The following is a 288,358-nucleotide window of genomic DNA, read 5'->3' as shown; positions in this document are numbered from 1 at the left end:
TACGGCTAGCGGCCCGCCGAACACATGGCCCAGGATTTAGGTGGCCCTCTAGTTAGGCGGCCCTCAATTTGGCCGCTTAAACGCCGGGCCGCGTGTTCGGTGGGCCGCGTGTTTTGCGGGCCGCTTGTGCTCGAGGCCGCCTGAACTGCCGCTTTATAAGCGGCTTTAAATTGACGCGGCGGCCCGCCTGCATGCGGATCGTATAACCAAATTGACTAAGAGTGTACTGTACATTATGTAACCGGGACGTTGGTGTAAAATGAACGTCTTCCCTCCGTACCGTGGGCATATTCCTTTTCGCCCCTACTCCACCTGCCCAATAGAGGCGGTGTTGAGTTGGCGCGATGGCGTTTCAGTCTCGTGAGCGTGCTCTGTTAGCTCGGACCCACGGTGGTTCCTCGCAGTGGGCATGAGTGCATGCCTTGTGCAATGATAGGGTTGTGCATATTGTGAGGTAGAGAGATCACAAGTGTGAACGATGCGTACGCACGACTTTGTGAGTTTTGGGAATATAATTGCGTAATATTCTGAAACTGGGGGCGGGGGGGGCTCTGTCACAAACTCGAGCGTACAACGTCTAAAAGTACCGTATTGTTTTTTTTTTCATATTATTGTACAGCGCCTAATTCTTGTCACAGTCGTCCGACTCATTCAGTTTCGGTTTTATTCGCCCCAGGAAAACCCTGGAACTCTCTCGAATGAAGCGGCGGTAACTCCTACCACTCGCCAGCTCGCCGGCAAGAAAATACCAAAACAAAATCTCCGCCGCTCAGCTTTCACCGAAGCTTCGAGTTCTTTGGAGGGGGGAGCGTAGCTTTCCCAGTGCTAAGGCGCGCCGATGATTCCAGAAGGGAGAAAGAGGGAAGTTATGCGCTCGACGGCGGCGGGCGCGTTGTGTGTTATGCCCTCTCTCTCCGCGCCGGCGCAGTTATAAAAAGATAATCCGCGCCGAAGCAAATTAGCTACGTTTGGACGTCGTGATGTGACAACGGCTTCTGCCAGTTTGTGCACCACACCATCGGTGACCCGCGCCCTGGAGGACTCCAACGTACTCCCGGGTCTCGAATCACCGTGATCGTCTCGGATATGGCCTGGCCTACGACGAATTAGCCACGCTTCACAGGTAGCCGAATCACCTCCGACAGCGGTGCATCGTCCGGTCCCGTCGGTGAATATTGTGGGACTCTGTGTCTCATATGCATCGAACTGTCTTTCTTTCAGTTACCTTTTCTACCTCGAATATTCCTGGTCAAAGCTCCCGGTTCTACCTTTTGTATTTGAACTGTTTCCCGCATTTGTATGCGTTCAAAGTTACCTCTCGTTAACGTTACATGTCTTCGTGCTTGTACTGTGTTTTGCCTGTCCAAATATAAGTCTTTCTCTTGATTCGTTCAAGGCTCTGACTCATTCTTGCCGCTCTGGTCGGCGAGAGCCGCACATCAGACGGCCACCCCCTTCGTCACCTATGCCCTGTAGACGGTGGGATTGTTTGCTCGCTTGAGTCGACTCCTCATGTCTTCTCACAGCGCATCCAATTAAGGAAACGGTGACAGTCGGTCATAGTCACGTAATTGCATTGTCCGCCGCCTATGGCAGAAACTGCCTCTTAAAGGGACGAAAAATTTCAACCGAAAAGCTCATATGAACGCCTCAAGTTAAAAATAAACGAACTTTGTAGTGAATACAGTGTCATGTGCCAAGGGCACCCCCGGAGAGGGCTGCATCAAAATCCCCCGAAAAAGGAAAAAAAAGAACAAAAAAGCGGCCATTTCAAGTGCGCGCGAGGAACGCACCAATGAACGAACGCCGCGACGAAACACCGAGGCATCATGGTCAAGTTTGGTAGCGCACTGATAAGCCAATCAGAGAACGCCGCGCAAAAGACAAGTGGCGTGATGACCATATATAGACACGAAAATGCAAGAAGCCAATCAGAGTGTGGCGCGATCAAGCTCAAAGGGGTTAAAAGCTGGGCGCACAAGGAGAAGGGGGAGCCAAGAAACCAGGAGGCGAAAGGAGCACGTGAGCTTCAAGGAACGAGCCAGGGGGACGCGGCCAGACCACCGACTATGCCTACCAATCCTGGGCAGGAGCAGGCCGACTTTGCTTCGGCTGCGGCATCCTAGGCGCACCACGAACCTGTGTCTTCGTAACCCCAGCAGCGGCGGTCGGCCACCTGCGCCTAACGTCCACGCTCCGTCGACCAGGCGGTAGCCATCGAGGAAACACGCCGTCCAAGGACCGACCGCGCGCAGCGAGCGCCGGCATCAAGGACCTCCAGAGGCAGCAGTTACTAAGCGGTAGCTATCTAGGAAACACGCTGTCCAAGGACCGACCGCGCGCAACGAGCGCCGACACCAACAAGAGACGACGACGGCTACCACCGAGTCGCCGGCAGGCAAGGGTGCGACACGTCAGCGTCGACGACGGGGGTAGGCCAGTCCAGTAGGGACACATCATATAGGACACAACTGGGGACTAGTTGTTGTAAGTACAGTATTTAAGAAAATATGAATAATCACAAACTTGTGGACAGGGGTCGTGGGATTGGAGTGTATAGAAACTTTATTGTAGCGACTTTTGTGTTTGATTGATTATGTGCGTCGGGATGTTTAGTTAGAGGGTGTATTGTTTATCGTTTGTGTGCAATTGATGTCTTGAATGCCTGGCGTTAGGGTTTTTCGAGTGTGTATAAAATGTGGCTTTTGTTAAACACGTCAACGGCTTTCCTAGCTGCGCCCATCTCCCTGAGCCGGTCAAGACAACCTCATCATTCATTCACGTGACATACAGCTTAATAAAGTAAAAACGCAATTAATGAAAGAATGAATGAATGGACGAAGTTATTCAGAAGTGAGAGGTCGAACGTCTCGTGCGGGGGAAGGGGAGGAAGAGGAGGTAAAATAACCCAGCGGGCGGATGGGGTTCAATCCCAACGCGTGTCCGCTCCGCGCACGGACAACTTGATTGAGGGACAGGCGTGCCAATTGACTTGTCTGTTGTGCTTCGAGGAGTTCAGAGAGGGTGTTATGCAGCCCCAGTTGAAGCAATTTCTGTGTGGCGGCGAAAGCTGGGAGGCCTAGAGCGATCTTGTAAGCCCGGCGAATGAGTGCATCCAGCTTGCTCTGTTCTTGAGGTTTGAGGCAGACGTAGGGGGTGCCGTATGTGAGGTGGCTTAGAAGTAGGGCGTGAACGAGACGGCAAGTGTCCTGTTCCCTCAGTCCATGTTGGTGTGTGCAGATTCGCCGGATGAGATGGATAAGTTGCGATATCGTGCCCTACAGTTGTGGGAGGAGTGCTGCTCCAGACCCATCCACGTGAAAAGGCACGCCGAGAATTCGCAGGGTTTTCACTTTCGGCACCAGTGCATCTTTGATATTAACTTGAGGGTCTGGGGTGGTGCTCGGGGGTCGACCACGCGTTCTGGCGCGGAGGACCAAGAGAGCGGACTTTTGGGGAGCACAGGTTAGGCCGCGAGGTGCGAGATACTTGTCGATGAGGTTGATTGCATGCTGTAAGGCATGTTGTTGGTAGCCTGGCGAGCCTTTGTTTATCCAAAGTGTCATATCGTCCGCATAAAAGGCATGGCGTAGATCCGGTATGGTGGAAAGTTGTTTAGGCAGTTCAAAGAGGGCCAGATTGAATAGCAAGGGGGAAATAACCGACCCTTGGGGAGTCCCTTTGGCTGGTGTGTTGAAAGTAGGGGATTTGTATGGACCAAGGCGGATAGTTGAAGTTCGGTCAGTAAGAAAGGCGCGCACGTAGTCAAAGGTTCGAGGACCGCATTGCGTGTGAAGGAGCCCTTGTAATATGGCGTCGTGCGTCACGTTGTCAAATGCGCCCTGGACGTCTAAGGTGAGGATGGTGCTGGGGTAAGTCTTGCTGAGGTTGTCGATAATTTGTTCTTTTAGTTGGATGAGCACATCTTGAGTAGACAGGTGATTTCTGAAGCCAAACATGGTATGGGGAAAGAGATCTTTAGTTTCGAGGTAGGAAGTAAGCCGGGAATGCACCATGTGTTCGAAAAGTTTTCCCAGGCACGATGTTAGAGATATGTGTCGCAGATTGGTGAGGGTAACAGGCTTGTGCGGTTTGGGAATTAGGGTTATGTCTGCGTGACGCCATTGAGGGGGCAAGGTGCCTGCTTCCCAGTGGTGGTTGAAAAGAGTGAGAAGAGATTCTTGGGCTTCATCGTCGAGATTCCGAATGAGCTTGTTGGTGATACCATCCCTACCCGGGGTGGTATTGCGAGTGAGGCGTCCCAGGGCTTGTTGGAGTTCGGCGTGGGTGAACGGGGCATCAAGTGCTTGGTTTGGCGGATTCGTGTAGCTGGTGGCCGGAGGGGGTGGGTGCGTGACTGGGTGGCCGAACAAGTGATCTCTGATCGAATGTAGGAGTTCTTGGGGAGGCCGGTCACTGTTATGTATGAGTCTATTAATTTGGTGGTTGGTGGCTGTTCGAGTGGGTTTTTCGCCGATTAGTTTCCGGAGGATGTGCCAGGTGCGCTTGGTGCTGAGAGTGCCTCTTAGCTCGTCGCAGAAGGAGTGCCAGTTTTGTGTGTGCAATGTTTGAGCGTACTGGGTCGCTTGGAAAGTGATTGCCGCAATACGTTTCTTGAAGGTGCGGTTATGTTTTTGTCGTTCCCACCGTTTGACTAGCCCTCGGCGGGCTGTCCAGAGATGGAGCAAATGGGCGTCGGCGGCAGGATTATTGTCGGTGAGGGGAATTGTTTCGGTATGCTCCTGGACGAGATTTTCTAGGGCCGATGTCCACTCTTCTAGGTTTTCGGTGATGGAAGGAAGGGCGGTGGGATCCTTGCGGAATGCGGGCCAATAGGTGATCTTTGTGAAACCAATTTTTCGGGTTGTGTGCAATTGAGGTATCACGATTTGAATGAGGTAGTGGTCACTTCCCAGGGTGTCTGGAGTCCTTTGCCAAGTCAAATGCCCTATGTTGGCTGCGAATGTAAGGTCTGGGGAGGTGTCGCGTGATACACTGTTCCCCAGTCTGGTTGGAGTGGCCAGGTCATTGTAAAGAACGAGGGCGTGATGCTGGGTGGCGTGGAGGAGGGCTGTTCCCTTTTTTGTAGCCTGGGAGTATCCCCAAGAGTAATGTGGGGCGTTAAAATCGCCGAGCAAAAAGAAAGGATTTTGATGCGCTGTCCGCTTGGCATCGTGCACGAGAGTGTCGATTGCTTGCAAAGAACTTAGAGGTGGGCTGTATACGTTTAGAAAAAAAACGCTGGGTTCTTTTCTCCGAGTTCGAAGAATTTCGACAAATGTGTGGGCGATGGGGGAGGTTAGGCTATGTTCTTGGGCGGTGAGGTGCTGGGCCACTAGTATTGCCGTGCGGTGTAAGGGATCTTGGGTGTAGGCCGTGTACCCGCGAATTCCAGGGGCAGGCGTGTCGGTTTCCTGGAGGGCGATGATATCGGGAGGGGCAGGGGTGATGTAGAATCCCAGTTGGGCTTTTTTGTTATTTAAGGATCGGCAATTCCGCTGATAGATGGTCAGGGCCGGGGAGTTAGACATCGTCGTTGGGGAGGGCAGTGGCTAGGGCAATAGGATCATGCGTATTGGGTGGTTGGAGTTTGACTTTCTTGGATTGCGAGATGGGAACGGAAGAGTTGCTAGCGAGGGCCTTCTCAATGTTTGTGATGTGGGCAGTGTTATGTTCGAGCACCCTTTTTAATTGGCAAAGATCGCCAGCTGCTCGTTTTGCGGTCGTTCGTTTTTCTTTTCCCGCCTTTTGGGATGAGGAGATGAATGGGCAGAGCGGAACGCGACGAGGGGGAAGCGTTTTCTTCGTGTAGTCGTGGGGGGGTGGGGGCCCATGAGGTAGGTTCCGAGAAGTGACGCGCCTGGCGCTCCCGTTCATTGTTGTAATGATGCCGGGGACGCTCGAAGTCGGCCCGGCGCCGTGACCGCAGCCTTGAATGGGTACTGCGCCGCCCCGCAGAGCAGCGCTGCAGGGGGTGCAGCCGGAGCGCGCTAGCGACGAGGGTCCAACCGCACGGTGAAACGAAGTGTCAAAGTAATGGCCGGGAGCGAAAGGGTCAAGATTTATAAGTGTGAGTCGCTACTGTCTTCGGCGGACGGGTAACTCTGCTGCCTTTGGTTTCAAGAATCGTTAAGAGCCGAAAAGTCAGAATGCCAGACGCGCACTGTGTTCGGCACGTGGTGGCAGTAAATTACGGGTTCTTAACACCCGGGGACAGCACTGCCGCCTTTGTCCTTTGCTTCCCTGCTCCGGTACGCATTTCGTCAAACGTCCATGTCCAGCCATCCCATAGAGGGCTAGGCTGTAGAACACGGGTTCGCACTCATGGCGCAGCGGGGTTTCCGTCAACCGTCATCTTCGCGGAAATCGAGTGTCAGACGCGGTAGATTCTGTGCTCAGTCGCAGAAAAGGGGAATTTATGACCTTAAAGGCTTCGGCGTGGTAAGAGGCACGCGTTCTTCGAAGCGGCTTGTTTACCGCTCGACCGGGTTTGTGCCGTTCTATTGTGTTCCACTTTGGTTTGTTTGTTGCTCGAACCCGTGTGGGGAGATAGCGTTGGGTCACGTGAGGGGGAATGAATGTATCCGTGATTGGGTGTAATTGTGGCCAACGAGTGCTGATTTTGAACCATTTTGGGAGGGATTTTCACTCTTTCTTAAACGCCCACTTTAGAGGCGGGGTTTTTGGGATCAAAAACGGAGTGTTGTGGATTGTTTAGGGTCGGTGAGAGATCAGGAGATCTGAGAGATCAGGTCGATCGAGAGGCGAGGCGAGTCTCGCAGGTTGCGGGCTCGGCTCAATGTTGAGTGGCTAATACATGCCCTGTACATAGTTGTACTTTTAAATAAACTGTAAATATTCCTTGAAAAGTCAGTCGGCTGCTACGTGCCCTCGACTAACGAGCCATCTATCGTCGACTACGACATCATCGACGAGCGATCGATCCACATCAACGTCCATCGTCACATAGTCGTCTTTGTCAACTGGCAGTAAGCACTTCGCTCATCTTCTGAATAGAAGTCAGGGTTGTTGTGATGGTCGATTGGAAGTCGCCGATGGCCTTTTCAAGGCGTTGGTCGATGAGGGGGATGATTCGTGTTGGTATGCTCTCTTCAAGGATGGCGGCAGCATGCTCGGTTTGTAAAGTCAGTGGTGGGAGAGTTGTGGGGGGGGGGTTAGTGCATAAGGAGGGGCTTTGAATAGCAGCTATAGCTGGCGCCAATGAATTGAGGCGTTCGATGAGGGCAGCTTGTTGTTGCTGGATGTTTCGAAGGACTTCATGAAGGTTGGGAGAGAGGGAGATTTGTTGAGGTGTTTCCGATGGGCTGGTTGTTTTGGGTGGGAGGAGGGAGGTGTCATGAGCATCGGGAGTTTGTTGAGAAGTTTTCGGGGGCTTAGTGAGTATGGGTGGGAGAGGGGGGAAGTCGTGAGCAGTGGGAGTTTGCGCTACGATGTTGGACCAGCTCACCTTGTTGAGGCCGAGCGCGGTGCTAGTGGGCATCTTGTATTGGCGGGTGTTCTGGCGGGCAGTCTTCGACGTTTCTGCAGGGGGCGGTGAGATGACCCGTCTCGGGCCGAGTATGGGCAGGACGCGTTTCGGGCAGTCCTTGCTGGCGGTGGGATGTGCTTGTTGGCATAGTCTGCTCGTTGGTTGACAGTCGTGCTGGGGGGATGGGTTGGCGACGTGGCAGCGGGGGCACTTCGGTGAGTCCGGGTGGGGGCAGATGTCTTGACGATGTCCGACGTCGCCACAGAGTTGGCAAACCTGGACGATGCGGCGGTAGGGTCGGCAGCGGTGAAGTACACAGCCAACTCGAACGTAGTAGGGTACCCGGGTGCCATTAAACGTTAAGAGGGCAGATGTGGTTTGACCCATGAGCCGAGCGTGCAGGAGGAGCGGGCGGTTGGCTTCCAGAAGTTCTTGTAGGCCGTCCTGGGTGGTGTCTTCTTCGAGACCGTGGATCACGCCGCGGCAGGTGTTGGGCAGTGGTTTCATGTACGGTGCAAGCTCATAGTTGGCACTGCCGAGGTTAATCGCCGTTATTTTGCTTAGCAGAATTGCTATCTGGGCATTGGCTGTACTTGCCACCAAGAAGTTGCGATCCTGTTGAGCTTCCACGATGACTTCGTTGAGAAACTGCGTTCTCGAAATGGCACTTGCTTCAGCAAGACTTGCAGCAAGGGTGCGGGGAGCCCAGGCAGCTATATTGAGACCGGATCGTGGTCGATAAATGATTATGTAATGGTTGGCCGGGAGGCGTGGCGGCGGAGTTACGCGCGTCGTTGTAGTTGCTTTCATGCCTTCCAGTGGATGGCGATGCGGCTGCTTGGCGTCAGGCAATTTGTGTCGGGGAGCAAGCACCGTCTCCCACGGATTATCGGGGGGTATGGTGTGGCCCCTTAGCTCGTCGAATTCCATGTTGACGGTGGTTGGTGCCGGCTGGTGGGATGTCGACGGGTCACCCTGGCCTGGCGCTGTAGCGGTGGATGTCATGGCAGGAACGACGGTGTCGCTAGGCCTGGAGACGAGGCTTAGCGCGGGCGGCGAGATGGGAGACCATGACGTGGGCTGCAACACTGTCCTTTCGAGTCTGGGGGCTCAGTCGCCTGTCTACGTGTTCCAGAAGACGTACCGGAACTGTTTGTAGTGGCCGTATGGTGGTCAATGTTGAAGGTCCGCTCTTGGAGGGAGATAAAACAGGAGCTAAAGCAACTTCAAGGGACCGCAAAAATTAGTTCCGTTTAACAGGAGTTCCGTTTACTGAGAGAGATGTTCTAAGGTGCAAATTTATGTGCGTACACACTTCTAAGGGGATTTCATGGAACTGTAACCACTAGAAAGGGACTGTAGCTGATAGTTTTCAGAAAGCAAGAAAACTACAAGAAGCGTAGGCACAGCATTCACAAAGTTGATTTGGCAACAATGAGTCGCTGTGCACTGCAAAATGCGTCAATTATTTTTGTTTGAGTCCTTGCAACTGCATCTTCATGGAGGCTAGAGGCCTCAACTTCGTGACTGCTTACGAGCCACCGAATTTAGAAGACGGCAATGTGGTAATGAAGGACGAATAGCACAACGATGGCACGAACGAGGCGACAGGAGGTGAGCCCTGTAGCCTCGGCGTCTAGAATCGAGACCGAACAAACTGGAACAAGAACTGCGATGTTGCATTCGTTGCGCTAACACGGCTAACCACTTACGAGACGAGGCTTACGAGGACAACAAGGCTAAAAAAGCATGGAGGAAGAAAAAACAAACAAGAACGAAACAGCCGGAACCGTAAAAAGCTGATTCTCATGCCAGTGGATTTCACGAGAAGTTCCATTTCTGGTTCCGTTTACACGGTTATGCGGAAATTTTAGTTCCGATTACCGAGAGTTTTTTTACGTTATCTGAATACAAAACCAACCAAATTCGAGGCAACTCTTCCGTTTAAGCGGCAATTCCGTTTAAGCGATTTCCGTTTATCGAGATTGTACTGTACTAAAGTGGTTGGATTTGCTTGCCCCCAGTATCCACTGGGGCACTAGTGAAGCAAGAGAACGCACTGAAAAATGTGCCACCCTGTAGGGGCTGCCCATGTACCGGTTACGTCCCCTCAATAATCAGCAAATAGCACGAATCGCATTTTTAAAGCAATTCAACCCCGCCTCAAAATATTAGCATGAGATTATTATTATTACCACACTTCGGCTTTGCCCGAGCTTCGCTAAAACTCGGGCGTTCTGGAATAGCACCCCAGTTATCGTATTCGTGCGCAGGAGTGGTACTGGAAAGAATGTGTCCAATGGAATTCAAAGCCAAGACAGTAACAAATGGCATTGCGCCTTGCATGTGTTGCCTTTTCTCGTCTCTTTTGTTAGTGCTGTTTTGAATTCCGTCGAATATGAACCAACCAGCCCAAATCACCGCGTTAACTCCGTAAAGGAGCGTATGTACCTTCTCCATCATCGGATAACCATAACTATTTTTCTGCCAAAAGCGATGCACCAAGCTAACACAGCTGCAACGTCTGCTCTTGCCACTACGCTCGGCCATTGTACTCTGCAGAAAAACATAAGAGCAGAAAGCAATCGGTAGGAGAATACACCCACTACATGCAGAAGTTCTGGGGGTTTTATTTCAGAGTTATTTTATGGTTAGTTCCCCACATTTTCACACCTAATTTTCTCCGCATGTCCACTATTTCTTTTTTTTTTTCGTGGGTCCAAAATTGTGTGAACGTAAAAGCAGAGCCCGTAGGCCCTTTGAGAAAGAACACTGCACTGCTGTTCAAGGCGAAAGTCTGAACTAGGTGCAAGGGCATTGGCGCAAGGGCAGCAGCGGGCAAAGAGCGCCAAAGCAAGGTTATTTATTAAAAGTAGTTGGACGGATGAAGAAACCTAACTAAAAGAGAGCCGGTAAAACTAAAATCAAAAAGCGAAGTGGAGTAAAGGAACATGACATGGCTGGTGTATAAGGCCACGTTGAGATTATGGACGGCCGAGAACCAGAACCAGAGAACCAGCGAGAACATGGGTTCCTCCGATAAAAGGAACGATGGATGGAGTGGAATTTGTCGTCTGTAGATTTCTGGGAAGTGTTTGTGTCGCCTTATGCCGAGTGCCCTACATGAAATTAGTACGTGAGCCACGGATAGGCCCTCTCCACACCTGCTACAATGGGTCCTTGTCGACCCAGTGAGCAGGTTGCGTGCGTCACACACGTGTGGCATATCCGTAGCTTAGCTAACACTATATATACTTCTGTGTGTCTGTCTTGTTTGTCTGTTATATATTTGCCTAAACGTAGTTTCATAGTGTGCAGTTTTTCGTCTGTTTGTGTACCCCATGTTTGCTGCCAAGATTTACTAGACCCCTTCGCACCAGTGCTTTGAGGTCGAAGTAGGGGACATAAGGTACGTCCACGGTGCTGCGGAGAGCAGCCACACCGGCATTCTGGAGAGCGATTTCATTCCCCAGATAATTTTTCACATCACCTCTGAAAAAACTAACGACACACATTACTTTGGAAACCAGGCTGACCGATAAATATCGTTCATCGCTGTTATACCAAGTGGACCCGTACCTTGCATACCCGTGTGCGTCTCATCTCGGTCGTTCGGTCGACACGTTATTACATCGCCTTCGTCTTGACGTGGCCTACACCAAGAAATTCCTTTACCGTATTCGATTTGCTGATGACACCTGCTGTGCTTGTGGACACCAAACTGAAGATGTGCATCATGTACTGCTTGAGTGCCCTCTATATGCGACCGAGCGGAAAAAATTAAGTGACAAGCTTAGCCTGCTATCTAGGACACCCCTATGTTTGCTGAAACTGTTGGGTCCGTCGGACAATGTGCGCAACCAAAGGAAAGCCTTCTTTGCCTTAAGGAAGTTTTTTCAAGTGACGAAGATGTACGAACACTATTAAATGCGTGTAAATTCCTCTGAATGGGTGTGGAAACACACAAGGGTGTTTGTATATCGGCGGAAGTATCTGTGTCACATCGTGGATATTTTGTATTGTTTGTATATAGATGTATATAGGTTTTTTTGGACTATATTCCGCTGCTGTAAGGAATCATGTATATATATATATATATATATATATATATATATATATATATATATATATATATATATATATATATATATATATATATATATATATATATATATATATATATATATACTGTCGCGAAGCGGAGGTCTGTTGATGTTTTCTGGTTTTGTTTTTAGTTCTGTGCCCGCAGCCAAGGCCCTTGCTTCCAAGTGGTTTGTGTGAGAACGGTTCGGACGAGGCTAGGCCCTGGCCCCCTTCTTTTCTGAAAAACGGCTCCGGCGCGTGTGTTTGCCCGTCGGCCGACCAGGAGACGCCGGCTATTGAGGGGAGCGAGCCATCGTCTCGGCTTGTGTTACCGCGCCGCAGTGGCATTCCATTCCCCCCGTGGCCTGTGCGCTGGTCGCGTTCGGGCTCCGTGTCCTCAGTGTTATTCAGATGACCTTCCTTTTTTTCCCTGCTTACTTTAGTGCGTTTTGTGTAAACTACTTTCTTTACACCCCTGGTTCTCCAAGCGCGCGTTTTCGGGTTCGGCCTTGTGTATGTGTTTGATTTTTCCTTTTCACTTTGGCGGGAACATAGCTGATTGGAGCTAAGAAGCGTCTCGCGGATTGGCTGCAGACAGCCTTGTTCCATTAGGTCCGCACGCTCCAGGATGCACTTTTTCCCCCAATACGTCCCCCACCGGACCGCTTGAAGCGAATATAACGCGGCTCCTCCGGATATTGAGGGGGAGGGGCGGCAGCTTCACCAGGGGAGCCACTTGCTGCCGGTCGTCGGGGTCAGACGCCGGGAGCCCTTCGCCTGCCAGCTACGTTTCGTTAAGTACTCTTGATTGCCTGTTTTCTCTTATTTTTATGTATCAGTTGTAACGTTTTGCCTCTATGTTTTAAATCTAAGTATCAGTAATTAAATTAGTTGACCTTTGAACCTCTAAAATCTTCGATTGCTTCATCGCCGGACTCATCCTTCAACAGTAGCGGTGCTGGACCAAATTAAATTACGCCGTTACATGATAACAATAAAACTGCGCAAAAGGACGGGACGGAAGAAGAGGACAACAAACCAGGCGCAGTTTGTCCTCTTCTTCCGTCCCGTCCTTTTGCGCAGTTTTATTGTTATCATGGAACACCAACTAGCCCAACAACGTGCTTTACGCCGTTACAATATATATATATATATATATATATATATATATATATATATATATATATATATATATATCCCTGTAATGCTCAATGTATCATATAAGATACGCCATCTTTCTGATTTTTAAATGCAGAGCATTTTAGTAACTCACGATGTCACCCGCGTTGGCGTCCGTAGTCCGCATCACTACGTAGTCCGCACCCTACACTATATAAAGAAATAATACCTTCCGGCACCAGGTTTCGATCACACGACTCTGCGGGCGGAATGCAAGGTACACGGCATTTTACCGACTGCTCCACGGAGCCGACACAGAATGGAAGGTTACGCACGCGCCTTATATCCTTGACTCATTCAACCGTCGGCCACAGGTGCGCCCTCACCCCCACGTCCTCCTCGCCTTCTCTCCGCTCGCAACACCCTCTCTCGCCGCGTTCGGTTCGCGTTCATGTGGTGGCGCGATTTCGGCGCTATAACACTCTCTCGCGAAGGGCATTGAATTGGATTCGATTGGATTGGATTGGATTGGATTGGCTTGGCTTGGCTTGGCTTGGATTGGATTGGATTGGATTTGGATTGGGTTGGATTAAAGTGGATTGTGTTGAATTGTGTTGCGTCATAGCCGCGCCACGTTGCGTCGTAGCCTCTCCACGTTGCGTAATAGCCGCGGCAGGGGGTTCACGGCACGTTTCACGTTTCACCATCGACTTCATCGACAATGTCTACGCTGGAAGACAACAATTACAACAACAACAACCAATACGTAATCCATAAGACTTGCAGGCACGCCCCCCGCGGAAATGCTCTGCATTTGATCGTACCCCTCGCGAGGGGGATGTTTTGATTTTTTCTACTGGCCCCTGAGCCTTTCGACCGCCAAGAAATGCCCACTAGTATCATTTCTGATACCTCCTAAGCATTTTTCAAAAATCTATAGCTCGATGACTCGCCGCATTGAGTCCCAAATGCAGTTTGCAAGATGGATTGCTCCGTCGTAAGCGCTCCCGATGGGTCTGCCCTACATTCAATGGGTTTATGATACACTTTTTTTACCGGATGTATGATACATTTTATACCCACTTTATGTGTAGGTATACATATACCTACATGTAAATTGGTATATGCTGCAATATATACCTACATTATTTATCTAGGTATATATACTCCTACTCTTTATGCGTTTATGATACACTATGTAATTTTGAAGGCCTGGGAGAAAAAAAAATTTCTTCGCGTTTTTTTATTGTTTCAGCCACAAACTACAATGTAACAAAGAATTAGAATTTTTATCTATTGTTTTCATTGGTTGGGAATTACAGGGATATATATATATATATATAGATATGTGTGTGTGCGTGTGTGTGTGTGTGTGTGTGTGTGCTTGTGTACTCTACAGAGAGAGTAGTTACTGAGTGCGCATTCGATCTTTCAGCCGCTGCTGTCTCGATGTACTTAATGTAACCTTGTGGTTCCTTAGGGCAAGTATTGTACCTTTTGTATACTCCAATGCCTGGAGTAGCCAGCTCCTGTTTGGGTTGGAGCTAAACTCTCCAATAAATAATTATTTCTCTCTCTCTCTCTCTCTCATTCCCCATAGTGCCGCTGTCTCCCGGAGCCTAGCAAGTGATTATTTTTTAGTTTTAAGTTATCAGCAGACATAAAAGCTTTATTAGGTGGTTGAGCACAATGTTTTTGTTGGTTTAAGGGAGTGTAAAGCTGGCATACGCTTAGAGAGTCTAGGAAGATTATTGAGTATTGTATTTTAGTTTGTGTGATATGTTGCGCTGCAATTAAAATGCCGTGCGCTTCTGCTGTGAAAATACTTCTGGTTTTCTTTAATGCTCTTTTGGTGGAAAAATGAGGACCATGAGCAGCACACGACACGCCAGAAGGAGATTTGGATGCATCCGTATAAAAGGCAGTGTAACGGGTATTCGTCTTTTAACTCTAAAAAGTCTTGTGTTATTATTTCTCTAGTCGCGTTTTGCTTTTCGATAGATTCAAAAGAAATATCACAAGAAATTGTGAACATGTCCCTAGGTGAGACTAGGTCAGCAATGGAGAAATTCATGCTCTCATCAAACGAAGACCTAGTTCCTCAGCATGGAATCTCACTGGTAGGGAGAAGGGAGCTGCAGTATCGATGGCCGTGCCGCGTACAAAGTAGCGGATTAGATGTCTTTTATGATAAAACCACATGAGCTATTTTTATTGAGGCCGCCTTAATGGCATACAGCAGTGAAGTGTAAGACCACTGGTGTTCAAGGATCCACCTATCACATCCTGCATATAAACTTTAAATGAGGCTCGTCCGGAAAGCTCCAGATGCAAACGGAGGCCTGCGTGTAGCACCGGGTCTAGCATTTTCAGTGCAATTTTTACAGGCGGGCCCATAAACGACACTCTCATAGTCTAACCGTGAACCTACAAGGCTCGTGAAATCGCGTATCATTAGTTCTTTATCCTCTCTGTAGGAGCAAGGCGAGAGGACCTTCAGGATGTTCATTGTTTTTAAGCATTTCCGCGTCAGGGGTTTTATATGTGGATTGAATGCCATTTTACATTCAGTACCACGCCTAAAAATTTGTGTTCTTTTTTAAGAGGGATTGAAACACTTTAAGGTTTAATATTAGGATCAGGGTGGATCCCGCACCGCCGTGAAAATGCTACTCAAGTACACTTGTCTGGATTAAGCTTAAATCCATTCCTGTCTGCCCAGTCAGCAAGTTTGTTGACAGTAAGCTGAACTTGCCTCTCGCAAATGAACAGATTTGAAGGAGATGTGAACGTCGTCTACATATACAGAGTAAGAAATGGTTGGGGGCAATCCTTTCCCAAGTGAGTATATTTTTATTATAAACAGTGTGCGGTTCAAAACAGCCCTTGAGGCACACCGTTTGCTGGACGTGAATCCGGGAATGTGCATTGCCCACTTTCACACGAAAGTTTCTTTTTGACGTGTGGCTTGAAAGCGTATTTAATATGTTGCCTGACATAGCGCCATGCAGTTTCATAAGCTTTTTCAATATCGAAGAATACTATCTTACAATACTGTTTATGCTGTTTTATGAATAAATGTATCTTTGGTGTAGGATTCTAAGGCAACGAGTTCATCATTTGTAGATCACCCCGCTCTGAAGCCTTCCTGGCAGCTCTCGAAAAGACCGATGTACTCTAGAAAGTACACAAGTATCTTGTTAATCATCTTCTCGAGGAGCTTGCACAGGCAGCTTGTAAGGGCGATAGGTCGATAGCTGGCAGGAGTGGATGGGTCCTTTTCCTCTTTCAGGAAAGCAATCACTATAGCCTCCTTCCAAGACCTGGGAATGTGCCCCGAAAGCCATATTTTGTTGTAGAAGTGTAGAGGTGTTCCAAGAGTTTCGGAGCGTAGGTATTGTATCATGGTGTATATGATGTTGTCTGGGCCCGGATCTGAAGGCTTACAGGCGCTCAGAGCAGCCCTCATCTCATGAAGTGAGAACTCAAAACTCCGAGTGGTAAGAAGTGGCTGACCCGTTGCTATCACGTAAGGGCTCCTTTTCGGCGGCCATTTTATGTTTCATTAAAGTGTTTGTGTAGCGTGTGGAACTGGACACGTGTTGTTAGTGTTGTGCTGGTGTGATAGCCTGGTGCGTGTCCCCTGTTGTACTGACAAGGCGCCGGCAGTGTATCTGTTGCCCTTTTTCTTTGCGTATCCGTGTCCATACTTTGTGTGTTTCTGTGTATCGGCGTATGAATGTCAGGAAGGCGCGCCGACTCTTCCTCTTTGCCTCACGGCGCAAGCGCTTCCCAAGAGCCTTTGCTCGTTTAAATCATATCAGGTTATCTGAAGTGGGGTATCAACGAAGGATACGCCACGCCTTGTTCTGGGCCTCTCGCGCCTGCCTACAGTCCTCGTTCCCCCAGGGCCTCCTTGGGTTGCGCGGGGCACCGGAAACCTGGGGAATGGACTTTTCGGCCGCGCCAAGGATGTGCGCCGTGACCAGTTGAGTTGCCTCCTCTTCGTGTGGGTGTGTTATGGATGAGTGGTGTAGTTTAGATGTCGCTGTCATTTATCGTAAAGCGATTAAGGGGATCGACCCTGAACCCTTTGTTGAGGAAGGGACAAACCTCCGATACCCATCCCGAGCGTGTCTTTAACCCTCTGATGCCCAATGTATAATTTAAGATACGCAATCTTCAGGTTTGTTTGACTCGCACCTGGGCCTTTCGACCACGCCAAGAAATGCCCACTGTATCATTTCTGATACCCCCTGAGCGTTTTTCAAATAAAATTCGCGCCAATCCACCCAGCGAATGTGGTTAGAAAGCAAGGCTGTAAACGGCACCCACAACGATTACCCATGCGACGTCACTTAAATTCACTCACGTGGCTCTACAAATAGTGAAACGAGAGACAAGTGAAATGCACTTAACCACACCCTTTATTACTTCAAAGAGATGCATGATGCATGAACGGTGGTTGGTTGAGTTGTATTGGTGTAGCACATGAGTGGAAACTCCTTTTTTATAAAATCAAAACAAACAAACGAACATTCATTGAAAGGGATGGCTCAAGGCCGCATGGGGAATGAGAGGGAGGGGAGATGAAGACCTCAATAGTGTCCCAACATGAAGGAGTCAAGAACGAACCGCCACAGTGCGGATAAAGTCTGTTTGATGCGGCCCTTACAAAATTAAAGGAAGCTCAAACCCACTGTTGCAACAAAACAAACGAACATTTATTAAAAGGGATGGCTCAAGGCCACATGGGGAAGAGGAGGGAGGGGAGATGAAGACCTCAGTAGTGTCCCAACATGGAGGAGTCCAGAACGAACCGCCAAAGTGCGGATAAAGTCTGTTTGATGCGGCCCTTCGGACGGATCCAGTCCTCGTAAGCGAGTACCCAGGCAGGCCGATGTGTCTCACGTGGCCCTACGAGACCTATGCAGTCCCATAAAAGGTGATGGATGGTTGGCTTCAGTGACTGCCCACATGCGTAACAGACGTACGAAGGGTCGGATGCTGATGCCACCGCAGATGAAAGGTCTTCGGAAGCTGCTGCCGTGGAATTGCCGCTCCTCATTGTGCTAGTCGAGGCGTGCCTCCACCTGGCCACGATGTCATCAGTTAACGCGTATCCGGAGCGCGCACGGTTAAGGAAGACATGTGCGCGCGGCTAAGCCCAGGAGGCACTGGGTCCAGGTTGATGGGCACTGTTGAAAGGATCTCCTGACGGCGGCGCTGTTAGCGGCAGCGGCGTTCGCCATCGGGATCGAAGCAGAACTCCTCAGTGCGGGAGCCGTCAAGCTGCGGGCGGAAATTTCGACAAGCCTCGCTCACCAGCTGATGGGCCCACTCACTACCGAGGGCTCTTGCGTGCCCAGGTGTAAGGCGAACGGTCACAGTAATGCCAGTGCGCAGTCGCAACGTTGCACAGGAACGTTAATGTTATGAGCGACTGAGTGCCGTCTGGGTGGTCCAATGAGATAACGTTAAGCCTCTGCGCTGTCCGTAAATATGCTGACGCTTCGGTACGCTTGGGGATCAGCTGCCAGTAGGCGTACAACCAGCTGGACCCCCTCGTCGATGGCGCGAAGCTCCAGCGCTGTGGCGGTAGGTGGTATAGTCATCTTGAAGGTGCGGGTTGTGTCTACGGCCGGTACGTGTGTAACGGCGGTGAGGGACGCCGTTTGTAAATGGCGCCACCACAAAGGAGCCACGAAGGCAGAAAGTGTTGCTGAGTCTTCTGTGTTCAAGGGAGGTGCGGTGACCGAAGGAACATGTCTATGCGATGGGTAAGTTCCTTGGTGACGTGGAGTGGGTGCTGGCCGTTGCGCAGTAATGAGCTCATCCTCCCAAGGTGGAATGTGCTTATGTATGGTTGGTACAGACGTGTCGAAATCCTCACCGGCATGGCACAGTAAGCGTTGGCCCTGGTGAGTAAGATTTCGATGGTCTTTCGCCCCCTCTGCCCTGGATTGGATTATGCTTTCGAGAGTGGGAAGACCAGCTTACCGATAGAGCTCCTCAATCCGTGTGTGTCGTGGAAGCCCAGGTATAGCTCGAAGCGCTTCCCTGTAAAGGACTTCTAGCTGGTGGGTCTGGTGTTTGGTGAGGGAATAGCACATGGCGCCGTATGAGGCTTTGGACTCAAGCACACTTTGCACTAATAGCTTGGAGATGGCACAGTGGTGCTTGAGTGCGGTCACAGGAATTAGCGGGGAGCACACTCACTTCAGCACCAGTGTCAACTAGGAAACGTTGACCACTGGTTGCATCTGTGATGTAGACGAGGCGACTGTCGCTGGCTTGGGAATCGGTCGCCGCCGCTAACGATCCCTCGTCCCGTTTCCCGGCCAGCCGCAAGGACGGGTGCAACGTTGCGCCGCTGCACCGAAGCGGCGATGGTACCAGCACAATGAATCAGGGTGTTGAGGTGGCTGGCGCGTTGTGCCTTCCTGGCGAAATACTTGCGGAGACGGGGTACGGCGAGAAGGGCAAAACCGGCGAGCTCGAGGGTTGCGAGGCGGCGGCGAGCTGTAACCAGCCGACGCGACAAGCTCCTCCAAGTTTTGCATGCGCTCTCGGACAGCGGCGAGGTCGTCGGATAGCGGTGAGGGCAAAGGAGTAGCAGGCACCGCCACGGTGGTATGGTGGGAAGATTGAGCGGATGCCACCGTGTACAAAGGCGGATGCAACGTGGCGACTTCCATTATCTTGTCAGCATGCGCGGCCAACGCGGATAAGGGAAGGTCAGAAGCAGTCGCGAGGATCATCTGCACAGAAGAGGGGAGCCGTCGCAGGAAAAGTTCCTTCAACAAACGGGAGTCCGTGGCAGAAGGTGCGTCGCCAAGCAGGGTTTGCAGTTCGTGAAGGAGCTGCGAAGGTCGACGGTCACCCAACTCCTCTGCAGAAAGCAGCCCCTGGAAACGCTGCCGTTCCGAAGGGCTCGTCCGGCTCAAGATGGCAGCCTTCAACGTGTCGTAAGGGTTCGTGGTAGGTGGGTTGGCAAGGATGTCACGAACCTCAACCGCGATCTCAATAGGCAGTGACTGTTGTAGATGGTTGAAGCGGGTCTCTTGCGACGTGATGTGACTCACTCGGAAGCTTGCCTCGGCCTGAAGGAACCACACGTCGGGGTGCTTAGCGCTGAAGGGGGGCAAACGGCAAGCGACGGCGGAGATGCCAGGTGAAGAGGCAGCGGAGGACACAGAAGGACCGCTGGCGTCGCGGGGAGGATCCATTCTGAGTACGTGGCTCCGCTGCAACGTCCGGGTCACCAATGTCGCGACGGCGACAGAGAGATGAGAAGACACACGTCCGCACGCTACAGCGCCGTGGACCCAAACTGGAGGCCCCGCTTTATTCCACGCTCGTGCCCAGCGCGCACCGCAAGCGCGTGGTCAGCACTCGCCACTCGTGGCTCAGCCTCAGCGTCATCGTTCCTGGAGCGTGCCCGTTTGCGGCAGCAGACGACGCAAGCTGCTGGGGGGCCGCCACAGGGTAAACCCGCAGATGTGCTTGGTGAGTGCACCACCTGTCTTTCCCGTCTCTGCGTGGGCTCGTACCTCAATCGGTAAGACAACAGGCTCTCGCTTTGTTACTCTATTAGTTCCAGGTTCGATTCCTGGCGGTGCCAATAGCTTCTTTTATTTGTTCCCTGGAGTTTTCTGTTGACACCAACGGCCGCGAAAGAACCCTTGGGGGGTAGAGGTAAAAATCTTCGCTTGAAAGGCAATAGTTCCATACTGGCAGCATCGAGTCCCACATGATGTTCGCAAATGGCTTCCTCCATCATGAGAATGCTCGGCGGGAGGTAAGGGAGGAATTGACTATTTTTGGCAAGGGGGTATCCCCGGTCCAGAAGTCCCTGGGCGGTCGCTGCCTGGCGGACCATTTCAACGAGCCGAATTAAGCTGACCGCCGGGGTCCGGGCGGGCTAGCATGCCTTCCCATGCTTGGGGAAGAGGATGGGGGGGCAGGGGGGGGGGGGGGGGGGGTTTGTGAGAGAGCACGCCCAGACCATAGAGTAGCATGTGTAGGCTTGGGGACAGTACTTGCAGGGGGCGGAGTAGAAGGTGGGGTGGATGGCGCTGAGGAGGGTGCCGTGCGGGTATGTGTTCGTTTGAAGGCGGCGGTACAGGTGGCTTCTCCCTCAGTCAACTTGTAGCGGGGCTAGGGTAAGACGCGACGTTCGAGGCCGTAGTGCTGGATGATATCTTTGTATTTTGAGGCACAGAATGCTACTCTTCCCACGGTGGCTCGATTGATTGATTGATTGATTGATTGATTGATTAATTGATTGATTGATTGATTGATTGATTGATTGATTGATTGATTGATTGATTGATTGATTGATTGATTGATTGATTGATTGATTGATTGATTGATTGATTGATTGATTGATTGATTGATTGATTGATTGATTGATTGTAGGGTTTAACGCGCCGACGCAACGCAGGCGATGTGGCGCGCCGCAGTGGAGGGCTTCGAATTCTTTAACGTGCTCCGAAATCTCGCACATACGGGCGTTTTCGCTTTTCGCCTGCATCAGAAAAGCGGGCGGCCGGGGCCTGGAATCGAACCCGCGTCCTCGTGTTCAGCAGCGCAACGCCCCAGCCACTGAGCCACCGCGGCGCGGTGGCGCTAGAGTGTTAAGAACAAAATCGAAAGGTAGCTCGGCGCATGCAACATTCCGGCCCGACTCTGCGTGTTACAGTGGAAGGTACATGACTGATTTTTACAATGCCAACCACTTAGAAGTGACGCTTTTCATCGATTGAAATTCCCTATTTCATATATGATACAGTGGGCATTGAAAGTATATTTCGGTCTATCTTTTATGATACCGTGCATGGGCAGTATACATTCTACCAGCGTTTTATGACACCAACGAAGCTTCCATTTCTTTATTGCTGATATCACGTACAGCCTTTCGAAAACGAAAGAAAGTACAGTTTCGGACCACAGTACCGGATGTTATTTATGTCTTCTGCCATAAAGTGGTGTAATACGTTTCAAGTTACATTACATGGGTTCCGCTGCGCGGCCGTTGGCATACGCGGGAGCGGACACAGTGAAAGTGCGCACTGCGCTGTTATGCGGACCTCCTACAAGATAAACGCAAGTGGCCCTGGTGGCCGTTCCTACATAACATATGCTGGTACCCATGATTGAAACAAGAAATTTAGCATGTGCAAGTGGAAAAATGTGCACGGAGTCGGTCATTTACCCATACTATCTGAGAGGAAGCAATGCTGCAAGATTTGCCCGGCCTTAGAAAAGGAGTTTTAGTCAGGAAGGGCTGCGGATACGTCTTTTTATGTGTCAACGAAGACGGTAGGTGCTTTTAAATGCAGAGCATTTCAGTAACTCACGATGTCACCCGCGTTGGCGTCCGTAGTCCGCGGCCGCATCGCTCCCCCTACACTATATAAAAAAAATCAAAACATCCCCCTCGCGAGGGGCACGATCAAATGCAGAGCATTTCCGCGGGGGGCGTGCCTGCAAGTCTTATGGATTACGTATTGGTTGTTGTTGTTGTAATTGTTGTCTTCCAGCGTAGACATTGTCGATGAAGTCGATGGTGAAACGTGAAACGTGCCGTGAACCCCCTGCCGCGGCTATTACGCAACGTGGAGAGGCTACGACGCAACGTGGCGCGGCTATGACGCAACACAATCCAACACAATCCACTTTAATCCAACCCAATCCAAATCCAATCCAAGCCAAGCCAATCCAATCCAATCCAATCGAATCCAATTCAATGCCCTTCGCGAGAGAGTGTTATAGCGCCGAAATCGCGCCACCACATGAACGCGAACCGAACGCGGCGAGAGAGGGTGTTGCGAGCGGAGAGAAGGCGAGGAGGACGCGGGGGAGAGGGCGCACCTGTGGCCGACGGTTGAACGAGTCAAGGATATAAGGCGCGTGCGTAACCTTCCATTCTGTGTCGGCTCCGTGGAGCAGTCGGTAAAGTGCCGTGTACCTTGCGTTCCGCCCGCAGAGTCGTGGGATCGAAACCTGGCGCCGGAAGGTATTATTTCTTTATATAGTGTAGGGTGCGGACTACGTAGTGATGCGGACTACGGACGCCAACGCGGGTGACATCGTGAAATGCTAAAATGCTCTGCATTTAAAAATAATACTTGCCGGCGCCAGGTTTCGATCCTACGACTCTGCGGGCGGAACGCAAGGTGCACGGTACTCTACCAACTGAGCCACAAAGCCGCCACTGCAGAACGGAAGGTTACGAACGTGCCTTATATCCTTGACTCATTCAACCGTCGGCCAGAGGTGCGCCCTCTCTCCCGCGTCCTCCTCGCCTTCTCTCCGCTCGCAACGCCCTCTCTCGCCGCGTTCGGTTCGGGCGCACAACAGGTGGGGACGTGCGCAACACCCTCTCTCGCTGCGTTAGGTTCGCGCGCAAGAACAGGTGGGGCGCTCGCATCGCGCTCTCTCGCCGCGGTCGGTTCGCGCTTAAACCACATTTTAAGCGCGCTGCGGTCGCTAACATCTGTGGCGTGATCGTGACGTCAGCATCACGCGTTCGCGTGGTGGCGATTTCGGCGCTATAACACTCTCTCGCGAGGGGCATTGGATTCGATTGGATTGGCTTGGATTTTGATTGGATTAAAGTGGACTGTGTTGGATTGTGTTGCGTCATAGCCGCGCCACGTTGCGTCATAGCCGCTCCACGTTGCGTCATAGCCGCGGCAGGGGGTTCACGGCACGTTTCACCATCGACTTCATCGACAATGTCTACGCTGGAAGACAACAATTACAACAACAACAACAACCAATACGTAATCCATACGACTTGCAGGCGCGCCCTCCCGCAGAAATGCTCTGCATTTGATCGTGCCCCTCGCGAGGGGGATGTTTTTACGGGATATCACCGACGACAGCTTGCAGGACAGAATGGATAGCTTAGCTCCTAGCCGTATCGCTAGGTAATTGTTTTTTTCCAAGAACGACAGAACAGTGGAATTTACTGCCGGGTGAGGTTAGGAGCGCATCAATAGACCAATTTCTGCCTCTCCTTGAAAGTCGTGTTTAATCAAAAGTTCCTTGCTTTGTTGTGTTGGTATGTGCGCCCCGTCCCGCAGTGCCAACTCATTGGATGTATAACGATTTTTCTGTGTACATTGGCATCGGGTTTTTTTTTTATTCTCAATTTCAATTTTCATTCCTAACTTTCCCTAATGCCGACAAAGTATCATGTATGGTATATTATGTAACTTTATAATCTCGGGAGAAAGAAATTTTTTCTTCGCGTTTCATTATTGTTTCAGTCACAAATTATAATGTATTAAAGCATTAGAATTTTTATCTATGGTTTTAATTGCTTAGGCATACAAGAACATGATGATAATGATGACTGTAAAGAAAGGGGCGGGAGAAGAGTAGAGCCTGTAGGCCGCCGTTCCAAGCTGCAACTTCTTCTTTCTCCCTTTATTCCTCGTTGTCTTCTGCATACTACCCCCCCCCCCCCCCGGAAGTTGCAGGCAACATCCATTACACCAAATGTAAAGAAAGGGACGGGCGAAGAGAAGCCAGACAGAGACTGGAAGCCCCCGTTCCGAGATTCTACGTTCTCTTTCTCTTCTACTTCATCATCAAGACTGTCCTCACACCGGCACTCGCTCGACATGTGAACCCCGGATTGTTTGCGAGTGTAATGTGCAGTGCGTGCGGGGACGGACCGGCTACCTTAGCCCACTTGATGTGGGGGTGTGGTGTTCCCGTGCAGGGGAATACCTGGGACTCGTTTCCACCGGACATTGAACAGTGCGTCACGTCGCCCCATCAGGCGATGCAACTCCAAGCTATCCAGCGGCTCGATGCTGCGCTGGCCCGACAGAGGCGAACGGAGACTCCTCCTAGTAGCCAATGATGAGTCAGGCAACATAGAGGTCTAGTGAGACAGAGGGGTGGCGAAGCCCTGCATGACCCACTCCCTCACACGCCGGATAGTGATAATAAAGTCTTGTTCTCTCTCTCTCTCATCATCTTTTCTACATACCCCCCCCCCCCCCCTTTCCTGCAGGAAGCTGCAGGCCTTATCTGCAGAAATTGTAGTTTCTAGATCCCTCTGTCTCACTGAGTGCCGATCATACAAGTCCGTTTTCGTCACATCGTCGGTGCCGTAGAAAAGCTTGACGCAGTTCAGTTCTGTTTTCTCGGTAGACTTTTCCTGTGCGACCACCTTGTGTGGATGAAGCTTGAAGTCTTCCTTGAAGAGCTCCTTCCACAACTTTTGTCTCTGTAGTTTCGGGTAGATGCACCGGTTGACATTTCTCACGACTTCGTACAGCCTTTTTCTTTCGGACGCGCTTCCACGAAGGCAAGGACGTTTGCTAAGAGTCGTTTTCCTCGCCACATTCGGTTATACTATGGTACTTCTTGCAGTGCTTTGGCGTTGTCTTGCTGTCAGAGCAGCCTTCGAAGCGGATCCTGTATTCACGTGCACGGTCTATCTTTCTCACCCTCCGTTCACGTGAATCTGGCGTAAAGCTGGGATTTCGGAACACGTTTTCCAGCTCAAACATCGGTGAGGTCGTCTTTCGGCGCGTTTCGTTGAATCGCGCTTGGCCGCTTGCTGACTCGAGCCGATGGGATTCTTCAGTCGGGTAGATTAGACATTCCATTCCCGCTGCTGTTCCCGCGGGGACGTTGGTCGGTTGTTGGAGCGTTTCACCTTTTTTTTCCGCGGATTTGAGCTGTAGCACCTCCTTACGGGCCCGAACCTTACGGTTAGCGACTGCATCGCTCGTCGGTGGCTCGTCCACGTTAGGTATGACGAACGTCATTCCTTGATTTTGGATTGAGTCAGACCGAGACATATTACTTGGAAGCGCTTCAGCGGCGGTCTTGAGAGATAGCTCCGCTGCCGTCTCCTCCGGTGGCGGCTTGCTGGAAGCATCCGTTGTAGAGCTGCACCCGTGCAGCTGCGATCGCCTGTGGCGTTCGAGCGTAGTTAGCGGTTCGAGCCACGACAGAGCACTGCCTTGCTCTTGGGCAGAGTGTTCAGCGCTTTCTTTAGAATTGCGAAATTCAGTAGCGTCAGATTGTAAATTCCTGGCTTCCGGCCAATCCCGCAGTCCGTGCACAACGATTCCCGTAGAGGAAGTCACTAATCCGGGTGTGCTGACTGAGGACTCGGCTGTTACATGTTCCTCCTGAAGTTCAGGACCGATGGGCAGCGACGTTGGCGCCGACTGGAATAGAAGCAGCCGGGGTCCACCGGAAATTTTTTGAGGTAACGGTATGATTCGGGCGACTGGTGCTCCCAGGATGCGTTCTAACCGTGGCTCTAGCAAGGTAATCTTAGAATGAAGTTCGGCCAGCATCTCGATGGCCAGGTCGTAGTGCTGGACTAGAGCTTCGAGCCCGGTATCTTCCGCCGTTACACGTGGGGCACACTCACGGTAGATCTTGACGATCGAGTCCGGCGTGGCTAGCAAAGAGTCGATCGTGCATCCCGAGGAGTTTGCAAATGTCCTTTTCAGCGCCGAGCATGCTGCGAGCCTCATTTAGCTGTCTCACCAGTCGGGGTAGTCTCGTCGAAGGCTTCATCTTGAAGCGGTCCATCGCTGTGGCGTTCCTCTCTCCACCAGTGTCGTTCACGGCCATACGTTCCAGACGATTCCTCCCACCTGGTAGCGCGAGGAGGCGGAGTAGACATAAAATGAGGCTCTACCATTCGTGCGTAGAGAGAAAAGACGTTTCCTCACGGGATGTCGGCACCAAATGTAAAGAAAGGGACGGGCGAAGAGTAGACAGAGACTGTAGGCCGCCGTTCTTGTTGTTGTTCCTCATGTTATGGTGCATACCCAATCAGGGGATCGGCCAAACATCAGTCGTTAAACCAAAAGAGAGTTCTGACTAGGTACTTTACTCGAGGAAAATTAGAAAAATTTGGAAGCTTTTTTCTTCTTTTGTTTGAGGAATCGAGTTTGAAAATTAGTCATTATTAAAATAAAACCAAAAAAGGGTAAATAAATAAATAAATAAATAAATAAAAGAAGAAGAAGAAGAAGAAGAAGAAGAAGAAGAAGAAGAAGAAGAAGAAGAAGAAGAAGAAGAAGGAGGAGGAGGAGGAGGAGGAGGAGGAGGAGGAGGAGGAGGAGGAGAAAATCAGAAAAATATTCAGAAATGAAGACTTTTGGAGGGCTTTGTGAGGTGCCAGAATAAAAATAGAATAACGTTGTGAATCTTTTGGAATTTTTTATGAAGCGCAGAAGAGCAGAACAAAGATTCCGGCGGCAATATCTCGTTTCTGAAGCCCAAATGATAATAGAGCCGGCACTGATAATGCCAATCCCAGGCTATGAAGCGGCACCTCAAGGAGCTGACGTCTGAGGTTTGAAAATCGTCGACAGAACAAAAGGAAATGGTCGACAGACTCTTCTTCATTACAGTAACTGCACATAGCAGACTGCGCCAGACGAGACCTGTGGAGGTATCTATTCAACTGGGGCAAACGACATCGAAGGCGCGTCACAATCACCTCCAGGTCGCGTGAAGGGCACCAATTCGGTTTCCTGGAGAATTTCAGTTGACAAAATCTATCAACGACAATAAGACTGATTCGTGCTGCCCTTGCAGCTTCAACAATCTACGGAACCTTGCGGCGGTTAATAGGCGTTGTCTCAATGACATCGACAACAGGCCCGGAGGGTGCTATCCTTACCAGTGAATCTGCGGTTTCATTAAAGGTGATTCCCGCATGCCCAGGGACCCAAAGAAGGTAAACTTCGGTAATTTGCGGTGGCAGAAATGATCAAAACGTCCGTAGAAAAGGTGAGTCTTTAGGAGAAAAAAGGGCTAAGACTACGGATGGGGAATCTGTAATTATTGATTGATTGTAGGGTTTAACGCGCCGACGCAACGCAGGCGATGAGGCGCGCCGTAGTGGAGGGCTCCGGATTAATTTTGACCACCTGGGGATCTTTAACGTGCGCCGAAATCTCGTACACACGGGCGTTTTTGCTTTTCGCCTCCATCAGAAAAGCGGCCGCCGCGGCCGGGAGAATCTGTAATTATGACTGGAGACGATATCGATATGTCAAGCTTTCGTAGTGCCAAGACAATTGCCAAGAATTCCGCATAGAATATAGGGATAAAATCCACCAGACGAACCGAAAAGGGCCAATTCAGGGAAGGGGAAACTATACCTATTCCGAATTTTTCATCTCGTTGAGAAGCATCTGTATATATGATAGTACCTTGCTGAATTGAGGCCAAATGATTTGGTAGGATACCATTGAGCAGTCGGGCAGGTAGCATTTTGGGGAAAGATGTTCCGGAAGTTGACCGTTAACGTATTACCGCTATCGAAAGATGGAAGCACGTCATTGACCACAACCCCTTGTTGTTGTTGTTCCTTAAAATTATCAGCGCATACCCAATCAGGGGATCGGCCATACACCACCGAAAGAGATAACTGCCTAGGTAGATTACTCGAGGAACCCCTTAAGCTGCCACTTCTTCTTTCTTTCTTTATTCCTCGTTTTCTTCTACAATGACGACGACGACGACGATGATGACGATGGGCACGAGGAAGGCAAAACGTCTTTTTCTACCCCCCCCCCCCCTCACTTTATCCTGGCTTCTTTCCCGCCAAAAGCAAACTGATACATCAATGGCTCTGTAATTTGGCCCCTTGGTCGGACCCGCGCTAGACTGTACGCGCTACCAAAGCTCTGTTGGTGTTTTTTGCACAGCACCAGCTTGCACAAAGTGTTGTAACTAACTACTGTTGCGTACGGGAAGGCGTACCCGAGCCGAGCTCCGTCGCCTCCGACATACGTGTGGTAGCGTGCTGAAGCGAGCGGCCAGCCAATGTTGCTGCCTCGAAGACCAGAAGCCGAAGGCAAACTTAACTTGTTTACTTCATGGCGAGAGATGGCCGAAGCCAGACAAGTACAATGCCCCGACGGGCGAGGTTACAGTACAGGACTCGAGCAGTGACAGCATTGATTCACTGCTCTAACAGGAATGTACTACAGCGCTTGGAGGGGGGGAGGGGGGTCTTATTTATACCCAAAGCGCTAACGGTCAAAACAAGCGTTCCCTCTAGTTTGTGCAAACGACACGAATGGCACAGACACACACAGCACTCTTTCCAGAGTTCGTGAGCGGTTGGTAGTGGCGGCGCACGCTGAGTCCGAGAGAGGGGAGAGAGGAGGTCTCCGCAGCAGCTTCCGCGTCCTTCGGGCAAGTTGAAGCCTGCCTCGTCCGCCAACGCCGGTTTGAATCGATAGGGACCGGGCGGCCGTTGTATGGCACCACCGTCGCTTCAGCGAACAGCGCCGCCCGTGGCGAACTGCTCGTCAGTGGAATGCCGGTGGCGGTCAGCGCAGCGTAACTGTGCATGGCTTTCTGTCGTTTTTCTGCAGTGCGGCTTGCAAAGCGTACTTAACCCCACGTGCATTTTTCAGGTCGGTAAATCTTGAGCGTGGATGTGACGTTTACGAGGCATGACATGCGTGTGATTTACGCCCATACTCAGTATTTACAAATAGCAGACGACGCTCAATGCGCCAAGCTGGAAGTCAAGCTGGAAGTGAAAGTTCGTTGCCATGCAATTTTTTGATGCCTGCATGCAGTTTCGCGTATCGAGGAGTATACTGCAGCTAAATGCTCCCACAAATCCTGTGTGTGCAACCGATCTAGGAAAGCTGCAGCGCTGGCCTTGGGCAGTTGATGACGAAACGGCGTCGACGTCGTGCACAAGCGAAAGACAAAGTTGGGGGTGTCTTCTAAGATTTACCTCAAAACAGAAATTGTGATGGACGACGCTTCCGTAACTTCATTACGTACGGCTGAAACGTGTTTAATTTCACACAAATGATCTTACTACAGTCATCGGGAATCGTTGATAGAATAAATACCACATGATAGTAGAACGTTATTGCTTGTCGTGGAGAAGCATTGCTTTACAAGAATTGCAATGTTTGCTGGCTGGTTGTTAAATGGTTTTTCAAAAACCAATTCTTGCGTGGTTGAAGGACGCAAGACAAGAGGGTGCCCGAAACCTGTACTCAGCTTCACAACTGAATGCTGCGGTCGGTTTACAAGCTGCCACCTACGCTTGAAAAATCATGCACACCTTCGTCTACTGACGATGAGGGTTTATCGCAAAGCTCTATCGTATGGGTTTCCTTGGTTGCCTTCTGAATTTAAACTTTGACTAGTTGAGCGTCGAATTTGACCAGCACGCAGTTTGGTCTTTTGATCGCAGCGTCTTTGACTTTGACCATTTCCCATTCGATTTCACAGGAAGAAAGCTTTGCGTTCAACCATCATAATCATTAGACAGAGGGCTAGATGATTTTGCTGCTTAAGTTTGAACTTCCATGCCCCCCTCTCCAAATCTAAACTTTTTCCAGCGTGTCGGACATGTGTCTGTGCTGGAGGACTCGGGCTGATGCACCCATATTTGAGGCAACTAATCGCGCGTTTTTGGTGTCTTCACCAGGCATTACACGATTTTTTTAGGTACTCTGTAAAGAATACTTAAGCATTAAAAAACACCGGCTGACGTTAACGCTGCCACATTTTTTAACTATCGGTACCAGCCTTTATTCTACGCAGGTGGTAAAAAGGGAAGAGGAGGAGGGATGGTGGATGGTTTGTAGCTTGGGCTGTTGAGTTGGTGAATAACATTGGCTCTTGATAAAATGACCACCACAAATGTGGGATTTCCACTTCGGCTTTCAGGCTCCCATGCTGTCACAGTGTCGCTCACCAAAACCGAAGGCACAAAGCTCACGGTTACAGAAAGTGTAAACTACTGCAACATTTCTACGGCTACACGGTAATCCATCTCGTATGCAGGTGCCTTTCTATTTAAAGCACACGTATCGAGGTATCCCAGCGCTAAGGCTGGCGTGGAAACCGTAGTCATTGAAGCCAGGGAAGATAATTTAAAGTGGTAGAAATTAATAATAATATTGCTAATACTTTTATTCCTACTCAGATCGCGCGGAGCCAGGCGCAGAGCACTGCAAAAAGCGCTCGTGTCAATGTAGCCCATTCCCAACCTTACAAGCATCCAATAAGTTTGCGTAGCCGTTAGAGAATTTAAGAAGAAAATAATACTACTAATAGTAGTTTTATTCATACTCAGAACGGGTGTAGCCAAGCGCAGATCGCTGCAAAAAGCGCTCATGCCATTGCAGCCGATACCCAACTTTAGAAGCGTCCGACAAGTTTACGTAGTCATTACTGCATCTAAAAACCCAACACATCTGTCTAGACTTTGTTTCACCGCACATATACGCTTACAACACCACCAAAACATTCAAAGCACCGAAGCAAACACGACAAAAACAACGGGAGGCTGTGTAGTCCAATGCACCGGCTCATTCCACTGACGAAGGGAGCGCCGAGTGGTGGCGCCACCCGTCCAGCTGCCCGGTCCCTATAACGAGGCGCCAGAGATTCAGACATGTTGAAGCTTGTTTGAATCGTCGGCTGCAAGTGTGAGTCACCGACAGGGAGGCCTGCTTCAAAGGCGCACGTAGTGGAGGCTTCGCCACACAGCCGAGGAGTATTGCAAAAAACTGCTGGAAGGACATTCTAACATTACATGTCCAAACTTTGTGAATGTGTTTGAAAATTTGTGTGCATCACCTCACATTTTTTAAATACATAGACTGTTATGTTTTTCTTTCTCACATGGCGTAGCAAGCTAAGCGAAATGTTTCGGCTATAGCCTCGCCTTTACCATTAATCGCATTCTCTCTCTCTTTCTCTGGGCAATTTACCCTTATTAGCAGGTTGGCCCGATTTATTTGTGCGTTATAGGTTTAGCAGAAACCCTGAAGAGCGAAAAAAAGGAAACGTGCAAATTTTGCGTCACTATACGCCTTTAAATAAAATTTGCCGAGCTCACTATTAAGTCAGCATCTCGCGTATCCCGCCACACCGTAAATTGTTTTCATGTCTCCACGTCGCGTGTTCACACAACAAAATTTGCCGCCTCATTCATTTTTTTTACAGGACCTGACTGGAATGACATTCCTGCTAAGTTTCTGTTGTCATCATTTTGTGCCTACATTCGCTCTGTGGAGCATCTTTTTGTCGGTCAATTATCCTAAATGGGTATGACTGATTTTTTTCTTTCACCATAGTCACTACCAGAGAAACCGGTTTCACTGGTAGTGCTAAGCTACCTGCTAAAGAAGCCATTATTATTCGGTAATTCGGGTTTTTGTCGCAGTGTACTTTGATTTCAAGCGTTTCTTTTTTCTTTTCTTTTCTGGAAAAAAAATGACTCCAATCCACGCTATAAAGTTGGTTGGAAAGCAAAGCTTTAAACGACACCTACAACAATTGCCCGTGCGACGCCACTTGAATTCACACATGTGGCTCTACAAACAGTGAAAACAGAGATTCTGCCAGCCGTTACCGTGAATTCGCGGGGGCGGCGTCCCGAACGCAGAAGCGTCGGCGACGCCCGTGCGTCGGCAGAGAGTGGCTTATTTGGTTTACGGAGAGTGGCTTATCTGGTTTATTGATTGGAGAGGTTGGAAGCGAATGTGCGCCCGGCTACTCCATTTCACCAATAAAGGGTTATAGACCCGGCTATATGTTCACGACAATTTTCTTGAGTTCTAATAGTTGTCTATAAAATGTCCTCCTGGGTTGGGGTTCATGGATTCACGGTAAAACCTTCATACGCCGCCTAATACTTTGACGCTATTCCTGTCGAGGTAAAAAACACTTTCAAGGCACGAACAACCTTATTTTGAAGACCCGCATCAGGCCATGGTCCTAGTAAATATGCTAAACACATCACACGACGGTTATCTAGTGGCAGTTTGTTGTAGCTAGAGTTCACGTCTCTGTCGGGAGTATAATGGGCAGTACGTCTAACACCACGTGGGAAACATCTTCCTCGGGCGCTCCGCATGCGCAGGATGGTGAGTTGGCACAGGAAATTTGGAACAGAAACGACTTTGTATAGGCCACACCGGGTCGCAGGTCATGAAACAGAACTGTAAGGCTGGGTCTATTGTGTACAGCAATGACCGCTTTGTGACCTGATCAAACCACGCCTCTGCAGACTGTGTGGAGCGTCTTTCGAAGGGCGAGGCAGCGGAACATCCTGATGTGCTAGCTCGGTGCTACACCACCGCGCGACACAAGCGCACCGAAACAATTCGGCATGTGAGCTTAGTGATTCCTATTTATACCGATGTAAACTAGTTAGTTTAGTAAGCTTGAAATTTAAATCACCCGCCGCGGTGGCTCACTGGCTAAGGCGTTGTGCTGCTGAGCACGAGGACGCGGGTTCGATACTTGGCCGCGGCGGCAGCTTTTCTGGTGGAGGCGAAAAGCAAGAACACCCGTGTGTACGAGATTTCGGCGCACGTTAAAGATCCCCAGGTGGTCAAAATTAGTCCGGAGCCCTCCACTACGGCGCGCCTCATCGCTTGCGTTGCGTCGGCACGTTAAACCCTAAAATCAATCAAGTTTGACAATCGCGAGAAAGCTGAGGGAACTTCTATAATCGCTATTTATCAGAACCAGTTGCTCCTTTCGCGTTTTGTAGTACCCCTTAAAACACAACCAAAGTGGTATTCGCCAATTTAGAAAACGGGGTCCCCTTCGTGGCAAGCAGTACGCAAAAGTTAGCGTTTCTCTAGCGGTCAGATGTCTGTATGTGGTCTCTACATTTTGTTTTCCCGCCCTGCAAACCAATCCTTAACGTATCTTTGCCGTAGACCACTTAATTCCGTCGGGTCCGGGTTACCCAGGTGGTGAGGTGAGGTGACTGTGAGAGGGAAAGAGGTTCCCAGCCTGCACCACATATGTATCGCAGGGACCGAGGTGGTGCTGTCGAACAAGTTAATCAAGTCGTGCGAAGGAAGCGCGCAGTGGACGCGAAGCTGCGCCAAAACATGTCCAAAACAACCGTCGCTGAAGCAGATGACAAAGCCGTCCCGCCGACGCCGCGCCCGCCGGTGTTAGCAGGCACCTGCGCGCGGGGAACGCTGGATAACCATTCGCCGCGTCATCTACACTGCGCTCCGTGAATGAAAACCACCCTCCCATTCTCCTGCCGCGTTGGGAGTTTCTTGTCGCGTACGCCACGAAGGAACCGTTAGCTGGTAGAGGTAAAAAGCTTTGCTTTAATATTCCTATAAGTTCCAACGGGGGCACATCGGGGGTTTACCCCTGGCCAATGCCCTTGCGGGTGCGTCCCAAACACACCGAGAAACATATCGAGGGCATCATCATCAACCGAAAGCTTTCGTGACAGCACGCGCTGGGCAAACCCAAAAAACTACCCCGTTTCTTGGCCAATCCCTCATGTTACCGGGTATGTGCCATCAATGGAAGAGCAACAAAAACGACACTAGGGGCGGCCACGGCTCAGTTCTTGCACATTCCGAGGGATTCGGCGATACCAGAATGGCTAACGACTTCCTGGAGGGGACGTCCTCTGTCGCCGAGCTGCTTCCCCAGAGCCGCAGCCTGCGGTACCTTGTGCGGGAGCACCCCAGCATCAAGAAGGTCCTCATTTTTTCTGCCGTAATTTTCGGTATCCTGGTCGTGGCGGGCGCCATCGGAGCGGGCGCTAAGAAGCGGTCGGAGCGTCAGACTGGTGTCAGCCCTCCCCATCCGGCCATGGTTCGCCTGGCGTCCGACAAGTTCGACTTTGAAAACATCAACGGCCCCGCGCCCGGCATTCCGGGGTCTTCTAATGCGACGGGCATGCCTGGCAACCTGGGCTTTGCGAAGCGTGCCAGGAACAAGACCCGCCTCGGGGACGAATACGAGGAACTGGACAAGCTTTGACGCAGGAAGCACACCAGGTGGTCAACAACAAAAAACGGTATTGGCAAGTTGTATCTCATCCGGGTGTTGACTTTTTCCTTCACGAAGACTTCGCATGCAGACTTCCGGGCTTGAAAGTAGGAAAAACGGTCAAGGAATTTGTGCTACCTTTTCCTTCACGTGACAAGTGCCTCGCCTTCCTACTTTTTTTCCCTTCTCCGGCCGTGTCCTTCTGTGACAGGGAAATAAAAATTTAAGGTGTGACTGATTTGTCATGAACGGGATAACACTTGCGGCTGCGATAACCACCAGCAGTAAAACGGCGAGCTCAGTGCGGTGCTATTTTATATTACCTGGCGTATATTTAGGCAATCAAAGAGACGACAATTTATTCTCTGCAGTATATTTTGCCGGCACGCCAGTATATGTCAACCTTCGGTACAGCGATCATAAGAACATTCAGGGTGTCCTTACGCCTCGTTTACTGAGCATTTGCTATTTAATTTCAGCGTGATGAGGCCTTGTCGAGGCAAGCATTACTCCTGAATCATTGTTAACCTATACTGGTGACATTGTTCCCCCTGAGAAAGCGGATCTTGTTTTAGGAAGCGGGAATATCAGACGCATTAACCCAGGAACGTCCAGCCAAGGTATAGTGTGGCTGTGTGCTTTAATATACGCATCCAGGCAGGAGTCTGCAAAATGTGTGTGTAATCGCCGCTAGTGTAGCAATACCTGAAGGTGCCTCACTTTTGAGAAGGCGGGCGCAGTTTACGCGCAGCGACCACGGCAGAACGCTGCCGCTTTGACATTACTTTTGACGAATGGACGAGGAAGCCTTTGAGCTACAGGGGTATATACTACTTCACACGTCTTTGCACAACTTACAGCTTTACACAGAGCTTCCAAGCTTTACATCTCCCATCTCTCCGGGGGGTCCTTTCTGTTCGTTTCAATTACGCATTATGTTCGTCCGCCTTTACTCAACCAACTCACCTATTTCTTTACCAAAAAATTAGTTTCGAGGTCTTGAAAGAAAAGTGTCACTTGCTGCTTTTTTAGCCCATCGCTTCCCGTTGAACACCTTCGTCGCACCAATGAGTAACCCGCTTGCCACTCTAAACTACAAAACACCTTGATCGTCCCAGCGCAGTTCAGTCTGGACAAAGAATAAGGAAAGAGAGGACGAGCGCTGAACTTGTACTAATTCGCCCGCTTCTCAACGCAACTGCATTATTCTACGCCAAACGACCCAGTAAGTGCGCTCGACCACTTCAGATTACACTTTGAAAATCATGGTCGATCTAATTAACTACGCTATTCGTTTTCGTAACCAAATTTTTGGGGAAGATAAATTTTCGCTCTCACACAGCAATCTGAATATCGTGGCTGTGACACACACCTATAGGATTGCGAAAAAAACTCGCAAAAATAAAATATTATACGGGGTGCTGTAAAAAAATTCCAATTGGCGGAAAAGGAACCTTGCTTCCTTTTGCTACAACCCATACATGGCCACGAGGAAAAAAGCTTGTAACTTTTTTGTCTGAATCGGGATTAATCGAGGTTCTTTAACCTTGGAATCCTCAGATTTATTTCTCCTACTGCCGTAAGTTTGTTTTACCTTCCGAACTGATTTCATTTTATTCTCCCTCTTATTCATTGTTGCTGGTACCTCTTTCCTCACTATGTTCATCCCCGGCAGAAGTCGCAAGCCCCGCCGTTTGTGGGACTAACCTCTTCAGTATTCATTAAAGCTTCCTCTCTCTCTTTCTCGCTCTCATGGCCGATCCCTTCACTACACTATTCGTTCTCGTAACCAATTTTTTGCGGAATACTTTTATCTCTCTCACAGCTTTTGATTATCGTGGCTGTGACCAAAACCTAGGTTGCGAGAAAATTCGCAAAAATAAAGTATTATACAGAGAGCGGTAAAAAAATTCCAGTTGGCAGAAAAGGAGCCTAGCTTCCTTTGATGACCACCACAACCCATTGATGGCCACCAGAGTGCCTCAAAATGTGCTTTGCGGGAAAGCAGTGCGGCGCTTCTGGGCCATATTTAGACGCTTTTTACAGCTGTTACAACTTTTTCAGAGACAATTCAGACGCATAGTTTGCTTATTATGTTGACGGTAAGAGTGAGAAAGAAATATGAAAATAGAGAAGGGGTTAGTTTCGGAGGGGTGAATAACTTTGAAAATATTGCAATATTGCTCATGTTCAGGCGCTTATCGCAGTGTGTGACGTTTCATGTAAAAATACAGACTTCGGCTCATTGAAAGGGTGCACAAAGTGAATTTATTTCTGAAAGTTTAATCGTGGTACTTTTTGTTTTAGGCGAGAAAATTTTTTATAGAGCCACTCACTTTTACGCTCAATTAACGTTTTTACTTCCTCCTCCTTCTACTGAGCGGCCACCACGGCCACAGTGGGCGGGCCGTACGTTCGCTTCACTGCACCAGGGGTCCCTCGGCGGCAGCGAAAGAAGCGGTGACCGCTCGCGTTTTGGGTTGTCACGTGGCTAGCTGCCTTGCCAACGGCCGCCAGCGGCGTCGCACCGCAGCCTTCACCCGCAGCTCGGGCGACGCCGCGGACGACGCCGCTGGCGACCGCCGGCAGGGCGGTACGGCAAGTTAGCCGCTAGTGTGCACGTACTTTTACAGACGATGATGAGGAGGAAAAAACTTTATTCAAACGCAACATTAAGCATCGAGAATGTCCCGGGCCAGGTTCACCAACGCCAAGTGGTCCGTGAGCTGGCCCTAGGCTAGCCAAGTCCGCCACGTTGAAGGAGGAGGGTGTGGAAAATGTGGGGACTGAATTTCAACGGGGAAGGAGAAAATGCAGTGTTCCAAATTAGCGTATGGTTCGGGACAATTAAGACATGCTGGGGAGTGTCGGATACGGTAGAGAAAGGAACGAGCAGCTGTAAGGAGGGGAGGAGGGTGGGTGCGGACGTGTTTTAGATGCGACGCTGAGAGCATCTCTGGTCGGCGGCCCGTTCCTTCCTGCGTGCGTCCGTCGTCGTCGTCGGCGGCGTCCGCACTCTCCTCCGCTCACCCCCTCTCCTCTCCGATAGCGAACACTCTCTCACGAGGGGCATTGGATTGGATTCGATTGGACTGGATTGGCTTGGAATTAGATTGGATTTGGATTGGATTGGATTAAAGTGGATTGTGTTGCGTCATAGCCGCGGCAGACGCACTGGCGCCGGCGCGTGCCCAGGTGAGAGCGAACACTCTCTCTCAACATCTGCAGGTGTGCGGCCCAGCGCGCTCTCACTCCGCCGGTGGGCGGCGCTGCGCGCGGTGCTGCGCATGTGCAGTACTCTCTCTCTCCGCGGTCTTCTCTCCTTCGGGCGCGCTGCTCTCCGGCGGCCTTTCGGTCGGCGGTTGCTCTCCGCTTGCGCTTGAACCCTCCTCAGCGTCGCATCACACCAGGGTTTCCGCGAGGGGAGGTGGGCGTAATTTTTTTCGTTCGCTGCTGCGCGGCCGGGGCGGTGCGCGATTTTGCCGGCCACATGTCGCGGGCCATAGGTGTTCGTTTTTTGGGGGGCGGCGGGCGCTCTGCTGCGTCGGGTCGTCGAGCGCAAGCTCCCGCTCGCCAGTACCCGCTCGTCTGCTCGGGCGTTCACCCAGAAAGCTCTCCACACTTCGGGCCGCCGTGGAAAGCTTTTCTCTTCACAGGCTCGCCTCTACGCTTCACCGTTCCCATCGAGATTCATCTCCCGGACGCAACATGACGCCAGGATACTGTGTTTGTGAAGTGTTTTGTGCGCGGTGGTCCCTGTCGCAGTGGCAACTCTCATTCTTCTTTATTCTTCCCTTCCACTCTCCTATCCTTTTTAGTCCCCTTCCCTTCACCCTCGGGGCCTGAAAGGTGTCGACACCATAAGGCAGACAGTTTCGGGCCCTTTTCACCCATCTATCCTCCCCAAAAAAAACCTAAGAGCAAGATAGTAATTGTATGCGTCGAAGAACGCGCAGTTGCGTGGTGGCTAGTGAATTTGTCTAGAACAGGGAGTGTACGAAGAGTTTCTCTGATGTTCTTATAGTGAAGCTTTATTTCTTGTTTTTAGTGGAGAGCTCCCATGTGGGTTGATAAGGCCAGGGAATCCCAGGCGCCCGGTGCAGAAGTTCGCGGGCGAGGCTGTGCACTACCTCACTGCCTGGGATTCCAGCGTGACCAGGAATCCACCCCAGTGTTAGCCACCCTACTAGTGTGGCAGTGTGGGGACGTAGTTTTGTTAGGGCTTCGCGTAGGTCATACTGTAGTTCGTCAGGAATCCTACCCACGTGAATGGCTCGGATAGCTTGCGTTGAATCAGTGTATATATGGTATATCCTGAGGGGATAGGAGGTGCTAAGGGGAGGTCCTTAACACTGGTGATAATTGGGAGGGTCTCTAGAGTCAAGGACCAAGTGTGTGTGCGACTACTTCGTTGCCACTTGCGATTGAATAGGCGGCTGCTCCGACGTGCGTCCCTGATGCACCCGTGAAGAACAAAAGCGGAAATCGACCCCAAAGAGGACCTGCTTTACAGACGTGCGACTGGCTGGTACTGAATTTCGGTAGGTCGTCATCACCAGATCATCAGTCATAGGAGCTCTTAAATCACTTCCGCCACGCTGCCTTCATGCAGACAGATGTAGTCGTCAGGCCGGCTTTGGTGCTTTAGGAGTTGGAAGTTTTCATTGTGGTCTCCGACGCTGGCGCTGTGCCACTTGGAAACTTTGGGTGGCAGGGATATACCTTTCATATTCTTTTCCGACCACGTAAAAAGCTGGTGGCAGTAAGTGTCTGTCGGATTTTTTCCCCGATAGCTCACCGAGGACTGGCCCTGACTACCAATCGCTTCACGGTGCTGCGGCTGCAGCCAATCCCGTCTCAAGCGCTTTTTCCACGCGACGTTGCAAAGTCCCACTTGGGCCTTGGCCGATAAACTAGGTCGTTTTCATGGTAGCACAAATTTGCATTTTTTTTTTCCTGTACTGTGATGATGCACAGACGGAAAAATAGTGTTTCAAAACCTTTAACAGCTCGTCTTGAAAAGTAGCCACGGCCACTGTCGCGTGGGCAAAACAGTCCGAACTCACGGCATGTGGTTTTGCACAAAGGGCCCTGTCTCTTCTAAACAATACTATGCCACGGAGGAGTGTATCGTGGTTTGCGTATTTACCCAGTGGTACGAATATGGAGCATCTTGCACAAGAAAACTAACTCTCCGTGTAGCGTAAAAGAAGAATCATCTCGCCATCCTTCCGGCTGGTTTTCAGATCTCTCAGATAAGTTGCTGGCTGTTTGCTTATGAGCTGGTGCAGCTTGAGCTCCTGTATTGCGTCTAGAAACGCTCCTCAAAATTCGGCAGGACTTAAAATTACTCTTCCTTGTCTCCAGCCTTCACCGCGATCCAGCGAGTAAACCTTTCCTTCCCCGCCACACAGAACCATGCCCTCTCCTCACGAATTGACCGGTGGCGTCGTCTTTCAGACTTTCTCGCTTCCGGTTTTAGTGCCTCCCTTCGCCTACGTCACCGCGGCCGGAATTCATACGTAATCGGTTACAACCAAACGAAACGTGCGGTTTCTCAAACTGCGTGGCCGCCGCACCTCTGGTCTGCCGCGGGGGAACTGTCAGTGGAATAATTTAAAGAGGACTTGCGGCGAGCCGCCTGAGGCCTTGAGGGACGCTAAATGCATAAAAACCAATATTTTCTCGCTTAAAGGAGTACTGACACGAAATTTCAAAGCTGAGATAACTATGTAAAACGCTTCCTTTTTATCAGGAGATATCTCCCAGCAAGTTTCAACAGCAACCGTTCAGCGAAACATATTTAAAATCCATTGTAATCTTCGCCGGCACGAGAAAGGCCAGAGCGGGTCGACGTGACATCATCTGCTACGTGCCCCAAACTGTCGACGCCGGGGCTCCCGTGACGAAGCCGACGCGCTGGCTGTGGTTGGCGCGCGCTGCTCGGGCGTGTGTACACGTCATGGTTTTTGGACTGACGTCATGCTGCCCGGGCCTGTGGGGACGGCGAAGACCTCGGCCGGTCTGGGCGAGCGCGTGCGCTCGCTCGCGCGCGCTTCCAGAGAGGCAGCGATACGGCAAGAATGGTGACGCCATGTGATACATGCTGTCATGGCGGCCGCTCGGCGTTTTTTTGTCGAAACCGAAACTGGCACGAATAAACGACGCCGTAAATGAATGTTTACGCTGCTCTCGACCGTTTAATCTGTCATTCTATGATTAGTGGGCTGGTAGGCACGCATAGCAGCGAAAAAAACGTAACATAAAAATTTCGTGTCAGTACTCCTTTAAAGAAAAAAGTACTCGGATTAAAATTTCAGAAACAAATGCCTCTTCTGTACCGCTTCAAATGAGCGCAAGCCTATTTTTACATGGACCGCCACACACTGCAATAAGTGCCTGAACATGAGCAATATTGCACATTTTTCAAATATAATGTGTTTAGCGCTCCGAAACTACTCCCTTCCCTATTTCGATATTTCTTTCCCACTCTTACCGTCAACATAATAACCAAACTATGCGCCTGAATTGTCTCTGAAAACGTTGTAACAGCTGTAAAATATGTCTAAATATGACCCAGAAACGCCGCATTGCTTCACCGCAAAGCACATTTTCAGACACACTAGTGGCCATCAATGGGTTGTAGCAAAAAGAAGCAAGGCTCCTTTTCTGCCAACTGGAATTTTCCTACCGCGCTCTGTTTAATACTTTAATTTTGTGAATTTTCTCGCAACCTAGGTTTTGGTGACAGCCACAGTATTCAAATTGCTGTGAGAGAAAACAATCCGCAAAAAATTTGTTACGAGAACGAATAGCGTAGTGAAGGGATCGGCCATGAGAGAGAGAGAGAGAGAGAGAGAGAGAGAGAGAGAGAGAGAGAGAGAGAGAGAGAGAAAGCTTTAATGAACACTGGAGAGGTTAGCCCCACAAAGATGGAATGAACATAGTGAGGCCAAAAAAGAAAAGAAAAAAGGATGGTGGTGGTTTAACTGGTTTATTGAGTGGAGAGGTTGGAAGCGGATCTGCTCCCGGCTACTCCATTTCACCAATACAGGGTCGTAGACCCGGCTATACTATTCCACTGTGCACCACACTTTCGTGAGTACTAAAAGTTGTCTGTAAAATGTCCTCCTGGGTTGGTGGTCACTGAGTCACGACAAAAATCTAATATGTCACCTAATACTTTGTCACTATTCCTGTTGAGGTAAAAAACACATTCAGGGCACGAACAACCTTATTTTGAAGCCCCGCATCAGGCCATGGTCCTAGTAAAGATTCTAAACACACCACACGACGGTTCTCTAATGGGAGTTTGTGTAAAAGTTCACGTCTTTGCCGTGAGTATAATGGGCAGTCTAGCATCACGTGGGAAACATCTTCCTCGGGCGCTCCGCATGCGCAGGATGGTGAGGTTGCACAGTGAATTCGGTACAAAAACGACTTTGTATAAGCCACCCCGAGTCGCAAACGGTGAAGCAGAGTTTCTACATTTCGTGACAGCTCCACATTCACACGGAACTGTAAAGCTGGGTCTATTGCGTACAGCAATGACCGCTTCGTGTCTTCATCAAACCACGCCTCTGCAGACCGTTGCTCACTTAGTTTCCGTATGATGCTCCTTATATCATCAGCGAGGAGAGGAAGGGTGAGCTCGTCGCCGTCGTCGTGCCCCTGTTTGGCGAGTCTGTCGGCTGCCTCGTTGCCTTTTAGGCCACTATGGCTGGGTACCCATTGGAAGTCTACGACATGCCCTTTATCACGGACTGCTTGAAGATGTTCAGCAATCGTAAGGGTCATTATTCGGTACCCGTTTCTAGCCTGAACATTTGATAGGAGCAGAAGTGATGGCTTAGAGTCTGAGCAGACAACCCACCTAGCACTTTGCTGCCTTGTGGCAATAAACTTGACAGCCTCCACAATGGCACAGAGTTCAGCAGTTGTCGAGGATGTTCTGTGTGACAATCGGAACATCTGCTGCACACCTAGTGCAGGCAATGCGAACGCGCAAGCGGAGCTACGTGTATTGCAAGATCCATCCGTGTACACATGTAGCTTGTCCGCGTGCGCGTTATACATATGCATCAACACTAACTGGACCAACGCCGGTACAGGAACATTTGCCTTCTTGTCGATACCTGGTATTCTAGCAGTGATGTTAGGCTGTGGAAGAAGCCAGGGAGGGCAGGTATCAGGCCACCGTGTAAATTCAGGAAGGAGTGCCTGGTAGTCTTGCAGCATGGCAAAGATCCTCGAACCAGTTCGCTTCAATATAGCATCTGATAGTGGATGGTAAGCATGTTGCGTGAATATTCTGAACAGGTGCCGAGTTATTTCTCTTTGCCGCAGGACCATAACAGGAAACTCTCGCGCTTCGGCCAGCACAAGGGGACTTGACGTGGCTTTAGGAACCCCCAAGCACACTCGAAGACTTCTCGCTAATAGTAGAGTGAGTTTCTTCTCTCCAGAAGGTGATAAGCCAATGAGAACTGGCAATGAGTATCCGATAGCGGATCTCACAAGAGCCCCGTGAAGTCTGAGTAGAACATCCGTGGAGGTTCCCCAACGGGCTCCCGCCAGGTGTCGCAGAACGCGGACGATGTTGTTCACCTTGGTCTCCAGAACGTGAAGATGATGTGACCAGGAGAGCCTTCGATCTACTATTACGCCGAGGAAACGATGGTTTGTCACAAGCGCCAGGGGTCTTCCTTCCAGGCATATATTAAACCCCTTCAATTTTTTCATAGTAAAGGGAAGTACTGCTGTTTTTCCGGCTGACAAAGTCATTCCTCGTTCTGTCAGAAACATTGAAACTTCATCAATTCCGCTTTGCAATTTGGTTTGGATGACTTCCAATGACGGTCCGGATGTCCAAAGACATATGTCGTCAGCGTAAATGGAATAGTGAATGCCATGTGGGAGGCGTGTTGGCAATTGCGCCATTATTGCATTGAAAAGAGTGGGACTTAACACGCTGCCTTGAGGAACCCCTTGGGTAACCACATGTTCCGATGAAGAGGTACGCAGCAACAATGAATAAGAGGGAGAAGAAAATGAAATCAGTTTGGAACGCAGAAAAAATATACAGCACTAGGAGAAAAGGTGAGGATCCCATGGAACCTCGATTAATCCCGAGTCAGACAAAAAAATTCCCCGCATTTCCCCGAGGGGAAGAATGTGAAATTGCGAATGCACGAGTTGAATTTGCGCGGTTCGGTAATGTTCGCGAAAGAGACATCACACACACACACACAACTACAAAGAAAGAAAGATGCATTTATTCACAGACACCTATTTGTGTTGTCGTTGTACTTGATTGCTAGAGCGAATCTCAGCTTTGAAATTTCGTGTCAGTACTCCTTTAAGCGGGTGCATTAGCCCTTCTCACGCCCGATTCCTGGCCAATCCCCCACGTGGGTATGTGCCATGTCAGCGACCAGGCAGCGCGCGCCCATCTCCCCCCGTTGCCAAGGAAGACGAGGAGATTCCTGGCCAATCCCCCACGTGGGTATGTGCCATGTCAGCGGCCAGGCAGCGCGCGCCCATCTCCCCCCGTTGCCAAGGGAGACGAGGAGCGCGCGCACCCGCAGCTGTTGCTATGCGGACGGCGGCGGAATGCGGACGGCGGCGGACGCTTCAGGCTCGCTTGTGCATTCGCACTTAAAATAAAGAGATCCTTTGTCCCTCGCCCCGCGTCATCGTGATTTTGCCATGTACCAAGGAAGTGATGCAGTTCTATTATACAGAGTTTCCTCGCAGCAGTCGTACAAGAATTATCTTCGCTGTTTCGCGTTGAGTTGTATGCTGTGGGCAGTAACACAAGACGCGCCGTTTTTCTTCTCTCGCAGAGCACACTGAGCCCACTGGCGAGTCCGTCCATCCTATCTTAAAAAGAAAACTACCAGTGAAGGCAACTTTCAGGCGTAGTCGGTCAAGGACACCCACAGTTTGCTTTTGTAGGCCTCGCGGAAATTGGAGATGGCACTGAGGGTCAATCGCATGAGGCAAGGGTATAGCTCAGTGTTCTCGCCTACGTGGACGACGTGGCCTTCATTTGCACAAAAGGATCACAAGCGGGCGATAATGAGGCTAGCAAACCAGTTTTGCCGCTTTTCAGGAGCAGGGCTCAACCTACTTAAGTCGAGGGGAGCCTGGTTGTGTGAATGGGCGTCCAAACCAAGTTGCCTATTTGGAATTGCCTGGGAAGAGATGTCCAGTAACTTGGCGTCAACCTCAACCAAAGCACCGGAGTCATAAATCGGTGGAAACCCAAGCTGTCATAGGCGGAAAGTCGCAACCGTGGCGAAATAGACACATCGCTCTGTTCACGAGGTCTCATGTATGCAATGCGATTGCATATGATACCCCGCAGTGCTGTACGGGGCCGGCATAGCTACCATCGACGCAGACACCCTGAATAAGCTGCACCGGTCCTGGACGGTATTCCTCTGGCGTTTCACATTCGAACCCATGCGCCGCTCAAACCTCTTCTGGAGCCTAGAAAAAGGTGGGTTTGGGCTGGTCAACGCGGAGCTCAAACTGACTGTCCAGCGATTCTTGTACTTTCTGGGTTTAAGCGATCCGTTCCTAGTGGCAGCCACGCAGTGCTTGGGTACCAGACATTTAGCCTCGTGGCTCGCCGCGACAGCATCTCTCTGCTTTGACACGCGCGGAAAAGAAGTCGCGCTCGAGCAGCAGTTCTCTTGGGATTATCTACTCAAAACAGAGCCTATAGGAAACTACTGGGGGACCTCGTGGAGAAGGTCCTGCCGCCCCCTCTCTTCCGACAACCCTCAATACCTAACGATGTCTTGAAACGAGTAAGACGACTCCCTGTGCCCACCGCTTCAAAGGACTTTTTTCTTCCTCATCCACATAGGAGTGCTGGTTGCAAAGGCACGTTTGGCGGATAAGGAATTCTTCCTCCATGGCCGCGCGGGTTGTCTCTTCTGTGGAAAACGAGAAACGGCACAATACGTCCTCACAGATTGTAACACCGCAGCAGTCTTATGGGATGAGCTGCAGACTGCGTTCACCGAGCGATGGGACCTGTCGTGGTCAGGCCTCTGGCACCTGAGTGCGCCCACAAAGAACAAGGTGCTTCGGGACTGCGTGCTTATCCTGGGGCTCCACTAGCTGTGGAGGGCTCGAGTGGACGCAGTGGAGTGCGCTAGGAACCCCAGGCCTACCTGGCGGCACTTTATGGCAAAGGCTAAATGGACAGTGAGCGTGTTGGGGGAATCAGATTCTGACACGGAGCGCCGCGACTCGCTGCAAAAGGGATGCCAAGCATTGCAGCCCTTCAAAGAAAAAGAGATGCATCACTGGCAACGGCTGTGACGTTGCCTCATAAGTAGGCTACGTTGTAACGACGCTTTTCCCCGCTGAACAGGTGTTGCATATCCTTGACCAGAGTTTACACCCACATGGGAACATGTTACTTTCCCACAATTGTCTGTTCTTGTACTCTGGAACTACAGTGTCTCCGAATGCCATATTTTCAGCTTGTTCCTTCTTTGTTGCCACCGAAGTCCCACTGTGTTGCGTACTTTGCGACTCAAGTGAAGGCTCGCCTAAAGGCGGTTGGAGTTTCTGTGGCGACAGTATCTACGCGTACCATTGTAGGTCACCGCCTCGAGCGTGCCAGTGCATTATGTATATATTGTAAGCGCTGGTTAGGGCCACGACGCTAGAGGAATATGCATCCGGACAATCCCCCGCTGGTTGTATACAAACGCTATGTGTCAACTACTAGCAGATGGGTATGCGCCAGTGGACTCGAACTTCGCACGCTTGGTCTTTCACAAGCAATCATGCTTTATCATCGTGATCAGTTGATTGTCATCATCGTCTCCCTCCTTGGCTCGCTCCCTGTCAGGCAGGACAAGGCTCGCCCAATAAAGACGTGCTCCAAGACCCCTGTCGCGTGCCTTATATGTATATCTCTGTAAATAAAGGTTGTGTTTGAAAAAGAAAACCGGGCCTTTGGGGTGGCCTAGTGGTTATGTTGCCGGTTTCACGGCGTAAAGGTCCCGGGTTCGATTCCCGAGAACTCCCTGACCAAGTTTTTCTCTTCGACGTTTTTTTTTGTGCGACGGACGAAGCTCGGCCTAAACAGCTCTGCTGTTGAAAGCGACAAGTTTTCTTCAAATGGTTTCTTTGTGCACAGAACACCGGTTCCATGATTTTGGGTATACCTGCTTAGAAAGCTCTTCGTCCTCAAAGAACTTGTTCTGCCATCAAAAAGCCAACTACCCTGGTACAGATTTCCCTATCTGATATCACACTTAAACCTCTACATGCCCAACGGCATTTTTGGCTTCATTTTTTTCCCTGCATTTATTCGTTTCTGCATCATTTGCCACTTTTTTCGGTTACCTTGGCTGTCTGTGCTTCCCCATTGTTCACACATCTCATAGCTCCCAGTAATGGTTCGAAATGTGTGTCAAACGCTTTACATTGTAGTGCGAAAATTCCCTACGCCAAACACTGGATTTCTCCTTACCGCGCATGATCTGCACGGGCCAGTGATATCGACACCGTTCTCCAAACGAGATGCTTCAGCTCTTGGGCCCAAGGCTGCCTGGAGTTTTCAGCGATCTATGTGGGCTGTTGCACCGCAAAATTGCGCGGCCCTTCACTCCGTAGACCCGCACACGACCTTTAAGACGCCGGACGGACTGTATAAGCATGACGAATTCGGTTCAATTCACCACGCTCGGCTAAATGTCGCTTACAAAAGGTACTCTCGCTTCAAGATGAAACAGGCCGCTTCCCCCTTCTGCACTCTTTGTGGCGTGCGCGAGCACTTGAACCACGTATTATATGAATGTACGCGGTGCAGAGCACCTACGTCGTCCCTTTTAGTGTCCTTGGGACTTACGATTTCTAGAGGACTAACTCTAACGCTTGCTGTATTCGGGTGGTCGTTTAGAGCGCTCTGGAGCACTCCGGAAAGCGACTCCGTGTTCGGGTGGTCGAAATCGAGCCCTCGACGAATGTTCCGTTGATCGTCTCAGAGCGTCGTCCTCCACCGCGAGCGCCTCCGACTGCTGACTCCGAAGCGGGAGCGCCGCCGAAATCTGGAGGCGATTGGGTCACGTGACCCCGGCCACCACGGCTCGCCCATACTCGCCTGCCTAGTCGGTGGCGTTCGCTGAGGCCTAGCCAGCGGTTTGTTGTGGGAGCATTTCGACGTTTTAAGTGCAATGCACTTTATAAGCGACCCCAAACCATCCACCGCCGGCGGCGGCGTCGGCGGCGTCCGCAGTGCTCTTCAAAGAAGAAACAGCATCCGGCGCCAGGTTTCGATCCGAGAACTTCGCGGCCGCAGCGCGACGCTCTACCGACCAAGCTACGGACGCGACGGTGATATCAGTGTTAGACGCGCCTTATATCTTTAACGCATTCAAACTACGTCGTCAGCGGCGTGCGTTGGCGACTCAGCGGCGTTATAGCGGCTTGATAACTGCGTGGTGTACACGTGATACTACAAACCCGATGGAAGAGATGGAAGAGAAGGCGGCGAGGCTGTGGGCTGCGGGGGCCGAGCGCAAGCGCCGCAAGCGGGCCGACAACCGTGCATTCGCACTTTCACATTCTCCCCCTCGGGGAAATGCGGGGGAATTTTTTGCTTCTCGTGCTATTACTGAAAGCAGCTCCGCATCATGTCGAAACGGAGACGCCTATTGCGTGTAGGGGAACCGTCTCCGCTGTTTCTGCAGCTCGAAATCGACGGTGAGGAGGACAGCAGCTCAGGCGACGACGACTTGCACTTTTACACGACAAAGTTCGCCGAACTGTTCGCCGCACCGCTTCTTGTGTTCAAAGTACAGGAATACGTTCGCAACTTTGGCTTGGGGCTAACGCGTCCGATCAGGAGGCCGCCATTTGTTGAGACACCTTGGCCGGCCTGGCTCGTGGCCTCCGCGATTTGCTGTAAGTAAGTTGTTCGGGATATTAGTGAATAAACACATCAAGTGGAGAACGACCAATCGTAACTCGGGTAAAGATTTTTATTACATTATTTAGACCACGTCCATTTATGGTAGACTGGATGTCTCTCTGTACGTTTGTATATGCAAGCATGCATGCCAATAAACGGCACCAGCACGTTTACCCTGCCTATTGCGCCATTTGGACAGTATACACTTCAGGTGCTGAAGTATACGACGTCTCTGTTAATAGTATCCCGGTAAAAGTTACGCCAAACGTTTCAAGTAATGTTGCCATGTCATCTACTTTATCTGTCAAAGACCGCACGTTTAAAAGAGAAAAAGGAAACGATATAGGGGTTATTTTCGTGTTTACTAACGGTTAGATCTCGGTCGGTTGAATTCCCATAATTTGGTTCTTGCTTGGAACGTTCCGTGCGTTCCAAACAACATGTACGAGATTTTAAGAAATAAAACCGGGAAACGTGTTGTGTTTTGGAACCATGCGTGACTACAAAAAAGAATACTGCTGTGCAATGAATTCACTTATGCATCACCCCGGGCATAGTCTACGTCGAAAATTCAAAGCACCAGTAACTACCCTAATGGCACCAGTAACTACTTCTACCTGTCACCTGAATTGGTGTGCGGTAACTTTTTATAAAACGTCGCACACAGGCTGCGAAGGCCGAGTTTTCGTCCTCTGCACCCACCCGCGCCAGGGAAAACGACCTTAGGCTACGCGCGCCGCGGTGCGGCGGAAAACGGCGAAACGGTCTCTCCGGGCGATTGGAACGGCCGGAGCAACGGCGCGCCGCCGGTAGCCGATCGCGGAGGCCACGCCTGGCTCACGGCCTCCGCGATCGGCTGCCGGCGGCGCGCCGTTGCTCCGGCCGTCCCATTCGGCCGGAGAGAGCGTAATTTCGAAGGGGCCGTTTCGGCGCTTTCCGCCGCACCGCGGCGCGCGGAGCCGATGGTTGAAAGCAACAGCCGTCCGTGCTGCGCCGGTCCGCGAAATGGCTTTTGACAGGTTTTGCGCTCCGTATGGCAAAAATAAACGGCCATAGCTACTTTTAGGAACGGAAAGTAATATTAAAGCACCTAGTGATGCCTTTATGTCAGCTACGGTGGCGACAAGACGGGGTTATTTCACATGCGCTGTCCCGCACTACGCTCCGCAGAACCGACTATGCCTTTCCGATAATACCGCGGTAGCGAAAATTCCCGCGTTTAAATGATGTTCACATCAGAAACAGGTATTGTTATTTCTTATGCTGGCGTACGGTCTTAATTCAATTCTGTACAGCCAAGGCTATTAACTTGAGACAACGGGTGGCCGCAGGTTTTTCTGGCATTCGAATCAATCTTTATAGGTCGTAATACCGGTTGAGACAGAAAAACGCTGGAAGTGAATTATGTTGAAGGATTCCTGAGCGACGTCGTAATCTCCGTGGCACATCTGCGTTATGCTATTACGTTTTCGTTTTCAGCGGCAGCAAACGGAGTTTAACTTCGATGTACTCCGTTTTTATTTCGTTCTTAAAGGTATCTTGGTGCCTACTGGGAACCGCAATAAGCACTGCGAGTGGTATGAATACCTAAAATACATGAACTTTTCGTTACTTATTTCAGGTCCCATCTGAGAAGTAACTTAGCTTTTATAGGTTTGGTTTGAATGTAAGCAATTTCTGTTCACCCTAAACAGTTACCTACCACAGCGCACAAGTGAGTCCAGGGGCCGCGTGGCTTTTTTTACATCATCACTGCGGAAGCATTAAATACTCAATTACGCAAAAATATGGAGTTGGGGGTCAGTGCGAGCGAGATATGGTTCCAAAAATTGCACGCCTCGCAAAAAAAATAAAATGGAAGAAAACACGGTGTATTTGGATCAGGACATGAAATTCGGAGCCTACGGAGTGCCAGCTGTCAAACACGCTATACGCCTGCAAAATGGCCAGTGAGTGCGCTGTGGCCTTATAGACCGGTACTCAGGTCCACAGTTCTCAGCGGGAGCTGTGAAACGTGGGCGACCACGGGAGAGAGGGGGGGGCTCATAAGAAGATGCAAACGAACAAAAAATTAGGCAAGGCGTACAAAGACGCAAGTTCTCGCTGCCGCTAGAACGAATCCTAATCGACGCCTCCTCAACCGTTACGACACGTAGATTATTCGCCAGATGTATCCCTGTGATGACTAAGACATTGTCGAAATAGGTGACACAACCGCGACGGACCTACATTGAGGATCGCACAGCTTAAAATAAAATGCATTCGCATTCCTGCAAGTAAGCAAAGTGTCTCTGTGAACGTTTTTAAGGGGAAGTGTTACAGGCTAGGTTCCGATCAGTAGCTGCGAACGTCGACAGGGTGCGTAGAAAAAGTCGCGTTGACAGCATGTGTCTTGCGGCAAAGCCAGCTTTCTGGCGTTTGCTCTGTATATGTCGATCTCATCTCGTCCTAAAAAAAATCACAAAGAAATTGGTCGCCAGGGTGGTTGCATCATTACGCTGTGCTTCATTTAATTGTCATAATTAGTATACAGTAACGTTATAAACGTTACAAAATTCCCGACTGCTCTACATGGCCCTGTGGAGAGTGTATGGATACAAAAAACGGCTGTAACTTTTGTTTTATCAAAACTATCGCGAAACAAATATGACAATTATTAGCGGAAACGACTCGAACATTACGCCAGGTTTTATCTGCTTTTCTCCACTAAATAGTTCACAGCTGAAGTTGGAATTCCCGTCTGCAGTTAATACATTTACGTAAGGGAAACGAACAGCTTCATATGGTTGTCCAGTTTCATTAAACAAATTAACTAAGGAGTATACCGTATAAGTTCAATCACAAGTTACAAACAATGTTTGTTTCATGCCCTTCTTCTATTGCACCCTGCTGGTCGACATGGTCTGGCCGCTGGTCAGATTTCACACAGAACGGCAGTAAATTTTTTTTTATATATACGCAGTATTTTTATTCACAAATGTAGGATCTCAAAGCGTGTGCCTGACACAAGCAGAAAATATTTCAGTGCGGTAAAAAATTTCATATATATGCTTATAATTTCAAATCACGTTGCAGTGCCCTGGACGTTAGTTTCTTGCGCGATGGGTCCTGGTAGGTGACCGTTGCAACAACATGGCACGCCAACTGCAAACTTGTTCTCATCACCCCAAATAACTATTTATAATAACTCTATAAATGACCTCCGAGAAAGTACTGCGTACCACTCCGTATGCTCGCTCCACGCTTGAAACATGGTCAACCTTTCGTTGATCGCTGGCACACCTTAGCTTTGTCAGCTAGGTCGTGGCTCGAATGAAGATCGAATGGAAGAAACTAGGGTTTGAGAATTTAAAAGGTTTAATAATAGAGAAAAACTGAGGTTACACTAGATCAGGACAGAGGAGCACGGGGAGAAAACGTCTGACGCGGTGCACAGGCGTGGGGCGACCCCCTGCGCACGAAGTTCAGTTTACTCTCGCAAGCGAGAGTCCGAAATCCGAACCACACGCACACAGCACGTATAAACGCGGGCGCCGCTCGGGGCCGCGTGATGGTACGTATAAACACTGGCGGCGACTCGGGGAGGCGTTGGCGGCGTAAGCTGTGGCGGTGTCGTATACGCTGCAGGGCCGTCTTCTCCGCTTTCCGTTCGTACTTCTATTTTCTTTCGTTCGTCGGCCCCCAGCGAATTCTTCGTAGCCCCTGACAGCTTCCCTTAAATAAGTTTCTCTAAGCTGCTGAGACAAGCCGACTTCATAAAATCATTGTCAAGTCTTATTTCATCTAAACAAAACGCCCGCAGGGGAGGCAAGAGGAATAACGACAGCGAAGACACCCCGCCGCGCAATCTCCGCCAAGCCATTCAGAGGAGCCGGTGCGAGCGGCCGAACCATCGGCTAAAACCGCCACCTCGCGGCACGTTGCGGAGTGAGCCGCATTACATTTTTTTGCTGGGGGACGCGCCGAATGGGACGGCCGGAGCAACGGCGCGCCGCCGGTAGCCGATCGCGGAGGCCACGCCTGGCTGTTTGCAATTCCCGTGTTGGCCGCGCCGCGGCGCCACGGTCGCATGCTGCTTCAAGATCGGGTACGCGTTCGGTTGGGTAACGGTGACTTGGTCGGATTGGGGGAAGCGGCGCATCGGCGTACTCCGAGTCGGAGTGTCAGAGCGACCACCCAAATACAGCATAAGTGACGTGTTAGGCCCTTATTCCCACTGGCGATTTGCCTCGTCGCGCGATGAGGCCACGAGGCGGTGTTCGCACTTGCGATGAGCGATGATGCGACCGCGTTCAGCGCAGCTGCTTGCCGACTTGTACGACCTCCTTGGTGCGTCAACCATTCGCAGTCAAAGAAAATTATGTTACACGAGCGCGACAAAAGCAAATAGAAACCAAACTAAAACACATGCTACTAACCTTGAACAATGCCGCAAGCATTGCGGGTTGCGGGAGGAGCAGAAAATAAAACTCAAGAAGGCTCTTTTCAATATATTGCACGAAGAAATGGACACGCTTGCTTTCACGCCACAGCACCCGCATCACAGCCCAGAAATTTCGCTTCTTTTCACAGACGCAAAGTTCTGACGCCTCCGAACTCTACGCGTGTTTACCTGTCGCCGATAGAAGTACGAAGAGGCTGCAAGTCAACCTACCGTCTCGCTATTCACCTACATACGATGATTACTTGCTTTTACAATCCATACAAGTTTCTCCAGACGGATGAGTTCCACGCTGTTCGTTGATTAGTGCACGTGTACGCTGAAGCCACTGACCAAAGAACCGAAGCGCACGGGAAGTTGCTTGCCGGCCCGACCTGGCAGGTACAGCGATAGCGGGCCAAGCGCTGGCCGAGCGAGCCCAGCGGCGGCGGCGCCACCGTTTGCATTGCCGGATGTAAACAAACGTTTCGTTTCCGGCTACGTCAGCCTACTCCGCGGCCATGATTGGCTATCCGGTTTTGTGGGGCCGTCGCGCGACGAGGTAATTCGGACCGAGAGCGATCTGCTCCGCCGCCGCAAAGCGACGAAAAGCGACGGCCGGCTTATCGCTTTGCGACGTCGCGTTTCGTCGCGCGACGAGGCGAATCGCCACTGGGAATGTGCCTTTACTCTAAACGAGCATCTCGAGCGACAAAAGCTCTATTGTCTTTCCTGCGAAGCCCAGGACTGGATCAGACTCTAAACAGGACTATTGATGAAAGCATCATTGTCATCATAGTCATCATCATCACTTCTTTGATTTCATTTTTTCTCTGCATCTGGTGTAGCAAGCTAGGCGCCTTGGCCAGGCTAACCTCACCAATATCATTAAAGACATTAAAGACTATTCTCTATCTTCTTAAGATGAACTACTTTGTGCCAGAAAAAGTTGCCTGCTAGTCCAAATGGCCAAGCAAGTCTTTACAGCAGGATGAAAAAATGCCAAACAACTTCATCGCAAAAGTTTATTACGAAAAGGATTATAAAAGGCACGAGATCAGTTCTTTGGCTGCGAGCAAAAGAGAAAAGAATGTTCAACTCCTCCTTAAGGAGAGAAGAATGTTCACCTCCTCCTTAACGATTGAAGATCACAGCATCGAGTCGTACACCGGTTCTTCGAGTGCGTTGAAAGAGTTGTAAAACAGGGAGGCCGTCCCCTGGGACATCCACAGCGGGCACACGATCCAGTGGTACTCGACGTAGCCCAAGACGGCACCCGCCAAGGAGTCGCCCAGAAACTGCCTGCCCATGAGCAGCTTGCATATGGCCACGGCGATGCACCACAGCAAGAAGGGCAGCTTGAGCAGGGGGAACAGGTGGCTGTGCTTGACCACAATCAGGGTGACCAGGAAGGCCCGGGAGGTGAAGCCAGACGGGAAACTCAGGTTGGACGAGAGCGGCTCTTGCTCGTACTGCTCGCGGCTCACACCAGGCCGCCGGCGACGTGTGGCTGCCTTCAGCACGGCCACCAGCACCACGTCGATGAACAGAGCTGCAGCAGAAATGTGAAGGGCCGGGTATGAAATACAGAATTTGCGCTTACTATGGAAAAAAATTATTGACCAATGCGACGCATACTCTACGCATAGAGAATACAGTGAACGCTTCAGAAGACGAGGAATCAGATAAAACGGAAAGCGAGAAAGTCGGGGAACAGTTTCCCGGAAGAAGTTCGTGCACGCATCAGGTGGGTTTGTTTTAAAGCCTGGAGTACTGTTCGAAAACGCCAGGGTTCCTAAGAACTTCTCCGGCGCACCATGTACGCAAAGTTGAGGGCAGCACTACCCAGACCGGGCGTATCCTAAAAGCCAGAATAAATTCGTACTCAACCAATATTCTCACCACACACAGGATTAATCGACCCGCCAGTAAACAAAGACCAGGCCACTCTGCTGTTACCATGAGAGGACCTTAATCCCTCCCGCCCGTCAACTTCGATATCCGAATTACCGCGGGCCTCCAAACCTTGCGCTAGATCAGTTCAGCTTGGCTGAACTCTGTGGTACTCTGGAAATGTAGAGGAAATCCCCAGGGTTCGACTCCGTAACTACAGTAATTGGGAATATATTCGATGGTCACCAACACGACATCCTTCCCGTCATCAACATTGTATAGACAGGACAACTACCCCTCTGTTACCAGTTTAAGGGCCACATGGCCTCTAGTCCGAAGCCCGGAAAAGCTACATGCCTTTCCAATCTCCAGCCCATCACACTCACCTATCACGTTAAATTTATAAAGCGCATGGCCTTCCATAGCCTTGAGCAACATCTCGAAGATACCCAAACGCTTCTCATTGGGTGCGCCCATGATACACGGCTTCGCATACACGATGGCATCCTGCAGTCTCTATGCTCAGCTCAGCTCAAAGCTATCCTCGCTGTAGGCCTCACGAAAGCATTGGACTATGTGGACCAAGACACTATGCTCAGAGCAGACGCCGATTGCCGCTCGCACGCATACAACTATGTGAGAGATTCCATTCGATCACGTCCCTCATACAAATCGGCGACCACAAGCTCCCGGATTTATCAAACGCCGAAGAACGTTTGTGGTGACTGCTGCAAACTCATACCCTCCCTTGTTCTACCGCTTGCCCGTATTTATCCTTTCATCTACCCCTCCCCCAATTGCCGTACCTGTGGAGCAGTCGAAACGTTTGAACATCATCTCTAGAACTGTCCCAAAACCCTCTATCCCCCCCCCCCCTTATCAGACGGTGGCCACTGGGCTAAGGCGCTGGGCAGCTCCGACCTGATTATCCAACGATTAGTCACGGCGACGGCTGCTGCGGCCACCGGGACGCCGTTCACCACGTTTCCCTAAGGAGCCTTTGAAAGCACTACAAAACGTCTCTCTCTCTCTCGACGCAGTACGTCACCTACAGAGAGGCATTCCTAAAAGATCTGCCCTTTCTCCACACAGTTGTGGGAACCCTTGTTTCCCTACGCCTCGTATGCCCATGTTTTGGCGAGTTGGGAGCCGCCACTTTGGGCAGCCGGCGCATCACGTGAGTCGTGAACTCTTCGTGACCCCATGCAACGCGCCGAACCGGCTCCCCGCGAAAGAGTGCGCGAGGGAAGGACCAGCTCGTCGCCTTCCTTCGCGCCCCCCTCTCCTCGACTTGGGGGAGACCTGCTGTCCCCCCGAGCGGACCTGCGGGACGCGCGAGCGTTCCGCTGGGAAGTCGACTGGGCGCGTTGTCAGAATCGGTTGGTTTGGGATTGCCAACTCCCAATGCCCCGATGACGGAGGGCCCAGTTGGCTTCACGGAACTCAGTCGTGACCAGTCGCCCGGGAGGCCCTTCTGTTCCTGCGACTGTGATGACATATCTAAATCTGAGTTCCCGCGGCTTGAGCGAGCCATTGTCTCCCCGCGAGCGGCAACGGTGTTGTCTGGCACATGCCCTGTATTTACCAGGCAATAAAGCCTTACTGCGGATAGCCGGAGTCTGTCTACCGCATGCGAGTACCCGAACCCGTGCGTGAGTCTTCGGATTACGCTGGGGCTATGTGTACGGCGGGTAACAGCTTCTCTAGCGAAGCTAGCGGGGTCCTCTGTTATCCCGTACGTTAGACCACACAGTTTAACCTCCCGATGCGCCGTATTTACCATGCTCTAAAGATACTTCTCCCCGAGATCCGCTACTCTATGCTGATGATGATATCTGGATCATTCAAGGGAGTCCCGGGCTGATTCAAGCCGCACTTCAAGCCGCCCTAAATGCCACCGATCAAGCAGTTCACTTTCATTCCTGCTCCTCGTGCACTCCCGTGATTGGCACCCCCCCCCTCCCCTTCAAGTTTTCCTTCAGCCTCTGTCCACAAAAGACTTGAGCGTTGTAGGCCTTCATATGCAATCTGACGGAGGGGAATGTATCTCCACCTAACAACATGGTGCCTCGCGACATTGTACGCTCAAGGGGACCCAAACCAGGACCTTCACGAACTTCGCGATGCCCTTACATGCCGCATTTGCTATCAAGCCTCGTACGTAATCCTCACGTCACCTCCGTCACCTCACGTCACCTCCGAAGGTAAACTTGATGACCTTATTCGTAGTGAGACGAAGATTACCCCGGTTCTCCCGACCACCGATAGCACCACCCGGCTTGCCAATCTCGGTGTTCTCCCCACGGTCTCCGACATCTTAGACATTTACCGCAACCTTCAACGTCAACGCCTCTCGGAAACCTCAACACATCGCCTCATTTTGAGCAAACTAGGATACCCCCCCCCCCCCTTCGCCCCGGCCTCAACCGATTCTTCTGGACAGCGAAATTCTGGAACCTATTACCACGGCCAAGATCCCTCGCCACACGGACAGGAACGTTGTCTACTGCATGTCGCATGCTACAGCATAAACATAAACCAAGAAACATAGCTGCACGCTACGTATTGACGGATGCGGCACGTACGTGCTTTAAAATAACCTTGGCGCACTCACGTTCACCACTTCAGGGGGTACGCACTATACTCCATTACTTGGCCCTGCGCTTTCCCAGATATGAAAACAAATTTCAAAAGACGTGTTGCGCGAGTAATAGCAAGTCATGCAAATCTCACGCTCAAAAGCTGCTTTAGGTTACTCAATGGCCCACTTGGACCTACTCATACAAAGTTTGCATTTTCCTTACGTCACATTCTGAATACGAGGTATCTACGCTTACCGCCTTCGGAGGCAGTTTTTTGATGCAGGTTAATAACAAAAACACCCGTGCGTCAAGTTATACGACAAATGTTAAATATCCAGGTGCCTTAAATTAAATACGTAGGCCTCCACTTCGGCGAGGGTCATAGCCCAGGTGTAGCTTCGGCGCGTAAAAAACACAGATTTGATTTTCTTATATCTTCGGATTAACGCAAACTCCCTGGTAAGAGGGCCATGACGCTTGTTCTCGAAGGGGGCACAAGGGACCGCCATTACACAGCGGTCACTTGAAATGTGTGCTCAAGCTCAATAATAGTAACAACGTGCTGTTAGCAGAAGTGTCTGCCCCTGTAACGTTCATCACACTACAGCCCGTAGCCTATATCATTACCCATGTCGGCATTATCATCTCGGCCTTTGTTCAATAAGTGGTTTGCCGGTCCGGTAGGTTATCAGGCGGCAAAGGTGCACCTCGACACGGCGGGTCTGCCTGTCTCGGCAACACTGCTGGCGCTTCGATCAAATCGGCAGTTGCCGCTGGTAACCATTCCTATGAAGCACGTCCACAGCGTTAACTACGAGGGATAACGAAGCGCCGTGGGTGACGCCGCATCCGCCATTGCCTAGACTTCACTGGCTTAAGCGGCGACGATGTCGAAGAAGGGCTCGACAACTACGCTCCTGTTCGACCCTTAACCAGATGCACATACGTGAAGACCCGATCTTCGATTGGACAGCTTGACCCAGTATCTGCGTCATATTTTCGCGACGTCGTCAGCTCGCTCAAGAGCCTAAAAACAGAATGTCCGTTCGCAACGCCGGAAAGAGACGCAAGCTGCGCACACTTAAAATGCAATCGTTCTTTGCTATCTGCTCCACTAGTAAATTTCTGAACAGGACAGGGTATACCACGAAACCAGGGGGTCCTCTTTTTCCCCTTCAGTGTCCTTTCGATTGAAAATATCACACCCACTAACGATGTGTAAACGATGTGTCAGCGCTTGAACTACCTGCAGTCGATCCGCCTCCGGTGGGTTTTTACACCCTTTTTGGCCGAAAAGGGTGTAAAAATATTGTCCAACGGCGCACACCTTTAAAAGGTGTTCTGGCTAAAAAAAAAAGGTGCAAGGACGAAAAAAAAAGGGGGGGGGGTGTTCATGTGAACACCCTAAAAAAAGGGTGTAAGGTTGCTTAACACCCTAAGGCTGTGGGCAGCGCAGCTACGCGTGACAATCTTGATCGCCCGAGTTCACAGCATGACGTACAGACAAATCAAACACGCAGATGTCACACCTAGACCAGAAATCAACTCAGCAAGAAAACCAAAGCGATGCATGGGGACCGCGAGTGCATACTTACTTAGAAATACATATGCTCTTCTTGCTTATATACCCAGCAGAGGAAAGCCCTCCCACAGAGTCGGGGGGCTTGCCGCAAAAATGCGATATTTTAGCGGTAATTTTGTAATTATGCATTTTAATGTGAGCATGTACAAAGCAGCATGCAGATTTGCAAGAACTTTCTAACCGTAAGGTAGTTACTATGTTCAATAAATCAAATAATTTTAATAAATGCCAAGCACCTATTTCATATCATTTCAACTCCCTTCAAGAAGGGTGTTCATCATTTCAACACCCTATATCCCACAAGGTTGTAAAGCTACCAATCAGAGTGTTGTAAACTAAGGAAGGGCGTAAAGAAAAAGGGTGTAAAAAAAGACCGCCAACGAAGATAAAGGGTGTAAAAGACCTCCAAATTTGGAAGTATCTTATACCCGTTTACACGGGTGGACTGAGCATTTCCCGCAAGTGGAGGGTTGTTTTGTGCCTCACGATGTGTAAGGCAATATTGATTGGCATAATTTATTACCACTGAAGTTGTTTATGCTTGAACTAGGTTCGATGGCGTAAGCAAAAAACGACCAAGAGAAAGAACTGCGTCGCCTGTAAAGGGTGCACCACCACAGAGAGGGTATTACAACGGTGAAGCACGCTTTCGAGCCTGTTCGACTGTGAGCAGAAGGGGCGCATGCGTATGCGCACCTATTACTATACTATTTTAAAGGCACCAGTGTTTTTTGGGTACCAAAACGCAAAAAAATACGGCTCAGCTTGCATAGTGGTGCCAGGCTAAAGAAACCGCGCAGCTGGGGATCGACCTAACTCGCATCCCCCTTGGATCCGCTGTCAGTGTGGGGGACCCACTGGAACATCTTTGTAAAATACGTCTAAGTTCGGTCTCAGTTTAGTGTGTATGTATTTTCTTTTTAATTTTAAAAGACGAAATTCTCTTTTTAATTTTAAAAGACGAAATTTTAAATTGACGTTGCACGTGCCAAAGCTAAACTTGAGCCATGAGGCACACCGCATTTATGGAAACGAGCGATCATTGCAGACGAACAAGTCTTTCTGCTTATGAACATTTCTAACGAGGGGGAGGAGGGTATGAGGATATGTGGTCTTTTCCAGTGCAAATATACATGCATGCACGCCCCCCATTAAACAAATCAAAAACCTCGGACGCGTAACGCGCATTGACAACGAGACACAAACTACCAAAAGGTGCACCAGCAAGGAAATAATTATCCATTTGAAACAAGACATCCATCGAAGCCAGAGTGCGGATGGGAACGATGCGGATTTTTTTATCTTAGCATCCAAAGCATGCGTGCTGTGAACCTGAAACGACAATTAAGCGTATATTGTCCACTCTCGTTTGCGTCATCATTTGAGATTTCGGCGTTGGTATCAAATTGCAGCAACGTACGCAAAATGCGCTTGGATTGTCGCACCAACAGACGACACAAGCGCGGGATTGAGCTCGCGCCTGAGCACACTCGCGTATCACGTAACACACGCTAGGTCTCGGTGTTGGTGGTAACATGCATGTTTAGCTACAGATATGGGTACAAAGACGCCATGTTACGCTCTGGAGAAAATCGGTGTCGAGGGTGAAGTTTTAAAAATTAGATAAAATAGTAATGGACCCAATGAGGTAGGCAGGTTAAATGAAGTGGGGAGGTCTGGTGTCCCACCAAAATTTCATACGGCAGTGAGCAAACGCCGTTCACAGTTCGGATTCGGTGGGCTTGGGTAAATACAGGCTCGATTCGCTGATAATTCTTCCTTTTTTTAAGTTACCACATTGCTGTGTCAGCCAGCTCCGACATTTCAAAGAATTCTCTCCGCCGAGAAGCGAAAACGGTCGGCCACGAGGCGCTTAGCCACTCGACAACACCGAAGCTGCCGCCCGAAGACGTGCAGAAACACGCAATTTACTGCCACAGCCGCGCCGCGAAGACCGAGCTCCTCAAGAGCCCGAACGCGCCCCTGACTCGGGTGTGTTATGCCCGAGAACATGAGGCGTCGCCAGACGCAATGCGAGTGTTCATGTTCGGGTTTTTATGATGATGATGCGGCGCAAGGCCAGCGAGGGCAAAGAGCGCCAGAGAAGGAGTTATTTAATGAAAAGAAGTGATTACCACAAAAAAGGTAGGTATAAAACTTATAAACCGGACATTGTAAAATCAATTAAAGATAATGGTGATGGCTGGTGTATAGGGCCAGATTTGATTATGCATGATAGGAAATGAGGTTTAAAAACTTAACGTCTGACAAATACTTAAACACGCGTTTCACAGAAACCATGGCATCGTCACCCAGAAACAACGATGGGTGTAGGGGAATATGTTGTCTGTAGAGTTCTCTGAAGTGTTTAGTCGTGTTGTGTCAAGTGCCTTGCATTGTATGAGTATGTGGACCACGAATAGGCCCTCCCCACACATGCTACACAGGGGTCTTGGAAATCCCGTTAGCAGGTGCGAGTGCGTTACATATATATGGCCTATCCGTAAGGTAACTTCAATGTGCCTGTTGTGTGAGTCAGTAGTGTATTGTCCCAAGTGTGGTTTTATTACGTGTAGTTTGTTGTCTGTCTGTTCGCTCCAGTCTGCTTGCCAAGTTTTAAGGAGTTGCTGTCTTATATGTGGCTTGAGGTCTGTGTAAGGTAGTGTTATGTTTACTGTGTTTCGGAGTGCAGCATTGGCGGCCATTTCATCCGCCAGTTCTTTTCCGCCGATGCCAGAGTGGCCTGGCACCCAACACAGTCACCTCAAGGTTTGAAGAATACGCCAGCATAATTGATTTCAAGACAAGGTTAACTACATGGTTTTCGGTGACTTTCGGGATGATAATGCACGGACGACGCTCAGCGAATCTGTATAGATGATGGATTTAGGAATATTATGTTCAACTATGTGTTTTACAGTCAGAAAGATGCCATATGCTTCTGCCGAAAAAATACTTGTCTTTGCATTCATGGTTCTACCTGCTTCAAAATTGGGTCCATAAGCAGCACAAGACACCGCAGTGAACGCTTTGGAAGCATCACTGAAAAACTCTGCAGCCATGTATTTATTCTGCACATACATGAAATGCTGCTGAATCGCAATTCTTGGTACCCTGTTCTTATCAAGCTGCGTAAAAGACAGGTCACAGAGCACAGGGCGCAGATTCCATGGTGGTATAAAATCAGTGATGGGTGTCTCGTGAATGTCTAAAAAGGGTACCTCATGCTCAGAGGCTTCCTCTCTTACCCTAAGTGAAAAAGGCAGAGAGATGGATGGACGATTTTAAAACAGTTGTGAGGATGTATTATTAATGGTGGAATTAAAAGGGTGGTTAGTCAGGGAAATGATTTTAGAGGCATACAACAAATCCATGTAAATCCTCTGGTGATATAGGGACCATTTATCACACTCGGCGTAGAGGCTCTCGACTGGGCTAGTGCGAAAAGCACCACATGCAAGGCGAAGCCCCAGATGCAGCACTGGGTCGAACATTTTCAGTGCCGTTTTTGTTGCAGACCCATAAATGACGCTTCCATAGTCCAATCGGGACCCCACTAGGCTTGTAAAAATAAGTAAGACGAGTTGCTTGTCGGTTCCATAGGACTGGTGTGACAAGATTTTAAGAATGTTGAGAGCCTTTAGACATTTATGTTTCAATTGCCTAATGTGAGGGATGAAAGTAAGTTTTTCATCCAACACCACTCCTAAAGACCTGTGTTCCTTCCTCACAGGAAGCGAAACGCCATTAAAGGAGCCATGAAGAGAAAATGCAAGTTGGTTTTATTCGAAAGATTTCGTGTTTTATAGTGCCCCCAGCGCTTGTCCGGATACAAACGGTGCTTTATTCACTGAGAAATTAAACAATTTAGGTTAAAATTTTGATTTTCCCGCTCAATCGTGCGTTTTCGTGGTCCCAAATGACATCACAGGAACCGACCGCTCTGCAGCCTAGGGTACCTTCATTCACGCATCCGCCGTACAGGGTAGATACACGTATACGCTGGCGCCGCCGTTTTCGGTTGCTCGCTCGCCGCCGAAACAAGTCATTGTGTCAAAACCGCGCAAAATTATCGCCGCAACGCGGTTTACTGAAGAAGTTTGAATCATATTGTCTGTTTTGCGTTGCTAGGTCTCGTGGGAAACGAAAAGAATAACGCGTTGAGCCCGTTGGCCCAATTGCGGCGGCACGGGACCGTTCAAAGGTTGTCTCCACCCTGTACAGCGGTGTTGGTTTGTTCCCGCGTTTCTTTACGTTCCGTAACCTAGACGGCGCCACCATACCGTGGCAAGCGTTTGGTTTGTTTTTGCCCGCATTTAAACCTGGCTTGTTTTTGTTCTGGGAGAAAATATTCGTTCCCTGAAACAGTGCTCGCTCGACAAATGGGGTCATGTAAGACACCGTTGCTTGCGTCAATCGGCCAGTGTCGTCTGAGACAACCCCAAGCCCCGTAGTGCTGTGCAGCTAAAACAAGCATGCTGTGCGCAGTACGAACAGCAGAACGCATCAGTACTTCTATGTTTACATGTGCTTTCGTAACTTCCACTGTTTGTCCCATCATTCTTATTGCTTTGTAAAGAATGTGCCCTAAATTTAAGCGCAAATCGCTCGTTCGTCTAGTTTGTAAGCTCTACCTAATTTGCGTCTGCTTCTGCCAGCCTCCGCCAATCGCAGAGCTTAGCTCATGTGACATCATAGGTTCTGTTGCGGGAAATGAGCTGGTGAGTCGCATGGCCATTCCCGTTTTTCCTAATTATGTAGCTTATTTGAGTGAAGTTTACGTTAAAAGTGGTGTCAGTATGATTCTAACGAGACAATCTTTTGAATGAACCAAACTTGTGTTTTCTTTTCATGGTTCCTTTAAGGGTAATGTCTGGGTCCGGATGGATCCCACGCTTCCTGGAGAAGACAATACAGGTGCTTTTTTCTGGGTTAAGTTTAAAACCGCTCTTGCCTGCCCAGCTGGCAAGTTTTTTGACAGCGAGCTGGACTTGACGCTCACAGATGGACATATTGCATGATTTAAAAGATACCTGGACGTCATCTGCATACATTGAATAAGAAATTGTAGGTGTCAATGCCTTCCCAAGGGAGTTCATCTTAACTATGAAAAGAGTGCAGCTTAGAACACCACCTTGCAGAACGCCATTTTCTTGTACATGAACCCTTGAGAGTGCGCTACCAACTCTCACACGAGATGTTCTTTCGGACAAATAACTATTAAGAATGTTCATCATGTTGCCCGAGACACCAAATGACTTTAGGTCACTGAGGATCCCGTAGCGCCAGGCGGTGTCATAGGCCTTCTCAAGATCAAAAAACACCGTTGCGCAAAACTGTTTATGAATAAACGCATACTTTATGTAAGACTCGAGCGCGACGAGTTGATCGTTAGTGGATCGCCCTGCCCTGAAGCCTGCCTGGCAGCTCTCGAGAAGACCATTGTACTCAAGGAAGTACACAAGTCTCCTGTTTATCCAGGCGGGTAAAGCTGGCTCAAAAATGTGTCTAAACACGGATGCCGCTATGATGCCACGCTGTAGTTGCCAGATCAGTAGTTGAAGATATGGCTAACAATTTTTCTTGAAAATGAGGCACAAATTTAGGGCCCTAAGCTAAAATTAGGTAACTTTTATGGCAATAACTGAGTTTCTTTACGAGTTTGTACGCTTTTTATTAGTTTTCTTGAAGTATACATGCTTGACGAACAAAAATAAATGAAATTATAAGCAAAAGGAGGACGTCGGGCTCAGGCGCCAAATTCAGTTTCGGTATATTGTGAGGAGCGTCAGTCGTGTGGGGCTAATTCGAGTGTCTACGAAAAATTCTTCATCTCTTTCTATGACCCACCACAACCTCCCCTTTGCTTTCCGAGGTTTTCTTGACTGCCAACCCTACTTTGTGTTTATTTCACAGAGCCCCTCATTTCCCATTTTCTGATTCGCTACATGCTTAGCGAGGGCCTCTGCTCTGGCAGTCTTGGTGCCAAAGGGAGCTTAAGAGGGTTCAACGCTGGTCGACCACTCTCGACATGTCGTAGACACTCGAGTCACGGCCCGGGGGTTAAAAAGAAGGTCCCCTTCACCCCGAGTAGTCCGAGTGGCGCTGGCTACCACCCCCAAGTGCAGGAAACCAAAATACCTTAACATAAATACCCGAGAAAGTGCTGGGGAAACAGCCCCGCCGGTAGCGTAGTGGTTATCGCACCAGACCGGTATTCTGGAGGTCGTGGGTTCGGATCCCACCCGGCGGGCATTTTTTCACCACTTTCTTTTCGACTCAAAAAATTCTTCATCTCTTTCTATGACCCACCACAACCTCCCCTTTGCTTTCCGAGGTTTTCTTGACTGCCAACCCTACTTTGTGTTTATTTCACAGAGCCCCTCATTTCCCATTTTCTGATTCGCTACATGCTTAGCGAGGGCCTCTGCTCTGGCAGTCTTGGTGCCAAAGGGAGCTTAAGAGGGTTCAACGCTGGTCGACCACTCTCGACATGTCGTAGACACTCGAGTCACGGCCCGGGGGTTAAAAAGAAGGTCCCCTTCATCCGAGTAGTCCGAGTGGCGCTGGCTACCACCCCCAAGTGCAGGAAACAAAAATACCTTAACATAAATACCCGAGAAAGTGCTGGGGAAACAGCCCCGCCGGTAGCGTAGTGGTTATCGCACCAGACCGGTATTCTGGAGGTCGTGGGTTCGGATCCCACCCGGCGGGCATTTTTTCACCACTTTCTTTTCGACTCAAAAAATTCTTCATCTCTTTCTATGACCCACCACAACCTCCCCTTTGCTTTCCGAGGTTTTCTTGACTGCCAACCCTACTTTGTATATATATATATATATATATCGGGTTTTTAATAAGACAGAAATAAGTGTTGGCAATCAAGAAAGTACCTCGTAAAGCAAATGGGAGGATGTGGTAGGTCCTTGCCAACTCTTAGTTCTGTCTTATTTTCAACGAGCCCCTCATTTACTATTCTGATTCGCTACATGTATAGCGAGGGCCTCTGTTCTGGCAGTATTGGTGCCATAGGGAGCTTAAGAGAGCTCAACGCTGGTCAACCACTCTCGACATGTCGTAGACACTCGAGTCACGGCCCAGGGGTTAAAAAGAAGGTCCCCTTCACCCCCAGTTGTCTGAGTGGCGCTGGCTACCACCCCCAAGTGCCGAAAACAAAAAATACCTTAACATAAATACCTGAGAAAGTGGTGGGGGAACAGCCCCGCCGGTAGCGTAGTGGTTATCGCACCAGACCGGTATTCTGGAGGTCGTGGGTTCGGATCCCACCCGGCGGGCATTTTTTCACCACTTTCTTTATGACTCAAAAAATTCATCTGTTTCTGTGACCCCCCACAACCTCCCCTTTGCTTTCCGAGGTTTTCTTGTTTGCCAACTCTTATTTCTGTCTTATTTTCAACGAGCCCCTCATTTCCTATTCTGATTCGCTATAATATTATATATATATATATATATATATATATATATATATATATATATATATATATATATATATATATATATATATATATATAGCGAATCAGAAAATGGGAAATGAGGGGCTCCGTGAAGTAAGACAGAAAATAAGGGTTGGCAGTCAAGAAAACCTCGGAAAGCAAAGGGGAGCATAGAAAGAGATGAAGAATTTTTTGAGTCGAAAAGAAAGTGGTGAAAAAATGCCCGCCGGGCGGGCATTTTTTCACCACTTTCTTTTCGACTCAAAAAATTCTTCATCTCTTTCTATGACCCACCACAACCTCCCCTTTGCTTTCCGAGGTTTTCTTGACTGGCAACCCTTATATATATATATATATATATATATATATATATATATACATACACACACGCAGGGAAATCTCAATTAACGGAAATCGGTTGAATGGAACCCCTTAAACGGAACAAACACCTCGCAGTTAGTCGGTTTTATATTAAGGAAATGGAACCGAAATCAAATTCCGAGCTGCAATACCCGGGTAAGCTCAGCGCATTCGCGGTACCCGACACTTCCTTGTTTGTGTCTCGGTGGGTTCCGGTTTTATCGTGCACTTCGCACACTGCAGCCGCCCGGCTTGCGTGGATATTGTCGGCAAGCCCACCCCCCCCCCCCCCCCCCCCTTCGGTTCGTTTGCTTTTTTTTATTTTGTAACATCCCTCTCTGGTCGCCTAGCCCCGTGTTTTCTAAGAAGCGCATGAGGAGTGGGTCTCTGCGCGCTGACCGACCGAGAGCGCGGCTGTTGAGGGGGCGAGCCATCGCCTCGGCTTGTGTTACCGTGGCCGCGGCGTTCCATTCCCCTTGTGGCGTGTGCGCTGCTCGCCTTCGGGCTCCGTGTATTCAGTGTTCTTCAGACGACCTTCCTGTTTCTTCCCCTGTTTACTTTAGTGCGTTTTGTCTAACTACTTGCTCTACGCCCATAATTCTCCAAGTGTGCGTTTTCGAGTCGAAACCTTGTGTCTGTGTTTTTTGGTCCTTTTCACTTTGGCGGGAACATGGCTGATTGGTGTTTACAAGCGTCTTCCTGATTGGCTGCGGGTGTGCCTTAGACTTGTTCCCTAGCGTCCGCACTCTCCAGGATGCACTTTTTCCCCCAATACATCCCCCACCAGACCGCTTAAGCGAATATAACGCGGCCCCTCTGGCTATTGAGGGCGGACGGGCGGCCTGCACCAGGACTCTCTTCAGAAACTCTGCCGCTCGTCGTCGTGCCCTCCCGCCGGGAGACCGAGATCCAGTCAGCCATGTCCCGCTAAGTACTCTCGATCTATTGACTGTTTCTCATTTATGTAACAAGTGTATTCGTTCTGATTCTTATGTGCTAAATGTCATCAATGCTACCGGTAAATTAAATCAGTTAACCTTAAACCTTTCTTTGACGTTTCGACTTCTTCACTGTAATCATCATGCTACAGTAGCGGCAGACATGTGACCAAAATACGCCGTTACAAAAGTGGTGGAAGGTGCGCGGTAACGAAGACCCCCTCTACCATCATGGGCTCCCCCCACGCTCGATCATCTTCCTGCTTTTTATCATCGAGTTCTTCATCCAGCGTGCCGAGCAAGCTTCACCCGATTTAACGTCCTTCGTCCGCGCACCGTGGACGGAAAAGGCAAGCGACAACATGCGGGACACCAGAAACGTCTTTTCGACTGCCCATCCTGCAATGCGGTACCATCCCGGCTTCAATCAGGCGCGTCAGACTCATCGCCGGCTCCTGCGAGGAAGAGCCCCCGGGCTAGACGCGGACCGAACGTCGCCGCGCCGGCTACTCTCCATCGCGGCGGCGAGCTTCCCGCGCACGCAGTAAGGTGAGAGATTTTTGCCTCTCGGCGCCCCGCATGACTGTAGGCGTGTAGGCTTTTCTTCTCCGCGTATCCGGGGCGCCCACTGGTTGTCTTTGGCGTGTTTGCTTTATCAGCACCAGCCTGCTTATAGGCTCCGGAACGATCGCCGGGTGGCGCTGCACTCTCCCCGGAGGGACCTTACCCGGAGGGGGAGTACGCCGGGGCGGCGGCCTATTCGGCACGTGCTTTTTTCGCTGGGCGCGTGCTGCATTTCTCGCGCTAGGAAGAGGGCTGGGTAAAATTTTCTTTCGACTTATGAAAGTATACACATTAGCACGTGTCCAGCAAGTTCGGTTTACACGTAGAGTAACTACTGGGTCCATTTTTGCCTGTGGTTGTCTTGTCGTCTGCTAGAGACGCGTCGTCTGCTACGCGCCAGTCGAACGGCCGAGCGCCCCGGCGGTTTCACGGGGTGAAGAGTGCTCTTGTGGGCGACCCTTGGCTGGTCTAACCACCTCAGTCATCGCGAAACGACTGCGTCTGGTGAACGGCTTTTCAGCGCCCTAAGCAGACGCCCCTCGGCCCGCTCCTCCGCGTCTGGCAAGTGCACGCGCAGCTCGCGCTCGCTCCCGCACCGCCTGAGGCATCCAGCCTCCTACTCACGAATGCGAACAAAAAGCGACCGCCGGCTGCGTAGCCACTTAAGCCAGCACGGACAAAGAGCGGCGGGAACACTCCTCACTAGCCCGAAACGAAAAGATGAAACTGAAAGCGAAAAAAAAAGCCGCCCGCATCTTCCCCCGGGGGGGAACTCGAGTAAATGCGTCGCATCTACTCGAGTCAAGCAAAGCGTCACGTCAAGCGAAAGCCAAGCAAAGACGCCCTTGACTGAATTCCGAACGCGCGCTCCGCCGCTTATATACGTTGAGGGGACTGCGTAAGCCGGTCCCAGTCGACGACGTTGGCGTACTTGTAAAGCGGCGTGGACTCTAGGTGTTTGAGCCAAACGCGGATGTTGCTTCGCCGGAGAACGGCACACCGGTTATACGCGCAGCGCGCCCGAAGGAGAGGAAACCGCGGGAGAGAGAGTACTGCACATGCGCCGGCACCAGCGCGTCTGCCGCGGCTATGACAAAACACAATCCAACACAATCCACTTTAATCCAATCCAATCTAATCCAAGCCAATCCAATCGAATCCAATCCAATGCCTTTCGCGAGAGAGTGTTCGAATCCAATCCAATGCCCCTCGCGAGAGAGTGTTCGCTATCGCCTCGACTCGACGCGCATGCGCAGAGTGCGGACTACGAGCGTGCGGACTACGGACGCCAACGCGGGTGACATCGTGAGTTACTGAAATGCTCTGCATTTAAAAAAAAACCCATATTGTTGCATGGTCAGCTGCCCCGACAGTAACAAGGCGAAAGAAGAGGATCCACTCGTTAAATTGTGCATATTCCCCGCGAAAGCGCACCAAAAGGATAGACGGTAAGCATGGATCACTGCAGTTCGAAAGGTGAAATAAGTTGACACATTTTTGTTTGTATCTGTGTGCTTTCAGTTTACATTACCCGGCTTTGAAAATGCGAACTAGTGTTCTAACGAGTCCTCCCCTCTACACTTTTTTTAATGCATGCTGCCAATGATTGTTTTCCGCTATAATAAATGAACTTCGGAGTTGTTTAGCTGGTGCCGTTCGATATCGTCCATATATAACACAATAGGTTGAAATTTTGCATGGGTGAAAAAAAAAAGTTTCTAGCGATTTACCTGGCTGTAGTAGCTCTGGTCCGTCTTGTCATTGTGACTTGTGTTCTGGACGGGATTGCTGCGTTGTTCGCTTTTTTCCCACATTTAGAAATACTGGTAATTAAAAGAGGTATACACCAAATTCTGTAAATTATAGTAATTAAAAGTTATACGCCACAAGCTGTTCTGTTGTTTCCGCGAACTGTCACGCTAACCCATACTTGTACTCCAAGCGGGTGACAAACATTGCGAACAAAAATTTCTTCAAGGACAAGTAAAATGGAAATGCGGCGCTGTCAGCGCACCCCTTAATTAGCGTGTGCCTTTCTAATGCGTTTTTATAAGATGCAGCTGATTGTTTCAAGAGTAAGAAATAACCTATTAACCATAATCAATCACGTTTATCTTACATTTCTTGCAAGCGTCAGTGTTTCTGCAGTCCAGAAAGTCCGGATGTCAGAAGCGCGAGCACGCGAAGGGAGTAACAAACAAGAGAAAAGTACGCTGTGACAAACTGAACAGCTGTCGCCTTGCAGAAGAAAAGAGCAACCGACGACCGCCGAACAACGCGTTTCCGCCCTTAAAATCGTCGGGGCAGTCTGCCGGTCGAGCGGCGGGAAGCAGGCGGCGCGTCTGTAGCAGACGACAAGAAAAACGTTGACAAAAATGGACCCAGTAGCTACTCTACGTGTAAACCGAACTTGCTGGACACGTGCTAATGTGTATGCTTTCATAAGTCGAAAGAAAATTTTACCCAGGACCAACTGGAAGACGGACGTCAACCGGATTGACAGGGTAAGTCGCCCTCGGGCACTTCTCTCGTTAAGGCCACTGAAGAAATTCAGCATACATGCCATACCCAAGAACACATTGGCAAATTTGATAGGGACACTAGCGCCGAGCGCAGAAATGGCAGAATTGGCAACGTACCGGTACGATAAATCTGAAAACTGCGTACAGATCACTGTCTACGATCAAGAGCACGCCAACCGCATCTTGGGGGCTACCAGCTTGATTTTCCAGCACGATCGCCAGACTGTCACGCTGCCGATTGAAATTCGGCACATCCCCAACCGCAGCAACTCTTCAAGAGGGGTTATAACTGTAGAAGCAGGTGAATCTAATGAAGAAATTCTCAACTGGGTCCGATGCGAGCGGGCAGAAGTGCTCTCAGCCCAAAGAATCGGGAAAACAAACAAAGCCATCCTAACTTTTGATGCCCCAGAAGTCCCCAAAGTTGTTAAATATTACATGGCGATAGTCAAAGTCTCGCCATATCAGCCAAAGCGAATGGTGTGCTTCTCATGCCACCAAATTGGCCATATGGCGAGGCACTGCCCGCACCCGCAGGTCTGTAGAGACTGTGGACGGGCACACGAAGAAGGAATCCCATGTGGCCGGACTCTCTTTTGCGCTGCGTGCAAAAAAGAAGGTCACCTTGCCGTGGACCCGCGCTGTTCAGCTAGAGTGCCCGCTCCCAGTATTCAAAAGCAAGAGAAAATCCAAAATGGCGTCTCCTGGGCTGACATGTTGACACGGAATGGTCGACCTGCTACGGGCGCCAAGGAGCCACAGATAGAACGGGGCACTCATGTCACCACGTCACAACCATTAGCAAGCGACATACACGGGAATGGGGCACTGTTGACTCAGCTGGCGGAGATGCGTTCGGAGCATCGCGCCCTCAGAGAGGAGAATGCACAGCTGCGATCGGAGATTGCGGAACTTAAACGAAGCAAAGAACGTACACCAGCAACCCAATCTGCTCCCAAGTCAGGACAACCTGAGCGTTCCCATCTGCAGCCTCCCAGAGGCAGAACTCCCTCTGTGCCTCGGCGGAGCCGCAGCACCACTGCAAAACAAACGGCAACGTCACAGCCTGCTTCGAGTGTCATGAATGAGATTTTACAGGCGCTCAAGTATGTCCGGGCTGATGTTCAACAGGAACGCCGCGCTCGACTTACAGATATTGAAAAATTGAAGTCTACCATCGACAGTTTTTCGCAGCAGGCGTCATCTATGATGACATACATTCAAAGCCTTCCAACGTCACAGGAGGATCCCCCTCCACGAAAGGTCACAGCGCGGAGCAAGCTAGGACAGTAGCATGGATTCCCCTAAAGTGCTACAGTGGAACTGCCGAGGGTTTCAAACGGCCGCCCCAATATTGAAAAGTAAAATCCACACAAGCCGTCCTGTCATTCTTCTGTTACAAGAAACGAAGTGCTCCCCAACCATAAGTGGTTATACCACTTTCGCCAATCCCGCAATAATGTGGAAAGGCACCAGAGGCAACCCTAGGAGTCCTACAGCGGCCGGGCAGGCAGCCGTTCTGGTGAGATCGGACCTAACCTGCGCTCACTTGGCGATTACTGGGCACACTTCACCAGATCACGAGGCAGTGATAGTTATGGTACAGCTACCCAACGGAAAGAAACTTCTGGTTGCATCTGTGTACTATCGCCCTGTATCAAGCGCACAGGGCAGGGTTAATTTTATGTGGATGCGGCATCTCGTTCAAAAGTATCCCAACATACCAATTCTAATTGGAGGTGATTTTAATGCGCAAAGCACAGTCTGGGGCTACTCCCGGTCAAATAAGCGCGGTGTAGCTCTGGAGGCTGCAGCCGAGGACTCCGGCCTTCACTTGGTCAATGATATTGCAGTTCGTACGCGTCTGGGCTTACATAGCTCCCAAAATGACTCCACCCCGGACCTCACTTATGCTTCATGTGGGGTTGCCCGCTCTTGGAGCGTGTACGATACTACTTGGGGCAGCGACCATTTTCCAATTCAAATACAACTGACAGGAAAGCGATTTCGAAAAAAACGAACACACAAAATTATAGATTGGCAGTGTTTCCGGCAGAGCGTACAAGTCCGCAGCACCGCTACAATGAAGGAGTTCGTTTCTACGTTGCAAGAGGCAGCGCTGCAGGCCAGGGAAGAAGTCGAATGTGACGACAGCTCACCTGCCCCGGACAAACATTCAGCCAACCTATGGCGCAAGGCGGCCACTCTTACAAAACACTACATTCGAAACGGAAAAAGGCAGAGAGATCTTGTTAAAGTGAGACAACAGTACAAAATCATACGGGCCTATGAACAGACCCTTTCTAATGAGCAGTGGCACAGCTTGTGCTCTCAGCTTAGCCAGGAGCGCGGCCTAGCCAAACTATGGGGAATTTACCGCAAATTGGCAGGGAAACGCAAATGCAAAAACCGGCTCTTCGATACCCTTATTCTCAAAGCCCCACCGGATCGGGTAGAGGAAGACATCATAAAGACGTTCTTCCCTTTTTCATCACTTACGCCCCCACCCCCACTGCCATCCATCTTACTGGCCAGTACGCGCCCGGAGCTGGACGCCCCGTTTACATTGGGAGAATTGCAGGCTGCCCTTTGTCAGGGCCGGTCTAAGTCGGTTCCAGGACACGATGGCATCACGTGGCAGCATCTGCGCAACTTAGACGAAGTGGCACAGGAACGTCTTTTAGAACTAGCGAATGCACAATGGGAACGGGGAGAGGTTCCTTCGGATCTCAAACTCACGCTAGTAACGCCGATACCAAAGCCCAATAAGGACTCATCCAAGCTCGCCAACCTAAGGCCTATTTCATTGACGCCAACGCTATGCAAGCTTATAGAGCGCATGATTTGTAATCGAATGCAGCATCACTTAGAATATATCCAACCATGCCTCACAAACCGGCTTTAGGCCCCATCTTGGAACGCATGATGCCTTGTGGCTACTCAGACGTTATCAACCGTAAAGGGGCCGGGGCCCTCCCCGATTACGTACTTGCGGTTGATATGCGAAAAGCCTTCGATAACGTTAAGCATCAAGCGATACTAGAAGAGTTGGCCCAGGCTTACCCCAGCCAGCGTGCTCAAAATTGGATTCGGAGCTTCCTAAGCCAACGACCAGTACAACTCGCAGCATCGGCTCCGGGTTGGACCCCCAGGACCTATTTCTTGGATAGGGGCGTGCCCCAGGGGTCTATCCTCGGACCGATGTTGTTCAATTTGGCCATGGCGAGAGTAGCGCGATCGCTAGAGAAGGACACGGCGGCTAGGTTTGCAATCTATGCCGACGATATAACTATTTGGACCGAGGCGCGGGACTTTGACTGTGTCGAATCTACACTGTAAACGCAAACTAGCCGGAAATGGAGTTTTAATCAAGTAATGTGCCCTGAAGAGTACCTATAGCAAAAAATGTACTCCCTAGGCATGATCTAAAGAAGTGGACGAACCTCCACGGTAGTACCGTTGCCCATCCGGGTAGCAAAAGGGAGGATTTAGAACGACTTAACACCATTTGTGAGATGGCGTTCGGTTCCTTGTATACTACCACGTCCACAATAAACGCCCTATCTGAGGTAATCATCTCAAGCGGGCGGTCGCCATGTTAGTCTAATGTTGTCTCCGTGCACCAGCACTTCAACCGTGGCCTAATGCTAATTAGAACGAGTAAGCAGGACGCAACGGTTGCACGCAGCTACAAAACCAATACCGTACGTATACCCGTATAGATGCTTCAACCAGCGCGATCACAGGCAGAGAGCGCGGCCGTGTTGTCTCAATCTGTTTATTTTGGCGATAGGTGGTGTCAAACTCTGCTGCTAACGAAGAGGCAGTTCTCGCCGTTGCAAACAATTGCAACGTTCATCTGCTTCGCTTGCTTGCGCATACATAGACGATTTAAATTCCCGTGCCAGCGCGCCAACGCACCCGACTGCAGCGACTCAACTTGCCCTGGCGGCACGACTGGCTGCCCGGATGTATACAACCACGGCCTCCGCGATCGGCTGCCGGCGGCGCGCCGTTGCTCCGGCCGTCCCATTCGGCGCGTCCCCCAGCAAAAACATGTAATTTGGCTAACTCCGCAACGCGCCGCGAGGTGGCGGTGTTAGCCGATGGTTCGGCAGCTTGCACCGACTCTCCTGGCCGGCTTTGTGGGGCCTGAGTTGCTGCGTGTTTTCACGGCCGGAATTCGCGTAACTGTGTTGCAGCTTTATTTTTGTTGAGCTGACAAACCGTACTACCGGGTCATGAAGTCCGCTTGTCTCAGAAGCTTCGAGGAACAGCACTAAAAGTTAATCGCGCTGTGATTGCTGCGCTTGATCGGTGCAGGACATTTCCGTGCGGACATTCAGGTGCGCGGATGTTTGGGTGCGAAAACTTCTCGGCTACAGAATTATCGGGTGCTTGCTTGTTGGAACAGCAGTTATATTTTTATTTCCGCATAGGGTAGGTTATGGACAACAATCGAGCGCAGTGGTTGCATTTTTATATTGGCGCCGTGTTTGATTTTGCCAGTTATTTTTAGAAGTTGAACATTTGTATATTTTTGCTTGATACCTCGTCCAAGAAACGCCTGTTATGCAGCCTATTGATTATATTCTTACACACATGCCCTTTTTTTAATTTACGAGATTTCAATTTATATTCGCTTTTTGCGGCGTGCAACTCAGCTAACAATTAGCCGCCGTTTACGATGGTGTTATTCCTTCTTTATGCAGTTTTCTCTAAACGAAAGACACACTGTCCTATCTAAAGAAAGCAGCATTACAAGCATTCGGTTGCCCCCCAAAACGCAGAAAATCTTACGAGGAGTTTTATGCAGGTTGTGCGCTGTCACATTTAAATGATTTTGCAAACATTGTTGTCACCACCCTTTTTTTTTTCATACGGACAAGTCTCGCATATTTTCGTGTGGAAGAACGGGCATCTGAAAACAGCTGCAGTGTGTAAATGTCCAAAGCAAACATGAAACCTGTCATCATTGCTTTACACATGGATGGGCTTCGATATCAGTAATTGAAAATTTCAATGTCCTCATTTAGTCTTGGGTCCAAAATAGGGAAAATTGTGCTTGCCTGTCGTCACCGAAATGCGTTTAAGAATACAACGAAATCGGGGTGCATCGGACTTCAAGTTGTTTTATTTGTTGCGATGTGTAGAACAGATTGCCATATCTTTGAGGCTATCGCTCAATGTAATACTCTTTAAACGTGTTAACCCTAAAAATGTCACGGGTGCTTTCACCCAACAGGCATTAAATTCGAAGGCCAGATAAGAGCGCAGCCATCCGTCGTGCGTATGACGCGATCGCGCCCCGCGCTCTACTGAACTGCATTGACCATGCAGATTATATAAAGTACGTAAGCCTGGATAAGAAATACCTAAAAAATAATCACCTTTTAGCGAACCGAACGTTATTTAGGCACCAGAAATTTTCCATTGGTAGTAGGGAATATTGTCCGTGTGTCGAAGGCATCATGCGGCACGTGTTAAAGAAGTCGCATAGCTACAATCGTAGGTAAAATAAATTCATTATTATCAAGTTCTATTAGTCGCTTTGCATCTATGCTTTCTTTTTATTGCGATACGAAGCGCGAAAGTTGACGAAACGCCATTTCGAGAAGCGTTGCAGCATACCCGGCTTTCGTTTCAACCATCGGCTCCGCGCGCCGCGGTGCGCCGGAAAACGGCGAAACGGCCTCTTCGGAATTACGCTCTCTCCGGGCGATTGGGACGGCCGGAGCAACGGCGCGCCGCCGGCAGCCGATCGCGGAGGCCGTGATACAACCTCTGTGCTATCAACGCAGCGCGGCCGGTGACTCGGCGCGGCCGGAGCTTCAAGCCTCGCCTTGGGCCGTCGTTTTTTCTTATTTGTGAAGGACTAGTAGTGCCATTTGGTGGAAAGATTTTCATGTGCCCCTGTCACACGAGTAACGGCCGCAAACAGCATTTGGATACGGCGACAGGTGTGGACAGCTCGCTGGTAAGTGGTCTTTCATCAGTCGATGCGTTTGTCAAACGTTTGGATAGGGTTAACAGCGAAGTACCCGGGTACCCGTGCCGCTCACCGCTCGTACGCGCACGGGCAAAGAAAAAAGCGCACACTCGTATTATTTTACTTGTTTGTTGGTTTTGGGGTATGCGTTCGCATTCTTTTGTAGGCTGGTTTGTAACAGGGCATTCGAGGTAAAATCGTTTGTCGCGCGCGGCGTCGTTTCAAAGCAACGTGACGGTTACTTCGTGCTAGCGAAAATCAGCGCAGTCAGACGGAAGCGGTAAGGAAGGTAGAGAGGTCGGGGAAGAGGGCGCTAATATATAAAAGAAAGCGTAATGCAAGACGAGAAATATAATACAACCCGCCTGCATTTCTCCGAACTTCAGGACAGAGTCGCACACGGGTACGTTGTCACAAACTCGAGCGTACGACGTCTAAAAGTACCGTATATTTTTTTTTTCATTTTTCAACGTGACCTGAGCCACTTATCTTCTCATTGCCGCGCATGCAGACCTGATTGTGTCCCTGTGTTTGAGCGCACAGCCATCCTTTTGCGACATAAGAACCAGCAAACGCGAGAAATTGTAGAAGCCAGCCACATCAGAAAAGCTGGTTCCGAATGTGTCAGTCATCCCTCTATCGCCCTGCTTAATCGAGAAGTCGCATATTTAGACGCACCTTGAGCGCTATTTCGGTGCTTCTGGGAATGCGTGTTGGGGGTGGGAGGGGGGTCTTAATCCATGTATGATGCGGTTATCTTTGCTGATTTTTCGCCTTTCGTGCGCCTCAAAGTTCGTTTTGTGGTTTTGTTGTTACGGTTTTTTAGTATTTTCGGCTGAGTGCGCCGAGAACTGTGACGCATTGGGGGCGCGGCAATTGGGCGCTTGGGCATATAAAGCTTTGAATTGTGCAATAATAAACTAGTTGCGAGTGTGCGCTTGTGCCGTCTTCATGTGTTCTTGTCCTCGTTAATTTGCGCGCAGTTTATTTTTCGCAATGCATAATTACCAACTCGCCCAAATCGCAACCCTTTTACAGATCCTATACTCCGTAAAAATGAGTTGCCTGTCCTTTTAGGTACGGCAAAATCTCGCGCAGCGCATCATTCTGCCAGGGGGCCATATCCTAATGTCAATGCACACACTATGAAAGCAGCTTGCACTTAATGCGTCACATTGTCTGCTGATAAGCATTTTAGATTCGCCCCTCTCATCATCATTCACTTCGTGGAGATGGCGGGATTTTCTTTCATAGCTTGTTGTCACTGCAGTAATTAATAGCAGAATCAGTCCTACAAATCACAGAAACGGTTCGTTTCACGTTACACACTAACACACTTTGCACCACACGGAGGAACAATCGGTTGCAGTGATGAGGCATAAGGGTAACTTGTTGTTAAAGGGTCATTGAAGACAACCAGCAAGTTGATTTCAAACGGAAGTCGGACCTCCGCATAGCCATTTCAGCATTGATTTAGTGCCAAGATGCCTTAAGTGCTGAGAAATCGCTGTTCAACTGCTCATCAAGCGTGACGCAAACACGACTGCAGTCGCTGTTTGCATCAGGATAAACCGGAAGCAAGTGAAGCAGCGGTGATTAATAGCAGTATACAAGCAACTGAATACAACATTACCACGTACCAAGCAGTTTGGTCAGTTCCGGTCAAATCGCTCATGCTTCCCCAAACTCCCCTGTCATTTGCCGTTCGAGACCACTAAGCAAAATGTTTCTCCATTGGACCTGTGATCAGTATTTACGCTTCACTGAAGAAGAACATTGGCCTTTTGAGGCCTCGCAAGTTTTGGCGTCGAACGATTTTCTCATGCGTAGCTCGCATGCTCCCTTGGAAAGCGGTACTGCCACCCCAAGTATGGACGAGTAGCACCATCCAGCGGCAGCCAAGAAAGAAGTTGTGCGCGTCAGGCCACTTAAGCCCTTCCGGTGAAAACGTGTTTTTGCTAGTTTCAACCTTATTTAAAAAAGAATGCCAGGTGTAAGAGGGGTATAATAGTGTTCCCCGTGAGCTAATCTATCAACCTAGAGAGACTTGCATTTTAACTTCACTGTCATTTAAAGTTGTGCTCGAGTATATTGTGCGGAAGTAATATCTTTTTTATTGCTGCAAAAGCCACGATGGTTAATGTACTGGCACTTGGTTTTATGAAGCCTTTGCATTCCTAATTTAAGTACTGAAATTCGCAGGGAACCTGGCAAAACAATTTTATTACTGTGCCGAATTATTAAGTTCGTTTAACCATGGTGTCTGTTTTGAATTTTACGTGTGGGGCATTTTTTTTTTTTTCTTTTTTGCTTTTCCAGGCAGATGTTCCTCTGACTCCCTGCCTGCATTCCGTGAACGGGGAAGTTAGCCTCCGCATCGATGGCCAGCGTGTCTTGACTGCATCATCTTTACTGGGAGGACTGTGTAGTCTGTTTGCATCGTTCTGGGTTTTCAACATTCAATATCCCAAGAAGGCACACAGAGCTCTAACGTTTGTGGAACATGCCTTTTTGGACCTTGCCAGCACCAAACCACGTGTGAAGGATTTAGAACTAATTAACTTTTATCGCATCAATATCCCTCACCAATATTTTATTTTTTTCAATCCTGTAATCATTGGATAGTAGTTTAAAGAATTTCGTATTATGTTTCTGACGTTTTCTTTTTTTTTTACTGAACAGGGGATATTTGATGGGCCCTTCTGTATGCTGATAATACAACTATCTTTTAGTGAAGCAATAATATTAACCAACTAATATAACTTGAAACAATTATCTAAATAATGTTGGCAACTGGTGCCAAATGAATCAACCCAAAATTATCGGAAAAACACGAATTACGTGGCTTTTTCTTCTCACCCTGAAGAAGCTGTCGCGATACCACCCATTCTGTTCTATATCCTTGCAATTAACCCCTCAGACTGGGTCACTTTTCTTGGCGCATTTGTGTCTTTATCAAAACGCACTGGTATTTTCCGCAGCATATTTCTCGTTCTTTATATTACTCATTTATCCACAGCCATCTCATTGCTGCCTGTCTCCTACATCATTTATCTCTTGTGCCTTTACCATCTACAAAATGCTCGTTACCTTTCAATATCAAATCGTTACACAGCTCTCGCACATTTCACCACCAATTGAAAAAAAATTTTGTTGTTGTAAACCACTGCAATCATTTTTTTCACTTTGTGTACTGAGTACTGATGCGTACTGATAAGTACTCACGCGTTCTCAATCCTGTAGTATTTTATAATGATGTCACTTACCATGCCGTTGTGTTTGTGCCTATATGTTTTTCGCGTATTTCCAGTTCTTGTAGTAATATTGTTTCTACAGTTCAACTAGCACACAGATCGCTCATTTCACCACCAACTGAAATTTTTTTGTTGTTGTAAACCACTGCAACCATTTTTTTCACTTTGTGTACTGAGTGCTGATGCGTTCTGATAAGTTCTGATAAGTACTGACGCGTTCTTGATCCGCTATTATTGTATAATGATTTCACTTACCATGTGGTTGTGTTTGCGCCTATCTTTGTTTTTCGCGTATTTCCAGTTCTTGTAGTAATATTAATTCTACGGTTTGTTCAACTAGCATTCTATTGCTGTCTTCCATTCCTAACTGGCGTGTTTTTAGCAATTTACCATTTTTGCTTTCTTATAGGAGGTCGCCCTAAGTTTTTATTTCGGAGCCTCTTTGTGTACACCATGTACCATGTAAACTTGTATGCGAAAGTTCGTTTGAAATAAACCTGAAACCGAGCAAAACCGTGTGAAATCAGTACTCCCGCAGGGAACTAGAAACTCTCCCTTGTGGCCTTGAAAAAACTCCTTTCGGAAGGCCTACAAAACCGCCCCAGCTTTGCGAAACTCCATTCAAAAGAAATATATGCTTCCCTTGAACTTCCTAAAAACTCCCCTCGCGAGGCCTACAAAACGTAAAACTCCATGCAAAAGAAGTAAATGCTTCCCTTGAACCTCCTCAAAACGCCCCTAAAATAACATAAGTACTTCCCAAGGGAGCCATAATAAGCTCCTATTCAACCGCCTAAAAAGTCCATAAACATCACTTAAAAACGCCTTGATGAAGTAAAGAATACTCCATTTTGATCTCCTTAAATTCTCCCTAACATTTCTTAACACTCCCTAACTACCTCCTTTCTATCACCTAAAAACACCCTGTTTTGAGGAGGTAAACAAAACCTCCCTGTTCCATGTAGTAAAAAAACTCCTACAAGGAGGATCACTAGAGGACAGGCGAAAAAAAACCTCTAGGGAGTATATGGGTGGAAAAAAAGTTTAGAGTGTATGATCACAGAACTCCAAGCAAGAGTTTACCTCCCCAGTTACATCAGGTGGTATACATATCGGACATTCCTACTGCCTCTGAAACCGGTTGGATCAGGCTTCTGGGATTGCCGCTAGCCAGCAGCAACAGCGCCAAACAATGGATAAGTCAACTAAAGTCAAGCTGGAAACCGATGCTACACTTAGTGTCGCGTATGTCGAATAAGTATGGTGGTGCATCTCAAACGGCAACCCATACGCTGGCAAGGGCAGTGTCATTGGGCCGAATATGTTATGGGGCTCCGGTGTACGACCTCACCGCCACCCAAATGAAACATCTCGACATTCTATATCGAGCTGTTCGCCGCACAATAACTGGCCTGCCTCGACACACCCGTATAGCGGCGCTTGAAGATTCTGTGGCTCTGCCACCGCTGCCCGCACTAATAGAAGCAACCATCGCCCAGAACGCTGCGAGACGCGAACTGACAAGCCAAGGCCTGGCTCTTGTGGCCTGGGACAACAGAAGACAACTCGATCCTGCCACGTTGCCCGCTGCACCACCACCGCCCTGGGAACGCACGACTCAGGTCGTAATGCATCAGAACACCAACATACCCAGAAGGCACCCCCAAGCCCGACAACAGGCTCAACGACGACTCCAGATGAGCAAACGCCCTGGGGAAATTGACATCTACACTGACGCCAGTATTCGCGACGGACGCATCGGTGTAGCATGGAGATCTCCAGAGGCACCACACCTGGATGGCGCTGCAGGGCTCGAGCTGAACACCTGTTCACCCCTTGAAGCGGAGCTACGGGGCGTACTGGCCGTACTGGACCATTTAACGTACTCTGCGAATACACCTCAAATGGCACGCATATTGACCGATTCCCATGACGTCATGCAAGAACTCCGGAAACCATATTCAGACCACCCTATAGCCAACATCATTACGCTATCCCTTCAACATCTTTCGCGAAATGGTGTTACGATACGCGTGGCGTGGGCACCAGGTCACACGGATTTCCAGTCGGGGAACCAAGCAGCACACGATGCTGCCAGGGAGAGAGCTTCATTACCTCCCTCCCCTTCTGCCGTCGTGCCTTGCATGAACCCGCGCCTGGAACTGGATGCTAGGCGTGTTCAACGCAAGATTACCCTATTACGTCAAACTCCCAAAGGATATCTGCCACAGAGCCTTCAAATACCAAGGGTTGCCGAGATATTCATCAATAAAAGCATCGCCAACAGTGCCTACACGCCCTCTGTTACGAGGAAATGGTACCATCCGAATGGGCAACCACCCCCGTATTGCCCTTATTGCCAAGAGAACGTATCATCTGACCATCACCACCTCACGTGGGTGTGCAGCCATTTCGCGCTCCAAAGACAGGACTTGCTCCGTCACGTCCCTCCAGACACGGACACTCTGCACCCTCCAAATCACGAAATCGGTTTTCTGCAAGCACTAGGCAATTATGGCATACAGAGTGGCCTTGCGAGATTAGTGTAGCCTGGGGGTGACTACCCATCCTGCGAAGAGCCTTAATATCATGGACGCAAAATGAGTGCTCGAAGAAGGGACGTTCAATTGTGCGACGAAGACCTTTTGCTACCCCCTTCCCTTCACTTCCCATTCCCCCATGCACGGCCTCCGGGCCTCCCCTTTCCTCCAATAAAGGCTTGAATCAATCAATCAACCCAGCCCTCTTCCTAGCGCGAGAAATGCAGCACGCGCGCAGCGAAAAAAGCACGTGCCGAATAGGCCGCCGCCCCGGCGTACTCCCCCTCCGGGGAGAGGGCAGCGCTTCCCTCGCCCGGCAAACTTTAGCTTCGCCAGCCGCTGTTGATGCTGAAGCAACAATTTATGAGCGTGCAGCCGTGGGGTACGTGGGCTCTTCGCGCGGGAGTTGGACGACTTTGTAGTCAGTATCTTAACGGCACAAGCGTTCGGCTCTCCCAGCGAAGGAGCCCCGAAGAGGAAGACCCCCACGCGCCTATGCAAAGGCTGATTTTTTGCGCAAATCACGCTGATATCCGTTTCCTCGGCTCCTTTCCACCGAAGTTAGGTTTTGTCTTGAATCAAATACGGCAGCCACTTCGGGGTTGGGGGTCTGAGGGAAACGAGGAGTTCAGAGATGTTCACGTTGCACGACGCTGCTCAGTACAAACAAAGACACCAGCAGGGGTGCCCGGGATGCCGCGGACGGGGAGAGCTAGCGGGTGTGCAGTTCTGCGAATGCGCGGGTTGGCGGAAGTTTCTCACCGCTGCTGAGATTTTGGCAGATAATCTTTTCATAATTTGTAAGCATGAACAGTAACTTGTATGTAGCTTCACAGTCTTCTTTGTTGATATTGGATCATGTGTTACCATTTTCATTTTCTACCGTTCGTGTCCATAAAATATATGTGTAAATGTTTGCTCGGTTTTATTGTTAATTTCTGAATATTTACATGGCAGGAGAGTCTGAACTGCGCTTAGAAGTTTCGCCAGGCACCAACTTTCTTGTATTATACGCGCGACTGCCAAGTTTTGTATTTCGTAGCTTTTATGCTTGGATGGTTGGCAGTTTTCGTGGTAACTCGTTTTTAGTTGTTTTTCGTGTTGGTTTCTAGTAGTTTCCTGGTTACTCCTTTTTATAAGAGCTTCTTAGCATTGTCTAGAGTGTTAGTACGACCGTTTTGATCTCCCTTGGGTGCATTTTGTCACAGTTGACGAGTTGAGCTGTTATAGAACAAGTAAGGTTCTATATAGAAATGTTGTGTCGAGTGAAGTGCACAACTGGAGCGCGTAGATTTCCACTTATGCGTGAGTTCAATACAGTGAGCCCTTGTATATAATTTTTTTCTGTTTTATAGTGCCTTCTTATGAAACGTTTGTAAATCTATTCCGTAAGGCACTTAGTATTTCGTTGAGTGGCAACCGCTCAGACTACGTTTCTGTTTTCTTTATTTGGTGATCACATTTTGTTGGATAGCGGGTACTTGGCGTCATGTTTATGCGATCTGTTATCAAGGACAGTTTATTTTTTTCGCGCCATGATCCCCAGAACTCAGTACATGGGCTGGCTAGCGGAACTGCTTTTGCGATGTCGATTTCTTTAAGATGTAACTTTTACAGTGTGTATGCTGTTTCGATATTATTCATGGTGTCCTTGTTATTTTCTTGTTGTGTCGTGTAAAAGAAGTGTTTTAGCCTGTGCTGGACAAGAGACTATGCCAGCGTGAAGTGAAGAATGGAACTCTATTAAGTGACCGCGTGTGCGTTGACTGATTCGGCGGAGATAGTTTGTCGACTCCTGTGTTTCGGGTCGGTGTTTTGTCTTCTTGAGTCCGCATACCATGTCATTTCGTTGTCACTGTCAGTTTGTCATTCTTGTCGTATAATTTTAAACTTTGTAGAAGAGTGGGGACACTCTTTTTTCCGGAGGGGAAGGTGTCGCGAAGCCCCCCGGTTCGTTTGCTTTTTTTTCTTTTGTAACATCCCTCTCCGGTCGCCTAGCCCCGAAGCGCATGAGGAGTGGGTCTCTGCGCGCTGACCGACCGAGAGCGCGGCTGTTGAGGGGGCGAGCCATCGCCTCGGCTTGTGTTACCGCGGCCGCGGCGTTCCATTCCCCCTGTGGCGTGTGCGCTGCTCGCCTTCGGGCTCCGTGTATTCACTGTTCTTCAGACGACCTTCCTGTTTCTTCCCCTGTTTACTTTAGTGCGTTTTGTGTAACTACTTGCTCTACGCCCATAATTCTCCAAGCGCGCGTTTTCGAGTCGAAACCTTGTGTCTGTGTTTTTGGTCCTTTTCACTTTGGCGGGAACATGGCTGATTGGTGTTTACAAGCGTCTTCCTGATTGGCTGCGGGTGTGCCTTAGACTTGTTCCCTAGCGTCCGCACTCTCCAGGATGCACTTTTTCCCCCAATACATCCCCCACCAGACCGCTTAAGCGAATATAACGCGGCCCCTCTGGCTATTGAGGGCGGACGGGCGGCCTGCACCAGGACTCTCTTCAGAAACTCTCTTCAGAAACAGAGAGTTTATTGGAAACATACACACAAATTATATACATATATGCTGGGCATGGTGGCGATGGGGCCGAAGGCGTGGTGAACACAAAGTAGAGAACCTTCGGTAACAGCAAAAGAAGGGTTTACTTCACGTTTCGGTCGCGAGTCCGGCCTTCGTCAGGAGGCCGGACTCGCGGCCGAAACGTCGGTGTCGGGCATAAAACCGAAATGCGTGAGGGTGCCGGCTGGTTGGTGAACCGCCACAGCGCAAAAAAAAAAAAAAAAAAAACAGAGAGAAAAGGACAACACACAAGAAATGTCGACAAGCGAGAGTGCGAAGCTGGACGAGTCGGTAGGAATCCATTAATCAAAACAGCACAAAGGACGGGACACACGTCCCTGTGTTTTCACCCGTGTCCCGTCCTTTGCGCTGGTTTGATTAGTCGACAAGCGCTTGTGTGTTCTTTCCACTGTCCGTCCTCTGCCCGTGTTTTTTTTTTTCTTTTGCGCTGTGAGCATTATACTGTCTAGTATATACTGTTTAATTTCTGCGTACCGTCAAGGGAAGGCTCTAATTATACATATGGCCGTTTGTTGGGACAAATGCGTGGCTCGACAAAAGCGAGTATGGTTGCAGCAGAATGCCAGCTGGGAATCACAAGAAGACTGCTTTCTGACCCAACATTCTTCCAATTAATAGGAAAACTTGTGACTATAAAACAACCGAGGCAACAAAAAAATAAACCTGCTTTCGTTCCGTCTTTCCCAGGTCCTTTCACGCAAGCGGCGTGTGCGCGGCAATTAAGGAACCCAAAGCTAGATCACTCAAACAGCCTGCGTGGGAGCAGGCAGCATTGCCTTCGTGGTGAAAACCCAAATCCCCCGTTGTGCTGAAATCACCCACCAAAGAAGACGTTGAGGAAGAAGGTGCGCAGAGCCACGTCGATGGAGAAGAACCACATGCAGAAGAGGAGGCCTCCGAACCAGATGGCGAAGTGCGCCGAGAACTCCAGCATGGACAGCACCTTGCGGTACTTGGCTAGCGGAGCCGTCTCCGTGGCGGCCAGGAAGAGGTGCGTAGAGATGAGCTCGTCCACTCCCTTCATCACCAGCAGCACGGGATTGCGCTTCCACCCCGGAGGCGGAAGGTCTCCCTTTTTGAGGTCTTGGTCCTCACGGCCAGCATAGTCGCCGGATTCGGGATTCACGCCGCCCACAGAGCTGTTGGTGCGGAAGAGGGCGAGAATTAAAGATAAGAACGTCACGTTAGGACGCTCTCAGAAACCCGTAATTCAATTGTATTTTGATAGCTTTTGCAGGCTACGAGCAGACGCCACCACCACCGTCATTTAAGCGGGAAGCTAGATCACGGGGTTTTGCGCGCCGTTGTAGAGGGGGATTACGGATTAATTTCGATCGCCCGAGGTATCTTTGACGTGCGCCGGAATGTTGACATAGGGGCTGAGCACGAAGCTACCCCCGACAGAAACCGGCAGTCCAGGGATGAATGAATAAACAAACCGCAACTGCGCGCAGAAATGAGGCTACAAAATTGGCGATGCTGGAGGGTGGCGAAGGACAGCTTGGTTTAGCATCCGTGCACAGTCGACATAAAATAATTGTTGTTTTGTTTGTAGAATCAACTATATATCGGCATCACTACTACATACTGTTACTTCCACTGAGAGGAGTCCTGGATCTGCAGATATGCTTTGAGAAGCTTGACAGATTCGTAGAAATTGCGGCATCGACAAAACCAGCAAAAAAAAAAAACGAAATAAAACCGCATGTCACTACAACCCAGCACTGCCTGCACACACCCCAGTGCAAAAGTATGAAACCGAAATACTCCAAAAGGATAGAAAACACCAGCCGCCTATCTTTCATCTAACGTCCATGGCGTAGCCGACTACGAAGTATAAAATTTGTGGCGGTTGCTGATCAAGCCGGGAATGCTAGATCACTCTAAAGCATGTAAGCGTGCGGCTTTCAAACAGGAAATGCACCGAAGTTTGACGCGCTTGGATTTAAGCACTACTTTGGAACGAGAATATATATAATACAGGTACGTGGAGTCGAACACCATTTCATCGAACGCCGTGTCATCAAAGTGACGTCGCCCGCTTTACCGAATGGTGTTCGGCAGCTGCGGTCGTATTTCTATAGTGAACTGGCGTGCGTTGAAAGTACTATAGTATTTCTATCGCTGTTAGAAAGGTTTAAGTTTTCTCGTAATCAAGAGATGCACGATGGAAGGCTTTATAATTTTAGCGCGCATTTTTCGAGCAGAAGTACCTTCTCACTGCCACTTCCCGTGGCGATTATCGGGAACGTGCAATGCGTTGAAGTCGATCCTAGTGATGCTGGCTTTTGCGTTGTTATTACTGAAGTTTGTTGTTATTTCCTTTCTTTCGGTTTTCTGGACTTGTGTTTCTACAAAGAATTTGATCGCACAAAGTTCCAGAAGCTACAAATTTTGAGCACGCACTAAAAGTCCGCCAGCTGACTGGCAGAAACCTAAAAAGTTTATTTCGCAACGATATGAGCTGTATATGTAACTACATTGTGCAATTACATAAAAGTGTACAAAAACGCAGTCACTGTTTCGTTGATAAGGAATTCCCCTCAAAAAGTTATTTACTGGCAAGCTGCAGGAATTGAGTTCTCGCCGACAATCCGGAAACGTCTGTAACGACTATAGGCTGGCTAGGTCAGTTGGCTTCGGAGGAAAAAGTCACGCTCGTGCCCTTTTAATAAGCTATTATAGTAAGCTTTCTCAGCGTAGCATGGCATAAAATGGCTGGGCGCCATTCAGCGCTCAGGGAACCCGACACATGCTGCGTGGCAAAAAAAGCCGCCCGCATCTTCCCACGGGGGGAACTCGAGTAAATGCGTCGCATCTACTCGAGTCAAGCAAACCGTCACGTCAAGCGTAAGCCATGCAAAGACGCCCTTGACTGAATTCCGAACGCGCGCTCCGCCGCTTATATACGTTGAGGGGACTGCGTAAGCCGGTCCCAGTCGACGACGTTGGCGTACTTGTAAAGCGGCGTGGACTGTAGGTGTTTGAGCCAACCGCGGACGTTGCTTGGCCGGAGAACAGCACACCGGTTATATGCGCAGCGCGCCCGAAGGAGAGGAAACCGCGGAAGAGAGAGTACTGCACATGCGCCGGCCCAAGCGCGTCTGCCGCGGCTATGACGCAACGTGCCGCGGCTATGACGCAACACAATCCAACACAATCCACTTTAATCCAATCCAATCCATTCCAAATCCAATCCAAGCCAATCCAATCGAATCCAATCCAATGCCCCTCGCGAGAGAGTGTTCGAATCCAATCCAATGCCCCTCGCGAGAGATGTGTTCGCTTTCGCCTCGACTCGACGCGCATGCGCAGTGAGCGTGCGGACTACGGACGCCAACGCGGGTGACATCGTGAGTTACTGAAATGCTCTGCATTTAAAAAAAAAAAAGAAAAAGGATAGGCCGAGAACCCTAGCACATGAAAGTGCCTCCAGAACGTGGCACTTAGCTGGATGATGTCTAAGGAGCGCCAGTAGTGCGAGCAGCAGTCTGTTTTAAAGCTTATTCGCACGCAAAACTTCCACCCGTGTGCTTTCTGGAGCATGGTAATACTTGTTGGTCGGCTTGCCCGTCTTGAATGGTGACCGCATGGCTCGGCACTTCCAACACACTCCATATTCGACTTTTAGGGGCGAAGCTCCTTAAGTCATGGGTCTGTCCATCCCTTGTGTCTCGTGGTACGTGACCGCCCCATGCTTTCGGAGATGTCGCAAAGTGGGCCGCGTTGCACACGCAAGAACCGGCTGCAACCGGCAGCGCAAACTCGGCACCGGGAGCGCGAGCTTGTCTGTGTTCGCCAACGGAGGCGCGAGCGCACGTGCACTGCGAGGGGGAGATCACGCAAGAGATCACGCCACGAACGCAGGCAGTCGTTCTCGGAGATCGAACGAGACGCAAGGACCTTTGCTCGTTTCCTCTCGTCTTGTTCGGGCACAAGTTCGTCCTAAATAAAAGTTCTTTCTTTACCGTTGTGTCCCATCCTACGTGACAAATTGTGGTTGAGGTGCGGGGTAGTCCTCGATGGCGCGGGGTCTTTCACCAGGTCTGGGCCTGGGAGCATTGACTCCGAAAATAAAAGTTGATTTGTACAATGTACGCACACAGTCTTACGTCTTTCTTAATGATGTAATGGGCGAACTTTCACGGGATAGTTACGGTTACCGATGATCTCCCCCTCTCGAGCTTCGCCCCACTTATCATTCATTCCGTGGATATGGCGTGATTTTTTTTTTTTTTTGTCGACAATGTAAGTGTAACCATCAAGAGAGAGATCTGGCTTCCAACGAGCGATAGTATTCAATTTCATTTTTTACGCCATTTTGAATATCGTTAACTGAGCCACGTATACACATACCAGTATCTAGCGAACTCATCAATGCTTTTCTACGTGCCACAGTGCTTGGTGATGAAATAACAGCGCGAAAAAATAATCTCGTTTACTTCGGTCCATGCGCCCTGAAGGCTCTGCTCTTCTGTGTACGACCAAATTCTATGCAATGTCCTCGATGAAACGTGCCTTTACCAAACGGCGTTCGATGAAAGGGCTTCTATGAAGTGGCGTTCGATTAATTTGTGCAACCCATATAATACTGCCCCAAGCCCCTTCCTACAGGGGCCAAATTTCCCCTTCATTTACACAGGGACAAAGCTTTTAAGGACGTGGGCTAAGTTAGCAGCAGTGCATTGTGACTCGGCAATGTGAATTCTGCCCTCCTGGCTTGTAGTGCTGTTGGCTCCAATACCCCTGCATTGCCCGCAGCGCCACGCGCATGATGACGATTGCGATAAATCAAATAGACACAACGAAAGCCGAACAGAACGTGCTCCTCCTCCACGTGTTCGCCTTCATTTGGGTTGCGGAAACGGTGTTCGCTGACAAAGATATCTGACGACGAACACTTGCTTTCGGCTTGCGCACGCTGGTACAGGCGTGTCGTTTTGACTGATTGGGCCTAGTCGCACATCACCACCCGGCCCTTTGTTCGTTTCCCACATAGCCAAGTGTATATCGTCGCCGTTGCAATAAAAACCTTAGTTGACAGTCAGGGCTCGTGCCGCGTGTCCCTTTCGCTTGTCGCCGTTCCTCGCGCTGTCGCTGCTCGTACTCTGCTATACAAGAAACCTTGCCGAATGAGCTGCGGTGTGCCATCACCTCAGAAATTGAAATTTGGGGGTACCCGACATGCCGAAGGTGCACCTGGTCTACGTACGAGGTACGTCGTAGTGGGGGGCTACGGGTCAGGTTGTAACACCCGAAAGCTTTTTCGTCTCTCTCCTCACCATAAACCCCCCCCCCCCCCCCCCCCCCGACTCAAACCCGCGCCCTTTGAATCAGCGTGCCATCGCTTCAAAGACCGCCCACATTGTCCATAAATTGTTAGCAGCTGGGAAAGCCACGCCCGCTACACGTGTTCCCTTTTTTGAAAGGCCTGAGCGATAGGGAGTGCAAGTATAGCAGCCCGACGAGCCGCATTTTTTTTTTTACACAAACATCTGATTATTTTCAGGGTAATTTCTTAGCACACACCCAGCGTTTTTCTTCGCCGCTGCGAATACAATGGCGCGTTCTGGGAACCCGATTATCTAGACAGGGACAGCCCATTCTGGCAGCGCGATAAGAAAAACTGAAGCCCGCGCTCGACCGCCTGGCGCAACGGCCCAGACGGGAGTTCGGTGACCGCGCGTATTTGCTTCATTCTAGTTTTTAGGCGTGCTGCGCACAGGTCAGAAGGCCGGCGTTTAAAGAAGCGGCGTAAATATGCGGCAGCTCAACAAGTATGCAAAGAAATCCGCAAAGGATGAAGAGGCGACGCGAGCGTTGGCTTCATAGAAGCCGAAACGAAAAAAAAAATGCGGAGGAAGTGGTTCGGAGTCTCAAGGGGGCCGTCACGTGTTGAGAAAGCGTATGACACTTTCATCAACACCTGTAGGCCGTAAACAGTAACCCTAGTCAAGTAGCGCGACACCAATTGCAGGGTAATTTTCCACGTACGCGGTGATAAGATACGCAAGGAACTTTCCCGAAGCCTTCTCAATGTGTAGTCGGACACATACCCGGAGCCCTGTTTGAGAGCGTTCGGAAAAAACTAGATATATATAAAGATACAGTAAATTATTCTTCAGAACTACATGCCTGTTGATGCTCTCACGACGTATTCCTACGTTACGTTCCTGGTCTGTATGAAAATTTTCATTTGCTTGACCCTAGCTTTCCGATCAGATTGCCCAAGGTCTAGTACAGTGCGCGTCAGATAGGGCAAGCGAGCGCGCGGTTTCCGAGCATGCTGGCGACACCTGCTGATAGCAGCTGGGTTGGAGATAGCTTGCTATTGGAGGTGAGATGTTTGAGTGGCGCCCCTTGGATCTGACGTCAGCTTAGGGACCCGCTCCGCTGTCGTCTGCTACACTCGCCCCACTGCTACACCCGCGCCGCGGTCGTCCGGTTCTGACTGGCAGCAGTGCCTTTGCTAGAAATCGCCCGCTTTGATGCTTTGGTGCTTTAAAAAGCGTGTTTTCAATCAGATTCTGACGGCTCTGAATAATTTCAAGCTTTGTCCCACACAATTTTACAACACACGAGGAGAGAGAGAACGACTTTCAGAGAGCATCGCTCAGACAATCGTGTGTAACTCGCCCTCGTCCTATCTAGCGTATTTGCGAGTTTCAGCGCTCAGAGCTCCTCGGTAAGTATTCAAAATGCGTATGCTTCCCTTAACTATTTCTGAGATGCTCTAATGGAGAGTCAACAGTCTAATGCTACGCATCAAGCAGCGGGTCGCACAGCAGGAAATAAAACGGGTGTTTTTCTTTCGTTGTTGTTAGATGAACGTTTTTTTTTTTTTTTTTTTCTGTGCCCAACGCATTCATTTTTCTGCACCGTCCTAAACGTCCTAGGAGGTTTGGGGATGTTTGCGAGGCTCACAAAGTTCGTGTGAATATTCAATGCAATAAGATCTGTGCTACGGCGCAGATAACGTTGTCCACAGTACTGGAAGGCGGCTTTTGTGCACCTAATTTCTATCGAACCATCGATATCGTAACGAACTCGCTCTCAACCCGAAAAGTTATGACATGATTACGGTGTTGAAAACTTGATATACTTGCTAACTAACGCAATAAATAGTATACATGCCAATTTTCAGTATAACACAATTCGAAACCAATGAATATGTCCAGACAGCTCTTTATTGTTTTCCAACCCATTTAGTCGCAAAGAACAAATCCTGGCCTACTCGGGATGACGTTCGGTGAATTGCAGAATGAATCTTACTCTCTCGTCTTGGACTGAGGAGCCTGCCCACTAACCAGCTCGATTTTACTATTAAAGTTTTCTCCTCCTCCTGGTCCTCCATCTCTTGAGTGCAGTTTTACTATAACGCCTATCTGAATATTGGGATGATATGGCTGTGGTAAATGTACCGAAATATCCCTCCAAATCTGAACAAACATAGCCTCACTGTATGTTTGCCTTACAGGTTACTCGTTTTGCTCAATAAGCCTGCATACTGGTTAGAAGCCTGGTATAAAACCAGCACGCGCCTATACACACAGCAGGTTATTTGGAAATCAACCTACATTATTTGCGCCACATAGTGCATGTCGGCACACTTTCATGCCGTGACAACGTAAAGTGACTTGATACAATAGTTTCGAGTGTTAGGCGAGATTGCCAAATCTGTTTTACCTTACATATGATTAGCTGGAATCGTAATGCCTTCTGCCAAAGCCGACAGCCCCGAAGGCCTGGAATTTGTTTTGGTCTTCCATTTTCGCTGTTGTCGGTTGTCAGCCTGCGGCTGTTACCTTTGTTCGAAAGACTGCTGAACACAGAGGCTGACGCCTAGCTCCGACTCTTCGCGCTCCGCACAGGACCAGCTTCGCAGCAATGCATGGGCCACGCCGGCAATGTTTTTTTCCGGAGCGGTATCAAAAACTATACTTAAAATCACGCCTTGAGCTAGTTTACGCTGTTTTAAATCTTTTGTTACGAAAAAAAGTTTCGCATTCGCGAGATCTGCTGCGGACAAGCACAAAATCTCAACCGCGCGCAAAGAAACAGCGTAGAGAGCGAGCCCGAGTGAAGCAGACGACAAATGCGAGAATCCCTAAGCCGACGCCACGGAGGCGCGCTTTGCAGCGCCTCCCGTGGTCGCGCTCACCGCCAATTGCGCGTGCGTGGATCTCGGACAGGCTCGGGTCGGTCGTCTTATAGCATGGGCCCCTCAAACTCAGAGACGCCACGCCCCGCAAGTGGCGCTTTTATTCTGCAGTGTCAATCGCAGGCGGTGACACGATGCATTATCAGTGCAGCCGTTGCAATTTGACGGGACGCATTATCAGTGCAGCCAGGCCTCTCAAGCTTGGACGTTCCCTGTCTTCCCTATAGGCGGCGTAAAAATCGACGCCCCACGTGACCAACCTAAAGCGCTGTTTTCGACCATCAAGCCCACCAGACGGCGCAGGCAAAATGTTACTTTTGGTATAGAATACAAAACATTCATTCCGTGACTCAAAGAGCCCACACAGTTCGCTTACAATGTGTTATTTAAAAATACTATTAACAAGTTCCGCATCAAACATCCGTTGAGCAAAAATGTACGCAACTTTTTACGAACAGCCGACTGGTGCACCACCTCGTTTCTGAATTCGCAACCACAAAGCCGCCAATTCAAATTGAAACCGCTGCAACGGCCGACCGTTTCAATGTGCGCGGAGCACCGGTTTCGTGACTGTTATTGCTGTTATGTGCTTTTGCGTCCATCAGTTGTTGAGAGGACTGGCAAAACACGGGAATTGAGTGCTTGTGGAATGACAAATGTGGGAAATTCCGCATCGGAAGGCAGCTGTCGAGGCCAGAATATTCGATTCTTCCAACAGAAGGTGAGTGTTATGCACTCCGCTAGAAAGACGGTGCAAAGGAAACCGTTGTCGCCGTCAATACTTCATTTGTGCCCTTCGTTCGAAATCTTAGCGCAAGTGAACGAGTTGTTATGGCAAAAAAAAAATGTTGTCACGAAAGCGACGTACAATTGCAGCGATCGAAATGAAATGATGTCCTGGCCTCTGTAAACTTGCGGATGTCAATAAACGATTTGTTCTCACTTGCTGCTCACTGTGGTCTGTGCCAGTCGAGGCCATCTGGTCACCTGGCGTAACATCACTTCACTAGCGCGGCGCAAGTAAACACGCGACCAGCGTGCCAGCCAGCAGGAGCAGCCACGGCCGGACTCGACGCCCCTTTCGCGCGCGGGAGGAGGAGAGTCGAGTCCGGCCGTGGAGCAGCGAGCCGGCGGCCGCCGTGCGAGGGCAGCCATGTTATTAAGGAGCTCAAGCGGCCTGTGCAAAAAGCATCCGCCATGTTTACAAAGCCGTGTTTACAGCGCCATCAAGCGGGCGTACTGGGTAGTTCACGACGCCGCCACTACGCTTTTTCTGGCACTACAGGCAAAGCTAGACCTTTGCTTCTCTAAAATCCTCCCTGTTCTGTGGTGCAGCCGTTACTAAATCGCACAAAAGTTTCGACGGAAGGCGCTGCAGTGCGTTCTTGTTGCGTGCTTTTCGTTTGCAAAACGTTAGATTCAGAATATTACTGCATGTCGTTTTGTAGTATTGCGTAACCGCCTGATAGGTATTGCACCGCGTCGGACGACGCGTCTATCTGGCCTGTGAACGCTCCCGGCCGCCACTGTGAAAGACAAGCGCCCCTCGAGGGTGATGGCGTCTGCAAATTCGAGCGGCACATGCGAAACGACGATCGGCCTGACCCTGTACGAGATCGGCGCACGCGCAATGGCAAGCTATCTCCAACCCAGCTTCTATCAGCAGATGTCGCCAGCGCGCTCCCAAGCCGCGCGCTCGCTTGCCCTAGACAAGCCTGACGCGCACTGTACAGAAAAATCGCAATACCCCCCCCCCCCCCCCCCAAAAAAAAAAAAAAAAACTTGATATTTCAGGGATGACCGTTCATGCGGTGCAATTTCGACCAGTTTGGTGCCTCATCTTTTTTGCGTGTGTGTATTTCGCCAGCGGGCAAGACCCAGAGCTCCCGCCCGGTCACTGGCTGCAGACAGCGTATACACTAGCCCTAAATACGCTTTTGTGTGTGCGTGTGTGTGACTGGGAGCATTCCACGGGTTTGATGTGTCCACGTGCGTTTCCGTCCCGAATGGGTCGACGCACTACCCCTGCTTCATGTCCGCGAAAAATTTGAACAGTTGGCGCGCGCACAGCGAAGCGCGGCGGCGGGCAATTCAGCGTTCGTGTTTCTCCGGTCGAACGGCGATTAACCTTAATCAGGGCAGTGCTTTCACAGTTACGTTAAAAATCGCGATGAGCGCCGTGGTTCAAATTCACATGTCCGCTTCGAAGTCGCGGGAGCATTTCATTGCATTTTGACGTCTCCGCCTGCCTGCGCTTGTGATTAAGAAAAAAAAAACCGCATAAAGGAGCCCCGCAAATCCCGTTTCACCATTCACGATTCGCGACGTCACAAATCGTAGTGCGAAAAAAATGCACCGGTCAGCTGTAGCTAGCCGCTTCCAGGCTTTTGACATTTTCTGCGTTTGAAATCTACCGATACAGGCCAACCTGTCACTTTTATTAAAGCCTGTTTTGTTGAGATCAGGCTACTGCGAGCACTTCATTTCGAAACACGGACTAACTTCTCAAGTCGACGAGTCTAATAATCCGACTTCAATATAACACGCCACTGCTCCAGGCGTACAGTCTCAAAATTTTGTGGGCCACGGCGACCGTGGCCGGAGCAGGCGCGCAGCCGGACAGGGCGCTGCGCTTGCCGCTGTTGGCTGGTTGCGCGACTAAAGAGAACGAGTGTAACTTTTGCTCTTGCTTTTATAGTGTATCCGGCGCGACAAGTGCGCCTGCTCTGAGAAATTTGCCCCGCTGCACTTATCGCGCCAGCCATACTACGAAAGCAAGCGCAAAAGTTCCCCTTACTCTCTTTAGCCGCGTAACCAGCGGACAGCGGCAAGCGCAGCGCCCCTGCTCGGCCGCGCGCCTGCTCCGGCCACGGTCGCCGTGGCCCACAAAATTTTGACAGATTGCACATGACGTCAGGCTTGCTTGCCAGTCACTATTTCGTGTTCCCTCGACCGTTGTATGCGCCAACTGTACTTGACGCACAACAAGCTTTATCTTTGTCCATGGAGATAACCCGCACACTCGAGAACAAAGGTGTTTCGCCTTGCAACCGCTGGAGATCGTGGACAACGTTGGAACGCGCTTCTCGGCAGAGCCAGGCAGAGCAGTGTGAGTGAACAACGCGCGCAACTAACAGCTATAGGCACGTTGCGCAGATGATTGCCTCGCAAGCAGCAGCGCCGTTTTCTATATCCTGGTGGTTCGGGGGGTCATTTCTGTTGTGAAAGATGCCACGCATATCATGGACTCGGTTCGTAGCCTTCATATTACCAGAGTCTTAAAGGCATTGAAGGACTCTGATATTACCTAAGTGTCGGCGCTCTGTCCCCGACACCAACAGCCGAGATTATCACGAGTCACGCACGGGCGCCCACACAAAGAAGGCATCTAAGGTAACGTCATGATAACAAGGCTGAGAAGAACGAGGAGTAGCGCAGGCGAAAATACGCAAGTAGCTGCTATTGTAGCCGACTAGTCAGATTGCAGATAAAACAAATGGCAGGAAGGAACCGATGCATTCATCAAGGCCGTCTTTCTTTACACCGTGTCTCAGTGTCCAACCCATATATTGTTGGCACGTCATGCTGCAGGCAGTGGGCGATAACTGCTCGAGAAATCGCCGCTCCTTTACCGATGCCCTAGCCTGCGCTGCAGACAACTTTAGTAGGAAAAGTGCTGCGCTCACAGCGGCCTCTTTGCGGTGCAACTTATATATTAGCAGTACATGTTCCGCGCGCATGCGCTCTTGGCACTACACCAGGAAGCGCCGCTTTGCCTCACCACAACAGCCTTGCAGCCACTCAAGATTCTAGCAACAAGAGGAAAAAAAAAAACATGCAAAAAAAACCGGAATCAGACTTCGCTTCTTGTCAGGAGCACGATGCAGTATACGACAGCCTGCTAAGAAAAAAAGGTTCGGTCCCCGTTTCTCAAATAATCAGGGCGCACCACTGTTTTCTAAAGTTTAGCTTCAGCGCTGCGCAGCTTCCGTAAGTAGGAAGGAGAAGGCCATTTCAAAAAAAAAAAAAAGTTGGGTTGAGGGTAAAACCTCTGGTCAGCACACAGCAACACGCAGCTGTTCGTTTATGTAGTCGCTATCGGCACAGCCGCAATACACAGCTAAAGAAGAAAAAAACACCTGCCAGTGTTTACGCTGCCAGGTTTTCGTTATACTTATGTTATTTATCAATAATAATAATTTTATTTATTTATTTACGGCAGTATTTATGCTGCCAGATAGGCGCGGTGAGGCAACACGGCCTCTCGACGGAAAAGTATTCGTATGCACATTACCGCACTGGTTTCTGGGCATTTAATGGCTATTGCTCCTAGACGCAATACATTAAAAAAAAAACGTATTTTACAGTCGCAGTAAACGTTATCTATGCAAAACATGCTTTTTTTTATTTTTTCCCTGGGAACGAGTCAGCCATGCATGATGTAACTGCAGAAGCGAATTTTAACTAGCCAGCTCAGCAGAGCGTGCTCAGCCTCCCTGCCCCAACTGCTTATTTTTTTTCATCTGATTAGGGTCAGCGTTGCACGAAAGGAAATATAAAATTTAAAGGCACGTTACTTAAATCCGTGCGCAGAGCGGATGACTTTATCTAAGTCCAATATAATGAGACTTGAAGAATACTAGGCAAAATGCCCGAGCATGCGGATCTGCCAATTCTAGCTGTTCGGGATGGTACCAGCTGCGGTAGACGAATTCAGGCTTATTTCAGGTTACAACAGCACAACTGGCTGAAGAAAAGACAATCTATAGACAATCGATCTAGCTTTTCTCCTCCAGTCAGATTTTTTGCGCTCGACGGCGATATGACGGCGAGAAGCGAGTCGACGCTTGTCACTCGCTTGTCGACGGCGACAAGCGAGTGACACCAGTTACGGGGCGCCGGTTTGACTTACCGCTTCATAGTGCCGTAGAAATGCAGTACGCGTCGTAGCTGCGGGCACAGTTATACGTTGCGTCGGGGACGTGCAAGACTTGTCGCGTCCGAGGACGAGGGTGACGCCGGCCTGAGCCGCCGCGTTATCGCTCCGTCGAGCGTCGAGCCGGATACATCACAAGGGTCGAAGCAGCTCGAGCATCCGACACGCTCACTTACTGGAGCGCCGCTCAAGGCAGGGCCTGGCAGTACGAGAGACCCCCTAGTGCGCGTGCAGCTGGCAAAGCCGGGGTGGCCGGGGCAGCCGGGGCTTTCTCGCACACACGCACGGCGCACCTGAACCCGTGCCACGTTCACCACGTGAGTTGAGTCGGTAGTCGGTCGGGGGCCGGCCACAGAACAGGGAGGATTTTAGAGAAGCAAAGGTCTAGCTTTGCCTGTAGTGCCAGAAAAAGCGTAGTGGCGGCGTCGTGAACTACCCAGTACGCCCGCTTGATGGCGCTGTAAACACGGCTTTGTAAACATGGCGGATGCTTTTTGCACAGGCCGCTTGAGCTCCTTAATAACATGGCTGCCCTCGCACGGCGGCCGCCGGTTCGTTGCTCCACGGCCGGACTCGACTCTCCTCCTCCCGCGCGCGAAAGGGGCGTCGAGTCCGGCCGTGGCTGCTCCTGCTGGCTCCTGGCTGGCACGCTGGTCGCGTGTTTACTTGCGCCGCGCTAGTGAAGTGATGTTACGCCAGGTGACCAGATGGCCTCGACTGGCACAGACCACAGTGAGCAGCAAGTGAGAACAAATCGTTTATTGACATCCGCAAGTTTACAGAGGCCAGGACATCATTTCATTTCGATCGCTGCAATTGTACGTCGCTTTCGTGACAACATTTTTTTTTGCCATAACAACTCGTTCACTTGCGCTAAGATTTCGAACGAAGGGCACAAATGAAGTATTGACGGCGACAACGGTTTCCTTTGCACCGTCTTTCTAGCGGAGTGCATAACACTCACCTTCTGTTTGAAGAATCGAATATTCTGGCCTCGACAGCTGCCTTCCGATGCGGAATTTCCCACATTTGTCATTCCACAAGCACTCAATTCTCGTGTTTTGCCAGTCCTCTCAACAACTGATGGACGCAAAAGCACATAACAGCAATAACAGTCACGAAACCGGTGCTCCGCGCACATTGAAACGGTCGGCCGTTGCAGCGGTTTCAATTTGAATTGGCGGCTTTGTGGTTGCGAATTCAGAAACAAGGTGGTGCACCAGTCGGCTGTTCGTAAAAAGTTGCGTACATTTTTGCTCAACAGATGTTTGATGCGGAACTTGTTAATAGTATTTTTAAATAACACATTGTAAGCGAACTGTGTGGGCTCTTTGAGTCACGGAATGAATGTTTTGTATTCTATACCAAAAGTAACATTTTGCCTGCGCCGTCTGGTGGGCTTGATGGTCGAAAACAGCGCTTTAGGTTGGTCAAGGTTGGTCACGTGGGGCGTCGATTTTTACGCCGCCTATAGGGAAGACAGGGAACGTCCAAGCTTGCGAGCCCTGGGCCGGCTGAGCCGGCGACCGACGCGCTCGGTGGCTGTCGGTGGCTCGGACACATACATAGGCGCGGCGACGGTGGCGCCGCGGTTTTTGAAGTTTCAGTTTCATTATGTCCCAGTTTCAGTTTCGAGTTCAGAGCCTGGCTTCTGACATAGAGTTTCATACAATAATAATAATTTGTATGAAACTCTATGGCTTCTGGTTGGTCGGGTTTGACTGGTTTTAGTTATTGGCAATGCTGCAGGCAAAAATAAGAGCACCGCAACGTAACTCCGTCATTTTTCCCCACTTCATTTTTGTTCCTCCGGCTTAAAGAACAATTGCGTTCGCCCTGTTCCGATGTGCGGTTTGCATACTGAACTGCTTCAACAACACAAAGCTGGTCGTGCTTCACCTTGTAGAACAACAACATCGGCTTGAGAATACAGAATAGGATTTAGAGAGAGAGTGTCTTGTAATCAGAATACTGCAAGAATTAAAAGGACACTGAAGTGAATTTGAAAAACGTCTGCTTGTGTTTGCATTGCATTGATTGATTGTAGGGTTCAACACGCCGACGCAACGCTGGCGATGAGGCGCGCCGTAGTGGAGGGCTCCGGATTAATTTTGACCACCTGGGGATCTTTAACGTGCGCCGAAATCTCGTACACACGGGCGCTTTTGCTTTTCGCCCTCATAAGAAAAGCGGCCGCCGCGGCCGGGAATCGAACACGCGACCTCGTGCTCAGCAGCGCAACGCCTCAGCCACTGAGCCACCGCGGTGGGTGTTTGCATTGCATAGACAGGCTCAATTAAACATACTTTTCACCGTTCACCCGGCCGCTAAAGCAGTATTTAATTTATAAAGACTGAATGAAGAAAAAATACTACGCGCCGCGAGCGGTGGACGCAACAACTACAGCTGCGACGCGTAATGACGCGAACTCGTCCTGCGGTGTGACTGGACGCTGTTCAAGATTTTAAGGTTCGCGTGTACGCACTTTTGTCTGTGTAAATCTTATTTTTTCTATACAAAAAAATCTTTCGTACTATTGGCAACAAGCCTATGCGTAGGAATGTAGTTCTTGAGGTTAACTTTTCGAGAATTATTTCCGTGCAACATTTCTATAGCTTCCGACGTTATCTGTGGTCGCGCATTAGCGATACATTAGGGACCGTCATTACCCGCTATATTGCCTAATTGTTGGCTGCAGAAATGTGCCGAATAAACCTCCTAGCATCGCTTCTAGCGAGCAAGTATAGTTCCACGAAGTTCCAAATGAGGACGAGCCAAGGTGCACGCAGTGGCTGAACGCCGCCCTCCGCCCTCCACGCCACCGGAGATGCTCAAGCGGGAAGCGTTTCTACCGCACCCTTCGGAGCACGCCTGTCTGCGCTCTGTAGTACACACCGGGTCGTAAAAGGCGCGTTCTAACCTGCACAGTCAGATACCCCTCGTGCATATCCATATGCCAACTGGCAGGGCCACTCGGAATAAACATGCATAGTATACAGGGGGATCAAAATTAAGTCGGCAAGCTTTTTTTTTTTAATTTGGCGCTCAGGTTTACGTGAAGACCACCTCTAGAGTGAGGTTTTGCGCCCAGGGGGACGCAGAACTAGGTGGTAAGTATTGATGTCGGTGGCTTAATTAACTAAAATTTAATAATTAACTTCTCAGTGGCTACAGTGAGCTGGCATGTTTGTATTGAAGAATTAGACGCAATCTTGTTTCTGCGCAGTTTCATTTGGCAGAATTTTTCTAGCGTATCCGTACTCCGAGATATCGAACTGCGAAGTTTAATTTCCGTTCACATGATTACACATTCTAGAACGGCGCAAAGCTCCCCCTTTTGCTCTGTGTTTTGATAGCGGTTCCGAGTACTACAGATTTCGTTACCACCAGCCAAGATTGAAAGGGTGCCAGTTATCACTTTTTCCCATGCTTAAACCCCGTTGTCAAACTAAACGCCGTACGCGGCAGGCACGTCACAAAAGGGAGGAGCTTTGCGCCGGTCTGTACGGTATTGCATGCGTAATCATGCGAACGTCAATTAAAATTCGCAGTACGATTTCTCGGTGTACGGATGCGCTAGAAGAATTCTGCCAAATTAAACTGCGTGGAAACACGATTGCGTCTAACTTTTCAATGCAAACATGCCTGCTTACTGCAGCCACTAAAAAAAGTTAAATATTCAATTAAAGTTAATTACCACCTCATCAATAATTACCACATCATTCTGTGCCCCTCTGGGCCCATAACCCCAATGTATAGGTGGTCTTCACGTAAACCTAAGTGCCTAAATAAAAAAAATATCACACATCCTCGCCGTGAACGATGCCGAGGGTGCGAAGCACTGGGACGCAAGTTGTGTATTGCCTGTGTGATGAGCGTCATCATCCGTGCGTGGTGATGCAGTCTGAGTTTAAAATGATTTTGAGGTGCAGTAAATGCACTGTAAATGACAAGCGCCACACGAACGACAATTCGCGTCCCAGTACTTCGCACCCTCGGCATCGTCCACGGCGTGCCCGAGATGTGATTTTTTTTTTTTTTTTGCGCTTTGTACCCTTTTAGGTGGCTTGATTCGCATATTTTTCGATTATAATGCTGTGTGCACGGACGCCAACGGACATTTCGAGGTCGCTGTACACTTCAGTACCTGTTTTCTATTCAAATTTCCGTCTGGCGGCGTAGTCTAGAGCAGAAGAAGCATCGAAACAGGCTACGGCAGATGTCTTGGTCCCCGACCGCTCAAACCGCTATTATAGCGGAAATAAAGTTCCGCGTGCGAGAAAGGGGATGATAGTGTGGTGAAAAGTTGTGTTAGGGCGTGTCATTCGCAGTTGCACAGATAGCCGCGATCAAATATCCGGAACAGTGCTAAGCCTAAAGTTCCCATCACCTGAGCCGACCCGAGCAACGCAAGCCGGTTGAGGGTAAGGTCCCTAATTTCAGGCACCTTGAGGGTTGTTGGGAGCGCCCCTCTTCTTAACGCCGCGCGCGAACGCGTTGTGTTTGGGCCCCCTAACTTCCCCTATTCTAAAATTGCCTAATAATACCAACAGAAGTGGTAGCGTCATTCTACTTCCGGCCACCGCAGTGGGAGGACATAGGGTCATGTGCTCCCAAGGAGCGGCAATTGCGGCGCAGTCAAGGCGCGGAAACAGGATGGAAGTTAGCGATAAGGAAGAGTACCAGATTATTTTGCCCTCTCTGCCAACCGGACGGATCGTTTCGAACCTCAGTTTTTAAGAGCGAATGCTCTTTATAAGCGACCCCAAACCATCCACCGCCGGCGTCGGCGGCGGCGTCCGCAGTGCTCTTTAAAGAAAAAACAGCATCCGGCGCCAGGTTTCGATCCGAGGACTTCGCGGGCCGCAGCGCGACGCGCTACCGACCAAGCCACAGACGCGACGGTGATATCAGTGTTAGACGCGCCTTATATCTTTAACGCATTCAAACTACGTCGTCAGCGGCGTGCGTTGGCGACTCAGCGGCGTTATAGCGGCTTGATAACTGCGTGGTGTACACGTGATACTACAAACCCGATGGAAGAGATGGAAGAGAAGGCGGCGAGGGGGTGGGCTGCGGGGGCCGAGCGCAAGCGCCGCAAGCGGGCCGACAACCGTGCATTCGCACTTTCACATTCTCCCCCTCGGGGAAATGCGGGGGAATTTTTTCTACATGGTGACGCGCGAGCTCGACCTTTTCGAGTGGAAGACTTCAGGGACATGCTGGCCAAGAGTGGTATGCTTTCCGAGGTAGTTGCCTTGGGGGCATACCAGATAAACCACATCTGGGCTGTCACGTTCAACAGCCCCGAGGCGACGAAAAGGATGGCAGCAGCCGGCGAGGTGCAAGTGAAGGGACGACGCTGCCTAGTCATCGACCCGCCACACCAGGAGGTAAAGTTAAAGCTTCATTGGTTGTTGTACGGCGTCGCAGACGACGACATTCGTGCGTCGTTTGCGGCGTTCGGCAAGGTGACGGAAATTACCAAGGAACGCTGGCGCGTACAGGGTGTGAGTGACAAGGGTTCTACGACTCGCACCGTGCTTCTCAAGCTGAAGTCCGGGTTGAAGGTGGGCGATCTCCCCCACCAGATTCGAGTTGCAGGTGAACTGGCCCTTGTTGTGGCCCCTGGGCGTCCCATGCAGTGCCTGCGCTGCCACACCACCGGCCACGTTCGCCGAGACTGTAAAGGGCCGCGCTGAGAGAGAATAAACTTTCTTTATTGGGAAAAAAAAATTAAAATGGAGTCTTCGGGGTGGCTTCCCTAGTCCAGGACGCCTTGAGCTCGGGCCGCATCCACTGCCATCTCGACCAGCTGACGCTGATCCTCGAGGGTGGAGCTGGCCAAGGCTCTCTCCCAAAGCTCATGGGTAAGATAGGGATTGGGGCGGGGAAGCGGAGCTTGGTCGCAGCCTCTTACAATATGATAGAGTGTCCCGGGGGCCTCGCAGAAGCGGCACTGCGGGGGGAAACAGGTAGGGGCCAAAATGTGACTTCTGGTGGGGTGGGGGAAAGTATTCGTTTGAAGGGCACGTAGGAGTGCTCCAGATCTCTGGGGAGTTGTCTGTGCGCTGGGGGGTAATGCTGTCGCTCTTGTCGGTAGTGTAGCGTGATTTCTCGGTACGTGACCATCGGGTGCATGCGCTCAGGCTCATTTCCGGCAACAGCGGATCGGCGGGATAGATCTCGAGCCAGGAGATGGGCGGTCTCGTTGCCAGGAACGTCGACATGAGCGGGGGCCCAGATGATCTTGATGGAACGGTTTGGGGGGCGTTGTGCAAGAATCTTGAGGGTTGTGCGGTGGATTCTTCCGTTAGCGAAATTTCGGCACGCCTGCTGCGAGTCCGTGATGATGACAGTAGCTGTGGTTTGACTCACGGCGAGGGCGACGGCCGCTTCCTCCGCTTGCAATGGGTTGTGGTGTGGTATAGTGAGACTGGTGTGGTGGTGTTTCTTCATGACTACAACAGCGGTCGTGGCCTGAATCCCGGGGTATGTGGCAGCATCCGTGTAGGCAGTGTCGGATTCGTTTCCGTAGCGCCTCGAAATGGCTCTCGCTCTGGCCTCTCGTCTCGCCGCGTGGTGCACAGGGTTCATGTTGCGCGGTAGAGGGGGAACAATGAGGCATTGACGGATTGTGTGTGGGATGCTTCTTAGGTCAGGAGGTGAGTGTTGAAGTGGGACTGAAAGTCCAAGGCGGGAGAGAATGGCTCTGCCCGCTTCTGTGGCTCCCAGTCGCACTCTTGGGCTTGAGAGGTGGGCCTCGATTAATTCTTCTGCGGTGTTATGGATTCCAAGCTGGAGAAGTCGGTCTGTGGAGGTGCTTGCTGGGAGTCCGATGGCTTGCTTGTAGGCTTTCCGGATTATCGTATCTATTTTCTTGAGTTCTGCCGCGGACAGAAGAGCATACGTAGGTGATCCGGGATATTATGAACGCTTCGACTAGTCGAAGCGTGTCTGCCTCCCCCATACCTCGCGTTTTGGAGGCAATGCGTCTGATCATGTGGGTTACTTGTTCTGTGGTGTGTTTTAACTTGTTGATTAGAATGGAGGATGTGCGGTCTGTTTGGAATGTCATGCCAAGGATCTTGATGTGTTGAGAGGGGCTGATGGTATGGCCGTCCATGCGGATTTTGATCGTCGGAGATCCAGGTGGTTGGTTTTTTTGGCGGGAGACCAGTAGCAGTTCAGACTTCTGGGGGGCACAACTAAGACCGCACGATTGGGCGTAGTGGTTCACTACGTCCGCCGCCATTTGCAAACGGTTCTCAATCTCCCCTATCGATCCAGTGGACGACCAGATGGTAATGTCGTCCGCATATAGGCCGTGCCGGATACCCGGTATGTCGTTTAGGAGAGAAGGAAGGCCGAGCAGGGCGATGTTAAACAGCAGGAGGGATAGGACTTCCCCCTGAGGTGTGCCACGCCCACCCACAGAGAAAAGATCAGTGGCGTGGTTCCCGACCTTGAGGATGGCTTGCCTGGTGGTGAGGAAGTCTTGGACGTACTGGTAGGTTCTTGCGCCACAGCCAAGGAAGTTGAGTCGAAGCAAGATGGCGGTGTGCTTCACATGGTCAAATGCGCCCTTTAGGTCCAGTGCCAAAATGGCAGTAGGAGAATTTCGTGTGGCAGGTGCCATTACCTCCTCTTTAATTTGAAGTAGGATATCTTGCGCGGAAAGATTACGGCGGAAGCCTACCACAGTCCCGGGAAGCTTTCCTGTGTCTGCTAGGTACGTTTGAAGCCGGTTGAGGACAATATGTTCCAGGAGCTTCCCCACGCAGGACGTGAGGGAAATGGGGCGTAAATTTTCTATGCTAGGTGGTTTTCCCGGCTTCGGTATTAGGCGGACCTCCGCCGTTTTCCATTCAGCTGGGAGAACACCAGCCCGCCATATCTGGTTGAGGTAGGAGGTGAGATCTAATAGGGATTGATCATCCAAGTTGACCAGAACTTTGTTCGAAATTTGATCCATGCCCGGTGCCGCGTGCCTTCGAAGACCGCCAACGGCTGCCGCAACCTCGTGTAAATGGATGTCCTCGTCGAGTAGGGGGTTATGGCCACCGGTGTACGGCGGGAGCGGTTCTGACGGGTGAGTGGGGAGGTAGCGATCCCGGAGGCTATTGAGGAGATCTGCCATAGTCCCGGGGTGTTGTTGAATGATTCGGGTCATGTGGTTTTGTGATTCCGTCTTGCTGGTGGCCGGATTGATGAGGAAGCGAAGCAGTTTCCAGGTTTTGCGGGTGCTCAATGTACCCCTTAGCCCGTCGCAGAGCGTGAGCCAATTCTCTCGGCAGAGCATAGCTGCGTATTACGCTGCGTCGGCCGTGAGCTGTGCGATCCGCTTCTTAAGCTTGCGGTTATGCTTTTGTTTCTTCCACCGTTTTAAGAGGCTGCGGCGGGCCTCCCACATGTGGAGAAGCCGAGCGTCGATACACGGGGTGGTAGTTGTGGTTTGTAGTTGTTTGGTGTGTTCCTGCACGTCTTGGCGGAGTTGTGCGATCCAGTCTTGTATGGACAGTGGGGTGCGGGAAACTCCGGGTTGGCTTCGTTGTCCTCGAACCTCTCTCAGCTTGGCCCAATCCGTGAGGCGGGCGGTTCCTATCGTGGCCTGATAGTCTTCTCCGTATATGGTGGTGGCCAGGATGGCGTGATCACTGCCCAGGTACTCACCTAAGTGGGACCAGCGGGCACGGGGGACAAGTTTTGTCAAGGTGAGGTCAGGGGTAGTGTCCCTGGTGACGCTGTTGCCTATTCTTGTGCTTTGCTGGGGGTCAGTTAGCAGGGTGACATCTTGATCGATAATAAATGCGTGCAGCGCTCTGCCCCTTGGGTTGGTGTAAGTATATCCCCAGACGGGGTGGGCTGCGTTGAAGTCGCCCACTACTAGGAACGGATGGTTGGCCGCCATGTGGGCGGCTTGCTCTATTACTTGCTTCAGGGCGTGGGGAGAGCTCTTCGGTCTGCAGTAGATGTTGAGCAGAAAAAGGGTGCGTTTTCTCTTAACCGCTTTCGGAATTAGCTCGAGCAGTATTCCTAAGGGCTCTGACTGTTGAAGGGGGTGTTGAATAGCGACAAGTCGCTTGCTGATAAGGGTGTGAAGACTATTGCCTTTTTCTGTGCTGTATGAGATGAAGCTGGGAAGGCGGACCTGGGTGTTAGTCTCTTGAAGCGCGATAATTTCGGGTGGGGTAGATGATGCCGAAAGGTACTGGGTGAGTGAACCGTGCTTATTCTTGAATCCGCGACAGTTCCACTGCCAGACAGTGAGTTTCTGTTGGGTGTTCGGTTGCCTACTGCATCGTTGTGCTGCCATCCTGGGGGAAAAGAGGGGTGACTTGGTGAGGGTCAGCCGTTTGGGAGGTTTGGTTGCTGTGCCACTGCTGAGGAGCGACGAGCGGAAGCATATGTTCCTCTAGCTTGACTATGCGTGCCGTCACTCGTGCATCGAATTGCAACATGCGGTCGGTCAAGTACTTTTCTAGAGTAGCCTGAATAGATTCGGTAGATCGTGTTATTAATTCTTCTATCTGCTGGAGGGTCGGTATGGAAGGTGTGGGTTGCGCGTTCTGGGGATGGTTGGGATGCTGCTCTTTTGGCGGGATTGGGGATTTTTCAGCCCGTTTGCGTTTTTCGGGTGGGGAAGACTGGGTGCTGGCTTTTGCAATGCTGCGGGTGCTAAGGAACTCCTCCCGCATCGCAGATAATTCTGCTCTAAAAGATACAAGTTCAGCTTTTAGAATAGCATTTTCCTCTAGTAGGCGGGCATTCTGCGCCTGCACCTGTGTTATTTCAGGGTGGTGAAGGGGGGGGGGGGGGGGGCTGAGCTTTGGAAGAGGCGACCTTTGCCCAGCTCACCTGAGATGGTGACGTAGTCGTCTGCGATGCTCCGATTCCCCTCGTGGTGCTTGGTGGCCTTGTTTTGGAGGCATGCTTGGATCGGGAGCGACGTCCTGATTCCCTTCCGCTTTTGGTCGGTGCCTGGGAACTGTCTCGCCTGTTCCGCGATTGGGACCGGGAGTTTGGAGTCGTTTTGCGAGCATCCACGGACAGTGAGCGGGAACTCCTGGCGTTCGTGGGTGGGCCTCCTCCCTTTCTGCGGTTGATCGGTGGTAGGAACCTCTTGGGACATGGCTTACTTGCCGTTGTATGGGCGCCTCCGCAGAGAGTACACTGGGGGCGGCACTCGTGCTGATCCGAAGTCAGTTGAACGCCGCAATCCTTGCATTTGGGCGTTGATGGGGGGTGCGAGCACACGTCTGCTCTGTGGCCGGTCTTGTGGCACACGTGACAGTGGGCGACCGTGCGCTTGTAGAGGTAGCACTTCGTCTCTACCCCACCGAAGTAGACCATAAAGGGCACTTTCTTCCCCATAAATGTTATGACGATGGTTGTAGAATTTCCTAACCTGCGGCACGTGAGTGGTTCGAATCCTGGAGCTGAGATGGCTTTCATTATTTCGTCGGGCGTTGCTTCGAGGTGGATGTTATGAATCACGCCTTTGCAGGAATTATCCGGGGAGACCCCGTATGATGAAGCTTCAAAGGTGCCATTTCCAATTGTAAGTTTTTCTATCTTGCTCAGTGCCGTGGCAGTGTCTGGGGAAGGGGTGCTTACGATGAGGATGTTCTGATTTTCGTCGATGCGGGCTCTGATTGTTGTGCCTTCGGGCTGGAGATTCGCCTCACGCAAGATGCAATCTGAGAGGACCATGGGGCTCACCTTGCTTAGTGACAGGCCGTTGCGAGGTCTGATGGCCAGCTTGTAATCGTCGGCGGGCAGCGGTGGCAGTTTCGGCTTTCGCGGTGAGCGGCTGGGGCGAAGATCCGATTTCGGAGGCGTCAAGGTCGTCGTCGGCGTGATCGCTTGTGATTCCATTCTGCGGCGCTGGGCCCAGCTTGTGACGGTGATCCAGACCGTGGTGTCATTATTCCCGCCGGTAGTAATTCCATCTTCTTGCGAACCTCGCAAATCCATTTCTTCGTCGTCTGAGATGTCTGTAGACGACCGGTGAGCTTGGGCGGCGTCCGCTAGAGTCATGGCAGACGCCATCTCCTGCGACGAGGCAGCCGACGTCGTGGCTATGCCTCGCCGCTAGCTTGTTAGGGTTAGCGGACCTCCGCCGCTTCGAAACTTGAACTGGCCGTAAAATGAAGAATGTTCTACGTACGGCTTCAAGCTTAATGTTGTCGTGCTCCTGGTGGCTTCATGAACACGATGCGAGTGTTGAATCCAGTCGGTACAGGGAATTTCCGCTGAAATTCGCCTTTGTTTGGAGAGCCAGTGTAGGGTCTGTCAGAACAGCTCGCCTCCAGGTGGCGCCCTCTGCCGCGCTGCTCCATTTGCCGACGATTCGGACACGAAGACGCACAGTGCGTTAAGACGTATTCAAAGGTGACGGGGGCCGTGGGGAGCGACGACGCGTCTGAACTCCTCATGGATACAGCGGAAGCAGAAGAAGCGGCAGAAGGCGCGGGGGAGGCGTTGTCACCGGAAGTGGAGCCGGCTTCTCTTGAACCTAGTGACCAAGGTTCCCAGGACTCAAACCACGGCGGGCAACCTACCATGGAGTTCCCACCCTTGCCTGATGCACAAATGAAAGGTGGCGATATGGCGACGACCACTTCGAGGAAGACGCACCGGAGGGAATGGGGCTAGGCGACCAGCAGAGAACGAACCGCGTCTCCTCTGCCAGTATCGTCAACGCCACTGCTAAGCGGTCCCGGGAAGAGACCGGTCACACGCAGGAGGCAGGAGGCGGCAGCGGAAACGGAGAACCGCCTCAAAAGGCAGCTGTGGTGCGGCGTTCAACCTTGCGACAGCGTCCAGGCGTACAGCCTGGCCGCAAGCCGCCGGACACAATGTCGGGGCAACCACAGCCACCTGGAGGCCCAATCGCGGACGGACACACCTAGGGACGTGGAGACGGGAACGGTAAGCGCCATGCTCCCGGTTTCTATCCGCCCGCCCCCTTCTTAAACATGTGCAGCTTTCCCGCTCATGACAGTCCTTTCAATAGCTATTATCTTGTAGTTATTTAGCGTAATTGAACGTTATTTTGCGCTGCTAATATTGGGGGTGAGAACTTGCTTTGCGCAGAGTTTCAAGTCTTGCACGTTTTGCGGCTAGGTTCCTGAGCCATGGAAACTATCCGATACAAATGCATAGGGAGTAAGATTTGACAGCGAATTGCCCATAAAATATTCAGAATCCTGGAAAGTTCTTCTAGTGTTTTCATCTCCACGTTGACGTCTTGCTTTGTGGCACATATCACTTTCCTGAAGTGGTTTCCCTAGATTCCTGAGGTCGGAATTTTGAGCGAGAAAGCTGGGTATGATGCCTGCTGACGTGCCTTTGACCTTTGCTACGCTAAATTTGCGGGGGCTTGCAGCCAAGAGGAAGCAATGTCAGGTGTACCGCCTGCTTACAGAGCAGGACCTAGACGTACTGGCAGCGCAGGAGACAAAAGTCGAGGTGGAGGACGAGACCGGGAGCATGGTGCAGAGGTTCACGGCTAGGTACTGTGCGTGTATTAGTCATGCAGTTGAACACTCCGGTGGCTGCCTGCTTTTTGTGAAAAAGCGGTTGTCCAATTGTCCAATCCAAAAAGAAAATGTCCAATCGTGTTCATCTGGTCGCTTGGTTGTGTGCGATTTCACATTTAATAGCGTCGAATGGCGGGTCATTTGTGTGTATGCGCCTAATGGGGGGGAGGACAGACGGGTTTTTTTTCCAAAATATGCGGCAGTACCTCACTTTCGAGAGGCAAATTATCTTAATGGGGGACTTTAACTGTGTGTTATCTCCGCAGGATAAAACGAGCAGTAGTCCTTATAAGGACGCAAGCACCGAATTGCTGGTAGAAATTATTGATGAATTTGGTTTATCAGACGTGGCGGAATGCCTCGAGAGTGGTCGGGACGTGAGTTTCACCCACTTTCAGGGTACCAGTCACGCGAGGCTGGACAGAATATACGCGTCACTTGATTTAATTCCGAAATTCCAAGGTTACAGAGTACACCCAGTGTCGCTTTCTGACCACTGCATGGTTAAGTGTAGCGTTGGGCCAAGAAGGCAAGAGACTGCTTTCTCGTGGAACCTTTGGAAATTAAATGCTAAACTCCTAAACGACGAAATGTTCATTGATGTATAAAAAATTGAAGAGATAGAAAATGAAGACGGTAAAATTGGGGAACAATGGGAATTATTTAAAGAAGCCATAAAAATTATAGCCATAGAAAGATCCACCTGCATAAGGCACGAAGAAAAATTAAGGAAATGACATTACGCGTCAATTTAAAGAAAATAACTTTGGAAGGAGGAAAAACGCCTGGGTTGTTTACAGAGGACATACGCAAACTCAAACAGCAACTAGAAATACTAGACGAAGAACGCTACCGCGGGGCACTCGTTCGAGCGAGAGCCGAGCGATTAGCAGTGGGAGAAACGCCAACCAAACGGGCGCTTGGAATCGAAAAGGCACGTGCTCGACGAAATACGATCGACGAAATCGAATGGAATGGACGCGCGTCAACTGATATAGACGACATCCACAAGTTTTTCTTTGAATATTATCAGTCTTTGTTTGCTTACCGACCGCATAATGTGGAAGGCTTTATAAAAGAGTACCTCAGCCGTATGCCAAGCCTTGAGGATGAAATTAAAGATAATTTAGAACAGCCCATATCTGTCGCAGAAATCAAGTCAGCAATTGATAATTTAAATTCAGGGAAGTCGCCCGGTCCTGAGGGGTTAAGCGCGGCCTTTTATAAGTACTTCAAAGAGGACGTATCACCGGTTTTAACGGCGATGTTTTTAGAAGCATTTCGTCTGAAATACCTTCCACCGTCGTTTTCGTCTTCCCACACGGTTCTGATACCGAAAACAGAAGAAACTGAAAAACTAAAGTTTGTAACGGCGTACGGGCCAATCGCTTTGTCGAACGTTGATTACAAAATATTGATGAAGGTGCTAGCGCAGAGGTTACAAACTGTAATCACACTTCTTGTAGGGCCACACCAGACGTGCGGCATCAAAGGTCGCACAATCACAACGAATATACACACGGCGAGATGTGTGCTTGAGTGCTGCGACGTCGCTGGAGGCGCCGTCGCGCTTCTCCAGCTTGACCTTGAAAAGGCGTTTGATTGCGTGTCCCATGATATTGTTTTCTGTTCTTGACCATGTAAATGTGGGATCTGTCATTAGTGAGGGTGTTGGCCTGGCGTACCGACGGTGTACCACGCGGTTGATTGTAAATAATTCACTGGGAGCGCCCATTAGCGTGCGACGTTCGGTGCGTCAGGGTTGCCCCCTCAGCCCTGTTGTGTTTAGCCATTATACTAAACAACCAGGTTCGAGGTTTTCGTGCACACTCTTCTGAAGTCAAGCTTCTCGCTTATGCTGATGACGTTGCAGTTTTCTGTTCAGACAAGGAAAGTGTCACTCTTGTCGTAGAAATCGTGAAACGGTTCGGTGTTGCAACAGGTAGCTTTGTAAACTGGGGAAAGTGTGTGGGATTCTGGCATGGTGATTGGCTGCCAACCCCAGACATTTTCGCCAATGTCACTTGGGTCACCCATCCAGTGAAATACTTGGGTATTCCACTGGAGTTTTACAGAGACAGAGAGATACTGGCGTGCGCAAGCTCAGGAGCTGCGCGAGAAAGCGAATAAATGGAGAGTCAATGGTTTGTCTATGTTTGCTAGGGCAACTGTGTGCAACATTTTTCTGGCTAGCAAATTATGGTATGTTATGCAAGCGCTGCATTGTTCTCGGGTGAATATACAACGACTTCACCGCGTGTTCGCTGTATTTGTGTGGGCTTCTACTTGGGAGAGGACCAGTCTAACGAATTTGTTTCGACGAACCCGCGATGGAGGCTTAGGGCTGACGCACCTTTTTGTAAGACAGCTTGTGAATCGATTTTTGTTTTTGCGGGACGTTCAAGACCCTTTTCTGCGCACAGTACTTCAAGTGCGGCTAATGCGGGCTTTGCCCGAATTCGTAGTTTCTACGAGTAGTATGACAGGGTGCATCTATGGATACTTTAAAGAGATTGTTGTGTCATCCCGTTTTTTGTTTGCTCGATTTTCGATGCACTATTTGGCTAATGTCACGCGGAAAAAATTATATAAGGATGTATGTGATGTGGTCATACCTGTACCAATGTATAGAGTTTTATACTGTGCAGGCCCAGGACAAGATGTTCTAAAAAGGGTTAAGCGAATGGAAGTATCACCAGGAGCGAAGTCTTTCTTCCTTAAACTACACACGGGCACGCTTTCAGTTGCAACATGGATGGAGGGTAAGGGGATTTCTATGCCATGGGGAACTGACTGCTCTATTTGCAAACAACCGGAAACGGTGGAGCATGTCTTTCTCCATTGTTGGGCAGCAGTGTTTCTATGGGATGTCCTCCAAAGGACACTGCGAAAGGACTTTCCACTGAACCCCCATGGAATACGGTTTTTATGTATAGAGAGAGAGGATGGGGTGCCGTACGATCTCGTCATGTTATTGGGCCTGCACAGTATTTGGCGGTCGCGCATGGCATGGCTCAACTGTGATGTAGACGCGCGGCCGACACGATAATATTTCTGCGAAACTGTTTCCAAGTTCATTGAAATTCAGAGAGCGAAGTTTTCTGTTCCTGAGTGGTTGCCAAGGGTGGAACCCCTCGCCATGCTTAGGGAATTTTTAATGACGACGCCAGTCCACCATGACATGGCGGCCTTTTTGTATATCGTGTGTTTTCTGTAGTACCCTTATTTTGTGTTGCACTGTCGAAGACCGGCAATAATAATAAAAAAAAGAAGTGGTAGCGTATTGGATTCCTCGCATGTTGTTGCGGGTGTCGGTGGTTCGAATCTTGCTGGTGCTCGGTTCCTTTTTTTTTTTTTTTTCTGCGACTACCTTTGAGCCGCTAGTCCATAACTGCTGTGTGCACGGACGCCAACGGTCGGGCATTGCGAGGTCCTAAGGTGCTTCGCACCTAAAAAAAAAACTTGTCGACTTAACTTTGATCACCCTGTATATGCTCAGGCCTATTCCGTCATGTGCAGTCATGGACAAAGAAATGAGAACACGAAAATATGAACAATCAAAGAATATGGATAGTGGAGACAAAATAATGGCTCGCTAGTGGTATATTTGGAAAGAAACATTTTCAATCTGAATTGTTCACTGCAATAAAGACACGCGATAATTTAACTTGCACGGAAAAAAATCGCGCTATGTGTCCTGGTTCATATTTTCGTGTTCGCGTTTCATTTGTCTATGATTGTACATTGCTGTTTACTTGTTGGATGGCCGCACTCAGAGCTGCTAAGCAGAGCATTCTTTGAATAACACTTGCGCAGTAAGCTTCCCCCTGGCCCCCACAAAAAATTGAGGCAGCTTCGCACTAGTGGGGCGAACAGTGGGCCTGGGAAAACAGAGAAGCTCGCGGTAGCTAAGTTTAGACGTGGTTATGCTCGAAGGCCCGGCCAAGTTTTCTGCGTGATTATGCTTGAGACTCGGTCAAGTTTTCTGCGTGGTGTAGTCGTTAGCCACGCAAAGAGCAATGAACGCTCGGTCATTAAAGGATGCACAATGTACGCGAGCTCGTAACTCCGGATCTTCTGCAACTCGCTGTCGTTTCGCCGCCGCTTCACCGGCGCGATATTCGGGATTAGACCGAAGTCGTCGAATCCGTTCTCGAGTAGCGCCGCGGCGGCTTTCTCGCTGCGCTTCATCTTCTTCGGTAGTGACGTACGCTCTTCTTCAGCCGCCCATTTCTTCCCTTCGCCGGAAGGACCCTGGCTGTTGAACTTCACATGGTTTTCCGAAGTTGCCGCTGAAAGTTCTCCATGGCTGGCAGGCCCGGATCGTTTTGTCCGCGGGATTTCACATCTCTCCCAAAATGGACTGCGTTAGCACGCACTAGAACCGGCAGCAACCGGCTTCGCGAACTCGGCGTCTGTGGTACAGTGAACTAGAATACTTGTTTGTTCTGGTTCTCTATATCTGCGGCGCGAGCTTTTCTGTGCTTCCCACTTGAGGCGCGAACGCACGTGAACTGGCGAGGAGATGGGCACGCGAGAGACAACGCCTGTGAAAAACTCATGCCGTCTCTCGACAACCACGAACTCATGACCTATGCGAACCCCTTTGGTCAATGAATCCAACCCCACCCCACCACCCCGCTCCCAACTCCCCGACGTGGCCTTTGGCATTCCCTTTTTGAATAAAAGATTTAAAACAACAACGCCACGAACGCTGGATAGAGCGTTCTCGAAGACCGGTGCCGGCACGCGCGATGACGTCATCGCTCGGCGAAGTTTCCTTGCGCACGTTCGCCGGCCCAACAACGCGCCGACGCAACGCAGGCGATGAGGCGCGCCGTAGTGAAGGGCTCCAGGTAAAGGCTCCAGTTTAAACAGCATCGCTGGTAATATCTTGGGTGCTATTCCAGAAGGCCCGAGTTCCACCTAATCCCAAGTTTATAGCTGCTTGGGTAATAAAAGTAGAGATACAGGAGCATTCAGATGCACCTCGAGCGAAACCACCGGAATCGCGCGCAGCACGCCTGGCATATTCAGCGCAATGTATTTCGGCCGCTTACGTTGGTAAAGTACGGCTTGTGCTATGTTCCGCATGCAGCACCATCTGAAATCGAACTGCAATACTCAATTCCTAGCATAAACTCGATAAACCCACAGCTACTTTGAAATCCCGTTGGCCACGCCCGGCGCGGGCGGTCCGTTTTTCTCGGTGTTCTGTTCTTCCACTCAATTATGTTTGCTACTTGGCTTGAGGGTAGTCCTAGTGCAACTCTGCGCAAGAACAAACCAAGTAATCAAGGGGTCCACTGTAGCGAACGGAACGCGCCTTGCACCCGACCATCAAATATGGCTTTTGTTTACGGCCTGCTTGAGTGTGCACGGCGGGCACTTATCAGAAATCGTCCCGTGTCGAGAGCGTGTTTGAGCCATTGGTGAGTGCGTTTTAAACGTTGAAGTTGTGTCATTTAATTGTCATCGACTGTGTTTTCACGGTGTATGAAGGCTCCCGTGGTAAAATCGTGTCGTCTTGGCCTCTCCTATCGCATCGACCAATAGGGAACTCCAGTTCGGATCGAACACACCCGCGACTGTGGAACCATTGGCTGACGGTGGCCTGGGGACTTCATTTTTGCTTTGTGCTAAGTTCTTGTCACTGCTAGCGAGCATCAAAGGACGACTTCGTGTTTACGATACGCCCACACACAGAGGAAGCCACACCCATGGGTGTGGCTTCGCTTGTTACGCCGCGCCCACGAAAGGGTTGGGTGTGTTTGATTGACATTAGAACTCAGAGGAAACTCGGGCATGGTTTTGCCCGGCCGAGTTGAACTCGGGACGTCCCGTCCGGCCGCTGCTGCGGCGTGTTCTTTTTTTTTTTTAATTTATAGTCGCCGTAGCAGGCATATTTCTACCCCGACAGGTCTTTTAAACGAAGGAGTAATTTCGACCTCGTCTTTAGCTCTCGTAAAGCGCTGCGTATTGGTTGTGCAGTCAGCTGGCGACAGACCCTTAGTTTGCAACAACTTCGGGATGGCTTTCGCTAAATGACCGTCGAGGAGCAAGTGTGTGTGCGCTGCGATTTTACGCTACGGGCAGGTTCTACAGAAGCTTCGGTGGCGACCGCACGTCGTGCACCATGCAGCCGGCCGTCAACCGGTGCGTGAGCAATATGATCTGTGGAGACGTGTTTCCCAGACCTCGCCTTTCGTTTAGGTGGTTTGGCGGACATGGCTTCCGCAGGTGTTCCTACCGCGTGTCTATCCGTCTGCAGCCGCAGCGTGCACTTCAGTTATCGTCTCCTCCCAAAACAGTTTCGAACGAAGCGTTGCATGACTGTGCGTTTTGTTTAACATCAGCGCGACAGGCTGACTCGATCGGGGGGTTGCGTGACGCGCATTCCTTGTGAAAAGGTAGCTGGCAGGACGGCTCATACGTATTACATATACTGTCAAGGACAGTCAACGCACCGATAGCCGGTTGAGGTGGTTTATTCGCAGGGGTGAAGCCGATAGGAACGCAGGTCGTAGTGTTGAGATAACCCAGCTCGTTTCTCGCGAATGGACCTTATGGGGTTCATCTTCTTCCCCTGACACGTCTTTGGCGTATATCCTCGCGTTTGAATACGACATAATCCTACCTTCCTCTTCCACATGGTTGATGTTGGTACGGCGCATACCCCGATAGCGTGATGGCCTGTTGCATCTGTTCATTATCCTCGCTAAAATACAATCAACGGCACGCGCCTATTGTCAGAGGCGATCTTAGCACATTTCAACGGGTTTTGTTCAGCGTGGCGCTGAACAAAACCAAGATTGTACAGCAGGAAGCAGAATTGGGAGTTTTGAGGAACTAACGTGCCCGTCACGCAAAATTCGTAACACTGTGAATTTTAAAAAGTAACAGCTCTAGAATAGTGCGTGCAGAGTGAAGCCTGAACGTGATGTCACAGGAGTAAGACAGGTGCACACCACCCTCGCAGAACCCCGATTCTAGGGAGGCTGTGGCGTGTTCGACTCTGCTTCTCCACTACGGCGCACCTCATCGCCAGTGTTGCGTCGGCGCATTAAACCCTACAATCAATCAATCAATCGAAGACGCCCGGGATTGGACTCTAATAAAATACCACCAAGCAAGCAGCACAACGTTTTCATTCTTTTTTCATTTTAATGTGCAGCCTGTTGCACGTTTTACGCTTTGTGGCCACAGACCCCCCTAGTCTTTTCTTTCCTCCTTTTGTTTCCTCCATGCCCCTAGTGTCTACATCATCATCATCACCTTTTGGTACGATACTCGGCGGTTGTGATGACAAGGCTGAACCCACCGCGGCCTGCTGACGTGTGCGTTCCATTTTCACCGCCTGCTGGAACCTCTTTAAGCCGCTGCCTCATTGATGATTAACAATTTTAAATGCGTGCATTGACAGGTTGAAGCACCGCCAGCAGAGAATATAAGGTCCCCCTACAACAGAAGGGCGGAAACCCTATGGGGTGGAATATGCCTACGAACAGCAACCGGTACCACACGTTCGGGTTCGCACCTGAGCCCGCCTGGTGATGCTGTATTTCGCCGACCCCACCGGCCGGGATACGCAGCGCCGTATTCGCCGACCCCACCGGCCGGACATTCAGCGCCTGTGAACTGGTGCCCCTGGAACTTGGTTTGCTGCCCTGCGGGCACCTGCTGTGCAAGCGGTGTCCGCAGGTCGACGGCGGGCCCACCTGCTCGCTCGACCACGCGTCGTCTGCCGCCCTGAGGATGGAGTGCAGTGGGGGAGCTTTCCGGAGGAAAATGTCACGACAGGTGAGAGCACAGACGGATGAAGGCCTCGATAAGGTTGACAAGTAAAATTGAACAGTAGACGAGGTATGGTTGGTGCTGAAACGGCGACGACAAACTTAACGGAGGCCCTACTTTTTACCTGGGTACCCAGCGTACATTCCGGCTTGCATGTTCAGAAAGAAATTTTTTGTACTACCAACAATCGCGTGGAAGCCCTCGCGGACGAATCGTGTTACCTGTTTTTTTCACATACTTTGCAGGTCTATTCCGATTCAGAATGGTGATGACGCAACCAAATGCATATTGCTCACATTTGTATGTTGTTTATCACGCTATTTTTCGTATGCTTATCGAGTCGAACGTAATTGTAACAGGCATACCATCGCCAAAATCACCGCTAAGACTGATAGCATGATACGGTTAATTACTCGCGTCTCGAACAGTCGAGGAGGTATCAAGGAGGACAATCTCTCGAGGCTCTTCCATGCATTCTTGATGAGCCACATCACGTACGTGGCGCCCATGCACTGCTGGCAAAATCACGAAAAGGCTAAGCTCAATTTACTAATTCGTAAAAGCATCAAGCGCGTGATGGGCCTATCCCGATGAATGCCAGCACAGAGAGGCTCATGCAGCTCGGGGTGCATAACACTTTAGAGGAAATCATCGAAGCGCAGCACACGGCTCAGACCAGACTGCCAGGTTGCATGTCCACCCGCTGGCAGGGAGATTCTGGCTGTTCTGGGCTGTAATCCATCCCTGGAGGAGGAGCGCAAGGTTGGCCTTACTAAGGAGCAGAGAGCTGCTATAATCATCTCCCCGTTTCCCCGCAACGTGCACCCGCAGCACAATGCAGGCGAAGGGCCGGAGGCGAGGCCCTAAAACAAGTTCGCGACGACCCGCACTTCGCGTGCTTTGTGGACGCCGCGCAGTACGGCCGATCGGCAAACTTCTCGGCAGTTATGGTAGATCACAGTGGCACCGTCCGTTCTTAATTCTGAATCTTTCAGGAACACCACACCGGCTAGAGCCGAGCAGGCCACGGTGGCTCTTGCTTTACTTGACGACAACCGGCATCGAATTTACACCGATTCGCGCGCAGCCGTTAGGGCCTTTGCATCAGGTTCCGGTTCGGCCGAGGTAGCTCGCATCCTAGGAAATAAGGTCATTTCCTCACACACTATCACCTGGTTTCCCGCTCACCTAGGGTCGCACTTGTCCTGTTTAATTAACCTCAATGAGGTCGCCCACACCCGCGCGCGCGAGATAACCCACCGCGCCGTGTCGGACGGAGGCGATTCCTCGGGGATTGGTTGGGAGGTCTTCAGAGACACTTTATTCACGTTCAACGAGACTATTCAGCACTATAAGCTGGGCAGGCGAACGTTTCCTCTTCTGCACGAGAAACTCTCCAGGCCGCAGGCAGCCACGCTCCGAATGTTGCAGAACAGGTCTTATCCTAGTTTATCCACTATCAGTTTCTACGCGGACACTTTTGAACCGGACTGCCCGGATTGTGGCGAACGTAGCAATTTAGATCATATGCTCTGGCGGTGTCCATCACTTCGGGGCTTTAAACGCATGACCAAGGAAGAGTGGCGCTCCGACTTGGAGAGCCCCGATCTACTACACCAGCTAATAGCCGTCCAGAGGGCCCACGACGCGGCGGTGAGGCTCGGCCTCCCCGTCTCCACGTGGGAGCGGCCCGCAGCGCTGCCGCCCTGAACGGCGACAGTGCTCCTCAGGACCTTCAATAAAGTTCATTGTCTGTCTGTCTGCCTATAATTAGATAATTACCAATTTTAATTCGCCAACTTCCAAACCAACAAAGCTCGGCAAAAAATCCCAATTAGAAAGTTGCAGAGCGGTATGCAAAACGCTCGAATTAACTTTCGTCTTAATTTCTGTTTTTCAGCTTACTGAAGATGCCTTAAAAATACAAAAAAAAAAAAAAACAAAACAAAAAAAAGACACGTGACATGTTTCCAAACGTTCCGCGTACAAACATCATAGGTGCGCAGCCGCCTAAAAGTGATAGGGCATATGACGGACCTGTTAATTGCTTCCGGCAGCACAAGCGATAACCGCTGCGTCTGCGTATGCACAGCCAACGCCTACGTTGCTGCTCTGTCGCCTTTTAAGCGGCAGCGCGCCTATGGCAGTGTGTGCGCGGAGCGTTGGCTTCAACTTCTTCGTCCTGGGGGCTGTCATTTTATCAGTAGGCTGTGCTAGCGGTCCCATAATTGGCGCAGTCGACAGGAATATGTAACTGCACATGCGCAACACAGCCCAGGACATGCCCTGAAAAGGTGTATAGCTAGCACTGCAATCAAGACGCGCAACCCGGCACGTCACGTGATGTTTCTTTTGTATTTCGCGGGCATTCTCACTAATCTTAAAAACACTAATACTTCATAGATGAAAAGACAGAAGCTGTTTTTTCGAACGTTTTGCTTACCGCTCTGCAACTTTCTAATTGGGATTTTTCGCCTCGCTTTGTTGGTTCGGAAGTTGGCTAATTAAAATTGACTAATTATCTAATTAAGCGAAACACAAAGAATATCGTGAGAAACTACACCCAAAAGTGAGCAACATGCATTTGGTTGCGTTGTCTTAAAGTGCATCGACATATTTTTAAACTCTGGCTAATGCTGGGTGAAACACCTTGTATATTACCGCCCCGTAAAATTGAGTCAGTACGTATCTTTCAATTAATGTCAGGAAATGTGCCGTTCTGGTATTTTCATGTGTATGATGATGTTGATTTTGTCGAGAAACATTAATCGTTAAGGTCACAGAACTTAAATATTTGGGTGTTATTTACGACGGCTAACTCACGCGGCGCCTACACATGCAATACACCATGGGGGAACTCCTCCATGCAATACATGCACTGTTTCCAAATGTGAACGAGCTATTCACAAGCTACTTACGTGCCATAAATTCAGTACTCGTTGAGACACACTCCTTATGATTTATCGTCCAGTGTTAGAGCTGGGTTGTGTTGTTTTTTCTGATTGCGTAGCTTACCAAGTGCAGTCCCCTTTTTCTTGTTGAACCACGGAGAAGACTCGTATTGAACGGACGGGTCACTGCCTATGTCCAGGGCTACTTACGTATGTTGATAACTTCGTTTTGTATGTAGAGGCACGATTTCCCTAGTCGCATCGATTTCAATTAATGACTGTATTAACGTTTTTACTTGTGAATTGCTTAAGTTCCCGTGGCAAGAATTTCAGCCCACTTTCCTTCTCAGGCCTGATCTGTTTCAAGGACATGCGTGGCCCCCATTCAAGCGCCACTAATTGGCTTACGTGCAGAAATGGCTTTGCTCCTTCACGCAGACCTGTTCTAAATTCTACCTTCCCCAAGAACGCCTCTTCTGCACAAATTATTTTAGAGCACAGCTCCTGTGGTTTCGCGGTGTCGTCGGCCGCGTTGTAACCGAGAGAATGAGGATGACACCGAAGATAGAGCGAATGCGAACCTATTGTTGGCTCGTTGTAGAAAAGATTGCTTGAAGAATCTCCTGTTGCGTCTGCGTCCACACACCGTCGACGCTTCGCAACGTGACGAGAAGGCAGGGATCAGTTTCTTGACTGCTCATTCTCCGTTAGTTTACACAATAATGCTTAGCATTCTTTGCATAGCAAGCCATGGGGTTTCCTTGGGTTCTAACTGGAGCCATATTATCGTCAAATTGCTCAAATTCTCACCTACAGAAGAACCCATAGTGCCCCCTATGTACCACTACACGAACGTTACCACTTCCATACACCCCGCACCCCCCAACATGATAGCAAAGCACCAAGGACAAAGACGGAAGGAAGGAAACCAGTAAGGCACAGTTCTTTAATGCCAACACTGCTTAGCGCACAGGTACAGAGGTCAAAACTGTTGACAACAATGCGCGAACGCGTGGCCTTCGATACGTGCAGTGCAGCCTGCTGATAGCCACCGGCGTGACCAGCGAGATTAGGGGACGGCGCTGCGGCGGCTTGGCATGCGAAAGCTATTGCCAATTCTTCCCTGTTTTGAGGGAGAGGTCCGCGTCGAAACACCCTCGACACGACCTCGCCACGCTTTATGTGCCTGCGCATGCGTGCTAAAATTTCACCACGCCAATATAAATGTCTTTAGGCAATTTCTGAGTCAATGCTCCTTTCCTGCACAACCTACGTTAGAATGGCTGTGCCCGACCCACATTCCACTTTTTTTTTTTATCTCGGAACCATACCAAAGGCGATAACAAGACTGCACTGGTTATCAGCGTAAGATAACGTTTAATATCGATCTTTAGCGGCGGTCGTGGTGAGGGACTTAGGGCGACGAACCTTGCCCCCCAAACCACGGAAGCATCGGCCACAGCTTTCACATGCCAAGCAGAAGCAGCGACGTCACCTAATCTCGCTGGTCACGCCGGTGGCTATCAGCAGGCTGTGCAGCACATATCGAAAGCCACACGTTCGCGCGTTGTTGTCAACAGTTTTGACCTCTGTACACCTGTGCGCTAAGCACAGTTATAGCCTTTGGCACATTTCAGGCAAAACGTTAGCACATGACTAAGTTGAAATGCTGACTGGTTTGGTTATTACAACAATTGGCTAGAAAATTCGGTGTGGTAAAAGAGTACCTAATAAATTAAAACAACATGGCGAGCTCCACCACGTCTGGAGCGGTCCAGGAGGGTGGTCACGAGACAAAAGGCACTGCCATCGCAGATTTTTCGGCATGGGTTTGTGGCGTTCTCGCTGATTAACGGGACTCCCGTGTAACAGTCACACGCCTGTTTCAGGGCACACGAATCATTGGCTTGTTGGTATACGAGCACCACGTGTCACACTGTACCTTAATTGTAACGCAGACAAACACGTAGACGTATATGTAAAGGTGGGTGAACAAAAATCACGCGGCGAAAGAGTTACCACAGAAGACAGCGGGAGGCGCTTCGTTAAGCTGGCGCACGTAAGGGGAAAATCAGGCCCTAAAGAAAGCGCTACAGAAACCTAACAGAACTTCAGCCCCATTTTTAGGAAGTGGTTATTAGCTGCTAGAATACTGGCTCTGGAAATACTGCAACCAAAATTTTATTTTCCGAAACTTTGAGCCTTTCCTGCTCTTTCTCTCTGTTTTTAAGCTCTAGGTGAATTCACTGCACCTTCCGTTCTCTTTTGCTTTGCCAGCTAAGCATCATTCGTTTGGCGAGTGTCATGAATATGTCATGTAGAAATGAAGTGACTGATCTGTAATTGTCTGGCACACCCCGGGCTTACTCCCATGTCCAAGTCTTTTTATAGGGGAATAGATTTCATAATTATATATATATACTTGAAAGTCACCAGCAGTGCGACTTCATTTCATATCCAGCTTTTCAATCCCCTCCTTTCCTTATTGAATCTACATTTTGTGATTTCAGAAAACTAATGATGGCAATTTTCCATTGCATTTCTCTTTTCCTGAATGTGATACACGCGTATACAGAGCCAGCTATTCACCGGCTCCAGTGGTCATTCTTTTAATGTGAGAGCATTATACAGCCCATCGGGCGATAAAGCCGGTGTCTGGTGTTCGTCTCGCTCCTCTTAAAGGGGCACTGACACAAAAATTTAGCATCTTGTTTTTTTCGTTGCGATAAGTAGCTAGTGACCTACTTATAACCTGTAGAAACCTCATTTGCTTCAGCGTGCGACGGTTGTTTAATTAGAGGGATTTTAAATGCGGCCAGTCGCAGTTTCGGTTTCAGCGAGTGCCGTGAAACGATGGATTTTGTGGATTTTGTGTGAACAAAGCTGACCACGTGACCGTCGGAGGGATATCACAGAGCAGAGCCGCCGTAGCACTGTCGAATCCGCATCGACGGCAGTTTCTGCGAATGCCCCCACGTACTGATCTCGTGAGGCGCTTAATTAAATAGCGACCGTGGATGTGACGCAGGCGCTGCGAATGCTACCGCGGCTAAAGAACGACGCGCGACGCTCGAGACGGTGGGTGGCAAGACGCGCGCTGGGAGCAGCCGCGGCCGGTCTGCCTACAGGTCCGCCTACAGATGTGTTCGGCTCAGCACTGCGGCGGATATTCGAGTGCCGCTCTCGTAAGCGGTGCAGATGACAATTTTTAATGCGACCCGCCATCGCATCATTAGCTCCTTTCTCATGTAAGCCACTATGGTCGGGACTTGGGGACAATTTCGTGCAGCGGTAACAAGCTATCACTCGAGCTACCTGCGCCGGCCTGGGCCACTTCGCGGCCGTGGCCGCCGCCTGCACAGCGACCGTGCGGCTAGCTCAGTGGGCTTTTCGTGCCTCCGGCGCGTTTTCGCATCCAATGGTAATAAACAGTAATAGAAACAGAGTGCCTGCAATCGCTGTAGAACTTTGGTCGCGGCCAGCTGCCCGATTAGCTGACGAAATCACGGCGCCTCCGCCGCCAACGATCGGGTCGTTCGTTCTCGAAAGCAGAAGCTCCGCCCTCCGGCCCTCCGATTGGAGCGGCGAGCCGGGCGAGCCTGCGTAAAACGCCGGTAGTGCGGAAGCGGCAAACACAAACTCGTGACGTGTTTGGATGTTGTTTATTTACAATTGCGCGTGGTCCTCTGCTGGCTGCTCGGTTGCGTTTCGCACACTTCAAAATTGATTTTAAATATGTTCTAGGCTGTATTCGCCGCTGATATTTTGCAGATGATGTATATGTGTTCCCACCAATCTATCTCCTACGTTATCTCGCCTTCAAAATTTTGTGTCAGTGCCCCTTTAATGTTTGTGAGAAGCTGTAAGCCTAGACTGCAGGGGTTGTGTCCTCATTTCAAGAGGCGAGGAGAAATGACGTTTGGATACAGGCCCAGACGATGCGCAGTTAGTGGCACCTTCGAAAAGGAGTGCGCCCATTGGCTGTGACACATTCCATAGCATGTGGACACTCAGCGGGGTGTATACAAGAATGGCTTCTAAACCACCCAATGGCTACACAGCGCAGCATATCCCCTCATAGGTGTGTTCAACTCCGAACGCCGTCCTGCCTACTAAGCAACGTTCATGGCACAGTGCTAAATTTAAATAAACACTCAGCGGCGTTCCGTTGGACTTATGTATTCACAACTTATCAGCAGTTTTTGGGTGCCTGCGGAGTTTTTTTTCTCAAGGCATAAAGTCGTCAACCGCGGACTGCAGCTCAACAAGCAATGAGTTTGGCGTCACTTGGCATGTCGTTAGGCTCAATGTTGTGGGAGTCGTAGAAATCCGCTACACCGATTCGGTGCTTACTACCGTAGAAGAGACATTACCTGGCTACAGTGAACTAGAATATCCTAGTTCACTGTAACTTGGCCGCGGCAAGCAGACGACAAGCTGGCGCTCCTGCGCGGGCTTTGTCAGATGGCATCACAGCTGCACGCTCACGCGTGTGCTGGACTTCCGCGAATGCGCACGTGATTCAGAACGATTCGAGAGGGTGGTCATCTGGGTAGGGCGCATCTCCAGTGGAAGCTACTCTGTCACGAGCTTTGTCTCCTATTCTGTTCAAGACTAGATGGCGTGAAGCATGAATGCCTTTGGACCTTGTGTGCACGTTTTCGGAAGGTCCAAAATAAATGGGTGTGCTTCGTCACTACTGTCTATTGTGCATATGAATCAGGTAAACCTTGTTGCGTTGCTTTATCGTAGGCCGGCTACATGGTTAACACGCCGGGAGCTGGCGTGGTGGTCTATGTCAGAGAGCGGGGCTGGGTCGCCGTAAGATCCTCAACCCAACAACGTTAAGGTAATTAAGAAAAAAATAGTACGTCAGGCCTAAGGCCGTACTTTAGGTCTAACGTCGTACCGGTGCCCGCTGAAAAAGTACTCTGCCTACTCATTTTATGCAAGCTGCACTGACCAGTTGATGTCACAGAACCTTAAGCCTAAGCCGGCCCATACCCGACAGTTGTAACTGTTAGTTCAGCAAAGTGATACATACCCGCATAGCGCACACTGAGCTTGGTGCATGCTCGCGGGGACACGCCAGTCAAGCGCAGCAACAATCAGTCAGTTACTTCGAGAGCAAGCACTAGGGGGGTAAGCCACATGAAATCTGTGTCCGTGTTCTGAATTATGTGTGCGTACTCTGAATACCACATTACAAAAGTGTTACATACTACCCTCAGAGCAGCTCACGGCCGCATGTGGCATTGGTCAACGCTCAATAAGCAGGAATGTATGATGCTTCGGACGATGTCCCATAACTGGAGCAGCCAAATTCTGTAGTTTTTCAGCTTCTGTTTTTCCTTCTCTTGAGGCCCGTTCACAGTTGCGACTGGGGAGACCAAAGCGATGCGATTTCTGTCGCTCTAGTTGTATCACTCTTTCGTGACGACAGAAATAGGTTGAGACCAATCAACAAGAGCGATGCCGGGCGACTAGAGCGACAGAAATCGCATAGTCGCAAGTGTAAACGGGCCCTTAGAGCTTCTGCATGAGAATTCTGCCACCGGGACTGGGGACTGGAACCGGCATTGGAACGTTGTGGTCGCTTTTCATTGGGCATCCTCGATTTACTGCTTCTGGATAGTCCGCGCGCAGTCAGCCTTTTTGAAGCGAGGGTGCCATAACAGTATACATGTGAATATCAAGCACTAGATCGCGCTTCGGCCAAAACGCAGATGGCCAGGACAGATCAAGCAGGTCCTTTTTTTTTGTTTTCAGTGGAAACCGTTTTATAGCTGTTTGCATACATTTTTCTTCCTGGCTCAATTGTTATATTCCACTGTTTTTTGTTATTTTTTTCGTTTCTTAACCACAGCCTAGTTTTTATTGCCATCCTTTTATCCCAGCCTCTGTGAGGGTGTGTGTTACTCTTTATGGCAACCAACCAACCTGTGTACCACAACTATTGTCTTTCGATTTAAATGCACTGCTGTCTTTGCGAGTAAAAACCTGTCACACTACTGTGCATATACATGTGTTGTGGATATCATCGAAACGCCATTGCACTCACCACATGTTACATCACTGAAATCTGCACGATTAATGGGGAAATTATCGCCTGATTTGGTTTCCGAGCACGGACCTTGACAGTCGCATGGGCAGAAGTGCGGTCCGCACAGCCGATACCCCACTGTCCCATTTGTGGGTCTCCTCTGCTCATGCGTAAAATTGTGGAGGGGAGGGCCATTTCTAGACCACCTCTATTTTGTTCTGCAGCATATCCGTTGCTTCATACTAACTCCCTGTGTTCTTGAGGCGCTGAACTTTTAATTTTTTTCCGATGCTTTGAATGATGTTCCATTTCTGCCGTAAAACCAACTAGTCCTCAACAGCTCCGACTTTTCTTCATATTTTGCGACCTGTGTATCACGAGAGGCTTGCAACTCAAGTGCTGTGCAGACGATATAGGGTGGAAGAGTGTTGTCACAAGTGAAAATATCATTTCCTTGCTGCAGGTGAAATGCCGGAATGAAGCCAGTGGCTGCAACATCCTCGCAGCCACTTCGAACAACGCCGGGCGGTTTGGGCAGGTCTGCGATCATGTCAATAAACTGTCCTCTTCCCTCCTGCCCACTCACAAGATAACGTTTAGATATGGCAATGTGCAACTTATGTTAAAAATTGTAGTTGATTAAAAATATAAACAATACATTATTGCTAATGTACGTGTTTTATATTGCAACTAGATGTATGCACAATCCACACGTATACATGTAGGGTGGAACGTGTTGTCACAGGTGAAAATATCATTTCCTTGCTGCAGGTGAAATGCCGGAATGAAGCCAGTGGCTGCAACATCCTCGCAGCCACTTCGAACAACGCCGGGCGGTTTGGGCAGGTCTGCGATCATGTCAATAAACTGTCCTCTTCCCTCCTGCCCACTCACAAGATAACGTTTAGATATGGCAATGTGCAAATTATGTTAAAAATTGTAGTTGATTGAAAATATAAACAATAAATTATTGCTAATGTACGTGTTTTATATTGCAACTACAGTCTAGTCCACTTATAACAATATCCAAGTGCCAAGAAAATCCCATTGTTATAACTGATAATCGTTATAAGCGGGTCGAGAAAAAAAAAAGCCACAAGAGAGATCAAAACATTTTATTAGCAGGCAAGTGAGGTAGTGCAACTACTCGTTTGCAGAAAAGCCATAGTCAGTCAGCTTTGACTGCTTCACGCGAAGCTGACGCACATCTTTTTCGAGAGCATCTAATTGCTCCACATAGCTGAGCGGGAGGTCCTTCGCGAAAATGAAGTCCCGTAGGGACTGTATCATTCGTTGGGCCTCGTGCGATGACGGTACCTGGGTAGGCTGCTCAGCCGCGTCGTCGTCGTCGTCGCTATCACCGCTGTCCGCTGCACCACGCACACTCGCAACGATCGCCTCGTCACTGAGGCACTCGGACGTTTCCACACCATCGTCGGCATGGAGAAAATCGTCGAGACCCGACGCGTCTTCGTGAAGCGCCGACCATAACTGTGGCACCCCTTCATCGTCGGGTGCTTCCATGGCCTCCCCTGGGATCGCATCCTCCTCGCCTGCTTCCTCCTCGTGACGTCGCCGAACGAAGCCAGCCTGCTGAAAGCAGTTTCGCACCGTGGAGGCGCGAACTCCACACCACGCTCCGAAGATAAACTGCGTGGCCATGAGCAGAGTTATCTTCAGGTCAGGTTCCTGGCTTCCCCGTGCGGCGTTGTCCACGTTCAGCAAAAGCCTGTCGAGGACGCGCCGGCGATATAGCACCTTGAAGTTGGCGATCACGCCGGCGTCCATGGGCTGCAAGCCTGCCGTGGTATTGGGCGGAAGGAAGAACACTTCCACGCTTGCCATGTCAGGCATGGAGTGGTGCGCACTACAAATGTCCAACACAAGTGCCACCTTCCTTTTCTGCCGCTCCATCCCCTCGTTGAATTCCATGAGCCACTCGTGGAACAGCGCCCGCGACATCCACGCTTTTCCATTGTGGCGGTACCGCACTGGGATTCGTGCAGCACCGCGGATTCCTCGACTTGCCAATTACGAACGCCTGACACTTGTCACTGCCGTCCATGTTGCTGCACAAGAAGACAGTAACGCGCAGCTTACTGTTCTTGCCACCCTTACAAGGGTCTCCTTTCACAGCGTGCGTCTTGGAGGGAAGCATTTGGAAAAAGAGACCGGTTTCGTCGCCGTTATAAATATCGTGGTCAGCATACTTTTCAAAGATGCTTGGCAACGTCTCCTCTTCCCAACGACGTTTTGCCTCCACGTCGAGGGATGCTGCCTCGCCCGTAACTGCTTTATACACGATCCCGTGCATTTCCTTGAACCGCTGTAACCAGCCGCCACCCGGCTCGAGGTCGCTCTCGTTTAGCATGCAGGCGAACTGCTTCGCCTTCGCGGCCAGAATTGGCCCGCTGATCGGCATGTTCATCGCACGAGCGCTCAAAAACCATTCGAACAATGCGTCCTCAACGTCTTTGTGGGCGCCCTGTCGAACCCTCTTGCGGTTCCCACTGTCCATGCCACTCTCCGTTATTTTGGTAGCGAAACGGATGATTGTGGAGACGGTCGATTGTGAGAGCCCGTACTTGGCCACGAGGGCGGACACTTTTTGGCCATTTGCGTGGTCTTTCAAAATTCTCTTCTTCACTTCTAGAGTGATTGCCGTGCGCTTTCTTTTCTGCTGCGACGGCGCGCAACTTTGCGAAGGAAGCGCCGCAGGCGAATCGGCCATGGCGTCCGAACGTTCAGTCCGACTCCGCAGTGAAACTGGTGAAACGTTGAACGGAGGCAGATGCGGAGAAAAAAAAGCACTCAGTTCGGCGTGCAGAAAAGGCGAGGGAAACTTCTGAGCTGCGAGCAGTGCGAGCCGAACCACAGAACTGGCCGAACCAGCCGAACGGTGGTTCGGCCGGACGCGCGGATGAGGCCAAAGCAGCGGCTCCGGGAGGGGAGTCGGGAAGAAAAGCTGCTCCTCCTCTCGCTTGGCGCAGTCGACTCGTTTTCTGAGGAGTGGACGGGATGCAAGGCGTGTCGCGTGCTGTCGGCGCCGAGTGCCGGCGCCGGCGGCAGCTCGCATTTTCGGCGCGCGCGGTAAGCGGATTCAATCGCTATATCCGATATCGCGGCTCGGGAGCATCGTAATAAGCGGGTTATTTTACCATAGAAAGCATACAAAATTGGACGGTGCAATCGTTGTCCATCGTTATATCCGATATATTGTTATAAGCGGTATCATTATAAGTGGATTCGACTGTAGATGTATGCACAATCCGCACGTATACATGTAGGGTAGAACGTGTTGTCACAGGTGAAAATATCATTTCCTTGCTGCAGGTGAAATGCTGGAATGAAGCCAGTGGCTGCAACATCCTCGCAGCCGCTTCGAACAACGCCCGGCACTTTGGGCAGGTCTGCGATCACCTCACGTCAACAAACTGTCCTCATCCCTCCGGCCCATCCACAAGATAACGTTTAGATATGTTAGTGCGCAAATTATGTTAAAAATGGTTAATTGATTAAAAATACAAATAATAAGTTATTGCTAACGTGTGTGTTTCTTTTTATATTTGTGAATAGATGTATGCACAATCCGCATGTATACCTGCATGCCATTCTTGCTCAAGCAAAAACCCTTAAGTCCCTGAGCTTTGAGAGAAAGGCCTTGGCACGGCAGTGGACACAAAAAAAAAAGGCGATTCGTTGTGCCATCGCTTGGAAGAGGGATGACACACTTTGATGGGACTGGTGGGTTAGGAGCGCTGGAACGCAAGGCGATTGGGGGGAGGGAGGGTGTATTGCCACTTTGAGGTCTTTGTATCTGCAGGTCGACGTACATTGAGCACTTTTTTTCCAATGGGTACCCGTTGACGCCATTAGACTCAATTGGGCCTAACGTCCTAGGTGTAGACTTGAAGTCGGGTAACCTTCAAGTTCAGCTTTACGACATGCCAAGCAACATCATACACAATGTACGTCGAGCTGTGGATGCCGATTGACAAAGTTAAAACTTCAAAACTTTCATTGAAGTTTTTCTCTCTTTAAGTGTGACGTTAGGTCTAACGCCAAGCGATCACATACCCACGTTGCCTGCGCACCCTTCTTCTGCGCACCAACCTTTTCACAAGTAAATTATAACACGGAAAAATACAGGAAGTTTCAGACACCATTTGCGCGCAAAAAAAAAAAAAAAAAAATGTTACGCAACTTTTAAGGTGCACTCGAGCTTGTGGCAATGAGGTGCCCCTTGGCGGCCATAGGACGTTTTTCACTGTTTTTTTTTTCAACACGCCTACTGGACGATTAGACAAACAAACGTGATGGCGACCACATGCGATGGTGCGGGTGCCACCAGCAACAGCCGTGGTGTAGGCAAAACAAGAAAAGCATATCAGCATTTTTTTATTGTTTGTCATGTTTTTTTGGTGTGCCTTCGGAAGTACATTAAGCCGAAATGTACACAGATTAAGTTGTGGCAAGTTTTCCTTGACTGAAAGGCAATAATATTGAAAAAAAAAAAGGCTGACTGTTGCTGGACAGCCTATGACACATGATGCTAACCGCCTAGATATCAGTTAAGAGGAGTTGCTATTGCGAAGCACAGTTATCTGATGTCAGGGCAGCATGATATCATCATCATAAACTTTATTCAGAAAGAGGGGGAGGTGCAAGTTGCAGAATTTTGTGGGAGCTTGCATATAAGAATTATGGGGCCAATTGTCAATCGGCTTAGTAACAACCATTTGTAACGTCCCACTGAGCTGCTGCCGGTGCTTCTCAGATGTGTTTATGCATACTTGGTACAATACGTTGCTGATGTATGTGTGGGCCAATTTTCAATGGTGGTGTATGTCAGTGCTCACTTTTTTCCCTATACTGCTGTCCCCCGGTTACAAACATTCTGGTTGTAGTCATGGACAAATGAAAAGTGAACACCAAAATACGAGCGAGAACACGCAAAATTGTAGAATACGGTTCGCGTGGAGACCACATAATGACGCGGTTGTGGTATATTTGAAAATTCACTTCTGCAAACTTTGTTACTTTTTCATGGAGCCATGTGACGATTTGACCCGTTCTTATTTACGCGTTTGCATTTCTTTTGTCCACGACTGTACATAACTTGCGCCAATAGTTGCTGAAACACTGGAGGAACTGTAGCGCCAGCATTGGCGCAGAATTATGCACAGGTGCCATACGTGGCCTTTCCCCTGATCTGCCATGCTGGCGCTTCATATCTTGTGCCTGATAGCGAGATGCCTTCAGGCTGCAGGGCGATGTTTGCCTTCCCTTTTAGTGCAATGATTTCTTTTTCTTTCTTCCGTTGATATGAGCGTGAATAAGCAGCATGGCCGCCGCTGCAGTTGGTACAGTGGGGCAGGTGCAGAACAAGTTCCTCGGGTATGGTCCATTTTGCTGCAACTGGCACGTCTGTTTACCCCTACAGCTTCATGACCTATAGCAAAATTTCTGACCAGTGTACCACTGATGCGAGCTGGAATGTATGGTATGACTTGATTCTTTACATAGCCAGTACGCATACGGTCTCCGGGAGGAGAACTGTTCTGCCAAAGGTGAGGGCAATGTGTATGGTTTGTATCTTTGTTCGTAAAAACCTTCAAGGTATCCATTTCCAGAAAGGACAAGGAAGTCTGCCTTAGTGATGACACCCTGAACTGTATTCATAGAGTGGTGAGGGCTCCACGGGAGGTCAATTTTCTTTACGCATGTACCCCGTCACACTGCCTTATCCTCAACTTCGACCAGCAGGCCACCATTTGATCTTATTGTGCTTTGTAGCAGGCTCAACAGGCATATGGATACTAGGAAAGGTGGCATTTTCATTATCACAGTACACCACATGGAAACACATCCTGGCTTTCTTCCAGCAAAAAATTCAAAGGCTGCATCTGTGTGCCCTCTTTTCAGAGATCAATTGGCTGCCATGCAGCCGGGCATATGTTTGGAAGCCATGCTAGCCATTCGCCCACCACGGGGACCTACCTGAAAGTGCAGATTTTTGCGGCAGTCATACCTGACAGCTTACAGCACAAGACTGCCTAGGGAAGACAAGTATAGAAGACAGGACAGGCATGGAAAGAGGATAGGATAGAAAAAGGAGAGAGGGAATGTCAGGTTATTACCACCATTCAAGTGCGGGCCTTCCAGAGCCTTGTCTACTACCTCGAGGCCACAGGGCTGAACCAACGCCACCAGTCACCTCGGCTTGAGCCGTTTTAACTACTTTTCTCTCCTTTTCGACTACTTTTAGTTCTTTTCTTTCCTTTCTCTCACAATTACTGTGCTCCAACCTTTACCCCATACCCCCTCACCAAGTTGAATGCAGATGTGCCCTTACGTGGGCATAATAATATCCTTGGTTGAACTTTCCGTTACTTATTTCTGAATAAAATCACTTACTACTACACCATCCATGTGCTCTCACTGTGCACCACCCGATTGCCAGACAGTTTGAGGCAATCAGATATATGCCTAATACAGGGGTGGAACAGGGTACATGGGTCTGGGAGCAGTCCTGGGAGCAGGCAAGATTGCCTTTTGTAGCAGGCTTGGAGCAGCCAGAAAGGCTTTAGCAGGGGGCTGTCACAGGCTGCTGTGACAGCTCCCTGCTAATTAAGTGTAATCTATTTACTGTATTAGGCATTCAACCTTGCGCTAGATTCACTCCGAACCAGGAACGCAGTTCTTGTACTATATCTGTAAATTTGCAATATGCGGAGTTACCTACCTCCAGAGTTATAAGATAATAGGCCTCGCTTCGTGTCCGCTACATGGCAGTGTTAAGCGAACTCGCGGGGCATCCTGTAAAAAAGGGCGTTTGCTTGCATTTTTTCTGTCGAACAGCAGTTTCAGAGCGTGCAACACAGAACATAGCTTTGTCTTCACCCATCACGGAGTTGTGAGAGTCGACGAATGTATGCCGTTGATCACGTAACTAGTGCGTGTTAGAAGGCCGCGCTGGACCATTACTGCTGGACCATCTTCCACATAAGCAAAACTAATTACAAAGTTCACAAGCAAAGATCAGTAATTACTTCATAACATAGGCGAACCAAATTTAACAAGTGAGGGCAAAGCGCCCAAGATCCTGTTTGTTCAATACATGCCAGCTATGCTAGTCAAAAATGGTCGACTAAATTGAAGTTTACCTCCAATAAACTACAACCTTTCATGCGAATGTTATTTTGTTTTCTATCTTTTGCGATGAGACACGAAAACATTTGACTCATTTTTGGTCATTTTCCAATGATTGGGTGCAGCAGCCGACCCTGACAAACACAAGAGTGCAAAGAGCACACAAATAAATCAAAGTGAAAGTGGAGAAGAAACGTAGTGCTTGCCGCCTTAGAGCTAAGCAAAAGCCAACTTTGATAGCCACTCATAGCCTTCACGAAACCGAAACCATTACCGCATTGAAACGGAAAACACAATGTTACAACTACGTTTTTGGGCACGAGGCATAATGGCGGTCGTATCTGGTAGAGCCCCTTGATAAAGGGACTTTAGTATCAGACAGCTCAATTCAGGCTCTGCGGAGCAGGATAGCACTGATAAACGAGTTGGGCTTAATAGGGGCGGTTCAGTGCAGGATCGTGCAGGTAAACAAGTTTGGCGCTGAATGGCGCAGATGGCGCAGCTGTTCCACCCCTGCTGAAAACACACCTTCCTTTCTGGCTAAGGTAAATAATAGTGAAAGGAAAATGACACTCCAAACAAGAGAAAAACTGGTGCATTTATTGCACATTTCCAAAGAATGTCTGCTCTATTACACAAGGAAACAACCTCACAAAATAGCTTTAAGGAAAACACGTTTCAATTAACACTAAAAAATGCTTCGCAACATTTCATTCAATATGTGTACATTTGTTCTTTTACTCCACATGAGTATCACACAGGTGTTAATTACAATTACTGTCTTATAAATCTATAGCTACACAAGTCTACATAACGCTGGGGGAATGCAAGAGGACAACACTCTCGTTTATTGTTTTCAAGCACACTAGATGGAAAGAAACACTCGGAGCTTCCATGACTGGAAAAGGCAATGGTTTTTCTTTTCTTTACACTATCACAGTAATAATGTCTCACTAAAAGTTGCGCACCCCTTGCCAAACATTGACAGCTGCGGGTGAAAATTTGCGTTTCCTTTAAAGTTAGGCCAGAGTGCATGTCTCTCAAACTGTTCAGTATGTCTCTAAAAATTAACATTGTTATTACGACAGAACAACTGTACTGAGCTAGGACAACATCATTTGCCATACGCAATTCAAAGACGTTCACGATAAGCCATTTTCAGAGCTCAAAATCAATGGACCTCTCCTGGGCTGGCATATGCCACATGACAGCAGCAATGTCACGGCCAACGCACGTGCTTGTCACAGTCAGGCAGCTAGGTGGTTGGCAAAGCATTTGCAGCAGATTTAGTTTCGGGCATGGAAACATGCTCCAAAACAAGAAGCGTTGCATGGTGAATGTGGGAGGTACTTGTACCACTGGGCACACCAGTAAAATTAGTACGAACACCCCTGTACCAACCTTCAGGTTCGACTGTAAATACTCCAACTTGGCCAGATAAAAGCATTAGGTAATGGCCCCGTTGGCAGTGGGGCCACATATTAACACCTCTTGCACCTTCGTCAAACAGTGTTCGCCTTGCCAGTGCAAAAGAACGTCTACGGCGCACCGCGCGCGCTCTCATACCCCCGTGCGGTACAGATCTCCCTGGCGGGTTGTCTCGCCAAGATGAGGTCCTGCTCAGACGTCTTCGCCTGGGAGTCGCCCTCACGCCAGCTGTGACGAGGTCCTGGCCTCCTCAATACCATGCCCCGTTCAACTCCACCTGCCCCTTTTGCCCCGCTCCAGTTGACCAGGCTACAGCAGAGCACCTGGTGTGGAGTTGCCCTGCTCTGCGAAACCTATGCGCTGTGCACATCGCCACCTGCGGCCCGCGCCCCGGACGTCCGCCAGACTTCATGGCGTGGATATACAAGGACCACATCATGGCCCCCTGCTCCGATTCCTTCGGGAATCCGGCGTGTATCTATACATTTAGTTTCCCCTTATGCTGATTAGCAAATTTCCGCAAAAAAAAAAAAAAAAAAAAAAAAACAGCCCGGAAGTACACCACTAAGGCCGGTAACAGCTTTGCGAGAGCGAGATTGGTCAGACGGTTGAACCCCTCTGCTGCATCGCCATGCACCACCCAGAGGCATGACAAAGCCACACCGGTCAGCAGAACATTAGTTTATTTTTCAAGCTGCATTGCTCAGCTGGTTCAGCTTGCTAAGTAATGCCCACTGGGTGTTCGAGTCGTAAGTCGCCTAAACTGCAGGCAGCCATATCGAGTCGGCAGCAGAAACAATGACGCCCACATGTTTGAAACAGTGCCTTTAGTGCAAAAGGCGATTTCTAAACCTGCAGGAGCCAACGCCCTCCACCACTGACTGGGAGCCTTCCGCAGCAGTGGTGTTGGTTGCAGGCTACAATTTATGGGTCCGTCTTAGCTCTTTCAGCAGTGGTCTGAACGGAACAAAACCAACAGAAGCCACAGATATGACAAAAGTGTTTGACACCCACAGACTGAGCAAGCAACTACCTCAACTACATTGAAAGCAAATGACCACAGCACTTTTTGGTTGTCTATGATGTTTTAAGTTTCCAGAATTTGGGTCCATGAAGTAGACCTCTGCTATTGCAGTAATTCACAAACTTTGTCGGATCTTTGCAAGGCATGAATTACTACTAGAACTAGAAGTTTGCAATGATCATGGCCTGCAGATTGTGTCAAGAGAGTTCAAAGATTTTGTGGTTCATTATGGCTTCGTGCACTCAAGTCCCGCATTTCTCAGGTATAACGGACTGGCCGAGAAAAGAGGAACAAGTAGTCAAGGACCTTTGGTGGAATATAGAGAGCAAGTAACAGGACTTCTACTTGGGCCAATTATAGGGCGCGTCATCTCGAAAATGGCTGATCCCCAGCATTACTGCTAATGGAAGAAGCCTCAGAAGACTGCTTTCAGATTTTTCTCCCATTCTTTTCTTTTCTGCCTCAGCTCCATCAAAGAGGATGTCCCTAATAAAAAGATTTCGACTCAGTGGACTGCATGACATTTCTTGCCCGCTTTCTCATAAGATTGGACATAAAAGATAGCAATGCGGATAAGGTTACTGCTCCCTGGTACAGAGAGCGCATTGGCCTCCTCATATGCTGCAGCTGCTTCTATTTCTTGAGGCTTCCATCGCTTAGCCACCATGCCAAGCTGGAGCACATGTGATCGGTCGTCGAGCTTTCCTAACTCCGCTGAAAAAAAATGGGATGCCTTGAACCTGAAAATTTCAACTCAATGAGCCCCAAGGAACTAACTGAACTCATCGGAGCCATATGCCATGGAGACTTGAAAGGCAGGCTGAAGGCCGAGATAGTTGTAGAGCTTTGCCGGCACACCGCTGGGAAAGAGATCGGGAACAGTTTCCTAGATGCCCTCTTACGATGCGGGGGCAATTTTAGTATAATGCCAAGAATTTCCCCATGGAGGTGGAGGATCAGCAGCAGTGGTAGCCTAATGTTGGATCATCTATGTAACCTCTCTCGCCCACCTCCTCGTAGCACGGAATGCGGACCACACTAAAGGGTCATCAATGATGTTTCATAAGCTGCTGCTGCCTATATTTCTTGAGGCTTCCATCGCTCGACCACCTTGGCAAGTTGGAGTGCCTGCTGTCAGTCTTGGAGCTTGCTTCTGAAACTACCACTGCAAAACTACGCTCCAGACCACACTAACGGGTCATCAATGATGCTTCATAAGCTGCTGCTGCCTCTATTTCTTGAGGCTGTCATCGCTGGGCCACCCTGGCAAGTTGGAGTGCCTGCTGTCAGTCTTGGAGCTTGCTTTTGATACTACTACTGCAAAACCACACTACAGATCACACTAAAGGGTCATCAATGATCTTTCATAAGCTGCTGCTGGCTCTATTTCTTGAGGCTTCCCTTGCTGGGCCACGCTGGCAAGTTGGAGTGCCTGCTGTCGTTTTTGGAGCTTGCTTTGGAAACTACCACTGCAAAACCACCCTCCAGCACACATTGAAGTCATCAATGTTTCATAAGCTGCTGCTGCCTCTATTTCTTGAGGCTTCCATCACTGCACTACCCATCTGAGATGAGATGCCTCTGGTCGGTCTTGGAGCTTGCCGGAACTACCTTTGGAAAAGCATGCCCCAGACATACTCAAGGCATCATGGTGTACCTCACGTTCTATTCCTTCTTAAAGCTTCTTTCATTTGGCCACTCTGCCAAGTAGAATTCCCAAACGTCCTCTTATAATGTGTTGGCAATTCTAAGATAATCCCAAGATATTGTCAAGGAGGTGGAGGGGTCAGCAGTGGCTTTCTGATGTTGGGTCGCCTCCGTGACTTTTCTAACCCACCTCCTGGGTGGAATGCGAACGGCGACAATGTGGTCGAAATAACCCTGGTACAAAGAACGAATTGACCACACCATGAACCATACTGACCGCACCACTGACAATTAATCTACATGTGCGCCACTGCCTAAGCAACATTTTGTGCATCTGTGAACGTGTTGTGACAGTGCCATAAGGATTCTGTCATAATGCTGTACAATTTGAAAATATACTGCACTAATATTTTTATATCACGCATTATTGTTAGCGGTCTGTCAAAAGTGACACCTGTATGTATTTATCCCATCACACCAGCAACCAGATTTCGCTATGGGTCCAGACAGAGTTATGCGTATTTCTTTGTTACTTTTTGCTGAGTAAAGTGAATGAGTGAATGTATTTACTCCATTTTTTGACGCTTCCATTGCTGGGCCACCCTGGTAAGTTGTGCCTGGTGTCAGTGTTGGAGCTTGGTTTTTAAACTACCACTGCAAAACCATGCTCAAGCCCTGACCAAAGGGTTATCAACCATGCTTCATAAGCTGCTGCTGCTTCTATTTCAGGCTTTCATCACCGGGCCACCTGCAGGATTGAAGTACGCTATCTGACGAGACTTCCATTTGTTTTGACCATTCTGCAAAGGGTGTGGTGGTTGATCGACATCGCATTCCAGCAAACCATTTTTGACTACAACCTACAATCTGAGACAGAAAATCTTGGAATAATTTCTTACTACAACCCTGTGTGTACTGCATAAGATCAGCCTTGGAGCTTGCTGGAACTACCTTTTAAAAGCCCGTTCGAAACCCTACTCAATGCGTCCTAAACGGTGCCCCATGTGCCGCTGCTGCTTCTTGAAGCCTCCTCCAAAGGGCGACCCAGTACTGGAGCGTGCCAGAACTACCGTCGAAAAGCACGCTCCAGACCATGCTAAACGTGTCAAACATTACATTATCTTCTGTTTCTTCTTGATGCTTCGCTGATTTGGCCATCATGCCGAGTTGGAGTGCCTGGAGTCGGTCCTGCAGCTTGTCAGAAACCACCACTGAGAAGCATGCTCCCCAGTATTCTGAGAGCCTCACAAATTGCATTCGTACAGCGAAAATGGGCATGCACCTATGTGTGCGTGAAAACCTGCAGGGAGAGAAGGGGGGGGGGGGGCAACCTTAGCAGATGCACCACGCATGGGCTCCCCCATCTTTGCATTGAAATCTTAACGCTTAACCTACGCCAATAAAACCACGTCCAACTGTCGGATTCTCGAGTGGAAGCCAGACACCAAGATCGCAAATGAGTCGCTTTTTCGAAAATTATTATGCTTTGAACTTCGCAAGCCATATTCGAATGCTGTCCCTTTCAATTTCAATAAGTATGGCCAGATGCCACTTTTGACCTTCTTCAAGACGTAAGCTTCGGCGAGGTCAGGCTGAACGCCTGACACCAAAAATAACGAGCCCCCCGCACCCTCCGAGTCGGAAGCAACGATATAAACCAAGGAAAACTTGGAAATGAGCATCAAACTAGACTTACCGGTACTTGAAGGATCCGATGACAACTGGGTCAGTCTGGTACGGCAAAAACAAACTGAGAGTTGCCAACCAAGCGTTGACCTGTGGAGGTCCTGAAATCCTAACGTTCCCAAGACACCAAACAATGCTGGGACCCACTACAGCCCCAAAACGACTTCAAGGGGGTACTAATTCGACCACGCAAAGTTCTATACTATACAACTTGGTCCATGCTAAAAGTCGGTGGGGGAGTCAAGATGGTGTCTTCAAAAAAGAACACACCAGAACCCTCATGCTCGCATGGAGACAATTCAGAATATCGCCATTGCCAGCATGACAAGCAGAAAATTGGCAATAAATATTTTACAAATAACCCACATCCGTCTGGGCAGAAAAGACTAAGCCGTCACTGCACACGTTGTGGTAGCACACAACTCCATCAAGGGGTAGTACAGTCACCTCTAGAGCAACAGAACTACGAAAAGAATTATGCACCTGGTCACAAAATACTACAAGCCAGAATGCTTGGGCAGATGCACGAAACCGTGATACTATTCTTTTGAAAGCAAGTCTCCTACATATGCTATTACAGCAGGGAAGTACGGTGTGCACTGTGCAGCCTGATGAAACAAGTGCGCCACACCTGCTGTGAAGTCATGTCCCCTGCGCCAACACGTGCCCAAACTTGGATACCAATGCATGCTTCAAGTGCGGAGCGAATGGCCCAGACCAAGACCATGCCTGTAACTCCAAGTGCATTCTGCCCCAGGGAATGCACCGGACGGCCTCCAAGGAGTGCCCAGAAAGTCCAAGGAAATCCTCGACCCTGCCGTAACAAGACTCGACGCCACAACAACGGGCCAGCCGCTGAAACCTTTATTGCCGCACCTAGCGTTCTCGCCTTCCCAAGAAACAGACACTAAGCCAGCGCAAGCCGGCTACAGCACACACATCCTCACCTAAAAGCGAGTGGCCCCACAACGTGTTTGCCCATCTGCTACAGTCATTAGCACGACCACACATTTTGTCCAGTTAAACGGGTGTAACAAAATGTTTACAGCAAATGGCACCAAGGCGAAGGAGTGCGAGTACAAGGAGGCTGCCAACTATTTTCATGTTTTGCCGAAGTACAGTGTTAAAAGAGACGCTGAATGTCCAACCTGCATAAACGACAAGCAATAAATGTTTCACTGCTCGATTTGAGAGTAAATAGATGCCTAACGCCAAAATGAACTCGGCTGATTAGGTTGTACGGGAGATGAAGAAATCTGCTTAAGTCAAAGGCGTACTTGTTAGTGCAATATGCTTATATAGTGTGCTTGGTCAATTAGTACATTTTGAGAGAGAGAGAGAGAGAAAGACTTTATTAAATGCCAGCAGAGGGGAGGTCCGGGCTACACAGAGCCGCTCCCTCCCCCCGACGCGTTTACGTCGATGGTGTCCGGCAACCGGCCGTAGAGGTCGGCTGCTTCTACAGGATGCACTGCACAGTCCCACAGGATGTGGGCCAAAGTTGCGCGTTCACGCTCACATACACTGCACACATCACTGACATAGACGTCCGGGCACACGTGGCGTGCGAGTGCCGGCGTGATTATCGATAGTGTCTGTAACTGGCGTAACAGCACTGCCTGCGAACGCGTGAGTCCCGGGTGGGGCGGTGGCGCGGTGCGGCGGCCGAGCCGGTACCACTCTAGCACCTCCCCGTACGTGAGGAGGGGCTCCGGGTCCCACCCGTCGTCGTCGTCGTGCCACGCAGGTGAGGGAGTGGGAGATCGACCAGATCGTGTCGTCCATGCGAGCGCTGTTCCCGGAGACCCACCAGCTGAAGCTGGCCTTTGTGGTGGTGACCAAGCGCATCTCGACGCGCTTCTTTGCCCGCCCCAACCAGGCGGGCACGATCAGCAACCCGCCGCCCGGCACGGTAGTCGACTCGGAGGTGACGCGCCCCGAGCGCTACGACTTCTTCCTGGTGTCGCAGAGCGTGCGCCAGGGCACCGTGGCGCCCACCCACTACAACATCATCCACGACACGACGGGCCTCAAGCCGGACCACATGCAGCGGCTGGCCTACAAGCTGACCCACCTGTACTTCAACTGGCCCGGCACTGTGCGCGTGCCCGCTCCGTGCCAGTACGCCCACAAGCTGGCCTTCCTGGCCGGCACCAGCCTGCACGCCGAGCCGCACAACAAGCTGTCCACGACGCTCTTCTACCTTTGATTTCCTCCGCCGAGTTGTTTTGCTAGTGGGGCTCAAATTGGGCCGGTGTGTGCATGCTCGTTTGATTTGCCAATAAAGGATTTGTGCCGGAGTTCTGTTTTGGCCAATCCCCCTACCCCCTGTTCACTTGGGAGGAGGAGGAAAAACTTTATTTGACTGAAGAGCTGGTAGGTGGGCGGGGTCGTCAGTCCAGGACTCCATCAATTCTACCCACCCACCGTCTTCGCTCTTTCGGTCAGCCATAGCTGCCTATTTTGAAGCCACAGCGCAACACAGATGCTTGTCATGCAGACAGTCAGCATTGTGCCTATTTGCACTTACAAGGGCCGTTCATGCATCTGTGTTGCTGCACACCATACTTGAAAAAGACTAGCACTGAGTGAACAAAATAAGCGAATGTATACTCCAGTTGTGGTCTATGGGCGACACAAGGGGAGACCGAGGCAGCATGCACGTGGCCTAATGAAGCATTCTACATAGCTGGGACCTCGAAAACAAAAATGATTCAGTGTATACTGATATATGGCCGACACAGAGCTGCTTTAGAAACGTTGTTTGGTACATGTGGCCTCTCCTTAGCCAACTGGCAAGAAAAGTTGCAAAGTTCTAACACTGGGAAGGCATATTTTCCTACCGCTGGATTTCCAAGGTAGCCGTTTGGTCAAGGTGTTCAGTTCGCCAGCGAGCGAGATGACACCCTCCTATGTTTTTCACTCTCATTCTAGTACCTCCTCCTCGCTTCCTCTTTGCCCGAAAAACAAAAATACGGACACTGTAACCGATGAAGCCCAGCTACGCACGACTTCTCCCCACAGGTGGCTGAAGCATGCTTTGCCAACCGTTGCTACATTTCACGGACGCATGCGTGCAACAGCGAGAGGTCCATTGAGAATTTTCACAACTGCGGCATTCACTTGGTTTGCATACTTGTATCCTGGGGCTACATGTTGTAAAGTGGTAATGGCAGGTAATAGGAGATAGCATTAACATAAAAACTTAAGCGATTTTTGGATCTGAGCGTGTACAGGTTTGCCTTTTTTTTAAGTTACACCATGCTAAAGCATAAATTGCCACTTAATAGAAACAGTTTCCCTTGGGTGATACCATGGTAAGCAGTGATGCACTGGTAGTCACAACTCAGAACTTCATGCCTCCAAAGGCGAGGAATGAGAAGCAGCAATTTATGAGAGCTCGAGAAATGCTTGCACAGGTTGCGTGTCCCTTTGTTCTTGTTTGTGGTTAAAGGAATGTGCTGCAATGTTGACTAAATGTAGCACTGTTGCATATTCCCTCCAAATGGCTTTTAAAGAACTACCTATTCTAGTGCATAGGCTTTGGATATGGTTTATAGCTTTGCTTTGGGTATGCATAGGATTTGGATATGGATATAGCTTTGCCTCCCTTTTTCTTGAACACAGGCAAGTAATAATGAAAACTACTCCACTTCAGAAAAATTCTAAATCTGGCTTGTGTTAGGGAAATGTGCCCCCTAAGTTGGCCCTCAAATAAAGCTCTCACGTCATATTTCACAACCAACTGTACCCACTATTGTCACAAGAAGGAAATGAAGTGCTAAGTGTCACTTAGCCTCATGTTGACCCATCACTGACAATGACAACAAAAGGAGTGGGCAGCACGCAGCCTGGCTGGAACTGCAATGGTAATTTGTACATTGGTGACATATCTTTGTAAATAGATTTCTTCACCACCAACAATGGGTCACCTCATCTTTGTCCTGCAGCGGCATAGCAATATGGCCCAAAACGCTAATGCATTTCAGAGCCGTTTTTAGAGATGCACATTTGAACTACAAACCAGATTTGGAATTTAAGCAATTTTGGTTATTGCTTCCATTTCCCCAATACTGTGAGCATTTTTTACCACTCCCGGCGGTGTGGTACTGTGAGCTGTGAGCCCCAGCCCATGCGGAAGTGTTTGTTCATCTACGGACATGATCATCATTGTGTGTTTTGGGGTTCTTGCTGCTAGAGCGCCTCAATAAACGCTGTTCCTGGCCCTCGTCTCTCAATATAAAAATGCCCTATAACCAACCAGTAAAAGGGAAATATCTGAATTCGTGGTAATTAGTTACCAAGAAGTTGCACACTCTCTTGCAAATAACGTCCCCTTGCCTGTAAAGCTTTGTGATGGCTTAATTAAAATAAAGCACCCTGTATGTGTGTACATGTATGTATATGCATACATATATAAAATATAAACTGCAGTTTAGTTAGATCACCAGACTTCACAGCTTTGTTTACAGCTATACACCCGTGGCCAACTTAGAAATTCATGCGCGTTATCAACTTGCAAAACGGTCATTGCAACACAATGTTACAGTTTGCCTAGCTTGTGGTAACTGCTATCACTTGCCCACATTCCAACAAGAAATAATAGTTCAGTGCACCTTCAGCGTATACAGCTTACTGTACACACCCAAACACTGGGCTACATACACTAAATACGACTGTACAGGCACTTGTCAGTGCAAAGGTATCAATCACCAGACCTTCAATGTGACAAAGGGTTGGCACTTGATAAATAACGTGGTTACTGAACTCTTCCAAACAAAGAAAGGCAACACCACAGAAAAAAAAAAAAAAAAAAAACTCATTGAAGAAAACGTCAGGGAACTGGTGAACTCTAGCAACAGAGGTGTTTTGCTGGCACAAGAGAACCCATGTTCGACAGAGATAATGAGAACTTGTGGCTGAGTGGCCAAGACCGCCTGGTCAAATGCCAGCAGCAAGGCCCAGAGGGCGCGAAAGATTAGGGGAGCAGGCGTTACCTTGACCACAGTGTGCGAGACAGTGGGACAAAACAAGGCAAGAGAGTTGGGTTCTCTCTTTGCTTCTGCTCCCAGTTTCTGCAGGGTGTTGCCACAAGCGCCCAACAAAGCCATTTCAATAGCTCCTGCCATGCATGTCTGCATCTACCGTTATAGTGCTAACGATAGCACGAGCATGTTCAGAAGAAAATAGAAATGTATCAAGGCAGATATCGCTACGCGTGGAAACTTGCTAACAGATAGTGTTGGCATGCCTGCAGCACTCATGGGGAACACTCGGACGAGATGGTAACAAAAAAAAAAAAAAAGTTTCCAGCATGAGATCTTGTTTCCTCGGTAAAGGTGTGGAACATTGTCACAAAGGAGAATTCACTACAGTGGCAGTGGTATGAATGATACACAAGTGTATGCATCTACTAGTTCAAATGTCCCAGTGTCCAGCTGACGGCGCTCCAAGTCTATCCTCCGCAACAATCTTGAAGGGCGAAATTTCTTGATGATCACGCTTTGTACGTCACGCCAGTCGCATTTTTAAGCTGCTCTGCCTTGGGCCAGCACAGCACAATTCAAAGATCAAGAGCGTTACTGAGTAAGTTGCTTTAGAACCTGCCCAATCCTAAATTTTAGTTACTTTTTGCAGCAGTTTTAGTAGTTTCAATGGGTCCCACTAACGCACAGGGTGGAAATACACTACAAACGTAAGACACCAGGCCAAAACTATGAGGCACACACAAGGGGCCAAATTAATCAGCTATAGAGAGGCTGAAACGGAGAGGCATTCGGTAACACGGGGCCTGGATTAAGAAGTCACTCACTCACAGTTTACACCTCCACTTCTTTGATGCCGCCGTGCAGGCTGTCAAACGTCGTGAAGTACGATGCGAAGATGAGAGCAGTGTCTGTGCTCATCCAAAAAATGGCCATGATGACCACGTACTCGCACAGTCCAAGCACAGCACCGCCAATGACATCGCCGACGTAGTGCCTTCCCAGAAGCACTCGCGATGCCGCCACCGAAAGGCTCCACGCGAGGGCAGCCGTCTTGAGCACCATGTTGAGGGTTGTGTAGTGGAGGATAAGGCACGCAAGGAAGATAACACGGGACGCGTGACCCGATGGGAAGGAGTGATTGTCAATGGAGACGGTGAAGAACATGTCGTTACGGTTCACAGGGGGGCGCCTTCGCCGAGCTGCCGCCTTGATGCAAGCGACGAAAATTAGGTCCAACACGATCGCTGCAAGAAGTTAAAGGCGTGGCAACACTATGGTAGGGCACTTAAAGCTGAAAGCTATGAAGTGTCTCCAAATCATACAGTACACCCTTGCCCTGCTCAAATAGACAAACTGAACCCAGAGCTTTTCAAGGTTTTGGACAAGGTACACAAAGAAGCAGAGGTGCTGGAAGTGTTACAGAGTTGGGGGGGAAGATTGGCGAAAGGTGAGGGAAAGGGCACTGCATCGACATGATAAAATTAAATTAAAACAAACAGTGGGGAAAGGGCGTAATCCACATTTGCAATAACAAAGCTGGATATCAGCTTGAACATTGTTTCAGCAAGGGCCCCTTTGGAGCCTGGCCATTTTGAGAGGAAAATTTCGATGATACCACAAGATATGGATATAGGTGGAAGCAGGATTCAGCCTTTGGGAGCAGATTCCCAGGATCACCTATCACTTATTTGCATTTTTTATTTCTGGCAAACACACAAAGAAAAGTTAAATGGCTTTTATTAACATTCAGTGCTCAACTGACCACACTTTTGACAAATGAAACAGAGAGGTGTTCCCACAATTAAAACATCACAGCTGACAGAGCAATACCTAAGAAAAAAAATATGGGTAACTAAGGCTTTGAACAGCTACACCTCAGTAAACTTCACAAAATATGAAATTTTTTTTGTGTTATTACAACCCTGCTGCTGATACAAGCAACACAGAGAAGACTAGACATAAGCGAATTGTTGATTTTTGCTCAAAATTAAATACTAAACTGAGCACACTTTCGATCAATTAAATTTGACAGCAAAATTACAATGGCATTCAATTTGATACATCAGCTCCCCCCCCCCCCCCAAAAGTGACCATAAAAACCGTGATCTGCACGAGACATACCTAAAACACTCTGCTACACTTCTGTCCTAAATCACGAAGTGTATGCACACCTTAAGCACAGGCACATGTATATTATGCATCAATTATGCATCACACCACAGACAGAACAAGTCAAGCCAAGCTGATGGAGCTACCCCTGGCAGCAAAATAAGCCAGGGCACATGAGTGCATGCCAAAATGCCTCGCCGTGACATCTGACATTGTACATCTGGTGTTGAGACATCCCCAAGCGCGTGCGCATCCAACTATGCTCTTTTCTTCAATTTCAAGCAGCAAAGCTGATCACATTCAGTGTTTGGCCATAGGGGTCACTTTCTTTGCCAACGTGCCTCGCTTGCACACGCTTCGGAGGCAAACTGCGAGGGTGAAGTGTGCATTGCTCGCTCTGCCCCGATCCAACAGATAATGTCTTGCCCGTCTCGGTGACAATCTTGTGCCACATATATCCCATTGCCTCTTTGTATTTTTTGCCTAAACATGCAGTTGGTTGGTAACTAAAATTGAGCACACCAAAACGGAAAGGCATTGAGGCAAGAAATAGACTATTTGACTATTTGAATAAAGTGTGATGAAAAGTCATCTTGCACAAATACTAAAGCAGGTACTGACGAAAAAATACGTGAGCAGAGATCAGCATGGTCTCTGACATGATCTCTGACATCGAACTGACAAAAAAGAACAAAAATGGTACTAGGTGGCAATACGTGTTGAATTGAGTGACACAGACCAAAAGTTGCGCGTTTAGACAGCAAAACAAACGCTATCGGCCTCAGAACTAAGATATTCAAATCTCGTGGCAATGTGTCCTTTATCAGAGCCAGGTAGATAGAGCAAAGCAGGCTTTACCCTCGCCATTCGCCGCCGAAGTGTGTGCCAGCGAGACATATTGAGCATAAAAAAGTGCCCCTAATGCCAAGTGCTCAATGCTAGCAGCTTTGCTGCTTGAAGCGAACGAAAAGGCAGGCAGAAGCGTTGCAAGTTGGGCAAGTTGGAAATGCATAATTACTGGCTCCTTGGCGATTACTTAGTTATCTTCAGCAAAGCTTCTAGCCTCAGGTCTACGGTAGACATCCTAATACCCCTGACACACGGGCACCTAAAAGGCCTTTGCCGAGAAAGACTGCTACCGAAACGGCGTTCGCCTCGGTGACACACGACAAAGGAGAATCTCCTTCACCGAAACGGGCATTTCCCGTAAGGGGTGTTCGCCTATCTCCTTTCCCGGACGAAAAGGAGTAGCTAGCGGCGCAGCCTCGTAAGCAGGCACTTGCAAATCATAAGCTTCTCAGAACTTAGTGAGACCAAATGCGATTTCATAATACTTTCATAAATTGTTAAGCCTGCAATGAAATAAATTGCACCAAACAAGCCCAATCGTAACGTATTTTTGTAAACATCTGCCCACCGTTGCCAGATTAGGCATGGAACATAGGCTAAAAAAAGCACTTTATTGTTGCTGTTTAATACAAATATGTGAAATCACCCATTTATTTTTTCTAAACAACAATAAAACGCACGGTTCCTCTTTAAAATAATAAAAAAGGTCTATGAGCCGCACTTTATTTTTGTTATTGTGCATGCTTTTTCCACAGAACTGCTAGCGCCACTTTAGTGGTGTGTCAGTTACAGTAACTACATAAAGGAGATCGGGATTTGCTGTGTGTCAGGAGCGCCACTCCTTTCCACAAAATGTCTTTTGACGTGGCAAAAGGGGTTTAGTCTAAAGGAGATCTAGCGTTGCCGTGTGTCACAGGTATAAGGGTTTTTAAAGAAAGGGGTCTTGGCCTCTTCTGCACAGTTAAAACTTTGAAAGAAGGGTGTATTCAGTATTTGGATTTGTCTGTTCAGTTTGGGAGTGGCCACACATGTTGGATGTACGCCCCGCGGTCTGTGAAGCCATTGTTGCATTTCTTATCAGGTCATACTAAGCTCGTAAAGAATGGTATAGCTTAATCATGTTTGCGTTCTGCTGTCACAAAGTCTTGTGTTCATCTGATGGAAAATAGTTTTAAAGGGCAAATAAGAAGGCTAAGGCTAGCCAGATTCCCCGGAAGCCCTGTTATCACGGACCTGTGAAAAACTTGTGAAATCGTTTAAGTCTGGTGTAAGGAATCTGGATGCTGAAGATAAAGAAAAAAAAAAAAAATTGCTTTCATTCCCTCATTCGTGGCATTACGCATAGGCCGAAAAAAGTTGGAAAAAAGTTGCATTATGCTGTGCAGGTTGCTATGACGGCCCGTAATAAGCTCCGCTCTGTTTGTGCAAAAGTTGATAGTAGGACTACACGCAGTCCTGATAAACAAGTCGTAAGCTGCGGTGTCAAACATAAAAACCGCTATGTTGCGTGTGCAACAGGTGTTGCTTACAGTATTCCCCTGTCGTGTGGGCGAATGTATGTGGGCCAAATGGGCTGGTGCCTGAATGTGCGTTTACGGGAGCACCAGTTATCACGGAAAGATACAGCCTCCTCTCACTTGTCTTCACATTGTATTAAATGTGGTTGCTCACCGAATTTACATGGCACTATCATTTTGTTTAAACATGGTCGGCAGATTACACGTGAAGTTGTTGAACCTTTTCACATTGCAGACAGGGAAGACACGTGCGTAAGTCAGGCGAGCGTGTTGCTACATTCTAAAGAGATTGCATGTCTGAGGGCCTCATACTTTGTTTTTGGTGCCTGTATTAGTTCACTTTTTTTTATGTCACTTTTTAGTACCTTTCTGCGCAGTGGTTTTTGTGCCTTTGTTTTTTTTTTTTGTTGTTGTTTGGCGGTATGGTTCCTTTTGCCTTTATAATTCCTTTCATTCCAATAAAAAGTCAGTTGTTAGACCAGCGCCTGCCTTGTGTGCACTTCTTTGCATCCCGTATTGTCTGCACTTACCGTACTTACCCGATTCTAACGATAACTTTTTTTCCGGAAGAATAGCCCGAAAAGTCGCAGGCGCGTTAGAATCGGATACGAAACCGAAACTGCCGAAACAGCGGAAATTTCGTCCCACCCATCGCCATCTCAAGACGGCGCCAAACCTTTTAACAACGATTTTTCGGACGCAGGAAGCATAGGTGCCTAGGCTTTTCTATCGGCATTCTCACAAATCGTCAAATCGTTCCACTTGCGCACTTGATAATAGCAATGGCAGCAGCGGCTCTCACGTGTTTAAAACGAGCGGTCCGCTGAAGCGTGCACCTCTGGAGAAGCTCGCGGGATGGCCGTGCGAGGCGTGGGCCACAATCCCATTGACCATGGTTGAACATTCGTTCAGAAGTGTGGCATCGCGAATGCGCTTGACAGCACCGAGGATGAGATGTGGTAGTCAGCAGAGAAGGACGAGGAGTGAGATTACTTTGGGAAATAAATCGCCTGTTTCTCTCACATTCATTTGTCTGGTTCAAAAATTTCCGTGGGCATTACAATCGGAGGTGCAAGTTTTTTCGTTTTTTTTTTTGCCAGAAAAATCGGGTGCGCGTTTGAATCGGGGGCGCGTTAGAATCGGGTAAGTACGGTATTCCACCCAAATAGTATACAGGGGTAGGGCACGCATGCGCACATCGGTGTCTCGACACCAGAAGTGCAACATCAGATGGCGCGGCAATGCATTTTGCCACACGCTTGCGTGCCCGGGCTTATTTTGCCGCCGGGTGGTCAACTGACACACAGCAGCGATGCTCCATTGCCACCAGAACAGGAGACAGCAATGAAACAGTACTTCATTTCTGCACATATAACCCACCCCTGCACATAAACCAAATGAGAATTTTGAGAGGTTATGGGGTTTAACCCGCCGAAGCTACACATGGGCTATGAGGTGCACCGTAGTAGAGGGCTCCCTATTAATTTTGACCATCTGGGGATCTTTAACGTGCGCCAAAATCTCGACACACGGGCGTATAACCAAATGATGTAGGCCAAGTGATTTGGTATGATGAAATTATTAGTACTGATCAGAAATTATACCACTAAAGTCTCTACAATGGGCCAATGTTTACTTTGGTAAACAGATTTTGGTACAGACCAAACTATATGTGTATTATACACACACCAGTGACCACGTAATGCAGGCTTCTATCTTTGAAAAAGAAACAAACAGTGCGACTACGTAATGTATACTCAGATAATGAATGTACCAGTGTTTTACCACTTTACTTTAGTGTAAACAGCTTTCTTACAGAGGGGAGGGGGAAGGGAGAGAGGATGCAGCAAAAAGAAAAAGCACTGCTGCACTGCAAGCCACATCTACTGAGCTGATTACTCGCCGATAGCTACTACATTCTCAGAAGCACTCCTCTAGCTTGTGCTAGTGCGGCGTATTTTATGTCATCCCGTTCGACCCCGCATAGTGGCACCAAACCTATGGAATGGCAAGTGCACTTGCAATAAGAACTGTATGGCGTGGCTTTGACTGAACCGTAATACTTTTATTTTTTCTTCTGCCAAAAAGCGGAAAGATTGCAATGACGGCTGGTGGCAACGCATGCATCACTGGGCGGCAAGCAGTGCAATGAAGCTGCATCTCAGGGCAAACTCCGACCTCGCCTGTATGACAATGCCAGTTGCATTAGCCTAAAATGGCCGGACAACCACTGCCCTGTAGCGCTTTAGTGTCGGTACTCGCTGGCTTTTTTGGCCTGGCCCTGTCAAGCCCCCGTGACCAGAGAGAGCAGGAAAATGCGCCAACTGACATAGAGTGAGAGTCCTTCGGGCTCTATGTCTTAGGGCATGCCTGAGCATGCCATGTTGCGGGTGACAGCTCAATTAACGAGTCTCTACTGTTCTCTGCACAAAGCGACTGGCAGTGAACACCTCATTATTGGACCACGTTTTGTGGCAAAACAATGTCTTGGTGCAACCATCCATTTTGGAGCAAGATGGCGCAGGAAAAGCGGATTGGCGCAGCCCTTCCACCCCTGTATAGAAGAAGAAGGTGTATGTAATGGCCCATTGAGCTTAACCATCGCACTAAGCGGAGACTGAGAGCTCCCTGCCTGCCGAACAAACAGGGAGAACATGAGCCGGCACTTGACCAAAGTGCCGACAGCCCCCCGCTTTAAAGCTTGTGGTCTTCACCTTACACCTTCTCACCACAGTTGGTCACAACTTAGGTCTGGGGACTCGGAGTACACGGCATTGCCACTCACCGTCAGCAAGATTGCTCAAAGTAACCCGTGCTGCAATCAAAGAACCCAATGATGAACTTTGCTTACTTACACTTAAGGTCCTTCATTGTTTGGCTTTATATTTGCTTTTATTCAGGGAGTAAAGAGCAGGTGCTGTGCTGAGAGTTGCTAACCAGGAATAAGTTGTACTTTTATTGATGTCTTGCAAAAGTTTGCATTTTACCCTCAATACATTATTCAGCAGCATTAACAAGGTGTCTTCATGCATACTAGTATTTTTTTGCATCTTTGTCTGTGTCAGATTATCCCTCTGGAGGAAGTTTTTACAAGTCTGCCACTGCGACTGAAAAAAATTGTGTAATGGCCGAATGATTTGCTACGGCAAAAGTTTCGGTACTGGTTAGGAATTACCCCCAAGCTCCCTGCAACAGGTAAATTTTTACTTTGGCAAAAAAATTTCATTCTAGAGCAGAGCGCGAGCAGCCGAGGAGAGGGAACGGGGTGAGACTGCTCACCCAGCAGCAGGTTGACGTAGAAGGCCTCGAGGTCTCGGCCCGTGACAAACCAGATCATCAGGCAGGTGCCCATGAGCCAAGGGATGCCGTGCGCCGAGTACTCCAGCATCTGCATCACGGGCCGGTACTGGCCCAGGGGAGACTCTGGCCGGGACGCCAGGAACAGGCTGCTGGAGAGCCGCTCGTCGGCCGCTTGCAGCCGCACCAGCACAGGGTGCCGCTTCCACCCGGACATGGCTCCACACCTGCCTGCACGGGTCACAAAGACTGTTGATTGGCCTTTGCAGTGGCCAATGACCCCTCCACAGTTTTGTTATGGATGACCGCACTTTCAACCTGCCACAAAGTGAAGATATATCTAGAAGGTGCTACGACAGTCAAAACCTAGGGTTGAAGCCGCCTGTTTGTCACCCTTACTAGAGATCTCACGTCCTGTGCTACCATTTTTTGCCATGTGAGTGTTTATATTCTGTCACAAGGAATGGTCCTGTATAAACACTTAAGCCTTAGAACACTTTAAAGTGGCAGGTGATTGTCCCTATGACTTGGCCACACAACACTTGTCTTACAGGAGGCACACGAACTGCCAGGCATGCAATAGGAAAAGGCTTAAAAATAAACTTCCATGTGTCATACAAAATGGCTACAAAAGAGTTTCCTTTTTTATCGCAATGAAGAGCTGGTGAGGCACAGCCCGGCTTCATCCCAGCACCTCTTGAGCTGTTACCATCAATAAGTGGCAAAAGGTCACCCACTCAAGGGTGACCTTTTTCAAAACTGACCCCCCCCATGTCCCCACTAGGTAAAACGCTCCCTTGATGTCTGTGGAGATGCACGTTTTGCATTGACACAAGCAATTTCAGTCCAAAACATTTTTCGTAACAGATTTTCTAGAAAATCCCCAATTCTTGTTAACCATTCATAACACTCAAAGCTGGGTGTAGAATTCGGCGCTTTAAACCCCGTAATCTGAATCTGATCTTGGGTGAATGCGGCTTGGCCTTATCTTGAGTAGTGAATTAGTTATATGTATTTATGACTTCTGCATGCAAGTGACAATGTCTTCATCCCGAAAAAATGTAAATTATTAGAAGAGCTTCTTTTAATAAGTCGCCAGGATTGCCTACTGGAAAGAGTAGCAATACTGAGACACAAAACACTCGCATGCATTTGACAAGCAGCTAATAAAAAACTGCTGAAGCGCTCATTGAAGACTGCAACCTTGTTTCAGGCTCAAGAAAGCCCGCAAAGCAATTTAAAGCGAGGTCCCTGAGCATAGTATATATATATATATATATATATATATATATATATATATATATATATAGACTGAAAAGATAAAAACTCACACAGAGTGCGAAAAAAATAAGGTTAGTAGAGACAGAGACAAACGAGAAAGACTTAGAAAATAAAAATAAGTTTACTGACGTTTCAGGGAGAGGACTCCCTTTCTTCAGACTCCTCTCCCTGAAACGTCAGTAAACTTATTTTTATTTTTCTAAGTCTTTCTCGTTTGTCTCTGTCTCTACTAACCTTATATATATATATATATATATATATATATATATATATATATATATATATATATATATATATATATATATATATATATATATATATATATATATATATATATATATATAATGTATATAATTTAGTCCTGTGTGTACAGGTCCGCGCAGAAGTAAACGGAGCACGGGAGCGGTGGCCGAACTGCATCGCTGCGCCGCGTACTGGGCGCCGACGGGAACCATGGAGCGTCGGTCAAAGAGTGTGTTCGCACTTCCCCCGCCGCCCTATCTGATATGTTTAATCGCCGCTCTGCTGGCGTGTCATGCTCGGCGAGACAGTCTTCAAAAGGCAGCGCTGGGCTATAGAGGGGCGCTGGTTGCATTGGCACTCGCAGGCATCAGCGGCCACCGAATCCGCTGCTCATGAGCTGGACGAAGCTGCGCGCGCCTGCAAACGTGCTTTGTTGCGCGCTGTAAAGGGCGGTATAAAATTGTAGGCCACTGCGGTTTGGCATAGCATGTCATTGCGATATAATTAATTGTAAGCCGGCAACGAAATTGCCACGTGCAACATAGAAAGCACAATCACAGGCATTTCCGTTGTTCGAAAAAAAAAAATCTCGCATACGAGATTCCTTCTTTAATGTTGGGTTTGTCCCAAGTTATTGCTGCCGGTCAGTCCAGGGGCGGTATTCTCGAGTTTTGTCCCTTTGCGTCCCTTTCAAAAATGTCCCTTTTGAGAAGCCCTGATTGGCTAAAAGCAAAGAACCGGAAGTGACGTAACGCAAGCGCGGCAAACCTACTGCCAGCGCTCATTGCTTAACCGGACGTACGTCACGAGGAAGGGGCGCAAAAGGGACGTTTTCAAAAGGGACAGTTACAAGAATACCGCCCCAGGTTACCCAGGTCTGTTCTGAAGAAAGGGAAAAAAACGTCCATGCGGTGGAAATTCTGTATTAGACAAAACAATAAAGAATAGCTACAATCGTTGCCTGCTATTACAGCGGGCCTCATAGGGCGCATATTTTGTTGCCGCATTAAAACCGACGTTATTTTTAACGAGCACCTCATATTAGTTTAGAAAGTGTTGCAGATTTAAATTAAACTCCGCATTGAATTGAAAGATGGCTTCACTGCATGACCTCAATGTTCTGCAAAAAAGCGCCGTTAAGGCCTCAAAATGACCGGTGACGTGTATAGTCGTCATGACCGATGACCACCATACTCTTAATCGGTTAATTTGGTACAAAATGTTATGACGGCTATTCTCGTCAACGGGAGTGAAAGAGTTAATGCGACAACAAAATATGCGCCCTATGAGCCCCACTATAATAGCAGGCAACGATTGTACCTATTCTTTATGGTTTTCTCTAATACAGAATTTCCACCGCATGGACATTTTTTATTTCCCTTCCTTTAGAACAGACCCGGACTGACCGGCCGCAATAACGTGGGACAAACCCAACATTAAAGAAGAAATCTCGTAAGCGAGATTTTTTTTTTTTTTTCGAACAACGGAAATGTCTGTGGATGTGCTTTCTATATTGTACGCGAAAATTTTGTGGCTGGCTTACAATTAATTATATCGCAATGACATGCTATGCCAAACCACAGCGGCCTACAATTTTATACCGCCCTTTACAGGGCAGTATAAAACAAGGCACGTATATAACAAGGCAGTATATAACAAGGCACGTTTTCGGGCGCGCGCAGCTTCGTCCAGCTCATGAGCAGCGGATTCGGTGGCCGCTGATGCCTGCGAGCGCCAATGCAACCAGCGCCCCTCTAAAGCCCAGCGCTGCCTTTTGAAGACCGTCTCGCCGAGCATGACAAGCCAGCATAGCGGCGATTAAACATATCAGAAAGGGCGGCGGGGGCAGTGCGAACGCACTCCATGGTCCCCGTCGGCGCCCATACGCGGCGCAGCGATGCAGTTCGGCCACCGCTCCCGTGCTCCGTTTACTTCTGCGCGGACCTGTACATATTAATGTATTGTGTGTACACGGCATTTGCAGTTAAAGTTAAAAAAAAAGGAAAATACTGTGAGTGACAAAAGACACTAAAGTATGAATGGTAATGGCAGGTTCGGCAGAAGCTTTGGAAGCGTCTTGAGGGTAGGGGTGCTAAAGACAATAGCTGATATTTCAAAAGCTTACGGGCACCTGTTGCCATTTTTCTGCTACTCGGGGTTCATGCGCGTCAACCTTTCACTATTTTTGCATTTTGTGGCTTTAGAAACCAGGCTGTGTGTTCTTTGGACGTCTGAATAATTTTTTACATAGTCAACCTGTTTTTCCAACTGCATTTTTATTCAAACACCTCCTTTGGCCACTGGCCACCCCTTTTCTCAATAAAGATTTATACATACATTCAAAACTCATATATTTTAACATTTTTATCCACTTCGAACCAGAGTTACTGGATATAGACAGTTGCGAAACTCCCCATAGGCCCCATGTATCGAAAGCCGGTCTTCGGTTGCCCCCCTGCGCCGGGGCAAGCACGGGGCAAGTTGACTAGCCTGTCGTCTGTCGGCAGGACGTTGAAGCAGTACTCAAGTGCTTGCGGCTGCTGCCGTAAGTCATAAAAAGAAAAGCCGCAGAAACACAAGTAAATTTTACGTAATTATTGTGTTTTAATTTAAAAATAAATCTTTATTTTACAAAAGAATTTTGAATATTAATAGTTTAGCGAAGTTCCGTTTTTAACTCCTAGGTGCCGCGCGCGTCGACTCGCCCCTCAGCTTCCACGGAGTGGGGGGGCTAGCGCCGCCCGGATTCTGAAGCGGAGTTTCGCAACTGTCTATATTGAGTAACTCTGGTTGTCAGAGTTACTGGATATAGACAGTTGCGAAACTCCCCATAGGCCCCATGTATCGAAAGCCGGTCTTCGGTTGCCCCCCTGCGCCGGGGCAAGCACGGGGCAAGTTGACTAGCCTGTCGTCTGTCGGCAGGACGTTGAAGCAGTACTCAAGTGCTTGCGGCTGCTGCCGTAAGTCATAAAAAGAAAAGCCGCAGAAACACAAGTAAATTTTACGTAATTATTGTGTTTTAATTTAAAAATAAATCTTTATTTTACAAAAGAATTTTGAATATTAATAGTTTAGCGAAGTTCCGTTTTTAACTCCTAGGTGCCGCGCGCGTCGACTCGCCCCTCAGCTTCCACGGAGTGGGGGGGCTAGCGCCGCCCGGATTCTGAAGCGGCGTTTCGCAACTGTCTATATTGAGTAACTCTGCTTCGAACATACTGTAACGATTGAGGCTAATATTTGTTTCGTTGGGGAAGAGAAATAGTGCCCTCTATGTGGCACTAGAAATGCACTTGCAAGCGCGTTCAGGCATGACAGCAGACATCCCAAATTATGGGAAGGAATCATTTGGCGCAACCCACCCTCCTTCACTCTTCCAGAGCCCGAGGTTCGGCGTATATTTGTGCATTTAATGGTCCTAACTAAACTTTAATTAGAATGCAAGGTCAATGCAGCCAAAACAAACATGACAGGCGGAGGCAACAGCCCAGCACAATGTCCGTTTTGGCGTTTTATAAGCGTCAGTTATGTGTCGACAAGTTGCGCAAGGACAGGCGAGCAGAGAAAATACGCGGGCGAACGCTCTGCCTGAGATGTAGGGGGACCTATGGGAGGAACAAAACAACGAAATGCTGCCGCCGCGGCTACTTTTCAGTGAAGCACATACAGAGCAATAACCAAGCTCTCAATCACTTCCAGTACAAACGTTATGTTGATTTCGCTTAAGAAAACGCTACAACAAATGGCACTGCATGTCAAAAGCATGACGTCTTTTTTCCAACACACATTAAACATTTTATATACCACGCCCCCCCCCCCCCCCACCCCCACCCCAGAGTCGTTTTTTGTTTGTTTTTTTTTTTTTTTTTCCCGGGGAAAGGTGGCAACCCGGCAACCCTATCTACAACGCCGGTAGTGGTTACACTTTTGCACGAGTCAGTAATCGTCTATTTTGATTTTTGACAACCTATGCACGATGATTAAATAATGTATAGTCAATTAATCAATCCGGCATAGGCTCGTAAAGTTCCCATTGGAAGCGATGAAACTCCGGGCCTGCAAAAGCGTGATGAGTAGGGTTAACGAATTTTCGGGACTAACTGAATTTAAAATTTTCAGAAATTAGCGAGATAGGAGAGAGAATGCGGTTATTACACAAAATGTGCACTCATGAAAAAGTACGATTCTTCCAGCCGCCTTTACGAGCGCACGTTTTGCCAGCACGCATGACCTCTCCTCGCAAAGCGAGTTCCCGTCCCTCGGGTGAAACACCCGTTTTCTTAGAATGTCCACGACACAAGAACAAACGTAGAGCGAAACGTGCATATGATGAAGGGAACGTACTTTTTTTGAAACTCCGGCAAAGTTCCTCAAAATTTTCTTCCAGAAAAACACAGGAGAAAGAGACGAAGAAATATTGAAAAAAAACGAACAGCACAACACAAAAATAACTTCCATTTACGTTGCCAGACCAGTCAATATTTCACTCCATTTTATGCCATTTTGTTATTTTTAGTGGTATGTAGATCAAACAATTTTTTGAATGGGACAAATTTTTTGTACTACATTGATTAACTGACACAATAATATATTTTAAGCAATGCAGGGAAGGTTATACAAGGAGACCTACTTATTTAACGAATGCTTCACGAGCTGTTTTGTGGGTAAGCGCGCGCTTTTTCGTGCGGCATGAATGGCGGTCACCGTCAACAGTGATCGCTGTTCTCCGCAAGTTACAACTTTATGTCCGCTGTCGTTTCGAGTGCCATAAACTTGAGTATATTTGTCTTTATAAGCGCGGATTTTTCCTATTCCCGTCTTATTCCGTTTTTTCTAGCTCCGTTATGATTTCATAACATTCTTGAGCCGCCAAGTGAGCCTACATCTAATCTCGACCAGCGAGCCGCACGATGGACTACGACGACTACGACGAGTACGACGACCTTTACGCAGACGAGTTGGCGCTCGCCGATGAGCTTCACAGCAGTGAGTTACCGCTGGCAGCGATTTGTTGAGGTGTTAAACATTGCGCTTATACGTGCCGATTCATATCTTATTGGACCCTATCTTATTTGACCCGTGACGGTCTGTTTTCGTCCTAATTATGCAGATGAACCATCGCTGCCGTCAAATCGTGTGCTGTGTGGCAGGAATGACGTCTCGGATAACGACACGCCGCGGTCCTCGGCATCGACTGCAAAACGGACGCTGGAAGAGGCAACTGGCAGTTGCTCGTCGCTAGCCGGGGCCACTCCTTCGTTAGGTTAGTGTATTTGTGTGCGTTAGTAAATGACTGCTTTTGCAATGTATATACTGAGCTCCCGGCCTTCCTGTTGCTCTGATAGAGCTCTATTCATTCATAAAATTGCGAGGGAGTGAAAGAAAAAGTGGGGCATCGCGTTATAATGACGGTGAAAAAATAGGAAAAAGAAAATACTTTCTAGATATACAGGGTGATCAAAGCTAAGTCGACAGTTTTTTTGAAAAATAGGCGCTTAGATTTACGCGAAGGCCACCTCTGCAGTGAGGTTATACGCCCAGGGGGACACTTAATTAGGAGGTAATTACGGATGTGGGTGGATTAATTAACTAAAATTAATTAATTATCTTTTTAGTGGCTACAGTAACCACGTATGTTTGTATTGGAAAGTTAGATGCAATCGTCTTTCTACAGTTTCATTTGGCAGAATTCTTCTAGCGCATCTGTACTCTGAGATATCGAACTGCGAAGTTTAATTGCCGCTCTCACGATTACGCATGCTAGAAGTCAAGACCGGCGCATAGCTCCTCCCTTTTGTTCTGTGTTTCGATAGCGGTTCCGAGTACTGCAGATTGCGATAACGCCAGCCCAGAATGAATGGGTGCCAGTTATAATTTTTTCCTGTGCCTCCACCCCTTTGTTGAACTAAACACCATACACAGCAGGCACATCACAAAAGGGAGGAGCATTACGCTGGTCTTGACTGCATCAGTGCATTAACTACGCATACCATACACAGCAGGCACGTCACAAAAGGGAGGAGCATTACGCTGGTCTTGACTGCATCAGTGCATTAACTACGCATAAGCATTGAAGCGATACGAGCAAATGGAACTAGAGGCCCCAGTTAAATCGCGTAGTCAGTTTTTCGGTGGTGGCTTTGGTCGGCGGCTGCCAAGCATACAAAGAAGATTCTGTGAAGCCATCAAGGCCCGGTGAGTAAGGACTAGTGGGTCAGCAGTGCACCACCTGTTTTCCTTAATATTTAACACATCTGCTGGAAGTTTGTGATAAAACTTGTATTATCGTTATAGGTACTGAGCGGTTTTCTTTAATGATCCCAACCTGTATTTTGCCTTTGTCGCCCCTTTAAGCTGTGCTTTCCTTTGGTGACTCCAAAGAGCAAGGCCTACATATATTAGACTACAGGAGCTTCCCGTGGGCAGTTATGATATTGCCTAATCTGAGGTGTAAAGCGGACATTTCAGGTGGCCCTCCCTAGGTGCACCGAGCTCAAAACCTGAGTAATATTTCTGTCCACACCCTGCTTATCATATCTCTACGGGTGCACTCGAAGAGGAGTGTTCGGCTACCTCGCTTTCACAGCGGCGAACACTATAGTATTATACCAAGGAAATTTAACAGATTTTTCCGAACTGCCTCCTGCAGCTAACATCAAAGCAAATGAGAAAAGAATGGGCTACTAAAAGCTGGTATTTTCTGAAATTATATGGGGTTGTATTTTGTGTTCATAACCCTTTCATGAAAAACAGCCTAAAATTAAAAAAAAAAATGAAATCGGCCATAGTGAAACAAAGAGCACTAGGGGATCATAAAGAAATATGAAATAGTTTGAGGAATTTGCTAGGCATAATAGTTCTGGGACTCAGATTTGTGAATGTGGCATTCTGCGTAAAATTCAGCACCCTACAAACCAAAAGGGGTGGACCGTTTAATTTTAGGGTGCTTATAGTAAAACAACACACAAAGTAGTATGGGGAGATATGCATAGGGCATCGAAGTCAGATGAGCACAAAGTGATTGATTGTAGGGTTTGATGTGCCGACGCAATGCAGGTGATGAGGTGCGCCATAGTGGAGGGCTCCGGATTAATTTTGACCACGTGGGGATCTTTAACGTGCACTGAAAGCTCATACGCATGGGCGTTTTTGCTTTTCGCCTCCATCAGAAAAGCGGCCACTGCGGCCGAGAATCGAACCCGCGTTCTCGTGCTCAGCAGTACAACACCTTAGCCACTGAACCACCTCGGATGACAACTAAGTAAAATATGTTTTGAGGAGAGGTGAGAACTATAGTTTACCTTGTGTGGGCAGCTAAAATATTTAGTTTTTTTTGTTGTGTGTGCAGCAATGTCTTGTTATAATCACCATTTTTCTAGGCTGACGGGCTACAGTAAAGCCTGCTTATATCGAACAGCTCGAGGATTGTAAAATAGTTCGATATAGCAAAAATTCGATATAGAAAGTGAAGCAAAAAAAACCTACATGAGAGCAATCTTGCCGACGGAGTCACGAGCTAACGCTGAGCTCTTACCACCCTGCAGTTCACTATTGATACGACACTTTCTCATAAAGAAAACAATCATATATTGGGGCAAAAGAACTGCGTGAGTGTAGCCTGCTTCTTGGAGCACAACGTGTTGCTGGTGATTGCTTGCTCCACGGCATCTAAACAGTTGACACGCACAAAACCACTGCCCTCAATGGCACTGCAGTATCGCCTAGCAGGGCCACGGCAGCGCCGGCTTCGCTCGTGCTCGGAAGCGGTACGGAGTCCTCAGCGTTCTTCGACAGAGCGGAGACAAGCATGGATACAAGCGAATAACGGCGAACCCAGCAAACTGAGCAAGTGCGGGCAGCGAGTGGCGCGGACTTGACGTTCAGCGACACCGCAGCCTGCAGCGCCCGATGTGGCGCTTTCGGCTCCAACGGCATGCATGCGTGGAGCTGGTCCACTCTGGTGGCGCTAGAGTTCCTGTATATAGCTCCCTGCGGGAGCTATATACAGGAACTCTAGGTGGCGAGCGGTGGCGCGCGACACCGCTGCGCTCCGATGTATTGCGGGAAAGCCTGCCGCATGCCTAAGGATAGTGAAATCCCGCGCGGGAGAGTTCGATATATCCATTGTGAGCAAAATCACGTTCGATATAAAAACTTTTAAATGCATGTCATTTTCACCAGAATTATACAAGGGTTCGATATAGGCAATCTATATATCCGTGTTCAATATAAATTGGCTTTACTGTACCTTGTATGAACTGTAAATTTTCCGTAGTGTTGTGTCTTTCAACATGACTGTTTTTGTCGTGCAAAAGTGTCAACCCTTCCCTACTGAACGCCTGCTCTAGACTAGGAGTAACGAATAAGTAAATGAAACAGAAAGAAAATTTTCTAAGGTAACTCCAAGTTTGCTTTTTTTAACTAGAACAGGTTATGTGAGAACGAAGAGCTTTGTAGGGCAGTATACCCAAAATACAGTGGCATGTGGGTTTTGTAGGAAGGAAATTGAAACGATTCAGCACATTTTGTTAATTAAATGGAACAGTATGCATCAAAATATATGCAAGGGAAATGTCTTCCTTCCTGAAACCCTAATAAGTGGAGAAGATGGGCATTCATGACTGGGTTTTCGGAGATAAGAGGGAGAGTTTTGCTGTGTCGTAATACGGTTTCTTGAATTTGAGAGACCCATTGATCAAGGTCCGTGATGGTGGTGGGGAGCGGGTTAGGATCTTTGCGAAAGGCTTTCCAGTCGGTAAGGGTGGCTTGTCCAATGCGCATTTTCGCTTTATGTTGAGGGAGAGTCACTTGGATGATGTGGTGGTCGCTTCCCAGGGTTTCATCGAGGCATTCCCAGATGAGGTGGGGGATGTTGCGTGAGAAGGTGAGGTCAGGGTTTGTATCATGGGTGACGCTGTTGCCAATTCGAGTGGGAGTGGTCAAGTCATTCCACAGAGATAGTTAGTGGTGATTCGCGGTTGTGAACAAATCCTGGCCTTTCCGTCTGTCCGAAGAGTATCCCAATGTGGTGTGGGGGGCATTGAAGTCCCCCCAAAATAGGAAAGGGTGCCTCTGAGAGTGATAGAGGGCACGTTGGACGAGGTGGTTGAGCAAAGCACGTGATTCTCGTGGGGGGCTGTACACGTTAAGCACGAATATACTAGGCATGGTAGGTGAAGTAAGAAGAATTTCGATAAATGTATGGCCAATTTGGGAGTGAATGTCGATAATCTGTGCGGTGAGATGGCGTGCCACCAGGATTGCCGTGCATGGAGAGGCTAGCGAGTCGTATGTTTCGTAGTCTCGTAGGGTGACAGGGGCGGTATTAACTTCTTGGAGGGCAGTGACATCTGGTTTTTTGTCCTGACTGAGATGTAAAAGGGAGGTACGTTTGCTTTGAAATGAACGACAGTTCCATTGCCCTATGGTTAAGGGACATTGTATGGCTTGCGGATTATTATTCATGTTGGAGTGCACCAAGAGCTGCTGCCATTTCCGCGTCTCGTTCAGGGTCGGTCTTCTGTTTCTTTGTTTCTTTGGGTATGGTATGTGTTCTGTTCTGGAGGAAGCTTGCTTGCTGGAGCGAGTGCGGTCACAATGTCTTTGGTTGAGCAGTGCGCGACAGTGCCTGCGGCGTGGGGACGGTAGACGGCTCGTTCGGCAAGCTTATAAGCCCTGCCTAATTGGCGTTTGCTTTTGCCGGCCTCAGCCAATCGCACATCTGGGCGTATGGCATCATGAGTTCTGTTGCGGGAAATGAGCTAGCGGGTTGCATGGCCATTTCCTTTTTTCCTAATTGCGTAGCTTATTTGAGCGAAGTTTACGTTAAAGGTGATGTCAGTGTTATTCTAACGAGGCAATCTTCTGAATGAACCAAACTTGTGTTTTGTCTGCATGGCCCTTTTAAAGAACCCTAGGTATTCAAAGTTAGTCCGTAGCCCTTTCTTACACACTGTATCAGAAGTCACTCAGCACAATAACTCCCAAGTATAACAAAAACAAAAAACCAAACCCAGTTCTACCCGGTGTGAAATCTGCTGAAATAGCAGAGCCGGTGGTTGGCTTTACGAAGATTCCATTTAGCTTCGGCTTCTTTCTGGTGCATAATAATAGTTTCAAGTTTGTTTATTGTCTCTTTTTCATTTTCACCGAACACATGCATGAATGTCTGGATCCTTAGCCTATTGGCTAGTAATGGATCCTTTAAAAACATATCACAAAGCGGCTGGTTGTCATAATTTGTTTCCAGATAGTTCTGGTAAAACAACAGTTACAGCCATTTGCTGTAACCATACTTTCTCCATTGATATCCATGTATTGACAGCAGGTGGGAATTCTGCAACATTCGCAACTTCACTGTGAACTAACTAATTATGACAAGTAAAGGAAATTCGGCGTGATGGTAGAGTTGTCTTGGTGGCTAATTGTCATAGAATTTGTTTCGCGATGCTTTCGATAACACAAGAGTTTGGGTTTTTTCATACTCCTCGCATAGATGACCATACTTCACTGTGCAATAGCAGGCAATGTGGAAAAGCCAGCTTACAAAGACAAGTTTTACAACAATTCCCTTCAAGTTAGCTTCACCTGTAAACATCAATGCATTTCTGGGACTACATTTCATAGTTCTGTCAGCACGGGCAAAATTTTGGCGCACATTAAAGGTGGTCTAAATTAATCCCTGGCCTCCCACTATAGTAAGCCTCACAGGCTAAGTGTCGCTTTGGTGGCTACAACACAATGTAACCTTTTTTTAGTTCTGTCAAGGCCATTTGAATGGAAGCTGACTGAATGAAATGTCTGACCGGTTACCAAGGCTGAAGAGGAATTGGCATCGAGTGGGCTAGTTACTTTTCCATTTTTTAATGTTGACGTTATAATGCAACACGCAGCAGAAAACAAGGCATACAGAAAATAAGGTTTTCATACATTTGTTGTGATGATTGTTGCATACCCCTCTAAGTTTGGAGTGGCACGCAGGAGATGGTAGGACATGCACCTCATTCTATCCCGAGGGAAGTTTTTTTGCTGCCAGCTTTGCAATACTGCATTTTTGGCATCGAAAGCATTCACACATGACAGGGGGGGGGACCGATCCTAGAAAAATAATTGGTTGTGCTAGTTATAAATTCTGTGAAACACCTTGTGTGATATTTCGGGTACATTATTTGGTCTGGCGGTAATTGTATGTAGGGTATAATGCAGAGTGTATAATCCAAAAAAAGTGCTGCAGCTACAGCAGTTAGTCTAGCCTTGCTGAGTTGCCAGTGATTGCTGCCACTAAACTTTGTCTCTGGTGTGGCAAAGATATGTGTGAAGGAAAAGCTGCATGGCCTTCCTGGGTAGCTGTATGTTCGAATTTTATGTGGATGTGATTCTTTGGCAGAAACTTACTCCCCTTGGGGTCTTCCCCCTAACTTTTTCGACTAATACATATGGAGTATAGAAGCAGCTTGTGCAAGCGGTTATATTTGATGATGATGGTGCTTAAGACTTAAAAATAATTAAAATAAGGCTAAACCAAATACCGTCTGACCCTCCAGACTTCCAAGGAAACCATTGAAGAAGAAACCCATACATCATCTGTGCGAACAGTGCAGTTCTTCTGTGTCATCATCATCATCATCATCACCAGCCTATCTATGCCCACTGCAGGGCAAAGGCCTCTCCCATTATTCTCCAATTGCCTCGGTCCTGTGCCAGCTGTGACCAATTTATCCCCGCAAACTTCTTGATCTCATCTGCCCATCTAACTTTCTGCCGCCCCCTGCAACGCTTGCCTTCTCTAGGGATCCACTCTGTTACCCTTAATGACCAGCGGTTATCTTGCCTTCGCATTACATGCCCTGCCCACGTCCATTTCTTCTTCTTAATTTCTACTAATATGTCTTTAACACCAGTTTGCTCCCTGACCCACTCTGCTCTCTTCTTGTCCCTTAATGTTACACCTATCATTTTTTGTTCCATTGCCCGCTGAGTCGTTCTCAATTTAAGTTGAACCCTCTTAGTGAGCCTCCAAGTTTCTGCCCCGTAGGTGAGTACCGGTAAGATGCAGCTGTCATAGACTTTCTTCTTCAGCGACAATGGTAGGCTGCTATTCACTATCTGAGAATGTCTTCCATATGCACCCCACCCCATTCTGATCCTTCTAATTATCTCTGCCTCATGGTTGGGATCTGGGGTCACAACTTGGCCTAAGTAGATATATTCGCTTACCACTTCCACTGCCTCGCCACCTATCTCAAACCGCTGTGCTGTCCCGAGGTTATTGATCATTACTTTAGTTTTCTGCAGATTAATTTTCAGGCCCACGGTTCTACTCTATTCGCCCAGTGCGGAAAGCATGCTTTGCAATTCGTCCCCCGAGTTACTTAGCAAGGCAACGTCATCAGCAAATCTGAGGTTACTGAGGTATTCTCCATTAACCCTTACTCCCACCTGTTCCCAATCCAACGTTCTGAATACTTCTTGTAAACATGCTGTGAATAGCATTGGAGAGATTGTGTCTCCTTGTCTGACACCCTTCCTTATAGGTATTTTACTGCTCTCCCTATGGAGGATGATGGTCGCTGTAGACCCATTGTAGATATCCTCTAGAATTCTTACATAATGCTCATCTACCCCCTGGTTCCGTAATGCCTGAATGACAGCTAGGGTTTCGACCGAGTCAAATGCTTTCTCATAATCTATGAAGGCTATATATAGGGGTTCAGTATACTCAGCGCACTTCTCTATCACCTGATTGATCGTGTGAATATGGTCCATTGTTGAATAACCTTTACGGAACCCTGCTTGTTCTTTAGGTTGACTGAAATCTAAGGTTGCAGAAATTTGGTTAGCGATTACCTTGGTAAATACCTTGTAGACGACTGACAGTAAGCTGATCGGCCTGTAATTTTTCAAGTCCTTCATGTCGCCTTTCTTATGGATTAGGATGATGTTCGCGTTCTTCCAAGATTCCGGTACCATTGTGGTCATTAGGCATTGCGTATACAGGTTTGCCAGTTTTTCAAGGACAATTTCTCCGCCATCCTTCAAGAGGTCTGCTGTTATCTGATCCTCACCAGGTGCTTTGCCGCCTTTCATTTCTTTCAAAGCCTTCCTTACTTCTTCGGTCGTTACTGGTGGGATGTCTATCTCCTGTGAACTACTGTCTCGTTCAGCATTATCCTGTATGTCCTGGCTACTGTACAGATCCCTATAGAACTCCTCGGCCACTGTGACTATTTTATCCCTATTTGTGATGACATTGCCTTGCTTATCCTTAAGTGCATACATCTGATATTTCCCCACGCCAAGACGTCTCTTCACTACTTTCAGGCTACCTCCGTTCTTTACAGCGTATTCGATCCTCTCCATATTATACTTCCGTATGTCAGCTGTCTTACGCTTATTGATGAACTTCGAGAGCTCTGCTAGTTCTATTCTGTCAGCTGCGGTGGAGATTCTCATGGTTTGCCGTTTCCTGATTAGATCTTTCGTCTCCTGTGAAAGTTTACCAGTATCCTGTCTAGCCATAGTGTCCCCGACTTCTACTGCACACTCCGTGACAATGCGTGTAAGGTTGTCGCTGGCTTCCTGTGTCGTAAACTCGGCTTCCTCGTTAAAAGCGGAATATCGGTTCTGCAGCGCGATCCTGAATTCTTCTACTTTACGTCTTACTGTTAGCTCATTTATCGGCTTCTTTTGTACTAGCTTGTTGCGGTCTCTCCTCAAATCTAGCCTAATTCGAGATCTTACCATAAGGTGGTCACTACACCTTACCCTTCCGAGCACTTCCACATCCTGCACGACGCCAGGTTTATCGCATAATATGAAGTCTATTTCATTTTTGTGCTCCCCATTCGGGCTCCTCCAGGTCCACTTCCGACTCTCCCGTTTACAGAAGAAGGTATTCATTATGCGTAGGTTATTCCGTTCTGCAAACTCAACTAGTAGGTCCCCCCTGCTATTTCTACAGCCCAGACCATAGTTCCCAACTGCCTTGTCTCCAGCCTGATTCTTGCCTACTTTAGCATTGAAGTCCCCCATAACTACGGTATATTGTGTTTTTTGCTTTAGCCATTGCCGATTCTACATCTTCATAGAAGCGTTCCACTACTTGGTCGTCGTGGCTGGATGTAGGCGCGTAGCCCTGCACCACCTTGAGCTTGTACCTCTTTTTTAGCCTGATTACAAGACCTGCTGCCCTTTCGTTAATGCTATAGTATTCGTCTATGTTGCCAGCTATGCTTTTATTGACTAGAAATCCCACTCCCAGTTCTCTTCTGTCCTCTAGACCACGGTAACATAGAACGTGTCCATTTTTCAGCACCGTAAAGGTTTTGCCTGCCCTCCTAACCTCGCTAAGTGCTCTAATAATGAAAGTGCTCTAATAATGTGCTCTAATAATGTGCTCTAATAAAGTGCTCTAATAATGAAATTGAATATCCATGTGAGTGTTGTGGGATGTAGGAGGGGCGTTACGCTATTTGCCCAAGTAGTAAAGTTCTGTTGCAAACATTGTTTCTTTTTTGAGCTATGCTGTTTTAATTTATCTGTGACAAGCTGGACCAACACCTGGATATGTGCTTGCAACAGCATTGTGTATTGAAAGCTCCAAATGTTGGCTGCGACTAGTTGCAAGTAGACTTCAATGTTAACATCCTCCTCGAAGCTTACAAGAAGTTGCAAAGTGAGGGGCAAGAGCCTTGAGTCAGCTGAATTAGGGCTGGCATAAAAGTTGTTGATTGGAAATGAAGCCGATGAAGAAAAGAGGCAAAAAAAAATCAGGTGTTGTCCATACATTAAAGAAAGATGGCACAAAGGCATCAAAGTCCATGTTTATGTGATAACCACTGACGAAGAGAGTGCGAGACTGGCTGCGAAAGTGAGGTAAAAGCACCAAGGCTAAACTCACCTCTTGTATTGGTGGCTGCTCCATGCGGGTCATTGCCCACGTCACGTGCAAGCCTCAGTATGGAATGGGCGGCATTTAATTGGTACGTGGTGTATAATCTTCAATTCAAGCTGCAGTCTAGTTTCTCGAAACAAACTTTGTACGCAGCAACTTCAGCCCCTGTTGCACCACTGTGGCATGTTTTCAGCTCAACCAGACGAAACTAGCAGGGGGTTAGACACAGGAAATGACACCTTCTGCTTTTGGTGACATTCTGCGCAACATTTCGCTTTGCAGAGTCGATCCGCAAGAAGCTGAGGCTCGAGGAGGAAGACGGGAGGACGCATGCTCAACCCGATTTCTCGTCCCCCAAAAAGCTGGTCGTTGACGAAGGGAGCCGCGATGGCACAGACAGTGTCGGCAACAATAGAGGCGCGACGTCTGTTGATGAACTTCCCGAACTGTCACCGCCTCCACCGGCCGACACGGAGGAGCTGTTCCAGACACAGTGGGACGATGCCAGCTCCTACGTGCTGACCTTGGGCCTGAGGGGTCGCACTGGCCGACTCAAGTTTGTCGGCCTCAGGAACGACAGCTGGGCCGATGATGTCGAAGTGAGTGGCTGCTGTAGCTGTGTTGTTTGCTAACTGGGAGCTGCATGTTTTGTTGATTGCAGAACTCAAGTGTTTTGGGGAACACTGCCTGAAAAGGAGGCCCTTAGGCTTACTACTCGGAGCTAGAACCGTACAGTTTTTAATGTCTTTTAGGAAAGGAATGGCAGTTTTAGAAAAGGGGGCCACGTGATACTACAGCAGAGAAAAAGAAAAGTGAATTTGTGCTAATGTGAGTTCGCAAATAAAAAAAAAAGTATTGAAAATCTATAACCCCTCTACTCTGTGAAGGTGGAAAACCAGCAAAACTAGAACAAAATCCTAGAAATTAAATGTAAGAGACCAAATGTGAGAAATCAAATGCAAGAAACCAAAGACTGAAACTGAAATGTGCAAACCGAAACAATGCAAACAAGATTTCGCGAATATCTTTTCACTTTTGCAGCATTGATTTGTAATTTCCGATTTGGTTGTTGCGACATTGCCAAATCTATTGGTTTGTATTGTTTGGGTTTGCGGGTTTGGCTTTCAGTCTTTGGTTTCTCTAATTTGGTTTCTCACATTTCATTTCTTGAATTGGACTCTAGCTTCGCTGGCTTTCCATCTTCACAGAGTGTGAGCAGCCCTTCTTATTTCGTTGGCATCAAGCCAGCCAGCCCCACCCTCGTGCTTCTCATTTCACATCCTGATAACCTGGTTGCGTTCCCTGTGAACACTGTTGGACAAGAAAGCCCAGTTTCGTACTGTCATAGCCCCTCAGTCCCTGGTTTCTATTCGACTGGTGCACAACATTTTTTTTTGAAACCTGTAATGTTCATCGTTTATTTTCTATATGGGACATAAGAAGACTGTGGTGCTAATAACCTTCCAGTCATCCATCATTTGGACAACACAATGGAAACCCACATCTCTATGCCTTCCTATGGGAGCCTTAGCAAAGAAATTTAGGTGCCGAGTAAAGTAGGTTCACCAGAATGAGAACTTGAGCGATTAGACATATACAGCTCTGTAAAACAAAGGATTAAACAAGTAAACAACGTGGTTCTTAACGGAACCATGAAGGCAAAATGCAACCTTGTGTTAAAGGGACACTGAAGTGATTTGTAAACATTGTGGGGTTACTAGTGCAAATTGTAGTCCGGAGTTCATAGGCCATGTTTCGACCATTCTGAGCGTGTTTACGCAAATTTATTTAGTGGAAAAATCAATTCGAAGATGCCGTCCTCCTCTCTGCATCCTCGCCCATTTTCTGTGGCGTTTTCATGTGACGTCAGGAGGAGATAACTTGGCTTGACTGAGCTACTGCACGGCTCGCCGACCTTCCGGCAGAGTCAGTCGGCCCTGCGTTTAGTCCGTTGGCCGCCGACGGGTCGTCGCAATTCGTTCGCTCAGTTGAAACAAACCCACAACACGTTTGTGAATGGAAGAATGTGCCTTTTTTTACTTTGTTAGTTTGTACACTGTATCTAGCTCCAAGTCAAGGTCGCTCCACACAAGCGCTGCACAAGTGCACATGCGACGCTTCGCTGACTGGTACGCTAGTAGGAAAGTCTAAGGCCACTTGAAAGCAGGAGAAGAGTCAGCGAAGTCAATATAAGTACTAAGGAAATAAAATCAACTGCACCCCGCACGGGGCACCTTGAGTAATCTTGGTGACGGTATTGGCAACACCGCAAACCCCGAGCCCCCATACTCATGCTGTATCCTACCGTGGCTAGGAGTTTTAAGGTGAAGGGTAGAAACCACAAACGGTGGCTGTCGGAGCCGTGGTCAAGCTCCGGCGGATGGGCTCCCTGTCTGTTTACCAGGCAGGGAGCTCCGGGACCTCTCTCGGCATCAGGGTAAACCGAGCAAAGAAAGTACCCCCGTTCCCTGCTTTTTTTCCATGCTGCATGGTTCTTTCAAAATTTTCTAAACCCACTGATCGGCCATCCAAAAGGGGCTGCACCGAAGCGAATTTTCCCCCATTGCCTGCCCTATCGTTCCAAATACCTGACAACTTTCCCCGGTTCTTGATCATCGCATCCGAAGACAGTACAAAGCCAGTGACATCTACATCCGTTTTCTTAATAGCTAAGTGCATGGAACATGTTGTAGGAAAACACTACAAAGCCAAGAAACTGACCTCTGGAGAAATCCTTGTTGAAGTAAACAACCCGGCTCAATCAAAAAAGCTCCTTGAACAAACCCTCATTTTTGACCTGAAAATCAAAGTCACTCCCCACCGAACGCTAAATACATCCCAAGGTGTCATATCCGAATCTGATCTCTACAATGAAACTGACTCTGACATCCTCGAGGGCCTGCGCGACCAGGGCGTCATTGCAGCAAGAAGGATCACTATGCGTCGAGAAAATCAGGAAATCAAAACCAAACATGTTGTCCTCACCTTTGACCGTAGTACCTTACCTGAATTTGTGAATGCAGGCTTTCTTCGTTGTACCGTCCAACCATATGTCCCCAACCCGCATCGGTGCTTTAAGTGCCAACGTTATGGGCACAGTACTAACAACTGCCGTGAGCGTTTAACGTGTGCAAAGTGCTCAGAGCACGACCACCCCAAAGAGAATGGCAACAGCACTTTGATCAAATGTCCGAACTGCGGTGGCCCGCACACAGCGTACTCAAGGGTGTGTGAAACATTCAAACTTGAGAAGAAAATAATCAATCTTAAAGTCAATGAGAACATCTCTTACCTAGAAGCACGTAAAAGGCTCAGCGCCTTTGCTTCTGCGAAGTATGCCGATGTGGCTCGCCGGGCCACCCAGTACTGTGAAGCAGACTTGGTGCCGCCCCAGCCCCCCGAGTTGCTGCCTAAGGCAGCCCAACCAGCTGACACAACACCTGTGGCACCCGCAAGTGTTGCGTCGGCCACGAATGCCAGGAGTGACGGCTCTGCCGTCGGTCCCCTTCCTCCGGCTACCAGACCTCAGGTGGCCATGGATGTAGATGTGGCGGGTCCTTCGACCATCTGCGTCCAACACGCAACAAACTCTGGTGGGAGGGATTCCTTCCTCCACTTAGAACATATTCCGTGTCGGAGGCCGCAAGGACTCCATCTCGTCGCTGTCCCAGCACTCAGACGAGGAGATGGAAATGGCACCGTCTCAGCCAGCGCCAAAGGCGGTGAAAGAACAGCGCTCCATGGCGGGGCGGGGAAAAAAGCCAGCAGCCCCCCGTGTCACTGGCCCAAATCATACCTATGTGTGGTAGGTGATACATCCATCCCTAGTTTTCACCAGCCAAAATCTTCTTTAAACATTTATGGTAGCACAAATAGTTATGCAGTGGAACTGTAGGGGATTAATTAAAAACCTAGATGATATATATGAAATCCTACACAAAACTCAAGCAACCGTCCTGTGTCTACAAGAGACTCACTTGAACCCTAAGCATACCAACTTCCTAAACCAATACTCAGTATTTAGAAGAGACAGAGACAGCTGCTCGCACTGCTCGGGTGGCGTGGCAATCGTTATGCGAAAAGCTGTCCCTTGTCAATCTACAGTCGAACCCCGCTACAACGAACGCCGCTTCAACGAAATTTCCGCTTCAACGAAATATTTCCAATTCCCCGTCAGCTAGCCATAGAAGTCAATGCAACAAAGTCCTCGCCACAACGAACCATTTGTCAGGCTTGCTTTCGCTTCAACGAAATTTTCGATGATTTGGGCTGGGTTTGAACAATTATTTGACAATAAAATAAGCATAGCGCCAGCTATCTGTAACTTTTTATGCATTCAGGACGCTTAGTTTCACCGAAAATGCGCGTTGCGACCACACCGCCACCCAAAACAAAACAAAAAATAACTCATAGGCGCACGCCATTGCTTGATGGTGATAACGATGTGGCTGGCCGTCTTTACACGAGGCGCAGGCCCGCTTCGCCAAGGCGGAGCCAGAGCTACAGCCAATCCGTATCCAGTTGAAATTGCATGAATGTGCTCCGCAGCTGGCGCGGTGCCGTCATGTATGCGTTGTGAGCAGCTGTCCTTGCCGTTTTCCTTCTACCATTCTTCATAGCCGAGAGCGAAAATCATGTTTGCGCGTTTGGTCTTGAAGCCTAGTCATCCTATCTTAGTCGCGAGCGCGCGGTCCTGTTAAATGCAAGCGCGCGCGTCTTGCCTGCCAAGGTCAGTAGCTGCCGTGCCCTGTGAGAGGATAAGATAACGGCACTGCTCCTGCCACAAGCGAGAGGGGGGCTTCCCACGGCCTAGCAGCTATCTGCAAGTAATCAGCTCGGTGGACACGCCTTGTTGTACAGCGATACGTTTTGCGCCTGCATATCTTCACCCCCCTCCGTAACGCGTTCTTTGGGTGGTGAAAAAACAGATAACCATTGGTATGTTTGTTATCCGAATAAACATGAGTTATTGCGCGTCACTCCTTTTTCTAAACATTGTATTATGCTGCCAATGTTGCGGAAACGCACGGGGCTATTTTTCTGGCCTTTCCGTGGTGTGTTGGGGCAGATTTCGTCTCAACGAATTTTCGCTTCAACGAAATTTTTCGCACGTCCCGTCAATTTCGTTGTAGCGGGATTCGACTGTATTCATTTGCGCACCGGCCTAGAAGCGGTTGCTGTTCGGGCAATTATCTTCAACAAGTTAACAACAATTTGCTCACTGTACATTCCCCCTGAATATCGTCTGTCCAGTTACGAATTTGAGTCCCTTATAAATCAACTGCCAGAACCGTTTTTACTAGTTGGTGACCTTAATGCGCACAGCCCACTATGGGGATCGGAACGCACAGATTCCCGGAGCCGCTTGATAGAAAACTTTCTCTTGTCATCCGGAGCTTGTCTCTTTAACAAAAAGCAGCCGACATACTACAATACAGCACACCACACATATTCACACATTGATCTGGCTATAGGCTCCCCCGTTCTTTTTCCGTCCATCGAATGGGAAGTGGATACAAATCCTTATGGCAGCGACCACTTCCCAGTCACCCTCAGATATTTAGAAAAATGCCCCTACAGTTACACTTCACATGCAAAGTTTAAAGAAGCTGGTGTCGACTGGGCAACGTTTAAAGGAGCCATGAAGAGAAAATGCAAGTTGGTTTTATTCGAAAGATTTTGTGTTTTATAGTGCCCCCAGCGCATGTCCGGATACAAACGGTGCTTTATTCACTGAGAAATTAAACAATTTAGGGTAAAATTTTGATTTTCCCGCTCAATCGTGCGTTGTCGTGGTCCCAAATGACATCACAGGAACCGACTGCTCTGCAGCCTAGAGTACCTTCATTCACGCATCCGCCGTACAGGGTAGAGACACGTATACGCTGGCGCCGCCATTTTCGGTTGCTCGCTCGCCGCCGAAGCAAGTCATTGTGTCAAAACCGCGCTAAAATTATTGCCGCAACGCGGTTTACTGAAGAAGTTTGAATCATATTGTCTGTTTCGCGTTGCTAGGTCTCGTGGGAAACGAAAAGAATAACGCGTTGAGCCCGTTGGCCGAATTGCGGCGGCACGGGACCGTTCAAAGGTTGTCTCCACCCTGTACAGCGGTGTTGGTTTGTTCCCGCGTTTCTTTACGTTCCGTAACCTAGATGGCGCCACCATACCGTGGCAAGCGTTTGGTTTGTTTTTGCCCGCATTTAAACCTGGCTTGTTTTTGTTCTGGGAGAAAATATTCGTTCCCTGAAACAGTGCTCGCTCGACAAATGGGGTCACGTAAGACACCGTTGCTTGCGTCAATCGGCCAGTGTCGTCTGAGACAACCCCAAGCCCCGTAGTGCTGTGCAGCTAAACCAAGCATGCTGTGCGCAGTACGAACAGCAGAACGCATCAGTACTTCTATGTGTACATGTGCTTTCGTAACTTCCACTGTTTTTCCCATCATTCTTATTGCTTTGTAAAGAATGTGCCCTAAATTTAAGCGCAAATCGCTCGTTCGTCTAGTTTGTAAACTCTACCTAATTTGCGTCTGCTTCTGCCAGCCTCCGCCAATCGCAGAGCTTAGCTCATGTGACATCATAGGTTCTGTTGCGGGAAGTGAGCTGGTGGGTCGCATGACCATTCCCGTTTTTCCTAATTATGTAGCTTATTTGAGCGAAGTTTACGTTAGAAGTGGTGTCAGTATGATTCTAACGAGACAATCTTTTGAATGAACCAAACTTGTGTTTTCTCTTCATAGCTCCTTTAAAGAGATGTCGAAACTTACTTACACATCAATAACACACTTATGTATTGATGAAGCGTGTTCCTTCATCACAGCACATATACTTGATGCTGCTAGCGTTTCTATTCCCCAGACCTCCGGTACACTTAATCTTCAGAGGCCCTGGTGGAATGACGATTGCAAGAAGGCCAGAAATGCTCAGAATAAGGCCTGGGGGCTCCTCCGCAGATATCCTACTGCAGAAAACCTAATTTCCTTCAAGCGCGCAAAAGCCATGGGACGGCGAATCCGACGTCAGGCAAAAACAGATAGTTGGAGGTCTTTTCTATCCAATAAATTCTTATACAGATACGCGCAAAGTTTGGAACAGGATACGGAAACTGCAGGGGCAGAAAACATATGTCACACCTCTTGTCAGCACCACTGGCGATACACTTGAAGACCAAGCAAACACCCTGGGACAACACTTTGAACATATTTCCAGCTCCTCCCACTACACCAAGACATTCCAGCGATACAAAGAATCTGTTGAAAGAAAGCCTATTCGTGACAACAAAAAATCTAATGACGGGTATAACTCTAATTTTTCGCTGCAGGAACTTATGGTAGCCCTCAACACATGCCGCGCTTCGGCGCCAGGAGTTGATAAAATAACCTACACAATGATTCAGCACCTGCACATAGATACCCTCAATACTTGTTCCTCTTCTTGTACAACAAGATATGGTGTGCTGGGTACTTTCCTCATGCTTGGAAAGAGGCAATTGTGTTAGCTATATTGAAAGAGGGAAAAGATGCCTCTTCTGTGACAAGCTATCGCCCTATTGCTTTGACAAGCTGCTTGAGCAAGCTCTTTGAAAAGATGATCAATAGACGGCTTATCTATTTCTTGGAATATCATGGTGTCCTTGATAGCTGCCAGGCAGGCTTTCACTTGGGCAGGTCAACAACTGACAATCTTATAGCTGTTGAATCTTATGTTAAAGATGCTTTTGCTCATAAACAACACTGTATATCTGTATTTTTTGACATTGAAAAGGCCTATGACACCGCTTGGCGGTATGGCATCCTGCATGACCTTAAATCTGTCGGCATTTGTGGAAACATGTTAAACACACTTGAAAGCTACTTATCAGATAGAACATTCCGGGTACGAGTTGGTGCAGCATTATCCAGGACGTATACACAAGAAAATGGCGTTCCCCAGGGTGGAGTACTTAGCTGCACACTTTTCATTGTAAAAATGAATACGTTAGGGAGAGCACTGTGACCCACCATTTTTTATTCAATCTATGTAGACGATGTTCACATCAGCTTCAGGTCATGCAACTCCTCTATCTGTGAATGGCAGATCCAAGTTGCTGTGAACAGACTAGCCAAGTGGGCAGACAAAAATGGTTTTATCCGAAATCCGCAGAAAAGCACTTGTGTTCTCTTTTCCAGGAAGCGTGGGATCCATCTGCAACCAACCATACAACTTAAGGGAGTTGACATACCCGTAAAAAGAGAATACAGGTTTCTTGGAGTAGTTTTAGATGATAAGCTTACATTCATCCCACATATTAAACAACTTAAAATGAAATGCATGAAGACTATGAACATCTTAAAAGTCCTTTCCCGCCAGTCATACGGTGCAGATACAACATGCCTTTTACGTGTTTTTAACAGTCTTGTCAGGTCCCGTATCGACTACGGAAGTGTAGTGTATGGGTCTGCCTCAAAAACAGCTCTAAAAATGCTGGACGCAGTGCTGCACTTGGGGCTCCGCCTGGCGTCCGGAGCTTTCCGGACGAGTCCTATTGAAAGCCTCTATGCAGAAACGGATCAGTGGTGCTTAGAGCACCAGCATACATACATGGCACTTTTGTACTGCGTAAGGGCGACATCCTTAAATAGTCATCCGCTAAATGCTATTCTTGGAAACAAAGCGTCCGAAAGGCTGTTTTTGAGCCGTCCGTCGCTTCCTCTGCCTTTCTCTATCCGAGTGAAGGTGGAGGCAGAGGAACTTGGGGTTATTTTATCTGAATCTTACAAAACTGACTTCGTTGAGTTCATGCCACCTTGGCAACTGCGCCCTGTCACCTGTGACATGTCGTTCAAGGAAATTTACAAAAAACATTCACCCACAGAACTCATCCTACAACACTTCCTGCACTTGCAAAACAAATTCTCATACACTGCTTTTTACACAGATGCCTCCAAAACTGCCACTGCTGTGGCATGTGCTGCACACGGTCCCAATTTTGCCAGCACAAGGACACTAAACAGAAACACAAGTATATTTACGGCTGAGGCACATGCTATATTAATTACGCTAGAACACATAATACAAACAAAGATACAACAATCCATTATATACACAGACTCATTGAGTGTTGTGGCAGCACTGCATTATGGAAAACCGAGTAGGAACATTGTGCTGAACAGGTTAGTTAAAGAGATAATGGCAGCCTACGCTTTAAAACAGGTCATAGTCGTGTGTTGGGTGCCTGTACACAGTGGCATTCCTGGTAATGAACTCGCAGACCAGAGCGCCGCTGTGGCAGCACTTCGCTGTACCGTCGACGTTCAGCAGCTTCCCTATCTTGACTGGAAACCATTCATTCGAAAGGCAATCCGACAATGCTGGCAGCAACACTGGGACACTCAGACAGATAATAAACTCCACACTATAAAACCCCAATTAGGCAGCTACTACACAGAAAAACACAACAGAACAACGGAAGTATACATGTGCAGATTACGAATAGGCCATACATACGCTACTCACTCGCACCTTTTGCAGGGCAAATCAGCGCCCCAATGCGACAGGTGCGGACATCGCCTATCCGTCAGCCATGTCTTATACCCCTGTCACACGGGCACTTTCAATCGCGATTGAGTCGATCCGGATCGAGCTCAATCCGGATCGGGCACCTGCTACACGGCAGTTTCAATCGCGATCGAGCTCGATCCCGCTCGAACTCAATCCCGCTTTCTCAAGCGCGATCGAACAAAAGCGGCGATACTCTCGTCCCCGCTCAGTAATGGCACCGAATGTGACAACTTCAACTAAGGCCACAAATTGTGTCAAATAACTTGACCCAAATAAGCGTGAGATAATATTTACATAGTTTCGTATACCTACGACCGCGCGAAGTTACCAGACGCCGCCCGCAAGTACATGGTTAGCGCCATCTGGCGAACACGAGCGCAACCCGTGCAACTTCTCAATCGCGATTGAAATGTGCCGTGTAGCAGTGGCAGTACGCCGAGTGCGCTTGAAAACTCGATCGCGATTCACTTCAATCGCGATTGAAAGTGCCCGTGTGACAGGGGTATTAGTTGAGTGTGGGTACTTCCACAAGGCAAGGAAAAAGCACTTCCGGGAACTCTACACTCACATGATTCCTCTTCATCCCTCGATGTTTTTAGCTGATCAACCCTTAATTCCAAGTAAACGCCTTTTTGCTTACCTGGGAGACATTGGCTTTTTAAACCGCATATCATACCATGTGTAACCTCGTGGCCCCTCAGAGTGGGAGGAAGCTATGAGTGTTTATTTATTTTTTACATTCTCACCCTGCCATTCCCATTTCCCCAATTTTATTGTTGTTTTAAATGAGGGGCTGTATACACCCCCACACTAACCTCTTTTAATATCGTCACATTTACAGCACCATTTTACTAAAACATCATTCAAAATGATCAACCATTGCGTTGGCGCTCTTTGGCCATTGTTGCCCTTGCGCCATAAAACAAACAGATACTACTACGACTACTAAAATCAACTGCAACTTTTACCGTACAGCGTAAAACTAGGGAGCACGAAACACTTTTTTGCGCTGGGAGAACAAGCACAGTGGTCATGACCACACATCTGCGAACGCTTTTCCGTCTAAGAAATGCAATTGCTAGACGTGAGATATTGTGGAAATTTGGGGGGACGCTTACTGCACGAGCGCTATACAACAAATAGTCACCTAAGCTGCTTGAAATGCTAAAACTCAATAAAAGTGTAAACTGGTTATACATTATATACCTTATATTTCTAATGCTGGCAGTGCTGGCCCATGGCCGAGTGGTATGGAGCGCTAGGTATGTTATTTTGCATGTCACAAGTTCGAATCCCCGAGGGTACAGTTTTCTTTTTTTTTTTTAAGTTGACTTTTTCGTTTTCGGCCAATGTTTTCTATACTGAGTTCACCATTTTTGGGCCGTAACGTTCACTGCTCCAGGAACTAGTTCACAGAATGCGTGCAGGCTGACACTGATGTGCTAGTAAGTTCTCGTTGGCGTGCTGTTGCCATAAACACACCGACTGCTTGCGGACAGTGGGCACAGGCCAGAATCAACAGACCCTTGACCTGGTGCGAACACGCTTTTTACGATACAGGCATGAGTGAGGCAAGCTCCAAATATGGGGGAAAAGCGCATGGCATTTGAGCGTCTGCGGTGACGCGGAGGGCGTTCGTCCACTGCGTAGGCCTCGGCTAGTGATTGCTACGATTCCAAGCCGTCCTGGGAGGCTTATCTTAGGCATTTTGCAGCCGACAGCATGGCAGAGCACGGTACGACGATTACTGAGATATCGAGAATGCCCATCCAACGATGCCGTCGGATTTCAAGCATGTTGTTTTATAGAACCGAAACCGAAACTTGTTTGAATGCTAACCTTGGACATCGTCCAATCAAGGTGCATCTCCTCCCGTCGTCACAGCCTTTAGTTGGTGGGGCCGCCGCAAACCGCGCATGGTAGTTTTTCTTCTTTCGCGCTTTATAAAATAATTACTGACTTATCACCCAGATAAATGATAAAAAGTGTGTTAATTAATTTGAGCCAGTCTACGCAGTTCAAGCAAAACCGGGAGCTTGACATATTCACTTCAGTGTCGCTTTATTGGAAGTAGCTTAATAACTTACCCAGCCCTGAAGATGTTTTCACCAAAAAGAGATGAGAAATATTGAAAAACTTGGTGAATTTGCATACAATCGTGAGTGGAATTCGAGGGATGGTCTAATTAAAGAAAAGGACAGGCTTGATAAGGCATGTAGTGAATGGTACAAAGCATGGTGAAGCCTGCGCAGGTATGTAGGGCTAGTAGTATTTTGAGCTAGGGGGATTGTAACATTCTTTTAATGTCTGGGAAGTTAAATGGGTCACAAGTAGTGAATCTCGACAAGGCATGCAGCTTAATTTCTAATGACTCAGACTTGTTACTTAATAACTTTAGTGTGTGATTGTGTGACTAGCTTGATTATGTGAATCAGGGGTTCTTTTGATTGCTGTGCCCTGCATTGCATAATGTAAAAAAAAAAAGTTCTTTGATGGCTTGAGGATTTTTTGTGGGAGTTTGGCAGTTGAATTACAAAATCTACTTTGTATGGGATGTATAAAAAAACATTCATGTGCAGATTTTCTATCTGAGGTGTGACCAAATTGGTTATGCACGCAAAACAAATGCCGTTTTGGGAAGTAATTTTTTTCTCTAGGAAGCATGGTTTGCAGTTTTTGTAGGTTGTTTTGATATGCTGGAGCCCATTTTACAACTTCAAAGCATGCACATGGCTGCTCCAAAACCCCATTTTGTTGCTGCGAAATACACTTTTGGGCGCTACAAAATTTAATGTCGTTGCTCCAAAATCTGCTCTAAAAGGACTTGGGCCAATCACATCACTGGTATAATATTCCACAAGTTCTCAAACACTTGGAACAGCTTGCTTGCAGGAAGCTGGACAGATGCTTTTTGCTCTCTTCCAATAACTAAATGATAAGGGCTGCAGAATAAACATTGGAGCGGTTAATTTAGGTGGCCGCAGGTACATAATGTAGCCATGTATCTCCGCAAGGATTGCAAACAATGTGCTTACTGCACGTGGCTTGCGGCTATTGTCTATTTTATCTGCTCGTGGTTATTCTCTTCGCATGTGTAAGCACTGTAGCTGGGATAAAAAAAAGTGGTTAGTTTGCATCGTTTGCACGACATCGTATGTTGTTTACTGACCTCTTTCCTCTCCAGGCAAAGTCTGGGACTTTGTTGGGAGCATATCTGCTTTGCAGCAATACCTACTGTATTTTTTCCCATATAACCCACATCAAAAAATGCACTCACGATTACTATACTCCCTGATGTGAAATTTTTGCGCAGTGCGAACTGCAGTCTTCTCGATCACGGCGCATATCTGCTGCATCTCAGAAAGTGATCGCATGATCAGCGAATGCACGGCGGCACGTGCTACACTGTTGTTATCTCACAGCATGTTGCCGCCGCCGGCCAGCGTGTTGTTGCAAGTCGTGTTTCCCACGCAAATGTCACGTGGTTCGGATTAGCGGCGAACAGAACAGCGTCTGTGGAAAGTGTCAAGGGGAGGGCGCTCCTTGGCAGCGACACATTGAGAAAGCGTGAGGGGGAGGCAGTGAGAGAGATGACGCCATAGATGATGCCATAAGAAGGTCTCTACGACTTAACGGCGACAGGTCACGTCCATAGGCCTGATGGGCTGTTTTTAAGTGGATCGTCAAGGCATGGTAGGCGATTCCAGGTGAGATGGTTTGCAAGAGCTTCAAAGGAGTACTGACACTAATTTTCCGCGTCAATATTATTGCACAGTTCGCTTCCTTTACTCAACAGAATACCCAGGGGGAAATATGAGCGGCCTGCGACATGAAGAACATACTTCAATTGGACCTCATTGATCGCGCCGACGGAGCAGCGTGCAGAGCAGCACTCAGCAAACGGACATTAGCGTGACATCATCTCGTGATAGCCCAAAGAAGTGATGCGGCAGGGCTCGTCAAAAACTCGTGATGTCACTTCACGCGCACGGCCCCGCAAGCGGGGAGCGCGTTCAGCTCTGGCGGCGACGCGGTCAAAACAATGCCCCACCGGCCTCCGCAGTGTTTTGACGTCCGCACAAAGCGGTGAGGTCATGCCGGGATTCTGTCATATGCGCCTTTCAGGATGAAAGCGCGGGAATTTGAAACAAACGATTTTCAGGCCGTTCAATGTAATCAATTATCGCGCGCTGAAGGATTTAAAGGGCTGTTTCGGGTTCGCCAGACCATTAAGCATCGATAAAAGCAATAAACGTGGAACATAAAATTTTCGTGTCAGTACTCCCTTAAGAAATGCTGCGTTGTAAACAGCATTAACGGAACTGAAGATAATACATGTTGTGTGTGATAGTGATGACTGCTTCCCAAACGACAGCTCTAGCGATAGCAGTGACTATGAGTGATTGTGGCTTAGGCCGTGCAGAAAATGTATTCAATATGCAAAATATAGATAAGTTTTTCCCATCAACAAGTGTGCCTGCCATGTTGCTTGAGTGTTGGCTTTGGTCCAGCCTTTCCTGCATAAAATGTGCTAGCAATACGCGGGGATACATATTTTTTATTCAGACTGAAAGTGGGGTGCGGGTTATATGCAGGGCAGGTTATATGCGCGGAAATACGGTAATCATTTTTATGTGATGATTCTGACATTTCTCTTGCCACTTTCTTTCCCCAGTTTTTACTGCCAGACAATCGTCGTAAAGGAAACCTGTTGTCACGGCCTTTCTGGGATGTCTGGCTTGAAGCGCAAGCAGAGGTAAGGGCTCAGTTTGATTTTGCTCCTTGGTGGTGAAAGAACGGCTGCGTTCTGCCTCGTGAACCACGTGCAACATCATGTATGGGTGACATTGTTTGGCGTTGTCTATTGCTCCGCATTAGGCTAGTATACAAGGCAGCTGGTTGCAGCTGCTACCTCAGACCAATCTGAGTTTGGAAAGAAAATGTGCCGTGCACTACTTCAGACTCTTTACGCCATTGCCAGTGCGTGGTTTTGCAAACAAAAAAAAAATTACCGTGCTTCTCACAGCTGGAGAGGCAGCAGCAGGTGGAAGCCGAGCGCACTGCCAACATTGTCGAGAGCCACGCCACAAATTTGCTTCCCGAGGGCGTCGTCGTTGGAGAAAGCAGCGGCGCGGGCTCGGACGAACGACACTCGGTGTCTCTTTGGGTGGAGAAATACCGCCCACTTCACTTCATGGAACTCCTCAGTGATGATGTGAGCACTTCAGTTTTGTTTTTACCCGAGAGGGACATTTACTGGGCTTTTTAAAGTTCTTATCGAGGTAGCCAGTTGCTGAGTCTACAGATGCTTCAACAGGCTTCTTGCATCCTTTATATGACTTCATGCGAACAGTCTGGGGACGAGGCCATACATTTAGCATTGTGCGCCTAACAAAGACGCTGACGAGGCAGATAAAAACGCCAGCACAAGCCACCCCCAAAGTGTAGTTGTTCATGCTGTCCTTTTTATTCATGCCTTTTATCCGTCCTGCTTGCAGCCCTGTTTGAAGCTTTATTAAGTGCGTTGACCCACAAAAAATCTGCAAGCGTCTTGAGTGAAGGCCTCACCGCCTTGTTGTGATTGTGCAAGGCCCCTGTGTAAACAAAAGGGAATGATTACCATTGCATTATCATTGGTGTACAGCGTGCAGTGGTAGTACCAGCCCAGTTGTTTAGAACGTTTTTCTGCAAAACCTGCAGTAGCAACCCTGGCCTGCACTCGGGAGAATGCTTCGAGCACACTGCTCAAATATTGGTAAAAGAGTTGCAAGCAGAATCCAAGAAAAAAAAATATCCTGTGAGTATTTCTTTCACAGTTTGTGTTTTTCTTCGCAGCGCCAGAAACTGGCAAAATAGTTGCAGACCAGAACGGCCGAAAAATGGGTAAAAGTTCCGTATCGGAAAGGGTTGGCTTCACCGCTCGGCACGTACCCTTGGGTTGGCTTCTCTGCATAACGTTACTGCTGAGCAAGAAAAGCCTCAGTCGTGTAAATCTTGCATGAGTGCATGCAAACTACTGGCGGAAGTTGGAACGCTGCTTCTACATAAAATTTATTAGCCAAAAAGATGTTCTTGTCGATTTGGTGGCACAAGTGAGCAACCAGGAGCTGGCGTACCTAGTTACTGGCACCAGTGATGGAGGGATTGTAACCAGTCATCCCTATATTTAAAACATGCTAAGGAACCTGCATATCTTCATTGCAGAGCAAAAAAGTTTTTTTTTTTTTCTGCATCTTTTAAATCTTTCATTTACAGACTTTTTTTGCACGTTTGGATTTTTTGAGCACTAGTATGTGAACACACAGGTGTGGGAAGCCTTATACACATTAAAGCAGACGTACTTGTATTTGAAACTACTATTTGATTCAATTTGCAGTCAGTTTTTAACTATTCGTATGCTATTCACAGCACACCCTTAGTGGGCAGAGTAAAGGTCTTTTTCCCTAAATTCCCTAAACACTATAAAGTTTGTCAAACAGCCTCCCCAGTCTTTCAGAGGCTGTCATGAATTTTTCACCTGTAAAGACATATAAGTGTAAACGATTTTCCTCTGTAGAGATTTGGCTAGACGCTAGTATTTAATGCCTTGCTCTGATCCAGTGTTTCAATCTCTCCCCCCTGATCCGAAATTTGTCGAGCCTCTCGAATGGGCCAGCATTTTTCTGCATGCCCCATTTATGTCAATGCTCAGGCATTTCTTGTGGACGACTTCACACAGTTTGCAGACGTTTACAGTGCTTTCTTGAAAGCTCCATGTTGCCTATTTTCTTCTAGGGCGTGAACCGGACGCTTCTTCAGTGGCTGAAACTGTGGGACTGCGTCGTGTTTGGCCGTGCACCGAAGGTCAAGCCTCAGCAGGAGAAGCCAGCAGCGGCAAACAACCAGAGCAATTTTGCCAAGCGGTACATGCCAGAGGTCAAGGAGGTAAAGCGAATCGATCCTCTCAAATAGGGAAGTTTAATCTTTCGAACGTCGACTGCCCATTGCTCCTAGTCTGGGCGTTCACAAGCTGGGCCGAATGTGGCAAAGCGACCTACGTGAATTGCGTAGCTGGGTTTCCTAGATTAAAATTCTAAATGTAAATTAAGTGGCATTCATTTAGGTGACATGAGAAATGGAGGAATATGTACGGCCTCTATACCGAAAAGTGTACCTTGAGCCAAAATTTTTGTTAAAAATATTCATTCCCCCAAATCGCATTCATAGTGACGCAGAACGTTTTGGTGGGCAATTTCAGTACAGTTCGCTTATTTTAAATGTTTGCTCAAGTTCATTTAAGTGTAGTTTTGCTGTACACTTATACTAAGTTCCAGCTACCCTGTCATTAGGCAGTATATGCCAAAGTAGATGGTGTTATACCTATTTTGATTGAACTAATGCAAATGCTGGTAACCTTAGTTTCCTTGAACATATTGTAGGTGCTGATAGGCACCTTGTTTTTGTTAGTAATGGTTCTTGTTGTGGGCTTATTTTTGTTCTATTGTCTTTCTAGGAATTGGATGAGCACAAAAGGCCTCAGCAGAAGGCAAGTAAACCCATCTAGAATGCTTAGATAGGAAAGTTTTACGTCTTAAATTGTAGAGATTACATGATAGTGTTTTTCGGTGTACCTTTTAGGTGGTTCTGACATCGAGAAAACGCTTGGAAAGCTTATTTATTTGTTGTGTATTCAACCAGTGCTAATGTTGCCCATCTGAAGCTCGCGGTGCGTACATACTCCGACTTTTCTGGCGCAAGGGCGCTGGGCCGCGTGGTTGGCGACAGCACATCAGTTAGACTGCGCCAGCGGCAATTTCTACCCCTGTACACTCCAACACGGCACAGCCACGGCCACAGCTGTCGTTTTTGCACACATGTGCCACTAAAGAGTGGCGTCCTTGCTTTTCAAAATGGTAGAGCGAGTTGCAGGCGGTTCCAAACTCGTCGGCGCTATTTTCCCTTCCACTTGGACCACTGACTTGGGCAATGGTGGCTGCTTACCTCATAGCGATAAAAACTTCTGCTTTTGATTCAGAGCAAACGTACTGATCGCCACACGCAGAATGGATGCATGCCCGCTGTTCAGTGGTAGCCAGCTAGCATAGTAGCCCAAGCCAGAGACGTGCCGTGAGTTTTTAGGGGCCTTACCATGAGTCACCATGCGTTTCCCTGGTGGTGTCGCTGTGAGGCTGCTTCACAGCCGCCTGTTGGAAGGGCTTTTATATAAGCAAATATGGCGGCAGCCATGCAAGTGTGTGGCAGAAATTTACGCTTTTTGAGTTAAAAAAAAGGCATTTGAGCATTTTTTGGACACTGTTAGCCACAAATGGGTAGATGAAATACCGTACGGACTTGCAGCAAATTTTGGTAACACGAGATTGCTCCCTAAAAATATTTCGTTACCATGAGATATGAAATACATGGGCTTTTATGGACGTTCGCCGGGTATCTGAAAATATTTCGTTGCCGCGGGAATTTTGTACTCGCAGGATTTCGTAAATGTTATTGTTAAAGAGCCAGTTACAAACCCTTGAAAGGCTATCCTGAAACAAAAGGCTGATTCAAGGAAGACTAATTCTAGGCTTATTGTGTCAACCATGATATATATATATATATATATATATATATATATATTTGCAACAATTTAGATTGCTAGAGATCCACTGGTAACGGTGTTTGTTGCCGTTACCAGTGCGTGTTACTGTTACCATTGCGCTAGGTCTTTAAATCCAGCGAGTAAGATCCTATAGTAACAGTCTGTGTGAATTGCCGTATGAGCTTATGCAGGGTCTGTCAGTGACGTCCTAGTGAAACTAAACAAATTTAAGGCAAATTAGTCATTATAGTCTCCGTGCATCTTGCAGGTGGTTCTGCTTCATGGACCACCAGGCCTTGGCAAGACAACCCTGGCTCATGTCATTGCCAGGCATGCTGGGTACAACGTTGTGGAGCTCAATGCCAGGTTTGAGCCCCTCTTTTGTTTGGGCTTTGGTAGTGTGTAAATATTTGCAGTATAAAATAATATGGCAAATAGTGTTTGCTGTTGGCTTGGATTCACAGGGCACTTCGACTGCTCCAACTGTTGCTGTTTATAAAGTAGTCGAAAATTCTGACCAAAAAAAATTGGCAGGCAATCATGGCAAGTGATGCGAACTGACAGTGTCGGGTATTGGATAATTCATTGATGTTGCGTTGTGGTTTGATTCTGCTGGTATTGTGTGTATAGCGAGAGAGTGAGTCATGTGATCTTGATATATTGCCCTCTTTGTTCCACATACAGTCGAATCCCGCTACAACGAAATTGACGGGACACGCGAAAAATTTCGTTGAAGCGAAAATTCGTTGAGGCGAAATCCGCCCCAACACATCACGGAAAGGCCCGAAAAATAGCCCCGTATGTTTCCGCATCATTGGCAGCAAAAAAAAAATGTTTAGAAAAAAGGTGTGACGCGCAATAACGTCATGTTTATTCGGATAACAAACATACCAATGGTTATCTGTGTTCACTGCACGCAAAGAACGCGTTACGGAGGGGGGTGAAGAAATGCAGGCGCAAATCGTATTGCTGCACAACAAGGCGTGCCCACCGAGCTGATTACTTGCAGATAGCTGCCAGGCCGTCGGAAGCCCCCCTCTCCCTTGTGGCAGGAGCAGTGCCGTTATCTTATCCTCCAACAGGGCACGGCAGCTACTGACCTTGGCAGGCAAGACGCGCGCGCTTGCATTAAACATGACCGCGCGCTCGCTACTAAGATAGGATGACTTGGCTTCAAGACCAAACACGCAAACATGATTTTTGCTCTTGGCTATGAAGAATGGTAGAAGGAAAACGGCAAGGACAGCTGCTCACGAGTCGCAACACATACATGACGGCGCCGCGCCAGCAGCGGAGCACATTCGTGCGATTTCAGTTGGATACAGATTGGCTGTAGCTCCGGCTTGGCGAACCGGGCATGTGCCTCATATAAAGACGGCCAGCCACATCGTTATCACCATCAAACAATAGCGTCCGCCTATGAGTTTTTGTTTTTGTTTTGTTTCGGGTGGCGGTGTGGGCGCACCGCGCATGTTTTCGGTAAAACTAAGCGTCCTGAATGTTTAAAAAGTTTCAGATAGCTGGCGCTAAGCTTATTTTAGTGTAAAATAATTGTTAAAACCCATTCCAATTCAACGAAAATTTCGTTGAAGCGAAAGCAAGCCAGACAAACGGTTCGTTGTGACGAGGACTTTGTTGCATTGACTTCTATGGCTGGCTGACGGGGAATTGGAAATATTTCGTTGAAGCGGAAATTTCGTTGAAGCGGACTTCGTTCTAGCGGGATTAGACTGTAGATATATTACCCTGGTATATCACCTTGATATATTACCGTCTAGGTTCGCTACTTTTTAGCCTTTTCTCTCATCAGAACATTCTTCATTTGTTTGTATAAGCTGGCTGCAACGCTTACTGCAGATGCGACGTTGCACTTGACTGCAAAAACATGCCCTATACAGCATTCTGTGAAGCATTCTACACAGCATGAGTGCTGGCGCTGTCACCGTGTGTCATGTTGCTGCGATTGGTCGCTAATTTATTTCACATCTATCAGAAACGTGGCCTTTGTACATCGACTTTGTGGGCGAGCTTTGCCGTGTTCCATCTCAGTGCGCAGTGAAGCCTGCTTCGGTGTTTCTGGCCACACTGACAAGAAAAGCCGGTCAACCTGTCTAGGACAGCTGACACTGTAATAATGCAAGTAAAAGTCGACTTGGCAGAAGGCACACGCACACACACTGCAGCATGCACCTTTAGGGTAGATTTCCCGTATGACACCAAAGATGTGTAGTATTTAAAGTGGTCGTGAAAACAAAATGCAAGTTTCGTTCATTCGAACGATTGCCTCGTTAGAATAACACTGACACCACTTTTAACGCAAACTTCACTCAAATAAGCGGTTTAATGAGGAAAACAGAACAGGCATGCAACGCCCTAGCTACTTTTCCGCACTGAACTCGTTATTTATTGTGGGCAGCTCGTTGCAATTGACTGAGGCCAGCAAAATTCAACGGCAAAATTAAACAGGGACTAGAAGCTTGCAGAACGGGCTATTCACGCTTAAATTTTGTGCATAGTCTTTTTATAGCAGTAAGGGTGGTAGGGTAAACAATGAAAGTTACGAACGAACACGTAAACATAGAAGGAGATGGTGCGGCCCTTTGCCGTCTGACACTGACTAAACACAGTGGTCAGGCGTGTTGGCCTTGTTTGGCACAACACAGGCCAACTGACATAAGCGGCATGGCAACTTTCGTGACCCTGTTTGTCGAGTCATACCTGATGTTTGACGAAATACTTACTACAGTCAAACCTGATTATATCGAACTCGCAAAAAACCATCTATCATTTCAACATACATGATAATTCGATATAAGCATGCGAAAAATTAGACATCATAAAAGCACATACAATATTTAACAAAATCAAGCACCCCTCCATCTAACGACGATGATGGTTGAATGCAAAGCTTTCTCGGGATGGATTCTTTGGTTGACCAGTCCTGCACTGCGAGTATGTGCTACTCTGGAGGTACGCAACACTCTTCTAGAATAACCACAGCAACTCTCAGGTGTGCACTCTGTAAACCTAACATTTGGGTTTGGGGTGTACGGCACAAATCTGTACCTGTTGCTTGGCATTCAGTGAGAAATTTTTTGAGTGGGTGCCAGTTTGAGGTGTTAAACCTCGAAGATGCGAGGTTAGCCCTAGCGTCCTAAACCTCAAAATGAGAAGTTAGGCCTAACGTCGTGTGTCTAACACACTTACGGTACACAGAGCAGTGTCATTCTTCTTGTGATGGATTCTTTGGTAGCCGTCTGAGTTTTCCAAACTGGTTCGACCGTGTTGAAATGGATCATTCGGATAGACACCAGCTTCACAACGCGAGGGACCCAGGTTCGATTCCGGCCACAGGAAGCCTTTTTCCTTTCACTTCACCCACAATCATTCATCCTCATCATCAGGGAAAGTTGGCTTTCCTTCAGGGTGTATTGGCGTACAACGGCATCAGTGAGGACACTAAAGCTTCACTTTAAAAACACTTTACTTCCACACGAAATACCGTATTTACTCGCGTAATCCTCGCACTCGCGTAATCCTCGCACCCCTAATGTGAGCCACCAAAACTTGGATTTTTTGGTTCTTCGCATAATCCTCGCACCCCCAACTTTGCAGCGGCGAAAGTTGCCTGCTCGCGAAACCCGCATGGTGCACGCGCTCTCCCCCGCCGCTTCTCAGTTCGGCGGAGAGCGCTGTGTATCCAAGGCCATCCAGGCGCCTTAACAACCTGCATGGCTACTCCCTAACAGGCGCCCTAACGTGCCCTAACACGCTACTCACACTGTCCTTGAGCCGGTTTCGCGCATGTTTCGCGTGCGCGCAACTAGACGGTGTTCGCGCAGCCCGCTGTCGTGTCGTCGTGTCGCCGTCGTGGTCCCGTCGTTGAGCAGCAGCAGTCAGTGAGTCACTCGCGTCAGTGGTGGATAGCTCGCTGCCATTTTGAGAACTTTTTGATCTCTTTGTTTTGTGCTTGGTGCCGCTTCCCCATGGGGAGGAACGCCAGCTACACTGCCGCTTTCAAATTGAAAGCGAAAGAGTACGCGATCGAACACAGCAACCGTGCCGCAGGCGGGCACTTCGGCGTCACCGACTTCAGCGTGCGTTACTGGAGTACGGCATGCACATACGACGACGAGATAGGGCGCGCGCCAGGAAGCAAAGGCGGCAATTTCATGATCGCTGATCGACGGGAGACTGTTTACATTGTAAATAATAAAATAAAAAGAAATAGCTGCTGTTGGCAACACTGAGCTTACATATACAAAAAACGACCGCTACATTTAGCGGGATTGGCAGAAGGCAAATTGGCAACACTGTGCACCGGATTTTTTTTTTCCTCGTGTAATTCTCACACCCCTAACTTTGCATTGACTTTTCCGAAAAAAAAGTGCGAGGATTATGCGAGTAAATACGGTAGTCCTGTATCCTCAGCTTAAACAACCTCGCTGCATGAGACAGTGAGAACTTCTCCACATTGTCTAAACAGTCGGAGCAGCCGAGGCCACAACTTTTCACATTCGCGAAGAAGCGCCGGATTAGTGGAGTGCACCAATCACCTCGCAGGTTTTGAGCCGTTGCTTTCTTAGTTGCGCGTATTTACTTGCGCTTGGTACAATGTCAGCAATGTAGTCTTAGAACTCTCCCCGCAGGGGGCACCTTGTGTACTCAAGGTGTTTTGGTGAGTAGCGCCACCACGGTCCCGAGCTCTGCAGGGGTGCCTACTGCCGTAGGCACTTGGTGTCTTGCAACACCACGGACCCGAGCACATGTGGGTTGGACCCACCCACGTCCCGGCTGTGCGTGGCTTTGCCGTGTCCGGGGAAAAGGGGAACCTGGTGGCTGAGCCAAAGTTGGGGTTGTTTTGGACCTTTACGGCCCCCCAGCAGCGGCAACACGCCACTTCGGCCCCTGCTTCTCGCAGACGGTGCCCCCGGTCTGACCCGCCCGGGGGGAATCAGCCAGTCGCCTTTTCCTGTCCTCCTCTCAGCTCTTTCTCTTTCCTATTTCCTTTCCTAACACTGTCCTGTCATCTCATTTCTTCCTTATTTCTAAGTTTTTCCAGGCGGCGAGGGTTAATCCTGTGCAAAGACGTCACCCTCGATCCCGAGCATAGGATTATAGTGGCAAGGTACGGCTAGCGTGTTAAGTCACGTTCCCTTGTTGGGCTCGGTGGTGGGCGGCCGGCCTTGCTACCGAATGTACACCATGTATTTATGGCTTCTTTTTCCATCCCAAGAAAAACTGATCGGTCCCTGAAAAGGGGCCGCACCGAAGTACTTAGCATCAGAGCAGCTCCACCTGTCGAAACCTTTAACAAATACCTTGTGGTACACTCTGAAGAAAATGCACCCCTAGCAAAAAAATCGGTGTTCCTCATTGCAAAATGCCTCGAGAACATCGTTGGGAAAGACTACCATGCAAAAAAACTTGCCTCAGGTGACCTGCTGGTAGAAGTACAAAGAAAAAACCAAAGTGAAAACCTCCTGAAACAGGACACCCTGGCTCAACTAAAAGTGACGGTCACGCCACATCGTAGCCTAAACACAACCCAAGGCGTCATCTCTGAACGAGAACTACTGCATGAGAATGAAGACGATCTCCTCGAAGGGTTCAAAGACCAAGGCGTAACAGCTGTGCGGAGGATAACTATACGTCGCGCAGGGGAGGAAATCCGAACTAAACACATTGTTTTGACTTTCAACCGTCCAACACTTCCCGAATCGGTCCATGCTGCATTTATTTCCTGTCCAGTGCGTCCATACATACCTAATCCGCGAAGGTGTTTCAAGTGCCAGAAGTATGGCCATGGAACTCTGTCGTGCCGTGGCCGATCCATCTGTGCTCGCTGCGCAAGCACTGACCACACCAGTGACGATTGTAACAAGCAACAAGTGAAATGCCCAAACTGCAGTGGACCACACTCTGCCTTCTCACGCGCATGTCCATCATTCAAAAAAGAAAAAGAAATAATCCAACTGAAAGTCACTGAGAACCTAACGTTCCCACAAGCACGCCTGAAGCATGCCTTGCTATCGGGCAAAAGTTACGCAGACGCAGCTCGCCGGGGGGTGGGGCGTCGTGTGGTAGATGCGGGCACCCAGTACAGCGAGGCTGACCTGGTCCCGTCGCAGCCCCCCACTCAGCAGCAGAAAGTCGCTACCGTGGCTTCTGCTGCTGCACTCCGACCTAGTGCTGGGCGAAAGGCCGCCAGCACGACTCCTGTCCAGGTCAGCGATGTTGACCTGGCCTCGCCTCAGGCACCTGTGCAACAGCAGAAGACTGCTCCTGTGGCTACTGCTGTTCCAGCTGTGCCCAGTGCTGCGGCCACGGCCTCTAGCACAAAGTCTGGTTCTGACACTCTTTCAACTTCAGAAACCGCGGTTGAGGCCATGGATGTCTCTCCAAGTACGTCTGCTCCTGAGGCATCACAGGAGCGCCGCGGTGCCACAGGTCGTGGCAAACCGACCAAACCAAAGGCCAGTAAAGTCGCTGCCCCTGGAAATGACCCCAAAACCTAAGTGAACCTGCTCAGAAGGGCCCCGAAACACGGCCTGCTAAAAAGAGGGGAAAAAACATGATCCAGAACATGATCCTTTTTTCTCTTTTGCTCATTCTCATGGCTGCTGAAAGTGTTATGTACTGGAATTGTAGGGGGTTGTTAAGAAATCTAGACGATATTTATGACATCCTCACCAATCACAAACCACAAATACTGTGTCTCCAAGAAACACACCTGCGCCCATCACAGACAAACTTCCTAACACAGTACATTGTTTACCGTAAGGACAGACAAAATTGCATCCAGCCGTCTGGTGGTGTGGCAATAGTACTCCAAAAATCTGTGGCTTGTCAGTACCTCCAGCTACAGACGTCACTCGAAGCTGTAGCTGTCAGAGCCATAGTTTTTGGCAAACTAGTGACAGTTTGCTCTCTATACATTTCACCCGACTATCGCCTTTCCAACGTCGAATTTGAAAACCTAATCAATGAACTACCTGAACCTTACATCATAACCGGTGATTTTAATGCTCACAACCCCACCTGGGGATCTGTGCGAGCCGATGCTCGAGGGCGGCTCATTGAAAGGTTTCTCACGACATCCGGATGTTGCATCTTTAATAAGAAACGCCCCACATATTACAATTCCACACACCACACATACTCAGCAATAGACCTTGCAATTGGCTCTGCAATCTTACTGCCTATGCTTGAATGGAGTGTATTTAACAACCCGTATGGCAGTGATCATTTTCCTGCAAAACTAACTGCTGTAAACAATGACTCTCAAGGCACAGAACCACTTCGAACATTTAAATTACAAGCAGCTGACTGGAAAACATACAAAGAACTTTCCAGGCTACCCCCTACAACAATATGCCATTTAGATGTTGAAGCAGCAAGTTCACTGATTACAGCCCACATTCTTGACTCTGCTCAGAAAAGCATTCCAGAGACTACTTTTAAAACTCTCCCAAAACCCAGACCATGGTGGAATGAGGACTGCGCGCGTGCACGGTCTGAGCAGAACAAGGCATGGGCACTTTTACGCCGCTATCCCACGGCCGACAACCTTCTCAAGTTTAAGCAGGCAAAAGCTAAAGGGAAGCGTACGCGACGTATGGCAAAAAACGAAAGTTGGACCAGGTTTATATCATCTATAAATTCTTATACGGATTGTAGGAAAGTCTGGACTAGAATAAAGAAGCTAAAAGGATACAAGAGTCATCCTATTCCCCTAGTAAGTAGTGTGGGTAACTCAGTAAAAGATCAAGCAGATGCTCTTGGGAAACACTTTGAACATGTATTCAGTTCTTCACATTATACACAAACATTTTTACAGCATAAGAAGGCAGCAGAGCGTCAGCCCCTTCGTGTGAACCAACGCTCGAATGAGGGATATAATGCTCCATTTACCATGCTTGAATTGATGAGTGCACTCTCGACATGTGGTGCGTCAGCCCCTGGAGCTGACCGAATCAGCTATGACATGATCAAACACCTACACAGTGAAACCCTGCATGCAATACTCTCTCTCTTTAACAAAATATGGCAAACAGGTCGTTTTCCAAGAACATGGAAAGAGGCTATCGTTGTACCGCTTCTAAAAGAAGGAAAAGAATCCTGTCTTGCTGCGAGTTACAGACCCATCGCCTTGACGAGTTGTTTATGTAAGCTGCTCGAAAAAATGATAAATCGGCGACTATTGTACTTTCTCGAGTTTAATGGTCTGTTAGACAAAAATCAGACAGGCTTCAGGTCTGGAAGGTCAACTACAGATAGCCTGGTTGCATTTGAATCATATGTGAAAGACGCCTTCATCCATAAGCAACACTGCTTCTCTGTGTTCTTTGACATGGAGAAGGCGTATGATAGAACATGGCGATACGGTATATTGCTAGATTTGCAGTCATTTGGCCTTACTGGTAATATGCTCAACGTTATTAAGGACTATCTCTCTGATCGCACATTTCGTGTTCGTGTGGGTAATGTGCTGTCTAGAACCTTTGTTCAAGAAAATGGTGTACCGCAGGGGGGAGTACTGAGCTGCGTACTTTTTCTTGTTAAAATGAGTTCACTAAAAAATGTTCTCCCACGAACTGTCTCATACTCCACTTATGTTGATGACATTCAAGTTAGTTTTAAGTCCTGTAATTTATCGATATGTGAACGCCAAATCCAGTTAAGTGTCAACAGACTGGTTACATGGGCTGACAAGAACGGGTTTATGTTTAATGCTGATAAAAGTGCTGTTGTGGTATTTTCCAGGCGGCGTGGTGTCTATCCCCCTCCTTGTATTACATTACAAGGTCAGCCCATACCAGTAAAAAATGAACACAAGTTTCTGGGTATTTTACTTGACCACAAACTCACATTTATACCGCATATTAAATTACTAAAAATGAAATGCCTGAAAACGATGAACATTTTAAAGGTACTATCGCATCAGTCATGGGGAACGGACACAAAGTGTCTGCTTTCACTTCTAAATAGCCTAGTAAGGTCAAGAATTGACTATGGATGCATTGTATACCAGTCTGCAACCACAACAGCACTGAAAATGTTGGACCCAGTATACAACTTGGGGCTTCGCTTGGCAACAGGTGCATATCGAACAAGCCCCATTCCATCCCTTCACGTTGAATCTAATCAGTGGTGTTTGGAATACCAGCGCACTTACACAGCTCTGATGTATGCTGCAAAGATTACTTCTATGAAGGAACACCCTTTGAAAGCAATTATGAAAAATAACACTAATAATAAACTTTTTGAAAATCGACCATCCATAGCACCACCCTTCCCTTTGGCAGTGTCACGCCTCTCAAAGGACCTACAAGTTCCTCTTGCTGAAGTTTACTGCACCTCCATTAATGAGTTGGTTGCTCCGTGGGACATTTGCCCAATTCAGTGTGACATGTCTTTCAGAGAACTGCAAAAGAAAAATGTGCCAAACTTTGTTATTACTCAGCACTTTCTGTCACTCAGGGACAAATACAAGGCAGCTGAATTCTACACAGATGCCTCGAAGACTTCTGCAGCGGTGTCTTGTGCTGCAATTGGCCCCATATTCACTTTGTCCAAAACAATGAACACGAACACTAGTATATTTACTGCAGAGGCATATGGTATCCTGCTAGCTTTGAACCACATTCTCCAAAACAAAATTAAAAGCTCAGTTATATACACAGACTCACTGAGTGTTGTTACAAAGCTTTCATCTCTGAAGGCTAGTAAAAACCCAACTTTTAATGCTGTTCTAAGAGCTCTGTACTCGGCTTATAGTCTCAAGCTTGCTGTCACAGTGTGCTGGGTTCCGGGCCACTGTGGCATTGCTGGAAATGAAGCCGCTGACCAAAGTGCAGCAGCTGCTGCCCTTCGTGAAAGCATAGATATTAAGCTGGTTCCATATGAAGACCTCAAACCTTATGTGAGAAGGAAGCTGCGAGAGCACTGGCAACAACAGTGGGATAAAGAAATAAGCAACAAATTACATGTCATTAAACCTAAAATTGAAAAACCTCCCTCTGAGAAACATGCTAGATCAATAGAAGTGGCCTTATGCAGACTTAGAATTGGCCACACACACATCACACACTCATACCTTTTAACAGACGCAAACAAGCCACAGTGCCATCGATGTGGGGGTCAGCTTTCTGTCCTTCATATGCTTATTGAGTGTGACATGTGCATCATTGAAAGGAAACGTCATTTTAATGAAGCTTACACATATAACATTCCCTTGCACCCTTCACTATTTTTATCAGACCATCCAATGTTCCCATACAAAAAAGTTTTTAGTTACCTAGCAGATGTAGACTTTTTAAAATACATATCATATAGACCATAACCTCACCTGTGTTCATTATGTGTTTTAAAACAGTGGTGGAACCTGAGACTTTACACCTTAGGTGCTTGCACTCACTGTTTTAATATGAACCTATACACCATTTATCTTAGTATACTCACTATGCTTTAATTATGGCCCTATACACCAACCCCCTGAGCAAAGTTTTTTAAACTAGTGCCTCCTTTACAAATCTTTATCATCTCTTTCATCATTGTCATGGCGCTCTTTGCCTTTGTTGGCCTTGCGCCATTAAACCCAAAATCATCATCATCAGTCTTAGAACTCTTGCATGGCCGCCTACACAGAGCTCGCCGGCCATTGAGCCGGCAGCAGCGTCTGGAAATTCCAACAGCTCACTCCACACTTCGGCAACACCGGTAGTGGCTTCAATGTACTCCTCAGGATTTTAGAAGTCATCACTGGCATGCATAAGCAGCAGATTTCGAGCAGTTTCAGGTGGTTTCTTCAGTAACATCTGCCCAGAACCTAGTTCGAAGGGGTTAATCAAAGCTCCCTGCCGATTGTGCTCGTGGGAATCTCGTGTGCCTCAGGAACGTCCGACGTGTCACCGCATTTGACTCGATTTACAATCGCTAGCGTCATGGAGAAAGGCAGATTCGCTGGCGTTGTGCTAGCTATACGCCTCGAGCTTCGCGATCGCTGCACCGCCTGCCGCCGCTTCTCCGCGGCGTTGACGGGATTTGCGCTGCGTGACTGATAGGGGCTCGTGCAGTGTTTTGGTTCTGTTTTGCTTCTTTTCGCCTTTCCGCGCCCTGAAAAAACTTGTTATGGTGACGACTATGGGCAAAGAGTGCGCTTAGGTCACTTAAAAAAGCAGCTGCGTCTTCGTAGAGTACGCGATCGCCTGCAAGAGCTACCCGGGCACGCGGTTCTGCGCGCTTCGTCGCCGCTCTTCTGGGCGTCGGCGACGGCAGCAACATATCACCCATGTCACCTCCAAAACATCAGGCACAAATGAATTCTACTGACGCCTCGTTTAGACCTGATACTGGCACAATGAGAGGTTGGCTTCATTTTGCAGCGTGGACAACGAATGCGGCTTCGTTTCGCATATATACGCCGCAGAAAAATATGTTTCGGGGATGTGATTACCCAATCCCGGACAATACTTATGCCTTTTATAAGAATATAAACCATGCGAAAATGTAAAGTATATTCTAAGCCTGTGCGTCGTTAAATATGTGCCCACACACGCCATATAGCAAGAACCAAGGAAATGAAACCACAGAAAAATAAATGCTGTGCCAATGTGGAATTTAGAAACATAATAGCTCTAACGGAAATGAAAAAAAAAAAAAAAAACAATGCAGCTTCTGGCATGCTAAAGACGTTCGTCTAAACTTAAGCCAGGTAGGTTTCACTAGACCAACTATACGCGAAATGCACTGCTATTTCGCGAGAAATCGGTGGGGGGGCGGGGAGGGGGACGCCGTGTACAAATGCGGAGCGGAATCAAGCAATGAACGTTTTAGTAATCCCACACATAAATCTCGCGTTCACTTTCCTTTTGTTTTTCTACTTCAACGAAGAGCTGATCGTACGGCGGACGCATTTTTGGAAGTATACAGGGTAGGCTAGCCGTTCAACAAGCGATGAAAGGGGTTGGAAGAGTGTGGTATGTGATAAGGCCCTCTGATTTTAGTTTCTGCTTTATTCTGCAGGCTCCCTGTGCCATATGACGATATTTCGAAGAAGCATTTAGTCGCGGACGCGGATTATATTGTAAGCCCGTCTCCGCGCTGCTCGCAGAGGATATATGTAGCAAATGAAGGTCTGCGGGCACGCACCTCACGACAAGACGACTCTGTCGTGTGCTCATCCCCGAGTATAATTATGCATTGTCCATCGTACTTTTGTTGAATATTCCCGAAATTAACACAGACTGGCTTGTAAATGGTGGTGATCAATATCTGAGGTATAATATTGGCAAACGTAACTGGTGTGCTGTCAGGTATGAGTGCTCCGCTGATTATGTAAGCGTACAAAACCGATTTAAATCGCAGTGTATAGCCGTAGCATGAACATCTGAGGAACCGGTGGTTAGGGAGACATGCCTAGTAAATTCAGGTCAGTGTAACTACAATCGGCTCCATCATACGCCGGTTCCGCGACGCTGGCCTGTGACACACACCTGGCACTTATACAGACCGAAAATACCACACTAAGATCGCTTCGGAAACATGTACACTCTCGTAAACACACCCCATTTGCGAACAGAGTGACTGCTCCACACAAACATGAATTTCAAACGCCCACAAACGGTAAATCTCAGTCGTGAACGTGCCGCAAAAGCAGCGGCGGCACTGGGGAGCGGGGCGCGGACTCCCGTGCCTGCTTTCGAAACGGGCCGCTAGGGGGATTTCAGTGGCGCCCCTACAGGCCGCGCTCGAGGCGTATAGACCGTTCCAACGAGGGCGCTGCCACCTTGCGTGCGCAGCGCCCTCTGGTAGCTCGACAATTTGCTGACTTGGGCGTTTGCTTCGCGGCACGTGCGCCAGCGATGGCTCGGTAAATTTTTCGTTGTAGCACGTTGTACGTCCTTTTCCGTAATATACTTTAACCCTTTGAGGGTCACGGCTGTACATGTACGGCATCGGCAAACACTTTCAAAATGGTCAATGACATACATGTACGTCATTGCTTGTATGTTTAAAAAGTGCGCCTTTTTCGCCAACTTCTTTTGCTTGGCATGTGCTGCCAGACTTCGGAAATACGTCAAATTTTTTTCTTGCGCCGATGGCTCTTCTGTTTATTTTTTTAGGATTTACTTCAGCGGCGCGCCGGCTATCGCTTGCGTATCCGGTAACGAGGGGGCGCTCTGGGTATCGCCCACCGGGCGCCCGGGCGCCTCTCGCTTCTTGCGCCTGCCTGCGAAACTGATGAAGCTTTTAGATGTGACGCTGAGTGGAGCATCTCTTGCCGGCGGCCCTGTCCTGCGTGCGTCGGCGTCCGCGTCCGCGTCCGCACAGCTGCGTCTCTCCTCCGCTCACTCCCTCTGCTCTCTCCGATAGCGAACACTCTCTCAACATCTGCGGGCGCGTGGCGCAGCGCAATCTCACTCCGCCGGTGGGCGGCGCTGCGCACTGTGCGCATGTGCAGTACTCTCTCCCGCGATCTCCTCTCCTTCGGGTGCGCTGCGCATATACGCGGAGTGCCGCACTCTGGCCGGTCTCTCAGTCGACGGTAGTCCGCGTTTGCGCTTGCGCTTGCTCTCTTGCCGTACTCGACGATTGCTTGATGCGACGCCAATGGAAACCCCCCCCCCCTTTCAGCGTTGCATCGCACCAGGGTTCCCGCGAGGAGAGGTGGGCGAAATTTTTTTCTCTCTTTTTTTTTTTTTTTTTTTTTTTTTTTTTTTGTATTTTATAAGAGCGGTGCGCCATCTCTCGCTCGCGCATCTGGCCGCCCGCACCCGCGCGCGCAGTGGCTGGTTTCGGTATTGTCCTCCGGGCGCTTCCCGCTTTTTGCAACCGCGAAACTGATGTCTATCTGACTTTGATCCACTCAAAAGGTGTCGGCTTGTTACTCTCTCGTTTTTATTTAGTATTTTTCTTGTGTTACTCATGAATAAACCACATGTACGTAACAACACAAACGATTTTTTTGTCACTTTATGGTCACCATAAAAAAATTACGATATTTTTTTCTCGAAATAATTCAACCGAAGAATTTAAATCAGCAATAAAAAAAATCGACCCTGGGGGTTTGCATTTGGCGAAAAAATTCGACCCTCAAAGGGTTAAATGGGGAAGTTGTTGCATAGGACCACTTTAAGCAATCTAGCTTAAATTGGTGGCTTTTTGTAAGCGGTGGGGCTGAAATTTGCCTCAAGGTAGTGTGGTTCATGGTGGGTAAGCGATGCCGTGTCGAACATATGTTTGCAATACTTTATCACAATTTTTTTTTGTGTGTGTGTTTGTCTGAGATTGTGTACACGGGTATTTTGATCGCTTTACTGCACTGATGTTTGTTAAAGCAATCTAACCGTGATACGCTCAGCGCCCATGGGCAACAAACAGAAACGCGTGTCAGTGTAAGGGACTTCTGGCTTCATATTCCCGCAGGGTTTAATACAGGTAGTTTTGGGTGAACTTATAGTAAGTATTTGGCATATTACATAGTTTGTATTAAATCTTATCGATATATCAACATCTCACCCTCAGTCACCAATGTCGCCAACTATAAACAAAACTTCCCCTCTCTAGAATTTCAAACTGCTCAGTAGCACAAATTAGCCATGCAACTAATGTTCAACATAAATAAAATAAACAACACAGCCCCTGGAGAGCACCTTATAAGGACTTATTATTAAGTGTCCGCCGTTGTGCAACCAGACAAGCATTCACTTTTGTGCTGCTTAGTTTGATGTTGCCGACAAAGAGACATCACGTTTGGGTAATAGACTAATCTCTTGGCTGGAGTGAGTGAGTGAACAACTTTATTTTGCCAGAGTCTGGGATGGGGTAAGAAGGGAGGTGGAATCCCCTTCAGTAGCCTCCGCTCCCCCTTCCCCTCAGATTGGCTGTGGACAACCTAGGGGGGTAGTAGTCACTGAAAATCGCCAAGGCCAGCGCACGTAATACTTGGAGCTGGGTATGCCACAATGTGACCGCAGCGTCAGGCAAGTTTCAGTGACCCATTTTGGTTTGGAAAGAAGGTAGAAGAATTTTCTGCCACTACTCCAAAGTAGGTCTACAGAAAGAGCTGTGCAGAACAAAATTGCCAAAAATCATGTGTGCTTTAAAGTGTGCAACTCTCAGGCTGCTAGTCTGGCTCATTTATTAGCAACATTTTATTAAAATAATGCCTAAATTAGTGGTAAACCTGCACGCGCGATGCCTACATAGCATAGCCAAGGCAAAGGAGCAGCCGCGCCGGGCCCGCTGTGATCGGCGCGCACACTCCAGAGAGGAGGAAAGGCGGTGAGTGCGCCGTGACCGCTGAGTGCAAGAGTACGTTTCCCCCTTGCCCGATGGAACGGTCTATAGCTGTCAAATAAGCCATTATTTAGTGACATTTAGCACTAGCCACCACAGCTACACTTTGGGAGAGAGCCCACAAAGCGTGAACGACGCATACACAGTGAACTAAAAAAAAAAAAAAGCTTGGCGGGCAGACCAGGATCAATTTTTGCATGGGGGGTGCCGATGGCTCGCCCTACACTGCACGGTGGCACAGTCACAGTAGAAAAAGCGAGGGGAAAGGGGGAAAGAGCCGCTGCTGCCCATGAGCGGCTGGGCTAAACCACTCTTAGGCGTGTGCTGGCGGAACGGGAGGGAAAGGCAACTTGAGGGGCACTTCTGAGGCATTAGGGGTAAAATAAGGAGAGACCAAGGGCCACGACGTCCATGGACACGGTGGTGGTTCTATTTACAAAGATGGCGGCGAGACGAAGACGAAGCAGTTCGAGCTCGAGCCGCTCCCGCATGATGACGGGCACCGATGATGATATCTTATCGGTGCATCGATGATGATCATAAAGTTTCAACATATTCCCCTGCCACACAGTAGTGTCCAGTCCGCGTCCAGTTGGTACATTGAGTTCATTCCAGTTTGTTACGCCGAGGCAATCAGAAGGCGAAACTGCCACTGGGGCCGTCGTTTAAGCACACGCAGAGTGTGTTTGTGCAGTCCACATCGCCACGCTGAAATTCGTAGTCTGTCTTCGATGGTCTTGTTCACAGCTAGGAGTTCTTCAGAATTTTCCCCTAAACGGTGTCTTGAAGGCTTCCGCCCGTTTCCCAAGCTCTGTACTTTCATTATTCCAATATCTTTAGATGCCTTCTTGTACTTCGAATGGTGTCTGCCGCAAATTGTTTCCTTTAGATTGCATTGTCGGGTCAGTGCAACGGCAATCTTTAGATGTGTTGAAAAACCGTCCGGATCCCTTTCTTTGTTGCCCTGGATCACTTGGTTGTTCAATTCAAATACTTGTGTTTCATCTTGCGCTTTTAGTATTTCTGGTGGAACACGCGTGATCTGCTGCTTGAGACGTTCGCCACACGAAGATTGTGCTGGTGCTGTGGGCTTTGATGAGCAGCCTGTGTTGCTTGCGGCCAGCTCGGCAGACTTTTCGAATGCATACGAGAGCAAAGCATCTTCTGTTCGAAGGTCACGCGCAACCAATGGAACTGTCTCAATCTCACGTTGTACTTGCATAGGAAATTTGACGCATCAGGGGCGGTATTCTCGAGTTTTGTCCCTTTTGCGTCCCTTTCAAAAGTGTCCCTTTGGCGAGCCCTGATTGGCTAAAAGCAAACAACCGGAAGTGACGCAGCATAAGCGCGGCAAACCTGCTGCCAACCTTCCTTCATGCTGCCAGCATCCACTGCTTAACCGGAAGTACGTCACGATAAAAGGGACGCAAAAGGGACGTTTTCAAAAGGGACAGTTACGAGAATAACGCCCCTGGAGTTTCTATCATCGAGTCTTCTTCAGAGTTCTTCAAATCACGTGGGGCATGTAATTTCTCTGTTAATGTATAAAACTCATTGAATTTTGTAGATGAGTTCATTATCGCGTTGATCTGGTACTGTTCTTTGGTGTCACATTTCTTGTCTTTCAATTCAAAGTATATTTAGATCATAACATGAGTAATTTCATCTTCGTATTTTACGTTGGTCGCATATTCCTCGTCCACGGAGTCGGTGTGAATAAACGGTTCGATTTCTTCGTTCAGCAATCTTAATCCAATTTCAATTTTCCGTAGCTGGTGCATGAATTCCTTCAACATGTCGCAAACATCACGTATCGTTAAGGTCAACCCTAATGCGGCTTTTGCGTCTCTGCATAGTCTCCGAGCGATTATTGCGCCTTTAAACTTGTTGTCTTCAGTTCATTAAGATGCATCGTACATTCAGGAACACCCTGTTCGTGCATCAAAGATAGTCTGTCTGTCATTGCGTGATGAACTGCGGCATTTCCCTCCCCTTTTGCAGAATCGCTTTCTAGATCCATTGAAGAAAATCGTCGGAGGTGAGGATGCCTCGTCGTCTTGTCCGCCCATCGTGTTAGTCGCCTTTGGATACCACCACCGGTTCTATCCATCGCAACAGTTTGTCATTGGTATTGAGGGGTCCTCCTTCAAAAGGCCGAAGTTTGGAAGGCTCCAAACCGCAGGAGGGCCTTTATCCTGGATTTATCGGCACCAAAATGGAAAATAAGGAAAGACCAAGGGCCTTGATGTCCATAGACACGGTGGTGGTTCTGTTTACAAAGATGGCGGAGAGACGAAGACGAAGCAGCTTGAGCGAGAGCTGCTCCCGCGTGATGACGGGCACCGATGATATCTTATCGGTGCATCGATGATCATCATAAAGTTTCAACATTTGGTGTTCGATATATGTATTGGGAGTCGCTGGTATTTTTGTTCGATATAGGTGTAATTTTTGCTAAATATTCCCACTGCAAACATACTGTGGCCTGAAAAAGTTCTTTATACAGGATAATCGATGTAAACGGGTTCGATATAGTCGGGTTCGACGGTATCAATCGTAACAAAAAACACACTAGGTCAGAAATGGAGTGCGAACAACAGTATGACTGTAATTGCTACGCCACCTATGAAGGCCAAGGATAAGCAGTGTAACGAAAGGGGACATCGGTGGGATGGCGGCAGCCCCGGTCAACATACCAGCTTTTGTTTTTAGGGGCGAAGCTCCTTAAGTCATGGGTCTGTCCATCCCTTGTGTCTCGTGGTACGTGACCGCGGCATGCTTTCGGAGATGTCGCAAAGTGGGCCGCATTGCTCGCGCAAGAACCGGCTGCAACCGGCAGCGCAAACTCGGCACTGGGAGCGTGAGCTTGTCTGTGTTCGCCAATGGAGGCGCGAGCGCACGTGCACTGCGAGGGGGAGATCATGCAAGAGATCACGCCACGAACGCAGGCAGTCGCTCTCGGAGATCGAACGAGACGCAAGGACCTTTGCTCGTTTCCTCTCGTCTTGTTCGGGCACAAGTTCGCCCTAAATAAAAGTTCTTTCTTTACCGTTGTGTCCCATCCTACCTGACAAATTGTGGTGGAGGTGCGGGGTAGTCCTCGATGGCGCGGGGTCTTTCACCAGGTCTGGGCCTGGGAGCATTGACTCCGAAAATAAAAGTTGATTTGTACAATGTACGCACACAGTCTTACGTCTTTCTTAATGATGTAATGGGCGAACTTTCACGGGAGAGTTACGGTTACCGATGATCTCCCCCTCTCGAGCTTCGCCCCACTTATCATCATTCATTCCGTGGATATGGCGGGATTTTTTTGTGCATGCCCTGTGTACGCCATTGCTGACGTCATGAAACTGAGCGATTCAGTGGGAGAGTTGAAATTTTGGGTTAAATTATTTAATTTCTCGGTGAATAAAGCATTGTTTCTCTGCCGGGCAAGCACTGAGGGCTCCATAAAAGAAGAAATCTTTTGAATAAAACCAAATTGTATTTTGTCTTCATGTATTTTGTCTTCAAGTGAAATGGTGCTAACAGGCTTGAAACGTGCATATGAGCAAAAACGGGACTAAATAAAAAAAGCGATTTTTTTACGTGAGCAATAGATGTGGCATGTCCACAAAAATTTACACCATCGCTGGGCCCTCCAAAGTGAAAGAAGATATAATGACAGAGCACATGTGGAGAGGGGGATATCAAGCCGAGCCCGAAGTGGCATTGGCTGTGGTGACGCTGCGCTCAGAGTTGCTAGGGAGACGTAAAGTTGAAGTGGTGCCGGCTTGTTTCTCTCTGTTTGCCGTGACCATTGTAATGCTGCTCCATGACTCACGCAGCCGCTTGTACACATTGTAAAATAAAGCGTGCAGCCAGTGCAGTCTACTGTCTTGAAAAAGAGGAAGAAATGGGACTGACGGCGACAAAGTGTTGATACTGGTGTACAACAAAAGGAGCGACAGGCAGCCAATGCTGCTGCTAACGCGACCAGATGTGATTGCTGAGACAGCTGGAATGCAAAGCACGGCTGGCACGGTGTGGGAAGGGTGTACGAGAAACGCTGTGTTGTGAACTGCCAAAGCCAAAGCAAGGCATTTGCATCGAGCCGAGCCTCATGTTTGCGAGGGAGAGAAGATAGGTGCTCGTGCATTCTTAAAGATCCTCTATTGGATCTTCCAATAACTTTTTGGAGACATTTTCTTGTGTAGATTCAAGTGATGCAAACATAAATCAACCCAGGAAGTATTTTTGAAATGAAATGAAATTAAAGTTTACAAATTTCACCTCTTAGCGTAGCGAAAACAGAGCCATCAAAGTGGCAACAGTTTTAGGCAGTCTAAAGGTGCACCCAGCTTTAGCAGCGCAGGTTGCAATTTAAACAGCCTCATTAATTATAGCAGCCAGTGCCTTGAGCTCAAGCTGGATTGGGAAGCTGTGTGCATAAGACAGCTATGAACTGGAAAGACTGGGACCCTTGTCAGGGTGGGGAGCAGGGTGACAACAGTTATTGTCTGTTGGCTGTGCTTCCAAAGAGAGACCTGGCCATATGAGCCACCAGCTTGCTCGGAGGTATTGGGTAGGGCAAAGGGCAGTGTCCTTCCTTTCTGAACGTTCTGAGAACTCTTGCATTTTTTCATGGCAACATTCACAAAGTTTATTTGCTGCATTGCTTCAGCTGTCTTGTCATATTTTAAGTTTTTTTTTTAGGAAGCACAGGTCTGCAAAAAGACAAACGTGTAAAGTGTGCACTGAAAAATGAAATTCCTCTTTTTCGGTAGCTACATTTGCCGGTAAAGAGCTGATTTAGTTGTGTATTGAGGTTCCATACACATTAAACTGGAAGCGTTTCTATGCTAATTCAGTGTGCAGGCAAATTTCTTTATTTGTGTTTGATTTGTATTCAACATTTTAATGCTCGCCTACATCTGCTGTCCTTACTGTCCTTTTGCAATTTAGGCAATTTGTGTACAACCGCCATATCTTTTCATAGGAATGCTTTTGCTGGCCGTCAGAGAAGCAGAAATGAGACCAGGAGTGGTTGGTGACATTAGAACTTGTGGGGATCGTGGCTATAAATTGGCTGTATCACTGGTCTAGTCAGCCAGAACATGAGCACCAGAGCCGCAGTTCACCACGTGGCATGACGTGGACGCCGCTGTGGGTCCAATCAACTGACCGGAAGGTGCCAAAGACGAGCTCGGAGGCAGGCAAAGTTGGTGGAGTGCGTTTTACTCCACAGTCAGTCAGATGTACACTATGTACAAGGCAGTGGCTGTCCTGAGCTTGGACCGAGGACGGAGTCCACACGATCTTGATAAGCCGTCGTTGGCCGTGCGGCTTGGTTCGTCTCCTGAGGGGAGACTCGCCTTGCCTCGTGGTCGGGGAACGGAGAGTTCCTGGGTGAGACCGGGTGGTTCAACGGCGCGTGGAGAAAAGGCCTCGGGGAAGCCCCCACTCGCAGTTTTATGCCTCTGTGGGAGAGGGGTCTCCCAGGGAGGAGGAGGGTGCTTGCAGGCTAAAAGGGCAGGCCGGCATGTCGGCTGGCAGAGGAGGGCACGTCACGTCTCGCACGAGAGCCCGCGAGACTCGGCATGCCCTTGCTGCTGACGGCGGCAGCCCTGTTGGCGGCGCCGGCCTACTAGTTCTAAGCAAGACATGGGGACAGGCGGGGTGGGGTCTCCACAAACTTTGTGTCTATTTTGGTTTTATTGCGGTGCATTTGGGAATGGAAAAACTGTTTCTTCATATGCTTGCTTGCCTGAATTCGCAGTGATGACAGAAGCCCTGAGGTGTTCAAGACAGTACTGGAGACTGCCACCCAAATGAAGGCTGTCTTGGGACAGGATCCTCGACCCAACTGCCTCGTCATTGACGAGATTGATGGAGCACCCGCGGTGAGACCTTTGTGATTGCTCGTAGCTAGCCGGGAAATGTCCCAAGCTTGTGGAAAAACCTAGTGTTCAAAGCGCTCACAACACAGAAGCGAAGAAATAAAGGGAGACGACACGGCGGTCCCATTCTTTCTTTGTCCCTGTGTTGTGAGCGCTTTGAACACCAAGATGAACAGCTACCAACCAGCCCAATTGCCCATTCTACTGTGGTTTTTGTGGAAACGTTTTTTGCCGACTCCCGGTGTTACAACAAGTGTTGGTCAGGGGTGTGTTGCTGGGAGTGAAATGATGTGGAGGAAGAAAGAACAAGGGGGGTGTTCTTTATTCGATGCATGTTGCCCCCCTGGTTCCAGTCATTATAAAGGCTTGCTACTGACATGTCATTTCAGTGGCAAACTTGGCCAGTTCTCGAGAGCAGGTCTCGTTTCATGTCCCGCAAGCAGCATGGGACAGCTTGTTTTTTTCAACTGGAAGTCCAGCTTGTTACTTTTTAGCACAACCTAGTGGTCGAAAAAAACAAAAAAACAATAACAAAAAAAAAAAAACCTCGGCGATGATGGCTAAGGAAAGGAGATTGTTCAAGACGTCTTCCCTTCAAAACCCATCTTGGGCATAAAGTCATCTCTCTCTCTCTTTCTCTCTCTCTCTCTCTTTAGGTTTTGAGAAGGCTAACCATGCAGACAAAATACAAGTTTATTTTATTCGGAAGATTTCGTGTTTTATAGTGTCCGCAGCGCTTTTCCAGCAGCAAACTATGCCGTATTCACTGAGAAATTAATCAATTTAGTTAAATTTGGTTCTTCCGCCAAATTGTGTGTTTTCGTGACGTCTGCCATGAAGTCACAGGGGGTGGGTATTCAAACGAACATCCAGTGCATCATTAGTCTCTGTAGCCTCGCTTACCATCAGTCCTCTCAGATGGCGCTATCATACGGAGCCACGTACCGTTGTCCGCCGTTGCTTTATTTTTATTGTATTTGCACCTGGTTTGTTTTTGTTACGGTAGAAAGTAATCGCTTCGCGGGACAATAGGGTATGCTCGACAAACAGGGTCATGTAAGACGTCGCTTACGCCAATCGGCCAGTGTAGTGCACCCAGTACCAACAGCAGTGCGCATCGGTACTTCTATGTTTACGTAAATTTTCGTAACTTTCATTGTTTACCCCACCATTCTTATGGCTGTAAAATGAATATGCATTACATTTAAGCGCGAATAGCTCGTTCGGCAAGCTTATAAGCCCTGACTAATTCGCGTTTGCTTTTGCCGACCTCAGCCAATTGCACAGCTGGGCATATGACATCATCGGTTCTGTTGCGGGAAATGAGCTGGTGGGTCGCATGGCCATTTCTTTTTTTCTTATTTATATAGCTTATTTGAGCGAAGTGTGCGTTAAAAGTGGTGTCAGTATGATTCTAACAAGGCAATCTTTCAAATTAACTAAACTTGTGTTTTGTCTGCATGGCCCCTTTAAAACCTGAGAATGCTGTAGTTATGTTTCCAGCTCTAAACTAGGCACGGGTTGTTTGCTTAAAAAAATTAGAATGCATTTTTGATGCTGCGTGTAAATGCTGCAGATTGCTATCTGTTATAAAAAATAATGTTTGATTAGTTAACTAAGGTATTCCTTTGACTATAACGCAGTCCCAATTTTAATGTAGACTAGTGCACTGCACACGTCACAATTCTTAGGCTCGGCCTGGCCCGGCCCGGCCGGTAAAGACACGGCCTGGGCCCTGCCCGAGCCTGGCAAAATTTTAAAATAATAGCCCGAGCCCAACCCAGCTCGAGCTCGACAGAATAACTCTTTTGTCACCATGCCTATTCAAATCGATCACTGGTGGTTGATGCTTTTTGTTGCCAATTATGACATGTTGTAGTCGTTTCTCGTACACCTAATGCGCCCCAGAGCTTAGCCTAGGCACGGTGCTTTTGGAATCAGTTTAAATTTTCCTGCTCCGGCGACATTGAGATTTTTGACGCCGTTGTTTTACGAGCTGAGGTGCATGTGTTTTTGCGAAAGGGGGCATGGCTAGAACACTGGACAAAAAAGCATGCCGCTTGTGCTGATGCTGCATTACCATCATTTCTTTTTATCAAAAGGCTCCTAGCAAGTCAAATAGCAAATTATGTTGTCAGCTTTGTAATCCGACAGAATTGAGAGGTGATAATTCCCTGAAAATGACAACAGCTATTCATTAGTGATCATTGTTTCGGAGAAAGGGCAACTTTATTCTGCCAAAGTTTATTTCTGAAGGTCTCCCGCATGTCTAACAAGTGGACCTGGTGTTTTCAGCCAATTTCGAGCCATTTCAGCTTCGTTCTTAAGTTGAGGAATTCATATTTGGCGCTACTACGCACTTACCCAACTTCAAGCCGCTTTGCCACAGCGCCTTTGTTGCCTGCTACTGTTCCTCGAAAAAAAGCACACCTCTCGTGATTCCCCTTCACCCACACCTTACTTCTGCAATAACAGCTTCAGCTGAAAGTCGAAAGATAACACCAAGTCGTCGGATATCAGTTCAGATGAGGAGAGCGCTTCCAATCAGCCCTGAACACCACCAGCTGTTCACCGGGCAATTTCATTTTCGTACGAAGGTATTTCCGGAGGTCTAGTGTCGCTTCTTAGTAGAACTGTCTATTATGACAGTCTGCAATAGGCTTCATATTGTTTCTTTTCGAAAATGTTAGGTGGCGCTGCAATGTAGGAGGCTCATAGTGCTGAACTCTCTCCTTATCGCGACAGCTACTTCGTGAAAGCTTGCTGGCCATGATTCTAGTGCATTGCACCTTATTCCTGCAAGCAGGGCTACCATAGTGAGTCAGAAGATAATAATAAACCGCAAATGAAGGTTCTGACAGATAAGTGACGATCAGAATGTCAACAAGCATCCACCACCGAGTTTGGTTTTCAACTCCAAGCGGATTTCTTCGCATCGCTTGCTTGCCTTGAATCTTGTGCTGGCCGTAATCATTGACAAGGTGTTTTTACATCATGTGGGGACTAATTGGTGCCTGAAATAATGTCAAACCACCAGATTTCTTCTAAAGAACCATCCAAAATTGCGAACTTTGAGATAGAGGTTGGGCTTCACCACAAGGTGTGGGCACCACACGTGCTAGCATTTTCTTTATACGTACTACAGTCTACGCCCGTTACAACGGACCCTCTGAATCCGGAAAAAAATGTCCGCTGTAGCCGTAGCATGCAGTATCCGACGGGGGGGGGGGGGGGTTCCAAAGCTTAGCACCGGCACTTCGAAAAAGCCTAGCGCATGCGGTCAAGCGTGTAAAGACGCAAGATAAGCTGAGCAAATAAAGCAAAAATATAACTAGGCGAAATTATAAACCAGCTATAAAACACCAGTCGTGCCCATCAGCATTAGCTAGGCTCTTTTAAATCCCCTCACGACGAGGCAGGTTTTCCCGAAACCGTTCGTCAAACAAATCGGATTGCTGCCTGACGTTCCCTCAAGGCAGCTTCCACATTTTTAGCGACTTTATTCTGGTCATTGAAACAGCTGTAATGAAATAATCAGATGACGGACAGCTGTAAAATCGAAAGTTAGACCAGTTGGACTGCGCACGGTTACCGGCAGATTGCACACAATGGATGGGGAACAACCCCTACTTGAGGCATTTCTTACCTTATTCACCAAACGAAATGGGAATGATGCATGCGTGGGAATAATAAAAGCCGAACTTCACTGAACCCGAGTTTTTTATTACATAAAAAAACTGACAAGGGCAGACTCACCTCCGAGTGCACCACTTCGAGTATTCGATAGCCCTGTTTTCAATCTCACCGGAGTCACGTTGGGTGTAGCACCGTTTCCCTATGTCGCATTTCCCCTGTCGCAGTTTTCCCGCCTCGCTTCCCCCGTGTCTCAAAATCCCACTGTCCATAATCCCTGTCTTTCTTCCCACGTGTTGCGCCTCCCCCTGCCGTGAAAGCCCTCTCCTCGAGCTGGAGAGGGGAGCGACCGTTTTAGTGGGAACGAGCAGGGGAGCTTCGCCTGGCATTGTGCGAGCTCGATGCGCCTGGAAGGAAAAGACGGCCGTGCCTCCAAGCTGCAAATAAATAAAAAAGAACTGCAGCAGAAGAATAAAGTGTGTGTCTTTTGTGGCGAAATTTAAAGGCTTCGGTCCGGCCGGGTCGTCAGTGTTAGGCCCAGTAAAGAGAAGGGATAGTTAGGTTTTCTATAATAGCATGGAGGCCGCGGCGGCCGCTTTTCTGATGGAGGCGAAAATCAAAACGCCCGTGTGTACGAGATTTCGGCACATGTTAAAGATCCCCAGGTGGTTAAAATTAATCCGGAGCCCTCCACTACGGCGCGCCTCATCGCCTGCTTTGCGTCGGCGCGGGAAGCCCTATACAATCAATCTATAATAGCATGGAACTTACACGTTGACGACGTGGCCTAAATACGGGTTAAAGCCTGAGGGGATCCCCCCCCCGCTTCACCAGTCATAGCAGGGGAGCACTCATAGTACGTCCCCACGCACGCAACAAAAGCCGAGCCATCCTTCGTTTTTGCTGAGGAGAGGAAGGAGGTCGAGGGGACACGAGAGGGGGCAATTGCTAACATGGGCATATGAGAGGAGGGATTTTGAACACGAGGGGAAATAGCCAGTTTATTTTGACAGTGGGATTTTGAGACAGGCAAAACGGGTTTGGGTTGTTTCGTGGTCCACCCGTCGCGTTTATCGGCAGCGGCCTTGTTCTTGACGGTAGAGCAGACACTCTGCTTAGACAGGCCTGTACTTCTGGCGATGTCAGCCTGTTTTTCACCATGTTCAACAGCGTTAATTACACTTAATTTATCCGACAGTGAAATCAACTACCCTGCCGCTCATGCCGCTGGTCGCACAAAAAAAAAAAAAAAAAAACACTGGCTTGGCTTGGCTGCGCCAACGACCCGGCTGCCAGCAATGTTGCCAGACATAATAGTTTTCTTGCCAAGTGCCGGCCCCGCGGAAGTCCGCTATAAACGTTCAGTCGAAACAATTTTCGCCTAAACTTTAGTCTGTTGTAGCCGATAGTCTGCTCTAGCCGGGTCCGTTGTCAACGGAGTGGACTCCATTTAAAATGCATGGGGACCAGACAAACCAACCGAAATGGTCTGTTGTAACTGAAAGTCCGTTGTTGCCGGATCCGCTGTAACGAGCGTAGACTGTGGTATCTGACAAATTGTTCCGTGCATCTAAATTTTTTTTAAATGCAGAGCATTTCAGAGCACTCACGATGTCACCCGCGTTGACGTCCGTTGTCGTAGTCCGCACCCCCCCCCCCCCCCCCCCTACACTATATAAAAAAAATACTATCCGGCGCCTGGTTTCGATCCCTTGACCCTGCGGGCGGAACGCAATGTACATGGTGCTCTACCCACTGCGCCACAAAGTCGACACAGAATGGGAGGCTACAAACGCGCCTTATATCCTTGACTCATTCAAACTACGTCAAGAAGCTGCTGATACAACGCATTCACTACCACCAACTCCCCAAACACTAAACGTTAACGCAATACACCCACCCCCTTATGCGACGCATTTACTCGAGTCCCCCTCGTGGGGAGATGGGCCCAATTTTTTCTAGGACCAATTGTTGAAATGTTTTTCTGCAACACATATATTCTAAATTTTTTCTACTAGTGTTTTTTATACACAACTTCCTTTTTTTAAGTTTCTTCGACGCCTGGACAAAAATTTTGAATTTGATAATTTTTGGTGTTTGAAATGGGTGTTCGAAATGGCTTTGGTGTTTGAAATTGGTGTTCAAAGCTTAATGAACTGTGAAATTAGTTCCAAGCGATGCATCAAAAAACCACTTCAGTTACTGCATTCACCAGGGTTCATAGCATTGGAAAGTACAAAGATTACAGTTTAATACCACCACTGTTTTGTTAATTGTTCCACCAAAAATGGCTAATTATCTCTGATTATCTTGGGAACTAATTGACCAACTGAAAAAATAATGGCATATTTGAAATCAGTGGGAAGAAAGCAGCAAGGCTGACAAGTTTCACAGAGTTTACTTGAAAATTTAAAAAAAGTTGTTTTAAGATCAGTGCCCCTCCCTTCCCCCCCCCTATGTTAAGCAGCCAGTGATAAAGCAGAAGTAAGTGCGAGTGCATTTCAACTTCTCATGTGCTCGGCAGGGTTGAAGCCACATTCAGTGTCTGCTCACTCCGCGTTTGCTTTCAGAGCTGTTCAGTTTCCACTGCTATGATAGATTTGCTGTCCCTGATGCTGGTGTGGCGTGGCAGGTAGTTGGGGTGAATCTGTAAATGTAACACACCTGTCAATCACTTTTGTACAGAACAATGCTTGACGTTCTCCTGTGCACCGAAGCGAACCAACTTTTGTTTATTCGCTTGGGTTAGTTTGTTCACACTCACCATTCTAGCCCCTCTCCCTTCGTCTCAGTCTTGCACTCTGTCCCCCTACAGCAGTTTGGATGTCATGCTTGAAGCGAACACGTCTCAGAGTGCATAGGCACTGCTTTGCTAACTAAAACGAGCAGCGTCCCTGTTTTCTTTCCGTTTGCCAGAAGAGGCTTTTAGAGCTTGCCACCCAATCTAGTCAGTGGAAAAAAGTGGGTGTCCTATCTAAAGGTTCTTGCTTTGTGCAGGCAGCACAGAATTCCAACTCTAGCTGAGGGGCAAAAATTGCCAGTCATTCCCATTCCGTTTGTTCTGTAGAAGCACTGTTTCATTCTTTTCATATTTTGTTTCCGACCTCAGAAGGGTGTACAGTGAATTTGGAATAGCTCTGTAGGCCGTGCTATACGCCTCGAGCTTCGCAATCACTGCGCCGCCTGCCGCCGCTTCTCCGCGGCGTTGACGGGATGTGCGCTGCGTGGCTCATAGGGGCTCATGCAGTGTTTTGGTTCTGTTTCACTTCTTTTCGCCTTTCCGCGCCCTAAAAAAACTTGTTATGGTGACGTCTATAAGCAAAGAGTACGTTTAGGTCACTTAAAAAGCAGCTGCGTCTTCGTAGAGCACACGATCGCCTGCAAGAGCTACCCGGGGGTGCGGTTCTGCGCGCATCGTCGCCGCTCTTCCGGGCGTCGTCGACGGTAGCAGCATATCACCCCTGTCACCTCCAAATACGTCAGGCACAATGAATTCTACTGTCGCCTCGTTTAGACCTGATACTGGCACAGTGAGAGGTTGGCTTCATTTTGCAGCGTGGACAACGAATGCGGCTTTGTTTTGAATATATACGTCGCCGAAAAATATGTTTCGGGGATGTGATTAGCCAATCCCGGACAATAACTTTTGCATTTTATAAGAATATAAGTCATGCGAAAATGTTACGCATATTTCAAGCCTGTACGTCGTTTATGTGCCCACACATGCTTTATAGCAAGAACCAAGGCAATCTAATATGAAACCACCGATAAATACATGCTGTGCAAGTGCGGAAGAAAAATAATAGCTCTAACGGAAATGAAAAAAAAAATACAGTGCAACTTCTGACATGCTAAAGACGTTCGTCAAAATTTAAGCCAGGTAGGGCTCACCTTGCAACTATACGCTATTTCGCGAGACGTAGGTGGGGGGTAGGGGAGGAGGACGCTTTGTACAAATGCGGAGCGGAATCAAGCAAAGAATGTTTAGGTAATCACACACGCAAATCTCGCGTTCACTGTCGTTTTGTTTTTCGTCTTGAACGAACACCTCATCGTTCGGCGGACGCATTTTTGGAAGTATACAGGGTAGGCAGTTCGCAAGCGATGAAAGAGTGGGGTATGTGATAAGGCCCTCTGATTTCAGTTTCTCCTTTATTCTGCAGGCTCCCTGTGCCATGTGACGATATTTCGAAGAAGCGTTTAGTCGCGGACGCCGATTATATTCTAAGCCAGCCTGAGCGCTGGTCGCAGAGGGTATAAGTAGCAGACGAATGTTTGCGGGCGCTCACCTCACTACAAGACAACTCTTAGTCGTGTGCTGATCCCCGAGTATAATTCTGCATTATTCGTTGCACTTGCGTTGAATATTCCCGAAATTACACACACTGGCTTGTAAATGGTGGTGACCAATATCTGAGGTATATTATTGGCAAAAGTAACTGGCGTGCTGTCAGGTATGAGTGTTCCGCTGAATATGTAAGCGCACAAAACTGATTTACATCGTAGTCGTATACCCATAGCATGAACACCAGAGGAAGAGGTGGTTATATACTGCTAGTAAATTCAGGGCAGTGTAACTACGATCAGGTCCATGCATACGCCGGTTCCGCGACGCTGGCCTGTGACACACACCTGGCGCTTATACAGACCGAATATACCACACTAAGATCGCGTCAGAAGCATTTACACTCTCGTAAACACACCCCATTTGCGTACAGAGTGACTGCTTCACATAAACATGGATTTCCAACACCCGCAAACGCTAAATCTCAGTCGTGAACATGCCGCAAAAGCAGCAGCGACAATGGGGAGCGAGACGGAGACTCCTGCGCCTGCTTCCGAAACGGGCCGCTAGGGGGATTTCAGTGGCGCCCCTACAGGCCGCACTCGAGGCGTATAGAGTGGTGGTAATAGTGTCTGTAATATTCAACCTGTCTTGTCGTAGTTAGCGTCTTGTCAGCCAGCTTTCTAGCTCTTTGTAAGTGATTGTGAGGCTCTGATTCGAGGTTGTTTATAGGTTCTTTTTAGTGCAAGAAGGTGAAAAATTGTTTGGTTGTAGTAGCTTGTATGGCCAAAGCTGATTTGACTGCTGTCTCTCTTTCATCAGGCTTCCATCAACGTGCTGGTCAACATTATCAAGTGCACTGGGCAGAGCACGGGGAAGAAGAAAAAGAAAGAGGGAAGCCTGCTGCTCAGACCAATCATCTGCATCTGCAACGAACTGTGAGCGCCCACTGGTTATTTGTTAAGGAAAAGACGTTAGCCTGCGAAATGTGTTGGTCGAAAAATTTGCACGGCTAAATTTCAACAAGCGCTTCAATTTGCACCAGAAGCATTTATAAGGCATTCTGCTGTGATAAACTTAATTTTACTTTTGTTCTCTGTACAGGTTAGCTAAGTTGCAAGTGTGCTCTATTTCAGCCACATGCTGGTCTGTGCAGTAGCATTTTTGCCAAATGCAGTGTCCTTCAGTGAGCCCATGCATTGCAGTGGCCTGACTGATGAGGTGGTTATGCTCACCTGTTTGTCTTCTTCGCTCGCATATGTATTTGCAATGGTATTATGTAAACACTAAATAAAACACAGCCCAGTTATAATAGGCATGTTAGGAATGCGAATTCTGTTTTCTACTGCTGTATAAGCCCGGTTTTTTGTTTCACCCTCGTTGTGCATTTCTAGGTTGCTGTTGTCTTAGCCTCGGCAAGTAATAAAAAACCAAACATACTTAGGAAGCGTTATTTCAGTTCTGTGCTAGAGAACAGAAATTCAAGTTTAGTGATGCAAGGTGTTTCTGACTGATGAAAGCGTTCCCAAATGTCTTTTTTTCCCCTAATAAGCTTCTTTCACACTTCTAGACGAGCAGAACGAGGTGAGTGTAGACAGGCTTAATGACAACCTAACATCGGAAATCAGTGAATCAGCAGCAGCTGTGGGAGAAGCAACGCGCAGGGAACAAACTGAAAAAGTAACTAAGAAAACGAAGGAATTAGTAATTGCCAAACGTAAGAACATGAAAGTGTCGAGTACGGCAGATCAGATTGAATTAGCCAAGCTGTCGAAACTGATTAACAGAAGTAAAGCAAACGACATTCGTGCATATAACATGGCAGCGATCGAGGAAACCCTGCAAATAGGGGGAAGCTTGAAAGCAACTAAGAGAAAGCTAGCCATCGGCAAAGACTGGATGTATGCACTTAGAAACGAGCAGGGTGACATTATGCACGACATGGATGAAATAATAAAGGCAGCAGGGTGATTCTACACCAGACTGTATGACTGACGTTAGATCAGGGAAAGCTACTGAGAGTACAAGCTTAATTTGCGATATCCCACTAATTACCAAAGAGGAAGTTAGAAAGGATCTCAAAGGCATGAAAATAGGAAAAGCTGCAGGGCACGATGGCATCACCGGGAATATTTTGAAGGAGGGAGGAGGTATTGTACTGGAAAAGCTTGCTGTACTATTTTCGGAATGCTTGAAGACTCAAAAAGTGCCCATAGCCTGGAAAAACGCCAACATTTTTCTGATTCATAAGAAGGGAGATCCCAAGGACTTTAAGAATTGCAGACCCATCAGCCTACTCTAAGTTGTTTACAAGCTATTTACCAAAGTTATAGTTAGCCGCATAGGTGACAGCCTAGATTCGCAATGACTTAGAGAGCAGGCTGGGTTTACGAAAGGGTACTCAACTATGGATCACATTCATGTTGTCATTCAAGTGATAGAAAAATCTGCAGAGTACACTGAGCCCCGACTCGCGCTGTGGATTTAGCAACCAACGACGCCACAGCTGGCGCAACACCTGCTCTCCACAGAACCTTGACGCCACTCACCGTCAAGTGCTACCGCGTATGTAATGCTTGGCATGAGGAACACGACGATATCGATGGATATGACGATGGCTGCTGCTAGCACAATGCAAAGCGACAATGGGAAATGTAAATAAACAATTTCAAACTTGTACAAATGCGTGGTGATGTGTCCTTCAGTGCTCATGTGTAAAGAAATCCTGCAGCTTTGCGGCAGTTCAAGCCTTGCGCTACTCAGTGCAAGCTTCACCAGTTCTTTTTTTTTTCTCTCTATTAGTGCCACGATATCCTATGAGAAAGCTTCATAAAAGCTCCGGAAATCATATCTTTTCAATTGTTTTTTTTTCTGCCACCCTGAAAAACATTTACAACCCGTCCATAAAGAAAACGAGGCCCTTCAGTAAATACTTATGTGTGCCATTTCCTTCCTAAGAGAATTTGGGCAAGAATACCTGTAAAGGCCAACCTCTGTGGAGCAACTTTTGACTACGAAGTTCTTGTGGTAGGCGCTGGAAGTGAAGGGCCGCCTCAGTTTCATCGACATCACCCTCCGTGCTATGAACAAGTGATGAACTCTGCCCAGGTCAAAGAAGCATGCACGTCCAGAGAGCCAAACTGGAAGCAGTGAGCCGATTGGCCACTGCCTTAGGCTGTAATTCCGGTCAGAGCCAAACATTGTTGCTCTACTGAAATATTATATCTAGCTTGGGTAGACTGTCGGCGAATCGCCTTTTTATTTTTGTTTTGTTTTGTGCTTGCAGTCTCACAATGGCTGCAGGGTATCATTTGCTACTTTGCTGGTTTTTTGCTGCGTGGAGGTTGGCCATAACTGTAAAAACTAGCTCTGTACTAAACTACAGTAAGAAAAGGTTCTAAAGCTTTTTAATATCATGAGAAAAGGCAAAAAACAGGTTTATTTGTAGCAATAGAAGAACGGGCCTAGTTCACAGGCCGTACTAGGCGACAAAAGCGCCTTGGTAAGCTAGTAAAGGATCAAAATAAATGCAGTGACACTGCATTGGCACTGCCACCACACCCTTTCCAATCGACGACGATTTCGGACGTTGTAAATCTTGAAGGTGTATTCGCAGAAATTGTTCATGGCTTATGAAAAGGAAAATTACTGTGTGATGTTGTAGAAAAAAAATGCACCTGGCCATTTTAGTAAGGTTGCTTTCTTGTTTGCAGCTAGGAGAGAGCACGGTCATGGTTGTGACCTAAGATGGCATACTGTGCATCACAAAAAAAAGTGAGGGAAACAAAGGAGAGATAAAGGTAGAGAGAGCTCCTTGTCTAACTTGTCGAGTTATAAGCCAGGAAACGTACTCTTGTCAATGAGCAGGCACAGGAGGAACTACAAACGGTTCAATCATGCTGCTTGTGGCACAGTTTACCTTGATAGCAGTGTTTTGAAAGGGGAGAGTGCTGATGTGGCGCGTACGTGCAGGTATGTGCCAGCCCTGCGGCCCTTGCGGCAGGTTGCCCTGATGCTTCACTTCCCCGTGACACAGAAGGCCCGCCTCACCACTCGGCTCCTGGAGGTAGAGAAAGAACCGCCCTGTTCTTCCCACAAAGAGACGGATGCCCCTTTCTCAGGCTCCTAGACTTTTTGTTGAGCTCCTAATGAGATTTCATTTAAAGTTGTTTTTGTGGAGAGCTGGCTTATTGCATTGGCTCAATTCTGAGCCCTGCCTGACAATAATTAGCCTCCCTCAGTCTTGCAACAAAAGAAAAGCGAAAAAGGAAATGACATTTTTGTAATGTTAATATTTAAAATGCTGAAAATTTGAGTACCTGTCGTACTTTGGGACCTTTGTTGTGAAACAAAAGGGGGGGGGGGCGCTGTTGTGTGTTGCTTATTTTCTTGTTACCATGCCTATTCATATCTGTTACCAGTAATTGATGCTTTAGGTCACTGATTTCGACGGAGTAATTTTTTGTGCACCTAGCACCCTTCAGTGCTTACATATTTCTGGCACTGCACATTTAAAATCAATTTAATTTTATCTCACTCTTGCAACATCGACGGATTGTTGACGGGCCTTACATCAAATTTTTATGATTGATCTAAAGGCTCCCAGCAGGTTGAACATCAAATTGTGTTGTTAGCTTTGCGATCTGACATCTCCGAGCAGTGAAAATTACCTGAAAATCATGCCAGCTATTCTTTAGTAAGCTTTGGTTTAGACTAAAGGTAGTTTTATTCTTCCAAAACTTTTTTTTACGAAGGTATGCTGCATGTCTAATAGACCTGGCCTTTCATCCAGTTTCCAGCAGTTTTGGTTTCATTTCTCCATTGCAAAATTCATATTTGGGGTTTCGACGCAGTTACCCAACTTCGAGACGATTTGCTGTGGTGGCTTCGTTGCCCTTGTTCCTCAAAACAAACAAAAAGAATGCCGCTCATGATTTCACTTCACTCCCGCCTGATTCCTGCAATAAGAGCTCCAACTGAAAGTTTAAAGATAACACCAAAGTTGTCAAATACCTTATTTACTCGCATAATTTGTGCACTCTCAAGTTGTATCCAGGTTTACAGAGAAAAAAAAATTCACGTGCATAATTTGTGCTTCTTGTCTTGCCCGAGACAACCCGTTGCCGCGTGCGCACAAATAAGCATGCTTTGGGCGGTAGTGTGGTGGCATGGAGCATGGGAACGCAGTGATACACAAGACTTCGCTTGCATAGTCCCTTCGTTCTTGTTTCTTTCTTCCTCCGTGCCTGGACGTTCCTTCTTGCCGCCCCTCCACAACAGAGCAAAGGTGAGGAGGAACATCTAGGCATCCTACCCGTCAACATTGTCCGTTCTCTGCCCTTGCTAACACATGCACACCCCTTCTCTCGTCCTTTCCGTGGGGAGTCAGAACTGCTCGAGTGTGCGCCTCTTTCCTCCTTTCCTTTCTCTTCCGTGAGAGCTCGCACATCACATACTCGCACATCACATACTGTGAGAACTCACACATCACATACACAAATGCAGACGTGGACTCAGAAACACTAATTTCTGCATCGGAGGTGTGCGAGGGCGTATTAGCCCCGCCACGGTGTCACACCAACCTCACCTCTCCTTTCCTGCATCGCACTGTGACGGAATCCTCCCTTTGTGCTCACGTTTCGCCATCGGTCAGTCACGTTTTGCTTCAGCGGCGATGGGCTACAATAATTACATGGCGAAATTCAAACTCAGTCTCATTGAGTTTGCTGAGGAAAAAGGAAACCGTGTTGCTGCAAAGTACTTCAATGTGAATGGGCCACATGCGGTATTGGGATGAGCTTTTGGGAGAGAGTGACAGTGGCTGTGGCAGTGACTTTGATTCAGATTTTTTTATCAGTGATTTAGACTAGACCACAAAGGATTGCACTAGTCAAAAGTATGTGCTGCATAAATAAAGAAGTAGCGTTCATTTGTGCTATCAGGCTTGATTTTCTCTTAAATGTATATTCTGCATTAGAACCATTTACATGTTATTTCGGACTTTTTCGTGAAATCCCCACGTGATTTGTGCACCCCCTTTTTTGAAGCCAAAAATTCGCGAAAAAAAGGGCGCAAAGTACGCAAGTAAATGCAGTAATATCAGTTCATACAAGGAGGGCACGTCATATCAGCCTTGCACGCTGCCAACTGTTGGCCGGTCAGTTTTCTTCCCATAGAGTGGTGTCTCTGGAGGTGTTGTGTTGCTTCTGAGCAGTACTGTCTATTCTGGTGAAGTATCTAGCAAGTTTGGTATTGTTTCTTCCAAAATTGCTAGGTGGCACTGCAAGGAAGGAGGCTGTTGTTACTAAACCAGTGTTGCGTGGCACCTCCTGTGTGAAAGCTTGCTGGGTGTGATTCTAGTGCACCACACCTTCTTTCTGCAAGCAAGGGTCCAATATAGAGTCAGAAGATGATAATAAATAGCAGATGTTAGTTCTGAAAGCTAGGTCATATTCAATGGACATCGAACTTCAACAAGCATTCACCACTAAGTTTCGTTTTCAACTCCAAGCAGATTTCTTTGCGTCGCATGCTTGACCAGAGTCAATTTTGCTCGCCATAAATGCAAAGCCAGTCATTTTCTTAATGTCACAAGGGGAGGATTTGGTGCCTTCAGTGATGTCAAGCTGCCAGATTTCTTCAAGAGTACTCTTCAAAATTTTGCATCCTGAAAGGGAGGATCAGCCTCACTGCAAGGCACGAGCACCACACATGCCAACATTTTTTGTTGCACCTAGCAAATTGTGCTGTGAAACTCTTTTTTTATTGTTTTCTGGGACACGTTTTTAAAATGTTTAAATACAAAATGTATATTGAGCGGTCAAAGTACACTCAAGAGGTTGTTGTTCAAGGCGACCGTTTATTTGGAAGCTCAAGCGAGATAATGTACAGAGGAAAAGGGAGCATTTTAAGCTGCCGAGAGTCCTCGCACCAAGAGCGACGCCCCGTCAACCTTCACTGGTAGAATAGCAAAGGGCGCTCATAATATTCTAAATTTGTTTTACTATTGGTGTTTTTTTACGCAGATTAATTTTTACCATTTTCTTCAACACCTGGGCAAATTTGATTCTGCAAATATTTTTGTGAATATTAATGAAAACATTCTCAAAAAACATTGTGAAACATTCTAAAGACTATGAAAAACATTCTAATAGAATGTGCGAATCCCTTTCCTCATCCTCGTCTCTGCGCTGTTTATTGCTGTAATGCAGCACAGCCAACTAGCCCAAGTTCAAACCAGGGTTTTTTTATAAGCATTCATTCTTCAGTGATTTTTTTTTTCTCAGCATGACCACAAAAAGGTCCTTTACTTGGTTCATTTTATGCGTGCGTTGTGAATCCTCATTTCAAGCTGGGAGGTGATGAATGGTGCTGCAGCCAACCCTACATAGAGGCGGGGTCTTGTTACGCCAGGTGGTCTGCTAGGGCCAAGTCTACATTTTCATAAGGGTTTCTGATTGCTGAGGTTTTTTGATGAGGGGGGACGGGGGGTGCAACCAAAAAACGTGTCCCACAGAACCTGACAGGTGCTGTTCGCCGTGTACGCCATGGCCGCAGGTGATGCGACGGGAGCGCATGAAAGGGGACCAGGCGGCCGTGGCTGCACTCTGCGAGAAGGCAGGAAATGACGTGCGCTCCTGCTTGTCGACGCTTCAGGTGAGAGTGCCACCGGCCCACCCACGCAATATACAGTCTTGTTTCATGTGCCCAGGGTCTCCAGTAAACCCGCAGCCCCACGGTGCACAAGGGGGGGGAAAAAATCCCTAAAAATGCCTAGTAATTAGTGCCGAAATCCTGGAAAATAATTCAGTTTGTGCAGTGCATGACAGCAGAAGCAAGAACCCGCGAGTGTTGTGTTGTGTTAAAGGGACTGCCAACTGAATTTGTCACAGGTACGTTCTCTATCCCAAATGAAATCGCATCACTTGAGACAACTTGAACTGAAGGGGCTTTGCTCGTTAACCCCCTAGAACGTTTGAAGGCAAAATTTTTTGATGTGCCAGCCTTACTGAAGGTAAGTAGGCTGTCAAAAAAGAATCTCACAACTATGACGCAAACCACAATGCGACATGCATTTACGTACTTGCACACAAATTTTTTTTTTATTTTGTTTAAGACATTCTTCACACTAAAACACTGACGAGTAACCTATTAAATGGCATTTTTATATGCAATGTTCCACTCTTGAGCCGTCCGCATAATGCATTTCAATAGTTGTAGGCTCTACCAGTCCATGCAAAAAACAAAGCCAATCTAGCTGAGATAGAAGGTAGTGGGGTCATTCCACACCACTTGTCCCAGGTCTGCCATTCGACCCTCTTCAATTTTTCTGGAAAAATTCGTTTACAGTTAAACCCTTTATAAGATTGATTGATTGTAGGGTTTAACGCGCCGACGCAACGCAGGCGATGAGGCGCGCCGTAGTGGAGGGCTCCGGATTAATTTTGACCACCTGGGGATCTTTAACGTGCGCTGAAATCTCGTGCACACGGGCGTTTTTGCTTTTCGCCTCCATCAGAAAAGCGGCCGCCGCGGCCGGGAATCGAACCCGTGACCTCGTGCTCAGCAGCGAAACCGTTTATAAGAGACACGTACTAGGGAGCAGTTTCTGTCTCTTATATGAGAGGTCTCTTATAAGCGGGTACCATGTTTTCACTTGCTGATCAACCCCTAGTTCAATGTAGGCACGATACGACTAAAATAAGCGCAAAGGAAGGCTACCGCATGTTGCAAACGGTCTATTCTAATTCATGCTCTGCCCCCAGAATTTATGAAATATTAGTTCTGAATCTTTGTGTGCTTCATGATTATCTACTTTACAACAGCTTTTACAAGATTTCTCTTCTTTCACTGTTTGCAGAAGATTAATCGTAGATGTCGAGTTCACAAGCCTGATGAATAGCCAGAGCGCATAGCTTCTTTTGCTGTGTGCTCTGGCTATTCATCATGCTTGCAGGACAACGTCTGCGATGCTTCTTGATTTTGAGCTAGGCAATTGGGAGAGCCCACCGTGCACTCCTGGTATTCTTGGCTTACACGGAAGCCCGCATGCGTGGTCGTGCTCGTACACATGATGGCAATCCTTAACCACTTCTGAATATTGCATTTCCATTGGCAGGGCTTCTCGTCCACGTTTCATAGCTGATTGAACCTTTGTGTGTTTGCTCAAGTTATAATAAATAGCTACTGCGGTCGTCTGTCGTGTCCTTTGATTGCACAACGGGCACAAGTGCAGTTAGTGACTGGTGGCACCACATGTAAAGTTAAAATGTCTGTTACAAGCGAGATTGCTGGCCAAAATTCAAGGATGACTTGTCCTTTATAACCAACTGTCTTCTACATCCGATGTCTGTTATAAAAGAGGTCAATTTAATGGGAAAGATAGGGCAGCCAACCGTGTGGTTGAATAGTGTCTCTTATACCCAATTGTCTCTTACATCCATGCCTCTTATAACGAGGTTCAACTGTATTACCGCATTCCAGAAGAATCCTGGTTGTAATTTTGCGCGTGAAAAACCTCTTTACTCCACGCAACAACCTTTTAAAGGTGCAGTGCTTGCGAAAACTGCGTCAACTTTGTAAATTTATTTCAAACATTCTTGACAAGATGGCAAGCTGAAACTCTGGTCGTGGCACATGTGTATCCTAGTCTTTTCGGGCAATTCAAATTAAATCTTATTAAAAAGTATTTCATCCTTGTTTTGCTAGCAGCTAAAATGGTAATTTTAACAATTTTTAAAAATATCTTCCACAATGGGGAGCAAACTGAAAAAAATTTTCGTTTTAACTTCATGGTGTACTTTATTATAAAAACATTTTTAAAGCAGTCAAGTGAGCTGTTTCTGAAAAACAAATTCCGAAATCTGCCAAAGTGCACTTTTGCCGCAGGTTCGGACGCAAATTTCTCAATGTGGGAACCCTAATAAAAATACAGGGATAGTTCGTCGAGTAGACTGTATGGTGGGCTTTAATGTCACAAAAAATCATGATAGTAAATTTTGTTTTTTTAAAGGGGAAAAAAATTTTCTGATGTTTGGTTCTCACGCGTTTGTTGTACGTTGCCTCCTATGACTGCTTCACACCCAACTACACCGGCCAACACCACTGTTCATTATGGGCATGCAGTGAGTTGTCAGGCTGTAAGAAGACTTTTGCCCTTTACCAAGTACCCGCCACAGTGGCTCAGTGGCTAAGGCATTGTGCTGCTGATCCAGAGTTCGATCCCGGATGCGATGACTGCTTTTCTGGCGGAGGCGAAAAGAAAAAACACCTATGTGTTGATATTTTGGCACAAGTTAAAGATCCATAGGTACCCGAAAATAATCCGGGGCCCTCAACTATGGCGTGCCTCATAGCCTGGTTGTAGCTTCGGCGCGTTAAACCCCCCAATCCTTTATCGACTGCTGCTTTCGCATTACAACGCTCAAAACAACACTTACTCTGCACGTTGTTCTGAGTGTCATTTCGTGCCCTGGAGCAGCTGCTGTGCCAACAGATGCGCTGTGTCTTTTCCACAGTTCCTCAGCCATGCGCAGGACCTCCAATCCTTGGAATGCATGTATTTGCTCGCATTTAACTCGTTTCAAAGTGACGGCAGTCGTTTTAGAGCATTTGACCCCTGCTGAACAGGCAGCAGTGTCGTTTTTTGCTATTGTCACGAAGCAGTTTGTCTTAGTGAAAAAAACAAGTTTATTGGAGCGAACTTGTGCTCCCCTAACAATTGAAAAGTACACCAGCGGCGAAGCAGCGGTCAACAAAGTTACGTGCGCAGGCGAGTGTTGGTGAATCGAATACCGCGGCATCCGCTCTGCGGGCGTTTGTCTTTCGGCGTGAGTGTATCTTGAACCGCCCAATTACATCCAGAACACTGTTGATTAAAGAAGATTATTCTAGGCTGGTGACCTCAGTTCAAAACACTCTCCCAATCAAAGGCGATAACACATGCGGCATAAAAAATAAAGAATGGAACACGTACTTCTCTTCGGCCATAGATAACACCGATAACACAGCCCGGCGCAGCTGGGCGGCAAAACCAAAACATCGCCATCATAAAGCATCGCCATCAGAAAAGCATTTCATCTCCATCAGAAAAGCAGCCATTGCGTCTGAGATTGAACCCGGGATCAGCAGCACAATGCCTTAGCCATTGAGCCATCGGGGTGGGTACCTAGTAAAGGGCTAGACTACTCTGACAGCCTGACAGCTTGCTGCATGCCAATAATGAACAGCGGTGTTGCTGTAGTTGGCAGGGAAGCGGCCCTAGGAGGCAACATACAATAAGCGTGTATGTTGCCTCCAATACAATAAACTTCAAAAATGTTTTTTAACGCTGTAAACGAAACTTACTATTCTGATTTTTTGTGACGCTAAAGGAACACTAAAGGCTGAATATAATTTTGTTTTAACTGAAAGATCATACATTTCGTAGCTCTCTCGTCTTTTGTTCGACGAGCAACGATGCATTATTTGCTGAGAAATAAGCAAACAAAGCTGGCATTTCTCTCACCTGCTTCCCCTTTCACTTTTTCATGACGTAGCCATTGCATTGCAAACTAGAAGCGAAGCACCGGCAGCACCGCTGCGGTCTAGAGCGTAAACACTGACAACGGTAGCTTATACGTCTGCAAGCCATGGCCGACGTTTCTCTTGCTGAAGGGTCTGGCTTGTACTTTTATGGTTTGGCCCTGACAGAACAAGGAATGCTTTTTCATATATCAATGATTCCCATGGCAACAACATCGCATCTACCACTGCCCAAGGCCACACACCTGTGACGGGATACAAGGAACAGGAATGCTGCGCCGCCGCACGTGAGCTTTTCTTTGCCGCTGTGAGCCCCCGCGTTGGCGCCTTCCCGGCGTGGTGAACAGTGCATCAGTAAAAGGCGAACAGTTGCGACCGCACTCCCCACTTCGTGCTGTCGAACGCGATAAGCTGACAGTGAAGATGTCTTTTTGTACGCTCCTTGAATAAACCACCGGCCACATATTACAGCCTGCAAACATTATGATTGAGTAGTCCTGCCAGGCTCCCCTGGGCCCAAGCGTAGTGCTATGTGACGCTTACAGATAATCAAGAGCGGCTTGCAGTGAACGGAATACCACAAGGTTATAATTACCCCTTTACCTTTCACGGGCGATAAGTTTCGAACCGGGCACGGGCACGGTTTATGGATAGCAACATCCTTGTGCGGAGAACAGAAGATTAGAAGCTCAGGCGAGTTGCTTAAACATCCTTGTTCCTTTTGCCGCGTTCTGCCGGGGTTTCTTGCAGAAACTCGGGCATTCACGTCATTGATTACTGACTTCGCTAATTGCACACCAATGTAGAGCTGAGGACGTCTTTTCCAAAACGAAACTGAAAACATGGTGGCCGACTCTGAAGTGTCAAGGAAGCAGCCCGCCTTGCAGTGTATAAAAGCTGTAGTTTGTGTTTTTTAAATAAAATGAGCTCACGCAATGTTTTGATTTACATTTATTTCACAGTGATGCTCAACCCCCGAAGAACTGTTCATATCAGAAAAACATTTATAGATGCTCCTCCAATGAGCTCTCGCCGTTCACCACTTTTGTGACGTCACAAACCGTGGTACCCAAAAGTGTGGGGCGTCGACACCCATTTTCACGTTTCTGGCATTTTCTGCCTTATTAAACAATTACTAGTTGCGAGAATGGGGTATTTATATTCTTGGCACCGTAACCTATTGATACAAGCCAACTTGTTTTTGCCCTTTAGTGACCCTTTAAAGTCCAACGTACAGTCTACTCAACAAACTATTCTGTGTATTTTTACTATTCCCGCATTGTGGAATTTTCGCCTGAATCTGCGGCAAATGTGCGTTGTTGCAAATTTTGAAATTTTTAAAGAACAGCTTCACTCAACTGCTCTAAAAATATTTTTATAATTACATGCCTTGCTTGAAAAAATTTGTTGGTTCGCTCCACGTGTGGACGATATTTTAAAAAATTGTTGAGTTACACCATTTTAGCTGCATCATTTTAGCAAAAACAAGGATAAGATACTTTTTAAGGACATTCAATTTGAATAAAGAGACCAAGAAACACATGTGATGTGACCAGAGTTTCACATTTCCATCTCATACCTGCCAGGTTTCCCGAATTTTCCGGGAGACTCCCGAATTTTCATGGTTTTGTACGATTGTACGACCGAAACAAAAATCTCCCGAAAATGCACCCGTCTTTGGCCAAATCTTTTTCCCAGTGTGGCCACAATGTGAGGGAGGTATACCTGACAATACAACGCGACACCAGTTGGCATCGTTATCAGTGAAGTGCTTAAAAAGCGTAGTCGACCATGTGTAGATGATGAACCTGTTCGACCCATTGTTAGTTTACTGTTTATAGAAACGCAGCGCCGCCACCGCCGCTTCAATTTACACATGAGCACGGCCGTTCTGGACGGCGGTTCTGAAGATTTAGCAAGTCTCCAGTGGTGTAGCTTGTTAGCTTAGACGAAACAACAAAACAGTTCAGTTCCTGCTGTTTTGTATTGCAGTTGCAGTACTATTTCCAGGACTTTCTGAAAAGGGCGGTGTCAGCCACGTCGAACATTTGAGTGGTCTGGCTTAATAGTTTGTACGAAGAAACAGTTCATTTCCTGCTATGTGTTAAGCAAATAAAAAAAATGTGTGTAAAGTTACCCATTCTGTTGTAGCTAGTACCCCCCCCCCCCACCCCACCAGTAAGATCTCCCTAATGCCATCCCGGCAAACCTGGCAGGTATGCCATCTTGTCCGTAATGTTTAAAATAAATTTACTAAGTTGACGCAGTTTTCACATGCACCATAGCTTTTAAGGGTTGTCGCATGGAGTAAAAATTTTTTTCACTTGCAAAATTACAACCAGGGCTTTCCTGGCAAGAATAAATAGTGGATTTCTTCGGCAAGATTGGAGAGGGTCGAGCGCTAGACCTGGAACGTTTGGGAAGGAATGATCCCATGTGAAGTTTTTGATCAGGGAAAACATTTGAAGGGAAACAAGTTAACCATAAAAATCTGCAGAAATATTTCTGTTTGTATGTTTTGGTACGCTTTACCGGAATTTGAGCAAAAAAGCTCAAATTACTGGAGCTGGCAAAAAAAAAGTTGGCATAGCTTGCGCTAGTGGTGTAAGGCTGGAGAAACAGCAGGGCTTGGCGGTCCCTCTCCATTCGTCGGAGATCCCGCTATTGCATCTCACATGGATTTCCGAACGTGCCGCTGGAAGTTCTCCATGACTGGCTGGCCCAGATTGTTTTGTCTGCAGCCTTTCCCACCTCTCTCAAAGTGGACCGCGTTAGCATGAGCTAGAACCTGCGGCAACCACCTTTGCGAACTCGCCGTCTGTAGTGTGATCTTGGCACTCGATGTCTGTGCTCCCCATTTCAGGTGTGGACACATGTGAACTGGTGAGAGATCATGCTATGAACGCTGGGCAGGGTGTTCTTGAAGGTCGAGCTGGCCGACGCGGGGTGCTCCGCACAAGGCACTTCTTCACGTGCGCTCGGTGTTTTTTTTTTTTTTCCACGTTTTTTACGTGGTGCAAGCCTGGCCAATGCCGGGTGCTTGGTATTTTTTTTTTCTTCTGGTAACTCTATACGGCGGAACTAAAAGCTGAAACAGCTCTGCTGTTAAAACTTTTAATGTCATGTATGTGTGTAGGAGTTGTATGCAATGAGAAATTTAGGCACCAGTCGTTACCACCTTTCAATTAAATGATTTCCTTTAGCTTAATTGAAAATTCTTTTCCTATTCTTGACTCTAAAGTGCCGGCTTTTGTGTGCACTCGTGAACTTATGCTTGCGAAAAATTGGTTTGAGGTCTCTTCAAGGGAGTACTAATGGGATGGGGCCACAAAAATTTCGACTCTGGGCTGTACCAGAGTCCTTCAATGGTTCTGTGGTCATGAAACTCCCAGCCAAGTTTCGTACAGGGACAAAGGCTACCGCGAGAGGCGCCACCGCAGATCAGAGGGCATCGGGCGGCCGCCGCTGCTCTGTAGCCAGACGGGCAGGCAGGAACGCAGTAGCAGCATGCCCGTTTGCACCAAAATTTTCGCCACTCACAAAATGATAAGTCCATTTGAGCGGCCCACGACACGTAAAGCGAAAGCACACTGCTGATAAGGCGGCGAGCATGTGTTTTATCTTACTCCGTGGTCGGTTCCCTGCGAAACGCGCTCTGACCACTCCCCCGGCTGCCCTCCGATCAACACCAGCGCCGCGCCGCGGCAGCGTACGAAGCTCTCCCATAGCGTGACGGCGAAATTTCATGACCAGAAAGGCATTGAAGGACTCTGGCTGTACTAAGAGGGGTGGGATCCCAGTAAGAGTTGAAGTTAAGTTTCAGAAATATTGATGATCTAGTGGTGCCTAATGGTTTCTGTGCTAGGGATTTGCGGGCTTTCCTTGAGATGTCCTCCAGAAGTATAGGTTGGACCGTGTGTTAGCACAGTCATCCTGGAATTACCTTTTTTTTTTCCCCATGATCTCTTAAAAGTCTAATTGCAGTGAAATTGTCGACCTCTTGAAAACCCTATTTCCGTGTAGTGTGACTAGAAACACTGCAGGGTACAAATAAGGTCAGTGGAATTACGCGCATGCACACTGCAAGTGACCAGCAAAACGCAGTGATTTTGAAGCTTAAATTGAGAAAAGTACAGCCGTTACAGCCAGGATCACGTAATGTTGCAACCGGCGACTGAGTGGCTGGCTAGTCAGCAGCTCTGGTAAAAACCTGCGCGCAATCTCTCTGCGCGTGCACGGCAGTCCTGGGAGTAGTGGGCCCGGCAGAGCTCAACCAGTTCGTCAGCCGCGTGGCTGGCGGGCGAACAAGCACCCGGCCAGCCGCAATGTCACTTTCGTTTCACAGCTGTTTGTGCGATCCGACAACAGGTGCAGCATCGTCTGCTAAGGTGCTATTTTAAACGCTTCTACCTGGTTAACGAGGCACTTCACATGGCTACCAGTCATGTCCCTGTTGGTTTGGTGTACGTACTGTACATTCGAAATAAATTTGGCCGAGGTGAAGTTTCGGTGCAGCTAATTGGAATTTAACGCAACGACCTGAAAAACAGTAAAAGTTGTTCTTTTCTTCCTTCCTTGACAGTTTATTCACGGTCGTAAGAAGCAGCTGACGTTGACGGACGTTCGCACTGTGAACGTTGGCCAGAAGGACGTCCAGCGGGGGTTGCTGTCAGTGCTGCAGGAAGTGTTTCAGAAGCCTCGTGCCACAAGGTACTTGCACATTTATTTCTTTTGTGGCCGCTGGAAAAGGAGTTCAAAGCCCAGGTGAACCTTTACTGCCTTTCTTCTTCTTCTCCTAACGCAGCGGTTGTCAAATAGTTTATGCTGGGCTCCCTCCCTTTTTCTATGCAACAAATAATCTCAAGTTTCGTTGCAAACATCAGTGACATATGTTTCTTCGAGTTTGTCACCCTTGCACACAACACACAACCATAGCGAGTGGTCTCATCGAGAGATTACTGGTGTTGCATGCAGTTAGGGCAACAGCACAATCCTCTAGGCAAGCTAAGACTGCTTCCGGTGTACGTCACGGAATCTAAACAGTACTCATGGTGCCATGAACATGCGCATTTTAGTGTCACAAAGGCCTTCCGCGCCGCCACTGTCTGCAGTGTATTGTGGGGAACTTTGCCACCTGTCTCATCAGTGGGCCCTGTCTGATGCTACAGAGTTTGGTATGCCGTATTTACTCGCGTAAGGAATCCACTTTTTGTCCAGAAAATTCGGCGTGAATTTAGGGGGAGGGTTCATTATGTGGGAAAGAATTGCAACAGATTTTTAAAAGTTGAAATTTTATATAATAAAGTTGCTAAGAGAAGCTCTGTCAGAGCCTTGCCATTTTTGTAAACGCTGTGTCTAAAGGTACGTCGGACGTACCCGCAAAATTTCTTAAAGATACGTCGGACGTACCCGCAATATTTCTTAAAGATACGTCGGACATACCCGCAAGGTTTCTTAAAGATACGTCAGAGGGCCCAGAGTGGCTCGAAGCGGCGTTGCTCGAAACTAGCGTGGTTATCTCGAACCATCGACGGCAAAACCATCACGCGTTTGCTGTATATAAGCCAAGAATCTAACGATGCCTAACCTGACGCAGAATGTATTTTTTTCCCCGTGTTCTCTGGTTGGACCTTATTTGAAGGGGCGGTTAGAGCCTTCGCTGAGGTCAGAGATCGAATGCGGACCACTACGGATTCTCGCAAGAGGGAAACGAAATCATGTGCGACGCGAGTATCTTTCTTTTTTTCCCCCTCACATGTTTCTGTTTAAAGCCCTAACCACATGTACGCGAAATCACGCGTCGCGCGAGCGTCGGCGTCATTCGGCGTCAACGCGCGGGCCCGCAGGAGACGGGCGAAGTCGTGCGCCAGTCGCTGCGTCGGCGGGCGTTGCTGGACACGTATGCCATCCTGTTGACGTCGTTTATGAGCAGTTATTGTCGCTTGTTGAACTGCAATTATCAAGAAAAAGATATCACTTGGCGTCTTTATTTATTGCTAAGTATGTTGGCGGGCAAATATTGAAATGCTGCGAAATGTATATCGAGCCATCACGGTCAAATCAGAACAAAATAAGGTAGAATGATAAACGAAGACGCACCTCGCACAACTGCTTTAGTTGCTACTTGATTTAACCTTCATGTTGCGTACCGACTGCACGTTCATGAATTCAAATTGTATGCAAAACAAATTTCAGCGCTACCTTAATACTGAGGTTACCGTTGAACGTCATTTGTAGGTTGAAAGGCAGGGTACTCTGGCACCCTGTCTGTACTCTGTAAAAAAAAAAAAAAAAACTGATCAAACCCTCGCTGCAAAAAAAAAAAAAAAAAATTGTCGTTTTTGCTAGGATTCGAACCACGGACTTCCAAAACAGAAGCCCGGCTCTCTACCACTCGACCACGCAAGGAGAGGAGGAGGTTTGAAGAATTTGGTGTACCAACTGAGGCTGCCCACAAATAGTGTCGGGTGTGCTTTCTTTTGGTCGTATTTGAGAGATTTGAGCAGTGGTAACGCTTGCTTCTTGCGCACCGATCTTGGAGCCGAGGAAAATCATGCTAGTGCTACAAGTGATGTCACCACAGCTCTCTTATTTGAGTCAAAAAAAGCTATCGCACATCCCCGGTCTCCCCTGCACAAGCCACGGGAGCTACGAATGGAATGGAATGCACCAGAATTCTGGCGTTGATAACGCTTGCTCGTCACGCACCAATCTTGCTGACAAGCCACATTATGCTAATACTGGATACGATGTAACCAGAGCTCCCTCATTTAACTCACACATAGCTATCGCAGATCTCTGATCTCCCCGATGAAAGCCGAACAAGCCACAAATGGATGAGCGCTTGCGAACAGAAATAGCTTGCAATTTGTCTCAAGGCAACCAATTACCGTAAGTAAAATGAAATTGATTGTTTTATGCTGAAAGGAACGACCCCAAACCACGCGAAGACGGATGCTGCCACTCGCTTTCCGATGCTCTCTTGCGCTGTGTCGACGCCGATATCTGGCGAGCGTAGACATCGGCGTCGCTCGAGTTTCAGCTCGCGTCGCCATGCATTTCTGGCGACGCGACGTCGACGCGAGAAAACGCTGAACGTACGCTGCATGTTTGGGCCGAGTGAAACCGAATACACCGACGTACTTAAAAAAGTTTCGCGGATACGTCCGACATATCTTTAAGAAATCTTGCGGGTACGTCCGACGTATCTTTGAGAAATTTTGTGGGTACGTCCGACCAACGCCGCCTGTATAAACATTGCCTAACGCGTGAGCGAAAAATGGCCAAACAGCCACTCTCCTGTTGCTCTCTCCTACCCTTCCCCGCTCCGTAGCCTTCCAGCGTGCTTTCGTGTCCGCCAGCCAGCGCCGCTTCTCGGAAACTATGCAAAATAGTGGAAAGTTTGTTTAGAGTTCCCGAGGCGGCGCTCCTACGCCTTCTTGTTTTTCACCATGCCTGTCTGTCTTGGTCTGTCACTGATGAAACTTCCTTTGTCACGAAGCAAAATCTACTCGGATCACAGGCCCTGAAATTTTCTGAGTGGGGCATCCCACCTCTATCCCCTCCGCATTTAGGTATTGTTTTGACCCCGCTGTTCGCACTCCGCATCGGTATACGCACTTCTAAAATTGATGACTGTACTGTAGAAGCGCCCGGACAGCGTGGCGGGATCCCAGCTGTTTATCCTTTTGTTTCCTATAATTTTCTGAAGTTTACAAGCACGTGATATTATTGGAAAGTAATCGTAGAAGTGAGTGCCTGAACAAAAAACGTGCACGCAATTTGTTGTTCTCTAAATACTCCAGAAAGAAAAATATCAGTAAAATAATGGCTGCCCCATCCGAAAATATCGTTTTTCTGTTAGCTATATGTCTACCCGACAATCAGTATGTTCTTACACTATTTCAGTCTGCCTCCGTCTTTATCTTTGGAAAAATGCAGCAAGTATGAAGCGAGCGACACGTTGAACGAGATCCCCACTGCGTGCGCCACAGAACTAGCGCCCCGTCACGGCTAAGATGTAAGCGAAACGGCCCTTGAAGCCCAACAGGCAAGCTGACAGACACACGTCGTAGAAGTGGGTGCAGCGTTCGCGACTCGCGAGCAGTGACGCAAGGCGAGATGTCCGCCAGCACGCGCCACATAGCGGATCAGTGCCTGAACTAAGCGTCCCTACCCTTCCCATTGAAAAGCGCACGACGCGTCAGGCAATGTTAATACAGGCGGCGTTGGTCCGACGTATCTTTAAGAAATGCTGCGGGTACGTCCGACGTACCTTTAGACACAGCGTTTTGTAAAACCACATAGGTAATTATGTGATCAAATTTATTTTTTACTCCCAACATGCTCGTGGCCCCCTACTTGCCGTGGAGGTGTCCTCCTTACTGAAGTTGCTTGCCGCCTCACATTTGTTGTCGGCCCACAGCGCACCGTCATCCGTGCCGTCAAGGCACTTCAAAACTTCTTTTCCCACAGCTGAAAACTTCCCTTCTTTGAACCCACAAAACACACGGCGATCCCTGTTCACCACCCAAAAACCTCATTTTCGCCCGTACCATACGCGCAGCGGGTCAACACTGAAGTGCCCCCCAGCCGCGCGGTTTCCATGTGTATCAATGCATGCTTCAGTTTTAATCTGCCTGTGTAGCTCATGTACTGGCCCATCATACGGCATGCACCAGGAGCACAAAAAAAAGGTTGGGACACAGCTGAACAAAACCACGGAGCGTAATGGCGAAGTCATGGAACAGCAAGAGCAGAGGAGTGCAAAGTACGTTTAGTGCTTTGTTTGTATGCTGCCAGAACCGCAGAGAGCAGGGAAGGAGTGCAGAGTACTTTTTGAGCTTTGTTCGCCCGCAGCAACTTTTTTGTGGCGCAAGAAGGTTTGTTTTAAGTTCAGCAGGTGGCGCTCTGCAAACGCGCAATTTTTAAATTGTGAACCACAGCATTCGAGCTCATGTCTCCTGCTACTGTTGAGATTTCTTTTTGTTAAAATGCGTTTTTAGAATTTCTGCGTGTACTGCAGCGTGATATCAAGTTACTGCGATGGTCTAGGGCATCAGCAACCATGCTGAGATAAAAACATATTCCCACTGCATTTTTTATTCGAAGTGACAAAAAAGTAAATTCTCAAGAAGACAAGTGGGGGGAGGCTTCATTATGCAAGTGGGTTCATTATGCAAGTAAATACAGTATACAGCACGCCCAACCAAGTTCGAAATAATATTTTCAAAGTACATGAAATGTCATGCACAAATTCAGCAATAGCTCAATATAGGTCGTTTATTCAATATATCTGTGTTGTGTGCAACAAGGTCCGATTGTATTGACTTCGTATTTGCTTCAAAGGCAAAATAACTGTTTGCACATGCCGAGCTAGTAGGCTGCAAACAGTAAATAGCATTTACACTTACTTTGGTGGACAAATTTTACGGCTTTCCACCTTCGTCTAACCATCCACAGAGTCAGTGAGCATTATCTAAATGATGAGCTTTTGGATGGGCACCCATGCTTGTTTGTTTGCAGTCATAAACTGCCACCGAAATTTCCCACTTACCACTGCAGGTTCATACTTGAGGCTGTTGCACTGTGTCGGTGTAATGTTAAACTGATGAGAAATTGAGTTTGCCTGAAACAAGTACCACGTGGAAGCTGACTACAGCATCAAATTCCCTGCAGGAAAGCGTTTCGTCCACATGCGGATGGAGATCTGGTCACCAGTGCTGGGAAGAATCCAGAAGATGAGCGGTAATTTCATCTTTTGTATTTGTGTCTGTTGTGATCATCTGCAGTGGTGGCTCAGTGACTAGGTCGTTGTGCTGCTGAGCGTGAAGAAGGTCTTGTGAGTTTATTTGTGCTCGCAGTGGCTGCTTCTCTGATGGAGGTGAAAAATGAAAATGTCTGTGCGTGATACTCCAGCCTAGTTTTAAGGGACCTTAGGCAGTCGAAGTTAATTCATAGCTGTCTGGTGTTGTGGCCCTCATACCCCAGGCATAGCTTCGGTTTATAAAACCTTTGATCTTTTTTTTGTCTGGTCTTTAAAAACCCCAATTTAAACCAACAACAGTCATGTCGTCTTTTTCCTGTCATGTGTAAAAGTTGTTCATCAGTACCGCATCTTCAGGTGGTGTACTGATGAGCAACTTTTTTTCTTGGCTACTGTATTGGGTTTCCCAACAACTGGACTGCCAGTGTACTGCATATCTTCTTTAGGACTGCACCCTCCTATCTAAGGTATCCATGAAACTCTGGAATTACTTGTTCCTTGCCACCTTGGTTTCACTGTCTCCAGAAGTACCGTATTTACTCGCATAATGATCGCACTCGAGTAATAATCGCACCCTTGAAGTTTGTCATCAAAATTCGATTTTTTTTTTTTTTTGTAATTTCCCGCGCAATAAACGCACCCTAAGCTTGCCGCAGCAGTATGTGGTATGTGTGCCAAGTCTAGCTGATGATGATCGTGCTTTCCTCTGTTTCATTCCCTTTCAAAGCGGACATGACTACGTTATTGCTGCAGACTTGCCGATATTAGCGATATCGGCAAGCATGCGTTCAATATTGATGAGGAAGAAACTCTCACTAAATGCACATAATGCACTCACAACACAAAGAAAAAAATGCGCTCAACTTGCTGCGTAAGCCCCCATGTCTGTTTTGATGTCCCGCACTGTGGCAGCGGCAGCCACTTACAGGTCGCCCTGTTGTCACCTCGCTGCAAACTCGTTTCGCCGCGTTCCGTAATTCATAAAAACAGTGCATTTGGCGTCACTTTCCAAAGCGGCTGGCGGCGGTGTGCGGAAGTTTATTATGTTCTTATTTACTATTTTTATTATGTTCATGAGACCTACCGTAAAAATTTTGACCCACAACTTGCTTGCCTTTTCTGTGCTAAAAAGTTTTTCGCGAAAAATTTACCCTGCGTAATGAACGCACCCCTAAACTTGCATCAAATGTTTTCGAAAAAAAAGTGCGATCATTACGCGAGTAAATACGGTAGTAAACCCTATGCAGATAGCTCTTAAATTTTGGCATGTGAGTCAGGGTGTGTGGAACTCAAGAAATGGGAGCAACAGAGGGCAGTGAACACAGGTGTTGGTAAATGGCGTCCGGAGCTATGTACTGCAGCAGCACAGGAGTTTTCCTTGAATGGAAGTTGCTCTGTGGGGCTACCTCCACAGGTCTCTTATCAGAAACACCTGTTCATCTGTTTGAAAGCCACCACCTGTCAGAATTGTTAAATTTTGTCATTACGTCAATGTATATGATGCTAAACAATGTCGTAATCTCTATGTAGATAGGTAGACTGCTAGTTGAAAACCAGGAAGCGCGCTGTGTTATGCAAAGGAATATTTTGGAGCATTACATTGGGTAATGTATTTTTAAACATTACTTTAGGTAATATGCAAGCCTGCCATGTACTGTTACTTGCTGTGTAGCTGAACAAGAGCGAAAGAGAGGAAAATTCGTCGTGAATACTCCCCCAAGGTCAAAAGTGTCATCCACACCGTAAAAAAATTTGTTTATTATGAATGTTTTGCTTGAGCACTTGTGGTATGACGTATATTTTGAACGAGTTAATGAGTGATCTTCATATTTTCTGTTCAAGAAACAAGTAAAAAACTGGAGGGGAAAAGATGCTAAAAAGTGGTTTGCAAGGAACGCAGCCAAATTTTGTGTTCATGCATTGTGGGATTTACTGCAGATCTAAGTACTTGCAAATATTACCGACTTTGCGGGTTGCTTTCAGAGCAGGCAATGCAGGTTAAGATGGAGAGAAATAATTACTCTTTGAGAAAGTCGAAGCGAAAGGAAGCAAAGCCTTAATTGTTAGCATCACAAGCATTTTCAATCTTGCTTCCAGTACAAGAAACAAGTGCTCCTACTGTGAGCATTTCCTCCTCAGTAAATTGAACTTTATCAGGACAGAACGAACTGTAACTGAACAATGGATATACAGTTGAACCCAACTGTATGCAGCCCGCTTACATCGAATTATCCTTTATACAGTTGAACCTCGATGTAACGAAGTCGGTAAAATTCGTAATTTACTTCGTTACATTGAAATTTCGCTACATTGAAATTCGCTGTTATAATGATGTGTTCATCCCGTGAAGCGTTTCCTGAAAAAGAAAACGTGGCGCGCATACACGGCCGGCGCACTGTTTCTGTTTCTATCGGTGCTTAATCGTATACGCGGGCATCAGCGTGATCCGCATGGAGCGTTTTCTTCCCGCAAAAACGCGCCCCGCACGCCACAGGCGCCCTGACGCAGCCGCGGAGACCACCCGCGCGATGCGGGTAGCTCCAGCGACCGATTCTAACAACCGCTCGCTGAAACGCAACTCGAGGGGAAAACGAGAGGGGTATGCGAGAAAAAAAGCGGATAACGTGGGCGAAATTTTCACTGTAAAACGTCATACGCGCTTACGAGAGCGCCCATCAGGCATCCCCGGCAGGCATCCCCGAGCGCTTCGAAGCTCCCGCCATAGGGTGCGGGCCTCCCCATTGGCGAAACCATGGCGAAACTGGTCAGGCTCCAGGCTCCTCCCACTGCCGCGCGCAGCGCGAGTCACTTCCCGCCGCCGGCACGCAATTGCGGACGCCGGTGAGAGAAAAAAAAAAAAAAAAAAAACCGCGCGTGCAAGGCTCATGAAGATTCACAAATGCTTGATGGGACGACAAAACCCAACAAGCATGAGCGAACTCGAACGAAGTGCAAAGCGGCGGCTTACAACCGCGGAGGATATTTGATGGGCGCTTTCGTAAGCGGCGCGTGCCACGTTTTACAATGAAAATTTCGCCCACATTATCCGCTTTTTTTCTCGCATGCCCCTCTCATATGCCCCTCGAGTTGCGTTTCAGTGGGAGGTTACAAGCGGTCGCAGGAGCTACCCGCATCGCGCGGGTGGTCTCCGTGGCTGCGTCAGCGCGCCTGTGGCTTGCGAGGCGCGTTTTGCGTTTTTGCAGGGAGAAAACGCTGCGTGCGGTTCACGCTGATGCCGATTTAGCCATGGACAATTAAGCTCCAACAGAAACAGTGCGCCAGCCGTGTATGCACGTCACGCAGTTTGTAGGCAAGGGACTTAAAGACTCCGTGGCTGGCTGCATCCGCGGCATTGGGCGGCCGTTCGCGTTTTATTGGGACCCCATTTCGGCGCTTGCGTCTCCCAAAATCTACTTCTACAACTTAAATATCGTGCCTCGTTCTCCATAAAACTTCGTTACATTGAAATTCCGGCAAACGGGACTTCGTTACACAGAGGGGGAAAATACATGGTGTGCATACACTTGAAGTTACAAAAAATTCCGTGGTTCGTTACATCGAGGGTTTCGTTACATCGAAGTTCGTTACATCGAGGTTTAACTGTATAGAACTATTTCTGGACAGGGTACATTTACAACGAAAATATATAGCAAAAGCTGCACTATATTGAACAAAACTACCAGCGACAACGGATATATCGAACGGCAAATGCCGCAGAATGCCCCCCCCCCCCCCCCAGTTGGCTTTCCCTTGGGGCGGAGGAGAAATTCCGCCCGCACACCCCTCAAAGTCCAGCCACTCATGGGCAGTGGGCAGCTCTTTCCTCTCCCTCACCTCGCTCTCCCTATAGTGACTGCACCATCGCGCCGTGTAGGGCGAGCCTTTCCTCCTTTCAAAAAATGATCCCCGCCCACCCGCCATGCTTTTTTGTTTGTTGGTTTTTCGTTCGTTGTGATTGTGTCGTTTGCGCTTTGTGGGATTTTTCAGAAGTGTAGTTATGGTGGCTAGTGCCAGTGTCACCAAATAAAGGCTTAGGTATTTATTAGCTGTAGCTAGCGCAAAGCGACAGAAAATACCTTTCGCAGTGCAGCTGGAAATCGTAAAGAGAGTTGAACTTGGTGAGGAGTCGGACGTCCCTGTCAGTCACAAAATTCCCTAGAACACCTTGTTAAAGTAGGTTCGGGGCAATTGCTTCAAATCTGCCGGCTTGTGCGTGCCGGTGATGACTGAAAATCCTGAGGAGTACAACAAAGCCGCCGCCGGTGTTATTGAAGTGTGGAGCGAGCTTTTGGAATTTCCGGATGCTGTTGCTGAATCAACGGTCGGCGAGTTTGTGAGTGTTGATGATGGCGCCATGACCATGGCAGAGTTTGGAATACTCCATTGCCTACATTGTACTGAGCGCAAGTGAAAGCGGGTGCAACGAGGAAAGCAACGACGATCCTTTTCCCACAACCTCCGAAGTGATTGGTGCACTCGCACTAGTCCGGCGCTTCTTCGCATATGTGAAAGGTTGCGGCCACAGCTGCTCAGGCCCTTTAGGCAATGTGGACAAGTGCATACTGTCTCGGGCAGTGAGGTTGTTCAAGCAGAAAATACGGGACTATTTCATGGGAAAGTAAGGCAGTTTCACCCATAATGTGTTTTTATAAATGCTATGTGCTTTTATGGCGTCCAATTCCTTAGCTTGCTTATATCAAATTATCCCCTGTATCAAACTGATGGGTGTTTTTTTGTGAATTCAATATAACCGGGTTTGACTGTAGCAAAAGTTGTCCGATTGCCGAGCTCTATGTGAAATAACATTTCCTAAAAATCTTGCATGCTAGAGCATTTCTGACTCCAAAATACAAAGTAAAATCCACTTTGTACTAGTAACAACTAGTAGTTAAGTAACTCGGGGGAGGAATTTCAAAGCATGCTTACAGCACTGGACAAACAGAGTAGAACCGTGGGCCTGAAAATTAATATGCAGAAAACTAAAGTAATGATCAATAACCTCAGGACAGCACAGCGGTTTGAGATACCCTAGGTGACGAGGCCGTGGAAGTGGTAAGTGAATATATCTACTTAGGCCAAGTTGTGACCCCGGATTCCAACCATGAGGCAGAGATAATTAGACGAATAAGAATGGGGTAGAGTGCATTCGGCAGGCATTGTCAGATAATGAATGGCAGCCTACTATTGTCCCTGAAGAAGAAAGTGCATGACTGCTGCATCTTACCGGTACTCACTTATGGGGCAGAAACTTGGAGGCTCACTAAGAGGGTTCAACTTAAATTGAGGACGACTCAGCCCGCAATGGAACGGAAGATGATAGGTGTAACATTAAAGGAGCACTGACACCAATTTTCGGCGTTAATATTATTGCACAGTTCGCTTCCTTCGCTCAACAGAATACCGTGGCTGAAATATGAGCGGCCTGCGACGCGAAGAACATAGTTCAATTGGATTGCATTTATCGCGCCGACGGAGCAGCGCGCGGAGCGGCACTCAGCAAATGGACATCAGCGTGACATCACTCCAGGAGAGGAAAAAGAAGTGACGTGACAGCGCTCGTCAAAAACTCGTGACGTCACTTCACGCGCGCGGCCCCACGAGCGGCGAGCAGGCGCAACACCCTCTCAAGCGGGCGCCGGTGACGTCCGCACAAAGCGGTGAGGTCAAACCGGGAGGCTGTCATATGCGCCGTTCGGGATGAAAGCGCTGGAATTTGAAACAAACGATTTTCCGGCCGTTCAATGTAATTAACTATCGCGCGCTGAAGTATTTGAAGGGCTGTTTCAGGTTCGCCAGACCATTAAGCGTCGATAAAAGCAATAAAAGTGTACCATAAAATTTTTGTGTCAGTGCTCCTTTAAGGGACAAGAAGAGAGCGGAGTGGATCAGGGAACAAATGCGTGCAGTGATGGAAGTGCTGCTCCAATTGCTCCAAACTGCTCCAAGATGAAACTTTTGCTCCATGCTGCTCCAAATGGTCATTTTAAAAGGGATTTTTGCTCCAAACGTGCGCTGAAGGGGCATTTCGAAAGCGTGTGGTAGCACTTCTAACTCTCTGGTGCAAAACCGAAACTGAAAATAAACTTGTATCCTTAAGAGGCATGTTCGCACCAGGCCAAGGGTCGGCTGATTCGGGGCTGTGCCCCCAAGGAAGTCTATGCTTATGGCAACACCAAGCGAAACCGGACCCGCTAGTGTCTAGTGTCACCTTTATTTAAACATCCAAGTCAAACCCGCTTGTAAACTGAGTTTGCTGCGATGTGTCTGCGCATCTGTAGACATAGCCTTCTTTATCTGTGATCGTTCATGGCTTTTTTCATGGCTTTACGGCCGTCCTGGGGCATTGCCATGTTTGTCACAAAGAACATATGAACGGTTCTTTGTGGCGTGTTAACATTGTAGAGTTTAGTATTATTCGGCTTTAATATTTTTCAAGACGTTTTTCTGCAATTATTTTCTATTACATGCTGCATCGGTCCAACTCCAACATTGTTGTGGTGTACCTGAACTACATATACAGACAAACCCGGAAGTTAAAATGTTCAATTTTTTTAAAACGTGACGTAAGGATGACTGTGGTTTTCTGGCTTTTGCTCTAATTGTGTTTACCCTGTTTTAGTTTTCGGCTGCAAGTGGAAATGTACATTTTAAAACTAGGGCAGGTTAGTGATGTACCTCAAGTATTTTTATCCGAAAGTTGAATTCAACAGAGGTCTTGTTCGGGTTTTTGAAATGATGTGCCTACGGCATTTGATCGTTGGTTTTTACATGCAGTATGGTGCGTAATAAATATTGGAAACTTTAACGGTTTTCTTGTGAATTATATCCTCCCTTATAACTGCATTGAAGCATATTTTGGCATCTGCTCCAAAGCAGCTCACGGCTGCTCCAAACTGGAATTTGGCCTGCTCCAACAGCTGCTCCGAGAAGTAAAATGCCACTTCCATCACTGCGCGTGTGAAGAACATATTAGAAGAAATTAAGAAGAAGAAATGGGCGTGGGCAGGGCATGTAATGCAAAGGCAAGATAACCGTTGGTCATTAAGGGTAACAGAGTGGATCCCTAGAGAAGGCAAGCATGGCAGGGGGCGGCAGAAAGTTAGATGGGCAGATGAAATCAAGAAGTTTGCGGGAATAAATTGGTCGCAGTTAGCACAGGACCGGGGTGATTGGAGATTAATGGGAGAGGCCTTTGCCCTGCAGTGGGCGTAGATAGGCTGGTGGTGGTGGTGGTGGTGGTGGTGGTGGTGGTGATGATGATGATGATGATGACGACGACGACGACGACGACGACTAGTAACAAATTTTATCCTTGGGAGGAATGATTAAAGGGGCCATAAAGGCAAAACACAAATTTGGTTCATTCAAAAGATTGCCTTGTTAGAATCATACTGACACCACTTTTAACCCACACTTCGCCCAAATAAGCTATATAATTAGGAATAAAGGGAATGGCCATGTGACCCCCTAGCTCATTTCCCGCAACAAAACCAATGATGCCATACCAGCCAGCACTGCGATTGGCAGAGGCCGGTGAAAGCAAACGCAAATTAGGCAGAGCTTATAAGCTTGCCGGACAAGCTATTTGTGCTTAAATTTAGGGCACATTCTTTTTATAGCAGTAAGAATGGGGGGATAAACAGTGTAAGTTATGAAAGCACACGTAAATGTAGAAGCACCGATGCAAACTGTTGTTGGTACTGCTCACACTATGCTTGTTTTAGCTGCACAGCAGTCCGCCACTTTCGAGTTGTCTTACACGCACTGGCCGATTGGCGTAAGCGACATGGTCTTACGTGACCCTGTTTGTCGAGGATATTCCATGTTTCACGAAATGATAACTTTCTACAGTAACAAAAACAAGCCAGGTGCAAATACGGTCAAAAAACAAGGCAACGGCAGGCAACTGTCCGCGCATGAGTATGGTAGCGCATCTGGGAACTCTGATGGCAAGCAGCGCTGCAGCCGAATCACGCAGTGCAAGTTCGTTTGTGTACGTGCGCTCATGACTTCATTGCTTATGTCCCAGAAACGCACGATTTGGCGGGAGAATCAAATTTTTAACCTAGATGAAATAATTTCTCAGTGAATACGGCATCATTTGCTGCCGGACAATCGCTAGGAACTCTATAAAACACGACATCTCTTGAATAAAACAAACTTGTATTTTGTCCTCATGGCCTTTTTAAGGGACGCGAAACGGTTGTTATGCACAGGTTACATCAGGTCAGCATAGCCGAATGCGTTCTAATTACTGACAGTGATCAGAGGCCCGGTGCAAACAACAAACACTGCCAGCTGCCAGCTGTGCTGCCAGCTGTGTTGCCAGCTGTGTTGACTGGCTGTGTAGGTCACGCATCTGGCAGTGCTGTGCTTTAGGTGAGAATGCACTGCACTTGTTTGATCACCCCTGGCACCATAAAAAGCAGGGGAACAAATGACAATTTCCAAATGTTGTTATAACTCAACCGGGAACTGAACACCCGTCGTTAGAGCTGTCAAACTTGGTATTTTTTTAACATGCGTCTATTAAAACACAAGCTACTACCATTTTCTGGGACAAACCAGATTACCTTGTGCTTTTAAAACTGGTTCAAAAAATTGTTGTAAAAAAGTGCAGGGGGGGATTGTGGGAGGTCAGGTTCATTGTGTATGCTTTGTGTGTAAATAGAGACTGGCTGCATTGCTTAGAAATTCCGGCTGTAGTAGCGTTTCCAGGTGGACTTTCACCATGTGCTGCATAAAGCACAGCTCTTCTGGCTCTATTTTCTGTCTGTAGAGCCCTGCAGACAGCATTATGTCATCACAATGATGATGTTCGTCTGTGCAAGTTGCTTACCCGGCCATATCGTGTACGTTGTGCAAAGATACTTTGCTAATTGTTTGCAACAACTGTGTGTTTCAGTTTTGCCTCCTTGGTTCGCACGGCGCAAGGATTCGGGGACTACGAGAAGCTGATACAGTCTCTGTTTGACAACTACGTCATCACCAACTTCAAAGATCCCCGCTTTGAACTGGTGAGTGCAGGAGGAGCCGTAAAAAGCCTACAGCCATTTGACTGAAGCGGTGTGCTGTGGGGAACTGTTCCTCTGAGTGGCTTCAGTTTATGCCACAAATCGGGCACAAATGGCAAGGCTTCAAGGAACTACGATAAAGTGGCACCAGAACTAAAGGGTTCAGCGCTGGTGTTTTTGATAGGCTGGATTACTAAATTTGCATCACCATGCTTTTCATCTTGCTGTATAGTGCGCAGTGGTGGTTAAATTTAAATAAAATCAGACTCGGGGGGAGAGGAACTCAAGCCCTGTTTATCATTATGTTAATTTTCTTCTCGCACAAAAGAGCAAAAAGAAAGTGAGAAGCAAAGATGAAGAAAAAGATTGAAATGTTTCGGTCAATTTACTTTATCGCAAAGGCTACTTCGAGATTTATCACAGCACACCTCAACGTAGTTGTAGTAATTTCATTTAAAAAAACAGGCATCAAACAAGACCTTTATTAATTCACACGAATTTAAGATTTCGAAAACTGGGATTTCCACACGCTGAGAAAAAGAAAACTGACCAAATGTCAGTGCGTTTAAAAAAAAAGGATGAAGGCAGCAGAAAAAATTTTTGTTTGTGTACTTTGCAGGCCAATTCAGCCAAGAGGTCCTAGAAATAGAGCAGCTAATGTGCAGAACTTTTTACATGAAAAAAGAATCTGCTTTTGGAAGTTAACTTTCGTGTTGGAACAGCTAATTAAGTTTTTTGGAACAGTCTTTACTAGTGGTGTGCAAATACTCGAAAATTTCAACTATCGAACTGAATAATGCAACATTCAATTTGGCTTCGAATTCTATGGCACTATTATAAAATTTGAAATCAGTTTTCAAGGGTGCATATTTTGAGATTCAAGAACATGCACCAGCACTCTCTGCTGCCAGCGATGGGCTTTCCCTCACTGCTCCGGTGACGTGCGGCTAAATGGCAAGAGAAAGGTGGAGCAAAAGGGAAATTTGGGCTAGTTGGTTTGGAATCATGATATAACAGCGCAGGGAACGAGACGAGGAGCAGAAAGACTTGGGACGAGCGCTGCAGAGAAAGGTGCTTTTGAGCAGTGCCTCTTATTTCCTTGGTGGAGGGGGGGGGGGGGGGGGGGGGGGGGGGGGGGGGGGGGGGGGGGGGGGGGGGGGGGCCTCAACTCCTCCATCCTTATAATGTGGTTGGGGCTCAAACTGCTCAATTTAACGCCCTCTAGATAAGAAAGCCCTGCTTTGTACTGTCATAGTCCCATAGTCCTTGGCTTTCGGATTGAATGAGGTGCAAATTGATCTTTTTTTAAACCTGTAACGTTCTTTTTTTTTTTTTTTTTTTCTGCATGAGGCATCAAAAGAAGGATAAATTTGTCTAGCTTCACTCTACTAGACAGTGAGTTAAAGCTTCCTTGACAAGCAAGCATTGACGCTGCGACACTTGGGAAGCTAATGTGCGGTGCACATTTGTCATCAGTTTATCATGCACTTCTACCAGTTTTGGTCTTCCCTTTTTGTAGTATTATATTAGGCATGACATGCGTTTCTCGGAACCCATATTTAGGGCTCTTGTGGGTGCGTGCATAGACGTGGGCAGCACAAGTGCTCTTTAAAGGAGTACTGACAAAAAATTTTGGAGGTGAAATAACTCTGGAGATAGATTGGTGTGAACACACATACATCATCTTCAAAATATCAATGGCAAATACAGCCTAGAGCACATTTAAAATCAATTTTAAAGTGTGCAAAACGCAACCAAGGAGCCACCAAAGGATCTTGCGCAATTTACATTCCCTGTATGTGGAGTAAATAAACAACATCTAAACACATCACGGGTTTGTGTTGGACGTTTCCGCACTGCCGGCATTTCTCGCCGGCTCGCTGCTCCGTTCAGAGGTCGGTGCTTTTGCTCTCGAGCAACGAACAATCCAATCGTTGGCGGCGGAGGCGCCAGGATTTCATTGGGTCATCAAGCAGCTGGCCGCGACCCTGGTCCTACAGCGATTCCAGGCACTATATTTTTATTGCCTTTTATTACACTCGACGTGAAAACGCACTGGGGACACGAGAAGTGCCCTGAGCAATCCGCATGGTCGCTGTGCAGGCAGCGGCCACGGCCGCGAAGTGGCGCAGGCGGGCACAGGTAGCTCGAGCGATAGCTTGCTACCGCTGCACAAAATGGGACTCTAGTCTCGAACAAGGCAGCGCATACGAGAAAGGAGTAATGATGTGATGGCGAATTGCATTAAAAATCGTCATCTGCACCGCTTACGAGAGCGGCAATTGAATATCCGCTGCAGTGTAGGCTGACCTGTAGGCAGACCGGCCGGTTGCTCCCAGCGCGCGTCTCTCCACCCACGGTCTCGAGCATCACGCATCGTTCTCTAGACGTGGCAGTAATTTGCACTCACGGCGCCTGCATCATGTCCACGATTGTTTTTTAATAGGGGTGTGCGAATATTCGAAACTTCGAATATTCGATTCGAATTTTTTGGTATTCGATTCGATTCGAACGGCACTTTTATTGTTCGACATATTCGAACCACCCAAAAAAAAAAAAAAAAAAACTAAATTCAGAGCGTGTCTCAGCAGCAAAGTCGCGAAGCATATACACGGCGAACGGTACATGCTTTCGCATACTGTATCGGTGTTTATTCGTAGCTACAGTGGACTCTCGATGGTACGATTCTGGGGGTGCGAATTTCGGGATGATACGAATTTCTGAAAAGTCCCGGCGAAATTGCATTGTTTGCAATGGGAAAAATTTCGGCTATTACGAACGGACCTGCGCGGCCCGGCGGAAGATACGAACGAGCCGGCGAGGCACCCGACTGCCGAACGAGCAAGTGACGGCTCTCGCTCCCCTGTTTGTCACTCTTTCTCCAGAAACGGCCGGGCTGTTGTTTTCTGCTCGCGAAAACGCTCTGCGCACGCCCAACGCGCGCTGACACCGCCGCGAAACCACTCCCACGCTGCGCGCGGCGCGGCCGGCGGCGTCAACATGGCGTCGGCTCCAGCCGCGAAGTGGCGCGGGCGCTCGAGCGACCGCTTCTTACCGCTCTTTAAAATGCGGCTCAATGGAGACACGAAGTTGATTGTGCGGTAAAGGAGCTGATAATGCATGCGAAAACGGTACTATAAAACATCATCCGCGCCGCTAGTGAAAGCGCCCATAAAATATTTGCCGGGGTGCTAAGCCTAACCATCTCCGGCGGAGCCAAGCCGGCTGTCTCGATCTCATCGCAAGTAGTTAGGCTTCTCCATTCTGCCGCGCGCGTCGTGCGTCATTTTCTGACCGAGGTAGGCGCTACCGCGGGCGCGAAATCGTCGATGCGGGCGTGAAAATACAGCGCTCGCCGAGCCGAGGCGAGCGAATCGCGTGCAACAACGCACCATGCGGTTCATGCTTGACTGTTGCGGTAGGGTCACTAGAACCCTAGTTGCGGCGTGTAGCGATCGAGCTTGGGCACAGCGAGTGAGGAGACGAGCGCGAAGCCACTCCAGAAAGGGCTGCTTTGCGACATGGAGGTTAAAAAACGCAGAAAAAAATCACGAATTTCTTCACGCGAAAGTAAGAAAAGAAATAAACGAAAACTTTTTTCAGCGCCCAATTTTTTGGTCTGTGTTAACGTTGGTTCATACGAATTTCGGATGATATGAATATTTTTCGCGGTCCCGCGAGATTAGTATCATCGAGATTTTGCTGTATCAGCGCGCGGCAATGTGCACGGGCTCGGGCATGCCTCGCTGCGCGTCGATGAATGCGCTAAATGAATGCACGTCGATGAATGCACTAAAAACATTTTTAATTAAAAAACCATCGCGCGCTGAAGCAAAGGAGGTATCTACACATGATAAATAGGTCATTTGCTATTTATCGCAACAAAAAAAAAAACAAGATGCAAAATTTTTGTGTCAGTGCCCCTTTAAAAGCGAAATTCATGGGTTGTTAGAACTAGGAAAGGGAGTGGCTGGCAAGTGCAAAGTGGTGATGATGCCACCACGCCATGAAGGCATGCACCAGAGGATTTATGGATCAGGCTAGTTTTTCATGCCTTGCGTTGCCCCATCTGCAGTTTTTTGTATATATATATATAGAGCTGACATAAAGGTCTATGAAACTGCCATTTCTATTTCTTGTTCATAAGGGAATTGTGCTAATCATATAGCTTGTAAAAGTATATAGTTAAGGCCTAATTACACTAATAAACTTAAAAACTTGTGGTTAAGTCACCGCAAGAGGTGAAAGCTTCCCCAATGTAAAATCTACAATCAATAAAGCTGAGAGCAGCAGGATAAGGGATAGCAGCAGCAGGATGGCAGCAGCAGGATGGGGTATGCTCATGCTAAGAGTACGTTTTGGCTTTTGCCTTTAGTGAACCATTCCTGCCCGACAATTTTGTCCACTTCTTGGCTAGTTGCTTCAATTTTAAACCTATATAATGAAGCGTATCTTAACTTTTCATGTGTGTGCTTAGGTTGCTGGGCGATCTAGACACCTTGCAGCGGACAGTTTCCCAAGCATACAGTCCGTAGTAGCGTTGCTTACAAGCTGGTGGCCAGATGGCCTGTGCCGACGTCTTATGCTTTCCTCAAGCTGACCCGTCTTCCCTGTGGCAGATTCACGAGGGCCCCGAGTGGCTGTGCTTCACGGACGAGCTGCTGGGCACGGTGCACCGGCTGCAGAACTACTCGCTGTACCCGTACCTGCCGTACGTGGCGCCAGCCTTCCACAAGGTCTTCTCCGTTGTTCCCTACACCAAGATGGTCTTCCAGAACTCCTTCCTCGAGGTATATGCTGGCTGCACCTTCTGTGTGCGTGTTGTCCTTGTTAGGAGCATGCCAGTAACTACTGAGCTTGACGTAGCGTGTCTTGCCGTGCACTCGCTCCCTTCACTGAGAAACACGTCAACCCTTCCAGGTGGGCCATAGCTACCGGCGAATGTCGCTTGTGTGCCACACGCAAGCCTGGTGTCTGTGCTGGAGGGCAAGGCTGTGTTGTCTGACCTGTGTGGCATGTGAAGCCCAGCCTTGGCCAGAGATGTGCGGGCTAAGATCATTCAGAACTATTTGCTCTATTTACTGTAATCCATGTGGAGCCACGCCACACAAGGCCAAGCGAGCCTGCCTTTTCGCTCAGTTAGACGGGCGGAGCGAGGGGATGCCGACACAGTCACTGTCGCCGGACAAACCGACGCAAGCGACGACGAAGACACTGAGGTCCACTATGCACACGTGTTCGACGTGCCAGCGTCGTTGCAGGCACTTGGTGTGGTTGACCTTCTACATTGTTTTTTCGGCGCCCATGCCGGCACTGAAAATGGCATTAACGCTGTGGCCATCGCTGAAAAGGAAGTTTTTCACTTGCGATATCCGAAACAAATGAGCATCTCGGAATGTTTTCCAGATATGCCTAGCAGATAATAAAATAGCCATTGTGCGCATTGAGGTAGCAAAATATTTGTCTTCTATTCAATTTCCATCGCTTGCACGGTCGCGTAGCGGTACAGTCGACCGCGAAGCAGTTTCCTTCTTCCCATGCTTATTGTTGTGTACCCAACTGAGCATACATTGCCGTAAACTGTTATAAGTGATATAACGAAGTAATTACGGCTCCTCTTCAACTTCGTTATAACGAGGTTTGAGTGTATACTTTTTCCAAGGCTTGGTGGCAATCAACATAAAACAACGAGGAACTGCGCAGGGCCACTTGTGGGCCAGCGTGCTGGTCTATGTAACTTTTACTTGGTTATTTTGCTTGCCAGGCATCCCACTCAGAGTGTGGGGTTGCCTGGAGCAGAGCATTACAAAGGTACAGAAACTTGAAGAGGAGAAGAACTTAGCAAAGGGAAAAATATATGGCACTGATGAGCCATTCAGAGCAGCACAGCTAAGCACGGTGAGACCCCGATTATCTTACGTTTTTGGGGCTGCGTGAAAAAGTTGTATGACCAGGGTGTCGTTTGATGGTTGTGAGTAAAAACTGCAGACACCAGTAGGAGAGACCGAGGCGTGAAAGAAACGGGGGGATAGAGCAGTTAAGGAGATGTGCATCATTGGTGAAAGAGAAGCACGGCGAAATGCCAGTTTCTCAACCACGATGATGCGTGAGCCGTAGTTCATACAATGGCTGTCGCAACACCGGTGTGGGTATAGTCGCACTCAAACGATGCTCCACACGTGGCTGCCGGGTCTACGGTGCCATCGTGGGAGGCGGGCAAGGCACAAAAGCGACCGACCCAAACCTCCAAAACCTCCAAGGGGGTTTATTCCCAAAACCACCCTAGTGCTCCCGTCTTCTATGTCCTCGATGGGCCCCGGGAGCGGTTTGAGTCGTTCAGCTCCGATGCTACCAGTGGACATCGGTCAGCCCGTGCTGGAAGGGTAGAGCCGCGTCGCTCCGTTGCCCGCACACCATGATGTCCGTAGCCATTCTCCGCTCGCCGCAGCCCTTCCCTTCGCACCTTCGTGCCAGCATATCACTCGAGCTCCCTGTTCTTGTGTGCTGAAGTGGTGGTGCCATCTCACAAGGTGCAAATGAACCCCACCGTCATTGCTGCTGAAGAGCCGTGCTGTCGTCTTGGAGCACCTCAGGCACATCATTTGCTCACCGCGCACCGAGTTTGGATTGCAGGTTTCCACAATTCCCACACTGGGGGACGTATACGTGTGGTTTCTCTGTACATGATGAGTTTTTACAAAAGGATTTGATATTAGTTTCAGTGTGGTGGCTATTTGCATAACAGGCACTTGGCATTCAGTAACTGATGATTAATCCTTTCACTGTTACTCCCCAGACACCTCGTGTAAAAAATGATTGTGGGCAGGTCATGCCATTTGTCGGAAGTCACATGAACGCACAGATCGTTTCTGGTTAATTTTAGACAACAGATGGCGTGCATGCTTCTTCGCTCGCGTCGCTTCGTCTTATCTCAGCAGCATGGCCACGTTGGCCGCGGCAAGTGAGATGCAATTAAAGCTGCGAAAGGAATGTCGCTATCTCCATTTTAGCTGCCAGCTGCCACTTTGGATGGTGCGTTGTTTGAAGAATATCATACTAAAAAGTTTTCCAGAAATCTGATTCTAATTAGCAGGTATTTATTTTTGTGATTAATCCATTGTTCATTTGTTTGTATTTTGTACAACTTTATTAGATAAAGTAAGCCTAAATAAAGTGCTTACATGTCCTGCAAAGCATCATAGTGCATTACTAGCATAAAATTTTCACCAATTGAACTTGAAAAAAAAAAATGGTAGGAAGTGAGGACCAGCCATAAAGAACTGTGCAGTGAAAGGGTTACGTAATAGAGCATGTGGTGTGGGTCACACTCGGGGAATGCTCCACACACGGCAGCTATGGCTACAGTGCCGAAATAAAAGGCAGGCAAGAAGCAAGGCCAACAGACGAAAATCCTCAAGGGGGTTTATTATCCAAACCACCCAGCACTTCCTTCTTCCAGGTGTCCCTTGTTGGTTCACGTCCAGAGCCGTTTGGCTGGGCCGCAATGGGTAGACGATGTTGGTCGAGGCTAGCTGAGAAGAGCCCATTTCCCTTCGCACCTGTTCCTCTGGCCGTCGCCTCATTGAGTCCCCGGCACTGGCTTCCCGCGTCAGTTTTCACCTCTTCGAGTGATATCATGTCACTTGCCCCATTGTCCCATTGGACGACTGGGTTTCCGCGTAACCCAGGACATGATCATGAATGCGCACCTGACTGCTGAGCGAGGGGGACAATGCCCCCTTGCCAGCTGCTCGCTGGTTTCCGCGATTCCCTCTCTCTGCAAGCATTGTCGCTGCTTCTATAAAACCTTGTTTACCGTGCTTACGTAACTTCTTTTCGTGGTTGTGTGCTAAGGTCCCTCTTTCTTGAAAGGCAGTAAATGGAGTCAGCAAAGTTGGCAGAAGTGGTAGTTTGAGGGGTTAAATTTCTTCTCACTCCCATCCTTCCCAGTCCTGTCTCGTTAATATGGACCCCGTTAATATGGACACCCTGCAATATGGATGAAATTTTCGGTGACCGGTCTTTCGCCATGCAGTTCTGCCCCATTAAAATGGAAACCCGCGGTCCGGACTATGGACGGCTAAGTTGGCTTCACTGCTATACACAAGTGCATTGCTAGTGCATTGTGTCTCAAGTTTTTGTTTTTATTTTTCCATTCTTCGTTATGAATTCTGGAGGTTCCAGTTGCATACACCTATATTATATAGGGATCAGATGTGTTAACTTGACCATTTATGCATTCATACTGCAGGTATAAGGTTTCACACTGTTTCAGTGGGGTGCCTGCCAAAGAATTCTTACGCATTAAAATGATTTGGCACTGGGGATGTTCCAGGGTGTCCATGCTTGCAGAGCTGCCATACTGGTGAATCCTGTGAGCATTGTTAGTGAGTGTTGGCCTTCCACGACTGGGAGCGGTTATGTTTGCTTGTTTTTCTGTTCCAGTGTTTCCTTATCCCACTTGCAAAACTAATGGTACAACCCCATTCCGCAGTTGTGTGCACCTGCCTGCTGGCTGTGTGTATAAACCGTGGCTGGGTGTTGTGCTCTGGTCATGTGCAGTAGTGAGACACTCGCTTGCCCGTGTGTCTGTGCGTGCAGGCACGGAGCAAGCAGATGCAGCTGTCCAACATCCTGTCCTCGCTGACTGCCGAGTGGCCAGCGCAGATGCGCTGCTTCCTGACAGAGACCACCCTGCTCAGAGACGTGCTGCCCTGGCTGCTGTGCATCGTGCAGCCCGTGTTACGGCCGGTAGGTGGCACGCTGTACGCCAGGGCAGCCGCATTTGCGTCTTTAAGCGGGCGGCACTGAATGGAGAGAGTTGCAAGCAGTGTCTAACTTGTTTAGGTGAAAACCTTAAGTGTCCCATTGTGTGAAAAAAAAAAAAACGTTTTTGTTGCTGCCCAGTACAGAGGATGACCACCACTGTAAAGAGTTAATAAAAAACACCCCTGAGTTCGTATGACAATCAAACCTATGTCTGCATAGCAAGCACCGAGTACATAATTACTGCACTACCGCAGCTTGTTGCCAGCAATGGAGCAATAGTTAGCTTAGTGTGTGTAGTACTGACGTTATATCGTGTGACAGGTAATGTGAGGCATGTGAGTAGAGCAGGTGCTCCCCAGCCAGAAAGAACGCTGGTTATGGGTGCCTGTCGAAGTGATTCGCGCCAAAAGATGAAGGAGCAGCAGTGAAAAGAAGGACACAAACAGGATGTAGCTGTAAAGAAGTTTCATAGGTATTGCCAGGGGGCGCCATAATGCTTTCGCCTTCAAAGCACATAAGCAGGGTGAAGTGCTTCGAGAAATTTTTTTCGTCCTAACATATTTGTTCAGAGTTCTGACTTACAAGGTGTGACCCGTGTTCTTTGGAGCCTCTGTTCTGAAGTTTTATACTAAGGCTTAGTAATTGAGTGCACAGAGTGGCTCAGAACGAGTGAACATTTAGAACATTTAGAAATTTGGAACATTTGCAAAAGGCAAGTACTGCTATTGGATGCGACATAAGTCATTTAGTAAGGAAATAGAGCTCATAGAAGTTCTCCACAGTGAGTATGTATTGTGTCAGGAAACTCTGGGTGTGGGCAGAAGGAAAAGTTTTAGTAGTACAGTGGAACCCCGATAATACGACTTTTAAAGGACCTCGCGGAAGCATCGTATGACCGTGGTGTCATATGATCTAGGTATGGGTAAATGTCACCCTAGTAGGCAGTCTCACACGACAAGTGGACTAAGGACCTATTTAAACTACTATATTCAGTGCGTTCTAGCGTAATTTGCTAACCTTAAGCTAAAATGCCTAGTTTCTAAAAAAAAAAAAAAACACTTTTTTTGTGTCCCCTCCCCTCCATGGTGTCCGCACTAGCCTGCCAGCCCTGCGCCTCGCGCATACGAGATAAGTTGGAAAGGCCGATGCAGTAGAGCAACTTGAGAGGGGAAATGGCAGGAGTGTGAAACTACCAAGGCCAAGTGAAATTAGCAATACAGTAGAATCTCGATGATACGATTCTGGGTGATACGAATTTCGGGATGATACGAATTTCTGAAAAGTCCCGGCAAAATTGCATTGTTTGCAATGGGAAAAATTTCGGCTGTTACGAACGGACCTGTGCGGCCCGGCGGATGATACGAACGAGCCAGCGAGGCGCCCGACTGCCAAACAAGCAAGTGACGGCTCTCTCTCCCCATTGGTCACTCTTTTTTCTCCAGAAACGGCCGGGCTGTTGTTTTCTGCTCGCGAAAACGCGCCCCGCACGCCCCATGCGCGCCGTGAAACCTCTCGCACGCTGCGCGCGCCGCGGCCGGCGGCGGCAACATGGCGGCGGCTTCGGCCGTGAAGTGGCACGGCCGCTTGAGCGACTGCTTCTAGCCGCTCTTTAAAATGCCGCTCAAGGCAGACACGAAGTTTCTTGTGCAGTAAAGGAGCTGATCACGTTGGCGAAAACGGTACTATAAAACACCATCCGCGCCGCTAGTGAAAGCGCCCATAAAATATCTGCCGGAGTGCTAAGCCTAAACATCTCGGGCGGAGCCAGCGGGCTGTCTCGAGCGTTTCGCAAGTCGTCAGCGTCTTTTTCTGACCGAGGTAGGAGATACCGCGGGCGCGAAATCGTCAATGCGGCCTTGAAAATACAGCGCGCGCAAAGCCGAGGCGTGCGAATCGCGTGCAAAAAAGCACCATGCGGTTCACGCTTGACTGTTGCGGCGTGTAGCGAGCTTGGACACTGGGAGTGAGGAGACAAGCGCGAAGCTAGGCGAAGCGTTACGCGCGCCAGAAAGGACTGCTTTGTGACGTGGGGGTTTAAAAAAAGCAGAAAAAATCACAGATTTGTTCACGCGAAAGTAAGAAAAGAAATAAACGAAAACTTTTTTCAGTGCTCAATTTTTTGGTCTGTGTTGGTTCATACGAATTTCGGATGATACGAATATTTTTTGCGGTCCCGCGAGATTCGTATCATCGAGATTCTACTGTAGTATGAGGCGGTGATGGAAAAAAAGGTAGGAGAGCAGGAAAAGCAGAAAGCAGAGGGGGGGGGAAGGGGGGGGGTTGAGGAGAGCTCCGTTAAAGGAAGAAACTTGGACCGAGTGGGCAAGGAAAGCGAGTGTTTGGTCGTCGCCGTGGAGTTGCGTTGTATGTGTTTTAACGTTCGTCGGCTCAATGGGAGCTTCGAATTCGTGGTCTGCCGGCCACCTGGACTTTGACTTCTTGCGGTTGGTGCATTGGCGTTCTGCTGCTGCGTGGGGCCGCCGAAGGCTAACTCTTGCCCCTCAATACCCGCCGGCTTGCTTGCATCTGTTCAGCTAGTGGTCTAGCCCGCCTACGGGCCTTTGCACCAGAAGCAGTGTCAAATGGGGGTTAAGAATAAAGAAAGGTCAGGATGAGGCAGCACAGCGATGTAAAAGGTGGGAAAAATACCAGTTTATCCTCATTAGGGTTTGACGTGTGAAGCGGACCGCGTGCACCCGAGCATTGTATAATTGGGGTTTTTAAGAGGAGTGTCAGTGTCAGTGCAGTGGCCTCATAACAAGTCCAGCACCAGCATCAACCAACAAGGGACGTAATCTTTATTCCCAAATTGCGCAAAGCCAGTCATCGACGAGGTGACTGTTCATCCAGGGATTATCTTCCGACCGCATAACAATCCCTGGTGGCAATGGTGTACTTGGTTGCCTCTGCCGCTTGAAGATAACATACGAACCGTCAGCCAAAGTGCACATTACTGTGTAGCGCAACTTGGTGTTTCCGCCAGTCAGCATGCTAACAGATTTTGAGCCCTTTTTTTTCGAGTCGTGTCCATAGGCATCTCGAAATACGCTTGTGTTTGGTCGGCATTTCCCACGTGAGAGAGCAAGTAGTTGTGCTGCTTCCTAAGCCTGATGACGTAACGTTGGAAGTTCAACCGTTTCTCTTCGTAGGCATTGGATAGCCACTGGCATATGGCAGTTCGCCGCCGCATTGAAAATCCATGCTTGGCCATGAACTGCTGGAACCATCCACAGCTCGCACAAAACTCGCGTGGGACATTCATCTCCCGGGCCAACCTAAGGGCTTCCGTCTAGTGCCATCTCTGTTGACACTGTGTGGCCACAACTTCGCCGCTCCTCAATGAATCTGGCAAGGTGCATCTCAAGAAGGGGCTACGCGGCGGCCTTCGGACTGCGAAATGCTCGCGTGTCCCTGTGCGTACTTTTGAGAGAGGCTTTTTTTCTTCCGCCAATCGTGAATGCAGGTCTCGTCGACGGCGTGCTTTCTCACAGCAACTCTGTTGCCAATTTCCTCTGCAGCGACTACAATATTAAGTTTCTCTTTCGCTGCAAAAGATTGCCACTGAGACCCTCTCATGGTGCCTAAACAACGCTGGCCAACTGTGCAAACTGGCCGCGCCTGACTTGAGGCCCAACAACATTGAACAAAGCGCACGCAAACCAAAGCAACAGGCACCATTAACCAGACAAAGCATGCAAGAAGCCTGAATGAACAGGTTATGGATGCGGATCTGTCTATGGCCTGTGTTGCCTCTTATTGGCTTTGCACCAGTCGATGTTGATGGGGATGCGGACTCTGCAACGCAGGTCGCGCGTTGCCGTGAAGCCAACCCCTGCTTCTAGAATATTTGCAGACAACTCGCACCCACACTTTTAAAACACATTTTTTTCAATTTGTGGTGCGGGTTATATGTGCCAAAATACAGTAAATTGAAAGGACAATGTGATGCGGATTCGTTCTACATTTGCGAAGAAGGCTCATTCGGTTAATTTGCGTCTATAAACCGGTGCAAGTGTATCTTGCTTGCTGTCTTTAACATGTGTGCATCAGACACTGTGTAATGTGCTGCTTATAAAGTGTTGCCAATTATGTTTCTGGGGGTGTGTGCTACTCTATGGGTATGGTACGCTGGGCTAGGCTTCAGAGTATGCCCACAAATTTCTTGTGGTCTAATTTATTGGGTGGTTGATCGATTGTTAGATGGAAATTGTCGATTGACCAAAATGACTGAGTTGATTAGATGTTTTATAAAGCGTTCTCCAACACACCGCCGCAGGTATATGTTGCTCTGTGAGTACTGTTGCGACGTTGTCATCCCACCGCTGACAACCCGTTGCTGCATACGGGAAGGCGTACCCAAGCCGAGCTCCGTCGCCTCCGACATGCGTGTGGTAGCGTGGTGAAGCGAGCGGCCAGCCAATGTTGCTGCCTCAACAAAGACCAGAAGCTGAAGGCAAACTTAACTCGTTTACTTCATGGCAAGAGATGGCCGAAGTCAGACAAGAACAATGCCCCAACGGGCGAGCTTACAGTACAGGACTCGAACAGAGTGACAGCATTGATTCACTGCTCAAACAGGAATGAACTACAGCACTTGGGGGGGTCTTATTTATACCCAAAGTGCTAACGGTCAAAATAAGCGTCCCCTCTAGATTGTTCACACGACACAAACGGCACAGACACACACAACACTCTTTCCAGAGTTCGTGAGCAGTTGGTAGTAGTGGTGCACGCTGAGTCCGAGAGAGGGGAGAGAGGAGGTCTCCGCAGCGGCTTCTGCGTCCTTTGGATAAGTCCCTGCGTGTTGCGTCGGCAGCCACCGAAGTTTGATCATGCCGATAGCGAGGCGCCTGCAATCCAGACGTGTAGCAGCTTGTTTGAATCGGTCAGGTGCAAGTGTGTGTCACCGACAGAAAGGGCCTGCTTGAAAGGTGCACGTAGTGGAGGCTTCGCCACACAGCCGAGGAGCGTTGAACAAAGCCCTGTGGCGGGCTGATTCGTAACAATATGTAACACTGTGCTAGGTTTCAGAGTATGCACACAGACTTCAGAGTGCTTGCACAAATTTCACGAAAAAAACACAAAAAAACAATGCCCTTGAGGGGAGCACACCCGGTGAACCTAATAAGAGCAGAACTCATTCATATGTGCCCTTATGTATTGTGATATCCAATATATGTTGTTGTAGGCTGCTGCCAAGTTCGGGGTTGCTCACTGTATTCCCTGCAAAGTTGTCTCTGTGCACCAAGTATAGACGCTTATGTGACACGCATTGTCACATGCTGTATTCTTCTGATCATGTTGCCACATAGCAGCGGACATCATAATGCCAGAACCCATATATGACATCAGTTTTGTTAGTTTTCAGATTTCACTGTGTCAGATTTGCAGGCATAGATTGTATGTGAATATGAGTGATTTTTCTTGCCAACCTTTGGCACGTTTCCTACCCACTTCTTTTTTCTCTTTTTTTCCCCCCCACTCTGCCACCTTTCAAAGATCAGCTGCACCTACCTATGAAAGGCAAAAAATGAAAAAAAAAAAAGAACTTCCAGGAGAATGACAGCTGTTAATTCGCCTTCCTTTTAGGAGGGACTGCACTTTTGTTCCTTTCTGATTTATCCTTCTTTGAGGTCGAAGTTGCGGCTCAAGAGTCTATGTAATTTGTTCTTGCTGCAGTTTGTGAATGCGAAATCAGCGTTTTTTAAGTTTTTATTTTGTCACAGGGCTCAAAATGTAACGACCAGAGGTGGTGTATGCTGAGGTTTGAAGCTTGAATAATAGGCATGTCCAGATAATTCGAGAGTTATTCGTATGATTAATTTTACACGGGGTTTACTTTTATTTCACTTTGTAGGGCTGTACTGTGAGCACTTCTATGAGACTGTCAATTATGTTTTCAGGCCCAGAAGTGGTTTCGTTAGTGTGTTGCTTGTCCTGGTTTAGCAATGTTGTGCTGCTGTTAATATTACCACCAACAGACAAGGATGTGGGAGGGATGGGACAGGCAGCAACTCCAAACTTTATTCAGATAACCTATGGGGTTTTAAATACAACAGCAGACCGAACAAAATGCACGAAGTTTGGAGGCACAAAACTCACCTACCGTATTTTCCGGTATAAGTTGCACCTTCATATACGTCGCACCCCCCTCAAAATGACAGTTTTTCCAAAAAAAACGTATATAAGTCGCACCGGTGTATAAGACGCACTGGTGTACAAGACGCACTTGTTAATTAGGTAAACTCATAATGAATCAGATCGTCAGAAAGTACGGCGAAAGTACACGGTTGCGGCGGCCGCCGCCTATGAACGCATCCCCGGTAAGGGGGATGCGTTCACGTTATATGCACGCGACACGTGCGTATACCGTCCAAAGTCTAGACAGAACTAACTTCTCAAAAATGGTTTATTGATACACCCAGATTGCATGTACCTACAGACGGCGTTTAGGCAAAACCATCGAAGTCTTCGTCCTCTGACTCGCTAACAAATAATTCGGCAACTTCAAGTGGGAGTTCCGCCGGCGTATCGCTGTCGTACTTCGACTCACTGATGTCTTCTTTGCCAACATCGTCACCACTGGGGGCCGCATCACTCCAGCCTTTATGAACCTGGCTACAACTGTTTTTGTAGAAATGGAGTCCCAAGAGTCGGAGGCCCATTTGGCCACCTCTCCAAACGCCGCGCGTCTATGGTGGCTACTAGCCACCATTGCGCGTCTCTTGCGTACTGTCGTAAATCAGTGCAATAAAGGTGTCACGGCGGACGGAAGTGACACGACGGAAGCGGCCCGAAAATCGAAACTTATCAGCAAGCTGTCATTTGAAATATTAGCGGCACATTTACCTTTTACCTCCTTCAGAGTAAATATCTGTAATAATTTATAAGCTGCATTTTGTTTTTGCAACTTAGTTTGATGTTACTTTGAATTTATTCTGAACGGTAGTTACTGTGCATGGCAGGAAGTGGCACGCGGTTGTCGCAGACCATTATCATTGTTTTTGACTAGAAAAAGCTGCAAATTCTTTGGTTTAACGTCCCCAAGCGACATATGGGCTATATGAGAAACGCCGTAGCGGTGGGCTTCGGATTCATTTACTGTGTCTCTTAACGTGCGCTGGCCACGCGCGGCCGCCGCGAACCGGATTTATTCCATATATAAGTCGCACCGGTAGACAAGACGCACCAACGAAAATTTCAGAAAAAAAACGCAACTTATACACCGGGAAATACTGTAATTGCTTTCTAAAAGCAACTTTAATTTTTCATGCAGAGATAGCAAGCTTTCTAGAAGTGATTAGGTAAATTTCATTCTCCAAAGCTCACACATTTTACGTGTCAGCTGTTGTATTTGAAAGCATGTAGGTTACCTCAATGAAATAGATGGCAGCTAGTGCCTGCCCTGGTACCATGTAGCCCAGTAATGTGTCTTTCTAAATTTTTAGCTTGGAGTTTCCTTTGCAGTTATTTCTTGCAGTTTGTGCAATGTATGTTACATAGTATTTGTTAATAACCTCTTCGCATTGCATTAACAAATTTTTTATTTCTAAGGGGTGCATTACCATGTTTTGCATGGGCTCCAAAAACTACCAGTGCTGCTACAAACTAGCATGTCTCCTGCCGCGAGACCTGCTGCAAAATGTGAAATGCCATCACTGAAAATGCTACAGTGTAAACTATTCTTACTGGCAGGAGTGTTTGACTCAGTAGATCACCTGTTTCATATCAGGAATATCCACCCAAGGTGCTGTGGGGAGAAAGAGGACAGTCATTGTAGCTGTTGCCTCCTCAAAACAAAAATCTGGCTACACCACTCGTGTCAACATCGAATACTACTACGGGTGCTTTCTTCAAAGGCTCGATTGTTTCCCACAGAGCAGCATCTTTACTGTTTCGAGAGTTGATTTTGCCAGCTTCTCATCAGTTCCACTGCTGGACAGCCATGCTTTTATATCATTTTTATGTTTGGCACATCAATGGCAGGATCAATCATTGAATGCATGAAAATTGCTGGAGAGCTCTTTTAAATGATTAGCAACAGACGACATTGCCTGCAATTAGTGGAGACTGTTCAGTAAAGTTTTAGTGAAAAGTTGCTTTCAAGAAAAAAAAAAAGCACCCCAACACACAGTGGTACTAATGACTTCGGCTCATTGGTTTGAATGGACTATCTAATAACGGTTTTTGAGAGTTCATAAATGCCTGTCGTGCTTCTGGTAGTTGGCATTGCAGGAATAATTGCCACTGGCACAATGATAATTGTGTTCCAGTTGATTTCGGCTGTAGCGGTAGTGTGTGCACGCTCTTCTCCAGGTGAATGCCCAGCTGTTCAGCAAGGAAGAGCGCCAGCAGTTGCAGCAGGTGATTGCAGTGATGTCCTTGTTTGCCATCACGTACCAGCAGACGAGAAACGCCGACGGTGTCTACCAGTACGCCCTCGAGCCGTGAGTGTCGTCATGGCGCTGTGGGGTCAAAAACTGAGGATCGTGATGTTAAGTCCACCAGCTTGCACAGCCACAATGCTTTGAAAAATGTGGGCGACAATTTCTGTGCATTACCTGGGGAAATTTTTTACGCTTTGAAGTCACATAGGGTACTTACTCACAGCTGCTGATCGAAGAAAGGTGTAAACAACTCCCAAGATATCAACTTGCACAGCGTTACCTGAATTGAACGTGACTGATGGTTCTAAGGAGGAGCCCCCTTCAATGCAGGAAAGTAATTCACCAAAATTTGTTTAGTTTTTCGTGGGTGCAGCAAAATTTTTGCCATGTTATTCAGCAGCAGACCACACAGGTAGATATTTCATTATTTTCCATGTGCAAGAAAATGATGAAACTAGCTTGTGCTCATGCATATTTGGGGACAACAAAGCATATTTGGCAGGTGTACCATTGCAGATATTTTGCGCCAACCTTAATACCTAGGGATTTATACAAATCAGGAATGTTCTTCTCCGGAAGTTTCCGGGAGAGGGCAGTTTATAGGCGTGTGGGGATTATATAGTGACATGACTTGTAGAGCAAAAAATGCAGTAGTTGAGCAGGATTTGTGATGTACAGGATGGAGTGTAGATGTATTGCAGCATAAAGGATAAATACCAAGTGAGACTGATATCCATTTGGAGGGACAACATCTTTGGAGAAGTGGGTAATGCCAGCTGAGGGCACACGGTTGGAGTGACTGGGTTACTGAAAAATACCTCCAAGCAGTTGTTGAAGGATGGTGGTAGGGGTGATAACAGGGCATTTGGTGTGTGTTCTACACCCCTAGGTAGCACCTCTTGTGGGAAGTTGAAGCTTTTTGCACGCAAAACCCAAAATTTGAACCGTTGCCTGTACGGAAAGCTTAATAGAGGCACCAATTAAGCATGGCAGCAGTTGGTTGCATCGCAAATATGCCAAGGAGAATATGAATTGCAGGTTTGTTTTGCCTTTACGACTTCCCTGCATTTCTGCTCTAGCTGTTTGGGATTTTCGAATTCATCAGCCACACACATAAGCATAAATAATGGTGAAAATTAATGTTGTCATTTATGTCTCTCGAAAGTTCATTTTTAGCCATGTATTTATTAAACGTCATTATTAAGGTTCTAGTAATGCTCTTCACATATTAAGAGTACTAGTACAGTGAAACCTCGATGTAAAAAACTCCAGTGTAATGAAACCCCCGATGTAATGAACCAGGTAATTTTTTTTAACTTCAAGTGTATGCACACCATGTATTTTCACCCTCTGTGTAATGAAGTCCCGTTTGCTGCAATTTCAATGTAAGGAAGTTTAATGGACAACTGGGCACAAAATTTTGGTTATAGAAGTAGATTTTCGGAGACACAAGCGCCGAAACGGGGTCTCGATAAAACAACGCGAACGGTGACACGGGCCGCCCAGTGCCGCGATGCAGCTAGACACAGAGTCTGTGAGCGAGCTGCTTGCCTACAAACTGCGTATGGCGCCGCCGCCGCCACATGCCCCCACTTTGTCCTTCGTTTGAGTTCACTCATGCTTGTTGGGTTCTATTGTTCCAACAAGTGCGCGGCAAAGCATCTGAGGGTCTTAAAGGGACACTGAAGTGAATTTGTCAAGCTCCCGTTTTTGCTTGCACTGTGTAGACTGGCTCAAATTAACCCACTATTCATCGTTTATCCGGTTGACAAATCGGTAATTATTTTACAAAGCGCGAAAGAAGAAAAACTACTATGCGCGGTTTGCGGCGGCCGCACCAACTAAAGGCGGTGATGTCAGGAGGGGGGGCACCGTGATTGGACGATGCCCAAGGTTAGCAATCAAAAGTTGCGGTTTCGGTTTCGGTTCTGTAAAACAACATGCTTGACATCTGATGGCGTTGTTGGATGGGCATTCTCGATTTCTCAATTATCGCCGTACCGCGCTTCTGCCATGTTGTCGGCTGTCAAATGTCTAAGATAAACCTCCCAGGGCGGCTTGGAATCGTAGAAATCACTAGACGAGGCCTACGCAGTGGATGAACGCCCTCCGCGTCACCGCAGACTCTCAAATGCCATGCGCTTTTCCCGCATATTCGGAGCTTGCCTCACTCATGTCTGTTCGTAAAAAGCTAGTTCGCACCAGGCCAAGGGTGTGCTGATTCAGGCCTGGGCCCACTGCCCGCAAGCAGTCGGTGCTTGTGGCAACAGCACGCCAACGAGAACTCGCCAGCGTGTCATTGTCAGTATGCGCGCGTTCTGCGATCTCGCTCGTGGAGCAGTGAACGTTACGGCCCAAAAATGGTGAACTCAGTTCAGAAAACATCGGCCGCATACAAAAAAATCAACTTACAAAAAAAAAACATGTACCCTCGTGGATTCGAACTTGCGACTTTCAAAACAAATTCCAGCGCCTCAGACCGCTAGGCCACGAGCCGGCGCTGTCGGGTTTGGATTTATAAAGGTTTATAATGTATGACCAGTTTCCACTTTTATTTATCTTAAGCATTTTAAGTACTTTATGTGACTATTTGTTGTATATCACTGCTGCAGTAAATGTCCCCCAAACTTCCACAATATCTCACGTCTAGCAATTGCATTTCTTTGACGGAAAAGCGTTCGCAGATGTGCGGTCGTGCTGCTGACCGCTGTGCTTGTTTACCCAGCGCAAAAAGTGCTTCCTGCTCCCTAGTTTTGCGCTGTACGGTAAAAGTTTCAGGTGATTTTATTTTCTTAGTACCTATATTGACTTCGCTGACTCTTCTCCCGCCTTCAATTGGCCTTAGATTTTCCTACTAGCGTAAAGTCAGCGAAGCGTCGCATGTGCACTTGTGTGGAGCGACCCGGACTCTGAGTTTGACACAGTGTACAAACTAACAAAGTAAGGAAAGGCACATTCTTTCATTCACAAAGGTGTTGTGGCTTAGTTTCAATTGAGCGAGCGAATAGCGACGACTTGTCGGCGGCCGGCGGACGAAACGCTGGGCCGACTGACTCGATCGGGAGGTCGGCTGGTCGGCGAACCGTGCAGTAGCGCAGCCATTTTCCAGCTCATCTCCTGCTGACGTCACACGAAAACGCCACAGAAAATGGGCGAGCGTAAAGAGAGGAGGACAGCATTTTCGAATTGATTTTTCTACTAAATAAATTCGCGTAAACGCGGCCAGAGTGGTCGAAACAATGCCTACGGACTCCGAACTACAATTTGCGCTAGTAATCCCGCAATGTTTACAAATCACTTCAGTGTCCCTTTAAGAGCTTTGCGCGCGCATTTTTTCACGGCCGCGTCTGCGATTGCGCGCGGGTGATGGCTTCTGCCTCGGCTAGAAACAGACTCGCGCCGTGCACGACATTGGGAGGAGCCTGACAACTTGCACCAATGGGATGCACGCACCGTATGGTGGGAGCTTCGAAGCACTCGGGGATGCCTGCTGACCCCGCCAGAGACAATTAGGCTTACCACTGCGGAGGATATTTGATGGGTGCTTTCCTAAGCGGTGTGAATGCTGTTTTACAGTGCAAATCTCACCAACATTATTAGCTTCTTTACCGCTTCAACAACTTCCGTTTGCCGCTTATGCTGCGTTTCAGCGAGCGGTTAGAAGCGGTCGCTGGAGCTACCTGCACAGCGCAGGTGGTCTTCTCCGCGGCTGCATGAGCGCACCTGTGGCTCGCGAGACGCATTTTTGCGTGCAGAAAATGCTCCATGCGGTTCACGCTTATACCTGTGTAGACAATTAAGCTTCGGCAGAAACACAAACAGTGCGCCAGCTGTGTATGTGTGCCACGTTTTTGCTGGCAGAAACTGCTTCACACGGTTACCACTTAATTTTAACCGCGAATTTCAGTCAGTCTAGCTAAATTTCAATGTAACAAAGTAAATCACAAATTTTACCAACTTCGTTACATCGAGGTTTGGCTGTATATGTTTGCGAAAGCTTTAGAGCTGTGCTCAGTCTTCAGAAGGCATTTTGCAGGTGCAACACGGCCCTTCTGATAACGTGTAATTAGCATGTTTAGGTATTTTTGTAGCAAAGAATTGCCTGGTTTCGGAGGCAGGGTGCAAAAAAGGCTTCAAGATAAATATGCCCCGCCTGTGAATTCGTAACACATGCTGAAATTTTTGTAGAAAAGTCTTTTTTCTTTCTTTCTTTAACGCGGGCTGCCATTGAGATATGGCAATCACACTCTCAAAATTTAATTGGCATTCTCACATGATCCAACTGAGCATTTTGACAACTACACTTGTTTGGTGGGAACTGCTAGTCCCATAAACGCAGGATGGATTTCTTTCTTGTAAATAAGCATGTGTGCGTCATTTATTGGCACTGATCATTGGCAGCAGGGACAGTGCAACTTTTAACATTCTGAGCTACTGTGGGATTTCCAAGCAGTTTCACCACGCTTATTTATGTTTCTTCCACCCCCTTCCCCACCAAAAGTAAGAAAAAGAGATGAATGTTTTTAAACGTTATGTTGTCTGCAACGTCTATTCGGAGGTTATAATTTTGCTTGATTTGAATGTAGATGTGCGTCTTTTAGTTATTTTGTCTGATGCAACCTTGTTGAAACATTGCAGGAACATTGAAGAGGTTGTTCGTTTTCCTGGAATTACACCACACCAGCAGCTGACATATGCCACCAAGCAACTCATTGCTAGGGAGGTGAGTCTCTCTCTCTCTCTCTCTCTCTCTCTCTCTCTCTCTCTCTCTCTCTCTCTCTCTCTCTCTCTCTCTCTCTCTCTCTCTCTCTCTCTCTCTCTCTCTCTCTCTCTTCTTTCTTTCTTTCTTTCTTATGCCTAAAGGGTAAAATACGGGTTGGTTTTAATTTTCAACTACCGTAAAAACCCGCGTATAATACGGACCCGCGTATAATACGAGGTGTAATTCGGAGACAGCAAAATCAGAAAAAAAGTTCTCATCCGCATATAATGCAAGGTAAAGAGCACAGAAAACATTTATTTGCACTGCAGTTACCATTCAGTCATTCTCAGTTTTCGCTGGCACTGTCTCCCGACGTCCGTTCAGTCATCGTCAGGTTCGCTGCCGCTGCCTCCTGAAGTCGCCTTGTCGGAAATGTCTTCCCACAGAAAGTGGTCCTCAGTGCCATAAAGGGCGTTCGAGATGCCGCATTTCTTACAAGAGCGACTGACGAGCTACTCTTGGATTCTGGCCCACCCATCCGCGATCCAGCCACAAAGCACCGCCGGAGAAACCCGCGTCAGCCATTCGGTAGCTGTCAGTTACGGGTCTCCTGACCTCATTCACTCTTGGTAGCAGGTGCAAGTGCAAATTTTCGGCTGAAAACTTTTGGATCCACATATAATACGAGGCGCAAATTTTACATAGTAAAATTTGGAAAAAAACCTCGTATTATACGCGGGTTTTTACGGTACTTTAAGTTCCTTCGATAAACGTATTTATGTAGTAAATTTCCATTCTAAGCTTTCGGTTATTTATCTCGGTCATCAGGTCACTAGAAGCCATGTGAGACATGAGACAGACGTTGGCAAGCTTGAGCAACCCTCGACGAAAGTGTCCTTCCTGCTCAATTCAAAATCGGGAAGGTGGTCCCCCTACATAAGTCCGGTAACAAACATTCCCCGCTCAATTACAGGCCCATTTCACTAACCAGCATTCCGTGTAAAATCCTTGAGCATATCCTCTTTTCGAATCTCAGTAAATTCCTGGAGTCAAATTCATTTTTCTCTAAATCGCAGCATGGCTTTCGAAAGACCTATTCATGTGAAACACAGCTAATATCCTTTACACATAAGCTTAACCTCAGTCTCGACAACTACTCCGTTTCTGATTGTATTTTTTTAGACTTTTCTAAAGCTTTCGATAAAGTTTCTCACAAATTACGCTTACATAAACTGCGCTCGCTTAACCTATACTAACATGGCTAGAAGTTTTCCTTGCTAACCGCTCCCAGTTCGTTTCAGCTAACAATTATGACTCCGAGCCCAGCGGCGTTCACTCAGGTGTTCCCCAGGGCTCGGTATTGGGTCTTCTTCTTTTCCTAATTTATATTAACGATTTACCGTTTTGCGTTTCTTCCCACATTAATTTGTTCGCCGATGATTGTGTAATTTATCGACAAATAATCTCTGACAACGACGTCAAAACATTACAAGCAGATCTAAACGCTGTAACATCTTGGTGTAAAATCTGGTGCATGGAGCTAAACACTAACAAGTGCAAGTACATGCGTGTGTCCCGAACTCCTCAAGAGCTACCTTTGTACTCTATTAATAACTCCCTTCTAGAAAATGTGTCATGTTACAAATACCTAGGTGTTCACCTTTCAGCTGACCTTACATGGAACATTCACACGGATTATGTCGTCAACAACGCCAACCGGGCATTAGGATACCTTCGGCGTAATTTCTCAAGAGCACCTTCTTCACTAAAACTACTACTTTACAAGACGCTGGTTCGGCCGAAGCTTGAATATGCGGCATCACTCTGGGATTCAAGCCAAGTTAACCTGACTCAAAAAGTAGAATTAGTTCAGAATAACGCGGCCCGTTACATACTATCCGATTATAACCGTACCTCCAGTGTTACACACATGAAATTGAGGCTTAACCTACCATCTCTAGCGTCTCGTCGTAAAGTTCTTCGTCTGTGTCTTTTCCATAAAATATTCTATCACCCCGAACTACGCAGTGAATTCGTTGAAGCGTCTCATTACATTTCTGCTCAAGTAGACCACTCAAATAAAGTCAGGATACCCCATGCACGGACTAACGCTTTCTCACAGTCATTTTTCCCCCGGACAGCCACAGACTGGAACCACCTTCCCGACTCCAGTGCCTGTATACAAAATCCGGTATTGTTCAAAAACACCTTAGCTAACATTGTATACTAGGAATGTTTTTGTACTTACCTGCCTCTAATTACTGTTTACTGTACTTATTTGCTTTGTTACCTAGCTAACATTGTGTAATTAGGAAATGTTTTGTGCTTTATATTGCCTCTAATTTCACTCACCGTATTTCTGTATTACCCACTCCCCTCTGTAATGCCTTCGGGCCTTGAGGGTATAATAAATAAATAAATAAATAAATAAATAAATACCAGCTAGCAGAAAAACAGTTTAGACTAGTGAGACACAGCATAAACAGTTTACAAATACCCAGTTTGCTTTAAACATGGTTAGCTCTGCCTGTGCCACTTGCGTGCATTGTGAAAGCCTTGTTGAAATGGCAACTGCATTTTTTTGTCTGTTTGCCGATACTGTACAACGAAACGGCTATGCATAGTTTGTTTATCAAGGTTCCACATTTCCAAATACACGCACAGCACAATTTTTTTCAGAATCTTTCATGACCCTTTTAATTAAGCGAGGTGCTTGAACTTGACACACTCGGTTTTCTATGGGGCCCTGTGCATGCCCAGGCATTGCCGCAGACCGTTTCTTGTGTTTTATTAGCGCGACACACGTGCTATGTCCCACTAATAAAACACAAGGAGCGAATGCTTCTGTGAAAAAAACGCTTTGCAGTCACTTGGATTCAGGAACCAGCTTCCAACGGCTAAGCCTACACCGGCTTTGCTCTGTGTCGAACTGATATGTAGAAGGTGCTTTAAAGTTTAAAACTTCATTGTCTCTTTATGGGGCCACAAGCAGCAACACATTTTAAGTCTTAATCAGTTGAAGATTTTTCTTCTAGAAGCTTAGGATCACTGACTTGAATTGGCCTAGTAAGGCTATACGCGGCACTTTTAGTTGAGTTTTTGCTGATGTGTGCGTGTGTGTTGTGCTGTGCAGCTGGAAGTGGAGAAGATGAGGAGGAGCGACGTGTCGGAGACACCAGTTGTGAGATCCTCTTCAACAGGGGCACCAGCCACGAGCTGGTCACCCAAACCTGCAGCAGCCAAGATTGCTGAGCAGCCAGCAAGGGTAAGGCCTTCAGTGCTACGAACTACAGTTAAACCTGGATTAACGATCCTCTTTTGAATGAATTCCTGGATTTAACGAATTTCTTTTATTCCCCAATGCCGCCTCGATAAAAGCTCATGTATCCATGTTATAAAGGTGGCGTGGTGATTGACCTTGATGTAACGAAGTTCCAACCGCAATCCTTTAATATCTTCAGCTGCAGTTTTAGTAAAAATTTGTAAGCGTGAGGCATAAGATTTGTAATAAATAAAGGAAGTGTGTGCTTGAGAGAGGACCACATGTGACCGTAACAGAGGGAAGAGAAGGTTAGTATAGGTGCTGACGTCACGTATTGTGATCCTGCTGCCGCTGTGTCAAGAGATGCATAGGGTCAGTACCTTTTCCAGGCCTTCCCCATTCTATGTTCGGGAGCCAGGACGTTCTTTTTCAACCCGAAGAACACACTTTCAAATCTCATTCGCAGCAGTCCAGTTGGCGAACCACCATGAGGCGGTACTTCAGGAATCCAGAGTGGGCGCAATACGCGTTTGAAGGACGGTGTGCACCTGATTTGCTGCTGAACACGCTCTTTGCAGGCAGGAACAATATGGTGCGAAAACACGGCACAACTGCAGTCATGGATCACAACGAGGCTCATGCTCTGGCGGTTGTCAACTCAGAAGGCACACTTCTCACCTCCTTCATCACTCTCTCCACATTAACCACCACTGCTGAAGAAACTGCCATAGCCATCGCCGCTACCACTGGCTCCGAATATCTTATAATTATCACAGATTGCCAGCAAGCCTGCCATAACATTCAACGTGGACACATCTCAATTCCCGCCTTATGCATACTCGCATTAATCAATCCCCTCCGCGAGCTCTACATCATCTGGACTTCTGGCTCCTCGTCTCTCAAGGGAAATGCGGTGGCTCACACCGCTGCCCGCGCCCTTTCACGCCAGGCATTTCCCTCGGGGTCAGAACCGACAGCCCAGCCTTGTCCACCTCCCGCTGTTCCATCATGCTACCATGACGTCCTGCACCATTATCACAACCTTCGCGTCACCTTGCCCCAACCTCACCCTCAATGAAGCAAGGAGGAAGCAATCATCCAGCATTGATTACAAACACCTATTGCAACGCACCCATCCTCCACGCTATCTCCCCTGCCCAATACCTCCTCACCTGTCAATTCTGCCCGTCTCTAAATACTACCTACCACATGGTGTGGGCCTGTCATTCCCACCCCCAATCCCAATCCCTCCCCCGAGCAGTGGGAGGGCCTCATGACCAGCTCCCGTCACACTGGCCAGATCTTTCTGGTCAGCCGTGCCAGGACTGCAGCCAAGGCCTATGGCTACCTGGACTGAGCTGAACCCACCCCACCGAGTGACGGCTCAATGGCCACCGTTTGCTCTATTAAACATTTATTATTTCTTAGACCATCAAAAATCTGTCAATTTCCTCGCAGTTACAAAGGAGTTCAGTCTGCTTGGGAAATACAAGATTTTAGGCTCAAATTACACTTGAGGCAATTAGCTATTTTGGTCTAATAGCCTTTATCTGCCTCCTTTTTCCAGGCATTCCAGTAAGTGCAGTGCATACATCGCTGTGCATGAGCAAAAGTAGGTGTCAGAATTTTGTGCCACATGGTTTGGACGTAGGGACAGATTTGAGTACTGTGAGTCTCCTTTCAAGGAGCACCCAGTTTACCAGTGCAATTCAGCCCTTAATTCCTCCAACTCTTGGTGCGCAGGCGTGTGTGGACTTCTTTGGCCGCGTGATCCAGAAACCTGTGGTGGCACCAGTGGCAGGTGGGTTTCTTGTGTATTTTGTCCTCGGCACTATGGTCACTGCTGGCCTGGTGTGCATCTTTACCGTGTTCATGTATGGTGTGCCGAGACTTTGCTCAATGCACGTTTTCCCAGTTCACCCGGCTGGCCAGAATGGCCGCCTGAATTGGTGTCTTTTGCTTCGGGCGCTCCGCCAAATTACATTACACTCAAGTAGAGATGCCTATCCTAACAAAGTCTGCAATCGGCCCGCACCTGGCCTCGCAAAGACTACACGCAGCCTTGGGTAACCAAGATTAGCCTAACTTCTCCCCTTTTCGAAGAATCCGCCGTCGCCCAGCGGGAACCTCTCGTACGTTTAAGGCCACCCTGGGAGTAAGTTCTGCAGAACTCCTTGTAATCCTGCACCTTCGCCCCCAAGTCACTAGGTTACAAAGGCTCATCACTTCCCTCGGCCAGCGACCAGCTTGCATTGTAGGCCCTGTCCAAGCAATGGTTACAGAGGTTCGCTACGCCCCCGGTCTCAGGGTGGTGCACCCGCTGCTTTAGCAACGGAAACGATCTGTACGCGTAAGTGCAGTAGTTGCCATGCAACAACTGACACCCTGGCTCAGCCTCCATACACGCTAGATTACAGGGGCACACTGCCACCCCCAGACATTGGCCTCATCTTACTCTGGATTACAGGGGCACGTTACCTCCCCCAGCCATTGGGTGATCCCACTTGCCGTGCTTCCGCACGGGAAACAAGAGAGTCATAGTTACTAAATAAGTCATTGTTTCAATTAATATCTGAAACATTCAGGTTTGAGATTTGAATTGAAATTAATAACTGATCAAATAATTAGGTTCAAAGTTCGAATTCCCAATATTGAAATCCCCAAATAATTTTAAACATAGCAGCTTTTGCACAGTGTTGTCTGTGCTCACTTGATTGGTGCAAAGTCTACACGCACATAATTTGGCATCTGACCTTTGTTCCGAGCTCGAAGTCACATCTATGAAAAGCACGACAAGGCAGCTTGCTCAGTAGCTTGAGGGAAGCGTGGAAGTGTGACGATAGGCTGCCTACATCCTGCAAAGAAATAGTCGACAGAACATGAGCTTGGTTATATACAATGATACTTGTACAGTGGAACCTCGCTGATACTGTATTTTCGCACGTAAAACCCGCACCAAAATGGGAAAATTTCAGTGGCACAGTAGGGGTGTGGATAATACGCGGGGTTTTTTCTTTAGTGTAGCTTTGCGGCAGTGCGTGTTGTGCTGTGATGCTACTACGCTGTAACACTGACTAAGCCTTCCATGGCAGCGATCATGCAAAACATACAAGGACGAGGAAAAAAAAAAAAAAAAACAAGGACGACTGCACTCTGACAACTGAATTTTATTATTGAATTGTGACTTTCGCCTTGCAGCCAGTGTATTCTATTTGCTAAATATACGCTTTTTCTGTCTACATAGTATGCGATGTGTTGCTTGAGCAGTAGCTTTGGTGCAGGCTTTCCTGTATCGAATACTCGAGGATATTTTTTTTTCTTTTCCAGCGGGCTGAAAATGGGGGTGCGGATTATATGCAGGAACAGGTTATACGTGGGAAAACACGGTATGGCCTTTGGTATTATGACGACTGACTTCTTATGGCTGATCGCCGCTGTTCCGGCAAACTCCCCATAGAAACAATGCATTGAAAAACCAGATGATACGACGCTCTGGTTCACGTGGTCAGCTTCATACACCGGACCCATGCGGGGATTGACTGGTGTTTTTCCCATCTTTTACACTGCCGCGCCATCTCATCCTGACCTTTCTTTATTCTTAACCTTCGTTTGATGCTGTTTGGTGTGCGAAGGCCCGCAGGCGGGCCAGACCACTAGCTGAACAGCCGCAAGCAAGCAGGCGGGTATTGAGGGGCAGGAGTTAGCCTTCGGCGGCCTCACGCGGCATCAGAACGCCAATACGCCAGCCGCGAGAAGTCAAAGTCCAGACAAGTGGCACACGGAACTGCGAATTCGAATATACCATCAAGCCTATTAACATGAAAACACATACAACCCAACCCAACACCCACTTTCGCACCCGCTTAATTCAAGTTGCTTCCTTTCAAGACGGTCTCTCTCCTCCTCTCTGCTCTCTGCTTATCAGTGTCTTTCAAAGCCACATTATCGCTCCACTCCTTTCTTTGCCACCTTTTTTCCATCGCCACCTCGTGCTATCGTTCATTTCGCTTGGCCTTGGCAGTTTCACACTCTCGCCTTTTCCCCTCTCAGTTTGCTCGACCACGTCGGCCCAGTGATGTTACCTGAGGGGAATATTTTCCCTTTTTCAGGGAATTTTCGGTTGCAACTTTAGCTAAAAGGGAAAAAGGAAATAATGAATAGATCCAGGAAATCTTTAAGTCGTGGAATAAAAAAAAAAGCAATGTCAGAAAAGTGGACCTCGAATCATTTACTACTTTGTTTTCTTTTAAAAAGTTCCCTGAACACTTCGTAGGATTTATTTTCAGATATACGTAATCGTGTCCCCGCAGGCCACAAGCATCCGAGACTGCTTCCAATCCAGTCCATAAAACAGCTTCTTCCTTCCTTGAACAGAGAAGAACAGTGAAAGAGCTATGAAAGAGCAGTGAAAGAGCTAGTGGCTGAAGGGCTGAAGCCTGTTCGCATGTATTCCTGCGCAATATACAAAAATGTACCGTATTTATTCGAAAATAGGTCGAGCACGAATATAAGTCGACCCCCTAAAAATTGAACTCGCCGAAAAAAAAAATAATATATTCGATTATAGGTCGACCCATACTTCTAAGAAAAAACTTGAAGAAACTTTTTTAAAATCCCATTTATTTACAACGCGGTCACCTCACTGGTCGGAGCCACACACTGCGTCGTCGTCGGAACTTGCGCCGCATGCGCCGCAGTTCATTACCCACCCCCGCCCCCGACTGGCTTCGAAGGCTGAACGGCCAATCCTGCCTCGCAGCGCTAACTGTTGAGCTTTGGTCTGAATATCGCACGCTCCTCTTCCACGTGCAGCCGGAGTTTTTTCTCGAGAGCATCGTGCCTCCCAATTGTAGGGCCACGAAACGCACGACGCAGTCCCCTACAAGCAAAAAGTTCGTCCCACTGTTTCCGCCATCCCCTGATCAGCTTTTCATTAACGTCTAACTCTCGCTGAGTGGCGCAGTTGTTCAGCAAACAGGATCACCCGCCGCTTAAAGTCCGACGTGACATCGCGAAATGCGCACGAGAAAAACGTTGTGTGCGGAAATCACAACGAAGCAAACACAAAGAAAGCGCATGAAACGGATAGTAGAGACAGCGAGCGAAGCAGGCAATGCCGTTCCGTTCACGAGGTGGCTACGCTAGGTGGCGAAAGTCACCTTTACCCCCACCTCGCGCTAGCCGCTACCGCGGCTCCGAAGACACCAAGCCAAGCCAATCTGGCTCTCTAGCCAGTACGTCAGCTCGCTCGTGTGTGTCCGGTTCGGCCGCAGGTAATGCGCGATAGCCGGCAGTGACTGTGGGTGGTTTTCTTACGCTGATTGTTTTGTTATTTTTTCCTTTATTTTCTTGCCTGTCTTTGTTCTAGATGCTCCGCGCTGCCGCCTCAAATTGAGGAGCGCCGGGCGCGACGGAGAAAGGGATCGCTCGGTGCGCTCGCCATTTTTGATCACGACTATAGGTCGAGGTTCTTCGGTCACGATTATAGGTCGACCCTAAATTTTTAAGCACATTTTCGGAAAAAAAAGGTCGACCTATATTCGAATAAATACGGTAGTTCGGGTGTGCCTTATTCTGCGTGCTGTGAACAGGAGATAGGGCCAGCAGTCCCAGCACTGAGCTAAAATTACCTCAATTACCCAAAATTTTTTTTTTTCCTAACAGGCAGTTTTAACTTAGAGCTGTAGCATGCAAAGTAAGCATGCTGTTTGGTACAAAATGTGAAATACATAGTCAAATGCTACTGAGCGGCAGATGTGGAATTTACTTCATTCTGAAACTCCGATTCTCTGAACGGCGTCTGCGTTCAAAAGGCTATGTAAACTAGGCATAGGTGGCACTGGCTAACACACAAAGCCGAACAGGAGTCCACTTAAAGATCTATCAACTGAAGAAAAAAAAAAAATGCGGGGAAGTTTGTAGGGAATTTGTAAGAAAGGGGTAGGAAAGCTTTCTAAAAATAGGGAATTTCTGAATCTAGAAATAGGAATTTTTCTCCCCAGTATGAAACAGCACTACGTCAGCCTTATCTCGTGCACGCAAAAAGGCTATGTAAACAAGGCATAGGTGGCACTGGCTAACACACAAAGCCGAACAGGAGTCCACATAAAGATCTATCAACTGAAAAAAAAAAAAAAAGAGTGCGGGGAAATTGGTAGGGAATTCATAAGAAAAGTGTGGGAAAACTTTCTAAAAATAGGGAATTTCCGAATCTAGAAATAGGAATATTTCTCCCCGGTATGAAACATCACTACGTTAGCCTTATCTCGTGCACGCGAGGCACAGAGCCAGGAGGCTATAAATAGCGCCGTATGGCACAGGGGTCGCGTAGCGCATGGTGCATGGCTGGCGGGCTAGCGCAGACGGCATTGAGCGGACGGGGCAAGGTAGGCACTTTATTTTTAGAAACTTTAGATTTTAGTTAGGAGTTCACAAATTACGCGAGAACGCGCTAAATATAATAGCCTAAATAAGTTCTTAGCCCACCTGTTGCGTGAGACTGTCTACTAGGCCGGCATTTACCCGTACCCCGATCATATGGCACCCCAATCGTATGATGCTTTCGCGCGGTCCCTTGAAAGTCAAATTATCGGGGTCACACTGCAGTGCAGTGTAGCTATTACTTTAGTGGTGGTTTATGTTGGGGCCAGCTGCAACAGGAGGAGGTTTCTTCAGGTACTTGTAACGCAGTGCCCCCTATTTATAAATAAGCCCATCGAAAGTGTAGAAAAAAGAAATGCGGCTTTCACGTCGGTATCAGTTTAACCTGTGCGAATAATGATTTTTGCTTTCTAAGGGAATACAAAGGGAGTCATTCTTTTGTTGGAATAGCTTTGAATCGAGGCAAATATCAGGATTTTCAGTGTGGATGCTTAAATTTAGTAATTAGCTATAAATTTAGTAACGCTTCAGTAACTAGCTCATAAGAAGAAAAGGGTGAGGGGAGGGGTGCAGTTCCCAGCTTTTTTACTTTTTTTATGGCATAAAACAAGCAACAATGCTATCCTGCAGCTTTGAGCTTCATTGATAATATTAGAATTCATGTGGAGAAAACTTTTTTTTTGTCTCAAGTAACTTTAAGTTAAGTATAAGCATCACAGTTCTGGTGTAATCAGGGTGTAGATGGTATTTACCTAAAAATTTAGCGGGAGATTTCTTCTTTTGGCAACACTCAAAACCACCATGGCAGTGCCCGCAGTGTCTGCTCATGCGTCCACATTTTGCAGGCAAAAAAAAAAAAAAAAAAGCTCGCCCCGGCGTATGGCGTCTGCACATTGTTAATACCCGATTCTCAGCCGTGGCGTCAACAGACATGAATAATCGCATTGACATTGTGTCGTGATGCTCTACTTAACCTTGAGAACTCTGAATCAGCACCAAAGAAATGGAGCCACATTTGCAAAAGAAAGCAGCACGATGCACGAAATGCCTGCGCTGCAGCACAGTTGCCTGTGAACACTGATATCAACACAGGTGTGCTGCACTTTGCCCACAGCAGAGACGTTCAGTGTGAAAGTGAAACAATGCCTCTGAAGAAATTGTTAGCGTTCATGCACACAGCGATTGAGATACAATGGTAGCGCTGCAGTGAGCGCATTGTTAGCTGGGAGACTAGCGACATCTAGTGGCAAGTGGCCGAATGTACGACATCGCCTTAGCAAAAGGAATGCGAAGCCACTGGCATGGCGGCGCACACTCATGGTTGCCGGCATGCGTGCCATGCCAGTGTATACAACTTATAGGTATTCTGATGAAATATGAGCATTGCAACTTTCTAAACAAAAAAAAAACACTGAACTTTTATGTGAGTTCTGGGGAGGAAACTTGAAGTTTGGAGCAACACAAGACATAAACCACATGCCTGACTGAAAGAAAACCTTGTGGGCTTACCCACACCCCACACACGCCATCAACCCCAGTTTGCCAACCCCTGCTCATGGGACCCTGTCTAGGTGCTATGTATGCTGTGAGATTAAAAAAGTTGCTACAGCGCTCAAAGCCCGGTTAGCTTAGTCGGTAGAGCATGAGACCTTTAATCTCAGGGACGTGGGTTTGGCCGCCATGTTGGGTGCCAGTGTGGGGTAAATAAGGGTTTTCTATACCGTGAGATGCCAATGTGGGCCTAAAGGGTGTAGCTACGGTGCTGAAACCCCAGCTAGCTAGCTACGGTAGGCAACAGCATACTCCTAAATCCCCAAGAGTTCATGGCATCCAAGGAAGGCCACGATGGGTTTGACCCTCCAACAAAGCGACAACAGGCTCCAAAGGGCCAGGGCAAATCAGGGGCTTTATTAGCCAAGTGGTACAGTGCATTGTACCATTGGTCATTAAGGGTAACAGAGTGAATCCCTAGAGAAGGCAAGCGTTGCAAGGGGCGGCAGTAAGTTAGATGGGCAGATGAGATCAAGAAGTTTGCGGGGATAAATTGGTCACAGTTGGCACAGGACCGGGGTAATTGGAGAATAATGGGAGAGGCCTTTGCCCTGCAGTGGGCGTAGATAGGCTGGTGATGATGATGACAGCGCATTATGGTTACAACAGGGCTAAGAACTACAACTTGGAGAACAGCTCCATAAGAGCCGGCATTGCTGAGGCTAAATGCAGGCCATGAGCGGGGTGGCAAGGCGCTGGCAAGGTGGTGACGACCAGCGTTTCCCCTCATGATCTCCCCCACGTGAAGCACACGCCATGCTTAAAAAGGCACGGGGAAAGAAAGAACGGTCATGTAAAAATTGTTTGCAAACTTTTCATGTGGCATAAAACAAGCACAACAAAGCTATACTGCTGCCCTTATCTTTATTGATATTAGATTTTACATGGGAGCAGCTTTCACCTCTTGTGATGACTTCAACCACAAGTGCATCAGTGTGTTGGTGTAGTTATGCCATAGCTATATATTTTGACAAGCTATATGTGTAGGACAATTCCTTGTGAACAAGAAATGGAAACGGCAGTTTCATGGACCTTCATGTAAGCTCAAAAAAAAAAAAAAGAAGAGAGAAAGCCTGCAATGTATGGGGCAACGAAAGGTATGAAAAATTAACTTGACCCATAAACCCTCTGCCGCATGCCTTCATGGCGTGGTGGCATCATCTCCACTTTGCACTTGTTTGCCGCTACCTTTCCCAGTACTCACAACCCATGAATTTTGCTTTTAAAGAGCACTTGCGCTGCACATGTCTTTGCACGCACCCACCACGACCTTAAATACGGATTCCAAGAAACACTTGTCGTGCCTAATGTAATATTAACTTAGTATAAAAGGAGTTGATTGTAGTAGCGAATATGTGTAGATCCTTTCGGTCGCTGTCGTCGTTCAATAAACCCCACTACTCGTTCGAGTGCAAAGGAAAACAACAGGATTTCTTTATACAGAAGCACAGAAGGTTACAGCGTTCCGTCTTACATGCTTTCAACGAACCAACTGGCCCCCCGCTCCCCGCCGCCGCGGTCCCTTCTTTCGAGGGAGAGGGGGCCACGTTCCCCGGTGAAGCAAGAACCATATGTGACGCGCGCGCGGACCCTGCCGGTGGTCCCAGTTGACAGCCCCCGGCGGCGGCGGCGCGCACTTTGCTTCGTCCATTCTCCCGCTTCTGCGGGGTTTCTTTCTTCTTCGCGTTCTCAGACTGAATCCGTCGCAACATTGATATCAATGCCGTGCAAGTGTGTGGTGACATGTGCAGCAAACCAGCTTCATGAGTAGTGCAGTGTCAACACCTGCTTGTCAAGAAAGTTTTATTATGGTATCTAGGAGAGGTGAAGCTAGACAAATTCTTAGTTTTTCATATGTCCCATATAGAAAAACAAATGAACAACATTACTGGTTTTAAAGAAAATCAAAGAAAGAAGATCAATTTGATCATCATTTGATAAGAAAACCGGTGCTATGACTCTATGAAGCTGGGATTTCTTATATAGAGAGCATTGCCTGGGGAAGCTTGAGCGTGACCACGAAAAGAGGTGCACAAGAGCGAAGTTGGCTCAATCCGAAGGCGTTGCCCACATGGGCCTCTCTCTTGATACATAGCCACATGTCACTGTAGCTGTGTGGGAAAGCCCTCGCAGGCAGTGGAGGGCGCCAGTGCATGTTTCTGAACTTCGAAATACTTCGAAAATTTATTCGAAATTTTCTAATACTGCTATTTGATTCGAAGCCCAATTGAATATTGTCTTATAGTTCATACCACAAGCTACGTGCAGCACTGTGGAGGCTACATCGTTGCCAACAGTACGTCCACTGAGGGCACCTAATGCATCATGAAGGGGTCCCTGAAAGGGTATTTCCCTCCCCCCTCTCGGCGGGTGGAACCGCAAAGGCCCGGGCGCCTTTTGTCGATTCCACCGATATTCCAAATTTTCGAATATTTGCACATTACTTGCAATTAAATATGATTTCGTGAAGTCATCCTCAGATGAGGTTGCTCAAAATTGGGCTTGCACAGGGTTACAGACTAGGAGAGCGTGTAGCTACTATGCAACTCACCTGAGTGCAGCAATTTGGCTCCCTCTTTTCAAGAATTGTGGGCCTTTCATTGCACTCTTCGTAATTTCGGGCTGCTTTGACCTTGCCTTATGGGGAAGCCAAATTTCTTAGAGAGAGGAGGCCCAGATCCTCAGATGAGGTTGCTCAAAATTGGGCTTGCACAGTGTTACAGACTAGGAGAGCGTGTAGCTACTATGCAACTCACCTGAGTGCAGCAATTTGGCTCCCTCTTTTCAAGAATTGTGGGCCTTTCATTGCACTCTTCGTAATTTCGGGCTGCCTTGACCTTGCCTTATGGGGAAGCCAAATTTCTTAGAGAGAGGAGGCCCAGATCTTGTTGGTGTCACCTGCTGTCTAGCTAGGTTGACAGCCGCTATCAATGAGTTCACTACTGCATTTTTTTTTTTAAGAACTTCTGGTGCTGTACAAAAGGTAGCATTGGTATATGAGAGTAGTACTGCTGAGTTCACAGCCATGAAAAACGGTGGGTGGTCTTTGGTATATATTTTAGAAGCAGTGAGGGTTTAATTTTATAATTTTGAAGTTTGAACAGACAAGGCCCTGAATGTTAACAAATGCCAGCTTTCGTTTTTGAACATGGTTGCGGAAGCAACATTGGAGTGTTGGTATATGCTTTGTCAGTCTTGCATTACTCTTTCTTTCGGCGCATTTTGAAGTGATTTCATTCACTAAAAAAACGAACGATCTGTTCACGGTTGCCAAGAAACACTCAACTTCTGACGAACGTGGCTGCGTCAAGCAGCACCAGCTGATGCATTTTTCTCATTGGGTGTCACTTCTGTTTTGACTTAGTATGACTTTTCTTGGGGGATACTGTGTTTCTTATTGGCTATTGTAAAGTTTGTCTGACCTGCAAACTTGACTTGTTTCGTTACCTTTCAGCGCCATCAAGTACTACATGTGCTGCGAGGCCCCCATCGCAGGTCTGGTACCAATTCAAGGAGGGCTTCAGCAATGCTGTCCGAAGGACTGTGCGGATTAAAGATCTCCTGTAGCATTCACGTCACAAGCCTCATCGTGCATGTGCACGTAAATGTGTGTGATGAACGGAACCCACTGCTGAGGCAGCAGCTACAATGCCTCGCTTTGCTTTTTGTTTTTAATTTATATACACGACAGTGCGTATGGAAGATTAATAAACTTTTTTTAGTGAAAGTCCCACGTATTTTTGTTCAAGTAAAATATCAGGAACGTCTAGCACCTGAATTCACATGGTGATGCCATGTATAACCGCCGTGAAGCACAGCTAGGTACCACATAAGTGGAATACTGTAGAAACAAATGTCTCGGGGTGAGTGAAAAATAGTTGTATCAGTCCAAATTCGGATCATCGAAAACTCACTCAGCAAGCATGAAAACGCTAAGAAAAGGTGCATTGGTTTCCACTTATTGCACCTGTTACATGTTTGTGTCTTTTTCATAACTTTCAGATTGCTAAAAGGCTGATTTCTTCACTGTTGTGTTAGTTGCACAATAAATGCACTGTGCAAAGGTGAGTCTTCGCACTGCCTTTTTTTGATCCGCAGTGCCGATTATGTGAGGCATTCCACACACCAGGCCTGTCCTGACAGCAAGCCACTTACTGTCTTGCAAGTGGCCCGACCGATGTTGGTTTATGAATGAAAATTTTGTTTCTGGTTTGTGAATGTATGGTGTCCTTATTGTAAGCTTGCCATTGCTGCTAAAATGTCACACTTAGCTACAACAATGGCAATCAGATAAGGGATAATGTGCTAGCAGAAGTGGTAGAAAAAATGTGTTGTGTGTGGAGTGGGATGTCTTCCATAAAGAAGTGTTTTGGCTACGTTTTTTCGCAAAAAAAAAATAGGCGCTGTGTTTGTTATTTGAGGGTTTATAGGATTCACGCACGTACTCTTCGCCCTCATTCTGTGAAAACAAACAGGAAGAGCTACGGTCTCTTTGTGAAATGCGCCAGGAACTACCAGGAGGCCAGAGTCAGCCACTTGCCTAGGAACTGGTGAATTATTATGGGCTATGGCCACCCTTTTGCTGTATTTTGAGGTAAAGTGTAATCTCTAACTCCTCCTTTCCTCAGTGTCAGTCTCCGAGTAGATTGAGGACACCGCCTTCAAATGGGTGGTTCAGTTCGTTGGCGAGTCTGAGTGGTATTCTTGTGGACCTGAAGTGTAATTGAGGTCACGAGAACAGCTTTTTGTTACAAGCTCTTTCAGAGCAAAATCTATAGTAGTTCCCTTTTCCATAGTAGATGCAATCCTCCCAGACAGAAAAATTTTGCTGTTTGCTGCTCTGTCCCTAGACAAGGAGTTTTACTCACGAGAGAAAGGGAGCAACCAGAATAAGTTTGTGAACTTTTTCTTTTAGTTTATTTTCATCTTGTTTAAGTTTAATCTGTGCCACAGCAGGATAGAGCTCATTTTGGATACGAAATACAATCTGCGTACAAGTTTGCAGGGTGTTATCTTACCTATTTTCTTGCCACCTCTTTTCTAGGGGAATGTTGACGAGTTTTTCTTGTCACTGAAGCTTTATCTGACTTAGTTTCAGTTTGTGGATTTGGCTCATTTCGAAAAAAAAAAAAACACCTCATATATATACAGCACATACTGCGGACAATTTTTCGAATCCTCTAAAACAACTAAAGAGCTGGACATTGCCTGCCTTACATACATCTGGCAGTGAAAAATACAAGGCAATACAATTTGCCAAGTGCGGCTAGACCACGGAGCAAGAATTATTGAAGAGGCGCAACAGGGCTTGCTCCAGCGGTGTGATAAAGTCACGGCGCTGGGCACTAAGGTCCCTAAAATTTTTCAGGGACCTTACCGGGCACGGCACTGACGCGCCCTCTGTCGCGAGGCACCAAAGGGAAAAGGCTCGCCGGTTCAAGGCCAATCAGTGCATTGGCGGTGAGATGTTTGACAAGCGCCCCCAGGCTCTGACGTCGGCTTAGGGACTCGCGCTGCTGTCGTCTGCTACACTCTGCTTGTGAGGGCAGCAGTGCCTGTGCTAGAAATTGCCCGCTTTGATTTTAGTGCATTAAAAAGCGTATTTCTAGTAATTCACTTATTTTGCCAGCTTCTGACACATGTGAATAATTTCAAGCTGTATCCCGCACAAGTTTGCAACACACCAGGAGAAAGAGAACTTTCTTCAGAGCATCAGTCAGAACACCGCGGGTAATTCGTCCTTTCTAGCTTATTCGCAATGTTCAGTGCTAGAAGCTCTTCGATAAGTATTCAAAATGCGTAGGCTTCCCTACAGTATTTTTGAGACACTCTTATGAAGATTCAACAGTCTAATGCCACGTACCAAGCAGAGGGCCCCAACACGCGCATCGCACAGCAGGAAATAAAGCGGCTGTCTTTTATTTCTTTCGTTGTTGACTTGTATGAGATGAGTGTTTTTTTATCTGTGCCCAACGCATTAATTTTTCTGCACCATCACAGACGTCTTATAAGTAGTATTGGAAATGTTTTGGAGGCTCACAAAAATTGTGTGGATATTTTCTTCAGGCCGTATGGCATACATTCTCTTCTTCACAAATTGGATTTTGTTATGGCTGCGTGAAAGAAGGTGCATATCGGCAACACGTGTTGTTTATTCACATTTAAATACAATGACAAGGTTTGTGCTACGCCACCGCGATCGCACCCCAGACAAACGTAGTCCAGGGTACTCGAAGGCGGCTTTTGTGCTTCGAATTACTATCGTAACCATCATTATCTTAACGAACTGACTCTCAACCCTAACAATTATGACATGATTACGGTATTGAAGGCTTGATATACTCGCTAACAAACGCAATGTATAGTATATGTGCATATATTACAAGAATCGAGACCAATGAAAATTTCCAAGCAGCTCTTTATTCTTTCGAACCCTTCCAGGCGTAAAGAACAAATCCTGGTCCACTCGGGACGGCGTTCTGTGAATTGAAGAAAATTAATCTTACTATCTTGTCCTGGGCTGAGGACCCGGCCCAGTAATCAGGTCGATTTTTCTGTTTATTAAAGTTTTCTCCTGCTCCTACTACTCCTCCTCTTGTGTGCAGTTTTTCTATGGCGCATATCTGAATATTTTGAAGATATGGCTGTGGGAAATGTACCAAAATATCCCTCGAGGTCTGAACAAACATAGTGTTACTGTATCTTTACCGTAGACGTGACTCATTTTGCTCAATAACCCTCCATACTGGCTATAGAAGCCTGGTATAAAGCCAGCATGCTTTACACACAGTGGGTTATTCAGAACTCAACCTACAGTTTTGTAGCCAATAGGGAATGTCGACATAATTTTATGCCATTTCAACGTAAAGTGATGTGATACAATAGTTCCCAGCGTTCGGCAAGGTTGCAAAAACTGTTTTACCTTGCATATGATTGCCGGGAATCGTAATGCCCTCTGCCAAAGCCGACAGCCACGATGGCATGGAGTTTGTTTTGGTCTTGTATTTTCGCAGTTGTCGGCTACTAGCATCTGGCTGTTCCCTTTGTTCGAAAGATTGCTGAATGCAGAAGCTAACGCCTAGCTCCGCCTCTGGCTTCGCGAGGAATGAGTCGACCCGCCAGCAGTGTTTCTGCCGTAGCGGTATCCAAAACTATACTTTAACTCCCGCCTTGAGCTAGTGTATGCGATTTTCAGTCTATTATTATGGTAAAAAGTTACGCACACTTGAAATCTGGTGTGGACAAGCATCAGACGTGAACCGAGCGCAAAGAAACAGCAGGGAGAGCGAGCTCAAGTGAAGCAGACGACAAATGCGAGAATCCCTAACCCGACGTCATGGAGGCGCGCTTCAATGCGCCGCCCGTGGTCCCGCTCACCGGCAATAGCCGGCTTGCCGCTGTGGGCAGACGACGCCGACGAATCCCCCGCGCGACTGGACTTTCATTTGAGTCGGTTTGCGGCAAAAGAAATCATTGCGTTTCAAACATTTTTCGTATTTAACGAACACGAACCTACAATAAAAAAAAACTTCGGTGCCTTGCCTGTGCCATAGAGTTTCTCAATATCACCTAGTGAGAAACTCTATGGCCTGTGCAACATGAGAAGCGTGAGCAAATCTGAGAAGCCGCCCACGAGAGGCGAGAGCAGCAAGAGTGGACCACTCGTGGCGGAAAGGTGGCATCAGCAGACGTCGTCTGCTCCGGGATTCCTTCTAGTGCTTCTTTTCAAGCGTGGTACAGCTTGTAACTAGGGCAGTATTTATTAATAACTGCTGCTGAAATGCCCAGCACTTCTATTTATTTATTTTACAGAACAAAATCGGGCAATTTTCACAATATCTTCGATGATATTACGTTTTTTGTGCGTCGCGCCCGTAGAAGGACATGTAAATTGTGATAATGATGATGCTTAGTGGCTTCCCCTTTGTAACGGGGTGGCGTTGCACAGCGGCCTTAGTCGCAACGCCGCTGTACAATCACCTCACCAAAAAAAAATACAAACAAAATAAATGAAAAATAATGTCAAAGTAAGAAGCAAATACTTTTATGAAATTTTTGTGCTAGTCTGACTTCTTTGTTCGCATATATTTTCAGATTGTTCTCTGCTCTGTCCCCACCAACATTCTAACCTTCTTTTACTAACCTCTACTGCTGTCCAGTTCACTTTTCCACTAACCTTAAAGCCGAGG

At 48.0% G+C, this 288,358-nt stretch overlaps 4 protein-coding genes and 1 pseudogene across 4 annotated transcripts; 3 read left to right on the top strand and 2 right to left on the bottom strand.

The window, feature by feature from the left end:
- Window positions 1-53,874: 53,874 nt before the first annotated feature.
- Window positions 53,875-98,573, bottom strand: LOC144142570 (polyisoprenoid diphosphate/phosphate phosphohydrolase PLPP6-like). Its single transcript, XM_077674166.1, has 3 exons — window positions 98,190-98,573; window positions 85,939-86,255; window positions 53,875-54,415 (listed from the first exon to the last, which is right to left on the bottom strand). The coding sequence occupies exons 1-3, from the start codon at window positions 98,195-98,197 to the stop codon at window positions 54,012-54,014; spliced, it is 729 nt and encodes a 242-aa protein (XP_077530292.1). The 5' UTR covers window positions 98,198-98,573; the 3' UTR covers window positions 53,875-54,011.
- On the top strand, window positions 96,163-130,986 carry LOC144142579 (uncharacterized). Its single transcript, XM_077674178.1, has 5 exons — window positions 96,163-96,386; window positions 118,182-118,558; window positions 127,950-128,024; window positions 128,258-128,332; window positions 130,820-130,986. The coding sequence occupies exons 2-5, from the start codon at window positions 118,514-118,516 to the stop codon at window positions 130,952-130,954; spliced, it is 330 nt and encodes a 109-aa protein (XP_077530304.1). The 5' UTR covers window positions 96,163-96,386; window positions 118,182-118,513; the 3' UTR covers window positions 130,955-130,986.
- Window positions 130,987-141,130: 10,144 nt separating this feature from the next.
- On the top strand, window positions 141,131-142,741 carry LOC144158093 (piwi-like protein 1 pseudogene; annotated as a pseudogene).
- Window positions 142,742-143,809: 1,068 nt separating this feature from the next.
- Window positions 143,810-159,208, bottom strand: LOC144142559 (polyisoprenoid diphosphate/phosphate phosphohydrolase PLPP6-like). Its single transcript, XM_077674154.1, has 3 exons — window positions 159,049-159,208; window positions 153,166-153,414; window positions 143,810-146,655 (listed from the first exon to the last, which is right to left on the bottom strand). Exons 2-3 carry the CDS (start codon window positions 153,398-153,400, stop codon window positions 146,243-146,245), a joined length of 648 nt encoding a protein of 215 aa, XP_077530280.1. The 5' UTR covers window positions 153,401-153,414; window positions 159,049-159,208; the 3' UTR covers window positions 143,810-146,242.
- Window positions 159,209-159,365: 157 nt separating this feature from the next.
- Cutlet (chromosome transmission fidelity protein 18 homolog) lies at window positions 159,366-283,896 on the top strand. The gene is made up of 22 exons (XM_077674142.1): window positions 159,366-159,690; window positions 159,815-159,967; window positions 169,880-170,196; window positions 183,812-183,892; window positions 184,163-184,351; window positions 185,911-186,060; window positions 186,629-186,661; window positions 187,980-188,077; window positions 208,776-208,899; window positions 217,637-217,752; window positions 220,787-220,880; window positions 224,372-224,470; window positions 232,920-233,047; window positions 238,016-238,084; window positions 247,009-247,120; window positions 251,737-251,907; window positions 255,719-255,868; window positions 264,203-264,333; window positions 268,912-268,996; window positions 272,109-272,240; window positions 273,981-274,038; window positions 283,624-283,896. The coding sequence occupies exons 1-22, from the start codon at window positions 159,615-159,617 to the stop codon at window positions 283,734-283,736; spliced, it is 2,679 nt and encodes an 892-aa protein (XP_077530268.1). The 5' UTR covers window positions 159,366-159,614; the 3' UTR covers window positions 283,737-283,896.
- The last annotated feature ends 4,462 nt before the right edge of the window (window positions 283,897-288,358 follow it).

This window comes from Haemaphysalis longicornis, unplaced genomic scaffold (assembly GCF_048455015.1).
Source record: "Haemaphysalis longicornis isolate Haplotype H1 unplaced genomic scaffold, Haemaphysalis longicornis Haplotype H1 scaffold_1, whole genome shotgun sequence".
Lineage (NCBI taxonomy): Eukaryota > Metazoa > Arthropoda > Arachnida > Ixodida > Ixodidae > Haemaphysalis > Haemaphysalis longicornis.
Note: the sequence above shows the minus strand (reverse complement) of the source record. Positions and strands in the feature narration are given on the sequence as shown.

Excerpts from the sequence above, each read along its gene's own strand:
- LOC144142570 (XM_077674166.1), bottom strand. Across the intron at positions 54,416-85,938 it reads CTTCCTCAACGTCTTCTTTG|CTCTGTTCATCGACGTGGTG; the intron begins GTGGGTGATTTC and ends TTTCTGCTGCAG.
- LOC144142579 (XM_077674178.1), top strand. The coding sequence starts at position 118,514 with ATGGAGTGCAGTGGGGGAGCTTTCCGGAGGAAAATGTCACGACAG. Across the intron at positions 128,025-128,257 it reads ACGCCGGGCGGTTTGGGCAG|GTGAAATGCCGGAATGAAGC; the intron begins GTCTGCGATCAT and ends TCCTTGCTGCAG. Across the intron at positions 128,333-130,819 it reads ACGCCGGGCGGTTTGGGCAG|GTGAAATGCTGGAATGAAGC; the intron begins GTCTGCGATCAT and ends TCCTTGCTGCAG.
- LOC144142559 (XM_077674154.1), bottom strand. The coding sequence starts at position 153,400 with ATGTCCGGGTGGAAGCGGCACCCTGTGCTGGTGCGGCTGCAAGCGGCC. Across the intron at positions 146,656-153,165 it reads CTACGTCAACCTGCTGCTGG|CGATCGTGTTGGACCTAATT; the intron begins GTGAGCAGTCTC and ends AACTTCTTGCAG.
- Cutlet (XM_077674142.1), top strand. The coding sequence starts at position 159,615 with ATGGACTACGACGACTACGACGAGTACGACGACCTTTACGCAGACGAG. Across the intron at positions 188,078-208,775 it reads GTTGTGGAGCTCAATGCCAG|TGATGACAGAAGCCCTGAGG; the intron begins GTTTGAGCCCCT and ends CTGAATTCGCAG. Across the intron at positions 274,039-283,623 it reads TGTGGTGGCACCAGTGGCAG|CGCCATCAAGTACTACATGT; the intron begins GTGGGTTTCTTG and ends GTTACCTTTCAG.